Source organism: Perna viridis, chromosome 7, assembly GCF_037379345.1.
Source record: "Perna viridis isolate PV_CMFRI_1.1 ecotype Kerala chromosome 7, ASM3737934v1, whole genome shotgun sequence".
In the NCBI taxonomy this organism is placed as follows: domain Eukaryota; kingdom Metazoa; phylum Mollusca; class Bivalvia; order Mytilida; family Mytilidae; genus Perna; species Perna viridis.
The window spans coordinates 18,098,996-18,350,365 of NC_142451.1; the positions used below are offsets into that span (position 1 = coordinate 18,098,996).

The 251,370-nt window shown below is 33.6% G+C and overlaps 17 protein-coding genes and 2 pseudogenes across 30 annotated transcripts; 6 read left to right on the plus strand and 13 right to left on the minus strand.

The window, feature by feature from the left end:
• The first annotated feature begins 875 nt into the window (after window positions 1–875).
• On the plus strand, window positions 876–9,734 carry LOC148611623 (uncharacterized). Its single transcript, XM_088595260.1, has 8 exons — window positions 876–1,238; window positions 1,740–1,934; window positions 2,357–2,747; window positions 5,464–5,509; window positions 6,479–6,749; window positions 8,058–8,252; window positions 8,980–9,370; window positions 9,689–9,734. The coding sequence occupies exons 1-8, from the start codon at window positions 962–964 to the stop codon at window positions 9,690–9,692; spliced, it is 1,770 nt and encodes a 589-aa protein (XP_088451386.1). The 5' UTR covers window positions 876–961; the 3' UTR covers window positions 9,693–9,734.
• A 3,677-nt stretch (window positions 9,735–13,411) lies between these two features.
• On the plus strand, window positions 13,412–17,138 carry LOC148611624 (uncharacterized). The gene is made up of 4 exons (XM_088592352.1): window positions 13,412–13,572; window positions 14,132–14,326; window positions 14,943–15,369; window positions 17,039–17,138. Exons 1-4 carry the CDS (start codon window positions 13,470–13,472, stop codon window positions 17,040–17,042), a joined length of 729 nt encoding a protein of 242 aa, XP_088448478.1. The 5' UTR covers window positions 13,412–13,469; the 3' UTR covers window positions 17,043–17,138.
• Window positions 17,139–17,333: 195 nt separating this feature from the next.
• On the minus strand, window positions 17,334–25,697 carry LOC148611625 (uncharacterized). Of its 2 annotated transcripts, XM_088592351.1 has the most exons (9): window positions 25,642–25,697; window positions 24,691–24,827; window positions 24,263–24,337; window positions 23,121–23,271; window positions 20,913–21,683; window positions 19,109–19,858; window positions 18,635–18,868; window positions 18,089–18,218; window positions 17,334–17,689 (listed from the first exon to the last, which is right to left on the minus strand). In XM_088592351.1, the coding sequence occupies exons 1-9, from the start codon at window positions 25,673–25,675 to the stop codon at window positions 17,488–17,490; spliced, it is 2,484 nt and encodes an 827-aa protein (XP_088448477.1). In that variant the 5' UTR covers window positions 25,676–25,697; the 3' UTR covers window positions 17,334–17,487. The 2 variants fall into 2 exon arrangements, with proteins under 2 accessions (XP_088448477.1, XP_088448476.1); XM_088592350.1 differs by having other exon boundaries at window positions 18,635–19,858.
• A 7,116-nt stretch (window positions 25,698–32,813) lies between these two features.
• On the minus strand, window positions 32,814–47,903 carry LOC148611626 (uncharacterized). Its single transcript, XM_088592353.1, has 17 exons — window positions 47,740–47,903; window positions 45,567–45,835; window positions 44,342–44,520; window positions 43,788–44,025; window positions 43,433–43,547; window positions 43,165–43,261; window positions 42,630–42,725; window positions 41,060–41,110; window positions 40,557–40,641; window positions 39,475–39,534; window positions 38,582–38,758; window positions 38,167–38,311; window positions 37,701–37,809; window positions 36,163–36,235; window positions 35,851–36,006; window positions 34,637–34,770; window positions 32,814–34,179 (listed from the first exon to the last, which is right to left on the minus strand). The coding sequence occupies exons 1-17, from the start codon at window positions 47,798–47,800 to the stop codon at window positions 33,945–33,947; spliced, it is 2,280 nt and encodes a 759-aa protein (XP_088448479.1). The 5' UTR covers window positions 47,801–47,903; the 3' UTR covers window positions 32,814–33,944.
• A 104-nt stretch (window positions 47,904–48,007) lies between these two features.
• Window positions 48,008–51,442, plus strand: LOC148611627 (tyrosinase-like protein 1). The gene is made up of 3 exons (XM_088595304.1): window positions 48,008–48,638; window positions 49,799–49,914; window positions 50,602–51,442. The coding sequence occupies exons 1-3, from the start codon at window positions 48,336–48,338 to the stop codon at window positions 51,440–51,442; spliced, it is 1,260 nt and encodes a 419-aa protein (XP_088451430.1). The 5' UTR covers window positions 48,008–48,335.
• Window positions 51,443–52,456: 1,014 nt separating this feature from the next.
• LOC148611628 (sialate O-acetylesterase-like) lies at window positions 52,457–60,949 on the plus strand. The gene is made up of 9 exons (XM_088592361.1): window positions 52,457–52,597; window positions 54,278–54,594; window positions 55,045–55,183; window positions 56,371–56,530; window positions 56,865–56,959; window positions 57,358–57,488; window positions 58,205–58,359; window positions 60,201–60,399; window positions 60,677–60,949. The coding sequence occupies exons 1-9, from the start codon at window positions 52,522–52,524 to the stop codon at window positions 60,920–60,922; spliced, it is 1,518 nt and encodes a 505-aa protein (XP_088448487.1). The 5' UTR covers window positions 52,457–52,521; the 3' UTR covers window positions 60,923–60,949.
• A 51-nt stretch (window positions 60,950–61,000) lies between these two features.
• Window positions 61,001–80,848, minus strand: LOC148611629 (uncharacterized). 6 transcript variants are annotated; one of them, XM_088592356.1, is made up of 6 exons: window positions 80,766–80,831; window positions 78,818–78,959; window positions 78,266–78,349; window positions 76,077–76,155; window positions 74,409–74,465; window positions 61,001–68,442 (listed from the first exon to the last, which is right to left on the minus strand). In XM_088592356.1, the coding sequence occupies exon 6, from the start codon at window positions 68,429–68,431 to the stop codon at window positions 63,194–63,196; it is 5,238 nt and encodes a 1,745-aa protein (XP_088448482.1). In that variant the 5' UTR covers window positions 68,432–68,442; window positions 74,409–74,465; window positions 76,077–76,155; window positions 78,266–78,349; window positions 78,818–78,959; window positions 80,766–80,831; the 3' UTR covers window positions 61,001–63,193. The 6 variants fall into 6 exon arrangements, with proteins under 6 accessions (XP_088448482.1, XP_088448481.1, XP_088448480.1 ...); XM_088592355.1 differs by lacking the exon at window positions 78,818–78,959 and having other exon boundaries at window positions 78,283–78,349; window positions 80,766–80,848; XM_088592354.1 differs by lacking the exon at window positions 78,818–78,959 and having other exon boundaries at window positions 80,766–80,848.
• A 3,106-nt stretch (window positions 80,849–83,954) lies between these two features.
• On the minus strand, window positions 83,955–91,293 carry LOC148611630 (carbohydrate sulfotransferase 15-like). The gene is made up of 8 exons (XM_088595261.1): window positions 91,078–91,293; window positions 90,454–90,604; window positions 89,317–89,533; window positions 87,194–87,325; window positions 86,639–86,795; window positions 85,996–86,164; window positions 85,368–85,515; window positions 83,955–84,202 (listed from the first exon to the last, which is right to left on the minus strand). The coding sequence occupies exons 1-8, from the start codon at window positions 91,185–91,187 to the stop codon at window positions 83,955–83,957; spliced, it is 1,332 nt and encodes a 443-aa protein (XP_088451387.1). The 5' UTR covers window positions 91,188–91,293.
• Window positions 91,294–94,104: 2,811 nt separating this feature from the next.
• Window positions 94,105–115,271, minus strand: LOC148611631 (carbohydrate sulfotransferase 15-like). The gene is made up of 8 exons (XM_088595305.1): window positions 115,162–115,271; window positions 107,798–107,948; window positions 104,611–104,821; window positions 103,822–103,953; window positions 98,827–98,983; window positions 97,884–98,049; window positions 97,388–97,535; window positions 94,105–94,432 (listed from the first exon to the last, which is right to left on the minus strand). Exons 1-8 carry the CDS (start codon window positions 115,269–115,271, stop codon window positions 94,173–94,175), a joined length of 1,335 nt encoding a protein of 444 aa, XP_088451431.1. The 3' UTR covers window positions 94,105–94,172.
• Window positions 115,272–117,119: 1,848 nt separating this feature from the next.
• On the minus strand, window positions 117,120–128,179 carry LOC148611632 (flavin-containing monooxygenase 5-like). 3 transcript variants are annotated; one of them, XM_088592364.1, is made up of 7 exons: window positions 128,025–128,179; window positions 125,009–125,122; window positions 123,718–123,932; window positions 122,387–122,686; window positions 119,583–120,134; window positions 118,245–118,410; window positions 117,120–117,636 (listed from the first exon to the last, which is right to left on the minus strand). In XM_088592364.1, the coding sequence occupies exons 2-7, from the start codon at window positions 125,112–125,114 to the stop codon at window positions 117,371–117,373; spliced, it is 1,605 nt and encodes a 534-aa protein (XP_088448490.1). In that variant the 5' UTR covers window positions 125,115–125,122; window positions 128,025–128,179; the 3' UTR covers window positions 117,120–117,370. The 3 variants fall into 3 exon arrangements, with proteins under 3 accessions (XP_088448490.1, XP_088448491.1, XP_088448488.1); XM_088592365.1 differs by having other exon boundaries at window positions 128,035–128,178; XM_088592362.1 differs by lacking the exon at window positions 128,025–128,179 and adding an exon at window positions 127,834–127,991.
• Window positions 128,180–129,650: 1,471 nt separating this feature from the next.
• LOC148611633 (uncharacterized) lies at window positions 129,651–134,202 on the plus strand (annotated as a pseudogene). Its single transcript, XR_015924589.1, has 4 exons — window positions 129,651–129,689; window positions 132,789–132,914; window positions 133,389–133,442; window positions 134,064–134,202. The product of XR_015924589.1 is annotated as an uncharacterized LOC148611633 (transcript).
• An 885-nt stretch (window positions 134,203–135,087) lies between these two features.
• LOC148611634 (uncharacterized) lies at window positions 135,088–140,234 on the minus strand (annotated as a pseudogene). Its single transcript, XR_015924161.1, has 5 exons — window positions 139,952–140,234; window positions 138,760–138,811; window positions 137,549–137,674; window positions 136,300–136,949; window positions 135,088–135,855 (listed from the first exon to the last, which is right to left on the minus strand). The product of XR_015924161.1 is annotated as an uncharacterized LOC148611634 (transcript).
• Window positions 140,235–140,326: 92 nt separating this feature from the next.
• LOC148611635 (uncharacterized) lies at window positions 140,327–157,088 on the plus strand. Of its 4 annotated transcripts, none has more exons than XM_088592370.1 (2): window positions 140,327–140,347; window positions 155,955–157,088. In XM_088592370.1, the coding sequence occupies exon 2, from the start codon at window positions 155,959–155,961 to the stop codon at window positions 156,901–156,903; it is 945 nt and encodes a 314-aa protein (XP_088448496.1). In that variant the 5' UTR covers window positions 140,327–140,347; window positions 155,955–155,958; the 3' UTR covers window positions 156,904–157,088. The 4 variants fall into 4 exon arrangements, with proteins under 4 accessions (XP_088448496.1, XP_088448494.1, XP_088448493.1 ...); XM_088592368.1 differs by lacking the exon at window positions 140,327–140,347 and adding an exon at window positions 153,087–153,241; XM_088592367.1 differs by lacking the exon at window positions 140,327–140,347 and adding an exon at window positions 155,529–155,549.
• LOC148611636 (uncharacterized) lies at window positions 149,826–151,335 on the minus strand. Its single transcript, XM_088592371.1, has one exon. It carries the CDS (start codon window positions 151,305–151,307, stop codon window positions 150,264–150,266), a length of 1,044 nt encoding a protein of 347 aa, XP_088448497.1. The 5' UTR covers window positions 151,308–151,335; the 3' UTR covers window positions 149,826–150,263.
• Window positions 157,089–158,321: 1,233 nt separating the features above from the next.
• On the minus strand, window positions 158,322–170,442 carry LOC148611637 (dopamine beta-hydroxylase-like). The gene is made up of 14 exons (XM_088595262.1): window positions 170,357–170,442; window positions 169,233–169,467; window positions 168,325–168,471; window positions 167,488–167,652; window positions 166,602–166,685; window positions 166,168–166,347; window positions 165,757–165,859; window positions 165,441–165,607; window positions 163,400–163,582; window positions 163,156–163,215; window positions 162,747–162,874; window positions 160,221–160,302; window positions 159,714–160,037; window positions 158,322–158,452 (listed from the first exon to the last, which is right to left on the minus strand). The coding sequence occupies exons 1-14, from the start codon at window positions 170,440–170,442 to the stop codon at window positions 158,381–158,383; spliced, it is 2,016 nt and encodes a 671-aa protein (XP_088451388.1). The 3' UTR covers window positions 158,322–158,380.
• Window positions 170,443–172,258: 1,816 nt separating this feature from the next.
• Window positions 172,259–178,161, minus strand: LOC148611638 (uncharacterized). The gene is made up of 7 exons (XM_088592372.1): window positions 177,120–178,161; window positions 175,989–176,120; window positions 175,591–175,647; window positions 175,123–175,302; window positions 174,035–174,224; window positions 173,038–173,146; window positions 172,259–172,693 (listed from the first exon to the last, which is right to left on the minus strand). Exons 1-7 carry the CDS (start codon window positions 177,886–177,888, stop codon window positions 172,505–172,507), a joined length of 1,626 nt encoding a protein of 541 aa, XP_088448498.1. The 5' UTR covers window positions 177,889–178,161; the 3' UTR covers window positions 172,259–172,504.
• A 2,990-nt stretch (window positions 178,162–181,151) lies between these two features.
• Window positions 181,152–189,900, minus strand: LOC148611639 (uncharacterized). Its single transcript, XM_088592373.1, has 4 exons — window positions 189,498–189,900; window positions 183,834–183,999; window positions 182,890–183,096; window positions 181,152–182,204 (listed from the first exon to the last, which is right to left on the minus strand). The coding sequence occupies exons 1-4, from the start codon at window positions 189,537–189,539 to the stop codon at window positions 181,240–181,242; spliced, it is 1,380 nt and encodes a 459-aa protein (XP_088448499.1). The 5' UTR covers window positions 189,540–189,900; the 3' UTR covers window positions 181,152–181,239.
• Window positions 189,901–190,629: 729 nt separating this feature from the next.
• On the minus strand, window positions 190,630–217,379 carry LOC148611640 (guanylate cyclase soluble subunit beta-2-like). Its single transcript, XM_088595263.1, has 12 exons — window positions 217,314–217,379; window positions 215,261–215,334; window positions 212,617–212,717; window positions 208,681–208,864; window positions 207,996–208,072; window positions 203,766–204,212; window positions 202,975–203,149; window positions 202,070–202,215; window positions 197,318–197,466; window positions 196,573–196,719; window positions 194,907–195,061; window positions 190,630–190,973 (listed from the first exon to the last, which is right to left on the minus strand). The coding sequence occupies exons 1-12, from the start codon at window positions 217,377–217,379 to the stop codon at window positions 190,688–190,690; spliced, it is 2,007 nt and encodes a 668-aa protein (XP_088451389.1). The 3' UTR covers window positions 190,630–190,687.
• A 16,063-nt stretch (window positions 217,380–233,442) lies between these two features.
• LOC148611641 (flavin-containing monooxygenase 5-like) lies at window positions 233,443–240,049 on the minus strand. Its single transcript, XM_088595265.1, has 6 exons — window positions 239,944–240,049; window positions 238,185–238,393; window positions 237,157–237,456; window positions 236,132–236,686; window positions 234,840–235,005; window positions 233,443–233,696 (listed from the first exon to the last, which is right to left on the minus strand). The coding sequence occupies exons 1-6, from the start codon at window positions 240,047–240,049 to the stop codon at window positions 233,443–233,445; spliced, it is 1,590 nt and encodes a 529-aa protein (XP_088451391.1).
• Window positions 240,050–251,370: the final 11,321 nt, after the last annotated feature.

The following is a 251,370-nucleotide window of genomic DNA, read 5'->3' on the forward strand; positions in this document are numbered from 1 at the left end:
CTAACAAAATCAACACTTACCGATTATAACTTATTGACCAGAGCGAGGTTCGTTTTGTACGATTTTTAAAATGACTAACCGTTGTAACTCTCTGTAAGTGTACAAACCTTATCCTTTTAATAAAGCGATGTAAAGTTTTATTCATGTTTTATTAATTAAACGGTAGAAAACGGAGAAAATAAAGAAATAAATGCAAGTCAGTTGTTGCCTCTGAAATTAAAAAAAAAGTGGCTTATTCAATCCAGTATTCGTTTTGATGAGATCCGAGTTGCATATTTTGCTATTTCTGTGTGTGTGTTTTTTTTTATATATATGCATGTGTTGTTAAAGGGTATAAATTATGTATAACATTATGTTTTGTAAGGACACATCAAACGAAATGTGTCATGCAGAATGTGTTGTTAGTGTATATTTATATGATATCCTCCGACAGGAAATTTATCGGTAATCGGAAGAAATATTCCGTTTGAAAGTATGTTTGACTTTCGCTTTACATTGCTGATAGTTATCAGTATGGGATAAAGCTAGCCAGTTTATTGCCAGTTGATACATAAACACAATATCTACGGTGGACCTACAACACCAGCTGAATTCAGCATTAATTCAAAATAAGTGTACTTGTAAGTTGGTTTCACTATATTTCATGTTTTTTATATTACGTACATATATATATATAGCACACTAACAGTCCTTTCCAGAAGAGTAGCTCTCCTCTCAGCTCTTTCTTGTGAATATAACACAATAATTTTAATTTATGTATCAATTAACTTTCAATATGTATATTGATTTTGACATTGGTGATAAAGAAACGTTACACATATTAAACTCTTTTTAGTAGTACTAAAACACCTGTCTCTCGGGAAAGTTCAAATTAAAACAGTCTTATCTTAAATTTGACGTAACAGTTCATGCTGTCAATTCGTATTACAAGACACCGGAGAAATTGAGAGTAAATTTGGTGATGAGTATGAAGGTTCATAGTATAGTGCTAACTAACGTAATTTCTGCTGTCTTTGCATACTATGCAACGAATCCTGGGTACGTAGACTTAGAATCAGCAGTGTGTACTTCGTACGGAAGTGTCATTTTGGAGAGTGATGACTGTAAAACTTCTTTGGATTGTAAGACATGGCCTAAACCAAAGATATTGAACTGTATGCGGAGTACCGATAGAACACTTAAAGACTACCAGTGTGTTTATCAATATAAGTCCGATAGATGCAACACGACATATACTGGTAAATAGTACTTCCTAAAACGTTCGTATTCATGTTTGTTTGAAATGCTATAATTAAGTAGACTAGATTAAAAATGTTTTTTTTTTTTTTTTTAGGATTTTGCCTTTTGCAAATTTAATAAATTATGTATCTCATCGAAAATATAAGACGTAGAATTGAGTCCTTTTTTCACTGTGGTATCCTATTTATGTTGAATCTCGGTTTCTAACATCAATCTAGTCCCTCTCCGTATTCGTTTCTCTTCTACTCTCGGAATGATCGTAGAGAACGTAATATAACGACTGGATTATTCGGGTTAATACCAATGCATTACTTTAAAAGTGTAGTGTCTTTCTCCTTATTTTTTCACTCGTTCTGTTGAATCAAAAATATTTCCGTATATATTTTAATTGAGATTCATAATTTATTAACAGTCTACATTGTAACGTAAGTACAATAATAAAATGAAATAAAGACATGTTCTCTGGTTATTATGGTAGAAAAAAACGTGATTTATTTCAGAAAGGCAACAGAAGTGTTCTCAGACTGGTGCGAAAAACTTATCCGACTCAAAATTTTGTCATTTGTACTACGACTGCTCAGATCCAACAGAATCCAAGATATGTCTGTATCCACAGTTGTTTTCCGAAAGCACCAATTCCTGTGAGGACTATAAAAACGTGCAATGTGGGACAAGACTTGAACTAAAATCGTATTGTAAGCATGTCATATTGTGTGTAACATTTATGTCATTTCATAAATTCCTTTTGAATTACAATTTAACATCAAAATTGTAAAGAAGGAATCGACCACTGAGATTGTGATCATCAGCTAGATTTAGATAAATGCTCTTGTAATTACCGGTGCAACATTTATGTTCAGATCCACCGGATAGTCTTTCATAAAAATGAACCTACCCATGCTGTATCTTGAGACATATTCAATCCCTTATACAATAGTTGAAGGATTACATAAAACGATTCCGATGATTATTAAGACAGCCAGTAGAACTGTTGGAGAGATTCGGCTTACTTTTCACCCTCCAACAGAATCTACTAATGTCTAAATAACCATAGACTGTCACCTGGGAGCTTATAATATGTAATTGCATAGTGTGTCTATTGTTTTGCGCTAAATAGGTCAGTACAACCCATTGGATTGCCAACTATCCTGCATCCCTTGTGAAATAAGCCATCCAAACTGTGAAGGGTACCAAGACGGTGTCCATCCACACCCTGAGAAGACTGGGGCGGGGTCACCTTGGTATATGGTCTGTAGAGGTGAACGATTTGTCAGAGAAGGTGTATGTGGTATTCAACATCATGGGTTTCATCAAAGACTCTGTGAGGTTATGGAATGTGATGAGACTATCAACAAGAGATACCCAGTCACTCTGTGTAGTGAGTTCATCTGGTGTTACTATGGTTTACAATACAAACAGGCATGTGCCCCTGGTACGGTGTTTGATTATAAAACGCAGAGCTGCAATCACGCCATCGATACATGCCAGCCATGCGGTACAAAATCATGGTTCGTCTTCATATCATAATTTCAAAGCAATATTGTTTAAAAAAATAAATCTAGTTAAAATTCAGTAAATATTTATTCAGAAATGACGTACCAAAGATATAATTTCTCAAGATTTATACATTATTCAACAAGCAACAAAAAGGTAAAGTAAAACCATGTACATGCAAAACAGGTAGAAAATGTGTATTTCCTTTTCGATATACATTTTCATCTTATCTATGAAGATTTTTCGAAACATATATGAGAACATTAAATCTCTTCCTATCATGGGAAAACTTTATATTTACTTTCTGACACCTGTAATTGCATGTTCTCGGTATTTAATATGTTTAAATCTTATTTTGCAGTTGAATGAACCATTTGAAGAACAACATGAAATGTGTCTAATAAATAAAGTTAAAATTGATTTAATAAAAGATGATGTAAATTGTTTGGCGATTTGGTGAATATTTACTGGATAAAACAGATTTGTAGATGGAAGCTATTAAAACTGAATGCCTCGAAATCATTCATAGAAATAGTCAGAATTACCCCAAGAATATTCGTCTTAGTAGTTGGGATTTGATAAGCATTAAAATAAATCTAGACTAAAATTGACAATTACTCGCACAAAAAGTCAATTAATATTTGTTTTTTTCATGTATGAAATATTGACTTCAGAATTGAATTTCATGTACTGATATTCAAGCTGCTGGTTAACAATGCAATGTATTGATTTCGGCGGTCTGCTACATATCCTATGTTAAATTTATATAAATTCTAGTTATTGCGAAATTCGTTAATGATTATGGTTCTAAATATGAAACATACAAATAAATTGCTAAAAAAGCATTTAACGGAAGTGACACAAAATGTGGAAAATATAAACATCAGATATAGTACTTTATTTATATGTACTTATATTTCAGAAGAACATTATTTGCCATTTTGTTATTCGGATGAAATCAAACAAAACCAAAAAAAACAAAAAACAAACAAACAAACAAACAAACAAACAAACAAAAACAAATAAACAAACAAAATACAAAAATAACATCACAACAACTCGATCTTTCTATATAATTTATAATAATGCCGCTGATGAGAAGGTTTCCCTTTGGAAAACATACTTACATTTGCAACATTTGTATTATATTGGAATATTTGTGTTTTGAAAGGAAACTCTGGGTCGATGCAGATGTTTTGTACTAGAAGTCCCCCAGGGTATCCTCTAATACACTTAGTTTTGTCTGACTAAATAACCCGCAAATATCTGAACATCTACATTATGGAAGCACAATTCCTGGCACGTAGTAGAACTTCTCGGTGCAAGATTTTGGCTTCCAGTTTTGATGTTTTTGGTTATGAGTTCCTCTTGAAGGTACCTTTTTACCCAATATTCCTATATATTTGGTGCTTTGCTGTTGATGTTAATTCTTGAAACACGTACATGCAATATTTTAAATTAAAATGGCATTTTAGTATTTGCAAGACCAAGGAACAAGTAATAGTTGCCCAAATGGTTCATATAGACTTTTTTTTATCAAATGGTCATCAAAACAAGTTAAATGAATTTGTCAGAAACAGAATATTTCCCAATAAGATATGAATATCGGCAATAAAACTTTTAAAGAAGCGTATGAAGGGTATTTTCTTTTAACATAAGTACAAAAGCCAGTCTCTCTGAATTTGCACAAAGCTGTTTACATGTAGTAATATTATTTAACTCAACAAAATTAAACAAAGAAAGCAAGGCAAGACCACTTACTTACAAAGAAATGTTATATTTCATTACACCTCTCATTCATGTTACGATATATCCATCTATCCCCTTGCCTTATTGATCATGATAATTCGAGTAAGAAGAAAAAAAATCACGTTTTCCTCTTGTACTCACAAAAACTTTTCTTGAAAAATGTGCTTAAAAAAATTGCAAAAATTCATTTTCTGTAATCCAAATGTTTCTAAGCTATTATTTTATTTTGTTAGCAAAAGTGCAATGCATTAAGTTTTTCAGGAAACATTTATAATAAAATAAAAAAAAATAACAAGCGAAAATAGAATATGAAAGACAATTAAGAAGTTATTTTTTTAGTGCAAATTCACACATGAATAGGTAATGCCTTACTTAAAAACTTCCAAATATTTATTTATCAAAGCATAAAAAGAGGGTGGAGAAAATTTTACAGCAAGGTTCAGCTTGTTCTCCGCTGTATAATGACACTAGTCCTTATACAGAAATTTCATAATGTGAACTGTTTTGGAGAGCGACAAATGTAAGAGTAATCAAAGGAACCAAGATTATAGCGGAAATCAAAAGAATGTTATCGAGAGACGAAGACCAGACCTGGGAAAAAACAATACACAACAAAGAATATTAAGTAACTAAAATAATACATACAAATAACAAAAGTAAATGAGAAACTCGGACTCCACTTAAAACTGGGAGCATGAATCCGGTAGAATGAGCGTTCTCTGCTTTTCTAGAAACGCCTGCCGAGTTGTTCATAAAAAGTCAAGTCCGGGGTAGACGAAAGAGGAAAGGAAAACTATGACATGTTGAACAAATCAGTTTTCATGATGCAGATTGATACACCGTAACGATCCACGGGTTCATGATGAGGACCATAAAACTTCTGTAAAAATATGTAGACTATCAAGAAGGATTGTATGCACGCACACTGTATTGTATTTGAGGTTTAACGAAACCCTTTATTATTAATCGTTTGTTTGATAGCACTCGACTGAATGATGTTACCAGACATAACATGGTCCAGATAACAGTAAGAATAAAAGATTAGAAATGTTGTTTATCATCACTAATTTGCCGAACATTTACATGGTTTTGATATTTATTTATTTTTCATTTCAAAAGACAAGTATAATTAAAATTAATTGTGTTCCTCTGGCAATTTTTTTCAACACTTATTCGGTTAAACAGCTGATAAGGAAACCAGCCATAGAAATATAAATGAAAATAAAAGCATATAAGTAAATGATGACAGTGGTTAATTTTTTTTAATTGAACCTAAAAAAATAAAGCAAAAACAAGAATGACAAAAACAAACATAAAAAAAATGTCTCGTTTTTCAGCAGCGAAGATCGATTTTTATTCAGTTATTGCGTGACAAATATCGTCATAAACCCTCTATACATGTATATTGATTGAGATTTCAATGCATTCCAAGAACTCCACACAAAAACAATATCTTGGAAAATAGAAAATTTGTGTCGATTTGAATTAACTGTTCATTGAGTGCAAGCGTAAGTAATATTTTCAATTTGTCGCACAAATTTTAGTTGGTGCCACATGAATAAATATGAATAAATGCATTAGTCTTTTAAACCGTAGTGGTGAAGTGTTTTTAACTTTTTAAGATTAACGAAAATGTTTGGGAAATTTGCTGTGACAATTATGTCATTTTATTTCATGTAGCAATTAATGATTTTACAAAATTGCAACGTGTTCCGATCACAAAGTCAATCACCAGTTGAGATTTTGGTATTTAGCAATGACAGTTTTTACTTGACAATTAATGACATATCAATTCACGCAGTGGCATCCACTTCAATAGCAATAGTTTCTTTAAAAATATCAAACAATGTCGATTTTGGAAGTCAGTTAAAACAGAAATGATACTAACAGAATCTTGTGATTGTATAAACCAAATTTATTATATTCTTATTGTCGAGGAGCTTAATTTGAGAGCATTCTTTCTTAACATTTTTAGTTTCTATCCTTAAATTAACAGGCAATGTTTCGAGTTGCAGTGTTTCTCGATTTGACGGCTATTGCAATAGCATATTTCGCCACAAACCCTGGATATGCAGACCTTAATTCCAAAATTTGTTTACCTTACGGAAAAAGTGCCGTTTTGGAGAGTGACGACTGCAAAACTGCCATAGATTGTGGAAGTTGGTCGAAACCAAAATTATTAAACTGTGTGCGTGGTGTCAATAGAATTCTCGAAGGTTCCTCGTGTGTATATAAGAAAGCAAGTAGATGCGAAAACAAGCTAAAAGGTAAACAGTAAAGTCATCAAATGAAATTTAATAAGGTATTGCATGTAGAATTTATGATATTTGCTTCACTCGTAATTTACACGGATATTCACAGAAGCATATACAGAAATATTCGACTATAATTATACACATATACATTAATTAAAAATTTATGAGATTAGATATCATTTAATCTAGTCTGGAATCTAGTCTAGGCTTTTAAAATAAGGAATAGTTGGTTATTTAAGCGGGTGTAAAATTTTGCCGTTTTTATAGGTAAAAAGGAAAACAAAACATATGACGTTTTTTTTGTCTTAGCGGATTGCAAAATTGTAATCACTGGTAATACCGTAACGGTTTTATTGGACAAGACACAGTGAAATGTATCGGCATTCGTATGGTTACTTTAACGGTTTTTGTCAGAGCGCTAAAACACTCTAATATTAGCTCCCCTCAAAATTATTCCGTTGTACGATAGGGTGTTGTCTTATATGGACTAAAAGTATTATCACGATAAAATATGTAGCAAAATAAGCTAGAAGAAAAACGTAATAAAATATTTATGGCATAACCGAACATGATCAAAACAAAGATCAAACCAGTAGAGTTGAGAAACGATCAGTGGTCCTTTTCACAAAAAAAATCGTAAGTGTAAAATTAGTCGTAAGTTATGACTTCATAGTAAATCAAAGTATTGGGACGTCATAACTTATGATTAGTTTTACTCCTACGACTTTTTATGAAAAGGACCACTGATTTAAATTCAATATTTGCAAGATTTGCAAGTTGTAACTGATAAAAATATGTACATGTAATTAACATTTAATTAGTGTTTATTAGGGCATTCACGCAAAAAACCGGCAGTGGGTATCACATTATAATTTAAAAAATATTAATAATAATCTATTTCATATCGCAAATGCGTCCTTTATCAAAGTTGAATGTTGTTTTTATTTTTTATATGCAACGGTTAAAGAGAAATAAATTACACAGAAAGCAATGAAATTCATTGAGAAGTGATCCATCTCTTTTATGTTGTGCAACATGTTGCTGCTTTCTAAGGAAACTGTAAATTTTTTTCTGAGTCATCCATTGTCAGTTTAAAAAAAATCTTTGTACAATTGGACATTTTATATATGATATAAGATTTGCCATGTGTTATCCATATCATAGAAACTGCCTGGTTTCTACATGTACAATCTCTTAAGAGAAGAAACACATACAAGCAGTGTACTATATACATTTATAAAACGTCTTTATGTTTTTTTCTTGATCTTATACGGAAGCACTATTTCAAAACAGGTTATTTTACCATTGGTCAAATTTCAGAAAGGAAAAAGATATGTACTCGGACAGGAGCTAAATATGTACCAGACTCGAAGTTCTGTCATTTATACTACGAATGTAAAGATCCAACTGATGCCAAAATATGTCCTTATCCTAAACTGTTTTCTAAGAGAACCAATTCTTGTCAAGATTTTAAACGCGTTCGATGTGGAAGGAGAATTAAACTAAAGTCTTACTGTAAGAAATATTATCAATAGTATTTATCATATTGAATGTACATTTCTCATTAAAAATTGAGCTTTAGACCCAAGGTCCAGATTTTGATGGTGTCCGAATGATTCATTCAATTAGATATTTTTTTGTTTTTTGATTAATTTTCTGTTAGTTGGCACCAAAATTTATTAAGAAATCAATACTTGTATTTTAACATTCTTTTCCTTTACATTTATTGTACCGTAGTTTCTAATGAGTTAGACTGTGAAACCAAATATATTAATTAAGCCTTACAATATATTGACAAAGAAAATAAACTCTAAAAACATTGAAATAAAAGGCAACTCAGAGATATCAAAATCCGAGTAAATGGCAAAATGTGAAAACAGGAAGCAGAGATGATCTGCATAAATTGATTGATTGATTGATTGATTGTTGGGGTTTAAAGTTTAATATTCCAGCTATATTCAGACGATTAAACCTTCCATAACGTAAGAGACTAAATGAAACCCTTGTATGATTACATGACTGCAAATACTAGTAACCCTTTGTCATTTAAGTAAAAAAAAACTTCATTGCTTGGTAAAATGATATTACAGGATTTGTTATGCTTATGTAAACTAACATAGATTTGTGTACAACATTTCAGAATCTACATTTCAACTTTTCTTGAATCATTTGTCTTATGATTTATTCAATTTTTAAAATGTTCAATGCATGCTGCTTTATTTTCTTCAAATTAATTTTCTAGGTCAATATGACCCTAAACCCTGTGCACCCTACTGTTTACCTTGCGAACTTAACCATCCAAACTGTGAGGGATTCTCCGATGGTGTTCATCCACATTCCAAGAAGACAGGTGCAGGGTCGCCTTGGTATATGGTATGTCGTAGGGAAAGATTTATCAAAGAAGGTTTGTGTCCTCATGCTAGATATGGTTTTGATGCAAGAAATTGTGAAATTGCAGAATGTGACAAGACAATTAACAAGTATTATCCATCCTTTCTCTGTAATGGATACATTTGGTGTTATTATGGTTCTCAATATAAGCAGAGATGTCCAGCTGGAACAGTGTTTGATGTCAAACGACGGTATTGTAACCATCCATATATGACGTGTCAACCCTGCGGAAAACTTGCTTGGTTTGTATTGATCTTTTCTTGTCACATGACAGTATATTATTTCAATTAACGCCAGTACAATGTATATGTCAAGCAAATCCATGAAAAATTGTCAAGAGAACGGTCTAATACGGTATCTTACCAAAACTAAGAGAAAAAAAACTACAACTATCTGTTTTCAGAAGCACAATATATGCATTTAACTTTCAAATGAATGGCCATAAGTTTGAACAAGTGAAGTCAAATAGGCTATTTATCATACATTGATATTTTTTAAGTGTTGAATAAGACAATGTTAATGATCAAGTATGTTTTAATTCTTTAAATGTTTTCTTTCAGTTGACGACCAGCTTGAAGATCATTTTAATAAAGTCTTTAAATTGTTTATTGTTTATTGATATTATCACACGCCATTGACAAGTATAAAACTAAACGTGTTAAATTGACTTATGAGTTATTTTATGTTTTAGGTAATAACTTCCAAATGTCGATGTTTCTCCAAGTATGTTTTTTTTTCATTTTCTATGAAAAATAAAAACATACAAGGCAAATATGCATCTCAAGATTGTTATGTGACTTGAATTTGGCAGTTGAAATGAGTTTAATTTAAACATTGTTCCAAAATAGGTTACTCATTGATACATGTATACAGCATATCGAAATTTGGTATATTAATATGAAAGATATTTTTTTGTAATTATAAGATGTGCGTATATGCCAAGAACAAATTAAAGCAGATGTAAATTTTAGACAAAAAGAGTATCGATAAAACAATAAGTATACTTTTTGAATGATATTAATTAATTGATTTTATATACTTAATCATTTCAATTTTATTATTTATTTTTTCCCTTTACCACCACAACCGTCTTTATATTTGTTTTCTAAGTCATCAAGATGAGAAAAAACACGTTTGGAACTTTCTATTATGAGTATAATAATAAGGATCGAGTCACGTGATATCCTGGTGAACGACTTTCTACTCCATCAGTGGCGCTTGCCATTATGTAGTTGGTACCACTTGAACCAGCGGTCCTTTTCACAAAAAATAAAACGTAAGTGTAAAATTAGTTGTAAGTTATGATGTCATAATAGAGTTAAGTATTGTGACGTCACAACTTAAGACTAATTTTCCTCTTACGAATTTTTGTGAAAAGGGCTGCAGATTCGTGTGCTATAAATAGTTCCTACCAAGAATTTGTGTTAGATGACAAACTAGAAGAACAAAACCCAAAAGATGCCAAACCTGGCCAAACTCGATATGACACTATACCTTTTGATACAAATAAAGTAAATGCACTGATAAAATTTCACGAAAACTTTATTAAAAATGCTCATGTCTTGTTAAAAAAATCGTAAATTTGTATAGAAGAGCTTATACAGAGAGGTACGTAGTAGATGTGGATCAATGGGGTTATTTGTTCTGCAGAGATAATTGGTGCCAATCAAGTATATTCAGGTGTTTTTTAATTGTTTGGAAATGCTCAAGAGGATTCAATTTCGAATTAAAACTACATTGATAAACCCAAACTGTAAAATCTGTATGACTTAAAATCTGCGTGTAAAAATGATAATATTACTACGTGGGTTTACGATTTTTACACGCAGATTTTAAGTCATATTGATTTTAAAGTTTGGGTTCTTCAATGTAGTTTTAAATGTGAAACTGAATCCTCTTGACCATTCAACGGGTCATAGTTTTCCTTTTCTCGTTTGTCTACCCCGGACTTGACTTTTTATGAGCAACTCGGCGGGTGTTTCTAGAAAAGCAGAGGACGCTTATCCTATCGGTGCACCTTGTCCCTGCTCCCAGTTTTTAGTGGAGTCCGAGTTGCTCATTTACATTTGTTACTTTCTTATGTATGATTTTAGTTACTTTATGTTCTTTGATGTGTATGTCTGTTTTCCATGTCTGGTCTTTGTCCCTGGATTACATTCTTTTGATTACCGCTATAACCTTGGTTCCCTTGATTACTCTTTGATCACCGCTATTACCTTGGTTCCCTTGATTACTCTTTGATCACCGCTATAACCTTGGTTCCCTTGATTACTCTTTGATTACCGCTATAACCTTGGTTCCCTTGATTACTCTTTGATTACCGCTATAACTTGGTTCCATTGATTACTCTTTGATTACCGCTATAATCTTGGTTCCCTTGATTACTCTTTGATCACCGCTATTACCTTGGTTCCCTTGATTACTCTTTGATTACCGCTATAACCTTGGTTCCCTTGATTACTCTTTGAGTACCGCTATAACCTTGGTTCCTTTGATTACTTGATTACTCTTTCAAAACAAAGGTTCATTAAGTTTAAGATGTATTTGCATACAAAAATATGGAAACTGAAGCGGGATTATGTTTTCATTCTTTTTTTTTGAGTCGTCGGGTAATAGAATGATGACTGATCAACCGTTTCATCCAAACTAACCACATTGCCACCCCGAAAAAGCATTTAGATCAAAACTTCCTTATTTTAAAATCCATGAGAGTTTATGGCTTCGGAGTCAATACAGAAAACACAAGAAATCTGGGTTTTTTGGATCAATTTAAAAGTGTAAGACATCGGTGTTTGTAACTATTTGAAACTATTATTAATTTCAAGACACGTTGTTAATGTAACTGGTCAATTTACATTCTATTTTGTATTTTAATTCGCGATTGAACCAACAAGCTTTGACACTTCAAATCATAATCTTAATAGCTGTTAATCACTGACATTACTAAACAATCATTCTATCAAAGTTTGATTGGGATTCATTCAGAAGTTTATAAAGAGCTGCAGATACAAAATGTATACACCTATCTTATATCTTACTCGTTTGCAACGTTTGTGTTACGCTAATGAAAATCCAAAAATCATTCAAATCAGAACTCAAATTACCGATCGCACAATAAGAATTTATTATTAAAAAAGAAAAGGTACACAAGGGCACATCCTATCTATTATGACCTGGTAACATTCCATCGAGCGGTCAATGATGAGATGTACAATACATGTATATTGCCGACAAATATCAAATTAGGAACAGTCAGGTCACGAGTGTTCAACAAGCTAATCTGACTGTTTCGAAGCGAGTACAAATACATATATTAAGATTTTCAGCAATGTTCATGTATTGTTTTTATCCTGCATCCACAATTTCTAAATAAAACATGCAAAATTTTCCTAAATAGGTTATTTTTTAAGCAATCTTTTGAGCGCGGCGGTCGACGTGGGCACTTTTGAACTTGTTTTAATTAAAATGTAACGAGTAGACGATTTTATGCAGTGAAGGAATAAAACTTTGCGTTATTCAACACCCTTTATTTTTAAAGTAGAAAGCTTAGTTCCAGGATAAAATCAACGGAACATCCTGGTCAATATGATATATCATTTATGACATTTAAAGCTTTAAGGTGAGAGATGTGGTTGGCTGATGTTTATAGAATTTAACTTTAAAAACTTTTTTTCATCCAAACTTTAAATATTTCTATGGGGATAAAAAGTAAAATACAATATATTTCAGATCACTGATGAATTAATAAAGTATTCCACTGTTACCAGTAACCAGATTACTAGGTACTCGTTTCATTCTTTAAGTCTTTGTATGACCTTGTAATACGTATTTTGCTGGGTATTGTATTTGGACATATTCAGGGAAAATGAATTAAAATTTTATAAATATTTGCAATCACAAATTGCAATTTGAATGAGATATATTCGTATTCTTTAATGTTATTTAGATTAAAGCGTGATAACAGTTCTCACTACGTTTACAGTATAACCCTTGCGACAAACATAGTCTACATTGCCATCAAATCCACGATTTAATCGGTTCGGTTTGACCATGTTCAAAATGCATTTAAACTAATATGAAAGAACTTTGAAATATGTCTGGTTTAAAAAAATGTTTGGTGTATTTAATGTTCGGTTTAAGTAGGTTACACTGTTACTATTTTTATTTTGTTGAAAACAAGATGCATTGAAAATATACCGTTACATATGTTCATAACAATTTTATCAAATGGACATTTAATCAGAATTGTTCGTGACAGAACTTCCGTTTTATGTATCAAGTTTTAATATTTCTTGTATTTAGAATACTCAAAGCTTTTCGACGTGTATACTCCATACAGCAATGATTCTTAAGTTAAAAATAGTTCATCTTTTTGTGTTGATTTATGTGGCATCTTACTGTTTCTGTCGTCGATTATCTTCGCAGCAAAGCCATCAGCTAAAAGGTTAGTTAAATAGAGAATTAGTCGTCAAGCTAAGAAAACTTTTTTGCTATGATTTATAATCGGTTTTTATCAAGTTTAATCACTGGATTGTTCTTAAAGAAAAAAGAAGCTATTTAAATTCACTATGAACAAATGCATGTTCATTGTTAAATTTGTTCGTACTGTTCGGTGCTACAACATGTCATTGAGAAATAGCAAGAGTAATGAAATACTGATGCGAGCCTTCCTATTTCGGATATTAAGTGGTATATCAAGTTATCCCAAAGTCAATGATAGGTTTACAAAGTTAATTATAATTTTTATTTATTTGTTTTCAACTCTTATATATATATATATAAAGAGAGAGAGAGAGAGAGAGAGAGAGAGAGAGAGAGAGAGAGAGAGAGAGATACTATGACAATGTATCTATGTAATGATGCTCGAGAATAAAATGAACCCATGTAATGCTTCCAAGGTAAAAATTTGATATGATGTCATAGTACCAAACACCTGTCCAACGAAATTTCGTTTTATAGTATACTCTAATTTTCGTAATTTTGTTAAACCGTTTTTTTTTCAGCGAGAACATACCTATGCAAAAGACTCAGAATATCCAAACTTCCGGACAATAAATTCTGTCATAGATACTACAGCTGTAGGAATCCGTGGTTAACAAGGGAGTGTAAATATCCAAAGCTATATTCAAAATTAACAAGGTCATGTGAACACTACTCGAAAGTTAACTGCATATCCAGATTCGAACCCAAATCTCCATGTAGGTATATGATTTAAACTTTATTTAATTTATAAGTTGTTCGAATAATTTTTGAACGTACTTTCACATGTACAACTGAATTAAAAATTGCAGTTTATAATTTCGCCGATGCAAAAATAAATGAACATGATAAAACAAATGAACGCTTTTTGTATATATTCTCTTTCTTATGACATTTGTCGTTTACACAGAATTTGGGAAAGATCAGGAAATTTTGCGATTTTTAACTGAAATCACTTTTAACTTTAAAAAAAAATAATTCATATTTTGGTATATCACTTGGAGACAAGCACATTATAAATTAAACTATTTTGACTGGTTTTGACAGGAGGGAAAATCCGTATTGTAAAACACTTTTAATCAGTTTGAGCAAGCAATCAAGACGTCTTATCTTCCGATTACACATGTTATTATTGATATCTTAAAACTTAACTTTTTAAGTTCGCTTACTATTGGTACAATATGTGAATATTTTAACTAACATGACGTCCTGTTTCTTCAGTTCGTATAATCTTATTTTGATTTTCCCGATTCAGAATATTTTTGTAAAACAAGACGTTACCAAAAGTATACTTGTTGATCATGTTTTTTATTTATTTTTTTTTATTCTATGTAGGCCAGTATCGGGGCTATAACTGTCGATCTAGTCATTGCATACCTTGTTCAGTACGATATCCCAGCTGCCAAGACCTGAGAAATGGAATAAATCCTCACATCATTAAGAAAAATTCTCCCTACTTCATGGAATGTCGAAATGGAAGACTTGTAAGAGAGGGGCGATGTAGTTTGTTTAAGAGACATAAATTACGTTTTCCCTTATCAAAAGAAGAGAGATATTGCCTCGATCCATTCGGAAATCGATGTACAATTGGCGGAAAACGACGAAACGGTATCTATCCTACATCGGGTTGCACACTATTCATGAGATGTTTCAGAGGAAGAAAGTTTACCTTCAGATGTCCAAGAGGAACTGTTTATGACACGGCTTTTAAACGTTGTAGGCATGTCCGCTCCGTATGCAAACCATGTGGAACTAAGAAATGGTAAGACGGATATACGTATGTAGAAGTAACATGCTACAGCCAGTAAAACTGTTTACATCTGGAGATAAGAATAATCAATATGTGAACGATAGCCACGTTTGAAAGGTAAAAAAGAAACTAAATACGAATAAAAAATGAATAAAACTGCCCAACCCTGTGGAATGAATGGCAAAATCCGCATTATTTAGTCACCATAATCCTGTTTTTTACTACTTTTCGTTTTACCAATTTTCATCTTGAAGTTGATACATATATCATAATGTTCAAGATCAATTTTGAAGGGCACCTTGTCTCCTTGGTAGGGATTGGCAGTTTTAGCTTGAATACTCTTTGTCCCTGACGAAAGCCGTAAGGCCGAAAGTTTGGGCTCACATTTATCTATTTGTTTGTACGTTTTATTCATATTTTATTTGTATTTAGTTTCTTTTTTTACCTTTTAAACGGGGCTATCGTTCACATATTGACGTTAAATTTGAGCCACTTCACAACGTAGATTATTTTTGCATCTGGAAATAGTTGGTCTTTTATCGATTGAATGATCCTTAAATGATGAACTGTCTAACCCAGTTAATTGGAAAAGAGATTTGACTTTCTCCCAGACATAGAAGCAAAATCGGTCGTCCGAATCTTCCTGTTAATTTTTTGAGTTAAATCGGTAGTCCTAATCTTGTTAGTTTTCAAGTTAAATTTCTTAGGCAGGTCATGGGGAAGTTGCAAATTAAATGAAGACCTGCTCTCCCCCCTGAAGTCAGCCATATTGTATTTGTAGGAAACTATTTATAATGTAATAGATGAATGTTAAAGGGTGAATAATACTAATAATTACAAATGTACATTCATGATACAAAAATATCACACGAGAAAGAATAATCAGATATATTTAGGTGTCTTTTGAAGTTTTCAAGAACGTCGTCAAAGAGTAATCAAGGGAACCAAGGTTATAGCGGTAATCAAAAGAATGTTATCTAGGGACAAAGACCAGACATGGAAAACAGACATACACAACAAAGAACATAAAGTAACTAAAATCATACATACAAAGTAACAAAAGCAAATGAGCAACTCGGACTCCACTAAAAACTGGGAGTATGGACCAGGTGCACCGGCAGGGAAAGCGTCATCTGCTTTTCTAGAAACACCCGCCAAGTTACTCATAAAATGTCAAGTCCGGGTTAGGAGAGAAAAACTATAGAACCATTTATTAAATCAAAACGATTTTAAAATAATCATTTCCATCTGGTCATTACAAGTTTTTGTTTTTGTTTGTATTCAATCAATCTGTAAGTATATTGTTATCAGTGCACAATGAATGTTCCAAAAGCATATATGAGTTAATTGCTTTATCGTTCAGAGCTAAATCAAGAAGTAAGCAGGCACTCAGATTCTGGCCAGCCAAAAATAAACATTGTATGTTCTAATAGTCAAATTAGCTAGGGTCATTTGAGGGTCTTTTTTTTCATCTCCATAACAAATTGAGCATGGTGGTAATGCACGTACAAATGTACACAACAACAATAAAAAGCAAACTTAGCTTGAATATGATAGAGTATGATTTTAACATCACAAAGACATCCGACTTCAAAAACACATATTAAACGAAGGGTCGAGACAGGACAAAGAAAATAAATGAGTAGATATCTTTATTAATTTTAATTGTTATTTATTTCAGCTGAAAGAAAAAAATGTTTCAAGTACCAAGACACATGCTGCTAAAAATCATTGATTAAAACAACATAAAAAATTGCATCTTATTAAACACAAAATTTTCAGTATTGCTTATATAGATTTTACTAGCTATGTTTAGTTGTTGTCAAATATGCATTCATAGACACATTAACATCACATTATTCAACAGATATTTCCCATTTAAGTACCTTCTGAATTATTTCTTTTTCGGTATTCAACATTTGGAATATACGGTATGAATTTTTTTTTCACTAATTCAAAATTTTCAAGTCAAATTATAATACTATGTACAAATAACCTAATATGTTAGAACATCAGTTGCTTGAGATTATCAACACAATATAATATAAAACCACTTTTTCTTGATACATGTATAGATTGTCGGTAAATAATATATAAAAAAGACATCATTGGAATATAGTTTATTAAAATTTATCGCCTCCGCGAAGCGGTATAAAATGAGGTAAATTCAGGCACAGCTTGTTTGTTACATTCCTTAGTAATACAACAGAAACTGCAGGTCATAGGTTGGTTTTGTAGACCTGTTGGATTGTCATCCATATTGAGCAAACAGTCGGGATTAGGTGCAGTAGCTAACCACCATTTGTTCTTACATACGCTTTCCGTTACACATCTGAAAAAATATATAGTTTAGAGTGTTATTTCGACGTTGCAGTAAAGAATGAGATTCAGAGATACTCAAAAACATGATTTTGAAAAATACTACTATCAGTTTATAAAAAAAATTCAAACTATATGTTTAAAAAAATCCACTACATAATTATTATCCTATCATTTCATCTATTTTTGACTATTCCGAAGTCTTATTAATCAAAGTCATGAACGTTTCAATGAAAACAAAAACAGAGGTAGAAATTTTCAATTACAAAAGCATCTATATAGTACGGTAGTATCTCTCAGAGAATGAAAGTCAAGAGAAAAACCTGGTGTAACGATATGATATATAAGTATAAAGATAGTTTTATTTCTTTGTGTCGATAACTAATTGATCAATAAATGTGCTAAATCTTACCCTTTTGTAAATTGACGCCTTCCGTCTTTATCTTGTACAATAGTTGTCATACAATATTCCGATCCCGAGGCACAGTTGGTTAATTCTTGTTTTTGGCATGATTGGTCTTTACAGGTATAACAGTTGAAGGCTATAATTGAAATTGACATGTTTAGAGTAGATTATAATTTTGGTTTGTAACTATGTTTTTTACCATGTATGCATATGCCGTAAAAGAAGAGACACCACTAAGAAAAAATGTGGTTTCTGTTGTTTCCCTTTGAACGAATTCCACCTACTGGGGAGGTTTAAAATGAATAATCAGACGTGTGCGACTCAATAAGTACAAGTTGTCAAAGTATCAACATACTAACTGTTATCTTTATTAGAAATATAAATAATAATACAAAAGCTCATATGTAGACTGTACTTTCCTTTTTTTCATATTTCATGAACATGTTTAGGTTACAAAGTGAAAAATGGAGCATCAAATCAATTTTGTACGATATTTAAAAGCTAGGTGCTAATTTAAGTTATCATTTACTGCAAGTGTATAAAAATACAGACTTGGCTTTGGTTGTGTAGTTGGTACAGTTGGCTGAGCTGTCGTCGGCTTTGCCGTGGTAGGTTGAACTGTACTCGGTTTTGCAGTTGTTGGTTGTACTGTTGTCGGATGTGCGGTTGTAGGTTGTACTGTTGTCGGTTTTGCGGTTGTTGGTTGTACTGTTGTCAGTTTAGCTGAAGTTGGTTGCATTGTAGTTGCCTTTGCAGTTGTGAGGTTAGGAGATGTAGCTGGGGCGCCTGAAATTTGAATAACAGAAGTTGGCTTATCAATGGTTGGTTGCAAGGTTGTCGGTTTGTCTGTGGTTGGTTGTAAAGAAGTTGGTTTTTCAGTGGTTCGTTGTAACGTTGTTGGTTTATCAGTGGTTGGTTGTAAAGAAGTTGGCTTACCAGTGGTTGGTTGTAAAGTTGTCGGTTTGTCTGTGGTTGGTTGTAAAGAAGTTGATTTGTCAGTTGTTGGTTGTAAAGACGTTGGCTTACCAGTGGTAGGTTGTAAAGTTGTTGGTTTGCCAGTGGTTGGTTGCAAGGTTGTTGGTTTATCGGAGGTTGGTTGTAAAGAAGTTGGTTTTTCTGTTGTTGGTTTTGCAGTTGATGATGCTGAATTCTTCATAACTGGGCTTGCATTCATTGTCGTTGACTGTTGTACAGAGGGTGAAAGTTTTGCTGTAGTTGGATTATCTGAAGATGGTGGAGTTTTAACAGTTGTTGGAAACTCTGTACTTGGTGGAGTTTTCACGGTCGTAGGTTGTTCGGTAGTGGGTGGAGTCTTTACAGTTGTGGGTTTTTCGGTAGAGGGTGGAGTATTTACAGTCGTTGGTTGTTCGGTAGAGGGTGGAGTCTTTACAGTTGTTGGTTGTTCGGTAGTGGGTGGAGTCTTTACAGTTGTGGGTTTTTCGGTAGAGGGTGGAGTATTTACAGTTGTTGGTTGTTCGGTTGTGGGAGGATTCTTCACTGTTGTCGGTTTATCTTTTGTAGTTGATATTGAAGACGAAGATGTTTTAATTGTTGATTGTATTTTTGTTGTAACTTGATTATTGATTGTCGTAGATTCTGTCGTTGATGGTGGAGTTTTTATTGTAGTTGGCTTTTCTGTCGTTGGAGGATATTTGATTGTAGTCGATTTCTCTGTCGTTGGTCGTTCTGTAGTTTGACTGGTTATTACTGGCGAATTAGTCGGTAGAGGAGTTGGAGGATTGACCTTTGCCCTTACAGTGCTAGGCGGCACTGCAACTGATAAAAGAGATATCTTTAAATTGAATTCCTTTTGAGAAATTTTGTTTACTTCGAATATGGAAATTGATTTTTTTCTTTCCATTTTTCCCCAAAGTAATAATTTCAGAAATCATGTAATTTACTCATTTATTAGTTGCAACTACTCTCGGTCTGCTCGAATGCTTTTCTTACATGCGAAAAGAATAATTAGCTATAACATGTATAATAAGTGACACTATATTAAAATAAAGCGTGCACAAATTCATAAGTTGCACTGTCAGTCAATTTCATTTGGATCTATCCATATGTTTGATTTGAATTCTAGAAACATCATGTTGTTGTCTGGTGTAGAAATTATTTAATGCAATTAGCCATTGACAACCACTGATAACCCAAAGGTTAAAACACTGTTTACGAATATTTCTTGACTCATATAAAGACCTTGTTATAATTAACATACAAACATCTATTTCAAATATGAAAGTCAGAATTTAAAGGCATGAAGTAAACATAACAAATGACATGGGAAAAATTCAATTTCAATTGTTTGAAGTCTATTTTATGGGTCGTTACGGTGTATCAATCTACACCATGAAAACTGATTTGTTCAACGTGTCATAGTTTTCTTTTCCTCTTTCGTCTACCCTGGACTTTTTTTATTAGCAACACTGCGGGCTTTTCTAGAAAAGCAGAGGACTTTTACCCTACCAGTAGATCTGGTTAATGCTCACTGTTTTTTGTGGAGTCCGAGTTATTATATTTCTACACATTGTTTGTCTTACATAGTTGTGAAAATATATCAATGTTTTTTGAAAATGACATATAATATTAATGTAAAACAGTACATGGCCTTGTCTTGTCGGCACCAAAAATGGTACACTGTCGAGATTTTGTTTACTAGCAAAGATTTGCTAGATATACATGGACAGATTGGTATTGCATCGAGAGTTTCGATAAAAAAAGAGCAGAATTATTTTATATCAATTCAGACATTAGATGTAGCTGTCTGCTTTTTACTTTGAATGGTTGCCTTTTCTTTGAGGATACAGATACTAAACTTACGGTTACTTACTAGTGTTCTTGTTTCCAGACGGTGCCGGAGTTTTCTGTCCACCCCCGCCACTACACAATGGACAATCGATGCCTATATTCCCTCCGTCTATATGAACATGAACGTCGACGTTGATTGATGGGCCATGGTTTTTACAACACGGCCGACCGTTGTGCGAATGACATGGTTTATTGTTTCCGCTATGTTCTATACTTGATGAGTCCCCATGCCAAGAATTTCCACCGCTGCTGGTTCCACCACCAGGTCTGTTAAGGGGAGCCTTGGTTGTAGCAGGAGAGTTAGAGGCGGGGGGTTTTGTCTGAGGGGCTTGGGTTGCAGGAGGTTGTGTCTGGGGTGCTTGAGTGGCTGGCGGGTTTGTTTGAGGGGCCTGTGTAGCAGGTGGTCTGGTGACAGGTGCTTGTGTGGCGGGTGGGTTTGTCTGTGGTTTTTGTGGTCTACTGGGTTTTCCGGGTTTTGATGGTCTGCTGTTCGATGGCCTTGTTGGTTTAGGTCTTGAATTAGGTTTAGTTGCCTTAGAATTCGGCTTTCCATGTGACGCCGGTTTAGTTGCCTTTGAGTTGGGTTTTCCATGTGACGCCGGTTTAGTTGCCTTTGAGTTGGGTTTTCCTTTTGAATTTGGTTTACCTTTAGATGAAGGCTTGGTTGCCTTTGAATTGGGTTTTCCTTTAGAATTAGGTTTTCCTTTAGAATTAGGTTTTCCTTTCGATGAAGGTTTAGTTGCTTTTGAACTTGGTTTTTTACAATTGTTGCCCCCATCCCTGCGATTACCATCTGCAATAGTGTAAATACATTCATAAAAGGAACACAAATAATTGGTTAAAACTGCAGGTGTAAAGAGTAGGTATGATGTAGAATAGTGACAATGTGAACAAACGCACTCGTATACTTTATCTAAATTTCCAATATTAAAAATAAAAATGAAACAAACAATGTTCCCCTTTCGTTCCCAAATAATTTCGCAGAAATGTTTATAACAAGATATTGAGAAGCATGTAAGCAATAAAAAATGTGAAAAAATCAAAGATGTTGTATCCACATACTCGACTGATATACCGATCTAATCTACGATACTCTGTAAACTGCGGACATGTATACTGTTATATATATATATATATATAGAAAGGTCTGAAAAATTCCCAACGATGTTAGAACTGTCAAATTTGGGAAATATATATTTATATAAACGTCTCAGACTCTATTCGCAAATTGATAGTGGGAAGATATGTAAACGTATAGAAAGGTCTGGAAAATTTCCCAACGATGTTAGAACTGTCAAATTTGCGAAGCAAATTTTTGGTCGTTCCCTCCGCGGGACTCGAACTTGTACCGCTGTGACATCTATGGCAACACCGCCTGCACCAAGTTCAGCGCCCTAGACCACTCGGCCAGCTCGACTATATAAAAATATAGCTTTCGCTGGCCGGGTCATTCCTCCTCGTAGGATTAATCTAGGGCTGTAACTTAGTACACGATGTATGGTAGTACGGGACAGTTCATCTAGGTGTTATTATGTAGGATAGAGGATCAAATTAATGATGCATATCACAACAAATCAATATTATACAACGTCGCAGAATGTGAGGACTCTATTCGCTACACTGCAAAAATTCCCAACGATGTTAGAACTGTCAAAGAAGAGTGGTCTAGGGCGCTGGACTTTGTGCAGGCGGTGTTGCCATAGATGTCAAAGCGGTACGAGTTCGAGTCCCACGGAAGGAACAACCAAACATTTGCTTCGCAAATTTGACATTTCTAACATCGTTGGGAATTTTTCAGACCTTTCTATACGTTTACATATCTTCCCTGTATCAATTTGCGAATAGAGTCGTCTTGATGAACTTTTTTTAAAAAATTGGATACTATTATCATGTTATAAAAGGGAGATTCGATTTTAATGAAAGAACAAAAAGTGCTCTTTTCCGTAAAGGTATGAATATTAATTATTTTTTCGGACGGAACCGGTATTACTATTTATAGCTGCAGATTAAATTTCGTCGGCCTCGATCGGATAAGTAAGGTTCATTAAAAAAGAGTAAAAGTTATATTTGTTATCCGTATCTTTTCTTTGATTCGAAATATTTTCTGTTGTACTTTTCAGTATATCTACCTCACTTCTTCAGAACAAAATCATTTGAAGAGCAAATTAAGATTTTCTAATGACATATAATTATCTACAAAATCTTGGACATATAAAAAAAATCAAATTACCACAATCATCTTTATCATCATCATTTGCCTCTGTCCTCTCCTTCAAATTACACATGTTGTCTTTGCAACAGAACGTACACGAACCTTCCCACTCCCCTGTCTCGTCCCAATAGCATTCATCAGCATTATTTTCTTCTTTGTTCATGCAAATCTTATTGATAAAGGCAAAACTTTGGTAACGAAAATACATTTAGTAATCGTTAGAATATTATCTTTTATATGGCCAGTACTTAAAAGGAGTTTTGAAAGATATATCAAATTATAACATATAAAATCACATTACACATGGTGTGTTTAATCTTGATTTCTATTCGCTGAACCAGTTACGTGAATATCAGAATATAGTATGTATATTTGCTAACAGAGACGTTCTGTTTCTAATTTAACGTATTCCAACTATGTGTGTTTATATTTTACGTATCTTCAAGTTATTTTACTATAAAGTTTTATTATATTAAACATATGTAACATAACAATTAAGAACTGCCTACTCTGAAAATATATTATATATAGATATAAGTCCTTTCTAGATTGGTAATTATTAAAGACCAAGTATCCAAACATGTAAAACAGAACAAATATAAGGTGTTGTCCTACAAATTTATTAGGTGAGTAACATCGTAAATATATAATGAAAAAAATACAAACAGCTTAGTGCGGATAAAATGTCATGCGCATGTCTTAAAATTATAACATTTTTTAAATATAAAAAACGGCATAATAGTATTGGTTGTAGCATAAGTGTATCAATGAGCAAAGTTCTTTTTTGTAATTAGATACGCATCGACCATATGACAAAAAATGTCATAGTACTGTTTTAAATATTGCAAATAAAAATTTGCAAATAGTGTTGTTTAGTAATCATTGCATTGCCGCTGCCGAAACAGGGCATGGTTTCTCTTCCGGAACACCTGATAACACTCATTTCCTTTTTTTAATTTTTATTTGTTCATTTTGCTGTGCTTTAGTTTTTCATGTTACGTTTTGTTTACCTTATCTTCAGTTTTTACTTTGTATGTAGGTAACAACTCTTTTTACGACCACGTATTGGTATTTTGACACGTCCCATTTTTCACGATTTGGTATATTTTTCTAATACTTATTAAAAAAAATAAACAAATACGTTCTAGAATATTATTTACATGCATGTGACTACATCCTGTCGTTACAAGTAAGGTTCCATCTTCTTCGTAATGGTATTGTGTCATGCAGTGCTCCTGTAGAAACAAAAAAACTTTGAAACTCGAAACAATATCAGGTATCGAATATCAAAACCTTAATGAAATACTTGTATGAATAAATATTTTCTGGAATACTTTCTTTTGATTTCCGCTAGATTCTTGGTTGTCTTGATAACTCTCTCAAATACCCATGCATTGTATTGTCATAATATTTGTTACAACAGTTTTTTTTCAACTTGGAATCGTTATAACAGTACACTTTGTTTACCGATAATCTACAAATATTGTGCTATTAATCTAAAGCAATCTGTTACAAAGTAAATCTATCATGATTTTTTTTTATAATTGCGATTTTTGCACAGTGCCTTTATTTATTTTAAATGACATACGTGACTCTTCTGGCAAACAGTTGTTTGATTACATGTTTCATGTTCAGGAAGGTCTATACAGGAATAACAGCTGAACGGACTAGATTTCGTAGCATGTCTCTTGGTTGGAATTGCTGTGGTTATCTCGAAAGCTAGAACTATAACAATACAATGACATTACTTGTGTTAATGATGTTTAAAATTTCAGAATTGTATAAATCGACAACCATCTCATTGACAATCATACCACATCACCTATTTTTATAACTTAATTATAATCAGACATTCATAGAAATGTCGAATCATCGGTATTGAAAATGTCTGTACATACAGTATTTCTTGAAGGATATATGAAGGATAATTACGAAATGAATCAAGGACATTCTATTTTAATATTGTTTTACCACTGGTTGGCATTGTTTTACCTCGAGCGATAACAAAGGGTTAAATAACGAAATAAATGTCCTGTCCGTGGTAAAACAATGATAAAATGGAGTTTACATGATTCATTTTGATTCTAATAGGACTAGTCTGTTCATATCTTTTAATAGACGGAGCCTATGTGTTGCACAAAATGTTGGTCATGTGTTTATCACTTTTTTTACCATGGCTGTGGTCTAAAGAGTTTTGAAGCACGTCATATTAGAATAACAAAATTACCGGACTGATAAAATCAAACCAGTAATCAAAAGGAAGTCCGTATCAGAAATTGCAATATCAGGACAAAACTCAGAAAGTTGGAAATCACCGCTATATTATGAAATATATCAAAAGTAAAATAGATATGTAGAATATGACTTGTGGTATTTCGAAAGTATTTGGTAAAATTATATATATTTCTTATAAAATATCAAAAATGAGAAAAATCATGTAGTTCTAATTTTCATTACAAAAAAATCCAAAAGTAAAAGATTAATTGGTTATATTTCTTTTACATCAAATTCAAAAAACACTACAGATTAGTTTTTTTACCTGCAACGAAAACTTTGAGAAGTAAGCCGTCCATGCTTGTGATCAGTTAAAGCATCTTCTGTTCACTAAATATTCGTAGGTGGGTGTTGTCAAGAGAAAATCCTTTTATTTACTTAAGATTTAGATGGTCAATCTTTACCGACTACCAAAGTATGAAAAACTGTATTTCAAATATTAAGTATGAGTGACGAACATTTTCTGTAGGCAGTACGGTACTATGTTTCCCAGGAAATATTTAGTTCACCCTATAGAAACAGCACCGTATGAGTGACGAACATTTTCTGTAGGCAGTACGGTACTGTTTCCCAGGAAATATTTAGTTAACCCTATAGAAACAGCATCGTATGAGTGACGAACATTTTCTGTAGGCAGTACGGTACTATGTATTTTTTTAAATAACGATGGAGCTATAAACTTGCTTTTTTAAGTTAGATCTTCATTTTCCTAACTAAGAACGTGATCAAAATCATGACCAATACCGTTTAATTTTCTTTTCTTTTTTGAAGCAGATATTGAATGTGTAGGTTCAAATCCCCCCTTTATCTACTAATGACACACAAATTTAAAATTACATATACTGATTTAAAAAAAAATGCCTGGAATAAAAAAAAACATTCTGAATATAAGCATATCTTTTCCATCACCAGGTCAGGAAATATTTAGTTAACCCTATAGAAATAGTACCCAAAAGATCTAGAACGCACATGCTTAGCTGATTATGTCATGTTCTTTTTTTTAAAAATCAAAAATATAAATTTAAAACGAAAACATAAAAAAGACGTGACTTTTTTTATGTAGGTCGTTTCGTTAGTACCCTTATACATTAATTATTGTACGGTGAAAACAACAAAAACAAATACAAAACCAACAAAAACAAAAAAAAACAGACACATAGACATGCCTAATTTATCTAACTAGACTGTCAAAGCGTATAAAACACGACTTATTTCTAAAAGCAATGCCGTCATGCTTTTTTTTTAAATTATTTTAATTTATTATGTTTCTTTTCTTTTTCTTGATCCTTAAACTTTTTTTAAAGGTTTACCCCTTTAAAACTTTGATATGTGTCCTCAATAGTCTTTAAATATAAACATTTTTTATTTTCATTCACAATACAGTAAATAATAGTTAATATACACCCGTAATTTTCTAATGTCCGAGTTGCTAATTCACTGTTGTTACTTTGTGTGTACTATTTTGGTTATTTTGTGCTCTTTGTTGTGTGTCTGTTTTCAATGTATTATCTTTTTGGATTTCTTTCTTTAGATTTCGACAATAATCTTGGTTCATTTACTTACTCTATTCATATGTTTATACAGAATAATTGTACTTATTAAACGGTTTGATTTGTAGGAGGTTCCTGTAACGCTTGCGAAAAGTGCAGTCAATGCTCGGGTAACAACTTTAAAATGTTACCAAGCAGGTGATAAAAATTACTATTGTAACGCCATAGCAAGGAAGCTATTGACTGTTTTGATACACAAAACCGGTATTGAAATATGTCAGTAATAGTTAAGCAATTAAGGTCGGAGTCTATATTTAAACTATCATTATAGAAGAGCACACTATTTACATTTTCGTAGACTTATTTCATTAAGTTCGCAATACATGAGGTCGTACCCTACACATATTCGTCAAAACATAACCACGCATGTCAAATAACAAGCGAAGTATTTGATTCATAAGATTTTCATTTCATTCGTAAACATAATACTTCACAATTGTAAACGATTCGCTTAAATGATAGTTATTTAAATATTTGCATAATTAGAATAAGAATTCAAAAATGGCGACTCTGCCTATTGACGAAGTAATGCAAAGGAAGTGAACGTACCCAAACAAATATAGATTATATTCCTCAGTGATACTTGTAATTTATCACGCTATCATGCATATTATCTTGATCTAATCCTTTTACGCATAGATTCATAAACAGGGTTATTAGCGCAAGAAATGAAGACGAGCTTGAAGAATTATTTGGATGAAAGAGTTATCATAACTTTAACATCGAATCGTTTATACAGGATTTGCGACGATCAGCATCGTTATGATCTTTTCTACAAATAACAACTATCAACCTTTAAGGCATAGCTATATCTTCATTATGGAGAACTGGTCAATAGTTATTTAGAATTTCGGGTTCCATATTTATCTGAATAATTTTTTGTTGGCCAAAGAAATTTGTGGGAAAAGATCTATGCGACAGTAAGTTTGGAATTCTGTTGAGAAACGATTAACCTGTGAAAAAAACTCACCGTAGAATATATATGTTTCAAACTTCCCTCCAAGGCAACGGAGTCATTTCTATTCAGCAAATTTCATGTAAAATATAGTGAGAACATATAAAAAACTTTAAATTAAAATTGAAGATGATGCTTAAACAAAATGAATAAATGATAAATTTAAAAATTGAAGACATGAAATGCCATATTGATAAAACATAAGATATATGACAAAAAACCGCAATGTAAGGCGGAACTAGTATCTAGGTATATAGTTAGACGGCAGTGGATATCTCATAACAAATATATATGACAAACGAGACGTTTTTGATTTCAAAATTTTCGATTTCTCCTTCTTGTGCAGTAATATACAGCCCCCTCCCCGCATTTGGCGTTTATATTTCTCAGTTGTTAAGGTATGTCATAGCTAACAGAGGCTACTCTGACTTTTAAGACGCTATCGATGCATTAAAGACAGGCATTTGGACCAAGTTTTCCTTTAGAAAATACGTTTCATACGCTGCCTAAAATTTTATATCCGATATCCATATCTTGTTGAAAAACATTCTTCCTGACAAATGAATTAAGGATGATGGATTTTCAAAGTGTCTAAAGGTTGACACCTTTCCAATTCAAGGCTTATTTTGAACCTTGTGGTTCTGATTTACATAAATTTTATTGTACATTGTATTTAGTTCTTTTTCATTTTCACTAATTTATCTTTCATATCTTCTGTACTGTTTTGAGAACTGAATTTACGGATTTTGGCTGGATATTCGTGTTGAAATATACCGGAAAAAAATAAGCTTAATGAAAGAGTGGGGTGTTAACCGTGCTATAAAACCTGGTTTTACCCAACTTTCATTATGAAATGCCTGTACCAAGTCAAAACCATTGCGGTGTTTACCAGAAGTTTTTACACTGATATTGCCGTTTGTTGTACGGGCTTTCCTTTTGCCTACTGCCTAGATTTTATCAGTTTGGTAATTTTCTTATTACCATTCATTATTATGATAATGATTAAGAAGGGGATGTTTGTGTGTTTTTATTCAACTTCTAGTAAACCTGTGATGAATCATATATAAGAGAAAAAACAGAGACGTCTAATTACAAAATGTCCGTGCGGAATACGGTTGGTCATTTTGTATATGATTGGTATTTTTGTATTTCAAACGTTCTGCACACATTTGTTTAAATGAATTTATTACACGAACAGATATCCAAGCACTGATCACCTCTGATTAGCGGTTGTTTGCTCATCTCATCCCCTATTTTGATGAAACTTTGCGCAATTTACAACTCAGTGCCAAAAAAAGTTCTAGAGTTTTTAATTCAATCAAATAAATACAAGTGAATGTTTTAAACTTATTAACCCGTTTTCACATCAGAAATTTGCAGCTCCTATACAAAATTCCCATTTCCCACTCTGATTAAGAATTTGCATATACATGATAAATTACTTTTGCACCGGCACTGTAATGTAATTTTCGTGACGTCATAGGTGATAAATCGACAGTTTATAATAATTATATAATATCCCAAATGCATAATTGAAAAATAGCTAACATCAAATTTAGTCATTCCCAGTGCATATTGCAAATATAAAATGTTTGTTTTAGATATAAAATTTTTAAAAGCATAGAAACGAAAAAAGAACAGAATTGGTGAAACAGGCAAATGCATCGTACAACCTTTATAAAACTGTTAATACATTCAGAGATCACCAACGGGTGATCAATAAGTGTACGCACATCTTAAAGTAATTTCTGCTGAAAAGCCCCCACAACAAAAGTAACAAAAAATGTGTAAATTATTGCATGTGAAGAAGTAGAAAACAACATTTTTTTTAAATGTCACGGAGGCTCTTAGTTTGCTTTTGATATGTCCGGAAACAGGAGCAACCTAATTTGTGGTATAAATTTTCGTAATTTCTTTTCACTAATCTGTCGATAAAACTATATCGGGTTTTCTACACCTCTAATGATTTTGTTATTCTGAAGAGAAAAACAAAATATTTTTTTTCTGTTTTAATGATACAATGATTCCTAGATACACGTTAAGAGTTACTATGAGCTAAATATATCCAAAGACCTACTGATCACATAATTATAGTAGAAACGTAATAATGTTTGAATGTACCGATCATAAATGTCTTTAAACAAAGAAAAGCCTTTTTGAATAAACAAAAGATTAGAGGGGTTAAGTTATGGAAATTGTCACAGTCCCACGCAATAATCTTATTTTAGTTTTCTAAGATGTTTTCAAGTCGTATCTTCCGCCTTAAAGTAAAAAGTTTACAATATTGCTGGTTTTTAGATTTTTTAAATAGTTTTGAGACCTATCGTAATCTACGCCTTTGAATATATCCATTGATTTTAGAAAATAACCTTTTCATTCTAAATTGAAGTCCATAGGCTATAAATCTGAAAGACGAATTTTGCACGAAAACGAGTTTCACCTTCTGACATCAATCTCACAAAAAGTCGAAAATGTTAAACTGATCGAAGGTATTACGTCACAATGTTATTGTTCGTTATGGCGTCATACACTACTTTCGACAACTGGTACACTATGACCTTTAGTCGTTAAGTAGTTTGGTTTGAAACACATATAGGTCAAACCGTTAGATGTTTACGGTAAAAAGATAGATATAATACATGTTTGTAATATTGCAGAAGGTTCAAAAGGTTTATATAAACTAAGATAACATTTAAGAGTCTTGGATACTGCTATAGCTGTTGACAATGTGCTTATACTTACCTTAAAGATGTAAACATCTAACAGAACAGTCTTATAACAGTAATGTCAGAAGGATAACACCATGTAAAGTCAACTAAAACATGTGTGTTTCTCTGTCAACAAAGCCTACAGTATTAGTTCAAGGCTATATATCTTACATAACTCTGAATCACGGACTGTGTCGATTCTGCTTGGTTTGAAACATTCCCCGACTGGAACTTTGATTGGTTGCAATTGATTTATTTTCATCAATTCATATCTCATAATCAGTGTCTAATTTGACCACAACACTTGTTACTCCCGTAGTGGTATTAATTCAATGTGGATCCTGAAAAATTCGAAAGATCTTTTGGAGACAATCAGTTCAAGACTATTATAAGAATATAATAGCATTAAAACCTATGATTTTTCAACACTGTATACTTCTATTCCCCATACTCAGTTAAAATTCCGACTTAAAAACATTATACATCGTTGTTGTTCCAAAAAAAGATGGTACACCTAGATACAAATATATAGTTCTTGGTAGAGATTCATCTTACTTTGTAAGAAATAATTCCATATCATCTTCCAAATATACAGAAGAAGATGTTTACAAAATGCTGGAATTTTTAATCGACAACATATTTGTTCAGTGTGGTGGACGCGTTTTTCAACAAACGCTCGGCATTCCAATGGGAACAAATTGTGCTCCTTTACTTGCTGACCTATTCCTTCACTCTGATGAGGCTGACTTTATAACTGACCTGATCCGAAAGAAAGAATATCGTTTAGCTAGATCCTTTAATCTCAGTTTTCGATATATAGATGACGTTTTAACTTTAAATAATCCTAATTTCGGGAATTTGATACATCGCATCTACCACAAAGAACTTGAGAAAAAGGATAGTACAGACGCTGTGAGGTCAGTTGTATATTTTGACCTACACTTAGAAATCGATGGGAAAAGAAAACTATTGACCAAACTTTACGACAAACGTGATGACTTTTCATTCAGAATTGTCAACTTTCCTTTCATCTGTGGCAACATCCCTTCAGCACCTGCGTTTGGAGTGTTCACATCACAACTCATACGTTATGCCAGAGCTTGTCGAGACTACGCAGACTTTTTTGTATCGCGCTAGAATTCTAACAAATAGGCTTCCGGAACAGGGTTTCGTTGCTACAAGATTGAAGTCATCACTACAGAAGTTTTATGGTCGTCATCATGAACTCGTGGATCGTTATGGTGTATCCATCTGCTCCATGAAAACTGATTTGTTCTCCGTGTCATAGTTTTCCTTTTCTCGTTTGTCTACCCCGGACTTGCCTATTTATGAGCAACTCAGTGAGTGTTTCTAGAAAAGCAGAGGACGCTTACCCTATCCGTGCACTTGGTCCATGATCCCAGTTTTTAGTGGCGTCCAAGTTGCTCATTTTCTTTTGTTACTTTGTATGTATGATTTTAGTCACTCTATGTTTTTTGTTGTTTATGTCTGTTTTGCATGTCTGGTCTTTGTCCCTAGATTACATTCTTTTGATTACCGTTATAATCTTGGTTCCCTTGATTACTTTAGACAAAGTTCTTGAAAACTTCAAAAGACACCTAAATATATCTGATTATATAAAAAGAATAAACTGTTTCTTCACTATTTTCTGTAAGTTTTACTAAAATATCACCAGAAACAACTAGAAAAATAACAGTGTCAAACACAACACGATAAATGACTATCGACTTCACGCTTTCGTAAATTGTATTTGGATGTGTCCCAAAAGACCAACACAATCGTTCGTGCATTCAGAAACAATATATAACAGTTTTCATTTTTATTGTATTTTTGAGTGAATTGTCTCGGATTTGCTATAGAACGTTGACCCTCTAATGTTGTCTTGTCGCTTATTTTCGATGTATGAAGACCAGTTTTCTTGATTGACATTAAAAGCAAAACCGCTGAGTTATCTGAATGTAACTAATCAGGGATGTCTGGTAAAACTCCCAATGCTATCCTACAAGTTCATACTTTGTATTAATAAAACATCTATTTTAACCAAATTTGCTACATTAACATATTTTTTTATTAAAACATTACACAGGTGCTCCATGTACATAGCTTGAATAACTTTTTATACTTAGTTAAATTTATGTGTATATGCAAGTATGTTTCTTAGAAACATGCATAAATTTGTCAAGAACACGATCGAATTTCATAAAAAAAAAAAAAAAAAAAAACATTCAAAAAAACATTTAATAGATTACATGAAGATACAGTAGACGAAGCAAAATACAGCACACATTACTCAGCAGAGTAGTTTTCATCGACTGGATGATAACAATTCAGCTCTCAGTAATGGTAAGTCTCATAGCAGTTCTCTCCTCCTTTTTTTCATTTATTTGTCCTTAAATGTGGACTGTCCTTGATTTTTGAGACATGTTGCATTCTTATTTTACTTTGTCTGTTCGTAAATCAACCAATTTTGTGAGACAATTTCAAGAAATTCCAAAGGAAACAGTTGAATATAAAAGTGAGTTGTGTTTGAAATCATATGAAGGTTAAATAAATATTTTTATCCATATTTGAAATAATAGCAGGCTTTAAAGGATTTAAAACCGTTGGAAGCGTGAATACTTTTATAATTAATCCGTTTAATATACATATCCAGTGTTTATCAACAGCTAGATTATAATTATGAAAGAACGATTTTATATCAATTTTATAGTAACCAACATATGGCGAATGTTTTTGACATTGCTCAAATTGTTAAACTTCTTGTGTGTTGCTTAGATATAGGCCAAGGCAAAAATTAAGTTCGTTTAAGGTTACATTGGATGAAAATATAGGGTAGATGGGTATGTAAACTTTTTATTTATTTAAGTATTTTATGTAGACACTTATTGGAAGATTCTTCACTTTAATAATGCTCAACTGTAAATGATAGTTCTGCAGCATTTCGTAACAAAATACCAATACAATGTCCTACGTTAGACAGATAAATGTAGTAGGTAGGGTAATCTTGCACAGACATACTTTTTTTGGCATTACTATCAATTTTGACGGTGTAATATTGAGTATGTAACTTTAAAGAATTTGTCCCGGAAGCTGATTGTGTAAGACCGTGTGTAAACGTACTGTTACAACGGAGTATGTGATCATCGCAGAAGAAATAAAATTGTTATTATGAAATGTAGCAGTTTTCCATACGAGAAACTGTATTTATCCATAAGAAAGAAATGAAATTCTTGCAACAGGATGATAAATTTACGCAAAGTATTGGCAAATAAAATTAAAAAAGAAAATAAAAGCAATCGTTATATGCACACCGGTTTCGTATGACATAAGCCTAGAGCATCAATTAAGCCAGTCGTTAAATAATTGGTGCGTTTGTTATTCTCAATTGCATGATGCCCGTCTTGTCAAAATTCAAAGTTTCAGATTTTAGAGTTCCATCCAATATGTACGAAAACGTTACAACTTCTGAGGCGACTCCAGATATTTGTAATAACATATCGTCCTCGGTATAAATGATGTTGGTAACTCTTTGAGGAGACATTGGCACAAACTTGTCGTGTTCCCCGTATATAGCAACAGTATGACTACCTCTGTTAAAAAATTAACATTTTGTTTAAATTAAGAATATAAAAAAACGGAAATTGAAGAATTCAAATAATTAGCTTTTTGTAGCATGTTTTGTAGTTTTTTTGTTTTTGTTTTTGTTTTGTTCTGTTTTTGTTTTCTGTTTTGTTTTGTTTGTTTTGTTTTGTTTTTTGTTTTTGTTTTTTTTTTGTTTTTTTGTTTTCCTTCTGTAAATTACATGACTAACATCATTTATTCACCATTAATTTTTAATACTTGATGCTATAAAAGATTATTACATTTATAAAAGATAAAATGCTTTATTGAATGACAATTAAACAGACATTTATTAGATCGCCATATAGACTTAGCTTTGAAGATTTCGTGAGTAATTATTAGTTTCTCGAATTCATTCATGTCATTACAGTCTTTATGTAATTTATCTATGTCTTACAACAACTACGACAAAATGCTTAAACTTACACTTTGATAATTGGCGAGAAGTAATACAGACAAAACTTATCGTTGGAACAACCTGATAATTTGAGTGAAGATTTTCCATTAAAGTTCATTCTATTTTCCGGTTTGTTATACGGAAAAACCATAGCGTCACCAAACTGAAATATATTATCTACTTTTAGTAATATTACTTTATACAGACACTGTGAAGTCATCCTCATGTCTTAACCTACACTTAGAAAACTATTGACCAAACTACGACAAACGTGATGACTTTTCATTCAGAATTGTCAACTTTCCTTTCATATGTGGTAATAACCCTTCAGCACCTGCGTATGGGGTGTTCATATCACAACTCATATGTTATGCCAGAGCTTGCCAAAACTACGCAGACTTTTTATATCGCGCTAGAATTCTAACAAATAGGCTTCTGGGACAGGGTTCGTTGCTACAAGATTGAAGTCATCACTACAGAAGTTTTGTGGTCGTCATCATGAACTCGTGGATCGTTATGGTGTATCCATCTGCTCCACGAAAACTGATTTGTTCAACGTGTCATAGTTTTCCTTTTCTCGTTTGTCTACCCCGGACTTGCCTTTTTATGAGCAACTCGGTGAGTGTTTCTAGAAAAGCAGAGGACGCTTACCCTATCGGCGCACCTGGTCCATGCTATCAGTTTTTAGTGGAGTACGAGGTGCTCATTTGCTTCTGTTACTTTGTATGTATGATTTTAGTTACTTCATTTTCTTTGTTGTGTATGTCTGTTTTCCATGTCTGATCAATGTCCCAGATTACATTTTTTGTATTACCGCTATAACCTTGGTTCCCTTGATTATTCTCTCTTATACAATATACGATACACTAGTACTAGAATTACATAGGTAAGAGCATGTTGTCAAATCCTGCTGGAAAGGCTTATCAATGATACGTTGTAAATCCATACCTTTTAAGTATAGGGCTGATAAATGAAACTAAGAGTAAGCAAAAGCAAGACGTTCAAAATAAATACACTACAAAATTGTTGGAGGACAACACCAAGACAAAAAAAATCCTTTAAAAAGATAAATCCAGATTATCGAATGTTTGTGCCATAGCAGTGTAAACTGGAACCAATGAACGTGAAAGCGGTCATTAATGTTACATAAACACAAAGTTACAAATTCAGATACAAAACATCCCATATTCTCGAACCAATGTCTTTTTTAATGCTTTGAAATTCCTAGCTACAAGTTACTTACTTGGTAAGGGAATCCAGTTTCATAATGTTTTACATCATAAGGTTGTGACATATTAGCAGCCAACAATATACCAAATACAGCAATTTTGTCGCCGTATATTTCTGATATACTGGTCCAGACCTGTCCTGTAGGACCATCCGAAGAATCAAATGCTGTCTAAAATTGAATACACTTATTTTTTTTAAATATATATTTTCATAAAGATAACGAAATACTAGTAATCAATTTATCTTAACTATATAAAAATACAATTTTTCGGAAAATGACGAAAAGTGGACGTAGTTTTGTAATTTGCAAGTAGTAGTTATATACCTTAATCATTTGTTTGTCTATAGCTGTAGCCGGTTTAGATGGTTTTAAAATCAAACCATCTTTGTTACAGCATCTACAAAATAACAATAGTTAGCTAAAAATACAGAACTATTCCTTAAGAGCGTTTGGTTTCGTTGTTTTCGAGTTTGAACAGACAAGATATTGTATAAATTAAGTTCAACTTGTTTTACAATGTTCGTAGAGGTCATTTTATTCGTTGAAACTGGAGTAATTCATGCTTTAATTATTAGATAATCACTTTTATATGAAAATTCCAAAATTAAAAAAGGGACATATTTAAATAAGATATTATGCTCAGTTTCCATGATTCTTATGCTGAATATTTTGTGTTTATTATCTCAATTAATACACTATAATAACATGACTATTGAAGCCTTAGTGTTTTAAGTATTTTGAAATTTATATTACTGCAAACTTGATTGATATTATAAAAAATATCTGATATATTTCAAGGTCACACAAGCCTGACTATCTATGGCAACACCGCCTGCACTAAATCCAGCGCCCTAGACCACTCGGCCAGCTAGTCTATATAAAATATAGCTTTCGCTGGCCGGGTCATTCCTCCTCGTAGGATTAATCTAGGGCTGTAACTTAGTACACGATGTATAGGTGTACGGGACAGTTCATCTAGGTGTTATTATGTAGGATAGAGGATCAAATTAATGATGCATGTCACAACAAATCAATAATATACAATGTCTCAAAATGTGACGACTCTATTGGCTACACTGCTCCATCGAATCAAATTGATACAGGGAAGATAACGTAAACTTATAGAAGGGTCTGAAAAATTCCCAACGATGATAGATGATTGGTTGTTCCCTCCGCGGGACTCGAACTCGAACTCAAAGCGGGAAGTATATAGTTTTATTGTTGTCCATTCCACGTTCTAATTCAAAAACCGCCTAAAAGAATTTGATGAAACTTCTACAATTTTGATCACATAATGCCATTGCGCATCTCCTATTTTGTTTATTTTTACCTGTAAATTGTTTAAATCAGAACACTAATCATTAATTAAAGTGACAGATGAAGAATCTGGATATCAGAATAAAATTTGAGCTGCAAGCTGTACTTTATGAACTAAGATAAAACCTGTTCGTACTAATATGCACAAATTCGTTTAATAGGAAAGTCATTTGGTACACGCATATCAATAATATTACCAAAGCCTATTATTGATTTTGCAGCATAAATTGATCCGTGATAAATGGTTGGATATAAATTGTGCTATACATTCATTTATACATTCATATTTAATGCATAAAATGATAAGTATCTATGAAGTGAAAACACATGATTCCAATTACAAGAAATATGCATTTCACAGACAAAAACAACCAGTAAGGTACAAATACAAAAATAAAATTTTGAGTACTTTGAAAAATGCAGAACAAAACAAAAAAAAACAACTTCAAAACACGGACAATTAAAATCATAAGTTCTTTGGATTAACGAGTAGCTTTAAAAATAAAAATATATGACGAATATATGAAAGAAAATCAATGTTATACCTCATTAAAAGATCCTTGTTGGTTGCACCGATCATATCACCAGGACCAACAGGGCCCGTACTTAACGTAGCAACAACAACTTGAAGTGCAGGCCATAACTCCTGAACTTCTATAATAGTAGAATAAATCGTGTTGTAACATGTACATTTGTATAAAGTTATTCATGATTTGTTATAAAATCTTTATTTCAGTCAAAAGTATAATATTAGTATTAAATATCAAAAGCTTTAGTTGCTTTTTTATTTGGATGTCTATGAATAGTCCCTATATTTAGATGCTTCGTATTTTTTGTCGATATTCAGTTTCTTTTAAAACTTTATCGATAGAGTGCATCTCAAGTTCTTACTAAATGATTTTAAATCTTACAACAAATTACCCAAACTGATAACTCTATCGAAAAAAATGTTCATTTTTATCTCTTTACCGAATGTTCAAAAATATCAATGTACATGAATAAACCATTTACTAGAATATTTAGGATTTCCATTCTGTATGGTTGTTGTCCAAAATGTATCTTTGGATGGGGCCAGTCCTAAAGCATAGGCGAACATAGATGACACCCCAATCTTCCATTGATCGTCAATTATATGATAATCTTCACTGGCTCTTGCCTAAAATTGAACTAGTGTGACATTAAGGAACATCTTGTAAGACAATGAAAAATGCTCTTTACGCTAGAAAGGTAATTTTTTAAAGACTGAAGGAGTAGCTTTGTACCCACTGCAAAAAAAATTATTCTACTGATTCCTTGAATTTAATGTATACCATAGAATAATCTCATTTTCAAAGACCATTAGATAAATTAAAGAACTTTAATACAATGACACTTGGATTTTTCCTAGTATAAGGACATATGTCAACACAAGAAAAAGTACATATACCTGGGTTACTGACGGTATTTTTGTGCTCATTAAACCATGTCTTGGCAACGACATACAATATTGGATCGTGACATTGTACATTTCAGCTGCTACACCCATCTCCATGAGCCAACGTTCGCCCAAAGTCAAATCTTCTGTCATGTGGTTAGATAATAATGTTTCATAGTTCAACCAATCCTGTATAAAATAACAAATAATTATTAGCTATTATCTTTTCAACATACACTTTTAGCACTGTAAAAAACTTTCACAACGGGTTATGTATCCTCAAAATGTAATTCAACAATTTACTCTAAAAATTATATACGGTTACAAAAAGTGTGCTTGTAACTCTAATATCAGCCATCAGAACATTATTATTTAATGCGGTATACTCATTGTAATGAATGCTTCTCAAAGAACAGAGGATGCTTATTCACGCAGACACAACTTTTTCAGGTTGGTTTCGTGTAATTTGATATTATTTTCAAATTAGTGAACACGTTAAAACAATTGAAGTATGCCTTGTAAATTTCACGTGAAGACATAATAATAATGTGAACTAAATTACACATTACATTTATATCTTATTTCAGCTGATGCTTAATCCACGTGCTACGTGAACAATATAGGCTTGTGAATATGACTTTAATCGTCAATACTCTTAGCTTCACCAATATTGAAATAAATCATGCTTTTTGTAGTTTTTCATTGAATATTGATAGAATTAATTTATTGTCACAAGAATTTTATAGATTTACAATGCTCTTGGTTCGTGAAAATTAAGCAAGTTTCAGGACAACGTAAATGGATAGAAGAAAGTAAGTATTTTTGTAAGATAATGATTTAACGCAATATGAATGGATGGCTTGTATATTATACCAAATTGTTTACATTGATGATGAGTACCTCACCTGTTCATACATACGTAAACCCCACTGGGTCGCATTTAGCATCAGATCTATCCAGAAATACTACAATGTACATCATACAATTCAGGAAAAGAGTAATAGTAAAAACAAGTTCCAAACCATCTTTTGTCCGGTTTATACATGTTCGTAGGTATTTAATGTATATGCCTTATTTTAAACACTACAAATAAGAATCCAGTGGGATCAAGAATTATTCTAGAAAAAAAAGAATTAAGGTTGGCCCAGCTTAAACTCATGTTTAAGTTAAAATTACGAACAAACGAGGATCAAATTTCTGCTTAGACAAATAGAGATATCCTTATTTGTACTAGGAAGATCCTAATCATATTTAAATCCTGATAATAGAATAATCAGAACTGGACCCTAACTTATGTTGAATTTAGTATGGTTCCCGGTAGTTCTGAAAAACAGTCTTTGAAAATGAACAACTATATTATGTATCATTTCAGGTCCGGTCGAAGACAGACTGGATTTGGAAATGTCCCTTTGGCATTATTAAAGGCCTGTTGGCTGCCTTTTAATAATTTGTTTCACTGTTTGGTAGGATTGTTGTCTCTTAGACACATTCCTCGTTTCCACTTTCTTCTCTATTATGTAAATAATCATATTCAAATATGTACTGTAACATACGCCTATTTTTTTCCTCGTTATTCTTAAATATCAAAATAATCTGTTTATCCATGTCTGTCTATTATGATTACGATTTCTTCGGCAAAGTATACATAGTCCAGTTTCACATTCGCAAGTTTTCTAGAAAAGCAGAGGACGTTTACCCTACCGGTGCACTTGGTCCATGCTCCCAGTTTTTAGTGGAGTCCGAGTTGCTCATTTGCTTTTGTTACTCTGTATGTATGATTTTAGTTACTTTATGTCCTTTGTTGTGTATGTCTGTTTCCCATGTCTGGTCTTTGTCCCTGGAATGCATTCTTTTGATTACCGCTATAATCTTGGTTCCCTTGATTACTCCTTCAAATGGAATGAAGACAACAATTTTGCTACATTGGGTTTGATATCAAAATACAACGATGTAACTCAATTTTAAAGTTGACTCTGAAAATACAAACTTTATCATCCGGCACAGCTACCAGTGGGTCCATGATAAAATTATATTTCCCATTATTTTGTTTTGCGTATATATTATCCAGCGACCTGTAATGTCAAGCACAAATATAACACATCTTTCGGTACAAATGACAACAATTAGTTTTCTTAGGAAAAATTTCAATATACAATTGTATGACAAAACACCGTGTTTTAGATACGTAATGGCGTTTAACTAGGAAAGTTTGTAGTTCGATAAGATAACTGTGTTGACTTAGATGAATTTCTAAGAAAATGTAAGAAATGCTTCAAAGGATCCCCATTCACAACAAAATATTCATGCTCAACTATCAAGTTCTGGATATAAATTGGTGGTAGAAAAAAAAATCTTAGTAAATCTTCTGTGTTTTTTGTAGAATTAATTTGGGTTCTGTGATTTATAAGTCATGTACCGATCATAAGCTCTTGCAGTGACCTTGGTCAAATTGCCGCTGTCATGTGCGTTAATTTTATAGTTTAATCTTACCAGTATCTATTATGAGCAGACATCGGCCATCCAGTATACTGTTGTACACTCCTTGGCAACATAAGAGAAAACCCCAGTAAAATAAAGGGTTATGTTAAGGAGGCAGACCTAGGGTAAGGGACATAACTCATGTAGTCAGTGATATGTTTGTATCAAATTCAAATTCACGAAAGCCTATCCAGCTTTTATTTGACACAGAATGAAATCAACCTAAGTTACTTTGATGCTTACATGACATTGATGTAAAATGCTGAATACAAACGTTCCAATGATTTTTAAGAGTTGTGTCCCTTACCCTAGGTCTACCTCCTTAAGAATACCATCTTATAAACTCTAGAGTAAAGTCAAACGGATTAGTCAAAACGAAAACTGGCATAACAAATGACATTATCAAGACAAGACTTTACTTACTTTGTAAGAAATAATTCTAAATCATCTTCTAAATATACACAGGAAGATGTTTACAAAATGCTGGAATTTTTAATCGACAACATATTTGTTCAGTGTGGTGGACGTGTTATTCAACAAACGGTCGGCATTCCAATGGGAACAAATTGTGCTCCTTTACTTGCTGGCCTACTTCTTCACTCTTATGAGGCTGACTTTATAGCTGACCTGATCAGAAAGAAAGAATATCGTTTGGCTAGATCCTTCAATCTCAGTTTCCGCTTTATAGATGACGTATTATCTTTAAACAATCCTAATTTCGGGGATTTGATACATCGCATCTACCTCAAATAACTTGAGATAAAGGATACTACAGGCACTGTGAAGTCAGCCTCATATCTAGACCTACACTTAGAAGTCGATGGTAAAGGAAAACTATTGACCAAACTTTACGACAAACGTGATGACCTTTCATTCAGAATTGTCAACTTTCCTTTTATATGTGGTAACATCCCTTCGGCTCCTGCGTATGGAGTGTTCATATCACAACTCATACGTTATGCCTGAGTTTGCCGAAACTACGCAGACTTTTTTTTATCGCGCTAGAACTCTAACAAATAGGCTTCTGGAACAGGATTATGTTGCTACAAGATTGAAGTCATCACTACAGAAATTATATGGTCGTCATCATGAACTTGTGGATCGTTATGGTGTATCCATCAGCACCATGAAAACTGATTTATTCAACGGGTCATAGTTTTCCTTTCCTCGTTTGTCTACCCCGGACTTGACTTTTTATGACAACTCGGCGGGTGTTTCTAGAAAAACCGAGGACGCTTATCCTACCGGTGCACCTAGTCCATGCTCCCAGTTTTTAGTGGAGTCCGAGTTGCTCATTTGCTTTTTTTACTTTGTATGTATGATTTTAGTTACTTTATGTTCTTTGTTGTGTATGTCTGTTTTCCATGTCTGGTCTTTCTCCCTGGATTACATTCTTTTGATTACCGCTATAACCTTGGTTCCCTTGATTACTCTTATACATAATTAATGTACCCGTTTTGTCTTTTTTTAGCCATATATATTAAGAAACCGAGTAAGGATGAAGTTCTTGTCCGTAAATATTATCAAGAAAACTATTCTTTTAAATCCGACTAAATCAATCTGTATTTTATTAAAAACTTACTGAATTCCATGAGGAAAAGCATCAGGTCGGGCGTCCCACTGTTTGACCCCACCTCCACTCCCCTTGTAGTACCACCAGGAATCCAACTGTAAGTACCTACAGGTAGACAAAAGGTAATGATGAAAGATATTGTTTCGCCAAACAGGGAGCAAGACACCTCAAATGCTAAAATAATAGATTCTTGAGTAAATTTGCACTATATATTATCGTTGAGTGTGTTGTCTTTTTTTCAGTCAGGCAATATGATAATATGGCAGCCATTTCAAAATTGTGTAACCTGTATACGAGCTAAAGCTGCATATTCCTCTTTAGTTTTGTGCCAATATTTAATTTTCTGTGAATTTCTCAGGCAAAGTTCACTTATGGGAACAATTCCCTCTACCAGGGACGATAATTGTGATTTACCGTCTATGTACTGGATTCCTAAACTCCACAAGAATCCATACGAACAACGTTTCATAACTGGATCTGCAAAATGTGATGAAACATAATATTTTTAGTCTATTTGTTTAGTATAAATTAACTTAAAACATACTTATAAGGTATTCCCTGATCTTTCGCTTTATCAAAAATGTCTTTTATTGTATCTGCATATGTCTTGTTAGCCTCTGGATTGTAGTAGTAATAAGCACCTATAACGGACAGAAACAAATTTTAATGTTAATAGTCATCAGCTATATTTTCTAAAAAACGTGTACACACACTTAAGTCAAGGTTTTTTTCCAAAAATGATAAGCATAACTTTATTCATGTACAATTTGGAAAACAGGAAATAATCTCATTAAAGACCGAATAAAACTTACCATTATCTGTCCAATATCCCAAGTATTTTAACGTAAAGTCATTCTGTCTAAAACGTGCTTTCTTTGGAGCAGCTCCAGAAACTTTTCTTAAAGCTCTTCCATAGTCCTCAAAGGCCTGTTTTAAAAAAATACATACCATTAAGAATTTGAGCTCCATCCTAATATTGAAAAAGTATTATCCAAATGCTTTAAGTGACTTTTTTTCATATGAATTGAGTAATGAAAACTAAAAGTCGTTTTACCTTTATGTAGTAAACTGCTGTTGTATAGGATAATAATGAACCATTTTGTACCCCTAGTATGGATTCGTATAAATACTACATTTAACACTAAATCTACAAACGGAATTATTAACCTTATTTATTGAACTAGCAGCCACAAGTATGAAACGTTGTCTGTAATTCGCTGGTATTGTTTTAGCTCCACCCATGACACCAAAGTTAACTCGACCACCAGGGTGACCTTCGTGCCAAAATGAGGCTGTCATCATGTTATCTAACGGTGCTATTACTATAGCATCTCCTCTCTGGTCGAAGATCGCTATTGGCCCACCAGCCAAACCATCCGACAGCTCTTGTGTCTGATTGTTCCACCTGAAAATCGACGTGTTTAAAGAACCTCAATTTTTACGGCAGTTAAAATATTCATATTTAAGACCTCGATTCCATGAGTAACCAAGAAACTCTTCTTTTTTTAAACGGAATAATTAATCGTGCATCTGTTACAGTTTTATGATAGATGACATATAGTTGCATTTTTAGTTACTACCCCATTGAATGATCGTACAATGTAAAAAATCCAGACAAGGAAAGTGCTAATAATGGTACAATATCAAAGTTCTTATTAATATCAAGTAACAATTAAGACTTTCTACTAATTAAACGTTTCATAGAAATGCAAAACGCCTACCTTCCGGAATGACTTTCTAAATTTCCTAGCATACTACCACCAAAGTTAAGGTATCCCAGATCTGCTATAACACCTTTCTTAAGTTTGAAAGATGGAAACGTGCCTGTCGTCTCCTGATAACAGTTCGCATTAGAATCACAAGATTGTGGCCTGGGATCATTTACACCAGTCACAAATTTCTGTTGAATGATAAAAACATAAATACTTTTCCCCACCAGTTGAGCTTTTAATCAAATAATATTGTATTTCATTCAGTACATTGTTATTTACCCTTAGTTTTATTACGGTTTCATTCTTTTCTATGTATTTTGTTTTTCCCTGACAGGTTTTGTCCATGTGTTTGACACTGAATCACTGCTCCATTTTTACAATACATACACCAAGGACAATACGTATTTTTTACTATCTTAATCATCCTCTTACAGTTAAGAATCTTGTCTTTTTCAAAGCAGTCATTTCGAATTTTTAATATTTGTTCTATTCATTTTCTATACGAGAGAACGAGAAATATTTGACAAAAAGAAAAAAAGTACAAATTACCGATAATTTCGAATACCTTGTCATGTAAGAGAGATAGAATAAATATCTACAGATTAGCGATGAATCTTGTTATCATCTTGGCACTGATCTGGCAGGGTCTCAATCTTACTTAAGCCTTTGCACTTGACAAGCCATATCTATTATTTATAGCTATGTAAATATACTTTAATAAACAAATCATCCAATTGCACCGATGGTCTATAATTTATTGTATTTTATCCTCCATTTCCAACAAAATTCAATCTCTTTTCAAATATGGTTGCCTAGCTACCCTACCTCACTTTAATGGCATGCACTTGGTCAACCTGTTTTTGTTTTCGTTAATATAATATAGTATATTTATTTTTTTTCTAAGTTCGCGTTGCCTTTGTCATACGTCATACTAGTAGTTCCCTTTGTATAGTGCTTTCCTTTAGTTTCTGTGGCTAAGATTTTTGCTTTAATATAGTGGTGAAGAAAGTAATTTCACAATGTAATGCAAGTAGTCTATATCAGATGATAAAAATGAGTATTTAAATCGTAATTCAACTTATTACAGTGACTTTCCTACAACCATGACACTTTTTGTCAATACTTTGCATTGTTCAGCAGATCGGTAACAATTAAAAGAGAGTCATGGTTGTAGGAAAGTCACTGTAATTCTTCGATAAATAAACACATTACCTGCACATAAAAACACAATTACCTGTTCAAATACCACGAAATTGCTATCGTCATATGTGTTGATCGAGCAATCGATGATTGTCTTTCCGGCATAATAGCGATACCGAACCCTTTGATATGCCCCGAATTCATCAACGCCGTTTTCACTGTAACTAGCGTTGATGTAGAGTGATTTGTCGCTTGCGTTATATTGCTTTCCTTCTATACGGAAGTATGTGGGCGCACTCTCCAGCCATCTGAAGAAGTTGATGTTTATATTATAGTCACCGCTTGTAGTAAGATTAAGGCCCACTGTAATACAAACAAAAAAGTTTTTTTTTAAAGAAGTAGAAATTGCCAATATTCTTCATACAACCATGTGCTTTAATTTCATGATACTTTATTTTTAAAAAAAATCCTTTTCAAATACACAAGATTTTGTAGTTTAACCATATTTTATTTGCTCAGAAACAAAATGGATTGGACAAAAGTAAATAACACTTATTTAGTCCTTTCCTAAATACAATATACATATATAGAATACATATAGGATAAGTCAGCATGCTACAATAATATATGAACTATACATTACTGTAATGAGTGTAACTAAAAGTCAACTGGAGAGAAAAATAGTTTGGGTAGTGATGGTGACGATCTATAGTACAACAAAAACACACAAAAAAATATTAGCTTGATTCACAAATCATACGACAAGAAATTGTTTTGACCCTTTATATACTGAAAAACCTGCTGAAAAATACAATGTTTTCTTCATATGTTAATTCAGGGCTTCCAGATAGTAAAATGTTTGCATTAAGTGAATAAGTATCACAGAGCCAGCTTAAATTATTAAACAAAGTTTGTCTTTGGACTATATATAAAGGACAATGAAAGAGGCAGTGGTCAACATCTTCCATGTTAGTACTGCATCTACATAGCGGATCAGTGATAATATTTATTCCGTGCAGGTCATAATTCAGAAAAGATGCAGAATATCTTAGTTGGGTTATCAGTATATTTAGCTTTCTAGGCCCGTATGAAAAGTATTTTGGTACAATGGATCGGTCATTATTCCTAGTTAAAACCGACTTAAATTTGGATACTGAATCAATCTTTCTTATTGTAATGTCGCGTTTTTTCCATTCCTTAACAGTAGCTGGAAGGAAGGATTCCCTTCTAACAGACAATCTACAATACGGCAATAAAATGTCATCCCGTTTCGCAATGAATAATTGGAAATATATTGTACTGGAGGTGGAACAAAATAACACAAATATTCAGGGGCATGTTTTTGTTCTATATTATTGATCATTTGGAATTTTCTACGTTTTCGACGTTCTCCTAGTGTCTTCCATTTTACTACTTTATATATATGTTTCCAATTTTTGGTAAACACCGGTAACCTAGTTACAATTCTTGCCGCCTCCGTTTGGATTCGCTCTAATTTTCCAGAGAGTGAAACATTACAGTTGTCCCATACTTCAGGGGCATATTCTAATAATGGTCGAATATAAGATAAATATAGTTTTTTTTCTTCTAAAATGTTGCGATTCAGTTGAAATTTTCATTTTCGTAATACAAAAAAGATGCTTTTTTTGCGCTAGCTATTATATTTTCAATATGCATGGACCATTTTCCATCACTAGTAAATGTAATGCCTAAGTGTTTATGATGATTTTTGATTGGAATTTCAACTTCATTTAAGGAAAAATTAAACATCTGTATTCATATATACTGAAACTAACGGCGATTTCTATTTAATTGATCCCAAGCAAAATTCTTATCACACTGATTACAATGAAAGAGAATTTTTTTTAAAAGAAAACATGAACTCGAAGTACTTGAAATCTAAAAATGTGAATTTTATCTGCTAAAATATAATGATTTTTCACTTCAATCGAAATAGTTTGCAACGAGAGAAAATGAGATAAAGTGTATGTTGCAATAAACTCACTTCCGCAATTAGTACTATGACTGGTAATTAAATGTTATCTTACTGAGAAAGGACGAAATCAAGCAATAGCATCGTTACATGGATGTGACAATTAAATACATTGTATAACCGTTTGCCAAAAGGTTTGAAACAAATAATATAAGAATGATGTATGAGTACATTGACCGCCATTATGATATCCTTATACGTGAAGATACACTATTATTTTTAATGTTGTTAATATAAGTACTGAATAATGTAATTGCTAATTGCCAGTACTTACATAAAACGGCCGATGAAGCCCGAACCAGAACAAAAATTCCAACAATATTTGCAATCAACATTTTAAGAAGTGTTGTCCTATAGAATTTCTTGCCTTATAAAAACAATGAACAAATGGGAAAATCCAGATGAAAGAAGTTCTTATCAATTTTGAGAAGATAAAAATGTTTCACAATACCATACAATATAGTATTTGAGAACTACTTAATGTTCAAACACGGTCTTATCTTTAATGACGTCAGCGGAATTTTAGATTACGATATTACGATATCCTCGTAATTTGGAAATATTTGTAATAATGTAATGATGTTTTGTATGTAAGCTTTGTTTTGTCATTATTTCTATCAAAGACACCTTATTACATGTAAAAAATCAAAAAGGAATCTTAAATTCTAAATGTGATCTCAAAAGTATTCCTAAACTAAATTTGACACAAAGTTGTTCTTACCCAATGTATATTTCTTTTTTTTTCAGACGATATTAATTCTGTTCACTGTGTGTATAATTTTAGTCAATACTGAAGATGACACTCTGATATTTTCTGACAAATCATCACTTCAGCTACCTAACTCTTTTGAAGAATGTGTCGATTATACCATGAACCGTAACTCATTACCTTCCAGAACACAGCAAGTTCAACGACACTGTTTAGATATGTTTGTCAACGTTAACCATACGACCAAATGGCGTGATCATTTCACCGAAGACGAACAGAACTTTATTAGTTCCATATTCAGAAAATTAATAAGTGAAACTCACAATTTGAAAAGAAGACGTAGAAGGAGAGATATTACAGCTGATAAACTGTTTGCTCCGAGAGAAAGAAGAGAAATTAGAGATCCTCCGTACAGCCATTTTAAAAAATTTGCAATTGCTGTCCGAAGGTTAAAGAGGCAGAAGGTTTGTTTTACTGTACAAAAGAGTTTAGTCGTTTATGTGTAGGCAGGGGCATTTGTTACATATCCTTTAAATTATATAATTCACTGTGATTTGTTCTGTGAATTGGGAAAGGCAAAAACAATTTGCTTGTCCAGACTCCTCAGTGGCCGACCCAGAGTTTCAAGGAAGGGGGTCCCAAAAATTTTGAAATATTTATCTTCAAATCCTGCATTCAGAGGGTATCTTGAACAATTTTTCAACAATTTTTAAAAATTGCAATTTTCTAAGAAGGTCCTCCCGCCCCTCCCACCCCTGGATCCGCCACTGCTCCTCCGACAAAGTATAAAATGTAACTAAAGAACATTTCTTCACTGCCATTTCCCCCCATATATCCAGTGAACATTTTTTCACATTGAAATTATGATGCTTAACAAAATTAGTACTAACTGTTCATTATTTTACTATCATAAGACTTAACTTAAAAAACTATGAAAATTCTGTAAGTATGAATGAAATCTACCACTGTAGATAAGCTTCAGACATACTGCGAATTCCTTTTTTGGTAATCCACGGCTATGAAATAGATTGGGTAATTATGGATGAGTTTGCACTTCAATTGTAGTAATACAAAACTTCTATTGAATGTAATATGTATGCAGAAAGGAATGGTATAATAAATCTGTGCATCTTACAAAAGCTGTTACAGCTTATGGGGGGGTTAATTGTATGAACAGTTTTCCTGCACATTGAAATGCATCGATTTTTCGAAATAAGATAAAAAAAAAAAACATGAAGTTGCACACGGTATCGTGCTAGGAATACCCCACTCGTACAGGAAGTTGATATCGGCCAGCATAAAAAAAACGCCTTCAAAGTATGTCTCATCTATATAAAGCAACACACCCAATTTGAAATCAATCCATTCATTGGAAGCTCAGATGATTGCGACGTAATTCGGACGGGCGGACGGACGGACAAGGTGATTCCAATATACTACCCACTCGTTGAGTTAGGGTATAATTTACTGACTGTCTTAGAGATCAAACACGGAACAGTATGTGCAGCTTAGTTTGTTCTTTATCTCAAGTTTCTCGCTGGGAAAGACAAATTTCGCTTTCCGAAAAGAGTATATAGATGTTTACTGGGTATTATATTTCATCATCAGCTAATTCAACCAACAGGTGAATTTCTGGGGTCGAAGCCGATACGATACCATAGCACATTTACACGTACTGGCAGCAAAAAGTGCTCACCAAGGTCCGGCGTTCATATGTTGGCACAGACTATTCCTGATCATGTAAGTACATTTTTTTCAAAGGATACTCCTAATAACAATATATGCAATTGCAATGCTGGTAATGTACACTGAATCAAGCTATATGATGACTGACGCTCATCTTAAATCAATGGAGCGGAATAGTTGCGCTTATAAGATATGTGACAGACGATCTGACAGACACTGGGACGGGCAGACAAGAAGGAGGATGCCTATGTAGCCGAACATGTTTTGGGATATGAGAATTAACATACAAATGAAATTTAACACAGTTAAAAGCACATTAGATTGAAGATTTACATCCAAGATGTGTGTATAAAATGCATATGATCAAAAGTGTACCACTTTACCAAGTTAGTTTATTCAACAAACTAAAAAAAATGAGTAATTCGCCAGCATCACCAACGTGAAGCAATCCTTATTAACGTCTACGTTGTCAGAAATGTTAAAGAGTTCAATTTAAAATTTCAATATGACAAGATTCTCAATATCTCAAATGTTGACCTCAAAAAGGCAAAAATGTAGATGTGCGTCCTCAAGAACGCAATCTTCATAATTGAACTATTCTTATTAACATATCTCCTTACGTGTGTATTCTTGTAAATGTTTTATTAAGTTTTAAGGCTTTCTTTGTAACTGCCACTCTCTAGTTATACATTTTCTTGATTTCTAAAATACTTCAAGTGCATGACTCCGTCAATTTTTCAGTGCTGAAACAGCCCTAGACACTCCTATTCCTTACTGGAATTCTATGTATGATTACTATATGAGGGACCCAACAGAATCATGCATCTGGACACACAAGTACTTTGGCAATCAATATGGTTACACAAGAACAGGACCATTTAGATATTTCAATACACCCATTGGTCATTTGTTTAGAAATGTTGGTAGCGGTGGTACCTTGTTCCACATGGATGACCTAAGAAACGTATTAGCACAATCTAGGTACAAAGATATTACCGAACCCACAGCAAAGAAAGGGTCGTCCTTAGAGGGAGCTCATGCTGGAACTCACATATGGTGTGATGGAATAATGAACAATATTGAATACAGTGCATTTGACCCCATATTCTTCTGTCACCATGCGTTCACTGACTACATATATCAAGTGTTTAGGAATAAACAGCAAAAGAGAGGCAAAGATCCCTCAACGGATTACATCGAAGTCAACGGTAAATTGTCTGACCAAGCTCTCAACAAACCAGCGGCATACCTTAAAGGTTACTACCTTCACAATGGAATGTCTGAGGCGATCGCTAGGTTGGTTACATATATCCCGGGTCCTAAATGCCCAGATTGTGGACACAGTCGTGATCTAAGATGTAAGCGTGTAAGCCGAACAAATCGGATGTGTGTCAGTAGGGACAGGAGGAGGAGGGAATACTCGGGACATAAGTCGGAGGCAAGGCATGCAGCTGAAAAACATCATATGATGAAAAATGAACGAAATTGTGACCCGTTTGCTATTTATGAAACGGACCGTCGTGTTAGAAACGACTCAGTAACTGAGAACGTCAAGACTTTGTCTTATGCTTCCTTACATTAAGGACGTGTATTGACCTTTGATAATTAAATTACATTTAAATCATTGAATTTCGTTGGTTTCACAAAAAAAAAAGATATTGAACAACTTTGTGAAATTTTCGAAGCAAAGTTATTTTCTTCACACCTAATCAGACGCTGATTATTTACTTCAATTAGTGCGCACGCATACACATATTTGTTTTGAAGACGCAGATTATTTACTTCAATTAGTGCGCACGCATACACATATTTGTTTTGAAGACATGTGATTTCCCACCAACTTATCACGAATGTAATTTCATGTAAATCGCAAACACACACACACACACACAAACAAACACACACACACATGTATATACATACTCGCACAACAAAATATGGGAATTTCATAAATCATCTTTTAAAACACAACGAAATGTTTATAGGTTGATTATCATGATCATTTGTTAATTTATTCACCCTAATGTAATTCTTTACGGGACTTTTTAAGTTGAAACTGCTTCCTTTATGTTCATCTTGTAGTAAGACTACCGTAACATTTTAGCATCAATGGTCAATGTTAAGGGCAATAAGATACAAAAAAAAGGAACGTTTTATTCAAATGATAATACGACATTTAAAAAACTGATCATGTTGAATTTGTGAAAAAGAAAGGTAATAAGTGTTTATGAGAAAACATCTTCATCATATCTAGTCAGACATCCGACTTAAGAAACCACAAAAGGGCAATTTTCAGCCCTCCACATGGACTACAGCTCGTTTTAGCACCAGTGAAAAAAGGAAGATTACAAATTATAATTAACCAATCAGCGTTATTCAATAAATTGTGGGAGAAACAAAATAATACATACATGTAACAAACAGCATAAGTCAATACAAAAGGACTTTACGAGTACAAATATAAACAACTTTACGACTAAAAATATAAACAAACTATGCATTGATTCGTATATTAAAAGGGAATTCCATTTTGTCTTTTCCTTTTGACTATTACCTAGAGTTTATAAGATAGGTAATTTTGTTTAATACCTTCATGGAAGAACTTAGGGGTCAACAACAAGCGACACATAGTCTTATCTTAAATAGTGAACATTTAAGAAAATGGACTGTACGAAGTCGGTCGTCTATCCTCTCTTCATCTTCGTCGTCCTGATAGAAATATGCAATAGCAAAACAGGTAAGTGATGATAGAAGAATAAAAGTATTTATTACTATGAAAGATAATATCATCAAAACCCCCAAAATGTTATTTAGATGGAAAAGCAAAATAGGGGTGCACAAAACAATCATCTGATAAAGAATATGTAATACTGTCATCAAATTGCATGTAGCTGTTGGAAAGGAGTTGCGGATTAACAAGCTTATTGGTGTATTAAATTACAGGTCAACCTAGGAAGACTATGTAAGAAATCTCCAGACTTTTTATGAGAACGATAACGAGTAAAAGTCCGAATAAAATGACTTTCCCGGATTTTTTTTCAAAATCAAAGCCTGAAAGTTTTTGACTTGAACTGTCGTTTCCTGATTAATCTACATACAAATCAATAGTCACCTTTTCCCCAATTTTTAACTCTATAAAACAGTATAGTCCATTTGAGTCTGGATAACTCCTTTTCTATTTTTATATAGTGTGTACGAACTCTGGTAAATACTTAAGAATTTTATCTCAACAAACAAAAATATTCTTATTGGTTTTAATCTACATTCTATACAATCTTATAGTTTTGTCTTAAGTAGCAGTCTTTCTAAAATTCAGGCAGAAGGTGATTCATGCATGTCAAAAACCCACCAAATTCAGTTTTATTTCTTGTCCACAAACAGTAACTTATTACGTAACCAGTCTTAGTTTTTCATTTGGTTGTTGCGCTTTTGAGATAAAAAAAATATATAGATTGTGCATGAAATTTGCACTTTGCAAGAGTTGTCGTTCTTGATTTGGCTTCATTTGGTTGCTTTTAGTGGGAGATAAATGTATGATTTTCTAAAAAGTGCAAATCTGAATGCAGAAAAGGTTTTTGTTATGTGAATGTATAGCATATGTAGACTAAAAAAGCATCGTTTGTTTGGTGGGTTTTTCTTGACCATGAATCACTTCACCATTGGTAGTGTCTGAATTTTATGTGGACTGGTACTTAAGTATTTGAAGAGCTATATGAATATTCAGATACATAACTAAGTCCTGTGAAATAAAACCATTCTGATATTCATAGATGCTAACTGACATTCACATCATAAAACATTGCTTTCTAACCCTGTGTTGATAACATTAGATATTCAAGTTACTTTTAGTGACATAGTTTTGTTGTATATCAACTGTTCCAACTTTCAAACTGACAAAAATTAAATTACAACATTTATAATTAAAATTGCATTAAGCCAAATTACTTTATAGTCTGTTGAGATAAAATCTGAAAATATATTTCTTCGGAGTTCGTATATGCACTACAGCAAAGCAAGTGCAGTTAAATTATTTCGAAAAATAATTTATAAGATTTTTTTTTTTTGAAGATTCAGACTCAAACGGATTTTACAACTATTTCTGTTTTAGAAATGCTATTTAGCCTTGATGTCGCTTCACAAATAATCATTTTTCTTTTTCAAATCTCTTCTGAAGATGGCATACTGAAGAAAAATAAAAACGGATAAAATACAGCTTCGTTCAGCGAATTGATTTACAGCGACTCATACTAATTGTACAATGAATATGTCTTTCCTAACTTCAATTCAAACTCCGCTTTTTCATAACTGTTAAAAAGAAAAGCTTTGAATAATCAAATTATTTTTCTTTAGACAGCATGAATATATTTTATTTTTAGTAAAATAATCTAAATTAGTAATTTTAACTTCATACTTACAGTTAGAGCAAGTTCGTTTTCCTTTTCCTCTTACTTTGGAAATCACATGGTCCTACAAAGAGGACCAAAGGGAGCTTCAATATGGGGACACTCTACGTTAAACGGGGACAAAGTCGAACTTTATGTAGATGGTGCTCATTCTGGAAGTGCCATGGTATCGAATGGTTTGTGGCAAGGTAAGGTGGTTGATCCAGGAACAGAAAATCCAGTCGTCATCACAGCGTCTTCTACTATTGGCAACGTCACGCTACATGACGTTTTATTCGGTGATGTGTGGTTGTGTTCTGGACAAAGTAATATGGAATACAATGTTAATGGGGTTAGTATCATGTCTGTGATTTCCAATATCGAATTTGAAAAGGTGAAGGCTTAGTCGTAAAATTATCAACTCTGTGTTAAAAGCTTTCAAATAGTGAATTTAAAATTTGGCACAGAACCAAAATTACCTTCTAACATTAAAGGTAACAACCATATCTTGGCTTTTTATTTTTTTCTTATGGCCCGTCCTGGCTTTTTATATCTTGAAAATTTCACTCCTGCCTTTTTATTTAAAATCTGATCTGATCTGAACCTAGCCCCACCCCCACCCTCAACACCCCCCCAAAAAAAAATCAATCAATCAAATGGTAGCTCCCTTATATAATACGACCTAGGATTTATGGTTACATGTAAAATTCAACAAAGGAAGTAATTTGGTTTACTGGTGCAATCGAAATATGAGCAATGAAATCTATACAAAAGCTATACATGAACTCTTGACCTTTTATAGCTAACAAACCATTCAGCAGAAGTGGCTGATGCAGCAAACTACCAAAATATCCGGGTCTTCCACGTTGGACGTCATACCACACTGATTGAAGATGACACATTAAACAGTATCGCTAGACCATGGTCGCGACCAAATCAGGGTTAGTAGATTGATTTTCTTATATAGGGATAGAGCGTCAGCGACGTCTTAGATCAATCGGTATATCCTCGGCCAATTCCGGCTGTGCTCGGAATCAACGATCCCAAGATTTGCCGAGAAGTTGCGATTGGTCTTAGATATGAAAATCTGGCTCAAATCTTTCTGTCTGAAGAAAAGTATTCCGGAAAAGACAAACTTAATTAGGAAGTGTTTCATTTTTTAACGCAGGACAAAAACGTGTGGTATAGGAATTTCCCGTTGGTCGAGAAATCACTGAAGTAGTGGTGTATCAAAAAAGTCAAATTTCATGTCACTGAATGTAAATAGCTTTATCCCTCATATGCAAAGCCTAAAATCACATTAAAAATGAACGGAAATGTAAAAACTGAGAATTAAGCGCCTGAAGTGAGAAATTGTGTTTATACATCAATGTCTAAAATTATTATGCCTAAAATGTTTTAACTGCGTTTATATGCTCATTCAGAAGCAAAAATTCTATAAAATTGTACTCTGTCATGTGAAAGATAGTTTGAACTATCATTTTTTTTTTAAATCAACAAGAACGAGTGAAGTAGATTACTTCAATCCTGAAAATTCCTTTTTACGATTATAATAATTTCGATAACTGTAACTTGCAACACACAAAAAACTAAGCACCCGAATCGAGCAGACATGTTGTAAACATCATTTTGTTCCTGTAAATGAGGTCTTCATTTCTCTACTGTTAGCCTTGTTAGCTCAAGATAAAAAATCACTTTAAAAATGTCGTGACCGCCACATGATATAGTGTGTCCATTCCCCACCATCAAGGCAGATTTGTTCAATGTACGTCAAACATTGAATAACAAACATGAATTTTTAACATAGCGATGCACTTGTCCCTTATTGTTTTAACTTCATTTTTTGGTTGCTAATTTACTTTAATTTTCCTAATGTTTTCTTTAATTTCTGTACGTTTGTTGTTGTTTTTGCTTACGACATTTCTTTGTTTGATTGCTTCAACCATGATTCATTTATTCTGGATTTTAATCTCATTTATGTGAAATGCCCCACTCAATGTCATCCTGATGAGTTTTGGAAATGATTTATTGACTATAAAAGCACATTAGTGGTAACCACAACCTTGTACATGTATCCCATTTTCCAGCTGATTAACTTCTTGTTTTTGTTTTGTTTTTTTCTTCCAAGGTTCCCTCCCAGGGTTTTCAGCTGTGTGTTGGTTGTTCGGTAAATACCTTACTCAAAACATCAAGCGGCCAATAGGATTGGTAGAATCAAACTGGGGAGGAACCCGCATAGAGGCGTGGTCTTCAAAAGATGCCCTGAAAACATGTTCAAATCACAAACGGTATTTATTGACTTGTTACATGTAAAAGCTACTTGTAGACGTTTAAATATACAGTTTTTTACAACTGAATATTAGGAATAACTTATGAACAAGTATCTTTTCAAATAGTGTTTTGTCTTTTCATACCTACTATAAAAATACTACAAGGAAAGATAGTATGAGTTTGAAGCGGTATATTTCGGTATTTTTCGTTTGTTTAAAGGGACTGTTTTACCGAGCCAAGAATTCATACACAACAAAGAACAAAAAGTTAGCCAATCCAAATCGACGTTAACATAATCATTTCTTGTATTATACTCATGTGTTAATGCTTTAGTTAATTTATATACCTTAGCCAGGCGCCAAATCCAAATACTGAGTCTGTGTTATGGAACGGGATGATACATCCAATTCTCAAGACCACTATATACGGAGCAATCTGGTATCAGGGTATATAAATTATACAAACCCAACTAGAATGAATTCTTAAGTTTCAAATTTTATATACTAGACTAACCCTAATCACTGACATCTTTTCAGTCCTCGATTGCTTTATATTATAGTTATTAATAGTATGTCTAACGCTAGTGATAGTTAAATTTGTACAGTTCTCGTCTTTGATTTGTTTACCATAAACTCTGGTATGTCGTTTTATATCAAATATAGAATAGCCCAACCCATAAAAAAGTTTTTTTCTCAGCAAATACGACGGCAATCCCTTAAAACCTCAATAAATTCACTGTCTATGAATTTCAGCAATATTTCGAAAGCAATATTTGAAAGTAATCATCAGGTAAAGGGGAGTGTCATTTTGATTTAATCATCAAAACATAATCTTTTGCTTAAAGGAGAAAGTAATACAGATAACCCGGATGCATACACATGTCAGTTTCCTGCTATGATAGACGATTGGCGACAGAAATTCTACGATAATTCCCTCCAAACAACAGATCTTACTTTCCCCTTTGGATTTGTACAGGTAAGACTAGTGTGTTGTATACATGTCCCTTCTGGGACAGGGTTATGTTGCAACAAGATTGAAGTCATCTCTACAGAAGTGTTATGGTCGTCAACATGAACTCTAGGAACGTTACGGTGTATCCATCTGCACCACGAGAACCGTTAAAATGTTCACCGTGTCATAGTTTCCCTTTCTGTTTTCTCTTTCGTCTACCCTGGACTTGACTTCTTATCAGCGGATGTTTGTAGAAAAGCATAGAGCGCTTACACTACCGCAGCATCTGGTCCATGCTCCCAGTTTTAAGTGGAGTCGGAGTTGCTCATTTGATTTTGTTACTTCGTATGTATGATTTTAGTTACTTTATGTTCTTTGTTGTGTATGTCTGTTTTCCATGTCTGGTCTTTGTCCCCGGATTACATCCTTTTGATTACCACTATAACCTTGGTTCCCTTGATTACTCTGATTTCCGCTAGAATCTTCGTTCCCTTGATTACTCTTTCTTAAAAGAAATCGAATCCAGGAAGCAAAAATAAAAAAGGGAAGTTAAAAATTCCATAATGCTAAATAATCTCCTTTTTATGTGCTACGAGTCGCGTACTTAAAAGCTAGTAAATGATGATGTAAGTGATGCAGGAGTAAATTAGAAAAAAATATCTTTGCATTTATGGATCACATTGTTAGTGTATACATTTGTTGCATTTAATGCTAATAATTTGTACATATATCAATTATAGCTAGCACCATGGAGACCGTCTCCGAGTGCTTCCGGGTTTCCAGGTCTTCGTTGGGCTCAAACGAATGATAAAGGAACAGTTCCGAATGCAAGACAATCTAAAGTTTTCATGGCAGTCTCTATTGATTTGCCAGACTTTTCGTCACCCTTCGGAAGGTAAATTCACGTCATTTTACTGGTAGAATTGTACTTTGATGGATTTCATTATTTAGTATAACATCAGCTATATGTAAGAGCTTATAATCATATAAACAACCATAGGTACTTGCTCCCTGTAAAAATATGCACCGCAATTGGTATGAAAAGAATTATACAAATAACAATGCCCAAGTTTGACTTCGAATTTTCAAATCAATTAAAATGTGGAAAGCTTGATAACTAAAACAATATTATGAACATGTAAAGAGAACAAACTGAAATAACTGCGATCTTAATCACCAACTTAATTTGTTAGCACAACTAAACAAATCAATGATATGATGTCTTACATAAACCTTGAAGAAGTTCATTTGCAGAGAAATACTAATGTGTTTACGTCTTCGACATAACGATATGGGTCTACTTTCTAATGAGGTGACTGTATTAACAAAAAATAGCGGTCAATTTAGCCACACACTACCATAAGAAGAGTCTGATATTACAATGTTTTACTTTTGGTGTTATTGTGGTCGCTTTTACACTCATTTGTCGGTTACCAAGTGGAAACGTAATAAGGTATACGGGGCTACCTTAACTCATTATAACACCAATGTTAATGGTCTGTCATTAACAGTCTGTATTAATCAAAGAAACCTACTTGGGAAGAAACAAGGGAAGACTTGGTTCAAACAAAAAATATAGGAAAAAGTAATCAAGGAGAAAATTCTGAGAAGAACTACAAAACGTAATTTTTAAAACACATTTCCGTCTACTGAACATTATTTTGTCATGGAAAATGATACGAATAAATGTTTCTCCTTACTTTAAGCTAACAAGTGATCCATATTGCGCTAAACCAACCAAAAATCATGGATAGAAACAGAAAGGGGCTCGACGAGTCGTAACTGGACAATTAACGAAAGAGACCCGGATATGATAAGTGAAATAAAATAGGATCACTCTTAAAACTGTATGACCAAACTATACGACAAACGCGATGACTTTCATTCCGTACTGTAAACTTTCCCTCCATCTGTGGCAACATCCCTTCAGCACCTGCGTATTGTGTTTTTTATAAAACTACTCATACGTTATGCCAAACTTTTTACAATTATCTTCTGGAACAGGGTTATGTTGCTACAAGATTGAAGTCATCACTTCATCACTACAGAAGTTTTATGGCCGTAATCATGAACTCGTGGATCGTTACGGTGTATCCAACTGCACCATGAAAACTGATATGTTCTTCAACGTGTCATAGTTTTCCTTTCCTCTTTCGCCTACCCTAGACTCGACTTTTTATGAGCAACTCGGCGGGTGTTTCTAGAAAAGCAGTGGACGCTTACCCTACCGGTGCACCTGGTCCATGCTCCCAGTTTTTAGTGGAGTCCGAGTTGCTCATTGACTTTTGTTACTTTGTATTATTTTGGTTATTTTATGTTCTTTCTTGTGTGTCTGTTCTCCATGTCTGGTCTTTCTTTTGATTTCCACTAGAACCTCGGTTCTCTTGATTACTCTTTCTTAATATTTTTTACTCAAGAAAGGCTATATATTAGGCAGTAAGAGAATCCAATTCCCTGTGAAACAACTGTACAAATAATCATCGCAGGGACTTATTCACGGATTTCAATAGGATGGACATTACTCTCTCAAATCGGATCCCGAATTCCTGGAAATCTGTATAGTACATACATGTACTTTGTTTTAACTACCAAAAAAGTTTCATGAAATGTTGTTCAGTAGTTTTAGAGAGGATAAGCTTACATAACTGTGACAGACAGACGGGCAAGAAAAAAACAAAATGTCACCTCGCCTAACTGGGGAGACATTATTTACTAATGCAGTACATTTTATTTTAGCATTCATCCTCGACTTAAGCACGATATTTCAGCTAGACTAACACTATCAGCTTTAGCAGTAGCCTATAACCAGAGAGGAGTAGACTACCAAGGCCCATTTCCAACGAAGTTTACTCCACATCACGGTGCACATACCATAGAAATAGAATATGACCATGGTGCGTCGCCGCTAGACATCAGAACCAATAATAACTTCGAGGTAACTCATATTTGTTTTAAAACCGACGTAGAAATTCTATCATTTTTTTTTAATTCCACAAGCCATTCTTAGCCAAGTGTTATCAATAAGTAATGAAAAGTTGTGTTAAGCACATGAATTAAACGTCCAATTGGGTTGCTGAAAAGTCAGTACGCCACTGGCCAATGTACTAAATCGGAAATTTATCAACCACTTTACTGACCTTACGACCGGACAACTGTATACCATTATCGCATACCTATTTATGTGTTCCTAAGTGTATGGCTTATTTTGACAGATCTGTTGTACGTCCCATAATCATGTTTGTTCCTACAAAGACAGCGGGTGGATAGCTGCACCAATCAAAACACATGATACTACTACAGTTTCGATAGATACATCCGGATGTAAATTAGGTCAACACAGTGTTGGTGGAGTGAGGTACGCCTGGAAGGAAAGTCCTTGCCCTTTAAAACAGTGCGCGGTATATGGCGCCAACAATAACTTGCCAGGACCACCTTTCATACACTCAGCAGTTCTGTGATGTGTTTGGAATAAATTGTTCACTTTAGTAGCCGTCGTTTTCACTTCAGTTTTGGTAATTAATACTAACCACTAGGTATCAGAAACAAACCATTTATTGAATATATGTCAATTGTTTTTACATTCCACAACAATACATAGTACATAACAAACACATTTAATCAGTTGTTTGAACCACTATGTCAAAGTTATCATTGAAAATAGATGACGTTTTTGTAATTCAGTGGCAGATTCAAGGGGTTGGCACCCCTCCTTTATGTCGGAAAATTTGTCATTTTCATGTTTAAAATGACAGAATATGCTAAATAGTCCTACCACCCCCTTTTTCGGAGGAAACCCGGCTGTTACCCCTACTTTTCAAAGTGTCTGGACCCGACCCTGGTATTCGAACTGTTCCTCCCAAAATACTTAACAAATGTTAAAATTTTGTTGGTAAATTTACTTCGTGAGTTAATAGAACCAACTTTAAAAAAGTCGAAAAAAATTCGGGGATTTTTTATAACAACGAAATTTGGTAAATTTTCAAAGAAAATCTTTCTAAATTCATGCTTCCTATGAACAAATTCCAGTTATAAAATTAGAAGAAATGATTAATTTTATACATTACTGTGAAAATATGTACCAACTTTCGTGGTTTTCGTGTTAAGGGCAATTTAATCACCACTTACATCCAGTTCATGATAAGTATTGAAGAATTATCTAAACCATGAATTAAAGAACTCCTCAGCTAGTTTTTTCCTAAACCACAAAAATTGCTACCTATACGAATAAGAGTACGTCTTTCCTGAGTTTTAATATGTGAAGTCACCTTAAACCAGGATTCGAACGGTAAACAACAGAATTTAATCCAAAGATAACGACTATGTATATATCAAACGAAGGACGCATGCAAAATTGTATTACAATTCTGAAAATTACCATCTTAATACAGAGAAAAGCTGAGCTTGAACAAATGATTATTTTTATGAGAAACGAAAAACATATGTTCAAAAATTTTATTCATCATTTTCTTTTTTTTAATTAAGAATATGATGGTTATAATATGCAATAAGAAACTAGAGGCTCAAGAGAGCCTGAATCGCTCACCTGGTTAATTATTTGCTTATTTGAAAAACTTGAGGAATGAGACAGGCTAAGTTAAAATCAACTAAATTGTCAAATGCAAGAAATGCTTTTCATAGCATTTTCATGACCTGAACCAGAATTTTGCTTAAGGCAACAATTTTTGATTTTTTTTTAAACAACCTGTCTTATGACCCCTAAGTTCCATTTTTAGTATAGGCAGCCACATCTATTCACGGATTAAAAATCACAACAGTCGTTTTGAATACAATACATTAAAGAACTATTATGCTTATTTTCATTCAATGATCTTAAATGGTGTTAGATTTTCCAAGTGGTACAGTTAAAAAAAAAAAAAAAAAACTGTTGCAACTCCTTCATTAGTCAATGAATAGTTTTGAAAATTTTAGCATAGGTACGTCTCATGATGCTGAAGAATATCACTCCATGCCACAAATTTGATACAGGCAATGGTTTTTGAATTATTTGCAAAAAACTGCCATCTGACCCCTATGTTCTATTTTTAGTAACGGCGGCCATGTTTTTTCATGGATCAAAAATCCCAAGGGTCCTTTTGTGCAGAACACTCTAAAGAAACATTGGAACATTCAGCCAAGTTTAAAACCTGTCAGTCCAGTAGTTTCAGAGAAGACTTTTTAAATTTTCTCCACGACGACGACGGATGCCAAGTGATGGCATAAGCTCACTTGGCCTTCGGCCAGGTCAGCTAAAAAGTGCGTTCGAACTGGAAATAGCAAAACAAAACAGCAAAATACTTCATTTTTAAAATAAATTAAAATATCATTCAATTACGAAAAAATCCGTTATCCTGGGACATTAACATCCATACTTAAATAACTACAATTAAAAATTCACTTTTAGAGTTTTACAACGAACTAAAACATGTTAAAACTAAGTGTGACGATGTACGCACCCGCTTCGAAATAATGAAATTTAAGACATACCATGGATTTGGGTTTTGGTTTTTCTTACTAAAATTAAAGTACTTCAAACCATTAGGTTTGGTAACAACAATTTTAAAAATAAATGTGGATGTGGACGAATATTCCCATACCACATTGTACAATAACAAGAGATCTTATTTAATTCCATATCGATTCATTCAACTTAATGAACGTTTTCAATTACTAACTAAAAATTTTTTCTACTTGAAATAACTGAATAAAATTTTCTATCAAAACTTTTATAATTATATAGCAAATAACAAATAGACATTTTCATCATCATTGTCCATGTTTGCAACAGTTAAATTCACGGATTTCACATCATCGGGAAGATTTACCACTGCATTGAAAACTCCTGCGCTTTGGTCTGGAAGATTGATCATCGCCTGATAAGGTGTTACTAACTTTTTTGGAACATCAATCACTCTGTGTACTGGAGTATTATATTTTTTCTCATCAAATCGAGCATTTCCAGATTTGTCTTTTGTGTCATGGTGGGCTTGGTTGTTAGTATCTGACCCGTTTTCGTTAGATGTCCTCCTTTTCTTTTTCTTTCCCGTTTCCCTGGAACCTTCGTCAGGACTTGATGTCGACATTTTAAATGTTTTATCAACATTGTTACTGATTATGTTATCAATATCAATGTTTTCAGGAATTTCTTCAATTACTTGAATAACTTGTCCAAGGTCTGCAAATGGATCGCCTTCCACGAAGGTCGCTTCATCTTTACCCTCAAAGATGTTCGCTTCAACCACAACCTCTTTCTCAACAAGAGAAGCATTGATATCGTCTATCAATTTAGACTCGGCTAATTTCTCTACTTCCTCCTGGCTTGGGGTAATAGACACATCTAAAACACTGTTTTTAATTCTGTGTTCAGCTGTGTATAGTTTTTTCGTGTTTTCTTTACTATTACTAGTATTCGGTTCAGCGACTACATTTGATTCTATTCTTACATTTCCTGAAGTCGTTCCGGAGCCTTTTCCAACACGACTAGTGTTTGGCTTATTCGACGAATCCTTCTGTGTTTCTTCGCTTCCTGTAAGGTTTCTATTGATACTTCCAAAGTGGTGCAGTAAAAGAGCATCAGATTCAGTTACGCCCTGACTGGAATTTCCATCTTTATACACTTCAGCATCTTTTTGGATTTCACTATCACTCTCATTTAAATCTTTTCCGTCAGACCTCTTCGGGGATGGTATGCTAAGAACCACATTTTGCTTTGTAACTTTTGTACTCTTGCTACCCATTGCTGGTACGTCTTTCCTTAGTAGAAGTGGTTTATTTGGTGACTGATAAGCCATGAACCGCTTCACAGGAGATAGGTATTTGCGGGCAGTAGCAATTCTACTTTCTTCTTCCTCCGAATCTAAACCGCTAGATGATTTGGTTCCATGATCAAGTTTCAGCCGCTTAGTCACGCTATTCTTTTCTTCCTCATGGTTAATTGAAATAGTCACTACTTTAGGGCTGGACGGTGTAGCCATTTTGGGAGTAGATGGAGCCGACCTGCATTTGTCCTTGGCGGGCGACTTTTCGACATTGTCTTCTGCCTCACTAACAGACGCTACGGATATTACTTTTCGTGGTGACGAGGTACTGCTTTTCGAAATCCTTGGTGACCTCGAAATTTCAGTAAAACATGTATTATCTGTCAGCCTACGATGATATTTCTTTCGATGAATAGTTGCACTCCCTTTGCTCGAGCACACAACTTCACACAGGTTACACTTGAATTGTAGTGGTCCATGCACTCTCATTAAATGTTCTTTCAAAGCAAATTCGGATGGTTTTATAACACCACACTCTTCACATATTAGGACAGTTCCTTCATTAGTATCTAAACTGTCATTGGAATCACTTCGTTCAATTTTAATGTTTAAATTTTGAACAGGTTGGGAAGTTAGAGTAGTGGATGTTAAGAAATTCTGACTTGAGCATGGCTCTTCTAATAACGCCTTCATTGGAGACTCTTCAAGCTGCTGCTGAATGAAAGCAATTGCTTCATCGGTCTTCAGAGATTTTGCCTTATCTTCGTCCATGGACTTGGATTGGATGCTTTTATTAGATCCCGCGCCTTTTTTCTTTTTTCGACCATGTGCCATATGTTTATGACTCCTACAACGTGTTTTCTGAATTCCGCATATTTCACAAGTATGTTTCGCTGTTTTGTGTTCTAGAAGGCTCTTAGCATTTGTAAATCGTTTTAAACATAAATTGCATTCCAATTTATGAAAAACTTGTGATAAAGAAACATCTTTCTTGTGGCAGATCTTCATATGGGCTACATACGTATGCTTACTTGACAATAGTTTAAAACAAAGCCTGCACCTTATCTTTTCTCCATGGTGTAATTCGATATGTCTTTTTAAATCGCTCTTGAAAACAAATCTCTTATTACATTGTTTGCAAGTGTCTCTTTTCTCTTCTAAATGTTCCATTCGTACGTGCTTTAAAATGTGTTTTTCTTTTAATCCAGTGTATATTTTACCACATTTAATGCATACATATTTGTTATCCAACTTCATTATAAATTCGCTTGGGTTGTTACTTATAAAAGACTTCATACCAAGGAATTGCTTCCTTTTGCTATCTTCCTCAGTTGTTTCATGTGAAAATAGATAATCGTGATCATTAGCTTCAAGTGGTTTATACATGTGCTCGCTGCTCATGTGTTCTCGTAAATCTACCCGATTGGAAAAAATTTTGTTGCATACACTACATTTTGCATCTTTGTTGTGTTCTCTTTGTGAATGACTCAACAACCAAAATGAAGTTTTAAATATTTTCCCACACTCATGACAAACTGAGGCACCAGTAAAGGTCTTATCACGACTGTGCTCGCACATGAAACTTCCAAATTTAAAATGCATCTTACAAACAGGACATTCAACGTGTTTTCGTTGAGGGTTGGTAACAATGCGTTTGGCTACTCGGATTTTACGTCTCAAACCAGCAAACTTATCATACTGTAGTCCACGCTTCTTACGCCTTCCGAGGATTTTGCTCTTAGAATGTAATCTCTGTGGTTGAGAATACTTGAGATGTGTCTGAGGGCCGTTTGGATCCTTAGGACATTGGTGCTGAAAGTAAGATTGACTGGTAATGAAGTCTTCTTTACAGTTCCTACAAACAAATAAGCCTTTTCCTTTATGAAATCGCCTGTGTAAATGTTTCAATTGAGATGACATGAATCTCTTTGGACAATAATTGCAGATGTAAAACATATTTTCATAATTTTTTTCGTGGAAATCCGCATGTTCATTCTGGGCAAAGAACTTCTGATGGAGGGTCTTGAAAGTTGAACCTTCACCGCATATAAGACATATAAAAGGAAAAAGGCCAGGATGATCTGTCAAGTGAAGAAAAAACTCGGTGTAATCATTCCATCTTTTTCCACATATTGTGCATAGAAACATTGCAACATCACTGGCATCAGTTGCTATATAATTTTCTTCGTCAATCCCTAATACCGCTAAAAGATCGTTGATACCAAACAACTTTCCTATATATGTTTTCGATAGATCCTTGATATTAACATCTTTCGTTATGGCAGATGGTTTACCTTTGAATGGGGAAGCTTGATTTTTATCTTGATTTTTGACCACTTTTCGTGTTATGTTTTCCATAAATTCTGTGTCATCCATTTTCACATACTTAACATCCATCTTTTCATTCAGCATCTGAATGCCTTCATAACCATCCGTTTGAAAAATACTCTGAAACTTTTTGAAAACACAGTCCTTGTAATGTGTCTGAAATTGCTCCTCATTCAGCTGGTCGGTATAACAAATATCACATACGTAACTGAGTTGGGAGTATCCTAAATGCTCTAAAACATCATGGAGAAGTACTAGTCTCTTTTTCCCAAACCTCTCATTGCATTCATTACAGGCATAAATGAATGTCTTTTCATTCTGTTTACATGTATTGATATGTTCCAGCTTGATGCGGTCAATGTCATCATCTAGAGCAGTTAGACCCAACCCACACTTGAAGCAGATGTAGGATTTACATTTATGGTGCGATTGAATGTGCAGCTGTAAATGTCTATAATATCCAAAGTCTGCAAAACAACATGAACACTGTAAGTAGTTGTAGCTTTTGCTACTGACAATACCAGAACCTTTCGCTCCAACAGTTAAGAGAGTAGTACTTGAGTTCAACTTCCTGTCGATTTTAGGACTATCTTTATTCTCATTGGTTTCATTTATTTGTTGCTGAGGTGATGGGGATGTAATAGTGCTGGTCACCCTTCTACTGTCTTGAATTAAATCCTTCAACCCAATTTCATTTGTAAAAATTGAAACATGAGATCTCATGCCTTCAATATTCATCTGCAAGGAATCTTTTCCTAACTCATAACTATTTTCTACTTTGACAGTTGATTTAGTACTACCTTTGTCATTATTCAACCTTAAGCTTTCCTCCTTCATAACTGTTTGGTTCTCAGCCAGACTCATTCCTCTACCTGACTTGTTTTTAACTAAGTTTTTGTCTATAGCTGGTTGACTTTCAGGTAAGTTCTGTCCTTCAGCTAATTGATTCTTAGTCACAATCTTCTCTACTGCTATAAGCACTTGTTGACTTTTAGGTACATGTAATTTCTTCATGCTAAATTCTTTTTCATCAAAACACTTCATCTCTTTCCCAACATTCCCTTTTTCAGTTAATCTGTCTTTCTCTGCACTGTTCTTTTTCGCAAAGGGTTCTTCTATGGTCATCAATTTTTCTTGTGAAAGCTTCTTCATATTTTCTTGGTTTCCATTGTTCTTGTCTGCAATGACATTCTTATTTTTTCTTGGTGTACTTTTCAATTTTCTTTTTCCACCCCCTTTCTTCGTTGGACTTGTGGTAAAGTTAATTCCTTCTAATGCATCACTGGAATCTCTATCTGAAGCTTTTCTATCGGTATCAGAAGATTTTTCTTGCAATTCCTGATCATTACCAATGATGTCTTTAACCTCTTGTGCAGATATTAGGTCTGATTCTTTCTTTCCAATACTTCTTAGTTTTCCACTCTTTTCAGCATTACAGGCATTAAGTTGGTCATCTCTACTGTTTTTTCTTCCTAACATATGTTCAAACCTTCCTGATTTCCCTGCAAAATTCAGTAGCTTAGATGTTGGAGTAATCTTTCTTCTACTTCGACCTGAGGTTTCTAATATGTCTTGCACAGGAGTAGTAGGAGTTTTCGTCACATCTTCAATAGATTGTTCTGATACTGATGCATTTTCTCCAACACCTTGAAGGGTTTGAATATCAGTCTCATTTCTACTACTTCTTCCTCTATTTCGTTTATTTTCATTTTTGGCAATATTGACTGGTGTCAGTTTTGATGTGTTACTACAGTCACTTGATCCACTATTATCTTCCTCAGATTTTGACTTTTTGAAACTTCTTGCCCCGTCATCTAAGTCATTCTGTGGTCCTCTCTTCCTGTTGGCTATATTGGAATATTTGTTTTTCTTTTTGCCTTTCATTGTTGATACTTCTAGAAAAAGAAAATAAATCCTGTGCATTCCTTATATTTATCACAATTCCAAAATACAAATAAAAAGCTTCAAAAAGCACAGCTTGAAACTACCACAAAGGTCAAACTCTGAACAGCAGGGGGAAGTATGGATATACGATTTAAGCTTGATATAGCTCTGAAATTTTATTGTAATTATATAATTGATTATGAAAGTATGTGGAATACCAGACAAACTTATCGAGATGGTCAAGATAATGTACAAAGGCAATAGGTGTACAGCTATTGATGGCATAGGTGTGTATGAATGATTCAACATTAAATCAGGTGTAAAGCAAGGGTGCAACATATCCGGCTTTCTGTTCCTTTTCATCATTGACTGGATTATGAGACAAACCACTACAGATAACAACCCTGGAGTAAATTGGAAAATGACAACAAAACTTGACGATCTAGATTTTGCAGATGATAATGCCCTTCTCTCAAGCACAAAATACTAGAAGCAGAGAAAATTGGACAATTTAAACAAATACACAACATCAACAGGACTGAGAATAAATGCTGCAAAAACAAAAGCAATACACCTTAATATAAAGAATAACCAACCCATAACAATAATGAGAAGGGATATACAAAATGTTGACAGCTTTATCTACCTTGGTGCAACAGTTATTAATACAAGAGGTACAAATGAAGATTTACAGACTAGGACATTCTTGAACAACAATTTTTAAGCTAAACGAAATATGAAGTAATAGCAAAATCGACTGAAGGACAAAGACAAAGCTCCTCAAATCCAACATTATATATGTACTTTTATATGGATGCAAGACATGGATAATGACAAAGGGGGTTGAGAAACTACTTTACACATTCCAAAATAAGTGTTTAAGAAAAATATTAAAGATTTTACTGGCCTGAAAAGATCTCAAACAAAAACTTCAGAGAAATAGTCGAACCTATTAGCCATCAAATTAAAATCTGCAGATGGAAATGGATAGGCCAAGTTTAAAGGATGAATACCAATATGCACCCACAGACTGCCTTAACATGAATACTGGAAGAAAAATGTAAGAGGAAGACCAAAAGAGACCTAGCAGCAAACAGTGGAAAGAGAGAGGAACAGCATGGGATTAATGACATTGGACACAGGCAATACAATGAGCCCAGGACAGAGATCTGTGGAGAGGACTTGTCAGCAGCCCTTATCTCCTCAAGGGGAAAATGAATTAAGTCAAGTAATTCAAGCAATTTTTTGACACAGAAACACAATTTGATCAAAATCAGGGTGGCCTAATTTTGGCCCATTGTTCCTAAATAAGCACAACCCCCAAAATCAATCACAGTCTTTTGGGGGTATAGCAACTTTGGTACAATTTCAAAGAGATCCATTCACTTTCACTCAAGTTATTACCTGTACATCAGAAAAATACATGTCTCTGGCTCCTTTTTGGCCTCTCATTCCTTATCAGTTCTAGTCACAACAATTTAAATCCATACCAGCGTTACTTTTGTGGTTTGGCACCTTATACTACAATTTCAAAGAGATCCATATATTGGTTCTTATAATTAAGTTGTTGTCTTGTTATTAGGCTGTGAATTATAAACTGTTTGGGGAAAAAAAAAATCAATCCCAACCTTTCTTAGGTGGTATGGCACCCTATGATACAATTTTAAAGAAATTTATTCAAATCCATGTACAATGTATGCATAATATAGTCAAGTTATTGTCCAGAGATCATGAAAAAGGTTGTTTCTGGCCTCTTTTTGCCCCTTATTTATTAACAGTTTGAGTCACAACCCCAAAAATCAATCCCAATTTTTATATTGTGGTATGACACCTTGTGGTACAATTTCAAAAAGAGTCATTTACTGGTACTGACATCATGAAAATGCTTGTTTCTGGCCCCTCTTTGGTCCCTAATTTCTAAACAGTTGAAGTCACAACCCCAAGCTTCCTTTGTGGTATAACACCTTGTACTATACTTTCATTAAGAACTATGAACTTATACTCAAGTTATTGTTAAGTGTCTTTGAATGAAGACGACAGCACTGATGTCATAATACGACTTCAATTTTTTTGTGGTTGTATAAAATCTACACTCTGAAGAGCCTGAATAGCTCACTTGGATTTTTTTTTAAACCTGCAGCATATTACTTGATCACAAGCAGAACAATCAAAATAAGACCAATTTCATCCATTAATAGTTTCTTTCTACATGTATCAGTTTTTGGTTTTCAAGATAAAGGCTAATAAACAGCCACACCATGAGTGCATGATACACCTGTCCACATTTGGAGGTGAATTAAATAACTACCATAACTCGATCATGAAAAACAAATGAAATTCTATCATTAATCAAAATGTTTACAGACCTGGGGATTAATATAACTTACACCTCTGTAACATTTAAGCAATTTAAATAAGATGTTTTCATGATATGATGTGACATGCAGATAAAACACCCTTATTTAGTGTGTTTAATTCAATAACTCAGGAACAAAAAAAATCAAATTTTCACCAAAAAGGAACAGTATACAGATTTGGAGGGCAATATAATGTACTACTGTTTAGTTTAAATTTTGAAACAATTCAGATAAGGCATTTTTAAGATACAGCATGATACATTTAAAAAAAACAGTCTCAATTTTTAAGAGAAGTTCAATAAATTTAGAATGAACTAGCGGCTAAAAGAGCCTGGATTGCTCACCTGGCTTAAAGAGCCACTTTCTATTTTGTGTAAAAGCAGTCATGCTTTTTTTCCTTAAATAAAAAACCTACAACTCATACTAACGGAAGAATCAATCAACTTTCACTTAATTATGTGCAGTAGTTTAAGAGGAGAAGATCTTTTAAAGTAATATCATAAAAAACGTCCATACCAGGCAACAACTCCAACATGGCTCAACAGATTTACATGAAAATTTGACCACAAATAGATCTCATCATATTAAAAAACTTTCACACCATCAGAATTTGGCTAAACCTTATGATTTTGGAAATATATGCAGAAAAACTGCTCTCTGACCCCTATGTTCTATTTTTAGTAATGGTGGCCCATCTTTTTGACAGATTAAAAATCGCCACATCAGTTCTAGGCAGAATAACCTAATTAACATTCATACCAAGTTTGGTTCTAATTGGTCCAGTAGTGTCAGATGAGAAGAGTTACATGTATAAAAAGAGGCTCCCAGGAGCCTGAATTGCACACCTGGTTGAAATTTGTCTTTCAAGGGCAGTGAATTTAAGAAGAATTTCTATCATAGTTTTCAAGATATTAGCTGAAAACTAAAAAAAAACTGTCAATTTTTCCCTTTTCAAGGCCAATAACTCTTACAAGGAATCATCCGATAACTTTTATCCCTGAAGACTTTTATAGTTCTAATATGGATCATTTCAGCTACTGAAAGAAATTGGCTAAACCTAACAGTTTTGGAGATATACGCAGAAAAACTACTGTCTGACCCCTATGTTCTATTTTTAGTAACAGCAGCCATGTTTTTCGACAGATCATAAATCTATGCAGGATACTCTAAGGAACATTCATACCAAGTTTGGTTCTAATTGGTCGAGTAGTGTCAGAGGAAAAGATTTTTGAAAGAAATAACATAAAAAATAGCAAAAAATGTTGAGGAAGGGCAATAACTCCAACATGGCTTAATGGATTAAAATAAAAAATTGACCTAAAATAAGTCTCATCATGCTGAACACTATTACCCAGTCAGATTGAGCTAAACCTAACAGTTTTGGAGATATATGCGAAAAACTAGTGTATGACCCCTATGTTCTATTTTAATTAATGGCAGTCATGTTTTTCTACAGATTAAAAATCCCCACACTAGTTCTATGCAGGATACCCCAAGAAACATTCATACCAAGATTGGTTCAAATTGGTCAAGTAGTGTCAGAGGAGAAGAGTTTTGAAAAATTGTTAATGACGATGACAACAACGGATGCCAAGTGATGGCAATAGCTCACATGGCATTCAGCCAGGTGAGCTAAAAACTGTTAACGATGACAACATGGACAAATGATGGCAAGAGCTCACACAGCCCTTTGGGCGAGGTGAGGTAAAAATCAGTTACTCGTTGGTTTTTCTAACAAGAGGCTCCCACAAGCCTGAATAGCTAACCTAGTTAAATTTTTGCCTTTTAAGGGCAATAACTCTAACAAGGAGTTGTCAGACAATTTTGACTCCATTTGATTCATTGGACACATTTATAAGCCTTATAATAAGGATCATTTCAGCAATTGAAAGCTATTGGTTAAACCTAACAGATTTAGGGATGTATGCAAAAATCTGCTGTCGGACCCCATTGTTCTATTTTTAGAAACAGCAGCCATGTTTTTTCAGCGATCAAAAATCGGCCATTTCATTAAGGATACACTATAAAACAAAAATGCCAACTTTCATTGAATTTTGCAGAATAGTTTCTGAGGAGCAGATTTTTTTAAAGTAATAACATCAAAAACAGCAAAAAACGTCCAAAAAGGGCAATAAATCCAACAAATTCCACCAAAATTTGACAACAGATAGATATCTTCATGCTGAATAATTTTACCCAGTCAGATTTTGGTTAAACCTAACAGTTTTGGAGGTATATGCAAAAATCTGCTGTCTGACCCCTATATTCTGTTTTTAGTAATAGCGGCCATGCTTTATTACAGATCAAAAATTTTGTTAAGGATACCCTTTAAAACAAAAATACCAACTTTCATTAAATTCTGTAAAGTAGTTTCTGAGGAGAAGATTTTTAAAAAATAATAACATTAAAAACACTAAAAAACATCCAAAAAGGGCAATAACTCCAATATGGGTCAACAGATTTTCGCCAAATTTTGACCACAGATAGATCTCATCATGCTGAACACTTTTAACACCACGTCAGAATTCGGCTAAACCTAATGGTTTAGAAGATATATGCAAAAAACTACTGTCTGACCCCTATGTTCTATTTTTAGAAAGGTGGCCATGTTTTTCGACAGATCAAAAATTCCCACATCAGTTCTATGCATGACAAAGTAAGTTTGGTTCCAATTGGTCAAGTAGTGTCAGAGGAGAAGAGTTTTGAAAAAAATTACATTAAAAATAGCAAAAAACATTGAAAAAGGGCAATAACTCCAACATGGGTTAATAGATTAAAATGAAAATTTGACCGCAGATAGATCTCATCATGCTGAACACTTCACTGCCAGAATTATTTGGTTTGTGTCAGAATTTAGCTAAACCTAACGGTTTTGGAGATATATGCGAAAAAATACTGTCTGACACCCTACGTTCTATTTTTAATAACAGCAGCCGTGTTTTTTGACGGATCAAAAATTCCCAATAAAGTTCTATGCAGGATACCCCAAGGAACATTCATACCAAGTTTGGTTCAAATTGGTCAAGTAGTTTCAGAGAAGAAGAGTTTTGAAAAATTGCTAACGATGATGAAGACAGACGACGACGGACGCCAAGTGAAGGCAATAGCTCACCTGGCCTTTGGCTAGGTGAGCTAAAAATCAAATCTGACCTCTATTTTGTCACATGAAACAACATATCAAAATTTGAAAACAATTTGACATACTAGTAAAACTTTTCAAGTTATAACACTTAGTCCTTATTTTTGCAACAAAAATGGCCACAAACATAAACAATATTGTAAAAATAGAACTTATCTTTTTCACATGAAATATCATTCCTAAACTTGAAAAGAATCTGTCAAATACTTCGAGTTATTGCAGAAAAATTTTGCAGCCACCTGATGTAAATCCCCAAACTAATAACATACTTCTTCAGAAATCTAGTTAAAAATCATGTAAGAAATTAAAAGACTGGATTTTAACCCATCTTTGATAAATCACCATAGACCTAATTTTCTCCATTAGGTATGCAGACAATTAACTATTACAATTTAGCACTGGAGGTTTTTGATCCTTGTGAAAATATAAAAATGTAGTAGCATGAACAGAATTTCAAAGATTATTACTTGAAATAACATACCTCATCAAGAAAAAGAAGGCGTCTTCGAAAAACAACCTCTAATTCATTTGAATCTTCCTGTAATAAAAATACAAATGATACTTCAATAATAAAATACAGGCACGTAGCTGAGGCCAAATTGAAGTGTAGGCAAAATTACGGCAGGGGGTCTGGGCCGCTTAATGGTCCAACATGATATGAAAAATCTTACCTGTTTCCCTTGATTCTGTTGGTGCAAATAGTAAAATTAAATTACATTATCAAAATGATGAGTTTTTTCATACCATGTATCACCTACTGCCTAATTCTTACAAGGACAGACACTTAAGCAGTGTTGTGACAAAAATCCAATCCTCTTTGGTAAACAAGGGTTCAAATAAGTATTTGGCTGAGGTACATGAACCTCAATTTCTGACCAAAGACCTTTGAAATCACTGTTACCTTGGACCTGGACTTTCAGTCCTTTTAATTGAAATTTTATTGTGAACTTCGGATCTTCCTATATTGGACTATAGATATGAAACAAATAAGAAAATTCAGAACTTTTCACTCCTGAAAGTAAATTTGAACCCCTGGGCAAATGGCTGACGAGCAAGATTCAATTGGATTGCAGTGGGAATCTGCATAGTTCCCAACCAATCCAAGATGAAAAAAGGGTGATGATAGATTATTCAATATTTTTTCAACAAGAGGGAGTTTCTCATGCTGATCCTGTGGAGCAACTTTGCCGTGAGACGAGATGAGCACGAGAAACTCATGCGAGTTGAAAAAATATTTAAAAACCTGTTTATCGCTGTTTTGCTGAATTGTTTGCTTTCTTTTATTTTCAGTTTTCTTGACCTTAGTATGTAAGTTTTATAAGCGCTGCAAAATTTCCTTTCTGGACTATTTTTAAGCGACATGCTACGTGACGTCATGTAAGTTGTGCAGCTGTGATACACACTTTGTTTTAAAATCGGTTAACTATGACAATCACGTTTAAAATTTAATAAATAATTTTGGGATTTATTAATTCTAATCGGGTAAGTAACTGTATTTAATCATTTTCCATTGTAGACTAGCAAATATTGCCACAAATTAGCCATTATTTCATACACAGTAAACAACCAGATGGTTATTTGGGTCGTGAAAAATTCCTACACTGTTGCTTGTATGTCACACGAGGACATACAAACTAGTGATAATTTTCATTCTCACTCGATTGGCATGAGATTGAAAATTATCATATAGAAAGATCAAAGGGATTTTAAACAAAATAGCGATAAATATCTCTTTTCCAATAAAAAAAGAGGGTCATAACACATGACAACCCTTGTCAAATAATATTTCATAAGATATAACAACAAAAACAGAAGTTAGGGCTATCAAATTGCTACATCAAATTTATAGAAATAAACTGGAATATCAAACATTGTCAAACAAAGCGTAAATTAGGTTTATGTACGGTGACAACTATCAAAACCCAGGACCACCAGATACAAGGCAGATTTGTTCGACAAGTATGTACCTGGTTAACTGTGTAAATGACCATGAAAACGCAGGGACTAATATATTTTTTCTTCATTTCATCTTCATTTTCTTCATCAGGCAATATACAATTTTTGCCCATTCCATCTACATGTACATGTATATGCATCATGCATTATCAGTGTTAGATGATAGGATGATACCACTCATACAGGTACTTACATGCAATTTTGTAAAATGTTTTTTCAGAAGTTTGAAAGAAAAATCCTAACTTTTACAAGCTTTTATTTCCAATCAGCACCTGAAATGAAAAAAAGAAGACTTTTTATGAAACAGTTTACACCTTGTGGGTTATCAAATGAGTCAAAACTAAAGATCTAGAACTTCAAAACTGAAGATCTAGTGCTTCAAAACAGTTATTTTCTAATTCCTTTTTGTACTGTATTAACTTAAGATGGATAAGTCAAAATCAATCCTGTGACCAATGATCATCAATACAAATTTGAGTATGAATCCCCCTCTCCCTTTTTCCTAATTTCATGCGAACTTTAGACAACAATGAGCTAATAGTACCCTGGAAAACCTTCTTTCAGGAACTCCCTTTCCAAGATCTCAGGATCTACCCCTGTCAGGATGGCTAGCAAATAGTTATTTACTGTTAATCAGAATCATGAAATCAAGACTGATGCTTCAAAATGTTCTAAAACAAGTTTTCTCGATTTTAATGTAACTGTCAAATATACAGTAACTCTAAAAATTGCATTTCAAAAATTGTAAAAGGTGTCTACACTTCTAATAAAAGTTTAAAAATATTAACCATAATATATATATATATATATATATATATATATGTGCGTGTGTGGTGTGTATGCATCAAGTTTTTGGTAAACACATCTCTTAACACCATCACATACACACTCTGAAACCATTTACAAAAAAGAACATCATATAATAAAAAAAAGTTTCCAATTACCCTTAATGCAAAAAATTTTCACCTAATACTATAAACTTTATTGTAAGAGTGCTAATGTGAAAGGAATTGCTTGGGTAAATATAATAATAAAAAGAAACCATGTGCTTTTGGTGTAATTTTAGCTGAACATGCATTGGCGGATCCAGAGGAGGTGCAGGGTGTTGGCACCCCCTTGTTAATTGTAAAACTTGTCATTTTCAAATTCATGTGTAAAATTGACAAAAAAAGACAAATGTCCTAGCATGCCCCCTTTTTTTTAAGAACCCTGGCTGGCACCCCTCCTATTCAGAGTGTCTGGATCTGTCCCTGAAATGTATTTAATCCAATATTGGGCTTTAGTTACTTAAAATAAGTCATCAGGACATGGCCAAAAACACATGGTTTTCATTTTTTATTATATTCAAATGGCTATCCTGAAAATTGTAATTGTTATCCAATGAAATTCAACATGTCAGAAGCCTTTTTTCATATTTCTGACTTTGACCTCGTTTTTTTTTAAATTTTGAGCAAAGAGCAGTAACTCTCTAACCCAACAGATTGGTTTACTGTCCAATGGAAGCAATGGACAGCAGTAGACTTCACATTCAAATATTCACTAATAAGAGCTATGGTAAGTACTTGGATACTTTAAAATACCCCTGTAATTTATTTTAAACCATTTAGCTACTACTGAAGTGAAAATAGTTTAAGTTTCAAAGAAAAGCGTTACTGTTATTCGTTTCCCCAATGAGACCCCTAACCAGGTTGTTGTGTATTGGTCTGTTACATCACTTTGAAAAGCTTGTTAAACAACAAGTTGCAGAGATACCATATTAATAACCAGATCAATCCATAAAAATAAATATTAAAAAAAAAAATAATAAGTTTTCAGGCCAAAATGAAAATTATGCTGGTTTCCTCTTACCCTACCTATAATGTACATGTACCTATAAAAATTGGTCCAACCCATATGCAGTGAAAACAATATACCATAGGACTGACAGACATGTCAGCTAAAAAAGGCCTTCAATCCTGTAAAATATATTGGTTTTTTTTTAGTTGCCCAAATAAAAGAAAACTTCAAAATATGAGATTTGGTCCAGTAATCTCTAAACCAATTTCGCATACACTACAAATGATTTTATTGCAATCCTCTGACAAGATTTCTTTTTGTAATTTTCAAAGCAACATTTTTCACTTCTTTGATCATGATTTTTACAGAATCATATGAACTTTGGGGAAAACAATTTTCCCTACCTACCTACCTACCTACCTACCTACCCAAAGCCTGGAGCTAGGGTCAGGTAAGGGGAAACAAGCATAATTTTAAGTATGGCCTCCTGTTAACTTTGATTTAATTGAAATTTATTAAAGTTCAGTTGGCAAAAAAGGAACGCTTTCATTAACCAAATAAAAAATATGATATATTTATACAATTACATCTACATTATATACCAACTTAATTTTTTTCTGTACCTAGTCTTCATATCAATTGGTGCATCCAATCTCATACACTATTTTGTCTTCTGTTGAAATAAGAACCCTGGAAATACATAAAGCAAAGTTAACAACTCAAAGCATTCTTCTTTTTATTGGATAATTTACAGTGCACTTTACATCAACAAAATTATCTATTGCATGTATTTATCTTACAGAGTACATGTACATAAATAATATCAGCAAAGGCAGAAATGATGTAGATCATTATTTACATGTCGTTTTGAAACTACAGTGTAGATTACTTTTGTTTGTATTTCCATTAAGGCCTATACAATAATAACTGAGTGTGTTACTGGACAAATCTTTTTTGACACTACTGGTCAGTCAATTACAACACAGCAGGTATATTTTTGTGAGATTTTTGTGTTCAAGTTCCTAGAAAATGTGCTAGGGTAGTCAGAAAAATATAGAGCAAATAGGGTGACCTTAAACAGACATTTTTTCTTCGCCTCAGACTAATAAGATAAGAAGGTGAAAAAAAAATAAGTCTGTTCACGATTACCTGACCAACCTTATTTTTGCATTCTTCAATTCATTTGGTTGACCCAAAAAAAGAAGCCAGTCAGCAGCACTAGTTATTAATAATGCATGGTGTCAACAACTGCATGAAATAACACTTAGGGATTTATGATTTGGTTGAAGTAAAAGTGAACCTGTGCCAAAAAAAAAATGAAACGAAATGAAAATGCCAACCTACATGTACAATGTACATGTACCTACCCTATTTTTTTTTAGAATGTAACCTTAAACAGATACATTTTTTTTTCTTTTTTTTTTTTTTGCCTAAACAGGTACTGCATTTATGAATGTAGTAATAACAATCTAAATGCTGATTTTTAATAAACGATTCATCACTTTTCATTAATGTGTTTCTAATATTATTACAAATACCTGATTTTTTGTGCAACTTCACATTTTAACATACGAATTTCCTAATATAATTGATTTAGAATCTAATTTCAATAATTATTTCCAATAATCTATAAATAATTATTATTTATAATTCCCAACACTATTAACTAGTCATGAACTGATTGTCTGATAAACGGCTAGTGGACCCAGCTTAGTTTATTCTCTGTAGACAAAACAAGAGCGTACCATTATATGGTGATATTAATGTGACATGTGAAGAGACAGTCAAACTCCTAGGTGTTGATATAGATTTTATGTTAAATTTTGATAGTCATATTAAAACTATTTGTACAAAAGCTGTACAACAGCTTAATATTTTAAAAAGAGTTGGTAGAAATCTTTGTAAACTAAGCAGACTTACTATTTTTCATACATTTATATTGTCAAATTTTAATTTTTGCCCTCTTTCTTGGCACTTTTGTTCAATGGCCAATAAAAAGAAAATACAAAAAAGCACATTACAGTATGTGTGTTATGATTATAACTCTTGTTATGAGGATCATTTAATAAAGGCAAAAATGGCTTCACTACATATAAGACGTGTTAGAGCCATGACACAAGAAACTTTTAAAATTTTACATGATCAAGCACCACCTGTATTATTCGATTTAATCTGTAAACAAAATCATACTTATAATTTCTGATACAGTAATTTATTACAGATCCCTCATGTAAAAACAACAAGGTATGGGAAACAATCATTTAGGTACGCTGCTCCAGTCCTCTGGAACTCTCTTTCTGATGAATTCAGACAGTGCTCAAATTTTAATCAATTTAAATCTATGATTCGAGCTGGGAAGGAAAAAACTGCTCCCGTGTTGCCTGTAAAACATGTTTTGTGTTACCATGACTAAAGCAGTGCACCTAAACCCTATTGTTCTCTGTGTGGTTCTGTTTATTTTTATAGATGTTTTGCTTGTTTATCTTGCTTAAATTTACACTACTAGTTTTATTAAACAGCTTATAGCTTGCTTTGCATTTAGTTTTCTTATTAGTGCTTGTAAATGTCTTAACTTGTATTCGTCATATTTTAATTATGTCTCGTTTTATGTATTGTCTTACATGTATGCATGCACTCAGTGTTTTATTATTCACTTTATGTCGGTTATAAAAGCTCTTTAAGAGCTTATGTCGTTTTGGTACATAACCTGCCGACTTTAAATAAAGCTTATTTGATTTCAGTACAAACAGGATTTATGGATTACCTCCCTTCCCTCCACCTGCCGCCATGTTCTTTCCCCTCCATATACGTGCCCCAACAAAACCTGTCCGTCATATAGCGTAAAACTCATAACATTCTAGGCACATATAACACAACCATATGGAAAAGCTATACAAAAAGTTTTCATTGTAAGAAAGAGGAATATAGCCTCAACTGTGTTTTGAATAAGGCCTCGTGAGTAGTAAATGTGTCAAACATTTAGCAATTTGACGCTTTAACAATGAATTTAACAGATTGTAGACATATATCAAGATATTTCTGCATCCTCTCTACATTTATTCCATACATAGTTTCATGGATTCATTGACGCATGTGTTTTCCTTACGATTAACTGCAGATTTTCTCGGAGTCGTCATCGAGCTGGGGAAAATGTTTGCCGGGGAATGATTACCTCACATCCGGTGAATTAAAAGATGTGACCTAAAACCAGAAGCAGATGAAAGGGAATTTCAACTTAAGGAGATACATGTAGCTGTCTGTTCAACTTTTGAGCAAATTGTTTTTATGGAAACACAATTTAATAAAATGTTAAAAAAAGAAAATGAAATCCAAGTTTTTATTTCATTCGAAGGGACACGACAAATTGATTCATGTACAACAGGGCTGGATCCAGGATTTCAGATTAGGGCGCGTTAATAGAGGCTAAATGCCGACGAAGCGAATTTAAGAAAGAAAAAATTGGGATAAATCAAGATTTCGTGCAAATCGTTTTCCGGTTATAGGAGGTGAGTACGTCCAACAAGCCCGTCTTTTGATGCGCGCCTGTTTTAAAACATTTGACAGGACACATGCAGGGGATTAATTACTCCCACTATCAAATACTAGTACGCAGCCAGAATAATAAATACATCGGCTTATTCAAGGGGTCCCTGGGGCGGGTCCCCTTATGAATTTAAAAAAATGTATTTTTGTATGTATATGCATGCATAAAAAGGTTTTTAACACATATTTTTGTGCCCCCCACCTTTTTGAGGTGATTCTCTGGATCCAAATACAAATGAAATAACAACTGTAAGACAGTTTGCCATCACAAGAATGATCGAATTTACATTTGACAATGCTGTGGGCGCTTCTCCAGGATCTTCAGATTATTAAATAAAAGACTATCGATCGAGCAAAATGAGGTTTAAGAGATTTAATTTGAGGGTAGAATTATGAAACTGAGATTTGATGAAAGGAATTGTATTGTTCTCCCTAATTCTAGAGGGGGTGCGCTGGTTCCATTTCTATAAATCCAAGCGTGATCAAATAGTGAAATCAATGGAACCAGGATTCTCGAACGAGGAACATTTTCCAAAGATAACGAATAGACCGGGAAAATAGACACACACAATCAAGGACATGAAATAATCAAAGGAACACGCACAAGAAACAAAAGTAAATGAGTCCACTGTAAACTAGTAGCACGGAGAGTAGTACGCTGCATGTACCTTTTAAAGAGAACAAAACATGGATGATCCATCTGTTTTTTTTTTTTTATTATTATTATTTTATTTTTTTATTATTATTTTTTCTTTGGTTTGTTTGTATTTCTGGTTTTTTTTTTACCGTCGTTAAACCAGAAGTGTTGCATCACGCGTAACAATATTGACGAGTATAATACACTGCAATAACTAGCTATCTGGCTATTATTAAGGTTGTATATATATAGTGACCAGGATCTTCCGTCTGTCTTTCCATGTATTTTATCCTCAACTGCTACTTACTTTTGATATTTCCATTTTGCATTTCTCTTTTTGCTTTTAATCTGAATTAACCTGGCGTTTCTTTTAGTTTAACTATTATAGATAAACTTTGCGGTCGTCAACAGCTAGGTACCCATGCATTATTTGACTGACATTCATATGATACACTTGTGTATCTGCTTTAAAACTTAAAATTAGTTTCGGGTCTTTATCAAAACTTATATTTGCACATTGGTGCCTTGGGGTGCACGGATACCTTTGTGTGAGATATCCTCACAGTTGTTTTTATTTGCTGTTATTTCATGTTTCAAATGGAAACTTCTACCTAGAAGAGTGGTTTCGTGTTCGGTACGGAGCTTTGAATCCCTAGATGTCAGTACTCCAGCTTCCTATAATAATAATTATCCTGTGGATTGAGAACTTAATTATACAGCGAAGAAAACTTTCACCAACAAACCAAACGAACAGACATCCTAGGCCCAGTTGTTCAAAACTTTATCCAATAGATAAATATTCTTGTATATGGCTTATCCAGTGGATAAGTTTTGTCCGGCGGATAAATCACTTGAACCGCCATATCCCATTTGAGATGTATAATTACATTACCCTTATTAGCTTGTAAAACAAATTCAATCCTTATGAAACTTTGCTGTGGATATTTTCAGTTAATGTCATTTAATTTGCACAAAATTTGATCAGTTACTGGGTTGATTGATTGATTGTTGGAGTTTAACGTCCGAGCAGCAATATGTCAGCTATATTCAGACGATGAACATGAAATGGATGATAAAATGAACATGAAATGATGATGAAATGAAAAAAAAGGATGGGACACAAGGATAATAAGGTCGACAAATTTTGATTGCCATTAGAAAATGGGGGGAATGGGTAGGGTCGGGCAATTAAGCCTCCTGTGGCGGAGCGCAAAGGTTCCTACTCCTATCGAATACCACAGCAGGGTTCTTTAACGTGCGAGGAACGTGACATCTTTCCCAACACGGTGCACCACTATGGTTTGCGCTCAGGTTTTCCGTATTATAGCCTGACAGCCCCAGCATGCAACATGCCAGGGGTACCCCATTCCACCACACGGGGCACACATCCCAGTTGCTCTGTGGGCAGAGCGCCTAGCCTCCGGCTAGGTTTCTGAGCTTTATTTAGTTGCCTTTTACGACAAGCTTAGCACTGCTGCAGGTCTATTCTTTTACCACCCGGACCTTCATGGGGCGCTCAGTTACTGAGGTTCGAAGCGTCCATACCACTGCCTAAAGTAACTGTCTCCTCCATGAACAGGCTTAAGGACGTTCATACATTGGTGCATGATTGTCATTTGATCTAGGGAAGGCAATTTTTAAATCTATCAATCGCTGTATTACATTTTTCTTTTCGGGAATTTGACTGGGTATTTTTTTAATTCATACGTATTGATACTGAGCAATAAGATATTTCGTAATATCGGTTTTTTTTGTTTTGTTTTTTTGTTTTTTGTTTGTTTGTTAATTTGTTTTTTGTTTTTTTGGGGTTTTTTTTGGTTTTTTTTTGGGGGGGGGTGGGGTTATTGCAAAGGGGTTGCAGAATAAATAACTTTTTAGGTAAGCTTGAGTTGCAAAAAACCTTTTGATATTTCTCAAATTGGTTGCAAAATCTACCCGAAAACTTCCACGCATAAAAAAGTAATGAAAAAAAACAAGGTCCAAGATAAAGAAAATATATTTTTTTATATATTTTATTCCATGAATGTAAACACACACACGACAAAGGTGACACCAATATGATAAAAACAATATCATGAAAATTATATTCAGTGCATATGGTATCCTCAAATAAAATCAAGATTTTGCCAATAATCTTTTCTTTTCCATTTTTCTAACGTATTCTTCGTACGGAACTTTTGGCCACACGAAAGTCGAATCATTGAGTAGTTGTGGCAACTGTTTTGTATAGGGATCATAAAACTTATATAGCAACTCTCGAGTTTCATTCAGCATAGGATCATACTGTTTCTTTCCTTGAGTTTTATTTTTCACTATTTTAGACAAAAGGCCATACTCCTTCATTTCCTGTTGTGTCAACATTTCTGCAAAGATAAATTTTCAGTGTGTATACATTTAGAGAAAAGAACAGATCCATGTCGTGTCGTTACTTTAAAACATTACTACAAAATGTAACCATGGTAACAATGCAACAAAATGTTAACGATTCCTCACTTATTCCGTTCACGTTCAACCTGCAATACTTGACATATATTATCGATCTGTTTACGAGCATATTTCCCTCGTTCTTTTTTGTATACGATTTATAAGTGTTTGTTTAAACCCTATATCGTCTACCCTATATCGCATACCCTATATCACACCTCTAGTCCTATATTGCATACCATATACTAGTATTACACCCCTACACCTATATTGCATACCCTATATCACACCTCCTTTACAGACCATACTTGAAGTATGGTTGAAATATATGATTATAATGAACATGACATGTCAAAATTTGTATCGCATGCTGTATCAACCTTGACCTACATGTATATCATACCGCGGGCCGGTGGCCCTTGGGATGATATAGGAGTCTCGGGGTTGATACAGCATGCGATACAGATTTTGACATGTAATATTCAGTATAAATCTCAATCACGATTTATTGATATCCTCCATTTCTTTTTCTAACAGTCCCATTTTCGAAAACGTTTTCTACAATGGTCTACAGGGGTGTATCCAGAGATTTTTAAAAAGGAGGGGTTCCAGGATATTTGTTTTGCTCCATTAAGCCCAAATTTTCCGACAAAAGTTGGGGTTCCGATCCCCGTAACCACCACTGGTCTATATATCATTACCATGTCTAATACCACATGCGAGGAGACGACTGGGGGTCAAATCCATTCACTACGGATATACCAAAACATCTTATACTTTATTGTCTGTCTAATAAACCAATTTTTCATGTTTATAATGCTGATGCCCCAAGGCCATGAGGGCCTCGAATGGCTTGATAAACTTGTATTCCCTTGTAGTATCCAGTACCAATACTCCGCACTTTAATGTACCATAGGCTGTATACAAGGTATTGTGGCTATTTGAGAGCGACCGTGCGAGTTTTTAAATTTATGTTTGCTAAATGTAGAGGGTTGGTGGGTGCTTTCAGGTATGTTTTTTTCTCCGTCTGGGATTGATACATTATATGTTTAAGTGTTATTTTTTAAACAATAGTAAAGTTTATATATATACATGCGTACTTACTGACACCCAGAAATTTTAAAACTCGGTTTAAAACATCCTCCTTTCTAGTGACGTAATCTTCCATTTTTATGAAATGGAATTGTTCCCGAGGAAAAACATCAAGCCATTCTTTTATAAAAAGGTAGTACATGCTGTTCATAAAACGTGCCTGAAATTCAAACGACGGTTTAAACACAGCGAAAACAACTGTCCATACCACTAACGTCCATGAAGTAAACGCAGCAGATACAACTTATTGGATAAAATTATTTGGAACTTTATCGATGTTCAAATGTGACGCCAATGCCCGGAAAAAAAATGCTGACGCGTGTGTACGGAAAATGTAGCTTACATATTTGAGAAACCTCATGAAATTCTCATAAACAGTTCTATACAGTTCTCCTATCTTCTGTACTAACTCGCATTGTATAACCTGGCGTTTCTTAATGGAAAGGTCATTGTGATTCCTTAACATCCAAGTCTCGAGGATTCTGTTATGAGTAGCGTGTAAGTCTTGTGAAAAAATGCAGAGCTTATAAAACAGCGAAGTGATGTATAGTCAAATCAGGAAGGACACGGAAATTGAAAGGTTTGTTCTGTTTTTACACAATACAACATACTTGATTTTATTGCTTAAATTAAATCTTACATTTGCAAGTGAAAGTTTATGCACGAAATCAGGATCCAAGGCGCATAGTCTGTCCCCTTTCTTTGATTTACATTCGTTGAATTCCTTTATACCATTAAGCATGGTGGAGTGAAATGTATGTTCGTCAAACGTTGACTGGACGTTGAAGAAATGGTAGCTTGAGTACATCCTAGCATGAAAGTAAAAAAAATAAAAATATACATGTGTCCATTTTCGAAACAATATCATTAGATTTATTAAACATATGCTAATTCTTTGAAAACCTATGTATCTATTTAAAGACGATTTAAATTTTTGTTACTTAAAACATGTTGGAAGTCCATGACACGTTGTTGGCATGTGCTTTAATACCAGTATTATAAACTTAAAAAATATATATGGAACTGTGGTCCAAGCTTTGTTGGTACTAACCTTATAATATATACACTGAGTTTTCTTTCTGAAATTCATACATGTATGCCTACATATTGTTCTTTTTTTTTTCCTGTTTTTGAAGGTTGTTGTCTCTTAGTCATTTTCCCCTTTCTACTTTTCTCTGTATGGTTCTATTCTTGTTTTTTTTTCATATTTTGAGATAAATCCGAACCATTGTTTTATTCAAACTCAAAGCGCAACCATCATTTTCTACTAATAGTAAACGCACCTTTCTATTGGGTCTCTTAATATAACAATAAACTTCATATTGGGTAAAAGGTGTCGTATAAGATGTGGCATTAGAACTCTAGGTTCTGTTAGGTGTGCATTCTGTGGAATTCTCTTCCATAAATAAAGCATCCATATATAGGTAGGCGACCCTTCACCTGTAAAAAAAATAAATAAAAGTACGCATATTTGAATAAATTCCATATTAACTCTTGGATTAATCGCCACTGAGTAAACACAGTTAGCTAAACGAATGTACTGTCAATAGAAAGAAACTTCGTTCATAATATTTTTTTTCTGGCTTTCCGTGTATTTACTGTCTGATAAAACACTCATATAGATATACTTCTTAAAATTGCTGAAAGTTTGAATAGTTAAAAACCAGCGTATGAATTCTTACTTCTTTTTAGAGTGGCGCAGATGTTCCAGAGTAGAATAATTCGCTGTATTCAATGGTCGCATGATAACCATGTTAATATTAACATGGCCAATTCTTAGTGGAATTGATACCGTGATTAAAAGCAAGCAAACAACTTTGACATAATAATACTGGTACCAGTAATTTTTTTATGAATTCCCTCCTGATCTGTGCTTTCTTCGATAACTTTTGCAGGATGAGAAAAATGTTGAACGTACTGATTGAAACTTTCCCATCTCAAATCAACATATGGAGATACCCATGAACTACCTTAAAAGTGAAAAAAAATATTTATGTATGTATTTATAATTTTCCAACCTTTATATCAGCTGTGTGTTTCTTTTGACACCTTTGTATTTGAAAAAGCATTCAAACACCAGCATGTAAACGACCCCTCTGATAACTTCAATTTAAACTGGGAAACCGGTTTCAAAATAAGATATAACACTGTAATAAGAACTAAATGCAGTACCCTTAAAATGACATATTTTACAAAATGAAAGTATAATTGATAACAGCACTTAATTTGGAATCATCAAAATATTTTTTCTTCCTTGAAACGATACAGTATACAACGTGTCATTTTGAATCAAAACTTACTGGACCTGGAATCTTTAATTTAAAAATAGGATATGCGGTATGACTGCCAATGAGATCGTCATCCACCAAATGTCAAGCAACGAACAATTAAACTTCTACAGGTCGCCAAACGGTCTTCAATGATGGGCAAAACCCATACCATAAAGCAACCTGTAAAAGGCCCCCAAAAATGATGCGATACTATTCATAAAAGACGAAAATTGACCTAATCTAAAGAAATAAACGAAAATTGACCTAATCTAAAGAAAAAAACAAACAAACAACGAACAACAATGAACATAAAAAACAACGACAACCTCTGGACTACCGGTTCCTGGCTTGGGACGGGCGCATAAGGTATGTGGCGGGGCTAAAAATGTTTGTGAATGCTTAACCCACCCTATAACCTGGAACCACGGTGAGAAAGTACAACAATAAAACGAACTATAAAAATCTATCAAATTCGGATTTAACTCTTGAGATAGTTGGAGAATACAGACAACTTAACAAAAAGGACGAAAGACAACAAGCTGTAACTTTCTCGAAATAATACTCGCTGTTTTTGTGAGCCAGTTCAAATTCCAAAAGCTACTGATAAGCATATCTACTTTTCTTAGACAAAAATATCAATAAAAAACACGTCCAACAGGAGTTAGTGAAAAATTATAAATTCTAAGAAAAACAAGGTCTTCGTGCAAATGCCAACTAAAAAGTATTGACAGGAAGTAGGACGAAATGTAATAAAGTTAATTAATATTCAATTGATTAACAACAGAGTCAATATTAGTGCCAATAAAAAAATAATTAAATGATTTAAAATGATACGGTGAAAATAACCCTTACCGATATTAAGTTTACTAGTATTCAAATGTCTTCTTTCCAGACTAAACGTATTCTGTTATACTTATATTTAAGAAAGAATTTAGTAAAATTCTTAAATTATATACGGTAACGGAAACCTTGACTTAAAAATTTACCGGTAATACAGAGATTTAGTTCATTAAAGTCTTAAATATCGCTACATAACACGGACATATAGAACTAGTTGAGAAATATATACACGTATGAAGGAGCCTAAGGAAGTCCCCGTCAATACAGGGAAAATTATCAATTGGAAACGAGGAATCGTTCTTATTTTTTAAAGCTAATAACTTAGTGTAAGTGTACATTTCAGCAGTGTATTTGAAAAAGTCAGGGTTATTCAGCGCAAAAAATATTAATGTAGCGATAAGTATTATAAAGTTTTTCTATTAAATCAGATTTGGAAGGATCTTTATGAAGTTTGGTCATAAATTTAGATTCATAAGAAAACAGGAAAAGATCTGCTATTAAAAGAGCAAAATTTGTATGGATACAATTTTATTTGGTGACGCGAGCAAATTTTATAATATTATTTGTAGAGTTTTGCACAAGGCGCACTCTAGACGCTTCCTGAGGACGTTACTATTTCAGGGAAATTAAATTGAATGTTTACTTTCATTACTATCATTGTGCAAATTTTGCTTTTTTTTTTCATTGTGCCATTATGCTGATTGCATTCTTTTGTTTTTTTTTTCGTCTGCCTTTTCTCCTCTCACCTATATAACTATCAAATTAAATGGGTTCGTAATGTAAATGTTTTGACTATTTGCTTTGCTTTTTGCTTGTTTCAACTTATTGAAGACAAAGTATTAAATTCATACCAGTTAGTCGAAGATTCCACCAACTCAGGGACTTGGTGGATCCTTCATCTCCGTTAATCTGGATTAAATCTGGATGAAGTACCAGTCGGGTGAACAGATCTGTGGTGCCACATTTGGACACACCTATTTGCAGGAAGTATGGCAGACACGATAACTTGTTAGAATTGTCTTGATACCAACATGGGTTCTTATAATGTGGCAGATACCGTGGTGGTTTCTAAATGAGTAATCAAGGGAACAAATGTTACAGTGGTAATCAAAAGGATGTAATCCAGGGACAAAGACCAGACATATAAAACAGACATACACAACAAAGAACATAAAGTAACTAAAATCATACATACAAAGTAACAAAAGCAAATTAGCAAACGGAGATAGAAGTTATAATTAACGCATAGACATTATAAAAAAAAAACACTCATGTGTACACACATAAAACTTTTAAACAACTTAAAAAATGTCATTTCGTTTTAATAAAATCTAGGTACAAAGTAAGTAGTTCAGATTACTAGTATTTCATTTCATTTTGTTGTGGCAAGTCTGATAAAGCTAGCCACATGACACGAGGAAGTTCTCTGTAGGAAAAAACGCACCTACACCACCGGTGCCACCAAACACGCGTCCAGCTATAAATTGTTTAAAAGTTAATTATAACTTCTATCTCCGTTTCTAATATAGTTTTAACAAAAGTTTGCCGCGATTTTACATTTTTTTAAGAGTGAATAAACTACTATCATTCAACTTAAAGCTCCTTGATGTAGTTTGATTGCTTTGAACCCTAATTCTTCTCATGACCATCATCACCGATTTGTAAAAGATAACTGATTGAAATCTATTTGCAGGCCAATTACAAGTCAATGGTCTTGGCCAAAATTTGAATATTCAAACATAGCACATAACAAGCAGTGTAATCAAAATATATTGGAATGAAGAAAGAAATTTACTCTGGTAGCTATTGTAGTTCAAGTTAAACGTTATGGAAAGGGTTCATAACTGGATACAGTTTAATAGTTAAGATTCCGACGTATTTTAAGTCGCTTTATTAAAAGTTTGACTGCACTCGTGTGTATGTAAAGAAGATTGTACAAGATGCTATTGAAGTCCATTACTATATATATCGACGCATTTATTACCTACCATGCAAAGTATATCTTCAGTTCTTGTTTTTGTTTTTTTCTTCGAGCACATGTACGTTAGTCCGGAGTCGTTATAAATTTGGCGTCGAACAGAGAAAGATTCTTTTTCCTCCTTTTCATCGTTTTCTTGTATCCAAGAAATCTTTGGAAATCTAATTAGAAAAGTATTATTACTTCTGTTTGTTTTTTGTATGTTTAGCAGCCTTCTTGGTGGTCTTTAGAAAAGAAACTGTCGCTGCATCATACGGGTGCGCTTCTTCCATATTTACACGCATTCAATAGTTTACATGCCTTTGTACACTCATTTTCTTTTCCTCGACATTATCTTTGAGATTTTACAGTTTAGTTTATTATGATTTATATTCAGAAATTATAGAACCTTTGTTTCATTGGATTAAAATACATATTTAATGGGAAACCATGAAATAACGTTTTTGTCCCATTTGCTTCAATCAATAGATCTAACTTCAAGTATTTGTGGCCCAATTTATCTGTATGATTTACATATAATAACAAAATCAGAAATATAAATTCTGCAATTTCTAACAGATGTTGTTTTTCTTTGCTTTTATGTATCGAATCCGCATTACTTTTTTTTATAAACAGCTATGTTCTGGTAACTTACCTTATAGTAGCTATAGGAACTGTTTTAACTTCGACTGGTAACTCCCAGAAAACAAGAACAATGATTGCTATGAATACGACGATGCCAATAATCGTAATTTTCTTTTGCATTTCTTTGTTTCTGTAACAAATCCTACATTTTCCTTATAAGCTCTTATAACTCCATAAATTCTGGAACTTTTACGATCGCTTTCACCAGTGGTAAAAAGTGTTTAAATCTTCAGTAATGATATTTATTTTACGGATCTGAATTTTCTTACTCCGCCGTGCCTCGGGGATTTATAATTCGCTTCTATTCTTTGTATTCTTAGATTTATATTTGATTGATTTGGACGCAAATTCGACTTTTAAAATACTCAATTAATTCTTAAATTCGAATTAAACTACAAAATAAGTATGTAAGATAAATAGTTACATGTACGTGATTCGCGAAGCGTGTGAATGGTAAATTCTTATGGACCGCTGGTAATTCAATGGTATGAAAATTCACGGATTATTTATGTAACAAGTGTAACCTAATACAATGTAATTAACGGATCTCAAGTTGTCTGTTTTTACCTTTTTCTTTTTTTCAACATTCGAATACAAAATGGGAAATTATTATAGGGAACTCTCAAAGGTGTTTTTCTGTACCACGGACCGATGTGATGTAATTGAAATTTATCATGTTGCACCTATATTAATAGGCAGGACAATTTATTCGTCGCCCGGACACAGTGACCATAAAGCATTCCGTTTAGTTGATTTTGTAGCGGAGTCTGGAATCAGTGCTGTGGTTTCCCGCCAAAATGTTGCTTTTGCACCAAACTTTAATGCCTCCTTTAGGCAGCGAGGATGCCTCATGATAAAAGTTGTAAACACGTTAAAATATTACATAAACACACAGTTATGAGTTTGTAGTTTTAACCGTGATGAAAAAAAAAACACTTATGTTAACGACACTCTTTAAAGACGATAAATCATAGTTTTTATACCAAGTGATATTATCAATGGCGAATCCAATGGAAGGGTGCAGGGGGTTGACTCCTCTCCGTTTTCTTGAAAAATTTGTAATTTTCATGTGTAAAATTGACCAAAAACAATTGCAAATATCCCCCCTCCCCCCGTTTTCAGAGGAACCCAAGCTGGCATTCCTCATTTTCAAAGTGTCTGGATCCGTCCCTCTATCATTACGCAAATAAAATGTAACTTTGTGGCACAAACGAAAGGCTGCAATTTCCCCTAAATTGCATATTTTCCGAGGAGTTTTTCTATGCTTGATTTCGGAACCTGTTTGTGTTTGAACGCTATCTATTAAATTTCTACATATTTGCTTTCGCTAAGGTAGAGATCTACGAATGTCCATTGGCATCTTTAAAGTTTCACTGATTTTAACTAATATAACCTATACGCCCATTCGGAATTAACATCTGTAAAAAAAGGCCCTGCTGGATCAGGGGCGGACCCAGATAATTTGAAAAGCAGGGGTGCCAGCCGGGGTTCCTCAGAAAAGGGGTGCTAGGTAACTATCTATCATTTTTTGTCAATTTTAACCATGAAAATGACAAATTTTCCAATATAAATGAGGGGTGCCAAGCCACTGCACCCCCTTGAATCCGCAACTGCCTTCGTATCGTTCTGTTACCGTGGATTTTGTTTACCTTCTTTGAGGGACCTTCCAGATCTTGTTTAAAGATGTGCTTACAATTGTTGAAGGCAATTTGATGATCTCATGTGTTTACTATATTAGGTTAAGGTTACACGCCATTATTCTTTCTTGTTTCTTAAATGAGAATCGTAAGTTTATGCCTGTGGCAATATTGAAGACACGTGATTACATATAATCATGTTACTTTCCATTATGAATTCCCAAGGAGTCATTTGATCGTGCAGTCATGATCATGTTTGCATAGTATCAAATACGTGGGATGTGTAAAAATGTGTTGTTTACTAATACAAATGCCAGTCTGTGAGTTTTGTCTCAATTCTATGATAAAAGTTCAAGACAGTCCCTTAACTCTGTAAGTGAAATTTGAGAATGTGAATCAATGGGACCGTTTTCAACAGTAAGTTTCTCGCATTACAATATTTGTGGTGATGCTGCCTTGGTTTGCTGTTATTATGTACTCCCATAGGTATCTTTCATGGCACTATTAAAATGGAAGGCCCCCACCCGAAGTTTATTTGCAACCTTTTGTTTGTCTTAAGAATAAAACCCCAGTAAAGAACAGACAACGTTCTGACCATACTGTAGGTATATATACGATTTATGTTGAATGAAAAAAAATGTACTTCTTTTCCACCAAGTCTTTACAATGTCTGACCAAGGCCCGATTTGCATGTCGTTAGATGACAGCCATAAGTAGTGAAAAGTCGGACTGATCAAAACAGATATATCGTCCGGTTCTTAAAGTTTGACGGACAAATTATTGTCCATTACAGTGATTCTTAATCATCTTTAAAGGCCCCATAATATTATACGGATTATTCAGGGTTCGATATAGACAGGTTTTAAGATTATCCAGGGTTTGGTTTAGACTGGTTTTCAGGTTCTTCATGCTTCGATTTAGACAGGTTTAACTGTATAAGCAACGCACATTAATGAATACCACAAGACCATGTTTTAACCAAGAAGAATAGTTCATCCTTGAAGTTCTCTGATGAAATAAAACTATATTAAACCCTGAAGTTTGATTATCTACCTTGGTAAATATAAGACGAAACTTATCTCCCTTCTAGAGCGTCTACAGTATATATGATATCTAACCTTCCTACACAATTTTCCCTAAATCCATTGGAACTATTTAAGAGGATTTTCAACATAAAACTCTTAAGTTTCAATATATTCTTTGCAGGCATGGACCATTATTACATTCCTTAATGTAAATCTACATATATGATATATCCTTCCTTTTAAATACCGTCAATGTTCATTGAGCAGTTTCAGATGAGTAATGATTACAAGATATGACATATGACAGACGAATGGGCACAGAACATCAAGGGGATTCCAATGTATCTGAGAATTGATAAAATTGTGGAGGCATAATTACAGACTGTTTCAAAGATAAAGTATCACAAACAATATTCAAATAGAAAATCTTAAATTTATAACATTCATGTTTTGGGTTGAGCAGCCAAACGTTTTTGTTCCATTTTCTGAACATATTCCTCATAGGAAACTTTTGGCCATACAAAAGCGGGATCTTCAAGAAGCTGTGGCAACAGTTTTGTATACGGGTCATAAAGTTTATACAACATTTCCCGTGTCTCATTCAACATAGGAACATATTGTTTGTTTCCTTCGCCTCTTGTTCTGTTTTTGATTGTCTTGTACAGAAGGCCATATTCTTCCATCTGACTTTCGGTCAACGAACCTGAAATACAACAATTGAAGCTTGATTAATACTTTATGGTAAGTCACAGATATCAATAAATATCACGTCTTTGAACGTTTTAAATGGTTTATGTCACACTTATGAAACAACTGGTTTTAATTAGTGATTTGTGGAATATTATTATATTTTAAACACTGGACATGCTACATGTAATTCACAAATAGCGGATTATTCTACTTTTCATACTTCATGAACAATTACTTTTAGTAATCTATAGCGAAGTTCGAAATAAATTGCTAGAAAATATGATTCAAATGTGTCCATAAGACAAAGATGCATTGACCCACCATCAATAAATCAGTGAACATCAAGTTGCTTTATGACCGACATATAAGGACCAGACGTATAAATAAAACTTAATACGATGAAGTTGCATACCAAATCGCAATTAATTGCTTACATGTGTATGTTTTAGCTAATGCCTCACTCGCAACAGAATCTACTGACTGTCTAAATATCCATAGACGATCACCTTGGAGCTTATAACTTATAGTAGCCGCGGAACCAGAAATCTCAAATCGCATACATTCGTATCAACTTTGAAATAATTATTGACTTACAAATCATAGCAGACAACAAACTACAAAAATATAACTCACTAAAATTTGATAGTTATTGAAATTTCGATTAAACCACAGAGCATGTACATGCATACAGCTGCAGCAATAGTCAAAAATCTGAGAGGATCCATCGTTCATCAACAGCTCATCAATTAAACTTTCATTTTCAAGTACCTATATACCTTCCATTACTGAATCAATTTGTCGTCGAAGAAATTCTCTTTTTTTGTTTAAGCCTATATGTGTACCCCACCGGTTCAAAAATGCAAGATGTTTGTGATTCAGTTGTTCGAACGTCCAAGTCTTCTTTGAAGAAACTAATTATATATTGGGTATCACCGTGTCTCCAAATGTCTCAACTTGGTGCCACGAAAGTTACAGCCATACTTACGGTTTTTGAGTTAAATGCAAAACATGTATTCCTACTCCACAGAAAAATTGCTTAAATTGACCTATCTTTCAATGTAAAAATCCCAAATAAAAAGAGAATTCATGCTTCAGTACAAAAATTGCTTATTTGGTATTTTCTGTTTAGTATCACATGTATCACAATAAATACTTTCGGATTTTTTAATGACTTGTAACGATTTTCATAGTCTGAATTTGTCAGATACATGTATTACAAAAATGTGATTTTCGATTTTCCCATAAAAAGTCGCATAATTCGACTCTACAGAATACTGTTCAACAATTTGAAAGCTTATTTACCAGTCATTTAAATGAACTGCATCATACAAAAGCTTGTTTGAACAAGGTATTTTGAAAAAAAAATCTGAAATTCTGAAAGATTATATAATATTGCTACCCCAAAAGGATGATCTTAGCGTCTGAATTGCTGATATGTTGGACACATCATTATCTTAATTATGAATACCTAAAACATGAGTTTTATAGTATCGGAAATGCTGTGAATGAACATTTTGATTGAAACTGAGACCAGTTTTTTGGGGTAGGGGTAATTCGTGCGACTGTAATTGCAAAATCGAAAATCACATTGTTGCAATTTTTGATAAATTCTATGAAAATCGTCATCAAAACATCCCAGAAGTAATAATTGTGATATTATCAAACAGAAAATGCAAAATGAGGTATTTTGTACTAGAAGCATGAATATTCTAGGGGTTTTGACATGGGAAAATATGTCAATTTTAGCAATTTTTCAATGGAGTAAGGGGTACATGTTTTTCAGTTTACTGGAAAAAAACCCTAGTGTTACCGAAATTTTCTTGGATCCATTTGAAAGAGCTGCGCTTTAAGCACATGATACATCCGTTGCCCTTTTAACTTGTCCATGTTTTTAATGAATTTATATGATCAACTAGAAATACTGTAAGCCCTATCAAATACCCCCACCCCCCACCCTCCCAAAAAAGTAAATAAAAATGCACAAAAAATTGGCACTATACAGGCTACCTCAAGTTTAATTAAGTTTGTTGTCTTGATTTTTCACTCATACATTTCTATCTTGTCCAAAACACACTTTTCTGACAAGGTTACCAAGTACATTTTATATTTATTACGGCATATACATTTATACCAATCAGAAGGGAGCTTACTTCAATAGATATGAACAATTCACCAAAGTTTCATAGAAGTTAGTGAAAGTGTTTTTGACTTATTGTGCGAAACCTTGAAATACCCCTTTTTAAGTATAAAAATTCATAACACGGAAATAATAAATTTATAAAAATTGAAAGGAACTTACGTCAATGGAAACGAATAATTCACCAAAGGTTAATAAAAGTTGGTGAAAATGTTCTTGAGTAATTGTCCGAAAACTTGAAAACTTGAAAATCCCCATTTTTTTAGTATAAAAATTCATTGCACGGAAACGATAAATATGAAATTTATAAAAATCGATAGGGAGCTTATGTCAGTAGATGTAGACAATTCACCAACGTTTCATATAAGTAGATGAAAGTGTTTTTGAGTTATTGTCCGAAAACATGAAAATCTCCCTTTTTTAAGTATAAAAATTCATAACACGGAAACGAAAAATCTAAAATTTATTAAAAAAAAATCGAAAGGGAGCTTAGGTCAATAGATATGAACAATTCACCAAAGTTTCATAGAAGTTGGTAAAAGCGTTTTTGAGTTGTTGTCCGAGGTGTTGACGACGGACAACGGCATACCACAACACTTCTCGTTTTAGAAGAGGTTACAAAAATTGAATTTTCGCCTCAGCGAGAATACAGAAATGCTTCTGAATAAGTTTATTTTTTTTGGAGGCGACAAACTAATTCGTAAAAGGGGGTATAAGGGGACCTAAAAATCATATTTTGTTATGATGAATTGAGAGTCAACGGGGTTATCTCAGCCCGCGTACTATAAAGTTCGGCATCTTAAGGAAGCTTAATAGAAATAAAACACTTACTGACACCAAGAAATTTAAAAACACGGTTTAAAACCTCCTCTTTATTTGTGACATATTCTTCCATTTTAATGAATAGAAACTGTTCTCTTGGAAACACGGCCAGCCATTCTTTTATAAACAGGTAGTACATGCTGTTCAATAAACGGAACTACAATAGAAAACCAGACATATCAAAGCCGTTGTTTGAGCAGAAATAATTTGAGGAATAATCAGTTTGCATGACTGAATTTAACATTGTTTTGTTCTCTTGTTTATTTTTGTCAGTCCTATATTCTAAGTAGCCCACTAGAATTGAACTCGACGCATCTTTTTTTTTAATTAACAGCTTACATTGTAATATCAGCTTTACTTCATACAGGTAACCTAGATTTCAAGCTTTTAAATTAGGCCGATTCTTTGCCATTTTCATGGATGAAATTAAAACGATGGATGTATATTCTTACTTTTTAGAAAACGATATATATCAACTACTTTGTCGCAAGTAAGGATATCTTACATGAGAGGACATTGTAGCCCGTAAATCTGGATCCAAACTACATAGCCTTTCCCCCTTTTTGGCCTTGCATTCCATGTATTTTTTAATCCCTTGAATGACGGTCGTGTGAAAAGCATATCGGTCATATTCTTCTTCTCTGTTTAGATAGAGATAACTGGAGTACATTCTGGAAGGAAACAGAAGTAAAAAAAATTCAGACTATTACCGGACTTTACTCACTAGCAATATGAAGAGTGCCGCTGGGGGAGCAGGATATGATTATTCTTCCGGATCACCTGATGTCACTCCCGGATTTATTTGTGGGAGTTTATGTTGCTTGCGCTTCAGCGTTTTTCATGTGACGTCTTGTTTCCGTTATCGTTTGTTTTTATGTGTAATTTTTTTTATTCGGTTCCCTACATTGTGTATGTACGTACATTTACGTATTTGAATTGTCCCACGGCTGACGCTTCGATACATTTTTTTTTAGTTCAGTTTAAATGCTCTTCCTTTCCTTATTGGCTTTATTTGATTACAATTGTCGCAATATAATCGTTGCATTTATCCCAGTTTTCGATGGGTTGATTAATGCTTAAATGTTTTGTTGTTCATGCAGTTTTAAATATCGATGTCCATAGGATTTATCGGACTATTCGAAACCTATGACTTTATTAAATATGGAACATCAAATTTAATTTTTGTCCATCAAATATCTTACGACATGTTTCTCCCCATTTCATCTTGTTGAAAGAAATTCTTGTATGACAAATAGCATTAATCCGTTGTGTATTTTCCGAGAATTGATTGCGATTCATTTGATTTTTGTTTCCCATGTATAATATAATTCTTTTTCAACTAGTTCATAAAGCTTATACAAGACATTGTACTACATTGGTTATAAATGTAATACCTAAGCAAAAACAAGTCCTAACGATTTTTTTTAAAGAAGTAAGGAAGTTCGAACCTTTCCACTGGATCCCTCAGCGTAACGATAAGCTTCACATTTGGTAAAATGTGTCTGATTAAATGTGGTACCAGTACGTTAGGCTCTGTAAGATATGTATTTTGAGGAATTTTCTGCCATAAATACAGCATCCAAGCGTAAGTTGGGGAACCTTCGCCTGTAAAAAGATGTATTAAACCTAAACAGCAGGTGGGAGCAAAAACAAATCCCCGCTTACAGCCAGAAATTGTCATTGTCAGAGAGTACAGATGGTTTACACTTGCTATAATGTTAATATTCTAAAATCATTTTAATCTCACCAAAGCTGTTTCAGTATTATTTTTTTTATCCATCACGGCACCAATACACCTTTTGTTGCATTTTATCTAGAATTTTCAAATTGCCGATTCTATTACTATAGCGCGTCAATTTCTTCATATAGCAAACTTGATTGTTATGATGCTTTATGTCAAAGAGGCCTCGATCGTGTCAATGTTATATTAAAATTCGAATTTAAAAATAAAAATTCAAATGCTATTATGACTATCATAATAAGTACAAATTTTATATGATATCAACATGATAGTAATTGGAGGTTGATCATTGGCTACCACTGGGAAGCCGATAGTAGTACACTGTTGCTACTTTTATCCGTGGGTACCAATTTTCGTTGTTAAGGGAAAAATATCAGTTCGTCGATTTTTTTAATTCGTGGATTTTAATCTCTATCAAACAAACAAATGGGATATTTTCTTTTCGTTGGGAACCAAATTTTGTGGTTTACTAAACCTACGATAACCACGAAATTCGTACCACACGAACATTAATTCCCTTTCAGTCTTCCCAGGAAGAATTTTTCATTGGATACCACATTTGGTCAGGTAATTTTTCATTGGATAACGTTCCATCGGACTGAAGAAGGTAACGTAATAGGAGAGAACAAGGTGTTTGCTTTTCGGGATCGTCCGATACTTCGGAATTCCTTCCGAGTTTTTGATTTAGAGAGTCTTAACGTTTCATCATCCTGACAACTTTTCCCTCGGAAAATAAGTCTTGATCTCTTTATGTTTACAGTCGTTACATTATCAATAATAACTGTAAAATAACTTTTTTATTACAATTTAATAAATGATACTTGGTACGACTGTAAACTAACACCATAGATATATCCAGAATAAACTGTCAAATGTGCAGTTATAATGCCAAGCGTAAGAAAATAAAGCTCCTATACTAAATTTTAGGTCCAGACTTCATACATGTCCTTGAAATAAGACCCCAAAATGATATGACCCATTAGAGCAAATACAGATGTCATTTACGACATGATTGTTCACTACCGAAACAAGATATGCCATGAATAAGCTTTAAGGTCAAGGTCAAAAACTGAATTTCATATCAAAGAGTAATCAAGGTAACCAAGGTTATAGCGATAATCAAAAGAATGTAATCCTGGGACAAAGACCAGACACGGAAAACAGACATGCACAACAAAGAACATAAAGTAACTAAAATCATACATACAAAGTAACAAAAGCAAATGAGCTACTTGGACTCCATTAAAAACTGGAAGCATGGACCAGGTGCATCGGTAGGGTAAGCGTCCTCTGTTTTTCTAGTAACACCCGCCAAGTTGCTCATAAAAAGTCAAGTCCGGGGTAGACAAACGAGGAAAGGAAAACTATTAAAATTTAAATAAATCAGTTTTCATGTGCAGATGGATACACCATAACGATCCACGAGTACATGATGACGACCATAAAACTTCTGTAGTGATGACTTCAATCTTGTAGCAACATAACCTTGTTCCAGAAGCCTATTTGTTAGAGTTCTAGCGCGATACAAAAAGACTGCGTAGTTTTGGCAAGCTCTGGCATAACGTATGAGTTGTGATATGAACACTCCATACGCAGGTGTTGAAGGGATGTTGCCACAGATAAAAGAAAGTTGACAATTCTGAATGAAAAGTCATCACGTTTGTCGTAAAGTTTGGTCAATAGTTTTCCTTTACCATCGATGTCTAAGTGTTGGTCAAGATATGACAGACTTCACAGTATCCTGTATCTCAGGTTCTTTGGGGTAGATGCGATGTATCAAATCCCCGAAATTAGGATTGTTTAATGATGATACGTCATCTATATAGCGGAAACTGAGATTAAAGGATCTAGCCAAACGATATTCAGGTCAGGCATTGCACATTAAAGGTCACCACAACATTAAAGCTTCAAATCGACGTTACCTTCTAATAATAATATAGCTCAAACAGCTAATTTTACATCAATATAATATAAATAATCGTATACATATAGCAAACATTACGAAAATAATATTCAACATCCAGAAAAACAAAATGTCAAATCTTTAATGGAAATTTCATTGATATGCTTCAGACATAAAAGTGTGAAGCTACAAAGACGTCAAGCTTTTTTTAAAAAAAGCTTAACTGGTACTTTCGCAGTGATTGATTGCTGGATAGAGGCACTGCAGTGAATGCTATAATACGTTTGACATGTTCATCATTTCGTGCGATGCATTTCAGTGGTCAAAGTTTTGGGCGTTCAAAATTGTGTAAGCAGTCCGGTTTCGGAGGCCAGGACTGCGGACACATATATATTTAGTAGACGTTTCTGATTCTGGTCTGGATCCTGATCGGCAATAACGAAAACATCAGCGGAACGCGTAGGTGATCACATGATAATGATCACTAGAATGAAAGTAAATTAAATACTCATACACTGACGCATCAATCATAAGTTAACATTCTAGCCATCAACCACTAATGAGAGCCAATTAGAGAATACATATTTTTACCTTCTTCACTCAAAAACATCTTGGGTAAAAGAAATGCGAAAAATGTGTAATACTGATCACCCCTAAAACATGAAATAAATGTCCAACACAAATATTTTTCATTGAATGCTGAACAAAAGTAATTAGGTACTTATGAGAGGTTTGAATGTTTCTGATCTTTACAATTTAATTTAAAACCATTACTTTACCACATTGTAATAACAAATCAAAACAAGACAAAACGACACTACAGTGTCTCATATTCAATTCACTCTCCCTAATATAATAAGATTACAAAAATACTTTCACATAAATATTCCACCAAAAAAAATATTGTTAATAATAATCTCTAAACAATACTTTAAAATAAGTTGGTATAATCAAAGTAAATGTTGAGAAGGGGTGGGAAGCTATCCTAAGATATGTTCTAAGTCACGTCCTAAGACCAACTTTAGGATGGAGTAAAGATGATCTTATGACAATGTTAAGTTGTGTCTCGAAGCTATCTCAGACATGTCTCAAGTTATGACGTCATAAAGACATCCTGAGGATATTTGTGAAATGTTTAAATTATTATTTATTATTTATATTATGTTTTTATTTAAAAATATTAAATACTGGTAAATGGTAATCGTGAAATTTATCGGTTATCGCCCATTTTAGCGCCAAAAATTCTCTCTTATGTGCATATATGATAAGGCAAAAAACATTTGATTATCGGGAGGGGGGCTATGGATTTTTTTTCCAAAAAAGTTTTGTTTACCATTTTTAGTGAACAAAAAAATGATTGCTTCCTAAGTATATGCATATGAGTGAATTTAAAAACCGAATGAAGTTATTAATATCCAATTGTTACATGTATATATTAGAAATAGAAACAGTAGGAAAATTATTTTTGAATGAAGTGTGAATGAATCGTGAAACATTCAGGTCAAGGTTTAAAATCATGCACATTCCTTAAAAATATGTTTGAAACCGACGCGTTCCGATCATTCTGTAGTAATTTTTTCGATAAGATGATCCCAAGACACCTATTTAGTCGTCCTAAATTTAGGATGAAAATTGCGACTCGTCCTAAATTATGATGGCTTCGAGAACACGACTTAGGACAGAGACGAATCCTAAGATAATCTTAAGACACGTCTTATCCCCAAGATAGCTTCGAGAAACCCACCCCAGGTTTTTTTCTTCAAGTACAAATACGTACATTATATATGCAGTCATCTTCTTAATTTATACATTAAAATATATTTATTTTCTCAAAATTTGTTTCTTTACTTTTATAAGAAATATTATTCCTTTATTTTCATTATTTGTCTCATTAATTTCATTTAGAAACCATACAGACAATTGACAATGTGATCATGAATAAATGACTTGTATTATATAAATTTTCAAGTATCTATATACTCTATTATATTATTGTATTTCAATTAAGATATTATACATGTATTGCCTTATATGTGTTTGTTTAAACGTTATATAGTTTATCCTTTATCGCATACCCTACATCACATCCCTAGACCTGTATCGCATACCATAGATCACACCCCTAGACCTGTATCGCATACCCTACATCACATCCCTAGACCTGTATCGCATACCATAGATCACACCCCTAAACTTGTATCGCGTACCATAGATCACACCCCTAGACCTGTATCGCATACTATAGATCACACCCCCTAGACCTGTATCGCATACCATAGATCACATCCCTAAACTTGTATCGCGTACCATAGATTACACCCCTAAACTTGTATCGCATACCCTACATCACATCCCTAGACCTGTATCGCATACCCTACATCACAACCCTAGACCTGTATCGCATACCATAGATCACACCCCTAGACCTGTATCGCATACCATAGATCACATCCCTAGACCTGTATTGCATACCATAGATCACACCCCTAGACATGTATCGCATACCATAGATCACATCCCTAAACTTGTATCGCATACCATAGATCACACCCCTAAAAATATATCGCATGCCCTATATCACAACCTAACTCGTAACAAACTTGAAAAAGATGACTTATAATACAATGAATATGACATGTCAGAAATCTGAATCCGAAAGGGGCTTAATATAGTTTGTTTACCTGTACACGAAAAAAACGCATATTATCATCTAGATGTATGATATTTTTCTCTAATTTATTTACTTTGATTGGTGAAATTGTTTTCATGATAATAAGTACTAATTTCTGTTATATGCACCTGTTATTTTTCTATGATATCCATTTGCATCCTCTGCCTTTTCGATGGCCTTTGCTGGTTCTGAAAAGTATTGTACATATTGTGTCAAGTTCTCTCGTTTTCCACCAGTCCACGGCGCCTTCCATGCACCACCTGCAATTAAATTCGGGGGTTAGGATGAATTTATCATTGTACAGGTACATTTGTACATACCAGCGGGTTCACATAATTATTTAGAACTCAGATTGTCCTGGGACGCCAGTTGAAACATGATAAGGGGCAAGGAATGATTTGAAGTCCTGACAATATTAGTTTTTGAACGAGAGGTTCGCCAACACGTATGTCCTCTGATGAACTGTCGTGACTTAGCATGGAACTGACACACGGGACATAAGATGTCCATATAATTAGTAGATCCTAAACATTCCGTGGATATTTCAATTTTTACTGGGCGGTTATGGTATTTGAACATAACTTCAAAGCCTTGAAACACAATGGTTTAAATCCTGTTGGAGGTTTTAGCATGTACACTAGTATATGTATCACTATAAGACACAGGAAAGATATATAAACATATAGAAAGGTCTGAAAAATTCCCAACGATGTTAGAACTGTCTAGACTCTAGACCACTCGACCAGCTAGGCTAGAACTAGGGCGCTGGACTTAGTGCAGGCGGTGTTGCCATAGATGACACAGCGGTACGAGTTCGAGTCCCGCGGAGGGAACGACCAAAAATTTGCTTCGCAAATTTGACAGTTCTAACATCGTTGGGAATTTTTCAGACCTTTCTACATATATATACTACTCACCTATAACCCGAAGATTCCACCAGGGCATAGATTTCCTACCGCCTCCATTAATTGGTACTATATCAGGATGTAGTACCAGTCGGGTGAACAGATCAGTGGTGGCACATTTAGACACGCCTATTTGGAGGAAGTACGGAAGACATGATAATTGGTCCGATTGTGTAGGGTACCAGCAAGGATTCTTATACTGTGGCAAGTAGTTTGGTGGTTTCTGTTAATAGAAACGTGTGTGGATATTTATTAAAGACTATGGCATTATCAGGATTTCAAGGATGGCTGCATTGCAAGGAAACAATAAAACCCCGTGTTGCTACGTTTTTCGGTATATGACCTATTACATGCAACCTTTTTAAAGCTACTTCAAATACCTCTCGAAGTTTAGGAGCGGTCATTTCGAATTTTATTTAAAAATGAACACCATGACAACTGATGTCACAAAAAATGGGTGTTATTCTAATGATCACTTATGAACACAAGTTAATGGGGTTTAATTCATACGTTCAAGTGTAGCTGCAGATGAGACCCTAATTTTTACATGACAACGTGGTCCCGTCAACAGTGTAAATTTATCAATGTCACAATAACCAACTGAGTACAATCAAGTGCAACAATGATAGTTAAGTATCAAACGACGACCAAATCTTGGCAAGAAGTCCTTTGATGCAATTTCCACTACATTGTTTTCAGAAAGGCTGAGTATTTCCAAGTGGCGTAAACCAGTATTGTTTGGGTTCAATTAAAGGCAGTGTTATCTTAAAAGTTATATATTTTATGTAGACGTACCATTTCGTATTTTTTTTTTCATGTCAAACCTGTGATGCTTACTTTACGTACGACATGGGCGTGTAACGATATTAAGGCCATTTAGTATGTGTAGAACTACAAGATTTCAATGCTTATATATATTAACTATTTAAATTTTGACGCAGAAAGCTGGACTATTTTGTCAAATTGACCTGAACATTCGCAGGGAGAAAAGCTCAGTTGACATTTGCCAATTTATTTCTCTCGATCTGACCCTTTTAATGAAGATGTCGGGAGCTTCTAATGACGGACCTACAATGTACACTTTTTGTGTAGTAAGCATAGATTACAGGGGAGGGTGCGTGGGGTTTGCACCCCTCCTTTTTATTGGAAAATTTCACGTGTGATTAATTTGATCCCAGGAATTTAACTTCTGTACATAAAATGCAAGCACTGTGTACATATATGTTAATTACTACATGTACATGTACATAAATAATATAAAATGGTAAAGACACATGTACATACATGTAGCAAACAAAGAAGTATTTAAAATAGAAATAAACAGAAATAAACTATTATTATTTTAAGCATGGACATAAACAATGTCTCTATTTCAACGGTAAGGATGAAAGGAGGCCATGTGGCATATTCATCACATTCAGTATACTATATCAACATTTTTTAATGTAGGACAAACACTGTGAATAATGACAGAAATATTGTTTGCAAATTTTCAATCGGCCAGTATTGATCACTGTGGGAATATTGACCAGGTGGTGTAAAAACCTGGTACTGTTATAACCACCCAACCTTTATTTTTGCCTGATTTGCACGAAATTATATAAACATGTAACAATATTTCCCAACAATATGAGGTTTCTCCATATCATATGGTTAAAATACATGTATATTTTCATGAATTGAAATTGTAACATTTTGCATATATCAGACACTGTTATGATTTTTTCCTTGATTTCTTTTCAGTGGTTATCACTTAGAGGTTTCACTGGATGAAGTTAGAAGAAAGCAAAAGTAAAACAGACCATTTTAGTGCTGGGACACTATTTGAACATGAAACAAAGTTCATGATTCTCAAGTGCTGGTACATGTATGTGTAGCATGAAGCAGTTGTAAATGTACATGTCAACATCTCTTAATAAAAAAACTATGAAAAAACATGAAACATGATTTCTTAGCACTTATATATTTGCAAAGCATAAGAGTTACTTGAATTGTAATCTTATACATATTTGTGAAACAATCATGCAGAAAAAAAGTGAAAGAAATGCACATACATTATTGAAGGCAGACAGGTATAAAACACTCAGCAAATAGTGATTCATCATAAAAAAAGTGGTACTCATGGGGTATGGGTTCACTAGTAACTTTTTTTGTTTTGGAGAGAAAAAAAATGGATTTATACCCAAAGTGCATGTGTGATTAGGAGATCATATTCCCTGTATTCACCACATACCATTGACTTTCCAACTTAATTGGAATCTTAAATAGCTCAAATCTATGAGCTACATAGTTGTTTTAGTTTAATGATCTTTAAACTGCTTAGTAACTTTTACAACATGAGTTTTTATCCTTGTTTGAACTGAAAATTCCTAGAGAAAGGTAATTATTTATTGTACATACCATAGCCTAATCTAGACAACAATGACAAGGACACATTTTAGATGTAATTTATTTTAAAAATTCTACATCAAAGTGAGCACAAGCAAGGAAAAGTTTTTTGCTCATTTCTCCCCTGAGATTAGGCCTTTGTTCAACTTCCTCCAGTCTGCAGAATTAATTTCTACTTCATACATCTCCAAACCGAAATTTCAAGGTGTGGATCCATTCTTACTTTGAAAATTGATCGAATATTGATAGTCAGTGATTCTCAGTGGAATTCATATTTTGTAAGAATGCTGATTTAAGTATTAGAAAATTTGAGGACATCAACGTACGTGTTACAGCCAGGAATACCAAAAGCAATAATACAAAAGAAGATCCAAAAATATATATTGATAAACGGACTGTATAAATATACATTGCGTTTAAACAGTGTTATTCTTTAAAAGTTTTGATCGGTTCATTTAGCTTACAATTTGGTTACATGAATATTTTTGATTACTCTGAGGTCTTCCTTGACTCAGTGCCTCAGCACTTTGATTTTACTCAGGCCTTAAAAGGATTTGTTATTTATTTTATTTATTATTAATGTTCATATTTTTCATCCGATTTTCAGAGATATTTTAACAAAGTAATGATTAATTACAGGTTATTACCTGTAATTAAAATCCGCCCAGTTGAAGTATAGGTTGTCCGCCCAAATGAAGGAATTGGAATTTCTCAATCCGCCTAAATGGAATGCACCCTCCACACATTTTGCCTGATTCTTAGACGGAGAAGCACTTAATACTTCAATTTGAGTATTTTAAGTGAAACTCACCTCGCATAGTATGTCTTGATTTTTGAATATCTTCTTTTCATTTGGACAGACATACGTCAATCCCGATTTGTTGTATGTCTGGGTCGAAAGGTAGACAATGTTCTTTTCTTCTTTTTCAGCCTTTTCTTCTATCCAAGAAATTTTTGGAAATCTATATTTGTTTTAAAGATACTGAATTTTAATTCAATTACATAATTTACACAAAAATATGTCACACTTCATCAAAGATACCAAACAGATTACGAATGTGTATGAACATATATTAAATTGTCATGACAACACAGATGCGAAATCAGTATTTTTTTTAATTGAATGTACATTGTTAAACTAATGTCAATCCCCTGAAAAGACCAGTTCACAGCATAATATGTTTTGGTGGATCGAGTTGGCAAGATCTGCGGTACAGCAAAGACACAGCATACGGACTCCGGCGCAGTAATATCAGGAAAGAACCACATCTAAGGAACAGTCGAGCGACGAGTCAAGTCAGAGAACAGCATGGCCGAACTGGAAGGTAATGTAAGCTTTTGTAACAACTTACATACTCCTCCTATTTATAATGGTTCGGAAGACCCCTCAAACTGGATAAAATACTTTAGAAGTTGGTCAGAAATAAATAAAATCAAAGCAGAGAAAGCTTATCTTTACATTCCATTTTATTTAAAAGGGTCTGCTAAGGTTTGGTTTGAAGGGCTTAAGGATGAAATTCAAAATAACTCTGAGGAATTAGTAAAAGCTTTTGAAGAAAGATTTGCTTTAAACAATGAACTTGAGTTAGAACTTAAACAAAATGAAATTGAGTCAGCATTAGAGTACTTGGATAGATATAGAATTATGGCTAAAGAGCATTCAATTCCTGAAAAAAATAGAATTACTGTATACTAAAAAGGGTTTGCTTCCAATATAGTGTTCATTTTCGAGACCCTAAAACTTTGAAAGAGCTGAGAGAAGCAGTAATAATAGCTGAGAAATGTGTTAAAGCAAGCGAAGCAGATGTGGTAATGAAAAATAAAGAAGATACCACCATGCTTAATCTTAATGCTGCGGTAGATCGCTTAACAGAAGCAACAGAATAAAATCTCAATTGTAGAAGAAAAAGGCAATTATGTATTCAATACAGAATGGACACCTGTCAAATATCAAAACAAATTTTGCAAGTTTTGTGGCAGTTCTTTCTGTAATGACAAAAGTATATGTAACGCTAGGAATAAGATGTGTTTTACATGTCAAAAACCTAATAACTTCGCGCGAGTTTGCAAATCAAATGTTATAATGACAAGAATTACGCACAAAAGAGTAAATAAAAAGAAGCTAAAAAGTAAAAACAAGCTTAAACCGCAAATTAATCTTATGACTCAAATGGAAGGAAATATAGTTAAGGTAAATATTCAGGGATTTGTCGTGAAATTGATACAGAAGCTTCCGTGTCATGTGTTTCAGGACATCTGTTTGATAAACTTGACAAGTCTGAAATAAACTTTAAAATGTCCAAATTGAATGATATTTACGGTGTAGGTGGAGAACGAATAAAAGTAAGGGATCAAGTAAAACTCCCTGTTGAATTCCCAAACGAAACTAAAATTATATTCAGTCATTTCTGGTAGTAGACAATATTCTGCATTATTTGATTGTTCTTGCATGATGGTATTATAGTTCAAATAGCTCTAAAAAGCACTAGCCAAAAAGAGGCTACTGTTGAAAAATACACGGAAGTAAAAGCCAAAAATTTTGCATTGATTTCAGTTAAAATTCCTAAACGCTTCAATGGCAAGCAGATACTTTAGGAACCGACTCACGATTTGGTTGACCAAGGTTTACTTGGTGCTTCGTGTCTCGTCAATTCTAAAAATCATAAAGCTCTTTTGCAACTGATAAATCCTAAGGACGAGACAGTAACTTTGAAGAAAAATGTTGTTGTTGTCACAATGGCAGAAATTGATAAGAATGAAATACATGATTGGTCAAATGACATGAAGGAATCTAAAATTCGCGTAAACAATGTTGAAATATCGCGTAAAATTGCTAAAGCTGAGTTGAAAATAGACCTTTCTAAGTCAGATATAAATGATCAACAAAAACAGAAATTAATAACATTAGTAAACAAAAATAGGAAAGTCTTTGCTACTGACATGTCTGAAATAGGTTTAACAGATGTGAAATAGAAACTGATGATAGTCCTCCTGTAAGTTTGCCTCTTCGCAGAGCTGCCCCGCATATTAGACAAGAAATTGATAGACAGGTTGAAGAGATGATAAAATACAACTACATTTAGAACTCAAACTCTATTTGGCATAGTCCGGTTTGTCTAACTAAGAAAGCGGATGGTTTTGGGCGTTTCTGTTGTGATTACAGGAAACTAAATGTTCAAACTAAACATCTAAGTTTTCCTATTCCAAATTTGAATGTATGTTTGACACAATTGGAGAAATGAAGCCTCAGATTTTGACTTCAATTGATTTATCTCAATCGTTTTGGCAAGTTCCGCTACACACCAAATTCTAAACACAAAACTGCTTTCATTACTCATTCTGGTGTATATGAATGGAATCGCTTACCTTATGGTCTACGCAACAGTAGTATAGCCTTTTTCGCAAGTCATGGCTCAAGTTTTAAGAGGCTTAAACTGGAAGCATTTTTTGGCGTCTTGATTTTTAGCAAAAACTTTGAAGAGCATATGTCTCATTTAGAAGAGGTGTTCGCTAGGCTACGAAAAGCTAATCTTACTTTAAAACCAGAAAAATGCCAGTTCGCTGTAAAGGAAGTTAAGTATTAAGGTCATAAAATTTCTATGAACGGTGTTAAAATGTATGACTCCAAAATTAAAGTCATTAAAAACTATCCAGTTCCCAGAAATCAGAAAGAAGTCAGAATGTATTTGGCTTGTGTAATTTCTACCGTAGGTACGTTAAAGACTACGCAAAAATTGCTGTTCCTCTCAACAATTTACTTCAAAAAGACAATCAGTAAATCTGGACACAAGAATGTCAAAAGTCATTTGAAACTTTGAGAGATGCTTTAACATCAGCCCCAATTCTAGCTCTCCCTGATATGTCAAAACCTTTCACTTTAACATGTGATGCATCTGGATCAGCAATTGGTTATATACTTGGTCAAATAGACGAAAATAACCATGAAAAGGTGATATCCTATAATGGACTTGCAATACGCGGAAATGAGTTAAACTGGACAATAACAGAAAAAGAGTGCTTAGCTGTAGTGGAATGAATCATAAAAAATAAAGTTTATCTTTCTCATTCCAAATTCAATGTACTAACTGATCATCAAGCTTTAGTTTGGCTGCATAAGTCTAAAAACACAAATTCTAGACTTGGTAGATGGACTCTGGAGTTACAAAATTTTGATTTCGAAGTTGTTTAGAAAGAGGGCAAAAAAAATTCGAATGCTGATGCGATGCGGTTTCCAGGATTCCATACAGTACAGAAAACTCTGAAGAAAAACAAGATGCTCTAATTGCATATCATGACCATGCTGGTCACGCGGGAGTAAAACGCACTTATGCTACAATGCACCTAAAATACTATTGGCCGCGAATGTATCAGAATGTCTTTGACTATGTGACATCATGTGATAAATGTCAAAGGGCAAAGCAGCCTACACAGCCTCGCCAAGCACCATTACAACCGCTTCCGAACGTTGATATCTTCGATAGATGGCACATGGATATTTTGTCAGGCTTTCCAAAAACAAAAGAAGGCTACCAGCACATTCTTTTGGTCGTAGATAGTTTCTCTCTTTGGCCGGAAGCATTCTACATGTTTAAAAACGCAAGAAGCAACAGAAATAGCAGATATTTTATATAGCGAAGTTTTCACGCGATGTGGTGCTCCAAAGTCAATACTCACAGATAGGGTCAAAACTTTGTCAGTAAGTTACTTCAAGCACTTTGCAAACTTTTTGATGTAAAGCGATACACAACAAGTTCATATCACCCACAGACTAATTCGACTTGCGAGAGAATGAATCGCACTATAGCTCAAACGCTACGCACGAAAGTTGAAAAGGATCAGTCAAATTGGCATAAATTAATTCCTAGTGTAATGATGGCTTTGCGAATGTCCACTAACACGGAATCGACGGGCTACAACCCTTTCCAAATGCCTTATGCGAAAGAAATAAACGTAGACTTCGACGTTTCAGTAAAACCGGTAGATGGCATGGGAAAGACAGTAAAAGCGCATATGGCAAGAAACGCATGAATGGTAAAAATTACTATAAAGTAAAATGGTTAGGATACAAGAAAAGCACATGGGAACCTGAAGAAAACATAGGTGAAGGTCTGTTATTAGAGTTTTACACTAACTATACAAAAGCTGGTACTAAGAAGAAAAAGTCAGTCAGCTTGTTTAAGAGAAATTACCGAAGTTAACAAGTCTGTAAGAAACATGCAGAACCAAAATGGGATTAAGCTTCCTAAAGTGACTAAAACTGTCAACAAATTATGTAATGCGAGGTATCTCCTATTTAGGTCAGAGAGGCTGAGTTAGTATGTTCTTAATCATAAGAATTTCAGAGTACTTATACTGTGAAATTAGTGCTCAACTGTTGAGACGTCGACATTTACCGTGATTCAGTTGTGCGTATAATTCTTCTCTTATTCTAAATCATTAAAACCTAGGTTAGTCAGTATACTTTAGACAATGAGCTTCAGCACTGTTTGGCATGTTCTTTAAAATACAGATTATAGTAGATACCAGTTCAAGTAAAACCTCAGATATGTAAAACAAATTGAAATTAGGGTAATCGATTGCTAAATACTTACATTCAATTCTAACCTTATTGCCCATTTGATGAAATAGCCAAATAATTAGTTGGAATATCTTATGGATTAGCTAGGCACGAAAAAAGCATGCATGTCAACCGTCATTAACATTTGTAGCATATAAGCACAAGATATAGCAGAAAACAGAATGTGATAGAAAATATGTAATGGCATTTTACATATTTTTATAAGATAAAGAAACATTCGCCCCTTAGACTATGTTGCTTGTGTATATGCTGATATAACAAATAAACTTAAGAAAATAAAAATGATGATTGAAATACATAAAATATTAGAAAGAAAAAAATGTATGTGTGACCTGTAAGCTTGTAAAACTATCTATGTTAGTTAACCTATACTTAGTTTCTAACATTCGACAACCAGATATAGTGCGTGGCCTGTGATAATACTATACTCCAATTTTCCGAAATTGAAACTTTCTTTAAAAAATACACGGAAAGGTCTATATGGTAATAACTCAATTGTAAGCCTTTGAATTTTTTTAGTATTATCACTTTTTATGCTGTATATAAAAATGTGTTTGTAAATTTGTTTTTAACTGTTTCATATGCTGATGATGATTTGCCTATGATGTCAAAGAAAGCAATTAGCAGAAAAGCAAACCGGAACCGGAAGACACTGCACCGGAGATGGAAACAATGTGAATAAGCAGCAATAGATAGAGAATCAAGCGGCAGCGGAAGCGAGCACAGATTATCAACTAAACTTTATTAAAACAAAACTTTTGATAAATCATAGAGCTTCGTCATGACATTTTGTAACTTTTGTATTGTTGTTGTATTATTTTATGATGTTATTATTATTTTAATTTTTGGGACAAACATTTTGAAGCAATGGGGTAATATAACGCTGTAGAAGTGGGCAAAATTGCGAGTTTGCATTTTCAGTGGAAGTTTTGTCTTTATTTTTGATATTCACATTTTCATTATTGAAATAACTTCATAAAACTTTATTTAAAATTGTGATTTTAGAGAAATGATTTTTATGGATTTAAAGGTGTAAATAAGTTAATTGTGTTAATTTATATATGGCATATTTGAGTCGAGTAGTATTCTTTGGCAGGTAAAAGTTCTTTGTCTGATTAGTCGCCAAAGTGAATTAAAGGATTACTTATCCCGCACCCGAGCTTGGGTATTTCTTTGACGGAAATTTTTCATACAGAAACATTGTAATTTTGAGCTAATTGAATTAAAAATGTCAAGCCTGATGAGGTTCCTTTCTAAGTCATGCACACTTTACTTTCCTCACTTGACTATGTGGAAATAAAATGTGTATAGGTTAAACCTCGTCTATTTTAAGGTTTGTAAAATTGTGACTGATTTCGATTATAAAAGATTTCTGTTTAAAGTATTTTTCCTTCAAGTTTTGAGATGAAGCTTCCTTATCTTATATTTGTAGTTGGAAATTATCATATTGAATTTAGGTCTTTGCACTATGTTTAATAAACAACACGAAAGCGTTGCTTCAAAGTTCTGTCTACTTGTATGTTTTATTTGTTTGTAATAATGTTAAAGGGAAAAGCTACATTGATGTTTTATTTTGTATTTATATATTTTGGAAATTACTTAAATTGACTTGACTATGTGGAAATAAAATGTGTATAGGTTGAACCTCGTCTAAGTTAAGGTCCCGCTAAGATGTGTGTCCGCCGAGTCCCGTAGAAATCGCAGGATTAAAATCAAGCGAGTTTCCCCACAAAAATGAAATAACACGGAAAAGAATCAAACACGGATAAATCGGTTACATCCCCTGAAAAGACCAGTTCACAGCATAATATAGTCTCTTGATTTTTTTAAAATTGTTTGGCAAATATTTCACGCATTACCGGGACGAGAAATTAGGAAGAATCTACAACGATATCTTGTTGATTATGGAACAAGAGGTAACAAACATCAGTTTGAAACAGAAAATAAAATGAAGATGGGATAGGAAACAAAGGAAAGTTAAATTTTGACTGCCGTCGGAAATGGGGCGAAATATTTGCTAACCCCGATAGCCTACTTGAAAGAAATCTACAGATGGCTTACTAATGTGCACGAAACGTGGCGCTATCCATACATGTTAGCCCATTATGGTCCGCGGTCAGATTTTTACCTGAAACAGCGAGGGCTATCCATCAAGATAGAAAGCTCTGTGAGTTAAGCACCAAACAAGCCAGATTGCTATATATAAGTACTCTAATTCGCCGTCTACAAAAACAAACTAAGCTCTTACCATTCTTATATTGTTTTGACAACAAAAATTAGTAAGTAACCACTTTTCTTTTATATACTATTATAGGGACATATTTTATACGAAGCATGATAATTCGGCTCAGAATTAAGACAAATATACTACATTTGTGGGCAGAATTAACAAACATTAATTAGGATACAATTATATCTTTAACAACTGGAACATTTTTTTTTCAAATATCCCACGTGATCCATCCTCCCAAAAGTCCTCACGTGGAATCAAGATCTTAATGAAGCCGTCGTCTAGGCAATTGAAAAAGCAATTCATAATACAAATGTACTTTTCATTTGACACTACAACTTTCAATAAGGGTGACATGGATACTGACCTGATAGTCGCTACAGGAACTGTGCTGACATCTACATGTAAACTCCAGAAAACAAGAAAGATGATCACGATGCTTAAAACAATACCAATAATTGTATTTTTCTTATGCATGTTAGCACAGTTAGTAATCTCGTACTCAAGCTTCTAAGGTTTTGTGAACATTATAAATAAACAAAAGAAATTAAACAAACAATAAATAAATCTGAAATAAAAACATAAAACTTTAAGATTGAATGTTCTTACCTAAGAATAAGAGACACTAATTTTATTTTCATTAAGTATTTAACAACTCAATGAGTGAATAATCGTAACATTTGTAGTACTTTAATATGACGTTACTAATCCACATAGCACTTTAGTTATTTCCTATACTAATAAACTCTCGTTTTTAACACGTTTTTTTCCGCGGGTCTCGCCTCTTGTAAGACAACAGTCGCGCTTTTCTGTAAATGTTAAAGAGTATGCGGTGAAAGAGAAAAATGAATATACCTTTTTGTGCAAACTGGGTTAGTCGATGAGCATGTTCAATATACACTTCCGCGAGGAAATTCTTAAGTTCTAGCCAAGTCGCGATAGAGCTAGATTGCTTTTAATATTTCCTACATAAGAGAAGTATATATGTAATGGGGAATTCATAGGGTTAAGTTGAATGATTTCCTCTTTTATAAATGAGATTTTATGTACCTCAAAGTAAGAGACATACTGCTTCTGCCGCGTCCATTATTTTAAGCTTTTCGAATAGTTGAGAGTATCTAGGATTATTTAGTGATGATACATGATCTATACAGCAAAAGCTTGTATACACTTAGGTTTCGATAAGGTCTACCTCATATTGGAGTAGATGATGAGCGAGTAGAGGTGCACAATAGTTGCACATGCCCATCGGGATGCCTGATGGCTGTTGAAACACTTGTCTCGTCTACCCAACTGTACAAGCGCGTCGTTAACTAAAAGGTTCAACATAGAAATTATTTCATCATCAGAGTTATTTTCGCAAAGTAAGAATTACATATATATTTATATATGTTGGCCTAAGAGAAGGTGCGTATTATACTGTCCTTCGGAAAAAAAGGCATTGTTTCATATTAAATTTTCTTTTTCGCGACGCGTGTGGGAGTGCAAAAACCAAATGTTTTACTTCCTATATCAGGAAATATTCTGTTTTTGATAAATGGCTTATAGATGAACAACACATTTAGTTTCTGTAGTCTATATACTTGTATTTTATTATCTTCATCGTGAACTTCACGCGTTTATTCATTTTTGAAGGCATGCCACCACTTTTGCTGTGTTGGCAGGCGTTGTTTTCTTCGTTTTCTAGTATTTTACTTGTATTAATGCTCTTTTTACCTCTTAAATATAGCTATTTTCTCTCATTTATAATTCACATCTTCTGTGTTGTTGCCTACTTTGACCAGTGGTAGTTTGTAATAATTTAATTTCAGATGTAACACGCTCTCTGATTGGATAAAAAATTGTCTTTTGTAATGTGACTGTGACGTCATCAATCTTCTTTTGCTGGTTTACTCCTTAAATTTTGATACTAAAATTAAATTATAAGGAATGACTGTTGTATTTTTTTTTCGGTCTATTTGAAATGACCTTAATGCCGGTGGTGTACAACTGAAAATTACCTGTATATATAGTGTGCACCACGTGACTGAGGTTATTTCCTCATAGACCAAAAAATATAACAGTCATTCCCTAAATAAACCGTAAATATTAAACATAATGGAAGGGGGAGTTTAGCGCACTATAAAATCTGATTTACCCCCTCCATTCCATCGGAAATACCTGAATCATATCAGGGCCATTTCCATAGATTCCAATTTTCTGGTTTTGACATTGATATCGTAATTGTTAAACGGACTTTCCTTTTGACTATTGCCAAGAGTTAATCAGTTTGGTATTTTTATTATAACCTTCATCTAAGAATTGACCAAATAAAGCCATCCACAGTCAAATATAAACTAGGGTTTATTTGTTATATAGTGACATCAATGATCAATTTATTTTCAGGACTACCTAAAACATTAGACTAGTAATAAAGACTTGAGATCATCTACAACAGTGAATCAAATTAATTATAAACAGCTTTTATAGTTACTTTTACATAAATATACATTTCAAACATGAAAGTCTGCTGAAATGTAAGTTTAAGCAAATGGCAATACGTTGTTCTTTTGCACATAATCATAATATACCTAAATCTAAAATATACTAAAAATAAAATGTACGATACAACAAAACACAACAACAAACACAGCATAAAATAGAAAAAACTTGAATTGTGACTTGGTTTCTTTGAATCCAAGTGGTCTGGTTTTAAGAGGAGCTAATGTCCTATCCCATTGTGACATTATAGCCTTTCTAGCACCTTTCCATTTCCCTGGTCCACTTAGTCTGTATTGGTAAGGTGTGCATGGTCCGAAGTAACAAGTAAAGGCCAACTTGGGATCAGACCAAATTATTGACTCTGAAATGAAAGTAATCTTATTTGTGAAAATTCAATTTAATCACACATCTACTAATGATGTGTGTGTGTGTTTTTTTTTAAAGAACTTGGTCCCATATTGGCATACTTATACCAACCAAGTAGTAAAATCTGTCTTAGAGACCAATACACAAGTATTCGGGCATAATTATCATACATAATACATCACTTATCTTCGTTCTAAAAAATATTCTTTTTTTTTTGGTTTGGAATATAAAAATAACAAATTTCCAGTGACTTTATTCATTCACCTGCACCAACTTTTTCGTTAAAAGTTTCTGTGCAATAATTATTACCCATCACAGCCATTTGATATATTGAGAGAAGCTTTGTAAAGGCAGGACAGATCTTGCGCATTTTGTTCATAGTTTGACCATAAAATTGATTTATATTCGGTGGGGAGCAGGGTATCATTTAAAGTGCTTTGATCATATGTTTTTCTAGTTTCGTTGTGTTCTATCACATGATATACCTGGTTCTTTCTTTCTTTGTTTACTTTCTTTGATAAGCCTTTAAAAAGACTTCCGAATTCTAATGTGAATTAGATGTTTCAAAGTTGCAAAAAAACAAAAAAAAACAGATAGACTTACTAAAATCAGGGAGACTACAGTTAAGCTCAGCAAGTTGATCCATATAATTAATGAAGTCCACTTGTATTGTATGCCTCTGTGACTGAGTGTATCTACGTTTCATCATCTCTTCTTTTAACTTTATATCAGCCATCATTTCTGACGCATCTGGAAGTTTAACTTTACCCTGTTTAAAAAAATCATTTTCATTCATGGAAAACCATTATTCAAAACCAAAGGGAAAGCTGTCTATAGTCATAGCTCCATAAAAACTAGATTAAGTTCCTTACCAAATACAAATAATATATCTCTTGAATAGTATCATTATGAATAAGATGATTTGTGTTTCATGAAAAGAAAATTAAAGTTACAGCTCTACAGACTTTTAATGTGCACAAACAATAGTTAGGGTTAAAAAAACACTGCTCAATCCTTAAAAAGTTTAAGAAAAGATCAATTTCCTTTTTAGCTCACCTGGCAAAAGGCCATGTGAGCTATTGCCATCACTTGGCGTCCGCCGTCGTCGTCGTCCGTCGTTAACAACTTTTTCAAAACTCTTCTCCTCTGACACTACCTGATCAATTGGAACCAAACTTGATGTGAATGTTTCTTGGGGTATTGTGCATAGAACAGATGTAGGGATATTTGATCCGTCGGAAAACATTGCCGCCGTTACTAAAAATAGAGCATAGGGGTCAGACAGTAGTTTTTCGCACATATCTCCAAAACTGTTAGGTTTAGCCAAATTCTGACAGCAAAAATATTGTTTAACATGATGAGCTCTATCTGTGTTCAAAATTTCATTTTAATCTGTTAAGCCATGTTGGAGTTATTGCCCTTTTTCGACGTTTTTTTGCTATTTTTAATGTTATTTCTTTCAGAAATCTTCTCCTCTGACACTACTTGACTAATAGGAATCAAACATCGTATGAATGTTTCTAGGGTTATCGTGCATAGAACTGATATGGGGATTTTTGATTCGTCGAAAAACATGGCCACCGTTACTAAAATAGAACGAAGGGGTCAGACAGTTTTTCACATATATTTCCAAAACCGTTAGGTTTAGCAAAATTAATTCTATAGCTGAAGTGACCCTTATTATAAGGCCTTCAAAAGTCTTCAGGGATCAAAGTTGTCAGGTGACTCGTTGAAAGATGAATTTTTACAGTTTTCAACCAATATCTTGAAAACTATAATAGATAGAAACTTTAATCGCTGAAATGATCATTATGATAGTCCTATCAAAGTCTTCTTGAGTCAAAATGTTGGACAACTCCTTGTAGAATTTATTGCCCTTGAAAGACAATCTTTAACCAGCTGAGCGATTCAGGCTCATGGGAGCCTCTTGTTATAGTTTACCTGAAATACACGAGTTGACAATCGACATTGTAGCTCAGATATTGGCATTATAGCACCTAATGGTTGTACACATCCTATTACGCTCAATGTATGTTTCTCAAGTTTTGGCGGGAAAACGTACTTAAAAAGCTGAACTCGGTTTTCCTGCACATCTACAACAGATTTGTCGATGAATGGGAATCCAAATTTATACCCCGTTGCCAAAACAACTATATCAATGTCGTCTTCCTGTGTACCATCATCGAAGAGGACGCCAGTCTCTGTAAATCCTGCTATGTCCGATTTAACTTTTAATGTACCGGAAGCAATTCTGTTTGGCATCTCATCATTAACCATTGGATGTTGTGCAAAGACTGGATGTTTTGGTTTTAAACCGTATGTCGCATGATCAAACCTTTTGTTTAATTGATATTCTATAAAACCAGAAGCTAGTTTAGGAAAAAATTTTAGAAGTTCCAACATAAACCGTCGTGAATTTATCATGTCTACCGGCATACCACTATCAGCTATCCTGTTCAACACCCAACTGCCTCGCCTAGTGCTGATAAAAACCTGAAAGAAAAACGCACGTAATGCAAGAGTAATCATGGGAACCAAGGTTATAGCGATAATCAAAAGAATGTAATCCAAGGACAAAGACCAGACATGGAAAACAGAATTACACAACAAAGAACATACAGTAACTAAAATCATACATACAAAGTAACAAAAGCAAATGAGCAACTCGGACTCCACTAAAAACTGGGAGCATGGACCAGGTGCACCGGTAGGGTAAGCGTCCTCTGTTTTTCTAGAAACACTGCCGAGTTGCTCATAAAAAGTCAAGTCCGGGGTAGACAAACGAGGAAAGGAAAACTATGACCCGTTGAATAAATCAGTTTTCATGGTGCAGATGGATACATTATAACGATCCACGAGTTCATGATGACGACCATAGAACTTCTGTAGTGATGACTTCAATCTTGTAGCAACAACCCTGTTCCAGAAGCCTATTTGTTAGAGTTCTAGTGCGATACAAAAAGTCTGCGTAGTTTCGGCAAGCTCTGGCATAACGTATGAGTTGTGATATGAACACTCCATACGCAGGTGTTGAAGGGATGTTGCCACAGATGAAAGGAAGGTTGACAATTCAGAATGAAAAGTCATAACGTTTGTCGTAAAGTTTGGTCAATACTTTTCCTTTACCACCGATTTCTAAGTGTAGGTCAAGATAAGAGGCTGACTTCACAGTGTCTGTAGTATCCTTTATTTCAAGTTCTTTTGGGTAGATGCGATGTATCAAATCCCCGAAATTAGGATTGTTTAAAGATAATAAATCATCTATATAGCCGAAACTGAGATTGAAGGATCTAGCCAAACGATCAGATCAGCTATAAAGTCAGCCTCATAAGAGTGAAGGAATAGGTCAGCAAGTAAAGGAGCACAATTTGTTCCCATTGGAATGCCGACCGTTTGTTGAAAAACACGTCCACCACACTGGACAAATATGTTGTCGATTAAAAATTCCAGCATTTTGTAAACATCTTCCTCTGTATATTTGGAAGATGATTTTGAATTATTTCTTATCAAGTATGAGGAATCTCTACCAAGAACTATATATTTGTATCTAGGTTTACCATCTTTTTTGGAAAAACAACGATGTACAATGTTTTTAAGTTGGCATTTTAATTGAGTATGGGGAATAGAAGTATACAGTGTTGAAAAATCATAGGTTTTAATGCTATTATATTCAGATAATAGTCTTGAACTAATTGTTTCCAAAAGATCTTTAGAATTTTCCAGGATCCACATTGAATTAATACCACTACGGGAGTAACAAGTGTTGTGGTAGGACTGCAGACCCTCTTTGACAGTTGTGAGTATAGAAGTTTGGTGGTACATTTTGCAGATCCAGCTATGAAACGTTGTTTGTATGGATTCTTGTGGAGTTTAGGAATCCAGCACATAGACGGTAAATCACAATCATCGTCCTTGGTAGAGAGACCAAAAGAAGATAGCACAGATTTATGGTTTTCCACAATCTCTTCGTTGGAGAGTGTGGTAGCAGTATAGGCCTTATCACTGCTATTATTTTCTACATCTACCTCTGATAATAAACATTGGATGTAAAACGTTTTGCAGACAAAAACAATGTTGTTTTGGGCTTTGTCTGCTGGTACGACAACATATTTGTCATGTATAGTAGACAATGTTTTTGCTACATCAGGGTCTTTAAAAACTGATATAGCCTTAGCACTCATTGACCTACTTAAAACTTTCATTCGTTTCAAAATTAGACCTCACGGTCTGTAAAAATTGCAATGACTGCCATGAACCATTAAGAAGTATTCACACATATCTTTTTTATTTATATTCTGTGAGACCGACGATGCATCGATATTTTGTCAGGGCATTTTGTCCTTCACTTCTATAGAAATACAGTTTGAGAAGCACATTTAGCAATATGTTTACATTAGATGTGAAGGGAATAAGTTAAATAAATAAGATATAAGAATATTTGTGTTAGTAATGTCACAGAAAAACACGAGGACACTGCCAGAATGAAGCAATTGATAAAGCAATGACAATAACTAATGCTGTGCTGAAGTACATAAATGTATGAGTTAAAATAAGATTATAGAAACTTTTACTTTCTTGATGAAGATGTTTGTTTTGCTCTCAGACTGTCACTTAAGTTTTAAGCCTAAATAATTGATGAAAATATTTATGATATTTGAGCCATCTGAGTTTGAACGAGTGAACTTTGACTGCATGTGCATTTGAATCTTCTTCCTTGATCCTCCCCGCAATATCACAATACCAACCTGAGAAGCGACCCTGCTAAGTTCTACAGCCATGTCCCCTCCTGAGTTACCAATCCCTATAATGACTACTCTCTTGTTCTCATATCCAGCCGGATGTCTATAGTCATGGCTATGCAAGACTTTTCCTTTAAAGTTAGACAACCCTGGGAACTCTGGTATGTGTTTCTCGGCATGGTGACCAGTACAGACCATCACAGCATCAAACTCCATCTCCTCGGTACTCCCAGTGTTATTGTCTTTTACTTCTAAAATCCATTTCCCATTCTGCTTGAAGTCGGGGTGTTTTGCTACATATGCAATCTAAAGGAATAAATATCATACAAATTCTGGACTACCATAAGAGTGCACTCACTAGGTAACATCCGGACAGCTATTTGACCTAATGTTGGCCAATACCAAATGATATAAATATCTAATTTATTTGCTTGTGTTAGATTTGTGGCAATAGAGGACAGAGGTTGAACAATCTTTGAACTAAAAAATAATTATGTTCATAAAAATTAAAGCCAGGTAACTAATATTTTTATATAGAATGGTTTTCTGAAATTGCCACATACATGTACACATATAGAAAACCAAACATACTTAGGGATGACCTAGTTGGGAAATTGTAATCAGCTGATAAAAATTAACAAAAAGCTATTACAAATAAATTAAATTTTGTATTAAATAATCTCAACATGCAAGAAGAGATTTCGACATCAAACGGTTAAAGCCCAAACGGGCATTTCGGTAGTATTTTTCTTCCATGTTTTCATTATCAAATCATTCTTTCATCGCCTTTGCCAATACATGCCATAGTATTGTTGTATCCTTAGATTAATCTATAAGGATTACAATAGCAGTGGCAGATCAAGAGTTTTAGGTAAGAGGCCCTCCCCCCCAAAAAAAATTCTTGACAGGATCACCGGTCAAGGACACGAAGTGAGTGTTTTTCATGATTTAACACACACAATATTTCAACAATTTTTTTCTAAAGGGGGTGGGGGGGGGGGGGTCCCTGGATCCGCCACTGAATTGGAACAATATCAATAAATACTGGTACATGTCTGATGTAACCAGGGTCATATAGCACCGTTTCAAAAAGCACTTATGACTTATATACACGTACATCTTTAACAAACCAATGGGTCTTACATGCGCGTAAGTCTAACGTAAGCTTTGTGAAAAGATGCCCTATGATTTCATCATGAGTTTTTTTTTAAATGACAAAATTTTCTTGTCGCCCTCTACCCCAAAAATATCTTATAAATACCAACACAAAAAAGGCTTTTTGCACCCAAAGTTAGTGTGAATTGAAAATATAACTCCCGAAAAATAGTCAATGTCACCTCTGTTTTAAATTTGATGTACTTTCTCAAACCAAACTTATCAGCATACAGGTTGAAGTATTTCTGTACATAAGTGTTGTGCATAAACACTGGGTAATCATCTGGTATTGGGAAATCACTGTAACACATCATCTCTTTACTGGTATTGATGATGGTAGATTTCATTACACAGGCCTGTCCTTCTGTAACTTTGTCTGTATACCTCCATAATCCACCTACAATCAATAAAACAGATGATGATAAGTACAGTGCTAGATAATACAACATTTATAATATGCTTTATCTGTGTTAAGGCAGTGAGCTACAAGGAAAAGGGAAATAAATAGTAATTTTACAATATGAGATTTTTAAGTTTTTTTTTACAATGAATAACTGTATACATGATATTTCCCTAATCAACACGTCTACATCCAGAACATACATGCTTGCTTGAAAAGATTTGATACCTAACCCTTGACAAAGTATCATAACAGCCAAATCAGTCAGAGAACAAACATCATCACAAGCTATAAAAACAATCAGTCAGAGAACAAACATCATCACAAGCTATAAAAAACTCTCAGTCAGAGAACAAACATCATCACAAGCTATAAAAAACAATCAGTCAGAGAACAAACATCATCACAAGCTATAAAAAACAATCAGTCAGAGAACAAACATCATCACAAGCTATAAAAAACTATCAGTCAGAGAACAAACATCATCACAAGCTATAAAAAACTATCAACAACATCTACAATAGGTTAAAACTAGATTTTAGAGTGTCAAGAAGTATGAGAAATAAGTTCATGTCCGTCCTGAAGATTTGTAATACTAGATACATTTAAGTTGAAAAGAAACAAAAAATAAGGAAGTAAAATCAGTAAAATAGTTATCAAAGAACAAATCTTGGTAATCTTTAATTATTTTTTCATCACTTACATGTACTGTACATAAAATTTCTTTTATATATTGTACAAGTCCTTTTAATGCAAATAGAAACATCTATATCTGATTTAAGCATTTTTATTTAATTGGACCCAGGATTTCAGATGGGGCATTTATAGGATTAAATGCAGTGTGGATGATGCAAGAAAATTCTTTGAGTTATAATAATCAAGATTTAATTCGGGCCGTACACCGTCCTTGGAAATGTGCCTGAGATCTTCTCATTATTTATATAAATCAAGTAATGAGAGATAATTATACACATGCTTAACTGCTTTGTTTCTCAGGAAATTCAATATATTATCTTAGAAATGGTGTATAATATCTGCATATTTACAGCAGCAGTGTACAGGAGTATAATTACCAATATCATCAGTTCTCTCAAAACAGACAGGATCAAGGCCCTCATCTAAACAACTTTTAACAGCGACAAGACCACTAGCTCCACTGCCTATTATTGCAATTTTCATCTTTTTTTCTGAAAATGAAATTCAATACATACAACATCATGAAAAAAAAATTCTCAAATTCAGTCAAAAACATTGTAACAACTTATTATACAAATGTATAATCAGACCTATTTAAACAGTACCCCCTTTTGGACTTAAAAATTGGTTTAGTTTCGACTGAAGATTGGCTTAATTGGTCAAAACAAAAACAAAATATCTCCAGCGCTGACCCCAAAGGAGGAAAAACGGGAAGGGGTGTCCGCAAGAATAAATTAGCTTACTCTTGCACTGATTTTTTTTCATGCGAAGAATAAAAGGTGTTATGTGTTTGATGAAAAAATCTTGCAAGAGCAATGTCCACATCGCATTACCCACTTGTATCATTTTATTAAAACCCGACAGGAACGATATATTGCCATCCCCAAGGTGACATGGCATGTCAGGTAATCGTATCTGTGGCTGATATAGCACATAACTATATTTATGACACCAAAAACAATAAAAAATGTACAATTCACATCTTTCAAAACATATTTTTGCGCAAAAAATATGTTTGTTTACTTTATCATGTACAAATAAAATCATATCACTTTTTTAATTTCTATTAAATAGTGCCAAAAATTAAAAATGTAATGCATCTAACTGTCTTGACATTTGATGCTAATTGTAAAGACCTTTACATTCAAATGGGGGATGCTTCTATTCAGAATATTATTCATGACCTGCGTACAAAATATTTATTACATGTAATACAATATATTATACTAAACTTCATTTTGTATGAAGGATTTGGATAGAAAAGTTCATGGTTGTACACAGTGTAGTCCTGTTCCCCATATATCTGGATTTTTTAAGGCAAATCGAATATACTAGTATAATATTTATAAAGAGTCACTTTCTGTCTTAGAAAAAATAAATAACTATACAAGTATCTCCCTATACACATACTGAATGCATTTATAAAGTTTCAGTGAAATGTGACAAGCACTTTTTTAAATATTTCATTTTTAAATATAGGTTTACCAAGTTGTGCAAGCAAAAAAGTGACAATATTCTACCATACTTAAATGCATTAAATATTTGCAAAGAACTTTTTCTGACTTTTCAAATTAAAAAAAATCAATCATGACTTGTTTATTAACAATATTAATAAAGAGATAGCCTTTAAAAGTAATCATTTTCTGAAAAATTGTTTTTTTTTTAAATTTATTTCTGACATGCTTCCCCCTTTTTCTTTATCACATGTCAAAAACCCTAAATCTTTAAATTTTCACAAAGGTGATATCATTGGCCTTAAATTTGTAAATACAGTGTTTTCACATTAAAACATGACCAGTAAAGGGCACCTAAAGCAAAAACAGTACTAAAAAATGGATTTTCCATGTTGCCATAGGGAAATGCTTATATGTCCTTAACTGCAGTAATGAAAGTGAGTTTTTCCTCATTTCTAACCAAATTTTCGCTCAAATCTATACAAAACTTGATTTCAAGTGCTGATTACCACCATATTTAGGTAAATATAGCCCTCAAAGTTTAATAGTTGATATTTTTACTAAATTTTCTACACTTTTTACAAGATAGGACATAAAAATCTGCCAAAAAGACCAATTGCCCATAATTTGGACCTATAACTTAAAAAAATACATATTTTGAAGGATTTTTGTAGTGTATTCCTCACATGGCAAAGTTTACAAGATCTTCAAGTAGTTTAAAGCTACTCCAAGAAACTTTTCATTTTGCCATAGCTTCAGCTTAAGGCTAGAAACCAGTAATTCCACTTCCCATAGGCTTCTATGCTAATTTCACAATATTAAATGGCTTCTCTGGACTTTACCTTAACTTTAACCTGCAGAGGACTATATATCAGCATGATTCTACATATGTCAGCTCACAATCCTCAGAATGGCATGTGGGGTTAGCAGACTTGCAGTGCAGTACTGGTCACCAGAAGTGAAAGGTCTATAAATAGCATGGGAAATCCCAGTGTTTTCACAAGATATATATTTAGAAATCATTATGGAAATTAGGCTTCACACAAAATACGCCTATACAATGTACAGAAATGTTTTTCCTTTCAGAAACTGTTTAAATTTTTAAAATAAAATGAAAACTTTTTTCACAGCACTATGAGGAACAGGGATAATTTCTGGGTAGGACTATTTTTTGCATACGTTCCAAATGCTCATTGGTTGAATTGGTGGTCTGTAACCGAAATTTAGCACTTGTATTATCCGATTCAAATAGATGAACAAGATAATAATATATCACTTTGAGATGATAGTTATTCATTATAAAGTGATTAGTGAGAATCAAAGGAGATGATTGTGCTTTAATTGATTCCGTACAGTTGGTCTGAATCGTATCTTCAGCCAGATCTTGACCGTATCCATATGACGGACTCGGAAAAAACATGATAATATAGATGGGTACCCCTTAATTAAGATTAAATTCATTTGATATTATTGCATTTTGCAGTTTGTTATATATGGTAGGCATATGTGTTGAATACTTAGTGGTGCTGCTTACAGAAATAAAAAAAAAACTAGAAAATGATTCTAAACACATGTAAAAGTAAACATATTCTTTTTGTTCAGAAATTTCTTAGAAAGCAATGAATGATACACATTTTATTAGTTTTTGTGTCATACATATTACATATAGTGCTCTATTATCTATATCAACAACACATACAGTGTTTGGTTTATTTAAAAATAAAGTAAATAATAAAATTGCTTCTTACCTGACATTCGGCGTCACCTCTGGGGCGGCGATATACCGTATTCGCCGTTTTTTTTTAAGAATGATACAAGTCGTTAATACGGTGTGATGTCCATGCCTTCCTTGTTATCGCTTATATACAGGTACATGTATGGTAATCATGTGTCAATAATAAATATTTGACAAGAATAAGATTATTAATTAAAACTTTACCTCTATATACCTGATAATCTGGAATGTGTATATTACATGAAAAAATGATTAATAATACCAGTCATAAATCAAGATTCGTACATGTTGCAACACAAATAGTTGAAATACATTAAATAAACAGCTGATAAGAACGGAAAGTTCAAAAATTAGACCGACATTTATATAACCAAAACCAATTACGGAATGGATTGATCGATTCCGTAAATAATTTTTGACAACATTCAACTCGGGTCCATTTTATTCATTGGTGGAGAATTGCGCTGAATTTGTTGACATTATTATTATTTAAGAGGGTGTTAAATAAATATTTATGGGTGGGGATTCTTAATTATTTCCAGGACTTCCAGTCTCCAAAATTTGATTTCAGAACCTCTCTGGAGCTAGTCCCGGCTCCTCAGATATGCATAATGGTGTCTGCTCGATTGACTTCCGTAAAATACTGAGACATGGGTTTTCATTGTAAGTATTAATTATATTCACCATAATTTCTTGATAATATTTAATTACATGGGAATTAAAAAAAACTATAATTTAAAAGCAGTTTTGGCATGACATGGGTTGTGTCTGTATAGTCAGAATTTCCTCTGACCCTGCAACCCCCCTCTTTTTTATTTGGATTGATATAACCGTTACAAGCGGTTGAAGGGCGATACTCCGCCGTACCGCTAAATCTCCAACTTTTTGTATGGCACATCGTTCTGATCCCCACCCGACATATCAATCCAAATAAAAAAGGGGAGGGTTGCAGGGTCGGAGGAAATTCGGACTATTGTGTCTGTAATGTATGACTTATGAAATGTTCTCAGCCCCACATGGGAAGAATTGGGATTGATTTTACATACGATGGGGATATTACTTTTTGTAGGTTTGAACTAGTCTGGGGCTGGCATATCAGTTGACTGCTAGTAGTCATTAGTTTGTACATTTGTGTAATTTATATTCAGTTCCTTTATTTCGGTTGTAACATGGGACTCCGGCCTTTGTGAATTGATTGTAGGTGTGTTTAATTGTGTAATATTTTGTCCAAAGTGGCCAGATTTTAAAGGGGAGGGTTGTGATCATGCCAAAATACTTTAACCCAGCGCATTTCGGGAATTAAGGGCCTCTGTATGTCTTGTTTCGTTCTCACTTGTTTTTATGTTACTTGAGTATATAGGGCACCTCTTTCGGCGTATCTGTGTATAATGATGTTTTGGGATCAGCTGCAGCCTGTCCTTGGTTGAGATGGTTTCCTTGTCGTTTATTGAAGACCAATGGTGAACATTGGGCTGACATTTTCATCCCAGTGGGGCTGTTGTCTCTTTGACATATACATCATACCTATTCTCATTATTTACTCTATTGTCTGTGCATGGGACTTCTTAAATAACCGCTGCTCGACGAACAAGTTAATGAATAGTCGATTCATTGTAATTTGGGCATGAGTCTTGTGCTGTTTAGTATCTCACTGCACGTACATTGATTGTAGTGAAAATGCAATCTCTTGTGCAAATGCTTTAAACCTCCGTTACACTCAGTATGCAGTTTAGTACAGTACAACGTAAATAGCTTCGCGTATTTGTTATAAGTAATGCCTTTTTCATGTCCTGTAAAGCAAAACCAATAACCTTAGTTTAGTTATAAGTAATGAACCGGGAAGCTGTTATACCATCACACAAGTGCAAGGTATACTTTGACTGGTTTGTAAATCTGGATCATTCAGACCTATTTTTCTACCTTTTTAAGTCGCTAATATTGTTATGTGATGAGGCCAGATTATTAATTTCCAACATAATCAAAGAAAGATTACTTTTTTTTTAAAATCTGTCGGCCCCTGTAAGAATCTAATAGTCGTCCCCTGATGCACCGGTCACATTGCAGATAAAAACAAGCCAACTTTTCCTTTGATGGAGAATTTTAAAGGAGAGATTATCCTCAGCAACGAGTATACAGGCAGAAACCTACCAAAGTTAAATTATCTGCCATTCCATTGGGATTTTCGTCCGTTGCTGGTTCTGATACGGAAAACGATCGAATGTGAACGACATTCACGTATTGATAACATATGACTTGTGAACATTGCTTTCTACATATATGGTGAAACTTACAATTTTACTTGAAGACACAGCACATGTACATTATTGAGTATACATGTGAATGTAATAAAAAAGGGTCAGTGGTGGTAATGTAGAACTGTAGTTCTGGTTTATAGCTTCATTTTTGTTCAATCGTCGTATGACAATCGTATCTTAAAATCTAATTTCAAGATTAGAGTAGAATGTGATAACAACCAATGAAGGATCCTCACAAGATAACAAGCTACGAATTAGAAATAAGTTTTATGCAAATTTTATGGTAAGACGCTGTCTGTTATGTCTCGAGCATATGCATCATCCCAAGTCATGTTTGATGGAGGGAAGTTTGACACAAAACCCTGACTTGGGAGGACGAGCATATTACTCCCAGAGCTAGTTCATTAGACCTAATTCATTACAAGGTTTTGTTAGGCACCATTTTAAGTGAGGAGGCGGGTGTGATCGTAGTATCTTTTTTGGAACTCGGTATATGTAGAAACATGTATACTTGTACACATATGTATTCATGACATACACACATACATGTATATAATTATAGTAACTGTTAACTCTTTTAACTAAAATTATACAATACATGTCAATCAATCAATCAACGGAAGGAACACATTTATCAAATATGTGAAGAAGTCAACAACTATAAAACGAAAACTGTTTAAAAACCGAAATAAATTCAATACTAATCATGCTGTTACTTCATGATTCCCGCTATGACCCTGGCTGAGTTACTATTAACCATATGACAAATTCAGAGTTATATCAAGGCTAAAAACCACTAATTCCACTTCCCATAGGCTTCTATGCTAATTTCACAATATTCAATGGCTTCTCTGGACTTTACCTTAACTTTAACCTGCAGATGACTATATATCAGCAAGATTCTACATATGTCAGCTCACAATCCTCAGAATGGCATGTGGGGTTAGCAGACTTGCAGTGCAGTACTGGTCACCGGAAGTGAAGGGTCTATAAATAGCATGGGAAATCCCAGTGTTTTCACAAGATAGGGGTATATTTAAAAATCATTATGGAGATTAGGCTTCACATCACAAGAAGCAAAATGCACCTATAAAATGTACAGAAATGTTTTTCCTTTCAGAAACTGTTTCAATTTTTTAAATAAGATGAGAACTTTTTTCACAGCACTATGAGGAACAGGGGTAATTTTTGCGTAGGACTATTTTTGCGTACGTTCCGAATGCTCATTGGTTGAATTGGTGGTCTGTAACCTCAAGCTTGAATGTTACGTTAATACTTGCCCAAATTGTTAAGGGTTCTACCCCACGGTCGTAACAAACTGCAACCCGGGAAGCTTCACATCTCTTGTCAAATTAGAATTGGTTACTATTAGGTTGCATTATACTTGCAGATGCAATAGGTGTGATTTGTTACACAGAGTTGATCCTGCTTAACCAAGTTAACTTCAACAAAAAAGGATGAAACTTAATGGAATTTTTGTTTGTGGATATTATAGTATTTATACATGTATATTGAAAGAGTCAATACTTTTGATGAGAAAGAGGTGTGAGATGCTTGCTTTCAGCTATACGGAAAGATTCAGGTCTACACCAGAATAGGTTGATCTTGATAAAATTCCATAACAGGGTAAAGGAGGGTTTGTATTGATTTTGGATTTTGGAGGAATGTCGCGTAGTCCTCTGAATAACCAATGTCGCCATCGGGATGTTTTCACGGTGACACATCTTGTACAATATATGAACGTATGTAGTTTAATTGCCTTTTCTATTGAAAATAAATTCCGGCTTAGTTTTTTTTTAGTTTTGTAAATCATAGAATTAGAGACAGTGTGATTGTAACACAAACAAGAAATACGGGACCGAAAGCGTGAGAAAGGAGTCAAGAAAAAAACGTAAAACTGAAATCAAAAGACAAAACGCATGGAATAACTAAAACAAATCAAAGATTAAAGTCGCAGGAGGATATTTCTGTCGTTCAACGGTGGCCAGAGATCCCCTGCAAATAGTGCCAGATTCCGTACTAATTTACACGTACATTTGGAAGTTCTTTATATCTGCTTTCACTTTATTACAGACAACGTGGTTGCATAGAAAAAGGTAAGCTTTATAGGCGATCAGCTATACACACATACACACACACAAACACACACACATACACGCAGACAAATACTTAAATAAATGATTTATAATACTTTATTGCTTAATATAATATTTTAGATTCAAATCTCGATGCGAAAATTATGGCAAACCTAAGTGGAAAAATACGCAGAATTACCAATATTATGTTAAGTAACTAATGTAATATTAGAAAATAACTGATTTTAACACCTATAGGAACATACATATAGATATAACATCGGGTTACCCATGGTCCCCTGTAGGAGCATACATATAGATATAACATCGGGTTACCCATGATCCCCTGTAGGAACATACATATAGATATAACATCGGGTTACCCTTGGTACCCTATAGGAACATACTTATAGATGTAACATTAATAACCCATGGTCCCCTGTAGGTACATACGTACAGATACAACATCGGGTTACCCATGGTCCCCCATAGGAACTAACATATAGATATAACATTGGTTACCAATGGTCCCTATCGGAACATATTAGTAGGTATGCAATGGTTTAAACATAGTCCCCTATATTAATATACTTGTATACCATTGGGTTGTCTCAGAGTGTCAGTTATATATTATACAGTTTTTTATAGAGTCTGTATGGGATAGCTGAAAAGGTGATAGTTCAGAGTTTTTAGGAAGTGTAAACCGTTCAATATACGTTTCAGACATCCTCACTCTAAAATCTGGAGAAGAACTTAATGATCAGGTATTGTATTTTCGGTAACCACAAAAAATGAAAAAAAATGTGTTGTGTCATAATTTATCACCTTTTTTAATTCACTGTTTCGTTACTCATAGTGAAACTATGCTATACATGCAATATATTTTCAATATGATAGAATAAAACATCTATTACAGTTACCAAAATTTATTTTAGAAGTGTGTATCAATATTATTCCTGATACATTTAACTATAAAAAGGAAGGTCTTGAGTTCATGTAAATGATATACAAAGATGTCATGAGAATATACTTTATGTAAATGGAAAGTTATTCTAACCAAGATCCTTAAATAAAAACATATTCTCATGTCATGTTGTCAAGACACGGTTTTGTTAGTTATTGGTTGTATTCGTCTGAATAACAGTTTTTTTTAAGAATGCGTTTGTTTGGGAGCGGATAGGGTCAATATTCTTTTCTTTAATTTGTGTTTCATTATCAATTGTATTTATCGTTTCCAGATAATTAATACATATGCATGGATGTTAACGCGAAAGCACAACCAAGTTAAGCAGGTAGGTCTAAACATGCTTATTTACAAATATGAATGATGGGAATGTACCCTGCGTACGCTATAAAAAACGAGCTGCGTACAGAAAAGGGGTACACCCACAATTACATTTTTCATCACCGGAATAATCTTATTGAATCACATTACATTGTTTATGTTAAGTTTACAAAGTTACAGTTCTCACTTGTAGTGTATTCAGATTCAGATTTGCCAACATGTCAAGGATATGCCATTCTGAATGTCTACCTTAAATGAGGGTTGCAATGGTCTGTTTTTTTATAATTTAATCTTCTGCTATTATTTTTTACATTAGTTTAGGAATGATGTCTATATTCTGTTAAGAAATGCTTTATGCAATATTTCAGATGGTATTTTGCCTAAACAGTTACATACTTACCGACACTGTTAAGGGCAAGACGTCGGTAAAGTGGTCTAAGAAGGTAAATTTTAACATTGGAATATACTCGATATACAATGTTATTTTGTATGTCGGTAATTTTTGTGTGGATACCAATAAGTTTTTTCCAAATCAAGTCTTTATCTAAAACACAATATCTCTCAATAAATGATATCATAATGAATTTTACGTGCTTCCTTTTAACTATCTGTTTGATTTTATTTGAAGATGTTCGCTATCGGATGGAGAACATGATGGATCTTTCTGAGTTTCTTCTTGACAAAGAGAAAATAAAGCAAAAGGTTTTGGATGAATTGGAAGGAACGCCCGCCCAGAAAACAGGAGATATTGAAAAAGCAAAGTAATGACATTTTTATTCTGTGCAGATAAAACTAAAGTACCTTGTTCATTTAAGTCAGTCTAAATAAATATATATGGCAAGTTACTGAATGAAAAAGAACAACATTTGTATTGTGCTTTATAAAGAACAAATATCCAGTAAGTTAACTTTAAACTTTAAAAAAAATATGTAAGCTTACCCGTATTTGATGTATATTTCGGCGGGTGTTTCTAGAAAAGTAGAGCACGCTTACCCTATCGGTGCAACTGGTCCATGCTCCCAGTTTTTAGTGGAGTATGAGTTGCTCATTTGCTTTTGTTACTTTGTATATATGAATTTATTTACTTTATGTTCTTTGTTGTGTATGTCTGTTTTACATGTCTGGTCTTTGTCTCTGGATTACATTCTTTTGATTACCGCTTTAACTTTGGTTCCATTAATTACTCTTTCAATACCTGTCGAATTGTACTCTGAAGGTGTCTGTTAAAGGAAATTTGAAATAATTGTTATTTTATATTTATTGTGTGTCAGTTAATTGAGGGATCATTGCAAAGAAATTCCATCCATAAAAAAATATTTTTTTAAAATTACATGTGACCTAATTTTCTAAAGTTTCATGTGAAGAGACATCAATGCGAGTTTTGGTAAAGCTATGTTTTCAATCATCAGGGAAATAATTGTATTAGTGATAAAAGAAATAAACAAAAGTGACCTTAATGCTGCCATGCATGGAAACGTCTTTGAGGCTTTTTGGAAAACACTAGAGACAATTCTTCCGGGTGAGTATTATGAAGTTTTTAAAAGATTCTTACAAGTTACATTTTGAAAATTCATGTACAAACATTTTTTGTTTGAATCACGTTTATAAGTAAAATGCACCACATCTTACTGTCCAAGAAGCATAGTCATGAATTCAGGTAACTAGCAGATGTATTTTATTAATCAAACATAGGAAATCAGCTATTACAAAGTATACGGGTGCAGAATCTTTTAAATATAAACATATATACACTTCTGTGTATAGGTTTACTCAAAGGTCTTTCTACCTGTCCCTCTATTTCTTCCTGTTTTTTTTAAACTTCCATCTTCAATTTAGTTGAATAAGATTTGTTTTACCTTTTCTCTATGATAGCAGAAGAATGTTCTTCTTTCTTTTGTGCTTTTGCTTTCCTGTTTGGAAAAAAAAGTATATTGCCTTCGTATATTGCATTTTTTAATAATGTAAGAAGTGCAGCAGATTGCATATACTTTGTTGAGGGACTGAAGAACATCTTTTTTTCTCTGTTCAGAGACATCCAAGAAACTGGAACTACTAATAAAAAGGTTGATTGGATCATGTTTCTTTCTGATTTTTTTCTTCAGTTTTCAGTCCTGTTGTTGGTAATTGGTCGATGTTATGATTGTCCTCAACAAGGTTGTTATGTGATGGTGGTACAACTCTTTTAGCAAAACACATTTAATCCCATGACTGTAGGCAAAACATGAACATGAATATGTCTCTAAATTGAAAATTGACACAGAGCTAGATAAAGTTAAAATCTCTACTTGCTTGTTGGACTTGTCATGGAAATACTGCTCTAATTCAAAAAAATTGATTTGCATGGTAATTACTCTCAATTCCGACATCAATATTCCTTGAGGCAGCAATTAACAGTGCAATGTGTACATGTTTGCACATTCCTGAAATAAATGAAGCATGTAAATCATATTAATTTCTTTTTTGCAAGTCAGTAATATAAATGTAGTTTTGCATGTCATCAGCATAAAAATCAATTGAGAAGTGAAAGCTATGTAATACTCATTATATTCATTATATGTTCAATTAATGAAGGACATTCTTTCCCGTTTAAGTAATCTTGCATACGAATGTTAAAAGCAACTTGACGATAGCATTATATAGATTTTTGTATACATCTTTTTTGACAAATTTAATGAAACAACAAAATAAAATATTGTCATTTTTGACTTCAGTAATTGGATGAGAAATACAATTAATGGATATGATGAAAGAAATGTTCTTGTATAAAAAAAATAAGAACAGTCTTTGACCGAAAGACAAAATTTTAGCCTATCAATTTTAACCATTCTTAAATTCAGAATTTAGTTAAATTCATAAGTCCTTACCTCCTTGACTTGCATCAGGGCAATTACAGGAGACATTTACAATATCAACTTCATAAAATAACCACTTGTAGTCTGTGATGGTATTTTACATTCTGTTGAAGACACCCATTGTGCTGCTTTGTCCATCTCAGCCATAAGCATGTTTTCAGCAAGTTGTCTTCCTTTCTGCTCCTTCAGTGCTTTCACATTTTTAAGCCTGCCACTTTTAGCAAGTTCATCCATATAAATGATAAAATAAAAAAAAATGGTTTAGCGATAGCCTATCCTTTGCCTTTCAGTCAAGTGGAATATATTTTCAAGGTGACCTAATACGACCCAAGATGTATCTAGTGACCCAATAGAATTTTACAATGATTACATGTATCATTTGCTGAAATACGGACTTAAAACAACTACTTGTTGTAAGATACAAAATTTATCATTTCAGGTCAATGAAAAGGCAACGACAAGATATGAGCATATTGGCAACGTCTCATTATTTTCATAAATCATAAAATGGTTCCGAGTTTATTTGATTTAACCTTGACATTAATTAATATATGGTTTACTCATAGGAAGTTATAACATTTCCATGAAGAAGCAGCAGCAAGTCTTCAACACGGTGATTGCTATAACCTCCAAGGAAGTGATACTTTAAACCAAGGAAAAATCTGCAAGGAATTATGAATATATTTGAAATGTATATTTTAGACTTTTAAATCTGCAGAAGGGTTGGGATGGTACGAAAAGTGTATATGATCAGTTTGTTAACAAATCAGTCCTCTATTTCTCTAAACAAGAATGTGATGCAAGACATATCTAGCATAACAAAGTCATCTGCTTCAATTACATATAGGGAAGCAAAGTTTATTTTTTTTCAAACATTTTAGCAAGTTGAATGAGTGTGTAATCAAACATTGGATATTATATTATTTTGAATATACTCTGAGTTGAAAATATGTCCGTTATTATTCAATGGAGGAAATAACATTGCATACTTTAGACTTTATTTTAATTTATGTTTCAAATGACAGCGGAGATAACGAACAATAAAAATATACAATGCAAGTAAACAAACAACACAAATGGATCTATACACACAAATTTGTATGAGATTATACTATAGTACATCTTTGAGAAACAATTGAATTTTTGAATGAAAAAATTGTAATTGTTGAACGAAAGATTCCAAAGTAAGGCCTTCCCAGATGATTAAAAAATAAATGATTATTGGACAGCATTTCTAGCAAAAACAATAAATTACCTTTACCATGCGTTAATGTTGTGTCAGTTAACAAGGCACCTTGAACAATGGAACTAAGTAGTTTCCACAATTCTGCCTTTTCCTCTGATGATAACGAATACAAATCACTTAAATCTAAAGTATCAGAAAGCCCTGAAATGAACAAAATAGCATGAAATTACCCGAAAAAAGTAGTAAAAGAACAAAAATATATAAATTCACTCTTGTCCCTTTAAAGAGTAATCAAGGGGACCAAGTTTCTAGCAGAAATCAAAAGATTGTAATTCAGGGACAAACCCAGACATGGAAAACAGACAAACAAAACAAAGAACATATAATAACTAAAATAATACATATAAAGTAACAGAAGTACACGAGCAACTCGGACTCCACTAAAAACTTGGACATGGACCAGGTGCACTGGTAGGGTAAGCGTCCCCTGTTTTACTAGAAACACCAGCCGAGTTGCTCATAAAAGTCGTCCAGGGTAGACAAAAGAGAAAGGAAAACTATGATACGTTGAACAAATCAGTGTTCATGGTGCAGATGGATACACTGTAACGGTCTACGAGTTAAAGATGACGACCATAAAACTTTTGCAATGATGAATTCACTCTTGTAGCAAGATAACTCTGTTCCGGAAGCCTAATTGTAAGAGGTCTAGCGCGATTCAAAAAGTCTGCGTAGTTACAGCAAGCTCTGGCATAACGTATGAGTAGTGACAACTCCATAAGCAGGTGCTGAGGGGATATTGCCACTGATGAGAGAAAAGTCGATAATTCTGAATGAAAAGTCATCACATTTGTCATAAAGGTTGGTCAATAATTTTCCTTTACCATCGATCTCTAAGTGTAGGTCGAGATATGAGGCTGACTTTACAATGTTTGTAGTATCCTTTATCTCAAGCTCTAGGGGTAGGTGCGAAGTATCAAATCCCAGAAACTAGGATTGTTTAACGATAATGTGTCATCAATATAGCGGAAACTGAGATTAAAGGATCTCGCAAAACGATATTCTTTCTTTCGGATCAGATCCGCTATTAAATCAGCCTCATAAGAGTGAAGGAATACGTCAGCAAGTAGAGGAGCACAATTTGTTCCCATTGGAATTTTATCAACATTAAATGTGAAAGAAGTTGTTAAATGTCTTTTGTTGCCAAAGATAATGCAACAAAAGAATGTTAATAAGCTAAATTCAGTTGTTTCAAAGTGAATTAGATAAAGCTTAATAACACATACCATGTAAGTCATCTTTGTTACATGTAACCTTCTTTAGTCAACCAAGGGATTTCTGAAAAGTTAAATTTTACAATAAAAAAGTATAAAACTAATCAATTTAACAAAGAAAAGGATACTTCAGTGACCCAAATGGTATTATTTTGGAAAGAACTATTTTTCCAACTGGAACCATGGGTGACCCTAGAATACAGAAGTACGCGACTTGATATATATTCATATTTCTTCGTGGTACAAAGGGTTACCAACTCTTAAAAGTCATTTTTCTAAATGGGACAATAGTTAATGTTCCTTTATTTCTATTCATCATAAATCATACCTCGTCATATCTTTGAAATATCTCTATACTTTTTTTACAGAGATCCATGGGTAATCAATGATATATCTGTGTGAACATTCCAATAGGGTAACATGGGCAACCAATGTATTTCTATATGAATGTTCGTATAGGGGACCATGGGTAATTAATGTTATATCTGTATGTATGTTACTATAGGGGAGCATGGGTAACCAATGTTATATCTATATGTAGGATCCTAATATAAGGGACCATGGATAACCCGATGTAATATTTATATGTATATTCCTATAGGGGACCATGGGTGATCCGATGTTATATGTATATGTATGTTTCTATAGGGGACCATGGGTAATCCTATGTTGTATCTATATGTATGTTCCTATAGGGGACCATGGGTAACCAATATTATATCGGTATGCATTTTTCTATAGAGGAACATATTTATTCTCAGTATATAAGTTGAGTATTATGTAAATGACCTTTTATAGGAAATCATTTCCTAATATGATTTTATGCACGTATATCTATACCGGGACTAAATATACTTATTATCATCAGTCCCAGGCCCATAATGACCATATAACTGAAAGATCAGATGTACAGTTAAGAGAAAAATGGAAAAATAAACTTGCACATGCATGTTATAAGTCAATTAAGATCTTACTTTGAAGCGGCATTCAACAGGATAATCTTCCGGAACCAACCAAAAAATAATATCATAATCATTCAGCAATATATTCAAAGTTGTTATATGCAGAGATTTTGGTTGTCTGTTATAATAACTATAACTGTTTTTTTTATAATCTGCATACATGTATTTTGATACCATTGCTATTATTTTATAGTGTATACGCTGTTATGTTGATCTTTTTCCCTACTTTCATTTTCACTCACCCGGAAGTGGTTGAACTATATTTGGCGTACGGTATTAAAAGAGGTTGTGATAAGGCCGGGGACCTCTGGTCACCGTTGAACGACAGAAATATCCTCCTGCACTAAAGTCTCCAAAGTCGTTAATTGTCAAATATATCAGTCACTGATTTCGGCTTCATTTTAACATCCGAAATGGCACGAATGCGATATCCTCTAAAATCAGGTAACTTCCACTAAAACTTTGGTTCCCTTGTAATGATTGCGTACTCGTTCGTAACAGTGATGACCCGAATGTTCTCAATCACCAGGAACAAAATTAAACAACGGGCAATGGCTATATATAGATATCGGGGTCCTGATAATATGACCTATATAAAGTCAATCGTAACGAACGCCTGTGCTTGAAACGGAAACTGGGTACGTGTAAAATTACATAAATTCAATGCTAACCGATCATTTTATCCTTAAATGTAAACTATCGGTTCTCAGACAAACAAAAAACACGCCTTAACGTCTTTAAAGAGGTACGTTGTAGCGATTTTTGGGTCGCTTATAATATTGACCAAGGAACCAGGTTAGAAACACAGAAAAAGCAACTGGCAATAAATATTCATAAATATCGGGCCGTGCTAATTAATGTATAATGACCTATACATATACTTGTAACGAGCTTCTGTGCCTGAATCGGAAACTTGGTAGTGTTCAATGCTAACCGATCATTTCATGCAAACTATCCGTTCTCGTACATGTAAGAAACACCCGTAGAACACACGTGTATGATACTAAATCTCGTATGAAGCTAGAACTCTGACGCTATGACGGTAAACACTGCGAAGACCTGCTGCATTACGTGGCGTATGACCATATATTTATGCAATTCATGCGAATATTAAGTACCAAAATTACGAGTGCATGAAGTCGCTAACAATATATGCGACTTAACAACAATAACAAACGACATGGATGCAAAACCTTATCATAAACTTACAGACTAAATGTTATTTAACTGACACTTCAACAGATTCCGACAGAACCACGATAATTTAAAAACAGATTTTTACGTAAATTGCATATTTTGACGGAGAGGAAAAAATCAGCGAAAGGAAACGTTTTAAATAAAAGCCATGCTTAACACTACCACGGACACCTCAGAAGCAAGAATTACATGTAATCATATTTTTCGCGAATTAAACTCCTAGTAAATAGTAAATAATATTTGAGTAAATATTGATATATATGTACATTTGTAGTAAATCACGTTCAGTCTTAGCCGATATACAAGTACGCGTAACCTTTCAAATTAACTTAATTGTTGACAAGATTATTTGCATGATTATACAGGTACACTTTGATAAATGTATGTCATGTGTACATCGGCAAGCCTTCGATGTTCCTACTCACTTATTTTTTTTAAGCTAGAAATTTGGCATGTTGGTAGATACACATTTGACGGAATTGTGTATTTTTTTCCTGATTTTTTTGTGATCAAACACAAAGCGTGATTCGTGTTTTATTAAACGTACCCCCACTCAAAATCATTTAAATTAAATATCGAGGCTTTGTCTTACTATTATTTGTTACAGTTTTTGTTGATAATTTAATTAGCAACGTAATAAACAACGATTCGCTTTAAAAATTTGCGCCTCAACTATTTCTAGAGTTCTCGTCGCGGTAGATTTCTGCCTGTATAGACACACGAATGCATATGAAGGAAAACGAGTGGTTTGTCGTCGGGATTAGGAATTCCAGAGGGGATGTCGAGGTTGAAATGAGCAGAGTTGCCTCAAAGGTTTCATATTCCCGTTGACTTTGATATGATTAAAAGTAATATGCGTACGTGTTTGTTCAGAATATTGTATCTGTCATCACTTATCATCATATTCAATCTAATTAAAATTAGACCACTTAATTGCGTTAAATCCTTACCAAATCCCAGAGCCATATTAGTAACTATATGTATTCTCTCACTGTACGAACTGAGACCAAACTTCCATGTGTTGGCTCAATATCCAACCATTAACGATGATTTACCAAAGCGTTTATCTATTGGTACTATTAAGGTCAACCAAACATCAAAAGGTTTACAGAAACTGGTGTTGAGTTTGATGACGGTTCAAAAGAAGAGAAATAGACTCTGTAATAAAGATAGTTGGTACTCCACAAAAGCTAAATTTAAAAATGGCAAATTATGCATATACTATACTATGGAAGTTCCTAGAAATGAACGTTTTTGTAACAAATGTCAGGTAAATGCTGTAAGAGATGAAACTCATTTTTTGATAGTGTGTTAAATATTTTGTAATGATAGAAATGTTCTTTTTGAGTTGTTGGAAACGAAGTTTCAAATTTCAAATTTTTAGATAATGAACAAAAAAATATTTATCTGCTTACTTCTGAAAACCAAAAAATACTTAGTGCAGTTGGAAAATGTATTTACAACAAAGTATAATATAACTGTATTATGTAATTGTACTTTTTCTAACGAATCAATGCTATTTTCCTCTATGTATGTATACTATACTCAAGAAGCCCCTTGTGGGCCCTTAATATGCAATAAATTATGTTCTATTTGCTACCGGATATAGATTTGAATTCCCCTTTCTAGATGAGTTTGTACTCAAAGTAATCGACAACAAGGTGGAACTCTACGAATACGTTTTCCCTCCAAATTTAGAGAGCTACATGCCCAATATCATGGGTTGTATCCAGCCCCTATGAGCCATCAGTCCAATCAGTGAGCAATACGAAGTCGACTGATCACATATGTATTCAAGGCAGCATATACAAATTTTATATGCATAGAGTTTCTTTGACCTTATTCAATATGAGTGGTACTGGAAAAAAAGATATTTTCTTTAAACTAGTAATCTTGAATTTTGAATTCGTATACTGATATCCATAAAAAAGGAGGGTTGGGATCTAGAAATTCGTGAATGGACGGGTTCCCAGGTTTCATTTGTAGCTGGACCCACACCTTCCTTTTCTGGATCGGAACCCCTAACTTATATACATGTCTGGATCTGTTCTTGTTTAGGGATAGCTGGACCCACCCCTTCCATTCCAAGATCGGAAGCTTGCCGTTTATACATTTCTGGATCTGTTCTTGTTTGGGGATAGCTGGACCCACCCCTTCCATTTCTTCACTGGAACCCCTACCTTTCATACACATCTGGATCTGTTCCTGTTGAGGGTGGTCTAATCCTGTAACCTGACCTAAACTAAATTACTATTGAAAAGTACAGACCATGGAATTAAGATTTCGTATATACAAGGTGTTATGATAGATAATGGCATAAGAATTTGAAGTAAAGTTTTAGCGTTGAATGGTTGGTAGTTAGGGGCGCCGAATGGAACTCTTGTGGATTTGTACTCAAAATTCAACTTTGTACAGACAAACATGAGTTTTGTTCAACAAAAATGAGTTCAGATTAACAAAATTTATAACATACTCAAATTTAAATTGCGTCAAAGTTATTTTTGTCATGACAAAATTCATTTTTGTATCACAGACTATTTTTGTTACCGAATTTGAATACTGAGTAACGAAAGTCAATTTTGTATGCAAATGAGTTTAGTTTGGATCTGTGAACTAATTTGCATACAAAACTGAGAAATATTATGACAAATTTAAACTTTGTCACAAAATTAAATTTTTTGTTTACAAAATTGAATTCTGTGATAACAAAATCACTTTTGCATCCAATTTAACAAAAAATTCAGTTTTTTGTCATAAAAATCAATTTTGTATACAGATTAGTTTACAGAAACCTTATCATATGCACATCAATTTCCTCATCACGATTTTGTAAGAAGGTCTCTCATTGGATAACCGCGGGTCTTTTTCATTTTAATTTTTGTATTTATTTTGTTTACCAAGAATAAAGTTTTTTTTGTTTTTTTTTTGTAGAGATTATCCTTGGGTTTTGGCGTTTTGGCGTTTTGGATTTTTTGTTTATTTTTTTACCGTTTGAATCCTAGTTTCGTGGAACGAGAAAAGTAACAGCTCAACATAACATTTTAAGTTATAAGTTATGAGCACCCAAGTGAGCGATATTGTTAATTAGACCCAGCCTTCTGTTGTCTGTATAAACAATCATAGACCGTTACGAGAGCTTATAACATATTTGCACGATGTTGCTTGTCTATATTATGGGGTAATTAATCTTTGTATGTATCGAACCATCATATTTCTTCGAAGTTTTTTTTAAATCATTTTGTGGTTACTAGGCAAAATATATTGTTGTCTTAGCGTCCTGGTCAAATGTACATAGTGGCATAATTGAACTATCTTTGTCATGACATTCAGGTCAAATTGTTTGAAAGTGCTATATTAGTCTCAACGTTATTCTCATTGGTGGATGGATTTTCCTTTTACGGTTATTTACATAATTATTCTTCATTAAAATAATTTCATCAATGGCGGATAGATTTGCTATCATCATCATTTGCATATTGCTGCTTCGATTATTTGGAAGAATGGTTCTTTCCAATCACGAGTGGTCAACACATCGCAAAATCGTACGAAGAAAGTTCCCCGCTATCGTTCGGTATCACATATGTTTTCTTTTTACTTTAAGGGCATGCATTGCTGTTAACATCGAATCGATATCAAGTTTATATACTTTCCAAATGCGACTTCCCGACTAAGGCCAAGCTATACGGAAACTGATAAAGAACATCGCGATTTTCTTATATGTTATAACAAATTAGTAAATTATTTAAACTAATAAGGAAATTGTTTTAACAAATTAGTAAATTAGTATCTTGTTTCAACAATTTAAGTAGCACTCAAGCTAAGAATCATGCAAAATGTGATACATGGTTGGAAAGCCTGCATATTTTTATCAATTTAGATCGAACATCAGAAAATCTGATAGCATCTGCAATTATCTGACACTACCGCAGTAAAATAGTCCCATTGGCATACCCCATTGAGGTTCAAATGCAGATAGTTAGGTTCATTATATATATAGGTATTTCTAACAATTATATCAAATTTAATTCTATTTTATTTACACCAATAAACAACCCAATAAACAACTTTTACTGCAAACTAACCATGCTGATTAATTGGGATTGTACATTTGTATTAACAACGGTCTAATTAAACAGTTAACCTCTTATCTCTTATCAATACCTATTTATTTCTTTGCAATCAGTCGTTCACTGTCGATATATTCAAGTTGTCTGTTTTATTAATAATCACACGCATAATATAGGTAGAAATGAAAACCCGGTGAGGCTATACATAGTCGGAATGCTGAAACTGACTTCTGATATTTCATGCAGGTCCTGGCGGGTTCAAATATTTAGAAAAAGGGGGAAGTAGACCGGATAAAAAAAACTTATATAAAGAAAGGGGTTCTATGCTATCATTTGCCACTTATTTTATTTTTGCCAAATGTTTCACAAAAGAGAAGCATAACCCCCGAAACCATCTCGATGAATCACTCACTGTATCGTATATTTTTATTACAGTTACAGTGTCGTGACATCTGAAGCCCGGGCATGACAAATAAAAAATAAAATTTAGCTTAGACGATGGCATAGGAATTTCGATAATGCATTTTTCGGGAAAGGTGTCAGTCTGTGGTATGGGGTATTGCTTTTTGTAATAATCATTCTATTGGGCTGTTTTGAACATGTGAAAAAATAATAGAGCTGTAGGTGACTACAGCTTCGACTTGAAAATATTTAGAAACTTGGAAAGGCCAACTTGAAGTTTGTAGTTCATTTATGCAGTATTTCGCAGAGTTAGTTCAATTATGCAGTATTTCGCAGAGTTTAGTGTTCATTCATCTAGGTGTTCCATGTAAACCGACATCGAGCCTGAATATTACACAAACTGGCACACTGCTACGATGCATTATAAAATGGTGTGTGCTTTGTGTAATGCCCTTCCTAATCAGAATGCAATATGGCGATTATTTGAGGCGTAAAAATTCAAACGATCGATATAAATTGATCTAGTACATGAGTACTTTGATTATCTTTTGATATTTTGTTTGGAATGCTTAGGTAAACAGAAAATAATATATGAATTTACATAGAAACCTTGTTCATGATATAAATTATATGAAATGTACTGTAGAATTCAAAATAAAGGGAGACAAATCTGTAAATAACACTAACACACAGTAGAAACCATTGGATTTTCAATGCGAGTCATCTCCTAAGCGCAGATAGATTTGATTGAATTATTATACATTTCATCATATAGACCAATTTGAAGCAACTTTATGACAAAAATAAAAATGTGTAACCTTTTTTTATGGTGTATAATATTTTACAGAATCAACATAATTCTAAGCTGGAGTACTACTAAATACATTGTTATAACAATTCATTGATTTGTTATATTAACAATTTACCTATTTGATAAACAATTTACTAGTTTGTTTAGAATATTTTACTGACCTAAGTAGGGAGGAAAGGAAAAAATTCCTCCCATTTTATTGTCAAAAACATCCAAATATTATCAAATTTATCACATTATTCAATACTGCTGATGTCGCTATTTTAGAAAATTTAGAAAATCGTCCCTCCTGGTTAGATGACAACAATATTTTTACACAAATATGTACCATTCTTGTTACACATGCACTGTAAAATTGTATAATTTTATATTATGTTTGTAATTTCACGATAACATATGTTTATGAGAATAAAGTATTCATATTCATGTTTTAACAATTTACTAACTTGTTATAACAATTTTCTACGAATACTTTATTTCTCATACATAAAGTACAGAGAAAATTCACATATTTTACATAAACATTTACAATGCATGTGTATACAGAGTATAAATAATCTAACCAGGAGGTACGACCTTGGACATAATTATTTTTACAAATTTTGCCAAGTTTGTTAATACAATAACATCTTTAGAATTAAACAACTGGTTATATTTTAATACATTAACCCTTGTATGAAAGTGATTTGAAAGAAATTTTCTTCTTTCTTCATTGAAGAAGTTGCACTCAAAAATGTAATGAAATTCATCTCCAATGTCATGACTTTCACATAAAGTACACAAACGTTCATTTCTAGGTGTATTTCTCCACCTACCCGTTTCGACAGGCAAACGATGTGACCCACATCTAAATCTACATAATAAATGCATAAAATAAGGAGGTAAAATTGAAAAATAATTTTCAAAACATAATTCAGTCTTGAATATCTTATAACAATAACACTTTGATGAATTTGAAATTTCTGAAAACCAATCTTGTTTAAATTGATCTTTCAATCTCAATTCAACACTTTTTGCAATCCATTCTGGATTGAATTGATTTGGTGATGTCCAAACATTTGACATACCACAACTATCAAAAATATTTTTCATAAAAACTATCCATTTACTATTAAATCCATAGTTGGCAAAATTGATATACAGTAACTTATGCAGAATTGAAGAGAATTTGTTATCTTCTCTACCCTCTAATCGGCACCAAAACTTAACCATACGTATCTTAACTGCCAATGAGAGTGGAAATCTTCCCAATTCCCCATATATAATAATATTTGGTGTAGAAAGCTTCAATCTGGGTATAGTCTTGCAAAAGCGCAGATGCACTTGCTCTAATAAGTCAATATTCTCAAAACCCCAAATTTCTGACCCATAAAGTAATATAGGTAATATAGCTCTGTCAAACATCTCTAGTTGACATTCAATAGATATATTATTTCTACGACAATTCTGTATTAAGCTGTACATAGCTTTAATAGCTTGTTCTTTTAAAAACTTTCTAGTGGTAAGAAAAGAACCACTTCTAGCAAAGAAAACGCCCAAGTATTTATAGCTTGTAACTTTTTCTAATTCTTCGCCATTTAAATAAAACTTTTCGTCATCTCTTTGTCTACCTATTCCAAAGATAAGAATTTTCGTTTTACCAACATTTATCTTCAATTTCCATATCTCACAATAGTCTGAGAAGTTATTTAACATCAATTGTAAATCTGCTCCAGACTCAGATAACAAAATAGAATCATCAGCATATAACAATAACAATATCTTGACATACATCATCAACTCATTTTCAATATCTCTTTCGATAGATTCTAGACCTTTCACGTTACAGGATTCTAGATATGATTGTAAATCATTTAAGTATAAAGAGAACAAGACAGGTGATAGATTTTCACCTTGTCTAACTCCTATTTCGCACTTGAAAATATCTGAACATTCATTATTATGTCTAATATATGATTTCACATTTTCATACATATTCTGAATAATACACAAAAATTTTCCGCTTATACTATTACCAATCAATTTATAAAATAAAGAGTTTCTGTGAATAGAATCAAAGGCTTTTTCAAAATCGATAAAAGCACAATGAAGTTTCTTTCTTCTCATCGATATAAGTTCGAAAAGAGCATATAAAGAAAAAATATGATCAGTTGTGGCGTAGCCACTTCTGAATCCAGCCTGATTTTCATGTAATAAAGATAAATCTTCAATAAATTTGTTCATTCTAGTATTTAGTATAGAAGTAAAAATTTTACTAAGACATGACAATAAAGTAACTGGTCTATAATTCTTTGGATCCAACTTATCCCCTTTGTTCTTATAGATAGGTATTACTATACCCGTCAACCATGCCTCAGGCACGTGACCTGTATCAAAGATCAAATTAAATAACAATACAAGTATATCACTCAAAACATTAAAAGACGCAGCAATATATTCATTTATAACACCGTCATCACCAGATGACTTATTATTTTTAGCAGACTGCACTGCTTTACATATTTCGTCTTTGGTAATTATATCATTTAAAATCATATTATTTTCTATATCAATATCATTATCGATAATATAATCATGTTGACTATCAGTTTTATTTCTATTAAGTTCCTTAAAAATTCAAATAAATTATCAAGTGGAATATTAGTACTCTCTCTTCCACTTCTACGGCGGAAAATTTTCCAGAAATCCTTCGGTTTATTCAGTCTCAGATGCTTCATCTTTGCTTGCATCTCCCTATTGAATCTGGCAATATTCTCATCCATAACTTTTTTATAGTGAGTTTCCGCCATTTTCAATCAGGTTCTGAACAAACATGAACCATACTTTTTATAAAGTCGCTTCGCTCTGCGAAAATCTTTCCGAGATTTCCTGCAATCTGTATTAAACCATAACTCACGCGATTCACGAAATCGAGAATTTTTTCTGAAATCGGATACACCGAAAGTATGCTCCGCAGCATCTATTATAATACTCGTAACTTCTTGTGTAAAATGATCAACCGATTCTTTATCAACTAACTCGTCATTATCAACCGCGTTAAGCATATAAGTATATAAAGACTGAATCCTAATAGGATCTAGATTTCCTTCAAATTCTTGCCTTTTATCTGGGTCCCATCTCCTTATCCTTGATTTTGGAGCCACATTATTCTCTCGAGTCTCTTCGGAGAACTTGTTTGACTTCAACGACAAGGCCAAAGGAGAGTGAACATCAGACAATAGGGAACTAAATTCCATAACAAGGCACAAAAATTTTCCCGTGCTACAAATATAATCAACAACACTGCTATTCTTACAAGTAAGATTTCCAACTGAATCCTTTCCAACTCTTCCATTATATATAAATACATTATTATTTCTGCAAAATTCAATATATTTTCTGCCATATGAATTTACAACAATATCTGGGTTATTTCTTTTCATATTTAAACCCATTTCTTTAAGGACAATAGCTTCATTAAATTCATTTATATCTAAAATGTTTTCAGTAAAGAAATCATCTATAACTGCTTGTTCAATAAAATCACATAAATTACCCGTCCTAGCGTTCATATCGCCCAAAAGACAAACAAATTCATAAGTTCTGTTAATATTTTGAAACTCTAGTTCAACTTGTGAAAAAGCATCAACTACCCTCGGGTGGTATATAAATTATACCAAAAATAACATTATGATCAGTTTGTAAAACTTTCTTATCTAAACTTAACCACAATACATACGGACTATCTGTATTAATAACTTTTACAAAGTCCTTTAAATACTTTCTATAACCTAAAGCTATTCCTCCAGATTTATTCTTATATCTCTTTCTATTTTTACATTCAAATACAAAATCGTCATTACTAATGTCATCGAAATCGTCAAGTTTAGTTTCAGTAAAACAAACTAAATCGAAATCATTCAACAGTGATCTAAATTCAGGATAATTTAATTTTGTTTTTATCCCGCATACATTTAAACACAGTAACTGTAAATTCTCTTTATTGTTTAAAAAGGAATGTCTCTCACTATCAAGGTCGTCGTCTTCGCTTGACTGGCACAGTTCATGATCATTGTCCGTTAATCCTCCACGGTTTACCTAACTATATCGAATTGGTTCAAAGTCCGGGTCGTCGTACTTCTGAGATTTCGGTCGCGCACCTTGTTGTTCGTATCTCGCTCTCATCGCTCTGTCGTCTATTTCCATATCCGGGTCCGTCCGCCTATGCAGGATAAATTGTCTTCCATCAATAATAAGTTTATCGCGTCGGAAAAACGCCTTCTTCTCTTGTTCCTTGGCCTCTTTGTAGTAAGGCCAGAGTTCCTTCCAGCGATCATTGATCTCCTTCGGGAATTGCTCATTAATGCTAAACGCAGTACCTTTCAGATTTGTAGCACTTTTTCTAACTGTTTCACGGTCATTAAATGTTTTAAACCTGCATACAATTGGTCTCGGTTTCTTATCTTTCCTTCCAAACCTATGAGCCCTCACAAATTCTATTGGTGCTTCGAATTTCAGCTTCTCCGTCATAAACGTTTTTATGATAGTCCCGGTTTCATCGCTCTGTTCGTCTTCGTTTGATTCGGGTATGCCTGCGAAAACTAGATTCTCCCGCATTGAACGGGTCTGTAAATCAATGTGCCGTTCTCGCAGCTCTACCAGTTCTCTAGAAAGCCTGTTAACGTGCATGTTAACTTCACTGTGACTTGTTTTAATTTCATGTATCTCACTTTTTATGTCAGCACTTTGCTTTAGACTGGTCTCATATTTATCATTTAGAAAACTGATACTTTGTTCCATATCTGCCACTCGTTTCGTCACATCATCCACATTCGTCACCAACGTGTTCATAGTAGATTGAAATTTGTTCAGTTTATCAGACACTGAATCCAAAATAGATAATTTGTTGAATAACTGTTCTACTTTATTGGTGAGATTATCAATTTTAATACTCTCATTCGGATGACTTAGGACTGGGCTGAAGACGGGTTGTGGTGTAACTGTTGGGCCTTGTGGTGTGTACGGGACATTATAGTAGCCATGCACCGGAGAACTTTGGTTTAGGTTTGGGTTTGGTAAGCCTTGGTATTGTTGAAATACTGGCGTGTTAAAGTTCGGAGGTATCGAGCTTACTGCATTCATGATTAAGAAGGGTTCTCTATTTATGTCGATAGCCTTGTTTGTGTTTACATTGGCGTCGTGATTACAGTTCTGTTTACCTGGTTTTTCACCTGTATGTCCACTTGTGTTTTGTGTATTCGATTTTTTACGTTTCTTTCCATTTTTGTCGTTGATATTCGAATTCATATATTCCCGGAAGTCTTCAATCACATAATTCACACCGATTTCAAAATAAATTCTGTTTCCAAATGTCTAACTATGTATATTTTTGTTCCTCAGAATTCAGGTCGACCATTCTACTCTACACATGCGCACGTTCTAATTTGTTATATCAATTTATTAACTTATTATAACAATTTCTTAACTTGTTATAACAATTTATTAACTTGTTATAACAATTTTCTAATTTGTTATATCAATTTATTAACTTATTATAACAATTTACTGATTTATAATAACAACTTATTAATTTGTTATAACAAATTAATTGAAATGAAATTGCACAATGTCCCTAATCAGCTTCCATAAAGCTATTACTAAACAAGTACTAGAAAGGTTTTTTTTTAGAAAAGATAGCTGACACACATTTAGTTAATGACAGTAGTTAAACTACTTAAATTAGATATAGATTTTATTTGAACAAAATGACCCCAATGGAGCCTCGATATTTTACGGTTGCCATCACTTTTGTCCAATATCTCTTCTACGATTAAGAATCATGGATGTCAAAGCGAACTCAATACTGCCTGGGACGGAAAAAATAAAGAAGTAAATATCCGGACAAAAAGATCTGTAACATTGACTACAGCGGTTCCATGCACCAGATGCTTGATACTACAGAAAGTTTGCAAACCAAAAAAACATGTCCACGTGGTTTAAATTGGTATAAGATCAAAATAGTATTTTACATGTAATAGTAACTTTTAACTGTTTGGATTTTTGTTTCCATAAAATTCTATCCCAATTTTCTCTCGTTCTCCTTAATTCTATCAACTCTCCCTAGCTAACCTTAACTTGAAATCCTGGACCCGTCCCTGCAACTGACTTAATATATTTTGTGCTTTCCAGGTTGATTGATTGATTGTTGGGGTTTAACGTCCGAGCAGCAATATTTCAGCTATACTCAGACAATGAACATGAAATGGATGATAAAATGAACATGACATGATGATAAAATGAAAAAATGGAATGGGACACAAGGATAATACAGTCGACAAATTTTGATTGCCACTAGAAAAAAGGGAGGGATGGTAAGGTCGGGCAATTTAGCCTCCTGTGGCGGAGCGCAAAGGTTCCTATTCCTATCGAATACCACAGCGGGGTTCTTTAAAGTGTGAGGAACGTGACATCTTTCCCAACACGGTGCACCACTATGCTTTGCGGCCAGGTTTTCCGTATTATAGCCTGACAACCCCAGCCATTACCACATGCCAGAGGTACCCTATTCCACCACCTGGGGCACACATCCCATTGCTCTGTGGGCAGAGCGCCTAGCCCCCGGCTAGGTTTCAGAGCACTATTTAGTCGCCTTTTACGACAAGCTTAGCGCTGCCGCAGGCAATTCTTTTAACACATGGACCTGCACGGGGTGTGTTTTTCAGGAAAGAAACTTGGAAATGATGTAAATCTAATGTTTTTTTGTTATTTATCACATACCACAGGGGCTTACTCCCAGTTATCAAATATGCAGCCCCACTATAACTGACATAGCTTGTAAAATTGACATTAATCACAAAGATCGAAAATAACATTTGTTTATTCACAAACAGTTTAATCGTAAATCATAACAGATTCTGAAACGATTCACTGCTCCTATCTCCTGGTTCCCCATCACTATAAGGCTTATAAAAGTTTCAGTCGACAGATTCGGTATCCTTGCCAACTATGTAATTCTCTGTCATTTAGGTGCAAGAAACGATGGAATAAACCTTGGGTGGAAATTTTGGCTTGTAAAGGTTAGTTAAAACTACATAAAATAGTATGGTTGATTCTGTGTAGTATCGACACAGATTTGATTTGTTTTACTTAAATTATGCCGTGGAAAAATAGATCAGTCATTTAAATTGCCAAGAGAAAAATGATGTCAGAACTGTATAGTTTTTATTTGGAACTCTTTATTCTTAATTTTGCGTTTTTGGTAATGCGTCGTTCATTGTTCATTTAATAATTGTAAAGATTCGTAACACACAAAATACCAACTTATTCAAGTTACTGAAACGTTTTTTTATTCAAACTGACAAAGAAGCAATTAAAACAGATAATACGTCTTGAAAAGCTACCTCATTCATTTGTATACCTCGCCACACGAAGTAGCGAGGTATGCGTGATTATGCGGAACCCAAAATGTAGTTAATTTAAGTGTAAGGCCGTTTTTTTATCACTTTCCCACCCCCTTTTTTCACCATTATGTCGTGTGGTAATGTTCCAATAATGCCTTTTTCTTTGTCCTGGCAAAAATGTGACTTGAAATGCTACTCATTATTCTCAGTGTTATTCGGTATGGTAAGTTTGATCGAATTTCGTCGTTGATCATATGTGATATTAGCCGTATTCGTTTCTATACAGTTAATGCAAAATACTTGACTAGTGTAGGAGGCGAATCGCTACATCAATTTCGCATAACAGTTATATATAAATAATATCATAGAATCTTGATTATGACACCTGCGAGGCTCCAAATAATAGTGCAGACGTTTAGCCTAAATTAGAATACGTATTTAATGAATACGAACAATGACCTTAGGTAAGAACAAGCGTGCTATATGCAATGGTTTTATGTGATATTAATGCGGGTACTTAGTCGTTTCATCGATGTTTTAATAGACGTTGATTAAATAATGCAGGGCAAGGTTGTTGAAGCTGATTCAGTGCCGAAGGGATTAGTTTAGGGATAATAAAGTTAATTGTTTCACGAGCAATGGGCAAGGTCAATACCGTACACTTCAATTCTATGTTGGTGTATCGAATCAGTCTATCTTACTAAACACATTATCTAAAACAATGTACAATGAAACACGATGTACTTTTTTACTATCAGTAACAACACTTTTCGAAATTTAGCTAAGCTGTGAAACCGACTCAAATAAATGTCCATTTTTATCGTCAGTTCTATGCAAAAGGAACCCTCGCAAACTGATAAATATGGATTAAAAGTTTTTTTCTTTCGAAAAGCCTGGTTTTATAGGTTTCGCGCAGTTGAGAATTTTTAAACTAGCTTGAAATAAAACAGGTACTGGGTTTTATTTTTTTACCTATTTTAACATTTACCTGAATATGTAGAACATCAAAATACCTTAAAATAGTTTTTTGTTTATTAAGCTTATAAATTCCAAATATCCAGAAATGGCATCCTCCACGAGAGTGCAGATGGTAACTGGATATCTTGCATTCCCAGGGTAAATCACAAGGTCTCGGGGGAATCTAGGCCTGGCCCACTAGAGGCGTGGTGTTCATTGCCCAATGGTGTATTGTAATGCCCTGATGCCTGCAAACCTGAACCCCAACTATGGGGTAAATAGTTCCACTGCTTTATGGATAACCATGAAAAGTCTTAAGGTGTGGGAGCTCACCTAGGCAGACATTCCATATAATAGTATCAATGGCGGTTCCAGATTTGACCCCATTTCGCTGAAAATTCTATTAAGCTTGTGAAAAATTTTGGCGAAAATAGTATACATACGGGACATATTTCCCATCATTTATTTCCTTAACATTGACAGTTTTATATTTACCAATCTGAGGCGGATCCAGACATTTTAAAAAGGAGGGGTGCCAGCACCGATTCCTCAGAAATAGGGTGGGGGCATTGTATTCCATTTTTTTATCAAGTTTACACATGAAAATGATAAATATTCCAATAAAAAGGGGTGTCAGCCCCTTTTAACCCCCTTACGGGATCCGCCACTTACTGGAAGACGAATATCACTAAAATTTTCTTTCTTTGTAAATCGTGAGTCATTCCATTTTAACCCTCATCTACGTACGTATCATCTTATGATCAGCTGCCAAAATGATACAGGTGAAATAGATAATGTACCTACTTTACCTACCTTGATAAAACGATAACAGTTTATGTTTATATCATATGCATAGTTTACAGCTGAACATATACTTAAAATGTCCTAAATAACGTGAACTATATCTGATCTTGATATAAAGATTATTTTATCAGCCATGGGAAATTCGAAAAAAACCGGGTCGTTCTCCTTTGTTTTCACTTCTTTGTGAATGTACTTATACACTTATGAAAGCGATTTTGAAAAGGTAAAATTCAGTCTTACAGAGAACATATACATGAATTCATTCAACATCTATTGTCGAACTGATGGGTAAAATTCATACAATAGAAACAGACTCTTTCTGCAATGAGCTGCACAGTAGGTGTTGGTGTTCAGTGTGTGTGTTTGTGGTGTGTTCATGGTGCTCGTTTCAGTGAGTACATTTTAGTTCCTTTGTGCTGTGCATCACTTGTATATTGACTAGTAGCTATCCACGGATTTCCCTGTTATCACATCCATACTCGTAATTTGTCTTGGTTCATATCAATTTAAATTCGTTGTAAATACTAATGAACGTTTCACTTATGTGAAAATAGGGAATTTGAGGCTTCAAATAAACGTTGGTCTAAATCTTTTAGTTATTTACTTATATGATATACTTTTTTTTCAGAAACATGGGTTGGAATCAGTTTGCAGTTCTTGGCCTCATGCCCGGGGCATCTGGGGATGACATCAAGAAGGCCTTTCGATCATTAGCTCGTCAATATCACCCAGACAAAAACAATCATCCAGGGGCCGAAGAAAAATTCAAAAAAATCTGTGCTGCTTATGAATTCCTAAAAGAAGACGACAATCGCTTACGTCATGAGAAAGACCTCCGTCATAATTTTGATTTTAACCGTAAAAATAGAAAGGAACATTTCAGAAAACATGATTATCATTACACAGATGGTAGCAATAACACAGAAAACAAAGAAAACAGTCGAGAATCATCATTTAATTGGGACGGATTTTCCAGAATGCCTAAGTCGTCTGAACGATACAGAAACCCTCATCAGGAGAAAAGAAGCCAGCGATCAAAAGCATACGCATGGGACGAACAGGAAATCCCGAGCTTTCATCGACGAAAACACGGACGAGAAAATGACAAAGAAAAGACCCGATCATTCTATGACAATGTACCTGATGATTCAAACACACCGAGGAATGAAAGAAGAGAGAACAGGCATGGACGATCTGATAAGGAACGGTTTATTCCTAATTTCATTTTCGATGACTTCTCTGCATTTTTCAGTGAACCTTTCAAATCGATGGAAGAAGATTTTGGATGTTTCTTCTGTAAAAGAGATCCCTTTGATGAGATGCATCATAGCTTTGGTGTAAGTGACTCCCTTTTCGATTCGGTTTTTGATGAATTGCTTCATGACTTTCCTTTGTTCGATATGCGACCTAAACCAACTACAAATGACTTTCATTTTTGTTCAAATTCATTTGGACAAGGGGAAAATAAAGCGTCATCAGGTCACAGAACACACTTTGATTCAGCTCGAAAAAGACGACCTGCAGGCAGAAGTTCATCGTTTCGTTTTAGAAGAGATCCATTCCGTGACACCTTATAGACAATTACACATCAATCCAAACTGTTATCTCTAAGGCAGGTTTTGGAGACTTGACAGGAAAAACATGAAACGCTTACGGGTTAAACTGTCAAATTTTATTACTATTTTACTTTTCTGAGCTAACTCATAGTTCGTCTTAAGCTGTATTGATTTTTAAGGAGAAATAAAACCGCTTAAAAACTTGATCTGTTATTTGTTCAATCAAAGTTGACAGAAACAAGAAAATAAGGAAATATGCATGGTAGTGTCATCCTTTTAAATAAGGGAATCTGCATGGTAGTGTCACCCTTTTAAAAAAGGCAATAAATATGGTAGTGTCATCCTTTTAAATACGGGAATAAATATGGTAGTGTCATCCTTTTAAATACGGGAATAAATATGGTAGTGTCATCCTTTTTAGTTGAATATGTTAGTATTTTGCTATAGTGTTTTGTGCTTCATTGCCAACGAAATGAAAACGTTGAGTAAGTTCTGTTTCTACTACTGTGACTTATGTACTAAGGTATATCTAAGTACATGTATGGGTAATTATTCATTTGTTTTAGTAATTTGACTTTTCTGAAAGGGGGTTTGTTTCTACTGTGGTGAATGCAAATTCACTATTAGATCGTTGATATTTTTGTGACATGTTACACTATATGTTTTGTTATGTTTTGTTTTCTACAAGATGTGGAATGCGTACATGTAGTTTGGTACATCTCCTGGTGTTCACTAATAAACGTTTACGCCAGAATCCAGATATAATATTAATATCAGATAACCAGAAACGAAATGTCACTCATGAATTTTGGGAAGCCTAGGTCAAATCCTAATACCAATAATTCATACCATCAAGGAACGAAGATGATAGATAAGCCACGTGTAATAGCGTCATAAAACAAGCAATGTACCAGAGACGAGTGATGGATAACCACAATAAAAACTCCAGATGCTAAAACATGGCCATGCTAAAATATCTGTACAAGATTGGAACAGATAGAGAAATATTTAAGAGCTTTATGTCCCTATAGAAGACAGCAGGTATATCGGTAAGATAGGTTCAATAAGACCAGGAAATTTACGCATGGTCTGTTCACCAAGGTTTTGATGGAATCGTTTTGTTTTGTTAGGGTTTTTTTTTTTTGTGGGGGTGGGGTTTCTGTTTTGTGTGTTTTTTTTTTTTTTTGTATCTTCTTTGAATTTAATGAATTTGTCTACATAAATAAATTCTTCCATTGCATCCTTCAACTTTCTATTAGAATACCATTTCAATCTGCTTGGTTATGATTTTTTTACAGAAAATGAAACAAAACCGTCCATCGAACGATAACCATTCATTATGTAGTATAAAAAATTACTATAGATATCATCAACATACAACAAAATTGTATTAGCGACCTTTATTATAGTGAATCATAATCTTTTCTGTATTATAATGCATCGCAATACAGTCTCTCTGTTTGTTGTGCACATCCGATACATAATTTAAAGACTGCCATCATAAACAATCGTCATTCAATTTGCTAATTGGCAATGATATTCTTGGTATTTTGTTGCTATTCCACTCTCCCTACATTATGAGATGCATAAAGAGAAAAAAAATATTGTGGGTGTAAAGTACAGACGCTTTGATACACAATGTTAAATTAAGTAGACAGCAATGAGATGAAAGAAAACAATGTAATAATGCTATCACTATAAGTAAACGAACTGATACAGATAAATATTTATCGTTGTTAGAACGTCGTACTAAAATGCATTTGATGAACTATTTACGTGAATGCATGCATATACTAAACATATGCTAAACAACCTTTCAATGTTCAGTTTTTGCACTATGGCCGCTCACGAAATTATGCAGTAAAATTGATAAGAAACGTGTCCAAAACTGTAACAAGAATTAACGATTATATATTGTCCAAAAAAAGTTCGGTTAATTTCAAAGAACAATGAACGGCTCTTTTCAGATTTTCTAGGTCTGCAACTGGTAGTCCCAAACTGTGATAGAAAATGAAAAACCCTATAACCTAGCGTTTTAAACAAATTGAGAAAAAACTGATTAAATATTGGGAAACGAAAACAAAAATGTTCCTGTCTATTTCTTCCACCTGAAGGCTTCAGGGACATTCAGTTTTACTGTTGTATGCACTGCGTAAATAATAATTTAAAATTTCTTATGAATCTGCATGTACAATGTATATGTATGAATTTTGTCTTGATTTCGCGTCCTAGTCACTAGTCATTTGAATCCTGTACTTTTGTACGTATCGACTTTACACCGTTCATAGAAAAGGTGGTTTGACCTGTGTGTGATTGGTCCTAAGTAACTGATAGATCGATCGTGGGGTTAGCGGCAGCATCTTGGTCGGTGTCAAGATGGATACATTAACTTATCTTGCCTCTTAGAATTAAAAAGTCCTATCGGCTATATGTTTACAGTCTCTTAAGAACAACTTAACATTCCAACAAAACAATACTATAACAGGGTTTTAAGTCTTGTTGTAGTTTCACTTTCCTTCTGGAATTCCCGATGTGGAACGTATTATAATCCGAAGACCGATCAGCATTTTATTGTTTACTTCCGGGAAATCGAAACGCTGCATCATAATGCAAAATTCTATTTTATGCTCTTCTTCACATATTTTTCCTACGCTGTCATGTGACGAGACTTATACACCCTACAAGACGCTGACCATTAAACGCAATAACAAATCTAATGTCTAAGTCACTGAGAAAAAAAAACCAATGTTGTTGTTTTCAACTCTAATAGTCAATCTGCTCAAGCTTCAATATGAGTTTTATCTAGATATATTGAGAGTGGGTTGGCTTACCGGAAATCTGGTACCATCCGACTGGTTACATTGCATAGCTAATGGCGCTATATCATAGAACCGTTTCAGCAAGTGTGTTGTTTTCTCTGTCCATTGAATAGATTGGTAATTCTCGGTTGTACCCTTCTCTGGGGATGTATCTTCGTGAAGGTACCCATAAACAAAAGAATAATCATTCGTTTTAGAAACAAATTGAAGTATGATGGTGCATTTGTAGGTTTTGTTGTTATTCATGTAGAATTTTCTGTTTCGTTCTGTTTGTATGTTTTGTTTTGTTTTGTATTGATTTTTTACTCGTGTTTGTTTGGAACCGTTCGCTTTTAACTATGTTTTTTTAATGATGCTTTCTTTTATCTTTCCCTTCTAAATATACATACATTGTAACACACGTTCCTTTCTTATAAAACAACGTCATTTTATCATGGTATGTTCATTTAACTGTTTTAAATACAAGGGAAGTTCCGAATACGAGCTTCACTGACTTGTCAAAAACTAACAGAAACATACAGCATGATCTGTAATTGATTGTCTCATTAGATTGTTTGATTTATAAGTACAATAGCTTTGAGGAAATGGAGAAAACTGACGCCTGAAATAAATTTAAAAAAACATTCTAATCTCTTTGTACAACGTAAATTGAAGACGATTCTGGTTGAATCATTCAACACGCCATAAACAAATTTACAGAACCTTAACTTCGCACAATTTTGGATATTAAACGTGATTCGAAGCTTGATCGAGTTCTTACATGTAAATTATTTGATCGTGTGTTGCCGCCAAGTCAATGGTATTAGTTAGGAAGATATTTCCATCGTATACGTTATATCAGTCGATTCGACTCCTAAGGGCGGGGTATAAACAATACATTTCTCCACAAACTGTTACATGTGATATCAATGTGCAAAAAAAAAATCCAATCATTCTTGATTTTTGGGGTTTGTTATAATTATCTAAGGGATGTAGTCTTTGGTCGATAAAACCCACACGTAAAACGCCTGACCATTCTACTATATATGTTATTTAGAACTACCCCTTTACAACGGGGCACCTACTACCAAGGTCAGAGTAGTGGCGCGTCTACAAATAATAAAACCGGACTATGTACATGTAAACATTTTCAAAACACTTTGCCCATAGAAAAATGATTTTGGAATGATAAATCATCACTCAAAAGACAGTTCAATGAATTTTAAAATAAAGCCAGCGGAGACATACATTAAAATCATCATTTTACAACTCATTACTGAGATTGAATCAATCCTTTAAAACATATTCCTATACAATCGCTGAAATGGCCGGCATCACTACTATAAAGGTAGCCGATGTCCCCAATCAGGAACTGCATCTTAGCTCCCGGCAACAGATCTGCAAAGGGAGGGTAAATTGCTCTCAGCATTCGCCTGAGATAAAACTACAAACTTCAGGCGTATATCATCATGCACTGGACAATCGAAAAAGACGTGTTTAAGGTCCTCGCTCACAATGACGTTAAATTCATTCTGTATAAATACATTTTCAATGGAAATGTAAAACTTTAGTTTAGAGACTCGGAAGTCGTTATCGTCTACATGTTCCTACACAACTTTACCTATAAAAATCCAAACTACACTTCCCATGTACTTCTAGGAATAATTTTATTTTTAGTGTTTGTTCCATACAAAGAATTTATTTTATAGGCTTGACTTAAATCATCCGAAAAGAAACCATTCAGATTGACATCACATACGGTGTCTAAAATACAGATATGGTATCTCCAAAAATCTTCATTCGAGTTAGTTATTTCATTATAGACTTGCCTACATAGTCGACTTTCTGGAAGTTGAATGTTAAGCTTTGTGTGAAAAATAGGATTAGCAGTTTTACATTGCTAACTATCAAGTAAATCTTTACTGGCCTGCGACAGTGGCATCCAGACTAAGTAAGCGAGGGTCTGAAGACAGAGTTTAATAAAGCATCTTTAAAGTTTAAACGATTAAGGTCACCATGCTATTCTAAAACCAGACCGTAGGTTTATCTGCCTGTCAGCCTTTTCTTTCCAATAGGAATTGAAGTGGAAATTAGATTTTAGATATCGATTTATAAAGTACAAAAATGTACTCTTGATACTTATATTCATTAAATTCTTCGATTGAATCACTTCCTATTTTCCAATCTGAGACCTTATTCAACCTCTTTCCTGCCACCATAACTTTTGATTATTTGGGATTAAACTTTCTTGCGGGGTTTGGAACAGAGCCTGAAGATTAAAACAACATCAATGGCAAACAGCAGACAGTTAATTAATTTTGGAGATAGTTCTACACCTATATTTTTGTCATTTAACATATTCACAAGGTCGTTCATAAGAATACAGAAAAGCGTGCGTGGTAGAATATACCCATGCTTAACCCCATAATCTTGATAAAAAATTGCCAAACAAACCTTTATTTTTTTTACATATCTATAAATATCTTCAATCAATCGCCATGATTTTGCTTGAATACCACTTTCCCACCCAGTGTTTCGCAAGGAGTCCATCTGTATCGAAGGCTTTCTACAGATCAAATTCGAAAAGGCAATGTACACAGGTTTATAAGAGGACAAAAGTAAACAAATACCATGTAAGCTGAATATCTCATCTCCCTAAACGCCTATCTTTAATTACTGTACTGAAAATACATTCACTCACTTTTTCTAAAATAAAGAACTTGAGATAAAGGATACTACAGACACTTGAAGTCAGCCTCATATCTTGACCTACACTTAAAGATCGATGATAAAGGAAAACTATTGACAAAACTTAACGACAAACGTGATGACGTTTCATTCAGAATTGTCAACTTTTCTTTCATCTGTGGCAACATCCCTGTTTTCAGTGAAGTCTGAGTTGCTTTGTATGTATTACTTCAGCTACTTTATGGACTTTGTCCCTGGATTACATTCTTTTGATTATTTTAATTTAAAACTTTGGTTCCCTTGATTACTCTTTCATGAATGTAAAGAACCGCTGGAGCGATGTTGTATCTACTGAACTCTATCAAAATTAATACTCACTTGTTCATGAAAGTAAAGAACCTCTGAAGTGATGTTGTATCTGCAGAACTTTTACAGACTTCTAAACTCACAGCTGGATAATAATGGACGTAGTTAACACACATTTCTTCTTTAATAGAAAACCCACCCTGAAGGTCAAATAAAAAATATAGAAAAGAAGACAAATGTAAAAAAAAAATAAGAATTGACACGGATAAAAAATTCATTCCTGAAAATAAATTTCAAAGTGTTTTTTCTAGGTAGCAAAAGTGTTTGCGTTTACTGACTCAAAATACTGACACAACCAGACAAGAACAAACTGGAGAGAAAAACACTTAACATGGATGTTGAGCAAATTGAATTTTACTACATAGCTCAAACAAACGTGGACAAGTTTACGACGATATATACAATAAATTAATATACGTACCAATGTGATAGTGTCCCTGTCTTCTGTATTGTCTTCACATGTTGTGATCAAACCGTCGCCCTGTTATTACAATTAATCTTGTTCAATAATACTTGTAAAAGTTTGGCAAATTTGCATAAGTTATACTATTGCATACAGTAACTATCAATCAGAGGTTATTTTGACTCATTTGTTAACAAGGCCATTTAGGTTGTTTTTGTATTGATACTTAATATACATGCACAAATAAGAACATGATACTTACCGGCAAGATATGTATTGGTCGAGGCAGAAGGCGAATTTCCTGAAAGTGGGGACTATAATGGTTATCTCTGTTCACTTCCGGTAGTTCTATTCCATCTCTAATGTGTTTTGTAAACACCCGCCTTCCTGTCATATGCGTGTGAAGTTGTGAAGCGTATATCTTTATTCCAGATTCTGGTAATCCCTATAAATCAAAGCCAAATAAAGGCAACAAAAGATCAAGTCAGTGTCTTTGGGAAATCTATCAGTTGTAAATTTTCCAATCCCAAGAGTCGTATTCACGTCTGGGCGTGGGAGTAGCACGCCTTCCGAAACAATTTTATTAATCAAAATGTGATTTTGTTTTTGCAAATAGTAACTTTAAAAAAAAAAACTGCGCGCTCCTTCCGTCTCTCATTAATTCTCACTTTCCTCTTAAATTTGAAATCTCTTTTGAAGGAAGAAAATAAAAATGATCTAGCAATCCAACCACATTGATTTGTCTCCTTAATTTTAAAGTTAAACTAAAATATTCATGAGCTGAAAGTCGCCCCGCCAGTCAAATGAAGCCAAAGAAATTATACTTCAAGCTTAAATAAATATAATTTATAATATGAATTTTCCATATCACATGCAATAGTAATTCCGAGACATCTATCCCAAACCTAAGGTTGCATTGACCAAATTTTAACACTAAAAAATATCATTGATCAGTCAATAGAATAGAAAACACCAGTTTATGTCAATTCCATCGACTTCAAAAAGGCTTTTAACAGTATCCATAGAGACACGCTATGAGAAATCTTGAGATCCTAAGGACTGCAAGGCAAGATAGTGTTCATCATTAACTGCTTTTACACACAGTTTGAATGTTCTGTCCTACTAAACAACAAAGAGAGAGATGGTTTGCAGTACAATCTGGAGTAAGACAAGATTGTATCATTTCGCCTATCTTATTTCTGGTTGCTTTAGACTGGGTTCATAGAAAGACCACTAGTGATGAGAAAAAAGGAAAAAAACATGGTCCATGTTTTCAACTTTACAGGACCTAGCTTTTGCATATGACATTGCACTTCTATCATCTCGGCATGATCATCGAAAAGATCAACAGACCTAGCCATTTTGCAAGCCATGTTAGACTCCAACTCAACACAAAGAAGACAAAAGAATTGAGATTTAACACACAGACTCAAAGTAATCTATAAGTATAGAAATCGGCTACAAACATCTGGAGATCTGAACAGTACAGCAGAAAAACTCAAATTAAACTGAACAGCAACGTGAAATCTGTTGGAAGAGAAAGTTGGTGAGTTACTAAGACAAACATGAGAGCACTGTCAAGTTTTCATCACAGCTGCCTCTGCCGGATCTGCAGAATATCTTGGCACAATAAAATATCAAATAGCAACATATTGAAAATGACAGAGTCCACCTGTATAATACATGTACAACAAATCAAACCAAGGCCCTTCCGATGGCTGGGACACGTGTTGAGAATGGAAATCTCAAGAATTACCAAAAACAGCACAAAACTGCAATGGACACCACAGGGCAAGAGACCTAAAGCAACCTGGTAAAAGACAGTAGAACACAACACAAACTCAAGGAACTGCAGATGACATGAATGAGGCAGAGACAGAGGCAAAGACATGAACTGATTGACGAGAATTTATGTTGACCTTAATATGCTCCGACCGTGGCGAAGAGGATAGGTAGTTGTAGGTAAGTATCCCAACCCTAGATATTGCTCGAGAGGTCGGGTAGCTACTGAATATGGTATAGAAAACTCAATATTATATTCCGTTTATGTTTATGTTTCTGTTTATGACTACCTAAGTCAATGTCAATCACGTGACATCAATCATTTTGGGGTATATATATATACAATGGAGGTTTTTTCTTATTGTGGTCTAAATCATATGAAAACATACCACAAGGTGATTTTCAGCCCATCGAACATAATTACATACGACCGTTTAGCGTATTTATAACACATTTGCAGATAACCCGTATTTTATCAAATATACGGTATCATGTTAAATATAAAATGTTCTTTTACATACCACGCGTGTACATTCCGGAGTACAATAACCAGTGAGCGGGAACAAAGTCTGATGTGGAGGTATAGCCATCTTGTTTGTGTATTCTAATCCTAGTTCCATTATTCCTGAATCATACTTCCTTAGTTTGTTTGTAATGTATAGACGGATTCCCGAAGAGTCTTTCATCCCTATGAACAGACATTGCAGTTTATACAGAGGAGCAAACAGCAGAGTAACATGAGTGCTCAAATACAGAAATTAAAATTGATTAAACACATATATTGTACCTTTTACTTGAAATTACCACGATGAAATAATAAATAACTGAAAATTTTACCTTGGACAATGTTTGGGTTGTTGTAATGGACCTCAAGCAGTACATATCTTGACCATTTTGGTCCACCAATGGGTGTTCCTGTTTCGGCAGGTAATGTTACAGCCTACAATGCATTGGAAGAAATATTTTAACATGTGTATGTTAATATTCACAATATTAAAGGTTGTCACAATACAGTTCAATATTATATTAATGAATGTGGGTAGTTTTGCTGTTTAAACTTAATCTACAGTATAAGAATAAAACCTAATTTAAGGGGCTGATGCGAAGGATTAACATTACCGATCAGGGTGGTTTTTTAACAACTCGCATTTTCTTTGTCTATAAATTATCTTATTTTTTCTGTTTTTGTTTACTTGATAAAAGTAAAATAAAATATAGACTAAAATAGTTAATGCTACATGAACTTACAGATGCACCCATGGCCCAAGCTCCTATGACTTTGCGACACACCGACAGACCAGGAGGTTTACCCTCTGCTAACCCTGGACCATTGTAGTTTGGGACTGTTCTATCTGCCTCTACCTCACAATGGAAGACCTCCATATGGTGAACTAGGTGTTCATTTCCCTTCTGTATTATTCCTTTATACTACCAAAAAGATAATATTCTTATAATTTATAAAGCCATGCATTTTTGAAAATATAATTCTATTTAAAATAATCAAAGTATATTAAGTCTATATAGAATCTATGCAGTCATACCATATATTATGATTGCGATGTATGTCAGAGAGAATCCATTTAAGTCTTAATGGGAGGCTTAAAATATTTCTTGATTTGTTCCCCGCCCTAAATATTAAATCAAATAATTGAACCTGATTGCAGTTACGGTGTATGATTTACCTTTATAATGTGATGCTTCGTCTTCAGATCCGGAAGTCTTGTGACATACCACCAGTAGGTTGTATCTTTTGCAGGTACAGTAATCTATAATATGGCATTGTTATTTTGAAAGTAATAACATTGAATTTCACAGTTACAATTACTCAGTATAGTAAATGTTACTCATTTGAGTACGTAGATGCTTAAATCTCTTGCCTTTGGACGATATTGCATAAAATGAATGGTCAAATAAAGTTCGGGCTATGCTACTATATTAAAATAACCAAAAAATACAGGACTATAAATCACATTGTTAAATTAACCCAGTGTATATACAGTACATTCGATAAAAGAGAGGTAAATATATTTGTTATAACTACAAAATACATGTATTATGTTCCATTCACATTTAAAAGTGTTTTACAAAGTTAAAAAAACTGTAAGAAAAGTCCATTCTGTGATAACCCCGTTTCCCTCCACATAAACCGTATCAGAGCCCATACGTCATTCAAATGGCAAATGCGAAACGGAGGTGTACAATGACATCACGTGAGAAAGAATTCTATGTAGCGGTTTTCAAAGGGCCGCCAATGACTAATTAGTCCATGTTTTGTACCAGCAAACACCAAAAATCAAATAGATGGAAAAACGAAATAGAATGTGCACAATAACATCCTTTTATAAAGAATTTGTAAATGTTTTATCAAATTCCATTCAGCGATTTTACATCTATAGTTGTGGATGAGAACTGGGGATGGACGAACGGGCGGACCGCGTTATCACTTAGTCTATATACCTCCCTCTTTGCAGGGAGTATAAAAATACAATTTGTATTCTAATTGGAAAAATATGTTCATGAAACGTTTTCGCGATATTTCAAAATTGAATGTGACCCTGCGATACTGACCCGTGGATTAGTGACGTCTATCACTTGAAAATCATCAGGTAAATTCTGTTCTGGGAGACTTGGTTTTAAGATCTGCACTCTTTGCAGTCCTTTCTTGTATGATCGGAGGTTGGTGCCGATTGGGAACTTCTTTCCATTGAAGAAAATGACATGGGTTGTTCCATTCTATCAATGAAATATAAAGGATAAAGCTTTCTCGTAAGGAGCACGAAATTTCTTAATTTTGTTCATTGTTCATTTTTGTTTCTGTTTTTGCTTCCTTGTTTGTTCGTTTGTTTGTTTGTTTGTTTGTATTGACTCAAACATTCACATTTAAATAGGTTTACCGGTAATGACATGAGTAAGTTGATTGATATGTTTAGGAAAAAGTATTGAGTTCGCTTCCCATATGGTGTCTGCGACCCTTGTTCCAAATTTTTTCAAGCTTTTTCATTGGTCAAAATAGATTTGTCTATTTACAATCAACAGATTACATACTTTAAAACAGCATTTTCTTGCATATAAATCGTAAGACAGCAGCTTTGTATAACACATGCTCGATGCCATGTTCTGTGTTTCTTCCATTTATGTTTACCAAAAGGGCTTATTCACAATATCAAATATACAGTCCGACTTGTATATAAACTCGAGAACATTCGTCTGGTTGTATTTTCGACAGTAGAAACAAACCCCTGCGGTCACATTTGCGATTTGGATTGATCTAAATGGAATTTATTTTACACTCTGACGAATTTCATATATAAGATTCTAGTGATAGTCTGATACTTTCAATCAAACTTTTCTAAATAGAGAGCTTCTTTATTCTATAAATAATTCTAACCGTGATTTCTAACTTACATCAAGCTTATAGTCGTAACTGTCACAAGTATCAAACTTTCTAAAAAAATCTAAAATAAATCTTTGGTTTCTCCTTTTCCCTAAGACCATGTGGTAGTCCTGTTGCTGGTCAATTAAAATTTTTCCATCCTTGTCAGTGTGTGCGTCCTAAAATCAAGGTAAACCGATAAGTACTTATACATGTAAGATTAATGTTACCCTCATCAAATACAATGAAATGTAAGTGTTTGTAAGATTCAGGCAAAATGGGAATAATCAGCAACATGCATATCAAAACCCCGTCGATAGGACGATAAAATATCACTCAAGGATACTTTCTCTATTTGAAAAGACCATTATTGATCTCTGCATCATTGGATTTGCTAAAAAATAAATTGTCAATAGAATCTTAGAAAAAATGAGGTTTTGACAGAGTTATCTGCCCTTGAAATGTTCATTTTTAGCGCATTTCAATAAACTTGTAACTCAGTTGTCCAGCATGATAAGGAAAATCTTGTCTGTTTTCCTGGAGTATGATGGTGCAAGTAGTCAAATTACACTATCAAAATGATAGGGTTTTTCATACAATGTTTCACCTACTGCCTGATTCTTACTGGGACTGACACTTCAATGTTTATTTTTAACTATTTTGATTAAAGCCCACTTTCATTGATTGATTTAAGCAAATGAGATCAAAGAAAACATATTTACGCCACCCTTGACATAAACCTTTATATGCAGTTTTGATAAAGAGATTGAAGTCAAAAGCGCTGGAAAATGAAAATTTGTCAACATATTTCTTCTGTAATTAGATATCAAAATAATCTCACCTTTCAGTGTGATACTTGTGTATATTTTTTATCGGAATTTTCCGTTCAGTAAATGCCTCATTAAACATTAATAGTACATTGCATATGATATTGTTTTACCTTAAACCATCTCTGTCCAAATGGATCTTCCCAGTAAAATAATAAATCCGCGTGTCTATAGTCTCCATAATCAGAAAATCCAAACAAAATCCATTCGTTGTCGGGCAACTTGCCTTTTATACGAAAGTGAACGAAATTTTCGGGATAATTCACATTCCATTCTAAATAAAGCGAGTTGTTGGCTTTCAATATTGTTTGATAACGAAATTTAGCACCGCCACATGGTCTTATTTTGCTGCAAAAAATGTACATTAACACGTACAACACAATGTGTAAAACTTTCCTTGGCATTTCAATATTATTTCACTATAATTTGACTTTTTAAGCTTAAATATAGTCTCTTTTATTGTTAACAATTTCGTTAAAAAAAAATTATAATTTACACCAATCAGCTGATGTCGTGTTGGTTTTAGTGAGCGATCCTCTGACCTTTCTTAAAAGACCTTTATTGTATTAATCTTTGAATAGGGAAGTTCCTTTCAATATAATCACTCACGAACTTAATTCGAAATTTTATTTGTAGAACAGAATTAATTTGTGGTGGGCTGCTCATTGCCTCCTCCAAGACAAATCTTTCCATGCGAGACAGGTGCTTCCAAATTGATTCCGGAAATAAATAACTTGTCAAGTAAATCTGAATAGTCTCTTCAAGTATTCAGAAAGAGCATCGTTAACATTAAGATTTTACTAAATTTTGTCTTTTGTTATAAAAAAATCGAATTACGAGATAAATCCGTCAAAGCAAGTTCAATATGTGTGGTAAGGCGGCCATGTTGAAGTGCTTTATATAATACATATCTTAGTCAGCTCATCAAAAGAACTGATTGGCAAGGGACAACTTGTCAGATTTTTATGCCTTTCTTAAACTTCGTGTGCTTCTAAAAGATACAAATCCACACATTATGCCTTAATAACTCCCCCCAAATTTTGTTTAAACATTGAATAGAAAACACAATGGAAAATAAAAGAGATAGTCTACCAAGAAATTTATTTTACCAGAGCCTGTTTGAAATTACTTCTTATATCTATCGAATTGCATTTTTAAATATTGTTCGGTGTGTAAACGGACGACCGGACAGGCAACGCTGTGCCAGGTAGCAAAGCGTAAGACTTAGATACCTTGCCATGTAGCTGTAGGGTACTCTTCAAGCTTTGGAAGAGCGTCAACAAACAGTGCATAAGACCTGGTTCCAAACTGCACTATTGTCATTTTGATTTATGTTCTTTGCATTCGTTTAAGATAAAATTAATTCAAAATTCATTAAAAATTTATATCTATTGAATAATTATACTTCATTTTAGAAATGCTGTTTTTTGTTTAATTTCATTACTTTGATGGTACAAAAGGATCGACTTTGAAGTTGACTCCTCGCTAATTCATACAATACATAATGACATTAAAGTACTCCTGACCTTGGTGTTATTTAAACAGAATCACGGTTCATTTCAGTATTCTATCATATGATGAATATGACGTAGATGACATTGCGGTCCCATAATTCTAATTTTTTTTACTTACAGCAACTAGATCGTGCGAGAGCTCTGACAATGTTATGCGTGTTCGCAAGTCTTTACAGTACTTGTTAGCGTACATTATGGAGTTATGTTTTTTATAAAACAAAATAGCCCGGTAAGTTTCCCGAGGACATACAAGAAGGTTCTACACATTATTATACACCACACCCTTCCCACTTGCAGGGGGTGTATAAGTGATAGTTATAGCTGTGCTGGAATTTATGCCAATCGGACGATCATCTTTTAATCTGACTTGGTGTATGTTTTGTACCGCGATGGCATGTATATTTTTGTTTTGAAGAGTTTAGTGAACGAATACTACATGTTGTCTTTTGTTGCATTTCTTAATTTCTTTAAGCTATTCAAATATGACACACTATAAAAAATCACCGTGATGCTAAAAAATCCATTATCACTTTATAATTCAATTAAATTTGTTATTGGCCGCTTGATTTGTTATTTCTCAATAAAGGGACAAGAAGAAAATTTTTAGCTGTGCAATATTTCCTTATCTCCCCCACGGGATGAGACAATTAAAACTCGCTTGCGCTTTTCTGTGGCACAAGTTTGCGAACGATCAAATAGTACCAATATGTGTTTGAAAATTCATTTGAACGAGAATAACTTTTAACTGATTATTTCATGCCGTTAGTTTAGTTTAAACATGTTTGGCGGAGCCTCATTAAAGAACGAATAAATCTTACCCTCGGGAGTCTAAGATTTTCCTATCTTGCAATCGCACAGGTGTGATTCTTAATTTCAATTTTATGCCATGCAAATACATTTTTTCCACACGCTAACTAGGTACAGTGGCGTCATTAACGTCCGAATAATTCGAAACTAAATAAGGCTTTGATTTAATATTAACTGGAATAGGTAAGAAGTGAAATCGTAAGGACCGTTTTTAATTTCTGACCAGCAAGTTATACTTGCATAACCAACTTTTGGGAGTTTGCGCTTGTTCATACATGTAAATCGCTTCGCTTTGTGCATCTTTGTATTAAGTTAATTTAAAATGTTTCTTTTTAGTTTTATGTAGTTAGTAGATATAGACGAACAACAGTTACTGACGTATATCCTGCTGTCGTACTACGATGAAGCTTGTATATCCTACTGTCGTACTACTATGAAGCTGGTATATCCTACTGTCGTACTACGATGAAACTTGTATATCCCGCTGTCGTACTACGATGAAGCTGGTATATCCCGTTGTCGTACTACGATGAAGCTGATATATTCTACTGTCATTACTTTGAATGTCCTTTTTTCCGTTGTTTATTTAAATGTAAATCAACCGCACATTGACTGTCTTCAATAATTTGATTCTGAAGATGAATTGACAATCTTGTCGTATTTATTGGAACTATTTCATTTATTATTCTGGATTGGTTTGTAGGAGACAAGTCCAATATTTCACTCAGTAGAAAGAGACAACATGAGTTTGGTGACTACTTTTAATACTGGTGTATATAAAACTTTATGTTTTAAACAAACGAGTCTCATAGCATTTCATATTACATAAAACATAGAAAGAATTTGGGTAAAATCTAACAGAATTAAAGCATGAAAGACAAATTGAATTTCAACAAGCAACATAATTTCTTTTTGCAATATCTTGATTATTAGGCATTTATATAGATTTAGAGTTGTCATTTTTTTTTATTTTACACTGGAACACATTAAAGGAAAAGCCGTAAACCACTGAAGAAATTGTCAATCTTCAAATCACATCTTATTGATCGATTTTACACTTTTGATTACATTATTCCTTTTTTGGCTCTGAAGTCACAATGTAAGCTATCACCTTCATCGAAAAACCACCCTCCCATTTTCTGACATTCTACCCAGAATTCACTAGTCCTGATCATGTCCTTCTTCAGATCTACAGCATCACCTGCATAATGGGGCGAGTTACAGTCATGACATCCACCAGCGAAGTCATTGACCTGTAATATATTTAATGTCATGACTTTAAATTGTATAGGATAATGTATGACAAAGAAAAGCTCAGTTTCTTTTTTTGTTTTTGTTTTTGTTTTTTTTTTATGTTTTTTTGTTTGGTTTTCTTTTGTTTGTTTTTGTTTTCAGGTTTCCTAAATGTTTTCTGTAGCAATTGTAACAACACATGCACCGACAAAGAATATCAGATTTAGCATTTCTACAGAAAGAATTTCAGTTATAACTATAAGCAGGATCCATGGCAAATGGCAAATGGTTTTGAACTTTATCCAGATTTATGAATGCTGTTGTTCCAAATAATATACATGTTAGTTTATTGGAGAATACAAACCGTAATAGGTCCATTTGCTGCTAATTTCTCAATGTAGAGCATTACTGTCAAGCTTGGACATCCAAATCCACCTGGGGCTGGCATCGTTGGACATTTGTCACATTTATAACTAGTGTAATATATATATTATACAGTATATTATTCATATACAGAAAACAATTTTTTATGGACATTTATAAATCTAAAATAAAATAAAATATTTACTTGTGTTTGTATATTCGTATACTTTCGCATGCCGTCACAAAATATTTTATTTTTTGGGCCTCCACTTTATATGTGTACACATGTATATATATATATATATATATAGAAGGTCTGAAAAATTCCCAACGATGTTAGTCAAGAACTGCCAAATTTGCGACGCAAATTTTTGGTCGTTCCCTGTGCGGGACTCGAACTAGTACCGCTGTGACATCTAAGGCAACACCGCTTGCACAAAGTCCAGCGCCCTAGACCACTCGGCCATATAAAAATATAGCTTTCGCTGGCCAGGTCATTCCCCCTCGTAGGATTAATCTAGGGCTGTAACTTAGTACACGATGTATGGTAGTACGGGGCAGTTCATTTAGATGTTATTATGTAGGATAGAGGATCAAATTAATGATGCATGTCACAACAAATCAATATTATACAACGTCTCAGAATGTGACGACTCTATTCGCTACACTGCTCCATCGGATCAAATTGATACAGGGAAGATATGTAAACGTATAGAAAGGTCTGAAAAATTCCCAACAATGTTAGAACTGTCAAATTTTTGGTCGTTCCCTCCGCGGGACTCGAACTTGTACCGCCGTGACATCTATGGCAACACCACCTGCACCAAGTCGAGACATATATATATGTGAGTAATATATGTATCAAAACACACCAAGCCTCCCGACCTTGGTCTCTCAGAGAACGGCAAAAATGTGCTGCTTTTGTCTTTGGCGTTTTTAATATACCTCCATATTTTCCGTTATTGCGTTACCTGTTACATACAAATTAGCATCATTACCTTGATCTCCGTGGAAGTTTGGTAAAGTAGTTGGTTGGAGCAGCGCACCATGTTTTCATTGACTCCATAGCAGTTGCTTTATCTGTATGATTGTCGGTATGTTGGACGGCCAATGTAATTCTTGGATCGGCCACAAACTGACAAGCCATTGCATAGGACGCTGGGTTGAAACAGTTGGCCATTGCCTTCGCTAAATAGATTAAATCAGGGTTGAAACCAGTTGATTTAAAAACATTCCACTACAGCCAATAAACTGGGATCCCAATGACCCAAGAATTATCTGCATTTCTGTAAAATCTGCGCGATCAAAATTCGTTAAACAGGTATATAAAGTAGCGCACAGTAGTGGGAAGAAAATACACTTATGAATGTTTGACTTTTTATGAGTAATTCGGTGGGTGTTTCTAGAAAAGCTGGAGACGCTTATCCTACCGGTACACCTGATCCATGCTCCCAGGTTTTAGTGGAACCCGAGTTGCTCATTTACTTTTGTTGCTTTGTACGTATTATTTTCGTTATTGTATGTTCTTTGTTGTGTGTCTCTGTTTTCCATGTCTGGTCTTTGTCCCTAGATTACATTCTTTTGATTTTCGCTATAATCTGAGTGAACAAAATGTAAATGAGGTCACACGAACAATCATATAAGGAAATCTGTAAGTGCAAAATTGAAATTGAATAATGTTAACGAATAAAAAATAGAGAAATATAAATTTCCTAGATACAGCAGCTGAGTAAAACACTTCATTTTACAGATCCCTTCAGTTACCATAGTAAATATTGCTGGTACATCATGCACAACGAAATGTGACAAAAACCAGAGTCTATGCTCGCTTCCAGTTGGCAATACAAGTTATACGGAGATCACGGAAGGCCATATTTCATCAGTTAGGACGAAACATTCATTTACTTGGTAAATGAAGTAGATTAATAAATATTTTCATGATAACCATTTTTACTCCCTAAGGTTTTGTTGAATGAGTTACTAAATGATATTGAATTGACCTTCGGTCATCTTTGGTTTTAACCTCTTAGTACATCTACAAATCATTATTTTCGTATTAAACTTTTAATTAGACGTACAAACTAACCTGCTGCCTTGGCTGTGCTGGCAGCTGCTTCAACAGCTGCTTTAGCAGCATCTTTGATTGTCCCACCGCTGCCACCATTCTCTGATACCCAGCCATGTGAATTGGCTCCTGGATTACCGTTACTACCTGCCCAGCCTTTCAGGTTTCCATTGCCTGTGCTTTGCCAACCCATGTTCTTAGCTATGAAGGAACAGTATAGTAGTCATTTTCAATCGTTTGCAAAATGTGTCTTTTTGGTTTTTAAGACAGAGCTAGATATGTTTTGTTGATTTAACAGAGATCTCTTTTATGAAGCATGTTGTCACACAAGCACAAAGTCAGTAATGTTTATTATAATTGTACATTGTAATTCAAGATTATTTGTTTTGTGTGTTGGTCCCTTAAAGCACTCGCACATGATTGTATCTGTAATTTGATGTTTTTCAGCCAAAAAAGTACCTCTTTGAGACTTAACAAATAAAGACATACATTCTCCAGACGTGTCACAACAGCCACCATCGCCATTATTCATTGCTGTGTCTTTACCTAGAAATAGTAGATACGATATGTTGTATGAATATACTAACACGTAAGAAGAAAACACTTGATACATTTCTCAACAAGTACACAATATTGATAGGATCCTTTTATCTGCAGCATACTATGATAAACTTTTTCTCTTCACGATAATAACAGACATTGGAATTGACAGAGTTTTTCTTAAATAGTAGTTCGTAATTTCATTCACCCTTTACGTTTAGGCAAAATATGCCCCCTACTATTACATGATATGTATTCATCCTTCTGCCTGATTCTGTAAATCTAAACAACTTTGATGGATAGGACCAAATGGACGTTTAAAAAATAGTTACAGGAAATAAACCTACCGAAACCTTCAATCTGATCCGGAGAAAACCCAGCATATTCATATTTCCCTGAAGTAGCCTGCTGGCCTTTGTCGGGTTGATATGATCCTGTATTATGGTCAAATCCTCCCTGGTTATTTATCATTGTTCCTCCTTGTACATAGAGGTAAAAAAGTAATTAATATTCTACCAGAAAAGCAACAACACACTAAGCTTGTATTAGATGTTCTCCATTGCAAATGTTATTCTTATTTACATACACTGTGCGCTTTCATAAAACACCGAGCAGATATAGAAAATTACATAAATTTATCGACACTTTAATTTGATCTCCGTTTTTTTAGTATACACTAGATCTATTAAAACTGGTGAAATACAAAGACAAAGAACAATTAGAAATAGTAACAGAGAACTCCCAAAAATTCTTACCCAAACTCTTCAACAAATAGGAGAGCATTGGCATTGTTCTTTTGGGTTGTTTTTCTTGAGAAACACTCAACGAGTTGCCTGTGTCTTTTTTTTTGCAATATGAATACGACAGAGGATAACTATGACGAATGCTGAATTTAATGCCTGGTACTGTACAAAAAGTCCGTGTAACCACACCAGAATAACGTATAAGTTGAGCGACAAAAGCATCAACAGGAACGTTGCATATTGAATTAAGTATTAGTCTTTATAAAAATCAGTCAGGAGGTGATTCATGCATGTCAAAAAACCTCCAAATTTTCTTTTATTCTTAACTCAGTAATGGTAACAGCCCATAAAACCAGTCTTAGTTTTTCATTTGGTCCTTGCACTTTTGAGATAAAAATTGTATAGATTGTACATGAAATTGGCACTTTGCATGAGTTATCGTTCTTGATATGGTTTCATTTGGTCAATTTTAGTGGGAGTTAAATGTATGGTTTTCTCAAAAGTGCAGGTCTGAATGTAGAAATGATTATCGTTATGTGAAAATATAGCATATGTAGAATAAAAAGTCATCATTTGTTCAGTGGGTTTTTCTACACCATAAATCACCCCTACATTAGTCAGTGTCTGAATTTTATATGGACTGGTACTTAACTATACAATGAACGTATAATTAAAATGCTCAATAGCACTTAAACTTCGCTTCAAACTTTCTTTAAAATGACTATAACATCTCACCTCCAAAGCTGTTAAATGACCCACCATTGGATCCGCTGCTTGAACCTGATACTATTCCTCCTAATGCTGATCCACTACCTGATACACCGGAATTTAATGCACTAAATGCAGATATCCCAGATCCAGACCCCGAAGATGGGAAAAATTGGCCCGCTTGTCCACTTCCACCTGAGCCAAAGGATACTGTACTACTGCTTCCATGCTCGTTTCCCGATCCGAATGAACCAAAAGCGGACCCAACAGAGCCTCCTGACGAGCTACCACCAAATCCAAAACCCGACCCTAAGGATACACTACTTCCCGATCCGAATCCTGCACTAAAACCCGATCCCAATGAACTACCAGTGTTGCTAGATCCAAAAGATCCACCACTGCTGAATCCTTTCGCAGAATTAGAGCCAGTGCCTCCAGACCCAGATAATAACGAATTACTACCACTCCCTCCAAAACTTGATCCAAAAGTACCACTACCCACACTACCAGACCCGAACCCGGATCCTGAGCTGCTACCTCCAAACCCACCACTACCGGTGCCTGTATTTCCAGATCCAAAGTTGGAAGCTACCGCTCCCGAAGCGCCACTACCAAATGAATTACCAGAACCAAAACTATTTCCGCTTCCAAACCCACTGCCAGACCCGAGTCCTCCTGAACCACTGTTCGTAGATCCACCTGAACCGAAAGATCCACTTGTAAAAGAGCCTGTATTAAATCCAGAGCCCATAGAACTTGATCCTCCTGTTAACCCTCCTGCTGCTAGTTCTGCCATAGAACCCTTTTCGAAACCTCCAGCTCCTGTTGAGCTTCCAGAGCCTCCAGTCAATGAGGATACTGCAGAACCAGCAGCAGATGAACCAGAACTTGAACTCGATCCTCCCAAACTACCAAAGCTTCCACCTAACACGGATGTTTGATCAGTATAGTGTCCATTCCATGACGAATCTCCCCCACCTCCTTTACCAAAACCGGATCCAGTTCCAAAACCATTAGTCCCGCTCCCAGCACCATTTGAAAGTGAGGTTCCTGCCGAGGTATCTGTTAATATTGCAGTACCTACATTTTAAAGACATAACAATACTAATACTATTTCACTTTTATGGGTGTGGCTTTGTAAATTTGTATAATTTTCTTAACTGTTTTTAATATTGTGGTTCAACAATATCCATTCCATCAAATGACGGTGATTTGGGATCAAAACCAAGCATGTTGATCAAAAATGACATTTATCAACGTTTCATTTTTAGCGATTTTAAATTGAGCAGTATCTGTTGCAGGAACCTGATATTTTTTTGGCAATTTCTTGATGCAGGTTTTTTTTTTAACGTAGAACGAATAAATTTGCTTCAAGCACATTCCAGTCAAAAACAAACCTGCATAGCGAAATTTTTTATTACCAGGACAATGAACTTAGCGGGCGGGGAACTTTAATTCAGGATCAAATTACTAAAATGTTGTAGATGGGAAAAATCAAGGTGGCTTGATAAAGAACATGCCAGTGTTTGACTGTTACAGTTGTATAGTTACTCACTTTACTTTTCAAAAGCAGTTGTGGCTCAAGGTACAGTCTTGTGTGTAACGACGGCCGAGCTGAGTACTTAGTCCTTGGTGATGCTTTGTGTCCGCGTATACATGTATTAAGAAGAAGAATATGGTGTTATTACGCTATATAATATCAAAACCAAGAAAATCTTTTAGAAACGATCTTTTTTACTTACTCAGCCTCGAAACCAAACATATCACAATCAAAAATGTTACTTCTGCCATCATAACTGGCTAGACTTCCTCTTAGAATTCGGTCTTATCAATAAACTGTCTTGATGGTTACATCAAATTTCTGGATGATAAAGATTTTTCGTAATATATAGATAAAGTGTTAAAATTGGAAAAATATTTCGTAACAGTCAGTAAAACAAGAAATGCTGTAAATAAACTTACATAGATAATACTTCTAGCTTTAAAGGGATTTTTCAGATTTAAACATGTTTATCTTTAAGTTGGAATATCTCCATTAGCAAGCATTAGACAATAATTACATGTAATATTCACGACACCTACATATGTAAATGACGGCTGTTAACACTCCATAAACTTCCACCAAAATTAACTCAGTTGTTTTTGGAGGGGGGCTGCACTTACAGGATACGTGGAAAGACAAACGGATGGACATACAAGTAGACAGTCCAATACTTATTGGAGTACGTATATATACATGTAGTTATGATTATACATACATTCATAGTACAAAAACATGGCATACGCTGCCTAAAAAGTTTTTCACCTTATATCAAACTCTTGTTGACAAAATTATTGTAGATGATGGATGTTCTGAACTTCTAATTGGTATTTAAATACTTCTCCACCAAAGAATCAGGCAAAATGTATATAAGGTGTGGCACATGAAAGAAAAAACGCAGAGATTTTATTGCATTAATCAATTAATTATACCTGATAACCACCAGAAATAACCATTAAAGTGTTTGTAAAATTGGCCTTTTTAAGATAGTGATAGGTCAAATTTAGTTGAAGTGCACTACAGAAAAATGACGGGAACATTTCCCCGCACTCTTTCCCTTTATACGTAGTCAAAAAAATATCTACGTCACAAATGCTTCAGGAAAAACTTAAAGATAGCCTTTTGGTTGTTTTCTAGATGTACTGAATATATTTTAGGCGAAAAATGACTAAATTGGAGAAAATGATGTGCCACCCATTGCCTGATTCTTACACAAAATAGTACTTAATTAACTTCAAATGCATACGTGTCTTCTGTGCAAAGTTCAAGATAAATATATGAATTAAACTTTCTCCTTTGCCTGCGTTGGTAGTTGGTGTTTGCTTATTGGCCCTAGCGAAGGGTGAAATTTTGGCCCAAACTTGTTATTACATTTATTATATTTAGTTCCTGGTTCCTATGGTGTAAAAAGTTTAACCAACCATTTTCATCGGAATGTCGGGACCCATTGTGGTGGTTCCCAAATTCCCGGTATTAAAATACATTGATATTCATATTAAATACACGGAGTTTCCTTTTTGATAATTCCATTTGACTATTGACTAGAGTTAATCAGTTCGGTAGTTTTGTTGCCTCCCTTCATTTGCTGTAATTGTATGACGTCTGAATATCAAAACTGTGTATCATTGGCTTTCTTAAATTTCAATCCCAATCCATTTCATGTTAACTTTTCCTGTGTTTATGATGATGACTTGTAATCTGAACTTTGTCATGGAACTTTCGATGTATCATTATCATTTTTTTCAATGTGGCTACACTGAACTTGTACATGTACCATGGATTATGTCTGTAATAATTAAAAGCCTGATGTTTGAAATTTTATTTTGATGTTTTTTTTTATAGAAATTCTGTTTACTTAAGGCTAGTATTTTACCGTATTGCATTAGCATCAGTTTTTTTGTGTATTTTTTTTTTTTTTTTTTGGTTTGGTTTTTATACAACGAAACGAAGTGCTCAATTCATTTCTGTTATTAAGGGACCAATACAAGCATATTATAAAACTTTGTATAAACTGCTTCTATGTAACTAATTTCAACAGGCTTTCATTTGAACAAGTTTTTTAGAAAAATTCTTGGGATTCTTCGATATGCTGATTTATTTTTAGTTTTGATTTTTGGCCCCGTTTTAAAGGAGTCCAAACCAAACCATGTCTGATTTCCCTAACAAAACAAATCATCGATATTCTTTTTTTTTTGTTTTGTTTTAGACCAGTTTTAAGACTTATCACATTGATGCTTAAAGCCCTAATATTTAACCTTGATTTACTCCAACAGAAGCTGATATCTTGTTTTTTACATGCTGAACATATTTGTGATCTTTTTTACCACGATAGGTATAAGTCTTCGATCTTTTGGACCAATGCTGTGTATTTTTTTTCAAAACCAAAATTCAAAACATGTAACGTGCTTATAGTTCGCACTCTTGCTTCGGAATTGGAATTTATGGTCGTACCAGGCTGTGCCCATTGGGACATTTTAATCTTTACTTCATGTATGAGTCTTAATAAGGAAAACAAGATATAATGCAGAGACATTTAATCCTATTCCAGTAAAATAAAAAATTCATGTGAAAAATACTGTCGATTTTAGTGTCGACCGTATGTAGTTCCTATTCATGCTTACACATTCCACTGCCACGGCGTATATTCAGAACTAATCCTATACCGATAGCAACAGCTGCAACTGACAGGTTTAGTACATATCCGTAACGAGTACAGTGGATTCCTTTGCAAGACATCATATCAGTTCCAGACTCAATATCATACAATGCCCCAAAAGCAAGATGGCCGCTGATGACAAGCACAGCCCTAAGTAACATTACGAGTCCCCAATTTCTCATCAAATCCTCAATATGAAATAGTTCACTCATGGCAGCTGGCCCGACAGTATATACTATTCCTGTTCCAACGGCTCCAAGTACCACGGCGGTAAAAATGGTTTCTATCTCACCAGAGATGGCGTTCAGGAGAGACGCAATCGCCATAAATACCCCACCAGTCATAAGAAAGGATACGCGGGATAGGAGACGCTTTGCTTTATCAGATAACAAACTAAATGTCAGTGCTCCAGTTATAACTATAAGCGGATACAATACACTAATGACGACATTGAATGAGCTCTTGTCTACAACTTTTGTTACTACTGTCATATTGTTACTAAGCACCATGGAAACGGAAAATAACGCAGCACACAACAAAGCTAGTAAGTGGTAATCTACTGTACACACAAGTTGAGCCAACGATACTTGATTTAAAGTATTATCTTCTTCTAGTGGTTCGTATTGTTCTGAAGATTGATTTGTGGTTTGCGTCATTTCCTGTTCTGTATAAAAAGAGCTTTTTAGAAACACCATACAATAGATGTAAACAAAGACCGCATATGACGCAGAAACAAGCATTATGTTTTCAAACCGGGTCTTCAGCGAAAATGCTTCGTAAAATATGAGAGTGAACGTAAGCATTCCAAGATCAATGAAAACAAACATTGCTGCAATAACTATTCCTCGTTTACTCTCGTCGAAGTGTGTAGCATTGTATCTTAAAGACATTATGTAAGCCACAGATCCACCAAGACCTATCATATACATAAAAAATAAAAGTAAGATAGAAAATAATTGTTGAAATCATAGAACAAAATTCATGATTAAATTTATCTTATATGCAAAAATTGTGTTTACAATATTTCGAACATTATATTTGGATTACTGGTAGGTGGTGCTGCCTGAGTGTTTGATTGTATTCTTAAGTTATTTTTAATGTTGTAGTGTTGTCTGTGTTTTCTCAAAATTTTGATTTCATCACTTCTTTTGTTCAGGGACGTCTGTATGAAGCAAGCAATTCGCACCACGAATAGTCATATAGTTCTGATACATAACTTCTAATATAAAAATTCTGGGAAACTGGGAAATGGTCATTCTTGAACTCTAAAGCGAGGGTCATTGTTTTCTAACAGATTAATCAGTAACTGTTCTTTGACAATCAGTAAAGAAACGCTTATTTTCTATATCTTATTTTCAATCATTGACCTTTATAGTCATTAACTTTGAAGAACAACTATAGAAGTTCTTTTTTCACTCTAAAAATTACTTCAGAGTGCGGATACACAAACTGATGGGACATACAGAAATAAATGATGTAAGATAACGTATGACTAAATGTTACAGTTTACTTATCGAATATTTAAAAGTTTCTTTAAATTTGTTCTATTCCGGTTGTTTACCATTTTGATTGCACTGTCCGGAGCATATACTAGGACCTACCCATAATAACATAATATAGAGCCATCAGCCAACTATGGTTTGTGTAAAACGATACCATCTTTGAAGAGCTCCATATAAGAAGCGACCCAGCAACACTAAGCACCATACCAATGACGAGAATCCAACGTGATTTCATCTGTTTCCCCAAGAGATTGGGCAAAAAACCAAGTCCAATCCCGGTATTCAACATGGCCGCTAAAATCTCCACTGTGAAAAGTAAAAGTCAACATGATTTTTTGTCTTCAGCAAAAGAACTTTGAGCTAAATAAATCGGTATTGCCTTAGATTTTGATGAACATTCGAAAAGCATTGACCCGTACAACACGTCCATCAAAGAACATGCCTGTTTCATATTCCCCATCAAAGAGACATACATTGTAGTTATATTTGCTTAAATGAAAGATAAACCTATTGAAATTAAGATAATTTATTTAATAATCTCATGTAATAAAATAAAAAAAATATAAATGAAAATGGCAGAGAAAACTGAAGAAGATGAATAAATGACAAGTCCGGTAATCAAAGGTGGGAACTATAAAATGCCCCTTTCCATGTACATAGAAGACAAAAACACAAAACGTATATCAAGATATAACGAAAAGATGATAATCAAAAATAAAATGATGTGGGTGGGTAAATGAAAATATTTCACGCGGTGGTTTACGTTGTACGGTCCAAGATAGCGGCAGAATGAAAATCGATCAGGTTTCAGTTGTTTCATAAGTAAACTAGTTTTCTTTTTGTAATTATTGATATTGATCAAACAAGTAGTCAGTCCTTTCAAGGACTTAGAAATATAAGCAGACAACTACCAACTTACACCGTACACACTAAGGACTTTCACGTTATATTTGTGGCTAAGTCAGTTATCAGCATTTATTGCGATAATTTTAAAATTATTTCATGAGCCATCAATTAATAATTGTCATTCCATGGCTACTTACCTTCCTTTTGATTGTAGTTAAACTTAATTTTGATGTCGTTGATATATGTGTAGAATATAAAGTTTGTACCCAATAAGGCATGGGCTAAACCACCACCCAGAAGGGATAACCACCGACCACACGATCTTTGGTTCTGCACCGGTAGAAGCATCTGTTTGTCATCTTGCTAAAAATTCAAAGGAATAAGGTCAATACACGATAAAAGATTCAGCAGTAAATGAAAGAACGACAAATTTAACATACGTTTTCACAGCCCTTGCTATCCTACGTAAGTTCGGGCCACTGAAGTATCGAACCTCAGATAACCTCGTTAGTATGTTTTCTAGCCACCAAGTGGTCACTGCACTACATACATATCACGAGCTTGATGGATGAAGCAACTATAAATTAAAAGTTTTGTTATGACTTGGTCAGAGGTCATATTCACGAAATACTCTCTCGATGCGAACTTGATATGCAGACTGAGCCATTCATGCATTGCGCTTATCTTTAGCACCGGATATGAGAATTGTATCATTACTTGAGTAGGTCGCAGATAGTTCTCACAGCCTCTAGCACTAATGGTGAGCACAGTGCCACCATATGTTGGATGTGTATCATACCAACAACCTCAAATCGATCACTATTCCGCTAAGCACAAAACACTTAATGTAACATGTTTGTTTGTATCAAAACACGATTTAAAATATATAAAGATCTATCAAACGAACTAAAGAGTTGCAAAAATTTCGAAATATTTGAGTTAAAAAAATGTTTTTTTTAACAATTTTTTTAGTACAATATTAATTTTATTTCTTTGATTTTACATAGCGTATGCCTATTTCTTATAATACATTTTTTATACATGCTGTATTAGATATAACTTTTAGACACCAATTATGAACCCTCACGGGTCAAAATAATTACAATTATTAATTCACAATGATTTTTAAAAAAATGTAAAATTACCAAGAAATATGCTACAAATGAAGTCCAGGAAAGCATTCCTGCTCAAGGGTTGTTCCCCTTTGTATACTTTGTGTGATAGGTCCCAATGAAAATGAAAATTAATTCGTATTTTGGGTAACCCTATTATCATTACTTGTTAGATTTCAATATCTGTATACTGAAAAGGAGACAATGGAATCTGGCTATGTAATATTATAATAATGTAACACCGTAACAGAAGTTTATATTATACTTTTACATATCAAGCTTAATTGTAGGACAGGTGTTGTAACATTAATATAGTCACATATGTACAAACAAAGGGTCAAATGGAAGTTAACAAGTTGGCATGCCTATACAAGTGCAATAACAATAAATGATGAGTTTATCAATTTTGTAGTGTTTTGTGGTTAAAATTAAGTCTAAAATCATATATATAATGGAATGACGTTGAAATATGAAGAGAATGACATGATTTGTTTTTTGTTTCCATCTATTGCAAAGTGTTCCTGTTACTTTAACTATTATTGTTGTGACATCTCTGCATCGTATTCTAAATAAGTCAAGATTGGAACATCTTTTGACAGGAAACAAAACAAACACGATCCATTTTCTGCTACTTCAGTGGACCCGTGCAGGTCCGGGTGTAAAAAGAATAGGCCTGCAACAGCGCTAAGCTTGTCGTAAAAGGCGACTAAATAGTGCTCAGGACCTTAGCCCGGCACTAGGGCGCTCTGCCCACAGAGCAACTGGGTTGTGTACCCTAGGTGGTGGAATGGGGTACCCCTGTCGTGATACATGCTGGGGTTGTCAGGCTATAATACGGAAAACCTGACCGCAAACCATAGTGGTACACCGTGTTGGGAAAGATGCCACGTTCCTAGCACGTTAAAGAACTCTATTGTGGTACTCTCCCGGAGTAGGAACCATAGGGCTCCGCCACAGGAGGCTAAATTGCCCGACCCTACCCACCTCTCCCTACTTCCAGTGGCAATCAAAATTTGTCGACCCAATTGTCCTTGTGTCCCATCCTTTTTTCATTTCATCATCGTTTCATGTTCATTTTATCATCCTTTTCATGTTCATCGTCTGAATATAGCTGAAATATTGCTGCTCGGACGTTAAACCCCAACAATCAATCAATCAATCAGCTACTTCAGTGAAGAGCTCAGATACCTGTCATTTTTGGACCTCTTTATGTGAAATTATATTGTCAGACTGCTAGGGTGTTGATGTAACATCCAATAGTATCCTGTCTGAAATACTTTCAACAGGAATAATATCAAATTTAATCCGGGGATATTTTATGATCGTTAATTGTTTTCCATGCCAGTTAAATTATTTCCATATTCACAATCTTATCATCATTAATTGTTTTCCATGCCAGTTAAATTATTTCCATATTCACAATCTTATCATCATAAAACATAGATGTGTCAGAAAGGGTTTCCATCAGGGTTATAATACTATGTCAAATGTGGGGCTTAGTTTTTGTTCGGTAAAAAAGCTGTTCTCAAAGGTGGTTATGATTCAGATAGTTTTTGATGTGACATGTTATCCAGGATATTTTTTAGCCATTTTTTAAATGAGTAATCAAGATATTATTTTATGGGATGTTTAACAAGTTAGTTTTTATCCAGGATATTATTCTATAATTAAATGTTATCCTAAAAAAGTTGTTGCTACATGAACATGTATATTTAAAAAAGTAAATAATTACCAAAATATCATGACACAATGAAGTTTTTATCATGGATAATTTTCAATAACAAAACATTGCACTAAACATATTGTGAAACCATTTTATCCGTGTTTGCTTCTAAGTACTGTCTGAATTTCAACCAAATTGACAGGATATTTATCTTCATATTTTGTGACAAAAATACATGAGAAAATCCAACCACATGTATTAATAGCACTCATAAAGACTGCTATATTTAATTTTTTAACGCATTTATTTTTGCGTGTTACTTCCGTGAAGTACTGAGACATGGGTTTTTATTAGGAGTATGAGTTGTTAACTATATGTGAACTATATATAATATGGATAATATTAAACATTATTAAATGGTATACTGATTAAAATTAGGAATACATCTAACTGTTTTATAACAACTTAAATTAATATTATAAATTAAGCAGTGAAAACAATTTTATGGGTGTGGAAAATTTTTCATCGTCAAATAATGTCCTCTGGAAAAATAATGTGGAACAATATCCACAGGATAAGATTTCTTCCGGACAGTATGATGTTTTACATTGGCAAACATGTTAAGATTTTATCATTTTTTTGCCGATTTAAATTTATATTAACTTGTCCAAATAATAATAGCAAGTAAATGAAATAAAATGTCGTTTATCTTGTGTAGATTCCAAGTCATGATACAATATTTGTATGGCACCTACTGTTTTATAACAGAAGGCGTGGCAAATTCCCAGCACCATATTTTCATTTTAAACTCAGGAATATCAAAATTTCTTTGCTATATTCAGACTAAAAGATGTTTCTAGTAATTCCTTTAAAAATTTAACGCAAGTCGCTGCCAAACCACTATAAATGTCTTAAATTTTAACCTTTGATCGTAGCCTTAATGGCATTCCCGATGCATATAATATGCACAAAATAAATAAAACTACTTTTGTGGAATCCCGAAAAGGGTCACCCTCTGCACTGTACTCCATCATGAACGTCCTGTCGGTGGAAGAATGTAAGAAAGTTATCAGAAGTTTAATAATTAGGACTTTGAGTTACTATGGAAGGCGCGTTCGATTAAAATTTCACCGCTTTGGAAAAAGTGGGAAAAAACTGGACAATGGAATAATTGGCCTGCGCTAATCCTACATTTAATTAGACCACCTTATTTTATTTAGGCAAAACTAAACAATTTTTCTGTGACTGCGTTTTGGATAAAACGAGCACACAAGTGCACCTAACATACTGGTCCAGTGTCCACTTTAGTTAAATGGTCGTTAGCATTTGAAGTCACCATTTTCTAGCTTCCACACCGAGAAAACTTCCTGACACAACAATAATGTACGTGTTTTTACACTAGACCTATAGTGTATAGTGAAATGATTGATTTTATACCAATTTTAAACTCTATTTTGCCCACAGCAATTAACATTGAATATCAAAATAATGTAAAATCCATACAATCATCATTCTATAGAAACGCGTGATATTATCAAATTGATAAGTCGTTCGCTTAACACATTACTGTATGTGCACCCTATCACACATTGCTATTATTATCTTTTTTTCTTTTTCTTTTTTTTTCTGGACTAAAACCAAATGTGTAAACACTGTAGCAAATTACATACATCATACTTAATATTTTCTTATCCACAGTGATTGGTACTTTTAAATCCTACACAAAACAACACTTTTTTTTTATAAAATCTGGTATAAAACAGTAATATATTGTTTTTAGTCACAGTTATTAGCTAATCTTTGTTTGTGAAGGTTTACGAATGTTTTTACTAGCATGCATGTAAGCATAGATGAATAAACTTTTTTTTTGTAGATGCTCACTAACTTAATATTACGATAAAACAACGTACCGTGGATACAGAAAGCATGAACATGGAATTAAGTGGAAACTGAACCAACGCTGTTGATTTGAATACCTAGCATAGAAACGTACGTTTGACATGGTCAACAATGTATACGTCATGTACTATCCTCAACTGAAGTAAATTCGGGGGTAGGGGGCGGTGGGGAGCGATACCCAGTTTGGTCATAATATATATATGTAATGGTCTGAAATGTTGTTTTATATGAGTATTGTATGTATTGTGTCATAAAATATCATTTGACTTGTATGAATGTGTATTATGTTTTACTACTTGACCAACTGATAGACAAGCGTTCGGGAACCGGTGATTGTATTGCAATCTAGTCGTAATCTTCTATATTCTTTTTCATGCTTGCTTAGTACGCACTTCTTTTCTCGTCATTTATTGGTTGGTAATTGTCGCGGGTTAATTCTTTTTTCATTTGAACTCTCTTACCTGAGTATCTGAACGGACATGTTGGTTTTTATGTTCATCCGAATCTAGCAATCTATATTCTTATCAACTCAACTTATATACGCATCTGATTTCAACTTAGCTATTGCTAAGGTACAATACAGTAGTACTGGGGACTATTACTATTCCTGTGACATTTACAAATGTGCCTCTTGCACGATATGTGAGGGCATTAACATGTATTGGCAATAAAGCATAGAACCCTAGAAATTAGAGTTTACTTCTATCAACCCCCTAGAAACAGAGGTTGTGACATATATTTCCAAAAATTATCATACGACTGAAAAACTTGTCGTCCTGTAAAATAGATGCACAAGTCAAAATGTTTCGAGTATTTACATCACATGGAAGATGGAAGTTTTAGATGGTACCAGGATTATAGATCGCAGACAACATGAAGAAATAGTTTTGGAATCTTAAAATCATTAGTCATAGGTTGTATTAAATATTAATACAAAGCATTTTTTGGCGTGCTTGTACATGTAAACAAAGTTTTCATGTGATTATGTAATAATATGAGGTCACGTTTTAAATATGACTTAAATTATTCATCCATTTAGCTGTTATACAAGTCTTATGAATTAGTTGTTTTCCAATAATTCCGATATCTTTTCAGAAACTAAAATTTTTGTCCATAAATCTACGACGATCTGTTCTTGTCAGCAATTACAGAATATAAAATAATAATACAAAATGACAATTCCTTACCGTGACAGGAGACAGTGGATCTCCTTTCCGGCTTCCCTCCATCGTTTTGATAAACAATGGATCTTCACATCTGCTCCAAGTTAGTATTCTGCAATCTATTGATTTTTGGCCACTTTAAACTACATTGTCACTATCGATCATATATGACCACATTACGGATATACATGTATAAGTTTCTATTCTCTTGACTTGACACAGTTCGCTAAATTTAACGACTTCTTAAGTAATAAATTTAAAGTGATTTTAACATTTACATGTATAATGTAACAATAATATCACCATCTAACTTTCAATTTGTCGACACTATACGATATTATCACCTGATGCAGAATGAAACAAACGCGTTTTGAATGAGATTATTACAGCGGTATGTACACCATATGTTCCAGCGATTTACTTGTTTATTTGATAAATGTATATGTTTGTATTATTTAATCCCTAGTTTGGAGTTGTATTTAGACAAAAAAAATGTTTGTGAAACTGGAGCTAACTCGTGTTAGTAAACTTGTAATAATGTGTTTTATCTTTAACACAATATAAAATTCATATATATAGTTCATAACATGCAATACCATTTGTACACATCGGAAGCAATGGTCTGTACGAAATGTAACATAACAAGATCCCATCGTACATGGCCGTTATTGCAATAATTGACCATATTCGTAATTTTACACTGGACCGCACTGAGCAGCAAATTCCATACCCAAAGTTTTCATTTCTCCTACTTGGTAATATTTATTTGTTGTTAACATGGGTACATTTCAAGTTCTCATCGAAAAAAAAACTTTTGTTCTGTCTTCTAAAATTACAATTAAGTAGTTGTCTCATGTTACCTGCGTGTTCTATCTGATATTACATGTAAAAATATACATGATTTAAGCAAAGATACCATACAGTAGTATTGTAAAATTTATAATGTTTTGAATTAAATAAAAAACAAACTTTTTTTATATTTCTTTTCATAGATGGACTTGTCATAAAAAAATGTTGCTGTCTTTTCAGTGTTATAGATGTAAAAAACAAGTTTAGTTCTAGCTATCACAATCTATAATGGGAAACGGTGGGTGCTTTTTTGCACCAGACTCTGTCCCAAAATTAGAAAAAAATGCCAATACTATATCATTTTTTTTTTATTATTTCGAAAACCATAAAGGAGAAAAAAATTAAAATGCAACAATTTTAAACATTCACAACAGTACACATGTCTCACTGATGTTATGTGTATTCCCTCCTTTCCTTAACCCGTTTTTCATTTTTGTAGATTTAACAGATCCGTTTTGAATTGGTGCCTTTTTCATTTCTAATCCTCCGGGTGACATCTTGGAAACAACCGGAAGTCCAAGGAATCCATCTTCCGGTTCACTTATTGTATCATCAGATAGTCCAATCAGGAAGTATGTATTTAAAAGTCCTTTACCCTTTACGTTGATCAGGCCACGATCCCTAAACACACAACCACCATTCACCAGGAGGCTAATTTAAAAAAATAAAACACATGCATGTGTAAAATTATGGTTTAAGTTTTTAATCTGAAATGTTTCTTCTTTATGTGTTATAGCAAATGATTTTTTGTGACAACAAGGTTCATCTCCAATAAAACCATTCTAACACACACATATTATTAAAAATGTATAAAATCGGACAATGATTTTCAATGACAAACGAAGCATCATGCTAAAAACATCTCACTTAAGGTGGTAGACCTAGGGTAAGAGACTTAACTCTTGAAATCAGTGATATATTTGTATCATATTCAATTTCACCAAAGCTTATCAAGCGTTCATTTGATATAGAATGAAATCAATCCATGTTACTTTGATGCTTACATGAGATTGATTTAAATACTTTACACAAACGTTTCAAAGATTTGTAAGAGTTATGTCCCGTACCATAGGCCTACCCCTTAACTCGGCACAAACAATATATAGTATTTATTAACTGTGTTAACGTCAGAGCAAAAAATAATAAAACACGAAAACTGCATTTTATCATTATTTGACCACGGGCTGCCATTTATGTCGCAATGTCGAATGATTAAATGGAGTTTCCGTGATTTATTTTGATTCCAAAAGGACTAGTTTCTTTACATTATTCAATAGACACAATCTATAATGTTTATCACTTATTTACCACGGTTGAAGTCTAAAGAGCTTTGGAACAAGTCATACTAGAACAAGAATTTCACCGTTAGTATATTAAAAGACCAAAAGAACAACACATGAAAATCTAAAAAAGAAATACTCGGTATTTCTATAAAGACAGGACATGGTATATGCCACGGACAAAGTCTCATGATTCAATGACTTCACCGACACTATAAAGACATGCATCAAAACACCATCTTATACCTTATAAAAAGTCCTTTTTTGTATATTTTCTTAGTTTGTTTGTATTTTGGTTAAGAAAATGTATGTAAACACTTGCAATTGTAAAATTAGAAACAGGAACTATGCCAGAGAACTATTCTACTTCTGGTAGAACTAAAAAATACTTGCAAACACGAAATAATTGTCGGAATTCGGAAACAATTTAAAATTTCTTTGAGAAAATTGAGGAAACGCACTTCATCAATACCGGTTCAATTACCATTCAAACTGTTTGTTGTACTGGAGTACTGAACGAAAACAACACAGTCATTAACTTATAAAGAGAGCCTACGTTTCTATTTGATGTGATCATAAAAATTGTTATTATTAACAAACCTGGAACCAGACACATTACACCCACTGGCATTAAAAATGAAAGAGGCCACTCAAACACGATTTTTTTATGAACAAGCAACGAAAACTACCATTAAAAGATCTAAATGATCCGGTCCAATGTATTCATGTTGAAAATTATAAAGCATTATTTAAAGTGCATGTGCATTTTAACCATTTGTAGTCCGTAGTGGCGTCTAGTTCATAAAACTGTTGACATGCACGCAAAGCGTGCATATTTATGATTTAAGTAGCTGAGATAAAATACATTTGTATCACGGCGGTGTAACATGACTATGTCTTGATGCTGAAAAAGGGAGGCGTACATCCCCTCGACTGCATATTTTAGTTTTTTTTAACAAGACTATAACAAAACAGTTGAAAAAAATAGCACTTTCCATAACCTTTCCCCCGAATGACTCTGTTTGTCCGTCTGAACACAAATATTTTTTAAAACTTTTGTTTACGCCTAACTGATCTCTTCTCTTGCTATTTAAATCTTAACCTTTCATGAGCACAACATGACTTGGAAGAACAATATCACAGATTTTTTTAACGCAGTTGGACATAAGCGAATCAAAACTTTTACTTAAATCACCCAACAATCTATATTGCTGCTCGGACGTTAAACCCCAACAATCAATCAATCAACCCAACAATCTGTCTTATATGCTCATGCGCACAATTTGGCTATATGTCAATTGTAAAAATTTTACATAAAATGAAAAAAAACTACAAAAAATGCAAAAACAAATATCCTTGCGTCCCCTTCCAAATTCCTGCCTGCATCCGCCACATGGCGTATGGAAAAGTTCACCAGTTAAATATTCTAAATATTCCTGTTTTTCAGGACCTATAAGGTCTAAAGAATCTCAATTTTTAGCTTGTACTGTCGCAGGACGGCCTTACTGCGTTGTAGTAGATAGTGAGATTTATTATATAAATAGCAGTGTTTTATCGAATGTTCTACTTGCTGGCCTAATCTACCCCAAGGAACTTGAGATAAAGGATACTAAAGACACTGTGAAGTCAGCCTCATATCTTGACCTACACTTAGAAATCGATGGTAAAGGAAAACTATTGACCAAACTTTACGACAAACGTGATGACTTTTCATTTAAAATTGTCAACTTTTCTTTCATCTGTGGCAACATCCCTTCAGCACCTGCATATGGAGTGTTCATATCACAACTCATACGTTATGCCAGAGCTTGCCGAGACTACGCAGACTTTTTGTATTGCGCTAGAATTTTAACAAATAGGCTTCTGAAGCAGGGTCATGCTGCTACAAGATTGAAATCATCACTACAAAAGTTTTATAGTCGTCATCATGAACTCGTGGATCGTTACGGTGTATCCATCTGCGCCATGAAAAACTGATTTGTTCAACGTGTTTCCTCTTTCGTCCAGCCCGGATTTGACTTTTCATGAGCAACTCGGTGTTTGTAGAAAAGCAGAGGACGCTTACCCTACCGATGCATCTGGTCCATGCTCCCAGTTTTTAGTGGAGTTCGAGTTGCTCATTTGCTTTTGTCACTTTGTATGTATGATTTTAGTTACTTTATATTCTTTGTTGTGTATGTCTGTTTTCCATGTCTGGTCTTTGTCCCTGGATTACATTCTTTTGATTACCGCTTTAATCTTGGTTCCCTTGATTACTCTTTCCCAGTGTAATAAATTTCGACAACTCACACTGGGAAATAAATTCGCTAATTTCACTCTCGGACTTTCTCCCGCCAAAACGTCAAAACATAGATATCATTCCTCCAATCACAGAATTTTAAATTCGTGTTGAAAATATCGATAAATTATGAAGAAAATCTATATAATAAATAGGATCATGAATAACCAAAATATGATCACTCGTGCCAAAAACGGTTGAGGATTTAACTTGTGCGCGGAACAAGTTCCGCACACTCGTTAAATCTAGGCGTTCTTCTGCACTCGCGATAATATTTTGGTTATTAACTCTTTCCAATTAATTATACTGTAATTAAACAACCAGATGATTGACTTTTTTTCAGGCAAATCGGTTTGTCGTTCGCTTGTCACCTTTAGGGTTCGATCCTCTCGGTGGGGGTGTGTAATTTTGTGTGTTAAATCATGCTTTCCTGTTACAGTACTACGTTTGTCTGAGAAAAACACGTGCTTATGCTAAAGTATTGGTTTATCGCTTTTCTTTTCAAAGTCAAATACATTTTACAGAATTACTGAACATACTGATAACTGGAGACCACCCATCATTGCATGTATTTATCAATTCTTGTAATATTTGTCATCAGGATATATCAGTTGCTTTAACATTAAATGTTGTTATCTTTTTATATTGTGAAATATTGACAATGTTATTATATCATAAAACATAAAGACAAACACCGAAAATTTTATCAAAAAGACTATTTCGTTTTTATTTTCCTGTACTTTATTTATATTTCTAAGTAGTGTGATTGTTTTGAATAGCATCCACATTTGTTTTAACAGCAATTTGCCACTGTGCCTGGACCATGCCAACATTTTGTTTTGCGTGTAAATTGTCGGTAAATAAAAGGATGTTTGCATTAGAAGAATAAAACCTGAACTAAAGCCCGGAAAGTCGTTATTGATATTTTTAAAAAGTTGCACCCGCCTATCTGTGGCGAGTGTATGACAAATTAACGAAGTAAACTACGAATATGACCATTTCAACCAATGGTTATAACTATCTTACCTATACGACTGTGGACTAACATGGACACGCCCTGGTATACCATGGCTCTCCATACGAGAAGATGTATTGACAGTGTCCCCGAATAAACAATAACGAGGCATCTTTACACCAACAACACCGGCGACTACAGGGCCACTATGGAATCCTACTCGAATCTAAGATAAAAAGCTCTATAGTCCAATAAAAAGGAAAACATACGGTTACACGGCTATATGACCTGGATGCTACTGTCTGGTAAGAGAACACTATTCCTTCGTTCTATGAATGTCGACTTCGGCGGGTGTTTCTAGAAAAGCAGAGGACGCTTACCCTACCGGTGCGTCTGGTCCATGCTCCCAGTTTTTAGTGGAGTCCGAGTTGCTCATTTACTTTTGTTACTTTGTATGTATTATTTTAGTAACTTTATGTTCTTTGTTGTGTTTGTCAATTTTCAATGTCTGGTCTTTGTCACTGGAATACATTCTTTTGATATCCACTAGAATCTTGGTTCCCTTCATTACTCTTTCAACGTTAAACAGGAACTAAGCCGCCTATCTCGACGAAATTAGTATTTCCATAATAAGGGCGGTTTTTAATCTCGATATGGATTGTTCTGTCGTATAAAACTGTATGACATGATATGAGCTACAAATTAGATGTGGCTAGAGAAGTCGAGTACACACCATCCATGATCCAAATATAATGACACCCGATTATATCTCCGTTCGTTTTTTTAGTTGATGTTTGATATTCATTTTTTCTCTTTGTTTTTGTTTATAAACTTAGTACTTATAAAAACGAAATACAGAAGTTGAACAATTTTTGTTAATTGTTGTGTGCTTTCTCGTTTGCTTGCAAAGGACTGAATTTGCGTGTTTAAACAGACGCGTCACTCATTTACTGAGGATGTTTACAAGTGTATCTTATTTAATGATATATTCCATGTGTTTGAAAGACGAATTTCAATGTGCAAATTAAAGGCATGAAAGACTGTTATGCACAATGCGTTTAAAAGAAAAGGTAAACATCATGTGTGTCGAAGTAATTTTTCAGCGCGGATTTCTCAGAACAACCACCTTTTTAGAGAACAGGTGTCTTGTCAAGAGCAAATTTCTTTAATCATCAAAACGATTTTCAATATAAGATAATTTTCACTTTTTCTTATCGAAAAACTTTCAATTCAGTTGCCTGTGACCATGTGTATGAGATAACGTCTCGTTTGTGTACGACTTATGTGGCTATAATGTCATCAACATGTTGATTTATACAAAAATAATAGTTATTAGAAATGAATGTTATATAATTTCCTCATCGCCTGAATATAGCTGAAATATTGCTGCTCGGGCGTTAACCCTAACAATCAATCAATCAAATATATCATTTCTTTGTATTTGTAATAATTTCAATTCCCGTGGTGTACACTTATTGATTATTTTTAATTTTTGACCAGGTAATGCAAAATAACCAACTTAGGGACAGTTAACGTTTTACAAACCGGAAACCTATCAATACCAGGTGAAATCAACGATCAATAATTCAATTATTAGAAAAAATAATCTGTTGATGCTATTTCTTCCATAGACAAAAACTCCATATTACAGACATTCGTTATATAAGTATCGTCACTGTTTCCAGTATCCTCAACTTCAGATACATATAGTATGTAAAACGTTATGACCTTTCTTACCTGCAGGGATTGGCCAGTCGCTGGAGATTTTACCCGTCCAGTTTCATTGATTATGTCCATAGCAAATTCAGCAATTCCTTGTGCGTGTATTTCCTTGATATCTGGACATCCATTGACTACCATGTAAGCATCACCTATTGTTTCTACCTTTAAAATTGAAATTATGTAGAAAGTGAAAATTTATAAGATATATTTATCATTAAACATTTTAAAACTTTATATATGATATAAAATAACGGTTTCTTTAAAATATTATCATTGAATAAATAAAGGAAAACAAACCGAATTCAATTTGCATTAAAATACAGTTCATACTGTTTGCATCATTCTATCATTATTATCATGACATTGAAGATTTTGTATAATAATCAGAAAAAAATTCATATAGTAATACACCTAAACGTCAAAGAGCATTATCAAATTCTAGATATTTACTGGTAAATGAAGGTAAAAAAAAAATAAATAAAGAACTCATTATCACAAATCGGGAGATAATATATTAATACAAACTGGTAAAATCGGGAAGGGAGATAATATATTAATAAAAACTGGCAAAATCACGAATAAAAATTAAAAAGAAAATAAATTAGCCACTGTTTTCCTGACAGGCATTTCAAAGTAAAACTGTGGGTAAAACAGGGTTATATGGCTTGTTTAATCTTCCGCTTCATAATTCAGATATTCATCCTTGACAACCACATAATGCGTGTATTTGAATTAGCCATTCGCTTTTTATACAACTTGCCTTATAGACGTCATGCTCGTTGGTTTTTTTATCGAACCGTTCGTATAAATCATTAAGCATACTGACGACATCCATTGGCGAACAACTAGATGCAATGTTGGTAAAAGTAACAATGTCGCTGAATAGAATCGTAACATTCTCAAACTTCTCTGGAAGAAAAAACATATATCTTAATGTTTCTTATTTTATTAAAGAACTCCCCTTTTTTATAATAGATAGATTAAAAAAAACGTCAATACATTACACTAGAAGACTGAAACAGTTTCATAGTACTATACAAAGTTCCCCTACAGACATTCAACAGAAGCACACACATTAACCACATATATTAGTATTTTCCTGCGTTTCGCAGTATAGCGGGAAAATATTGTATTGTCGGTATGCATATGCATAATATTTGGTAGTCACGTGGGTTTTTATGTCCAATCAGGGGACTGATTTTTATTCGTGATTGTTAGGTGTATTCTATTCGTTCCTCACTTTCTAGCCGTCGTTGAAGTTAGCAAGATGGACGCCAATATTCAGAGAGCAATTCAACAAGAAGTACAAAATGCCATGGATTCCTCACAGGACCAACTGCTCAACAGTATGTCTAATCTTTTAGATACGCGTTTGGATGGATTTCAGCGCCGCATTCACGAGAACCAAAAGACACTGTCTGATACACAGAATGCAAAAATTGACGAAAATATGGCCGAATCATACAAGTTTAAAAAAAACGCGGTAATGAAGAGCAGTATAAGCACAACCAGAAAGTTTTCGTTAAAATGAGGGAAGCTCACGCAGAGATTACAGCAGAGGATATGACGACGGAAAATGTTACTAATGCCAAAAGAAAGATATCAGAAGGTATGGGTTTGATTAAAAATAGACAAAACTGATTAAATTAGCCGATTCGTCAGAATCTGGTTGGCGTGTAGTAGATGAATATATTTCTAACCCATTGGCAGATGACTCGTAAGACGAGAAAAGAATACACAAGGCGCAAACACGCACCGACAACAAGATTAAGAAAGAAAAACGAATAAACGATCAGATGCACGTAGGAGTACTCCGTATTCTAGAACAGCATAACCTCAGGCAGGAAATTCTATTCCAGTTATCAGCGATGGGCCAAAATCTGATGTTCGTCCTGGCAGATGTTTTTATTGTAATGTTTATGGACACTGGGTGAGATACTACCCAAAAACTTTGGCTGATCAAAAACTCAAGATGAAACTTTGTCGGGTGCGCTCGACTCTAATAATTGTATCTACATTCCAAAGGAACCACGTGATGTCGAATCTATGAGCAATACACATAACACCAAGAACAGTAATTTAAATGTAAACAACAAAGGTGTAGGTCATTTAAAAGAATGTGTGAATGAATGGAAAAAGATCCCTGCTACTGATTTTGTTATAGATATTATCGAGAATGGGTACAAAATACCTTTTAGTACTATACCACGTAAAATAGAATAAAGGAATAACAAATCGGCAAGAGATAATCCTGACTTTGTTCAGGAAGAGATAGAGAAATTGTTGAGTAAGGGTTGCATAAGTCGCGTTAATAAAAACCAGATGTTATAAATCCCCTTACAGTGGCAAATGATAACAGTACAAAACTTAGATTAGTGCTGGATGCCAGGCACATAAATCCACACATAGTAAAATACAAACACAAGTATGAAGATGCAAAAACCGCTCGACAGCTGTTTGAAAAGTGAGATTTTGTTTTTTTCATATGATCTAAAGAGTGCATATCACCATATCAGTATTTTCCCAACGGACCCGACATATATAGGTTTCAAATGGGGGATGTGTATTATGAATACAATGTATTGCCATTTGGCATGTCGTCTAGTGGTTACATTTTCACTAAAGTTCTCAGAGAGGTAATAAAATATTGGAGGAGTCAAGGGTTTAAAATCGTCATGTATTTAGACGACGGGCTCGGAGGTGGTCAGGATATGGAAAGTGCCATGTTAACAAGTAAAACTATTTCTTCAGACTTGAAAAAAAATTGGATTTCTATTAGCACCCGAAAAATGTAACTTGAATCCATGCCAAAATTTAGAATGGTTAGGTTTTATTTGGGATACGAACGAAGGCTTTTTAAGAATAACTGAAAAACGCATTCAGAAATTAAAAATTTTGTCAATTTTTGTTGGTCAATTCAACCCACGTAAAAACATTTTCAAAGTTAAATTCATTGCTACATTCAAGTACTAGTTAGTGCAAACGCATTCTGTGAATGCATGTTCTGGGAACGAAAAACTGATAGCTTGAACGAGATAGGATCTCGATTTAGTCAGTTGACATATAACAAACCACAAGATTATCATATTTTTAGCGACGCATCGAGGTTCGGTTTTGGTGGTTATTTAACCACTGGTTCAGAGGACGAACCATTAGAGATGTACGGCACTTGGTCTTCAAAAGAAAAAGCTGAAAGTTCGACATGGAGAGAACTCGAATCTATAAACAGAATTATTTTAAATTTTATTAATATTCTCAAATGTAAATCTATCAGAGTTTATACAGATAACAAAAATGTCGCACAAATACTCAATATAGGTAGCAGAAAGACTAATCTGCACAAAATAGTCATTCTGTTCACGAATTATGTGACGATAACTATATTAAGTTGCGCTCGGTATGGATACCGAGAGACGAAAATGTACATGCAGATTCTTTGAGCAGAACAATTGATTGCAATGACTGGGAGGTACAAGATGAAATATTTTATTTCCTAGATAATAAGTACGGCCCACATGATGTTGACAGGTTTGCACACGACTACAATACTAAATGCAAAATATTCAATTTAGAATTCTGATGCTCTGGTACTTCAGATATCAATTCATTTACAAAGCAATGGGCAGGGCATAATAATTGGCTAGTTCCGCCACCTACACTGATTCCAAAGGTTGTAAATAAAATGAGACAAGAACAATGTAACGGTACACTTATTATTCCAGAATGGACATCCGCGCCATTTTGGCCTCTGATCATAGATCAAGAAAACAGATTTAAAAATTTCATCATCGATCACAAGTTTTTCCAAGGAGAAAACATTACAAAACGGGGTAGAGGAAACTGCGGCGTTTTCGATCATCAATTTTTAAAATTTAGATTGTTAGCACTCAGAATAGAATTTTAATTTGTTTTACTTATAGTTGTTTATTCTTTTTAACAGGCATAAATTTAACTCGTACAGTGGAGGAAGCATGTCTAGACAGTGGAGTCAGGATTGACAGCTACATGTATAAACTGTATCCAAAAATGTACGAACTTTTGGTCAGCTGCAAAAGTGATAACACAGTGAACTCTCATTTTAATGCTGTTAAAAGATGGGAACGTTTTATTATTTCACAATGTATTGTTGCATTACCCGCTCAGCCCATTCACGTAGCACTTTATCCGACACATTTATTGAACAATGGCTCGACTTTTCACCCTGTATCCAATGCAATTTATGGTATAAAATGGGCGCATGAGATAAACGGACTTACAGATCCTACTACTAACACTTTTGTTACATCCATACTCGAATCTTAAAAAAGGGTTGCACCTAAAAAGACAGATAAAAAGGAACCCGTGTCTACTCAGACGCTTGTAAACATTTGTGAAACTTTCAAACATTCTGCAGATTTACTTGTTGTTAGGGACTTTTGTATGATGCTTTTAAGTTTTGCCGGATTTCTCAGGTATGACGAAGTTAGTTCGTTATATTTTTCTGATGTTAATGTACACGAGTCGCATCTAGTTTTACACATTCAAAAAAGTAAAACCGATCAGTATAGGCAAAGTTCAGAAGTTTTAATTTCAAAAGATACTACCGTTGCTTGTCCGTACAATACATTTTTACGATATACAAATTTGGCAGGTTTTGATTGTCAATCCGATAGTAATTATTATTTGTTTAGACCAGTCTATAGATCAGGCAAAACATGCAAACTTATTAGTAAAAATAAGAAACTAAGTTATACGGCGGCTAGAGAGTCGATTTGAGAAGAGTAAAATTAGTTTGCCCTAGGTGTAATGTGGGTCTTCATTCCTTTAGGTCAGGTGGCGCTACGACAGCGGCTAATGCGGATGTTAGTGATCGATGTTTGAAGAAACATGGCAGATAGAAATCTGACTCTAGTAAGGACGGTCACATAGTAGATTCTACTGAGAATCGCCTCAAGATTTCCAAGGTTTTGGGACTGTAGACGGTGACCTTTCTTTGTTTTTTCGTACGACGGGCTGTCGGCAAATTGAAAATTTGTCTTTGTTTTTATTTATACATATATGCGAGTTATCCATCACTTGCGTTCTGTCTATATGCAAAATAGCATCATTTGTATGTCTGTCAACAAGTTATTTCAAGCCATCAATAGCATTCTGTCTATGCAAAAGTCATTTTGTATGTCCGTCGTCAGGATGTGTTAAAGTATAGATAATACATGTCTGTACATCTGGTTTAAATTGTAAATCTTGCCATATTAACTGCATGAACGTCTAAAACACGTGTAGTGAAAGAGTTACAAAAAGTACGTTTTCGCAGATAAAGACAGTATAAAACACCAATAATCATTTGTGTATTTATTTGTTATATTTAAATATTTAAGTGAGCATGAGATTATAGCGATGATTAAAAATGCATGGTTGAATCAGTCAGACACTAATGTCCACACATTTTTGAAAATGACCAGCGACTCGTTTCCAAAACGCATTAAGGCGTCGAACACGATGTTTTAAATGTAAAATAAGATTTTTTACTGACCTGCAGCAATAGAAAAACCGTTTTTCAGATCGTTTGCAACTTTTGGTGGGAGCATCTGGTATAGCAATTGGTCTGTTTTGTGTTTTTCTTCTTCTAGCAGCCTCGATGTTTTCTTCAGTTCTGCAGTGGTCTCATCTAATTTCTTCCTTCGAAAAGAGATTCAAAAACAATATATAGTAATAAGTGATGTGATTTCCCGTTCTCTGTGGAAAAAATGCATCAATACCAAATATAAATATTGGCAAAAAATACCAAAATGTCAGCAGTGGGATAATTCAAATAAGTCAAAATCCAAAAAAGGTAGCTTAAATGTGAACGACTGAATCAAAGACGGTCTACATATACAATTTAGCGAACCTAATAAAAAAAAAACCTTATACACAAAAACTGGAGATAAGAAAACAAAACGTCACAAAGAAAAGTTACAGCACTAGCACTATATATAGACTCCCACAATGAAACCCTATACCAAAGAAAATACACTAATAAACGATAAAAACAAAACATTAAACGAAACATAGATATGAACTCAAACATGGTCATATAATATAATATTTAAAGTATCAAGAACTTCATTTTTTTTAAACAAAAATAACTCGAAATAAAATTGTCAAATAATTCTGAATCTATTTATACTACACCTGAGTTTAACATGATTGATTCGTATAGACGTTTTTTGAACAATCAAAATCTCCCTTTGACATCAACAAAATGATGACTGTCTCAGATTGTGGTGGATTAAAATAAAGGCAAGCGCATATAATTAAAAGTAAAACAACTGCTTGATTGCACAGAAGGACGCACATATAAAATCGTAAATACTGATGTCACAATATATCGTTTATTATGACGTTATACTTTACCTTTTATACACTTTAAAAGAAAATTTGAACAAAAGAACTCACGCGATATCTATTTCAGCAATCCTTTGTTGGTTTAATAAAATTAGGTCTCTAGTGACGTCATACTTTGGAATATCAGACAAAAACATGTTCAGCGTTGTCAATTCATGAAGGCTGGTCAAACGTGGTGAACATATGTATATCATATGTCTAATTTCCGGCAACCACATCATCTCGCCTGAAATATTTAATTATTTATAATCAATAAATCGACAATGTATTTGAACACTAGTAAATTTTGTCTACAAAACGTTACTAAAAACGTCGTATATAGGTAGATGCGTTAACCCTGAAATTAACAAAGAAAGAACTTAGGTCGAGAGACTTATTTGTCAGTACACGTTGTAGATTATCTTCAGATAATGTAGATAAAGTAAAACATAGCTGCTTCTGTTTTAATGAATAATGATATTATGAACAAAATCATTTCAAATTACAAATTTGCAGGAAAGTGCTTTTTACCCTTTGACCTTAAGGACGCTTTTCCATGTTCCATGGAATTGCAAGTCACCTGATCGCAATAATGTTTCCCAATTGGCCAAGTATTGATAACTCTAGTGGCGTTCAAAAAAAAAAACTATATCGAAAAGTTGAAAATGCGTGCATGTGTTATTTTTTTTAAAAACTGTAGAAGTAAAAACAGTAAAATTTTACTGCGTCGCCTTTCTTGCCGTAAGCCAGTTGTGCACATTATATTCTCATCAAAGTTTCAGTCTGGTATAAAAGAAATAATATTTGTTTTGCTTATCTATAAAAATAAAAAAAAATTTGCTTACATTAATATCAAAACTTGCCTCTTAAAACTAGCTGTTTAGAATTCCTAGTATTCTTTGCAGATAGATAAAAAATACTGTTCGAGTACAGCAAAATGTTCTTCAATTCGAATTTCATCGGTGGGTGCATGATTGAAAACAATGATGTTATCAATGTTGTTCCTGGATTTATAGTAGTTTTCAACAACTTTAGTATCATAGATCCAAATTGCATAACTCGAAGGTTTTCATCAAAGACCAGGTGGTATGGCATTGCTTTACAAACATGAGGTCCACTCAAAACAAAGTCTGACGAATGGGGAGTATTAATTTCAACTTCTCTGTGTTGCTTTTCAATATTCTCCAATTTTACTATAAATGTTACATGTTCTCTTTCACTTCCGGTGTCTGTTTGCACTGTTTTTATACTTTCAACTTCTATTGAAGCTGTTTGTTGATAAATGTCTCGACAGACTGCTTTGGCTAAACCTAAAGTATAAGTTCTGACATAATAATTTATGATGCTTTTTTTAAATCCTGTAAGTTGAATTTCTTACCCATCGCTACTGAAGGCATTTTTAATTTAAGAAATGCAAATACCAGATCGATTTCTAATTTTGAAGTATACTAGACGTATTTCTCTACAGATATTACTATACAAACTGAAACCTTGGACGTTTTGCATGGTACAATAAAATTCATTCTTAAAGCTCTGACATACCATGGCAAAAAGAATGAGTTATGATTACGCAGGTGTTGAAAAACTGTTTCCAAAGAAAAATTGAAGATTTACTCTGACCGTTATTAAAACAATCAATAACAATTTTGAAAGTTAATATTTTGTATTTCATTAGTATTTAATTAATTTAAACTATTAAATGCTAAATACGGTTCAACATTTTTTTCTGTAGGTAACATTCTGAAGAACATGTTGTTTAACATTTAAGAATAGAAAATCACATATAAATAATATCGCATGAACCACTACAGATGCCAAAATAATCAGTAAACACGATTTAATAGAGTTATATGGGATTCTATGATATTATACGAAATTTTACTTCAAAAAGATTAACTATCAACAAGATGATCACAAGAAAAATATTTCTGACAATATGTCATCTTTAAAAACCAATAAACTAATTTTGAATCATTGAAAAATTCTTGTATGAAGGTTTTTTCTCTAAAATAATCATTACAATTAGGATTTCTACGTATTTAATTCTGACTATAATTCCATAAATGAACAAAGTTATGTTATATATCTGATATTAAAAAATCTTTTATTTAAAAAGAAAAAAAAACATTGTAAAAAGAAATGAGACATTAAAACAATTCTTAAAACTGAATTAGAATTTTCAATATCATGCAAAAATGCTTTTCCGTTATATGAAATATGCAGTATATTTTTAAATAAATTCAATAGGATCATAAACCATCCTAATTAAAATCAAGATATAACAATTTAAAGTATCTTATTAAGTATGCGATTTATTTTTGGCTATCTCCTATTATATTCTAATATTTTATGATATTCTGTTTTCTTTCTATTTCAGTTTCACACAGAATATGAATGTGAACGCCAACAAACTGCTACAAGATTCGATTCATCACTACAAAAGTTTTATGCTTTCATTGTGAACTCGTGGATCGTTATGATTTATCAGTACTCACCATGCGTATTATAGTGTTCCTTTCCTTATCTTTTTATTTATTCAACGGTTCATAGTTTTCCTTTATTCCTTTGTCTACCCCGTACTTGTGTCGGCGGGTGTTTCTAGAAAAGCAGAGGACGCTTACCCTACCGGTGCACCTGGTCCATGCTCCCAGTTTTTAGTGGAGTCCGAGCTGCTCATTTACTTTTGTTAATTTGTATGTATGATTTTAGTTACTTTATGTTCTTTGTTGTGTATGTCTGTTTTCCATGTCTGGTCTTTGTCCCTGGATTACATTCTTTTGATTACCACTATAACATTGGTTCCCTTGATTACTCTCTCTTTCTGCGACCCCACACAAGATTTTTAAGGAACTCGCGATCTGCGAATGTTTCTAGAAATGTAGAGAACTCGTACCCGACCGGCGCTCGTAGCCCATGCTCCTAGTTTTTAGTGGTTTGCTCATTTGCGCTTTTGTTTCTTTGTATGAGTTATTTAGGTTGTTTCATGTTCTTTTTTATGTCAATTTTCTATTTCTTTGTCGCCATCCCTAGATTATGTTCTAATTGGTTACTGTTCAAATCCTGATTCTTTTGATTTCTATTTCGCTTATACATAAAACATTGACAATATTATGAGTCCGAAATAACTAATAAGTATTGTAATAGTATCTGAACATTTAGTTTAACATCAAACAGATAATAGTAAGTGTATTTCAACTACTTCATTTGTTTTGCTAGAGAATCTGAATTTTTGTCATAGTAATGTAGAGCACATGATTTGATGATACTCCTGATTGTGAGTCCTACAAAGCAGCATATTATGAACTTGTGACGTTTTCGATGTAGATAAAATAAAAAGGAAATTTCCCTGAACACTTGGTGTCGTTCAGTATTTAAAACATGATAAACAACACACAAAAAATATCTTCTGATATACACGAAGTACCCTGTTAAGTGAAGTACATGTACAAGCATAACAAATGATGTAATTGCAGAGACATCATTGACCAAAATACTTCCGGGTTATACTCGACCTCGGATAACTCGAACATTTTTGTCTGATTCCTTCGACTTCGACTTAACCATGTTCGACTGTAATTAACATAAACCCAATTGTGCATATGTTCTTCGTTCTGTGTATTGCAATTTTTATTAGGGGGATTTGGTAGACAAAATTAAATAGAATACTATTCGTTCGAACATTGATTGTGAAAAATGTACTTAAACAAATGTTACTCTTCGATTTATTTCATACTATTTTAAAGTAAAACATCAAGAAAAAAATCTAATTACATGTAATTCAAAAAGAAATGTGTTCGGTTCGTTCCTTCTTCTTGATCTACTTTTTTCCAAGATGTAAATTTCTTTTTAGTTAACTTTTATTGCTAGTTGTATTCCATGTTGAAATACCGTGCTTAATAGTGTAATAAAAGTTCTTAAGATGTCAACTCACTGGCATTTCCAAACTACTTTTTGTCTTATTGTACAAGATGCCGAAGACAGGAAACGGAGACAATTGACACAGTGTAGACAGAATGAAATATGATTTAAACAAAGTCAGAACAAGAAAACTGACGCATTTGCAATATGTATACTCCCACAAAAACCGAGAGAAATAAAATTATTAAATACAAGTTGAATTAACACAAGATACACTTAAGTAAAGAAATTAAGTCGAAATAATATAGAATATGGGCAAGTCAATACAGCACCCATCATCAATTGAAAGGTGGCTGATCAAATGATTAAACAAACAAAAACAATGAAGTGCAAGTTATACATGTACTTACTATTTATTTTCTATCTCATTGATGAAACAAAGTGTGTTAAACCTTTTGGACCGGTCTTTGAATAAGGACAAAAGATCAATAATTTCTTTAGAGGTTACATTCAGTTCTTGATTAGACATATTATAAAAAATGAAGATACAAGATGTGGAAAGAATAACTTTGACTTCCACATCAATGTATTTTTCCATTAACAGCTCAAGCAGTATGGACAAAAACATAATGTATTCCAATAAGGAAACTTCTACTCTATCAACAGGCGAGATCTTTTTTTTTCAGAAAAAATGTTTGATATCTGAAGTGAGCAATGAATGTCTCTATTAATCTTTTATGATCTAATATCGATCACGCTTCTGTTGTCCTTAGTTTTACGGAATTCTACACAGAATATCAATGAAGAAGTCACTTTTTTTTGGAATGGTTATCAGACACAAATCAAATGACGACATATTGAATCGTGACATTCATTTCAAGTGGACAAAATCCACCAACAGTGACCGGAAACACAGCATAAAACCTATTAAGAAGCTTAAGAGTTATTTTCCGCTAGTATTAAAGCAAGCAAAAGATTGGCCCCTTGTAATACCTTATTTCCCGTGTATGAGACGCTTCCCACATAAAGGAGAAACTAGTAATTACCTTCCACCTGACTTTTATCATATTACGAGCTCTCTTTATCTAAACCGTGGTTTTCTGAAACAGATCGATATCTTTAAATGAAAAAGTGGGTAGAAAAAAAACGTTGTTCAAGGAAGTTTAGTTCTTGTTCTTTTTATTTGTTAAGCTTTGTATTTGTCTAAATGTCTTCTTTGTCATATCAGTACCTACCTTGAACAAGGGGGTGAAGGTTTGTTCTTTCTGTCAGGTAATGAAGATATACAGAGTGATCATCTCTATTCTCACACCTAACGAAACATGAAATAATTAATTCAGAATATTACGCCTATGATGCATGCCATCATTTTTTTAATTGGAATGTTTAGGTTTACACTAATCTTCTTTTATTAATGAGGATGTAATAATCAACCAATTCAACTTCAAACTCCAGTGCAAAACCCATGTTTGAACATGTAGACACATTAACTTTCTAGACCATCTTAACTCAAAACTCTGCAGAAATTAGGAAATTCATTGAAGGATTGTAAAAACCTTTACTCAATGTATGTGCTTAGAAATATGCAGACACCAAATGTAAGGCGAAACTCAAGGCATTTAGGAATAAAGTCATAGATACTAACACATGTAACGGAAAACTCAGTTACAATTTCCTGTGTTGGGGGTATATTAGCTAATTTAAAGCGAATGAGCTAGCTGAGTGATAGGTAGTGAATCAGGAAACGGTTATAGGTCCGCGGAAGGATTTAACCCGTAGTATTTATGGATGAGATAGAAGATACCAACCCAATGAAAGGAAAATCATGGTATGTGTGCGGAAGGTACTGTGACTAGGATAATATATCAAGTTGCAAAATTCAATTAAGGGTATGTCCAGGGCGTGAAGAAGTCTACGAACCTGAATGAAGGGAATCGTAATTTTGTGTATGTACGAGCGAGGTAAGAATGAAGAGTGTCCAGATTTCGAATGAATGATTTAAAATCATGTCCAAGAATACGTAACAGTTGGTCATAGCCATGTCGGAAACAATACTGGACGAAATAGTCTCCAAAATCTTCCAATACATTTTCCCATGAAGTGCCTGTAAAATAAATTGAATTTTTAAATTGAGTAATTAATTGTTAATATTTATATTGTAACAATACAAGGCTAGATATGTATTGAAGTACATATGAAAGTTGGATGCGGGCAAATTATGACATTCCTAAACTCAATTGCTAAACTTTTTTTATTTATGAAATGCTGTAACAAATATTAATACAACAGCGTTACAATGGTGAGCGTCAATACATAGAATGTATTCATTAGGAATTTGCCAGTTCGTGTGTATTTCAGTTTTGTATATGTTTCTTGGGGTTGTTGTTTGACAACGTTTTGTTTTATTTTATTAATACATTTTTTTTTTCAATTTTGACCAGTACTGTTGCATTGATTTTGAAAAGCGTTACGTCGGTATCACTCATACTAATTAAATGTCTACACACAAATAGAATGTAGAGTGTAAAGTTATTGCAACAGTTTACAACATTAAAAGGACGATGCTCACAGTGCGTTAAGGGAAAAGCAGTTTCCATCTTTGTTCATCGACAAACATTGTGTTACAGCTTATAATAGATTTAATTGAACCAATCACTGTATTTTTAATAACAGCATTTCAGCATGTTTATATCTAAATAACATTGCCTAGTGTTCATAGATTGTAACAAGTTCCCTATTTTATGAAGTTACATTATGTTATGTAAATTGACGGAGATTATGATCGTTACATTCTCTGTTTGATGGATGGCTTGTAAAATGATAAAAGAATCAATTAATTGTATTCAACAGAGTTTTTGCTCAATGGATTCCTGTATGAACTAGAAATACTGTAAGCAAACTCAAGAAGAGAATACCCCTCTTCAAATGGACTCAAATGAAACCTTTATTTTGGATCAATGTCCCTTTGGAGTAACCCAACTGTAATTATATTATTTCATCCACATCTACATATATCCAACCGTCTGGAAAAAAAAACACATCAAAATTTCTTGAGCGGTTTAGGACGAGTTGTGCTTACGAGGTTTGCTTCTTCATCCATATTAACATATTATGCCAAACCTACTTATAAAATAACATAAAAATCACTTGTAGGAGCTGTTACGATTCAAAGATTTTACATGAAAATTCCTTAATTAGGATAATCTCCCTTTGGATTTCACCGACGGCAATTATGTTTCCTCGTACATATCTTTATATGATGTCCAACCTTCATATAAAATTTCATCAAATTCCCTAGAGTGGTTTAGGAGAATTTGCGCTTACGAGGTTTAAACATGTATGACTCTTAATTTGGACTATCCACCTTTGTGGTCTGACGACAGTATTAATATTACTTCATACACATTAACATATGATACCCAAGTTTCCTATAAAATTTCATCAAAATCCTTACAGGGGTTTAGGAGAATCTGCGCTTACGATGTTTTATCATGTAAAATCCTTAATTTATTTGGATTATGTACCTTTGGAGTCCACTGACAGTAATTCTGTTCCTTCATGCTTATCTTAATATCACACTCAACCTTCCTATAAAATTATATCAAAATCCGTACAGTGGTTTAGATGGAGTTGCGCTTGTAAAACCTAACATTTGGATTATCTCCAATAGTCCCCTGACAGTATTTTTATTCATACATGCACATCTACATATGATACTCAACCTTCCTACAAAATTTAATCAAAATCCCTTGAGCAGTTTATGATCATAATTTAGTTGATATGTTGATAAATTTGAACATATCTTCTGAGTCAATCACATTTGATACAAGAAAAATCCCTTTTCCTCGGAAAAGAACCGTACTGATTGTAGGAGGTTACGTGCTATGAAACCTAGTTTAACTCACCATTAATATCGGAAAATTCTGTACCAATTCAAGACCATTGCGATGGTTTCCAACTTTTCGATTTTTACCTTGATATTGCCATTTGTAATACGGACATTCCGTTTGACCATTGCATATATTTTATCAGTTCGACTTTGCTATTACCCTTCATTATTGATAAATAGTGTAATAAGAATGATTTTCTTCTTTTGTGCACGACGGTTTTACATGTAGGGTTATTCTTGGCGGGAATTAGTTGTAGGTGGCAAATATAGTTGTAACATAATTCTAGCATAAACCAAAAGCGTATATAAATATGGAATGCGTTTTTTTCTTATTTTATTGAAAAGAAAGTATTTTTTTAATGACTTTTAATTCAGCATTGTCAACTTTCCTTTCGTCTGTGGCAATATCCCTTCAGCAGCTGCGTATGGAGTGTTCATATCACAACTCATTTGTTAGGCCAGAGCTTGCCGAGACTACGCAGACTTTTTGTATCGCGCTAGAATTTTAAAAAATAGGCTTCTGGAACAGGATTATGCTGCTACAATATTGAAGTCATCACAACACAAATTCTATGGTCGTAATCATGAACTCGTGGATCGTTACGGTGTATCCATCTGCACCATGAAAACTGATTTGTCCAACGTGTTATAGTTTTCCTTTCCTCCTTCGTCTACCCCGGACTTGACTTTTTATGAGCAACTCGGCGGGTGTTTCTAGAAAAGCAGAGAACGTTTACCCTACGGGGGCACCTGGTCATTGCCCCCAGTTTTGAGTGGAGTCCGAGTTGCTCATTTGCTTTGGTTACTTTGTATGTATGATTTTAGTTGCTTTTTGTTCTTTGTTGTGTATGTCTGTTTTCCATGTCTGGGCTTTGTCCCTGGATTACATTCTTTTGATTATCGCTATAACCTTGGTTCCCTTGATTACTCTTAATATACGTTTTTTTTTACTTTTACATATTAAAGCTGAATAATTCCCCTATTTAGACTCATTTGATATACTATTTTATAAGAGAGTTTAAAGCAGTGTGTACTAAAAAGCAGGCAATTGGAGTTGCATTTTGCATTTTACTGCTAGAACCTCGGTTCCCTTGATTACTCTTTGAAAGAAAAGGCTTGTGTTTAAAATTACAATTTTGTATCAATTGCTGTCAGTATAAAATAAATTAAAGATATTGTGGGCGAAATAACACTGTATTCTTTGAAAATTTGCGTTTTATTATTCTTATTCTTATTCTTATTCTTGAGAATACAATAAATTGCGGTCTTCCTTTTAAATAAAAAAATGGAAACTAATAACTCCGTAACATTATATGTTTTTTTATTTTAATTGAAATCCTAGATGTGTCTCCCATTAAACCAAACACTATCATGACAAGTTTAATGAACGGAAGTGTCTTGAATGTCTTTGAACTAATTCAAAACTGTAGGAACAATACTGTCTACTGTCCACTTTCTGAATAACGCCAGTTGATGTTTTTTCCCTCATATATCGTTATCACATTTCTAGATTAGTTTGATAAGAAGTTTAATGACATAGGACTTTGACATTTTACGATATGGCAATGTATCAATCAGCTATATTTGTATCATAGATGGAAAAGGTCAATGATTTACTGAAATTTGCAATGCAAGCATGTTTAATTTATTCATGCTTTTTATCAAATGCATCAAAGACGTTGTTTGACACTATGGCATCATCAAAACCTATTTTCAAGAACAGCTTTAAAAATTGTACTATTTATAAATATCTGCACTTTGTAAATATCTTGCCAACACGTCTCTTTGTCTACTCAAGTTCTTTGGAGAGAGTAGAGTTACAGTCGCCCGAAAATGTTTTATGTTTTATTAACATTCAGTTTAACTTCTTAAAATTAAAAAAGGAACCGACCTCCGTTCTTCAATTTAAATGATAACAGTTCTTTTTGAAAATCCTTATCCATGTTGATATGTGTTTCGTACATTACCTGAAACTTGACAAACAGCTCTGAGTAAAGCATACGTTTTATCATCTGGATATGACTGGAATACTAAGAAATCTGTTTCATCATCCAACCCAGATACTTTCCTGCCATGAGAAACAATTAGTATAACCCTATTTGAGATCACCCATGTGAATTGTTCAGCGCTTTTCATAATGTCTAGTATTCACGCTTTTTAATCCAAGAACTTTTTTTTAAATTCTTGTAACTTTTAAAAGTTTAACCATTGACTCACTCCGTTTAAATAAATATCCGATGATAAATTAAAATGTTCTTTTCTTTTTATATTACGCCCAAACAGAGCTAATAGAAGATATTTATGTTTTAAGGCTGCCTGAAACTGTCTATTTAACGCGCTATAAAACTTGGTCGAACCCAGCACCGGTTATGCCTATACCATGTCAATACTATTACGACTTTATCCAACCTTCTATGTTTTTTTTTTTTTTAATTTTTATTTTATTATATTTTTGGGGGGTGGGGGATATTTGTTTATATATCTTTGTATTTATGTTATTTTCAAAAGTTGTTTATTATTTTCAGATATAATTCACGGACGCATCAAAATAGAGATAACCGCGTTGTTTTTGAAGATTTGTCGTCCTCCATCTAGATTTGACGTCTCCAAATACAGTACAGTTATCTCCTAAATATCGTTCAATCCATTGTTAACACAGATATTACACCCGCGAAAATCTATAGAGACGTTTCTGAAAAAAAAATGGGATTTTCTTTTCTTTTTTTTTTCGCTGAGGTCGCAAAATTAATGTCACGTATTAAGGAAAATGTTTAAAATTGCCTATTTGTTGATACAAAATGAATGTAATCAGATGAACTATCACAAGGCATACGAGGATGCTAATGGCAATCTAAATCTAAAATTACTTTGAGACAGAACTCTAAAAAAGTAAATTGCTTAAACCTTAATTTGGTATTGAAAACCGAAACCAATGTTAATATTATTATTTATAGATCGTACATCCGCTGTCACGAATGTAGACAAGCTTTTATTACAGTTGCTCATCATCTGGTTTGCGATAAAGAATGTGTTAATTGTACAACAGCCGAGTTATATTAGGCTACAGAAGGTTACAGTAACTCACTTGTATACATTTTATGCCTCTAATCAAAGCATTGTAAATAGTGACATAGTTTTGTTTTTGTTTTTGTATTAATTCTGAAGATAGTGTCCAAATAAGTTTAACCTAAATTAATGACATGTTCCTCATATTTTTCGAGAAAATTTATTCAAACTGACATGCTGGTCAGTGGAGGACAATATAGCTACCTATACACAATGTGTAAATGAGTGGGTCTATAAAGTTAATCTCCGGTGTTTGTTTATTTCGTCGTCTGCAGAATCGATAAAAACAACACAGCAAAATGCAATTCAGTTTTTCGTTTAATTTTACATTAAATGAATTTAACTTTCTCATATCTAGAGGATGCTATGCCTTACTTTTTCAAGATACAAAAACAGAAGTTTTGAATAAAATACGCTTCATCAAATATCATTTTCTGTATAAATTAGACACTGATTTTTTGTCTATGTGTAATGTATAAAAAGTGCGTAACAAATTAAGAGATACTGGTCATGACCAAAAAGATCAAACGATCCCTAGCTGGTCAATATCGATTACTTAAACAAAAGCCGATAACGAATAACCCCTTCGTCGTCACATGTGATTATGTTGTGGTACACAGGATAATTGCAACTTATATTTTTCATATTTTCTGAAAAGCACATGAAAAAATACGTTTGTCATATGTATGTCATATGTCATACATACAAAACATAAACAACATATGTCAATCACTAACGGATTGATTCAGTAAAATATCAAATTATCTGTTTATCATGTGTCATTAAAATATCAAATTATCTGTTTATCATATGATTTCCTTAAAAATTGATGTGTGAAAAGTGTATAGTTTTCGTTTAATTTGGAAATCTTACGTTTAATGTGTTTCAATAAGCACAAAATAAATCATGTATTTCTATACTTGCTCTAAACATATGTTCCCGTTTGAATAAGGGTTTATGAAAACATATGTTGCAATTTTTCCTGTGTGTACCATCTCATCTTATGCTAATACCATATGACAGGTTTAAAAAGCATGTCCAGCGACTTTTGTTCTATTCAGATTTCTCTATTATTAAAAACAGAATAATTAAGTAGCACTCCAGCTAAGAATCATGCAAAATTTGATTCATGGGTAAAAAGCCTACATATTTTTATTTTTGATATTTTGTTTGAATTGCCATAGTAAACAGAAATTAACATTCAGTTTTTCATATAACCCGTGCTCTTAGGAGATAAAAATTGTATAGAATGCACTGTAGATTTCAAAATTAAGGGAGTTAACTTTGTAAATGACGCTCAAATACAACGGAATCTACTAGATTTAATGTTGATTATCTCCTAAGAGCAGGCAAATTTGAATGAATAATTACACATTTCATAGTATAGACCCATAAAATAGCTTGATTAGAAAAATAAAAATATGTAGCCTTTTTTGGGGGGGGGTGTATCACATTTTTAAGGTTTTGCATGATTCTTACAAAGACAGCTACTTCAAATGTTAAAACGTATGTTCTGCAAAAAAATGTATTGAAATATAAACTTACAAAATCTCTTTCCACGTCTTTCTGCCGTGTTTGTCTAGGACCATGTCTTTTATAGGTAGATGTATCTGGCCATACTAAAACAAATAAATATTTTTCTGCTCAAATGACAGTTTGTTTTCTTTTTCGGATTATTTAACTCTTTTTATTGGACACTAAATTATTTACTTCAAAGTACGTTCGTAGCATTCATTAAGAACCAGACCAAAATGAAAAAGTCAAAGAAATTTTTTTCAGAAACTAATGTTTGTGAAAAGAAATAATCATGTTTTATGATTAGCGAATATCTAGTTAAATAATTGTCAAATGTTATAATAAAGAACAAGAATAAATATGAATATGGATGGTACAAATAATTAACTAATGAACTGTTATTTGCGTTATATTTTACATTATTAATTATATAAGGACAGGATAACAAGTAATATTATGTCAGGACCAGTCCAGTTTTGCTTTTGCCTTTTTTTTTTATGTTTGTTCGTTTTGGTTTTTTGTTTTGTTTTTGTTTTAGGGTTTTTGTTTGTTTGTTTGTTTGTTTTTTTTTTTTTTTTTTGGGGGGGGGGTTGTTCCTGTTTTTTTTTTTTTTTTTTAATTATTATCCTCTTTTTTGCTCAAGCCAAACGCTCACCATACTTCGAATTCGCCCAAGGTGAAAAATTTGAAAAAGTGCATTTCAACTCGGTTGATTTATATTCGAAAGAGGCTTGCTCGAGGCTGATTGAACATTTGGCATTGCAAAAATGATTAACAAGTCAAGAAACGCAGACTACAGTTTTCACCTTGTAGGTATATTTATATTGAAATGAATACATTCCAGAACTGTTCAAGTAAATTATTCATACTTTAATTGCAAAGTTAAAATTTGTCTAGATTTGTTTGTCTTGGATTTCCAATTATTTTAAATCAATCTGCCGATGGGAAAAACTATCAACTTCAGGGTACCTATGTGCTGTCCTGTATAAGGTCGAATGAAATTCATAAGAACACCAATTAACCCGGTTTCTATAGTTTAATTATTACGGAAGTTATAAAAAGAAACATGATGTTCACACACTTTGTCAAGCAATCTGAAACGAGGATAAAAACATAAAATGGCATATTTAGACTCTACTCGCACAACAGAAGTTTAGATCGAGGGGGGAAAGTCCGGTAGGCAAAGATAGTAGTTCTATACTTGAAATTAATACTCGCTTAGTTGCTCATTTTAGCTCTCATGACATGTAGTATATAAAAACTAAATTGGCCCCATAGTGCAAGTGTCGAGATAACGACTACATGTTGCAGTTATAGCTATTCTCGTTATCCAGATTGTCCAAATTGGTAAATGAAATATGTTACTGAACTGAGATTGTATTTTTGTAACAAATGGAACACAAATGATTTCAAAATCGATATTCATGCAGTTAGTAAACTCAAGAATAACTCAAATTAAAACAATATCCAAATCTTAAAGTTGAAAGAACAAGAGGCAGCAGAAAAATGCAAATGATTTATACAACAGCATAAAATACATGTAAAAAGGCTAATCAACCAGTACGTCATCTTAACTTAGAGCATTGACCCGGTTGGGAAAGTATTAATTCCTTTTAATCAATTTAGATCAAACATCAGAATTAGTATAGCAGTCACCAAACCTATAGATATGAAAAGCCTGTTAGCATCTGCAACAATCTCTTACGCCGCCATAGGAAAATAGTTCCATTGACAGTTCAAATGCAAACACTTTTATTTTCGATATTCAAGTTGTCTACACATTATAAGTTATTTGACGTTAAGCTTGGAAGGAACCCCTTGCAAGATTACAAATAGTCATCAATCCCAGAGAGTGGAAAGTGAAAAAGACAACTAATAGTTCGTAATTGCGCAGTATTTCGGAGAGTTCTGTGTTCATTCACGGTGTTCCGTGTAAACCGGCAACGAACCAGAATATTACGCACAATGGCGCACTGCTTCGATACCACACGACTATTTGTGAGATATTTTTAAGATAAATTTATTGTCATTCGTATCCAAAATGTGTGAATTTAAATCAAAGAGTTTCATGTTAACAATTTACAATAACAAACTTGTGTTTAGATACGATTGAAGTCGATCCCTGTTCTTTCCTTTCATCTATCCCCATTTTAGCAATTTGACGATCATTTTTGGCTTAAATATTTAAACAGTCTATATAAATTGATTCAGTACATAGTACTTAAATTACAAACAGCTGTCGAGTAACTCAAGTCATGGCCGATAGTCTAAAGATACAAACTATAAAATGTTTATGATGTATTTGTCGTGATGGTTGATATACACAAATCATTAAGGTCTTTGGGTCCATAATTGCGGTCAAAAATGTTAAAATGACTTCTTTAAATTCGTCAAGAATTAAGACAACCCTTTCAAGAAATCACGGAACAACTATGATGTTTAACTTCAACAAATTGCCGTGTAGAAATCGAGTGGAGCAAAAACCCTGAAAATTTGGTTTTATTTCATTACTTTTATATACAAGAGTAATCAAAAACCAAGATTCTAGCGGAAACTTAGTAATGAGTTTTCCTTTTTTTTGTAAACTAAGAGTGTAGATGAATCAATAATAAAAACTGAAGCCAAATGAATATCCATGAAATGATTTGATTCCTTTAAGACAGTTACATTTTTTTCATTTTTTTGTAAGGTAATTTGATAAGTCTGCCTTATGAGTAATACGGGCAAAAAGTTGAAATTAATAAATTCAAATAATGCTATACTTTGACACATGCCAGTCGTAATATTATCAAATTCTGTAGCAGACATTTATCAAAAAGCGCTTGAGTTTAATGTGCCTATATCAAAATAGGAATAAAATCTGTAATGGAAGAGGAGTTCATTGGTCCACTCATAAACTAAATTAAGCTCGGAAATCTTCATGTAAAGTTTCTGAGGGAGTTACTAGGTTAATACACCGATAGACTCGATAGATTTTTTTATTCCTTATAATTCATTATTTTTAATAAAACATTATTTTACCCTGAATCGATTTATTTTATTTGAATAAAGGGGTTATTTCACCACGACATAAATCGATATGTAAAAACCGTTCGACAAACAAATCTCCCAATCAAAACCGATGTGAGAGTACTCAAGGGAACCTAGATTCGAAAAAAATCAAAAGAATATATTCAAAAGATATAGCCAAGACAGGGAAAGTTCGAGGCTGTCTTCTTAGTTTCTTTAGAGTCCTTTATCTCAATGCCTTACTTGGGGTAGTTGCTAAGTATGAACTCCCCAAAACTACGATTCGGTAAAAACAAAAGTATATCAAAAGATCAGCTAAACCTAAACGTTGATCCATATTTTTTTTATCAGACCAGATATTGACTAAGCTGCAGAGAAGTTAATTTATAGGTCAGCGGGTAGCGGAGCACAATTTGTTCTCCTTGGAATGCCGACCGTGTTTAACAATTGGTCAAATATTTCTCGATAAAAAAAATTCCATTATTTCGACGGTATCTTCAATGATATATCTAGAAGATGAATTGATACGTTTTATATAAAGTATGGAGAATTTCTACCAATTTATCTTGTTACCTTTTTATTTTTCAAATGTGGCTGACTTTTATTTTTTACTAACTAGTTGCTAGATAAATGATTCGTATTTTAAATATAAGTTCAATAAAAAGTTAAATATATATGTGAAATATGAATTTCTATTCTAATATTACAAATATGTAGCAGATCGAATCGAGTTTGGTTAGATGTGTTTCTTATTTCAGTATAAAATATTTCAAAAAACATTATTATGTTTTAAATTTTCTTATTATTTTGATAATATTTGAATTGCACAAAAAAAAGTAAAAAAAAGTCAACTATCATAGGAAAAAAATCTCTTGTGCATTTTTGTCACAGCATAGTGGTTAATTCTAGACCCTTAGAATCTTAGAACCCACCCCTTTTGGGCTTGTTCCCATTTTGTCTTAATTCAAAATGATATGAGATGACTAATCATCAACAGTAAGCGTTTGAAAACGACTTGATTTAAAAATGCACATACAATGCTTATAAGCATACTAAATGGTGTGCAATATGTAATTATTTATTAAAGATGGTCGATGCTCTATTTAAAATTTTGGCGGGAAAGGGATTTCTCTTGATTTTCTTTAGGTTTTCTCTTACGAGATTTTATCTATTAAAACACTGATTAAATAACAGGATTTCATAAAAAAAAACTTATGAAAAGAAAAGTAGGGGTCACTGGGCAAAAAATTTAATGATATAAGATAGATAAAACCAGAGGAGTCCAAAAAATCAGACAAAAATCGCTAAACATGAGCAGCTGGTATCCTTACAGCAAAAAAGGGCAAAATTGTATTGAAAATCAAAATTAAAGCTTAATAGCACCATTTCAGAAACTGTTATATTTTCATAAACCCCATCAGTCACTGCAGTACCCAGAAGATTTGATTGTGACTCTAAATGGTCAATGGATATTTAAGTACTTCTCCGTCTAAGAATCAGGCAAAATGTATATAAGGTGTGGTACATGAAGAAAAAATATACAGATATTTAATTGCATTATTAAGTATTTATACCTCACAACCTCATGAAAATTTTCCTGAACTTTTTCCTTATATAAGCAGTCAAAAATATATACGTCACCAATGCTTCAGGATAAATTTAAATAGCTTTTCAGTTGTTTTCTAGATGTATTTGAATAGGTTTGAGGCAAAGAAGACCATATTGAGAAAAATGATGTGCCACTCATTGCCTGTTTCTTATACAGAACAGTACTATGAAGCTATAAGTAAAACCAAGTTAACTTTTAGTTATGATGATTTTATGCGTAGTTCATTTTGATATCAATGAATAATGCTTTTAATATATTAATATAAATTGGGAAATAAATAATGAATATGAAAATTACAAACTCATGTTTACTGATAATCCGTGTAATGTAATCCTATGAAACTCATTAAGTCCATTGAAATGAAAGACAGAAAAGAAATTAACACATTTTGATAAAAGCATTTTCTATTTGCATTTTATTTCTATTTTTACTTTTTAAATCATAACTAGAAATTCTCATTTCGTGTGAGTACTTTTCAACCTTTTTTTATCTTTAATCAACAACTGAGGCGGAGTTAAAACACATCCCTTCATGCATGTAAAATTTGAAAAAATAATATAAAACAAGTTATTTACCAGTTACTAGTTATAAAATAAGTTTGGTATCATGACAAATAACCCTCTAAGTTCAATATGATTCAAAATCCTTCGCAGTTAACAGCACTAACTCACTGTGGTGCGCTGTTAAAGAACCGTCACGAAGATGTCCATATTTACTATTTAATACACTTTTGACGTGTATGAATGAGTGCATTTTAAAAACCAACGCGCGGTTCCTTTTACTCTAAAAGAAATCTACAAAAAAAAAAAACACAGTTACACAATTTTGTTAATTATTGACAAAAATACGGTGACATTAACACATAATTGATTCTCACGTTTGCAGCTCATAATTTATATTGGCGTCTAAATGAATGAAGTCACTACAATCAATTTTCACGGCTTGTAAGGTTTGCCAAATAATCTATTATTGTTAGATAAAATGTCAGAATATACTAGTCAAGTATTGTGTTGTTCACACGTTAGATGATACAGTAAGCAACTACAAAATTTTCTTAATCAGGAACAAATTGTAGAAAGGTGGAAAACAAGAAAAGTTTAAACCCATATTCATAATTTCAGGCAGAAGCTACAATTTTACGGTGATATCTTACAGCTTAAGATACCGACTTGAATATATAATGCAATATTAATAGAGAGTAAAAAAGTATTAAAATTGAAAGGTTTTTTTTTTTTTTTTTTTTTTTGGGGGGGGGGGTGGGGGGGGTATGAAATTTATCTTTTGTTTCTTTGTACGTATTAACTTGGTTATTTTATGTTCTTTGTCGTGCGTGTATGTTTTCCATGTCTGGTCCTTATCCCTGGATTACATTCTTTTTGTTTCCACTACATTAGAATCTTGGTTTCCTTGACTACTCTTATATTTTGTTTAAATATACCTAGGGTAAATGCCTTAACCTAAACATAACTACAATAAAATGTGTATCATACGGTATAAAATACAGCATTGGTGGTAAAAGGTATAAAATACAGCATTGGTGGTAAAAGGTATAAAATGCAGCATTGGTGGTACTTATTGGATACTTGTTTATCTTATTAAAATTTTGTTCTGCATTTGCTTTTTTTTTCTCTTTTTTATTTTTTTTATTTTTTTTTTTTTTGGTTTGTTTTTCTCATTTTTGCTTATTTGTGTGTGTGTGTGTGTGTGTGTGTGTGTGTGATGTTATAAATTTAAGTATGTTGTGAATTACCAATCAATTATCTGCTTTCCAATTGGAACACTTTGCTTCCACACTTTTGGGGAAGCCTTTATTGCAGACCTAATTCAATTTGCCGATCTATCTTACTTATTTTAAGCTACCTAGATGGTACTTCGTCATTCAACAGTCCTCGATATGATAACTTGGGACCAAAAAAAAAAAAACACTCAAGACTCCTGTTTTGACTTGGTACAGACATCAACTAAGTAAAAATTTGCAATTAACGCGATCATATTTAATTCATCTGCAGAGACGATCTAAATCAATTTCAACAGGGTTTTTAATTTACAGATTTTGTTTGGCTTTGAACTAAGCCTCAAATAGAAGGAAGTCTGGTTTCCACGTTGTGTTAGTTGTTTCTGCGTCAACTTATATTCCTCTCGGATGCTTCGATGTTGATTTTTTCGTTCGCTTTAAATAATAATATTTCACTTTACTTTTACTGTCAAAACAGTTTGAATTGACGCAGAAAGCTGGTCTTTGTCATCTCAGTTATAATCGCATATACACTCACTTATTTCAAAATGAAACACTGTACTTAAAACAAATAGTGTAATGGTCGGGTTGACTTAATATTTAATTTCAATTTGTTTAATTTGGTTTCCCTTGGTTTAATATCCTTCATAATAACAAAATCCACATCTTTTCATGGCATCACGTGATGTAAATTCAACATTGCCATGAAATAATGAAGATGGTCACGTAAATTGTGTAACTACAGACAGGATCATGATTACATGCCGGCATTATTTTCAAATGAGGTTTGACGAATCTAAGTCATCAACGGATGCTATTTTTTGCAACAAAGTAATGCTTAATGTATAACTTTCTTCCTTATACACTATAGGCCTGTAGAACCTATGTTAAACACTTATAGTGATAGCAACGATCACATAGCGGGTTTTAGTCCTCTTATTCTTTCTATCATACGACATTCATTGAGCAGTCGTATTGATAATAACAATGAAACAAAAGATATTATCAAGAAGGAGTTGTAAATTTGTTTATTCTTTGTTCAGGTACTTTCCCTGTATTTGCTGTCAACTGGTATGTTTGGTATCTGGTATAATCATCGCGTTTTCTGATAAAATTGTAAACTTAAGGTATTACTATACGGTTAGGTCAATCTGAAAATGCGGTCTCATTTTGTTCAAATAAAGCTGTTTCGAGGCAGTCCGCACAGAAATTTCAAGTGTTTTGTCATAAAAAGTACATTAAAAATTATTTTTCTTATCCTTGGTGTGTGAAGGTTCAAGTAATTAATAAGCAATTTGTGATTATTGTTATAAAATCCAGTAGCGAAGGTAACTCATTGAAAAAAAATATTACTGAGTTTTAGTACAAACCAAGGGTGCCTTTCCAAAATTAACAGCCAAATACTATTTTTTATAAAATGTCAGGCACTTAGACACTGGCACTGGATGAAATCATCCATGGAGTATGTAGATTTCAAAGACTGAAGTCTTAGAAGTCGCTAATCGTCAAATATTCACTGTCACTGATTTTGGCATACTTTCAACATCCGAAATGGTACAAATGCGATATGCTCTAAAAATCGGGTGATTTCCACTAAAATCTTGGTTCCCTTGATATTACCGGTATTGCGAACTCTTTCGTAACCGTTATGACCCGAATGGCTATATGTAGATATCGGTGTCCTGATAATATATATCGGTATGACCTTTATATTATCTATTGTAACGAACGAAACTGGGTAATATTACATTAATTCAATGCTAAGCCATCGTTATCTTTTGATGTAAACTTCCTGTTCTAATACAGGCTAAAAAAAACACGCATAGATAAGTGTATTATATGTTTGGTTTTTTTTTTTTTTTAAAGGAACGTTGTAGCGATCTTTGGGTCGCTTATGACATTGGCCAGTGAACCAGATTATGAACCTAATTAAGCAGCTGGCAACGAATATTCATAAATATCGGGGCGTGCTTAAGTATATGACCTATATAGTCTTGTAATGAGCCTCAGTGCCTAAATGGGAAACTGGGTAATGTTCAAAGCTAACCGATCATTTCATGTAAAGTTCCCGTCCTCGTACAAGCACGAAACACACGTAGAATACACGTGTATAAAACTTAAGAGGTACATTTTTATCTCGCATGAAGCTAGAACTATACGCTATGGTGGTGAACACAGCGAGGATCTGCAGCATTTAGTGGCGTATAACAACATATTTATTCAAATCATTCGAACATTAAGTACAAAAAAATCGAGTGCAAGAAGTCGCTAACAATATTAAGGACTAAAAAAGGGTAAAAACAGTAACACTCTTTTCGATTTATTTGCTCGCAATTTTAGTTCCGAAAGTTCGTGCGAAATAAGGTATTTTGAAAATCATCAACTGATGCTGAGGAGAGAACCTAACACTGCAGGGGACTGAAACGTTCTGAATACCATTCTTCATTTAAATTACACCGTTTTACAATTATATATATTACATCTGCTTAACTACATTTAAAGCTGCATTAGCTGTCATTTTCGTAAATTTTTGTTTCTTTTGAAATATACCTTAACTTTGAATTATTTCTACTAAATAGTACATTTCTTGTACAATTTCATTTGATATCCACGAATAAAATGCATTAAATACATGAAATAGGTGTCTATATATTAACTGTCTTGCAAGACAAAAAAATCGACCCAGATAAGTTCGTATGCATGTGACTTCTGGTGACCTTAATCCGCGCATGTGCTGTAAGGGTCGCTTCTTTCATAACAAATCTGAATGCAAAGCGAAAGTGGTTATTCAACGGCAAGGAAGACCGACGGACTCAAGCCGTGAAAGAAAAAAGTTCGAATATAGTGCAAGGATCCTTTTGAAATTTACATATTGTGATATAATGCGGCTCAAATATGGTCATTATTTATTTGAAAACTAATCAAGAAATAGATGAAATGAAAAGAAAACAAGGCACGTGCTTACTTGTGTATCCGTTTTCGTTATTTTTTTGCCAAGATTAAAGTATTTTTAACCCAGGTTAATGTCCTGTCGGCAATCTTCGGAAGTAATGGCGAAAAATAATTAGATCAGAGTTATCAATCTTCTCTGATTAAAAAAAACACGTTGTTTTCACAATATTCTGTAGGTATTATCAACATTAATTGCTTCAATTGCATTACTACAAACTTATTTCATTGAATCAGCAAAATTCAGTAGAATCAAAACTGAACAAATTTGGCAGCTAATACAGCTTTAAACAATTCCCTCTTTTAAAATTCCGGCGCCACAGGACATAATTTAGCCATTAAGCAAGAATAATCTCCCTTGGGGGTAGGTATTTTTAACATAGGGTCAATAGGAAAATTTCATTTAATTGTGTTTTCTTAAAAACATGTTCTAAATCGGAGGAGAAAAAATATGACATGCAGGATACGTATCAAATTCCGCTAAAAATCAACCTCTGATGTAAAAATTTGGTCAGGAATTAATTTAGAAAAAAATATTTTAAAAAATATTTGGGGATACCTACCCAAATGGTGGACAAAAGAAGATAACTCTGTAATTTGCAAATCCAGAATATATCAGCCAAATTTCAACTTTTAATTATAAGTTTTACAAAATTAACCGGGTCAACTTGGTGTGCTAGCGCCTAAATATAACTGTATAGTGCACCCTAATTCTGATATGCCGTGTGACAACGCTTTAAGAACTCATCCCTTGAAAAAACGATTAAATGAAAACAAGTGCAGATTTGATGACGTCATAAATATTGACATGCTTCGAAGACGTCACGAAGGGAAGAATGGAGTGAGTGATCTCAAAGAAGAATGCCAAAAGGCCGGCAAATGTAGTATACCTACATGGTGCTGGTGCGCCTGGTGAAGGGGAAAATGTTTATATGTTACCTTGCTTATGAGATGGGATTTCTCTTTGCTCATGTCACAAACTCGGCAAAAACCAATCGTAATTCCTCAGTATTTCCAGTTACACAAAAGAAAACCTCGGATGCACAAGCTGATGAATCTGTCGGGAATTTGACCGATCCAATTCTAAACTTATAGTATTACTGGTTGAAATTTTTACCATTACTTTTTTTCCTAGCTCCTCGCTTTGCGTCTTAATTCTTGACAAAGTTATTGTTCTTTATTTCTACCTGGTGGATAGAACTACTCTGAGTCGTGTATGATTACAATTCCGGCAAATGTTTCAAGAAGAAATAATCCTTTTTGCATCCGAGGTTATTTTGGTGTAGCGGAAATGGCCGTGTAGTTACAATTGGGCAAAAACTTTGCCAACAAATCTGATCAATATGGTACAGATATCAAAGATGGTTTACCTAGTGCTGAAGAAAAAAATCTGCCTATAAAGTGGCCTTACTTATGACTAGAAAATTCGGGAATTCGTGTTGGTCACATGACCAGAACATATCTAATAATATGGTAATACTACGCCTTATGAAATTACTTAATTGACTGATCTCAAAGAATTCAGTAACACAAGTGGTTGGTAGTGTGTAACGATAATCACTGGAGTGAATAGATGTAAAGTAGTTCATTAGAGTGACTGAACGTTTTGTTGTTCACAGAAAGTGTGTTATTTTAATGAAATTTACTTTAAATCAATTTGTCATTATTTACTGGACTTGACGAGCAAAATTTATTTCACTGAAAGTGAGGGAGTGTGTCTTCGCTTTATAGAAATGAGTACATATTGGGCAACTTATTTGAGGTGAGCCCAGTGTATTTTACCGACAGTGCAGATGATGTTTTTTTTTTTTTTAAATTATGCTTGAACGATATTTTTATGAACATTAAAAGGTAACTTAGATAATTGGAAGGCATTGCGCGTACATGACACGGTTAAGAACAAACTTGATACAAATGTACATAGTACTCCATATAACACTGTGATGGCAGTGAATTACGCTATGATAGATATAGATTGAATAGTGATTTTCGCATATATGTTAAACTGTCATAGTTTCTTAAGAAATAACATGGCAGGTTCAATTTGGACAAGCAGTTATGAAGCAAATAAAATTATTATAGACGAACACGACAACGATGAGTAATATATCTAACTTACCATCAATGTCCTTTTTTATATTAACGAAATGTTGAAACGTTTGATAATAAACTTTCACATGTCCTGCAATAATATCAGTTTACTAGTAATATGCTAATTTCTTAATACCAATAAATACATCAAATTCTACCTCAAGCTTGTTCTTACCATGTTTCTCCAGTAGTATTATCCTAATAATAACGCATTCAGAGTCTACCTGAAATAACAGATTTCATCGCCTTTATAGTAATAATCAGGTCATTGATTAATGAAGCCATTCAGGTTATAATCACAGGAAAATTTCCTGCGCTATAGCGGTCTTTGAAAAAGCCAATTTTAACATCAGATTTGTTTGGATTTGGGGCTTATTGATAACTGAGAGTATCTTGGTCGTTCCACTTGAACTGGAGTCAGGAGTTCAAAATAATTTATGCCATGTTCACTATCCAAATGATTTGTGAACCAATGATTTACTTTCCTCCTTTTTATAATGTATAATAATTTATATGATCCTTTGATTTAGGTAAAAGAATAGGCGATTCCTTTTATTTATCATTCGACTCCAGAAGTACTGATAACAATGAAGTAGATTGATATAATTCATCTTGACTGTTTTTGATAATCTATAAATCATCGATACAATGAGCCCTTTAGTACGCGTAATACCTGTGTATAATGAATTCTTCACTGTCAAACTTTGAAAATTGCTTTTTTGGATTATGTATTGGCGCATTGATAGTGATATTATCAGGTATAAGTGGATTTATATATTTGTGAGGTAAAAAGCATCACGTAGGGGCGATGGAATATTACTTACCAAATGATAAATTGAGGTAGCACGGAATGAAATTGGCCGCTTTTGTCGTAGAGACGGTCCGTTTTCTCAATTTCTAAATAGCCCAAATATAGGACAGATATAGGACAGGCATAGAAATTATGTGGTGTCTTATTTCTCATTTTTCTTTTGGATATATATGGGAAATTCCTCTAATTGGGGATATTTCAGTGGCAACTTACAAAGCAGAGATCAAAGGATTTTCCCAAGGTTAGACTTTCTTCCCTTTAAGCAAAGTCTACTAAAAGGCATGCTAAATGATTTTGAATTAATATGTTTTAGAATTGTGTTGCAACTTGTGCGCCTTTGGTTGCATAACTATTTTTTTGTTTGAAACACTAATCACTGCATTGGACATTTATTTGTCGATTAGAAAGTCAAGTAAATTAGTTTGAAAATATATTCTGCTGAGTTCTTTAATAGTGACTTGGTTTCTTTACTCACAAAATAGTAGAGTTTCTGACAACTACATGCCATGCCTTGCCCCGTGCAGGTCCGGGTGTTAAAAGAATAGGCCTGCAGCAGCGCTAAGCTTGTCGTATAAGGCGACTAAATAGGGCTCAGAAACCTAGCCGGGGGCTAGGCGCTCTGCCCACAGAGCAACTGAGATGTGTGCCCCGGGTGGTGGAATGGGGTACCCCTGGCGTGTTGCATGCTGGGGTTGTCAGGCTATAATACGGAAAACCTGACCGCAAACCATAGTGGTGCACCGTGTTGGGAAAGATGCCACGTTCCTCGCACGTTAAAGAACCCTGCTGTGGTATTCGATAGGAGTAGGAACCTTTGCGCTCCGCCACAGAGGCTAAATTGCCCGACCTTACCCATCCCCCTTTTTCCAGTGGCAATCAAAATTTGTCGATCCTATTATCCTTGTGACCCATCCTTTTTTTTTCATTTCATGTTCATTTTATCATCCATTTCATGTTCATTGTCTGAATATAGCTGAAATATTGCTGCTCGGACGTTAAACCCCAACAAACAAACAAACAAACAAGACAACTACATGCCTATGTCTCTGCCCCATCTCTGTTAGAATTACATTCTACGATGTGCAATATATAAATCTAGAACGAAGACATTAACACATGATATACATTGTATATGTTAAGCGTTTACGACAGGACAACAAACGTCATATAAAAATTGATAACAATGAAAGGTCATAATGCTGTTGTATTTAGATAACACTTGAGTTGAGTTATCTGCAGATCATTAGAGTTTATCTTTCTAAATGCATATATCATTTACATCACCATATTTTAGTAACGAGTTTTATGGTTATTTTGAATGCATACTTTGACAGCCAAAATTGAGATGGTAATGTCATTTGCAGATCATGGTTAAGAACTCTTCACTTTGATGTAAAAAAACTTGTTAAATTAAGGTGTCCAGTAACTTAAAGGTGGATTGAAATCATCGTCTTTTGTGGAGAAATCATACGAATTTTTATCTCAATTTGGTTTTGTTCCTCTACATATTTGTAACTTTTTGTAAGAATGTTTCCTTTTTTTATTGTACAAGCCATTTTTATTATTTGTAAGTGACATCAGGACAAAATATACTTTTAAAAAAAATTATGTTCTGACCCAAAACTTATGCAAATCATAAAATTTATCAATCAGTCGTAAAATACATGCCATATTATTTCCACCAACAGAAACATAAAACGGTTTGAATTTAAAACGATTTCAGAGCAAAATTAGAATTTAAACCTTTAGTGTGTTATTGGAAGAAGATGATAAATGATTTCAATTGCGAGTTCAAATCAGAAATGCAAGCTGTGTGTGTTACAACCAACCATGCACGCTTCTGGTACAACTCTCTTCAGACATCACAAACGTCTTTTTTACTTCTGCTTGAAAGAAATGACCATATAAGAAATAATGTATGACTACATTTGCCTTAAAATGACTGTGGTCTCCCAGATAGAACATCTGATACGCATAGTCAAGGATGAAATGAGTAATTCAAAAACAATTTTCCAGAAAATAGTTGATCTTTCTGGTTGACTTGAAGCGAGGTGGTGAGTTGATACCTATACCGGATTTTTTCATGTAATTAGTATTAACAAATATTTTAAATTTTGTTTTTTGTTTTTGTTTTTGTTTTTGTTTTTTGTTTTGTTTTTGTTTTGTTTTGGGTTTTTTTCTGTGTCTGTTATTCTATATTTTTTGTTTTTGTTTTTGTTTTCTTTTTATATTTTAACATGTTTACAATCCAATTTTAATCTCGATCAAGTTGTACGTTTTTGCTTGTTTTTTTTTTAAGTGCCACTCCAGCTAAGAATCATGCAAAATGTGACACATGGTTGGAAAGCCTATGTATTTTTATATTTGATATTTTGTATAAAATGCTTTAGTAAACAAAAATTAACATTTGGTTTTTCATATAATCTGTGCTCATAGGAGATAAAAATTGTAAAGAATGCACTGTATAATTCAAAATTAAAGGAGATAACTCTGTAAATGACACTCAAATACAATAGAATCTATTGGATTTTCAATTTTGATTATCCCCTAAGAGCAGGCAGACTTGAATGAATAATTACACATTTCATAGTATAGACCCATAAAACAACTTGATTACAAAAATAAAAATATGTAGCCTTAGTGTAAACATATTTTATATAGAAATTCAAACAATAGTATAATAATATAAAGTCGTGAATGTAGTATTTGTCCTAACCTTGTATCGGTATAATAGTAAGCTGGTATTTTATCATTTTGACTACGAATTAGGCGCTTAAAGATTGCAGTAGAATCTACTGACTTGACATTTACATCTAATTCGTTCCACAGTTTTACTTTTGAAGATAAAAAATAGTCTGCGTAAATATATAGGTCGAGTAAAAATGTTAGCGATATTATTCGCTTGTCTAGTACTATGATTGTGGCGATTTGCAATTGTATCAGGGACAAGATCTGATAGGTAATTGGGTGTTTTGTTATTTAACATTTTATGGAAAAGAACAAGTTCATGAGTTTTACGTGGCCTTTTTGGGGGTGTATCACTTTTTTTCAGATTTTGCATGATTCTTACAAAGACAGATACTTAATAACTCAATTTCTGAAATGCATGTGTGTTATCTCGTTTCCTTTGTTACTGTATTGTATTATGCTGTCAAGTAAATTAGTTTAAATTGAGTTTGTACATTGAATTATGTATGTGAATTGTGTCTGGTTCCAGTTTTCACGGTTTATGTCATGTCTTTGTTTTATGTCTCTGGACTGTCCTTCTATTCTGATAGAGTAATCAAGGATGTCAAGATTTTAGCTTCAGTATATTTTCGCGATATTCACGATTAAAAGATTGGAATACTACGTTTCAACTTACATGAAGGTCAGTGAAAGAGTAATCAAGGGAACCAAGGTTATAGCGGTAATCAAAAGAATGTAATCCAGGGACTAAGACCAGACATGGAAAACAGACATACACAACAAAGAACATAAAGTAACTAAATTCATACATACAAAGTAACAAAAGTAAATGAGCAACTCGAACTCCACTAAAAACTGGGAGCATGAACCAGATGCACCGGTTGGGTAAGCTTCCTCTGCTTTTCTAGAAACACCCGCCGAGTTGCTCATAAAAAGTCAAGTCCGGGGTAGACAAACGAGGAAAGGAAAACTATGACCCGTTGAATAAATCAGTTTTCATGGTGCTGATGGATACACCATAACGATCCACGAGTTCATGATGACGACCATAAAACTTCTGTAGTGATGACTTCAATCTTGTAGCAACATAACCCTGTTCCAGAAGCCTATTTGTTAGAGTTCTAGCGCGATACAAAAAGTCTGCGTAGTTCGGCAAGCTCTGGCATAACGTATGAGTTGTGATATGAACACTCCATACGCAGGGGCCGAAGGAATGTTGCCACAGATGAAAGGAAAGTTGACAATTCTGAATTAAAAGTCATCTCGTTTGTCCTAAAGTTTGGTCAATAGTTTTCCTTTACCATCGATTTCTAAGTGTAGGTCAAGATATGAGGCTGACTTCACAGTGTCTGTAGTATCCTTTATCTCAAGTTCTTTTGGGTAGATGCAATGTATCAAATCCCCGAAATTAGGATTGTTTAAAGATAATACGTCATCAATATAGCGGAAACTGAGATTGAAGGATTTAGCCAAACGATATTCTTTCTTTCTGATCAGATCAGCTATAACTCGTCTTTTGAAGTACGTATTATGGTATACAAAGCTGCTCGTCCATTCATTCGGCCATACGTGTAGGGATGAATAAAAAAAACTCTTTGGAATACTTTGATATTTCACATTGTTTCCAATGTTTTCCAATTTTCGTTTCAGACTCATGGACAAAATAAATAGTAACTCAGTCTTGGCCTATATAGTCTCACGGAACTCCGCCGTTTGAAGCAAATTTGTTTTGTATTTTCTAATTGCTTTTCTCTTTGATTTCTCAAAATTTTACCAAATCCCACCCATTTACTTCTTGACAACTTGCCGCACTGAAACACCAAAAAAGGGAAGGGAATGGACGTATCATTTGCTCTAGAGCAACTGTTAATTAAACAGTGTTTCATTCGGGTGAATTAAAAAAAAATAGACGTACTATAAATGTTAACAAGCAGATAGCACGCCTAACAAAAAAATAATGCTGATCAATATTTTTGAAAATTACTAAGATGGTTATATTCGGCTGATTGGCGACAAGTTACCAGTGAAATGATAACATGTGTAATAATCGATGGATCTGATTTTTTTCTGGTATTGCGTGATCATAGTAAATGGTTTTTATCCAACCAGTCCCAAGTGTCCTTTTAAAGTAGTTTAAAAATATTTATAAAATCGTGATGTTCATGTGGTATAAGTCCATGCAATGAATCAACATTTTTTGTTTTATAAGATAAAAAAGTGACTTTTTAAAACAAACATATAGAAGAACATTTATCTATAGTATTAGGCAATCTAGCCTGAAATCATTTACTATTTTTAAATTTCAACTTTATTGTCTCCAAAGTGTTCTTGTCAAGCCAGTAATGTGCAAAATATCAGTAACAAAATCTGCATTTTAATTACTATAAAAAACTGAAAGAGTAATCAAGGGAACCACGAATCTAGCGGAAATTCAAAAGAATGTAATCCAGGGACAAAGACCAGACATGGAAAACAGACACACACAACAAAGAACATAAAGTAACTAAAATAAATATACAAAGTAACAAAAGTAAATGAGCAACTCGGACTCCACTAAAAATCTGGGAGCATAGAGCAGGTGCACCGGTAGGGTAAGCTTCTTCTGCTTTTCTAGAAACATCCGTCATAAAAAGTCATCTATATAGCGGAAATTGAGATTAAAGGTTCTAGCTAAGCGATGTTCTTTCTTTCGGATTAGATCAGCTATAAAGTCAAACTCATAAGACTGAAGAAATAGGTCAGCAAGCAGAGGAGCACAATTTGTTCCCAAAGATTGAAAACATTCAAGACACACAAAACTTCCAAGTGGAGCCTTAAACTTTAAACTATGTGCATTGGGCGTCCATCCGGCACCACTCGAAAAATAATAAGCCTTCAAGCTTATTACTACTTCCAATGTAGACTTTTTATACAAAAAAAGAAATGCTTTGTATCTCATCGAACAAGATGAATGCCGTATAGTCATAGTAATCACTGTGTTAATTTTTTTCTACACGAGAGGGCCCATGATTGGTGAATAAACCTATTTTATCTTATCTTACAAAAGCCCTCTTAGAACTAGAGCAAAAAAAAACATGACAAAAGAATAGAACGTGGATCATAATAATAAAATAACATGTTAACAATTTAAGTTAATCATTGCTGATTTGAATATAAAATAAAACAATTAAATGACAAAACTTGATACAGACAATTATGTAAATTCTGACTATACACATGCAATACAGTTTTTATTAATCACAAAGTTTTATCTAATCATTTTAACAGTGTCACTGATCATTAACCTCTTGAACTTTTGGCAACAAGGTTTTTGAATAATGTCACATTAAAAAATGATACAATAAAACTGCTATCAAAATAGCAATGAAGATAGACACCATAGAAAAACTATTCGACTCATCTTCTGCCACAACTCTCCCCGTCTTAAAAGCAGCTTTTGTTCTTTTCCACTGGGTCATCAAAGCCTCACGGGCACCATCCCATTTTCCTGGTCCAGCTAAACGATACTGGTACGGGATACAGGGGCCAAAATAACACGTATATGCTAACTTTGGGTCTTTCCATAACATACTTTCTGTACAAAGAAAGCAAATATAAACATATGGAACATACATTTGTAGTAACACATAACTATATGGTTTGAAAACAGAACAAATACAAATGTATTTAAGGAGGTAGACCTAGGGTAAGGGAAATAACTCTTGAAATCAGTGATATGTTCGTATCATGCTCAATTTCACCAAAGCCTTTTAAGCTTTCCTTTTAAACAGAATGAAATCGGTCCGAGTTACTTTGATGCTTACATGAGATTGATGTCAAATGCTGAATACAAATGTTTCAATAATTTGTAAGAGTTGTGTCCCTTACCATAGATCTACTTCCTTAATTGTTATACTTCACGTATTTAACCACTTTAGTTACAAGAATGAACATGTTTATTTATTTGTTTATTTAGTTTACAAAATCAAAATTTACAACAGCTTTACAAATATATCAAAATTGAGTCCTATAAATTATTAATGAGACCTGATAAAAATTCGCCCTTAAGACCAGCCGAGGACGGAATTGGGATGAACTGTAATAAGAATTCATCGCTATATCTTAACTAACAGGGCAACAGTGTACTAACCATTCAACGCCAAATCTTTACTTCAAGTTTCATATCCTTTACCTTTGATTACCATTATCATTTTGTATATACGAGATCTTGAGTCCATGGTGTGTAGTTTTCAATTGTAATTCAGTTAGAACATTCTAAACAGAAACAGATCCAGAAATGTAAGTAGAGTACGGATTCCAATCCGGAAAAAAAGGGGTGGGTCCAGCTACCATTTGTCCCAATTTTGCACAACATGAACAAAATGAACATAACTTTCCGACAAGAGAGAGGTCCATCCCAGGGATCCATGGGATTTGTTATTTCTAAACATATAAATATTGACTGTTAAAGCAAAGTTTCACAAATAAAAATAAATCAGAAATTGAATTACTTTTTCAATCACTTTCTTGGTTGAATTTATAGGTTATTTTATTAATTCAATAAAATTCAGGCATCGACCTACATTCTCTGTAACCATATGATGATTTAAGCTATAAACATCAGCTAGTAATAAAATTATATACAACCTTATACAATTTGATGAGGCTACTTAAAACTTAAAATGCACACCCTAATGAGGCCAGTACTAGCAATTTATAAAATACTCAACCAACTTACTAAAATCTGGTAGGGTACCATTCAGTGAGGCCAACTGGTCCATATAGTTGATAAAATCCACTTGTATTGTATGCCTCATACTGGTTTTGTACCGTTTTCTCATTTCTTCGGCTTTCTCATGTATGTCCTTCCACATTTCCTCCCTTTGTGGTAACGTAACATCACCCTGTTAACAGTATGGTATATGTTTTTAAGGGTAAAAAAACTTCAGAAAGCAGCTATTATATTTTGTTTATTATGTAAATGCCTCGTATGTTATGAATCACGAAAATCAATATGAAATTGGAAAATTTTATTAAATTTCTGCAAAAATTTAGCAAAAAAAATGAGCAATTGATACCTGGGAACTCGTCCCTTTATTCATTTCTGGATCACTACCCTCCGTTTTTCACAAAAAAAAGTCTGAAGTATAATTAGTCGTAAGTTATGACGTCATAATAAATCAAAGGAGTGTGCTCGAGAAATATAAAATTTATCGCGTTAAAATTCTAGTGTTACTGGTCATATGTGTTATAAATATTTGCAATTTTAAACGCCTTAAAATTCAAACTTTTCCTGATTGAAATGAATGGATAATTAACGCGTTAAAACATATCTAACGCATTAAAAGTATGCTTTAACTCGTTAAGGAAATGCTTAACAGGTGAGGACAGTCTCACGCCACCAGACAGACTGCAGCTAGCATAGTATAAGTAGGTAAACTATATTCTTTTTGAACGAAGCAACCATTCGATTTTCTGGAATATGTAGACCTGTATTGCTGTTCTATATCGAAGTTTCGTTTTACTATGCAACCACCTCGCAAACGTGAAATTTTAACGCGATAAATTCTGTTTTAACTAGTTTTAACGTGATAAATTTGGTTTTAACATGTTAAAACAAATGAGTTATCTTTTTTTTAATCAAGCTTTTAAAGTGAAATTAACACGTAAAAACGAAACTTTTATAACACCTTTACCCACTTTACATTGCAATTATCGACTAAAATTTTACGCCTTAAAACGAAGTGAAGTCGAAATTAGACATTCATATATGATATCGCGTTAAACCAAACTTTAACGCATTAAGTGTGAGCGTACAGGGACTAACGCTTAAAATTTAACGCGTTAGTTAATCGCGTTTTTTTTCTTTTTAACATAAACGGCCTTTCAAAAACGTCACATCCGTTAATGTGTAACCTAGGCATAAAGAAACACTAACTCTGATCACAAGTTTACGGTACATATCTTTTTGCAGTATATTGAATAAGGTCAAAGAAACTCTATGTTTACGAAATTTGTAATTATTGCTACCTTGAATACACGTGTGGCCAGTCGACTTTGCAGCTCACTGATTGGATTGATCGCTCCTAGGGGCTGGATACAACCTATGATACCGAGCGTGTATTTCTCTAAATTTGGTGGGAAAACGTATTTGTAGAGTTCCACCTTATTGTCGATTACTTTGAGAACAAACTCATCTAGAAAGGGGAAGCCAATTACATATCCGGTAGCAAATATTACTGAGTCGATGTTGTCTTCTTTTGACCCGTCATCAAACTCAACACCATTTTCTGTAAACCTTTTAATGTTAGGTTTGACTTGGAGGGTACCACTAGATAGTCGGTTTGGTAAATCATCATTAATGGTTGGATGTTGAGCCGTCACAGGGAAGTCTGGTTTCAGTCCATACAGTGAGTGATCAAATCTTTTGTTCAGATTCTTTTTCGACAGATGGGCAAATAGTTTCTCCCCAACCATTTTTCTAAATCTCATTTTACTTCGTGTATTGAAAAGCAAGTCGATCGGCAAGCCATTTTCAGATATTCTGTTGAATACCCAGCTGCCTGATCTTGTGCTTAAGAAAGTCTTTAAAAAATAGAATAGAAAATACACGTTGATATATTGTTACATGTTTTCTATCGTTTTAAAATTGTTACTGTTTTGTCATTTTGAAATACTGTGGACTTTGATATGCACCCCTTCGCTGTCGTTCGCTATTGCAACATTATATTTTCTTAATAATATTGTTTTTATCTCCGTTTTGTCATAGCTTAAACTTTTGCCTCTTGCATTACGATTTACGGAGTTTACTAACCAAGCTCAATTTTTTTTACTTAAAAGTTTACTTCCAAATACATTGCATAATTGATGTCCCAATAATTAAATAAAAGTTAGATTAATAGTACATGTAAAGTATCACCTGAAATCTTACATACAGTAAAGAAATGGAACAATCAATTGGTCGAATGTTAATTAGACTGAATATGGTGATAAGTGAGTAAGGGCAGATATGCAATACTTAAATCTATCTATCATAGTTAATGGAAGTATCAAACCTTAGAGGCAACTCTGCTCATTTCAACCGCGACATCACCTCCGGAATTCCCAATCCCAACGACAACCACTCGTTTTCCTTCATATCCATTTGTATGTCTATAATCGTGACTGTGCATTATCCCCCCTTTAAATTTTTTCATCCCAGGAAAAATTGGCATGTTTTTATCTGCATGGTGACCGGTGCATATCATAACTGCATCAAACTTTATCTCCTGCTTTTCGTTGGTTTTCTTGTCTTTTACAGTCACATCCCATTGACCGCTAGTTTGAAAACCCTGCGCTGGCTTGATTTTTGATATCTAAAAAGTGTACACTGAATTACTTTTTTCAAAGTGTATTACTTTTGAGCAGTTTGTGCAAAGAAAATTAAAAAAAAGACATTCAAATGAAAAAGAGTTGTAGAATGAATTTTATACGACCCAAAACATGCAATTTCTTAAGGAGCTTTTTCTTTGTCTTCTAGTATTTTTCTTGTCTTATATTGTGGTTAAATATAACTTATTGTTTTTAAATGTATTTTGAAAACTTGGCATTCTGGATTGTGGTGCTCTTTGATTAGACTTGAAACCTTTGTGATAAACGTTAATTATTCAAATTGTTCTGTTGCAATTCAGATAACTACAGGTTTTAGCAAATTTTCAACAATCTCATGTATGTGATCCTCAAACTATATGAAATTCGGACACTGTCAAAGGCAGAGGTTGTTCAAGGTGCAGAAAAGTCACTCGATCATGCAAAAGATGCTTTTCGATCTACACATGCCAAATCAAGAACGATAACTCTTGAAAAGTGCCAATTTCATGTACAATCTTTATAATTGTTATCTCAATAGTGTAACAACCGAATGAAAAAAAAAAACGCTAGACTACAGTAGCTATATGGTCTATAACAGTTTTTTTAATAAGAAATTGAAGTGAATTTGGTCGGTTTTCGACATGCGTGAATCACCTTCTGTCTGATTTATAAAAAAAAACTGCTACGCATATGTAATATATCGTTATCTGTTTTATTAGAAGTACTAATATACCTCATTTCCGAAACGAATATACTTCTTTAAGTTGAAGTGATCAGCATACAACGTGAAATATTTCTGAACATATGTGTTATGCATGTAAACCGGAAAATCATCGGGGAAATCGCTATACCACATGGGTTCTTTACTCGTATTGATAATAGTGGATCTCATCACACAGGACTGGCCTTCATGGACCTCGTCGGAGTAATTCCAGAGTCCTCCTAAATTGACAGTTGGATATTTTAGCTGTAGCAACCAAAACTCATAGAAGCGGTGACTTTTATAATTACTTGCATTACACGTAGATCAATTATTTATCTGAAAACTATTTTATTTTATTTTGTTTTGTTTTATTTTTTCGGGGATGGGTGGAGCAGGTTGTTGAGGAATCAGCTTCTCTCTTAAAGAATATGACATTGATTTTGGAAGAAATCTGTTTCCCAAAAGTCTATCATATAGATCTGTTATATACATATCATTTACTGTGAAATTACTCTAATTCGTGGATATCAATTTTAATGGATTATGGAAATGTACGTAAGTTCATGGATTCTTGAATTCGTGGCTTTGAGGTCTTAAGTATACACATCTACAGGAATCTCTTTTTCGTTGGAAACAAAATTTCGTGATATGGCTCATACACGAATACCACGAATATTTGGCATCCCACGAACAAAAGTAATTCACAGTATTTTAAATCATCTTTATGAGTCTTTTTAAAGTTAGTATTAATACAGTAATGGCATAGGCTATTTATGTTGTTGTAATCTTGGTAACAACCTTTTGGTTTCGAAAGTTAAAGGATTTTGCCTGGACGTTATTATTTGATATTTTATTTTTTTATGTGACATGCAATTCGTTTGTCGTTATGTTATAATCAGCTGTATAATCATGCAACCAATGTTTAAGTTACCTGCTGCTGGGTCATTATTTCTCTGTCTTAGTCAATACCACTGTCCTGTGGGCAGTTCAAATATCACGATATTGACCAGTTTATCAACAATTATTATATAATTATTATGTTTTTTTTTTCATTATCTTCCGTCTTTCTATCAATGAACTTTTACGGAGAAATTCACAACTCATGAAAGTTGGCAACATATCCGGTACTATCTGAAGTTGTACCTAAAGTTTTCCAAACATCGAAAAAGACGGCCTTTTTGAAATGGCTGCCAAATAAGGAGGAAAAGGTCAAAATATAGGACATTGCTATATCTTAAAAAAAAATAGGTGTCTTGAAATTTGGTACAGTGGTACAGTTTGATACTACAAACAAGATTATGCAAAAAAAACCGGTAACGATATGATGCCATGGTAACCGATTTTTCCGCCAATTTTCAAAATCCTCTGTTTTTGATGAAATTCGGTTTTAAGAGTGAATGCTGAGTTTGACATTTCAAGAAGACTGGAAAAGTGCCGTTACCATGGCAACCAATTTTCCCGCCAAAATTTATAAATGCTCCGATTTGGATGAAATTTAGTTTCTTGGGTGAAAATGACATGCTAAATTTAAATTTTAGGATTTCAAGATCATGTGAAAGTCGCTGTTGCCATATGACTTATGTTGACTTATTTTTCGCCAAAACTTCAAAGTGCTCCGATTTAGGTATAATTTAGTTTTCAGGGTGAAAATAATGTGCAGCATCTAATTTGTTAGGTTTCATTTAGGCAATAATGTGTACGGGAGGTGACTTGCCCCACGTTTCGCAAAACGTAAACTTTAATTGTTTTTACTGTATAGTATGATCTTCCAACTGTAATAGCATTTTACCTATTCCGTCTGTTCTTTCAAAACAAACTGGTTCTAGTCCTTCATCAAGACAACATTTGATAGCGGTCAGGCCACTAGCTCCTGCGCCTATTACTGCGACCCTCATGGTTGTCTTTCTAGAATGAAACGCAATCTAGACATATTAAATTTCCATTCGGTCACTGCATGTAGGATCAAACAGCATTCGACGCTTCTTTCTGTTCAAATGCTCATGTTTTCCCCTGAAAAAAATGCTATCAAAATCTTGAGAGCTGGAATAGGATTGGCTGATCAGAAACGTACTTTGAAATGAGAATACAGTGAAGCATGCAACGACTGAATGGAATAATTAAAACGGGACCCAGAAATAATTTATTGGAGCAACAACCGAGCTTATTTGTGTTTTAACTAAATCGATGCTACTATACCGATATCAGTGATTTACTAGTATCTAATCACTTAACACATCTTTCGAAGTTGGTTGCTGTGTATTTTTAAGTAACAAATTCTAAATATATTTATCTTGCTGTATACTTATAATTATGGTGTCTTCCTCGAATGCCAACATTTTATATGTTACCTATTCCTTGAATGCCAACAAAAATATTTCAATAGATGTTTATATTATAACAATAGGTGTTTTTATAACAATTAAAATGTTTAATAAGTATATAACTGTTGAGATTTATTAGTGAAGTTGATAAATGGAACATTATACCCTTTTTATATGGAAAACAGCAGAAATTTAAAAATATGTTAGAATATGATAAACTTGAATTATTAAAATTTGTAAAAAATATAATAAAATTGTAACATTTTTTTTTACTTTTATTTTAAGAAATGTATAAATTATATACAAAAATATGAATGAAATTCTGAAATTTAACATCAATAAACATTACTTCAAACTCTGAACCTCATATTAATGATTCATTTCATTCTTTATCATTCTAGTGCTATAACTAATTCACCTATTTAATTAAAATATGACTATATTTATTTTCTACTTTTTCATGTGATATCAAATTATGGTAAAAAGAGTATAGAACTTAAACCACTTACAGCAAAACTGATCTTCTACATTTTGTAGCAATTACAAATATTTTATTAAATAAAAACTTCATAGTTAATATACTTGGTAACTATTCTAGTTCTAGTATTCCTACATAAAGTAGAATGGTAAATTGAAATATCTTCAAGTTTTTGGACTACAAAAATAATTCAAAAAATTATTGCGCTATACATGTACATCTATGATTTTTTGAAGAAAAATTAAGTAGAAACAGCAAAATAATAATAATAATAATATTTTAACAACTGGAATAACTCTCTGAAATATCAACCGAAATAAGTCACCTGTAATTAACCTATCTGTTTTATTAGTATGAATGTTTTGATAAGCATGCAATTTTGTTGTTATAACCACTGATACCTATTCCTTGAACGCCAACAAAATTTTACAGGTAAATTGTCGGTAGATCAAAGGATGTTGGCATTCGAGGAATAAACCATAATTATGATATAATTGTTGCCACATTGTGATTATTTAAAAAACTATGGTAACAACTTCAACGACATAGAAGATATGGGACGCCGGAAGTGTCAATTATCCAAAAGCAGACAGACCCAAGGGGAGCTCCTTTTTATTTTAGAATAATTTAGTTGAAACAAAGTACTGTGAATTACTTGACCACCGCTCTTAAGGCAAGTCACCGGCCCCCCGTTTCAGATTTTCTTGATCCGCTACTGAAAATCAAAGTAGGTATAGACTATACAAATAGTGTGGTCATTTGTTCGAATCGTCAGGTTTCCAATCAGGAGTCCGGAGCAGTCAATTTAGAGACATATTTATTGTTTATATCAATTATACATATTCCAATTTTCAGTAGCATATAACATAAATACAAAACAGATATCACTTTAAAAAGTTCATACCTTACAGAGATAAAATTGAATCACCTATCTACGTGAAAAGTTGACCTTTTATACACAACGGCATTTAATTGTATTACAAGGTCGACAAGGGATACACATGTTATCTCAATACTTTTCATATTGCGGGTGTATTTTTAACAAATATATGACCCACGACATTGTTGAGTGAAAGATATGGGATAAAAGGAAGATATTGAGGATCGTGAACAACAAGGTTGTTACTTTAAATTTTCGACAATTTCAGCAAATCAGCAATTTTTAAAAAGTATGTCAAAATGAATACCATATGTGCAAAGATTCTTGAGTAATGTGTCTTTTACCGTATTTTCATTAATAATTTTTCACAAGGGCAAAATTAGCATGTTCATAGACGCATCATTAAATAACACTATAACAATAAAGTAGAAAATGATAGCACTTTCCGTATATCCGCTACATCCTTCATTTCGTTCATTATAAAGCTAGAACATCGTTGCTTCTAGGAGATAATTCGTCTGTCTTTGTGGATATAAACCACTAAAATCCCCAAAAATCTTTCGTAACACAGTGTTAGCCAATCATTTGCACGATATGAGTGATGCTGACAATCAACTGACTGTTCGTATGCTTCGTTTAATTTTCGTACTCATATATACTCAATACTGATAGACCCGGTTTGCACTCGTATGTGTAATACATGACGGACTGGATGTTTCTTAACGTCCTTGGCTATCGTTTATGGTCTCTCATCGGCGGTGTAAAGCATCAAAGCGTTTACATAGTCCCCGGGCATGTGTATTTTCAATTTTCTTCCTTCGTTTTTCTGAAAGGCAATGGGCAGAATTTTACGTTATTTTTTTTTCTTCAAAATTTAAAATAAAAACTTATGAGTAGGGGGTCTGAAGGAGGGTCAGTAGGGTGACCGGAAACATTATTTAGGCCTAAACGGATGATCTATTTATTACTCCAGTATTTATTGCTAGAGATTGTCTGGCAAACGTTTTCTGACTTGGCTTGGGGTATGAATGAACGAACTTCCAACCTCTTACACTACTTGTCTATATATACAAATAAAGATTCTAAAAACAAATTAATGTTGTGAAGTGCTGAATGTACATACACGTTATGTTGGTTTTGAAACCAAATGATAGTGGCAGTGCCTCATGATATATTTTATACAGCTGCAAAACAAGTAAGCAGTTATTGTCCAAGGAAACGTTTTTCAGGTTACAAATGTATGTGACTATTTAGAATTAGATAAAATTGTTTGATACAAGATTTAGTTGAAATATTGATTTTGAAGTGTTAATTGTGAACCAGTACCGATGGATTAAGCCTTGAAGTCCTTTATATACCGGTATTGTATTTTTGTTTCATAAGAATTTCGAATGTTTCTTGTTGAGTATATGACTGTAAGTGGGAAATTTTGCAATTATGCACTGTTATTCTCCTTTGCTAGAGAACTGTTTAACTAGGACTATTGTATGAAGAAAAACATTATAGATATAAATTCTTAGCAAATCATACACTACTAATTTGGTCCCAAGGGTTGAAAAATGGTGCTAACAGCGACGTCATCGTCGGCGGCGTCCGTGTCGTCGTCGCCCACTTGATTTTCGTGCGATGACTTTATGGTTATGGTTGATCAATTGTCATGAAATTTTAATATGATTTTACTAATTACTAATTAATGATTGCTCCTATTTATTTTTTTTTTAGTTTATGGCCCCTACCATTTTAAAATTATTAACATGACAGAGCAAGTTCAACACATCCATGCAAGTACACCTTCAAGGAAGAATATGTATATGACACGTCTTATGGTTGTTGCAAGTCATTGTGGAATTTGTTCCCCATTCATTGATATTAGTATATATTTAGTAACACATGTTAATATATATTCATAAACAAGTTCGTAATTCAATTATTGATTTCAGTAAATGGAGGAGTTTTCTGGACAATGCAGACACTTTCACTCTACCGGTGCACCTGGGCCATGCTCCCAGTTTTTAGTAGAGTCCGAGTTTCTCATTTACTTTTATTACTTGGTATGTATTATTTTAGTTAAATTATGTTCATTGTTGTGTTTGTCCGTTTTCCATGTCTGGTCTTTGAACTTGGATTACATTCCTTTGATTTTCGCTAGAATCTTGGTACCATTGGTTACTCTTGTTCAAGACAAAAGTATGTATGTTCAAATTTGCTCTTTCGGCAATACCAGTCTGCGTCCATACTTGCCCCTCGGGCAATACCAGTCTGTGTCCATACTTGTAGCACTATAACGATTTTTTCTCACTTTTTTAGCAGAGGTACATATAGTAAGTCGCCTTGGCGCCGGCAAAATAGGTTAATCGCTATGGCAAGATAGTAACTGGCTGTGGCAAGATGTTAATTCGCCGTGTTGATATAGTAATTCACCGTGGCGAGATAATTTTTTTCTCTACATGTCCCTCATACGCTTCCGTATGAATCACAACTTCAATATTAAATATAGATATTATTATTATTATTATTATTATTATTATTATTATTGATATAAGGTATGTATTAACTTTTCGTGCGATAACTTAAGTTGTGGTTTTGTTATGATTTTACTTGTTCCTATTTAATTTGGAGTTTGTGGTCCTAACCGTTTTAGAAGAAGGGGCCAAAAAGTGTAAAAAAAAGGTGTTATATCAATGTTTGTTTTTCTTCCGATTTTGAGTATTGTTATTGTCTTTCTTATTTAATTTTGGTAAGTAATTACCAGCGTTATGACAGTTTGACCGTTAAAGGTCATAAGGGGTCAAAGGGACCACGCCTTTGTAATGGATTCCATATGAAAATTCCTGCCTGCGTTGATCAATCAAAGTTCAGATATCTCCTATGGTTTTCGCGTTATAAGGGGTTAAAGGGGCTACATCCCAAAAAATCTGACTTTTTTATTTTTAGTCTGATTTTGAAAATTTTGTTTTGAATTTCATATTTTTTGCGATATAGTTTCCAAACCAGCTGTTGTGTCCATAATGAATTTTTAATGAGGGCAACACATTCGTCCAGTAGAGACTTATTTACTTGACTTGACAAATATGAATCAAATCGAAACAAAACCTGGGTGAATTGCAAGTACTTGGGTCAGTATTATACCTCTCACAAAATATCATGTAGAGACACAACTTGTACAGGTGGCAATGCACCAAAGTTGTTTCACTCGAATTCAAAATCAATTTCTTACATGTTTTTATCAAAAGTGTATTTACGTCCTTGGACAAAAATAAATTTATGATGTAAAACAAATTTCTGGTATATGAAATTATTTTCATTACATGCTAACAATTTTACAAAGGGGTTTTTAACGTCCTTGACTACTCTTACAAGTCACGCACAGACGGGAAAACTAAAAAGGTAGATAGACTGTTACGGTAAAACTTACTGAGGAACAAATATGATTAATAATCACCGTTTTTTAAATAGTATGCGACTTTATTTTATGTTCTTTTAGTTGGCTATTCATACCATGAATATATGTTATTTGCAATCACTCATTTATTACAATGGTGACTTTGGCCATCAGGTTTCTGTTAAGACTCACGATTGTTGAAAAATGAAGTACTGGTAATTTATTAATGTTCCATTTACTTGTGGAACAATTTTAAGTGATCTATTGTGTTTGTAGAATAAAACATTATCTTATCTATCTGTATGCTAATAACTACAGCATTTTGATGGTAATTAAAACAAACGACGGTCAACAATAGAATTGCTTCAATATTTTATATAGATATTGGACCATTTTTCGTGCTTTTATTGTCTTTTGAGTGCAGAAAAAGAAACAAAAAAATTTAATGTGCTAGAAATGTAATTGATAAGTCTATTATTTTTTTACAGATTGTTTCTTCCGCCAAGGTGATTATAATTTTGCTCTTCAAGACTATCACCAAGCTCTGGATCTCGATGCTAATGACAATAATGTCAAAACTAGAGTCTCTGTCATTTATAATGAATATGCAACTGTGGCATACCAAGACAAAAATTACCCTGTAAGTTTAATTACTTTAACAAAATTGATATGACTCCAGTTACACATCAAAATGTTTACAGGTTTGTATATATATTAGAGTCACTAGATAAGTATCAGAATATACCAAATATACTATAGATCAAGGTAGGACATCTTGGTACATCTCAGGGCCAATATACTATACTATTCCATTTTTTTTATTTCGATTTGATTCTGATAATGCATTCATTTTTTTTGTAGGAAGCAGAATCTAATTTACACTTGCCATACAGTATAACCCTAAAATGGGTAATTATTATGTTGTCAGGTCCAGAACTAGATATTTGATGGAGGTAAATTGTCTCTCTTTGCTTTACAATTTTTAATTAATGGTATACAATGTGTCTGTCCATATTAGTATGAAAATTCACTCTGAGAGATTTTAATGTTTTTTGGGGTTTTTTTTGTGAAATTTATGTATTCTTGAAAAACTGCCGTATCTTGCTGTTTATTACATGATGTACTCAGGTTTATGTTCATATATTCTACATGAAGAAAAGTAGAAGTGTTTACATTATTATACTACAATATCATTTAATTTCTCCCAAATACGTTTTTTTTTTTAATTATAGTGTTCTCTGTCTTCAGAATGTACAAGGTGCTAGACAAGATTTAATCATGGGACTGTTACTAGACCCAACCAATGATGAGGTCCTATCAATCTTGTCCAGATTGTTCCCATGGAAATCGGTTGGAGATGTGATCAACACCAGGGCAGCTGATCGATCCAAACTTGCTCTCAAGGCAATTCTGTATCTACACTAGTACCAAAAGCAGAAACTATTATCAGGTATTTATCTGTACCAGTCCATGCTCACTCTCAGGCCGATCCTGTATCCTTTTAAACTGGTACCCGAGATAGTAACTATGATAAATAAGTATTAGCACTGGTACCTAAAATGGACACTATTGTCAGGTCATTCTCATTAGGTGACTATGTGGTTTCATGGGAATGGGTCCTCATCTACCATTCAAGTGCATAGACATTTAACATTAAAACAGCATTGGGTTTGACATTAAAAGGAAAAAATCTTTTCATGTAAAAATACTGATAAAAAAGACAAATATGTAGTTCTACATTGATAAAAATGTTTTAAAAAAACATAAAACAGAAGATTTTGCATTGTAATGCAATGCTTCCAGATCCCGGAAGTAAACAATAAAATGAAGGTCAGTCTTTGTATTTCAATACAATCTACATCAGAAATTCCGGAAAGAAAATGACACTATAAGGAGACTTACAAACCCTACTATCCGTAGTATGTCAGTTGTTTAGAAATGGGGAATATATTGCCCATATCACCTTTTTTCTTTTACACAGTACTATCTAGAATTCTGTTGATATGACAATTTTTTGTATTTCAGCTCTGGCATTGGTGAATTAAATGAACACACCAAAGATCCAGGTTTGATAACTGGCTATGCCAAGTCAGAATGGAGTCAAGACGATATTGAAATCTCTAATGTGGAGGAGAGAATGTACCAATCAGAAAGATGTGTCCGAGACTTGAAAGCATGCATGGAGAAAAAGGAATTCAATATAAAGTTGGCAGTTGAGAAGAAGAAGGTATACATGAAAGATTTTACATTATTTTAGTTATCCTTAAAGGTGAACATCATTATGGGGAAATGATTCTAAATATGTCTGATACCCTGAGGTCAGATGCATACTATGTTTTTCTATAAAACATTCAAAAATAAATACAGAATGATGAAGTTACTTTTTGTTTTAATACTGACAATATTCAAATCAAAAGAAACTATTGTTATGTTTATAGGTAATTGAGGTTATTGCAGTTTTAATCATTTTAATGTACATTTAGTTTTTGCACAAAATCTAGTACTGCGACTTCATCATTTTCATTTAAAACTATGAAGATCTTATGATGTCACAATTACTCTCAATGTCTTAACAGATATTTTCGAATATCTTGCCATGTTAGAGAGTTAGAGAAATATCTGTCAACAAGTACAGATTACTGCTAAACATGTTTTCTTAAACTACATATAAAGCTAACATTTGCTTTAATGAGAGTAAAGAAATTGATGTGAGGTTAGTTTATGCAATGTCACATGTAATGAAATAAATTTTCATCCATATCTTTTAGTGACTGTTTGCCATTTGTCTTTTTTAAAGTTCGTGAAGATGTGAAGACTGTTTTTGTAGACAGAAAATCCTTGATATGCACAGGAGGTAGGGTAGGGCATTACCACCTCCAACAACTAAACCCTCATTTGGTGGTCGTGCATTTAGGAGAAAAACTAAGCTTTCAGAGGAAAGTGCAAGTAAAGGTGGAACAAACTGGAGACAATATACACAAGGCATACCTGTGGTTGATTGAAAGTTCATAACCTAGGGATGTTGAAGGTCTAGGTTTATTGTGAAATGTATCATCTGGTGATTCCAAACAGCATGGCTTGGAACCTTCTCACTGTGTTCTTCAGAGTGTGTGTGTCAAATTCACAGTGCTAACAAAATGTACAGATTGGCATGAACAAGGCAGAAACCTCTACATTCAGTGCTAAATTATTCAATGCCAGGACTAACATTCTTTATAGTGAAAGAGAATGTTGGCATTCAGGTTTCGTTAATGGAAGCCTTTTAACAAAGTCAGAGTGTGAACAATAATTATTGTGTTTTTCTTATTTGGTATTACATGTAAGTGGTTATCCAAACTTTGATTTATCTATGGCAAGCCAAAGTGTACAAAAATCAATATTTTGTAATATTAGAAAATACATGGTTAATATTAGAAATTAAACATTTATTTTCTAATATTACAAATTCCTGATAAAGTAATATAAAAAATATCACACATTTTGTAATACATGTATTACAAATTGAATTTCTAATATTAAAAGAATCACTTTACAATATTGCAAAATCAGTCACATTTTTTTTAAATCACAAAATGATCTTTTTTTTATCTTGATGATGAATTAAAAATGGTAATTGAATACAAGAAGTCCACTTTCTAATATTTGAACATTAATTTCTAATATAAAAATAAATGAATTTCTAATATTGAAAAATCATTTTTTTAATATTAGAAAACACTCAATTTTGTCACTTTGGCCTGCCATATTTATCTTTCTTGTGGCAAGTCTCACTGACGGGATTACTGCAAATAAAAAATGATGACATTTCTAAGAAAAAAAATAATTTTTTATATTAAGGTTCTTATTTGAAGAAATATGAAAATTTTGATCTTACAAAAATAACCACTTTGAGGGTACGTTGAATATTCAAATATGTTTTAGTGTCACTGCCACATTTTCTAAATTTTATACTCTTCGTACATTTTACTCATTGTAATTGTGCTAAAATATAGGTCCTTTCCTAGTATTAGAGCATTTGTTTTTTTTGTTTGTTTTTTTTTTGTATCAGACTTATTTGAGAAAAGGAAACAAATTTATGTTTGCTCAAAGTCAGTAGTTATATACTTTTGTTTCTTACATTGCTTTGATATCTATCTACAAGTAAATATTATACTTCTAAGATTTTTATTTGTTTACTTTCTTAGATATAACTGGCGGTCCATTTAAAATTAAATGGACTGATAGGAAATTATATGGACCACCATGATTTTAAAGTAAGATTGTGACGTCATTAAGTAAACTTGTGTATGTTTTTTCTCTTTTCTTCTGTAAAAGTTTTATATAGTAAATAGATCATGTTACTTAATGTCAAATTACAATATAATGGAACATTTGGTCGCCTGAAAAAAGAATCAATGGACCTCAGCCAAATATCTGTCCATATACTTATTTTGGGAGCAACCAACCCCAGTCCATACATTGCCATATGATATGACTCTCAGCATCATGAACTATTTCCTAATTAATTGTTGAAGGGTTAAAAAATGGACTTTCATTAAGAATTGTTGATTTATAAGCATTTCATAATATTATCATCCTTGGTGAATCTTTTGTATAACTGCGTTGATTAAGATAATGCATTTAACATTGATATCATCCATTGTTATGTCACCAGGGCAATAAGTCATACAAGATGATGTTGTAGAACTCAAAGGCTCTTCAGACTACCGAAAGAAGATTGCAGTTATTTTTGTTTCCATTTCTTATAATTTGAAATTGTTGTGTTCTAAAAATTTAAAATTGTTCTTTTTTTTTTAATAAGGAATGATATCAATGCATTATCTTAATCCACGCAGTTGTACAAGAGTAATCAAGGGAACCAACGTTATAGCGGTAATCAAAAGAATGTAATCTAGGGACAAAGACCAGACATGGAAAACAGACATTCACAACAAAGAACATAAAGTAACTAAAATCATACATACAAGGTGACAAAAGCAAATGAGCAACTCGGACTCCACTAAAAACTGGGAGCATGGACCAGGTGCACCGGTAGGGTAAGCGTTCTCTGCTTTTCTAGAAACACCCGCCGAGTTGCTCATAAAAAGTCAAGTCCGGGGTAGACAAACGAGGGAAAGAAAACTATGACCCGTTGAACAAACCAGCCTTCATGGTGCTGACGGATACACCACAACGATCCACGAGTTCATGATGACCATAAAACTACTGTAGTGATGACTTCAATCTTGTAGCAACATAACCCTGTTCCAGAAGCCTACCCGCCAGAGCTCCAGCGCGATACAAAAAGTCTGCGCAACCCCGGCAAGCTCTGGCACAACGTATGAGCTGCGATATGAACACTCCATACGCAGGAGCCGAAGGGATGCCGCCACAGACGAAAGGAAGGTTGACAATTCTGAATGAAAAGTCATCACGTTTGTCGTAAAGTTTGGTCAATAGTTTTCCTTTACCAGCGATTTCCAAGTGTAGGTCAAGATTGTCTGTAGCACCCTTCATCTAAAGACTCCTTGGGCAGATGCGACGCATCAAATCCCCGAAATAAGGATTATCTAAAGACAATACGTCATTTATATAGCGGAAACTGAGATCGAAGGATCTAGCCAAACAATATTCTTTCTTTCTGATCAGATCAGCTATAAAGTCAGCCTCATAAGAGTGAAGAAATAGGTCAGCAAGTAAAGGAGCACAAAATGTTCCCATTGGAATGTCGACCGTTTGTTGAAAAACACGTCCACCACACTGAACAAATATGTTGTCGATTAAAAATTCCAGCATTTTGTAAACATCTTCCTCTGTATATTTGGAATTATTTCTTACAAAGTATGAGGAATCTCTACCAAAAACTATATATTTGTATCTAGGTGTACCATCTGTTTTGGAAAAAACAACGATGTATAATGTTTTATGTCGGGATTTTAACTGAGTATGGGGAATAGAAGTATACAGTGTTGAAAAATCATAGGTTTCAATGCTATTATATTCAGACAATAGACTTGAACTGATTATCTCCAAAAGATCTTTCGAATTTTTCAGGATCCACATTGAATTAATACCACTACGGGAGTAACAAGTGTTGTGGTAGGACTGCAGACCCTCTTTGACAGTTGTGAGTATAGAAGTTAAAAGTTCTGAAAGAGGTTTGGTGGTACATTTTG

Coding starts and splice junctions, on each gene's coding strand:
- LOC148611637 (XM_088595262.1), bottom strand. CDS start 170,442: ATGACAATAGTGCAGTTTGGAACCAGGTCTTATGCACTGTTTGTTGAC. Junction 166,348..166,601: donor CGAAGCATCACATTATAAAG/GTAAATCATACA, acceptor TCTTTTTGGTAG/TATAAAGGAATAATACAGAA. Junction 160,303..162,746: donor TTCTTTACTTTCATGAACAA/GTGAGTATTAAT, acceptor AATTTATTTCAG/GCGTCAGTTTTCTCCATTTC.
- LOC148611628 (XM_088592361.1), top strand. CDS start 52,522: ATGGACTGTACGAAGTCGGTCGTCTATCCTCTCTTCATCTTCGTCGTC. Junction 52,598..54,277: donor AATATGCAATAGCAAAACAG/GTAAGTGATGAT, acceptor TCATACTTACAG/TTAGAGCAAGTTCGTTTTCC. Junction 55,184..56,370: donor ATGGTCGCGACCAAATCAGG/GTTAGTAGATTG, acceptor TTTTCTTCCAAG/GTTCCCTCCCAGGGTTTTCA.
- LOC148611625 (XM_088592350.1), bottom strand. CDS start 25,675: ATGGACGGCTTACTTCTCAAAGTTTTCGTTGCAG. Junction 24,828..25,641: donor TCTCAAAGTTTTCGTTGCAG/GTAAAAAAACTA, acceptor GTATTGTTATAG/TTCTAGCTTTCGAGATAACC. Junction 21,684..23,120: donor TGATGATAAAGATGATTGTG/GTAATTTGATTT, acceptor ACACTATTGCAG/ATGGTAATCGCAGGGATGGG.
- LOC148611638 (XM_088592372.1), bottom strand. CDS start 177,888: ATGGCAGAACTAGCAGCAGGAGGGTTAACAGGAGGATCAAGTTCTATG. Junction 174,225..175,122: donor CAGCACAGCCAAGGCAGCAG/GTTAGTTTGTAC, acceptor TAATCTATTTAG/CGAAGGCAATGGCCAACTGT. Junction 172,694..173,037: donor CAGCAAATGGACCTATTACG/GTTTGTATTCTC, acceptor AATATATTACAG/GTCAATGACTTCGCTGGTGG.
- LOC148611639 (XM_088592373.1), bottom strand. CDS start 189,539: ATGGAGGGAAGCCGGAAAGGAGATCCACTGTCTCCTGTCACG. Junction 183,097..183,833: donor TAACTACAATCAAAAGGAAG/GTAAGTAGCCAT, acceptor TACTTTTCACAG/TGGAGATTTTAGCGGCCATG. Junction 182,205..182,889: donor TCTATATTATGTTATTATGG/GTAGGTCCTAGT, acceptor TGTATATGATAG/GTCTTGGTGGATCTGTGGCT.
- LOC148611641 (XM_088595265.1), bottom strand. CDS start 240,049: ATGAGGGTCGCAGTAATAGGCGCAGGAGCTAGTGGCCTGACCGCTATC. Junction 235,006..236,131: donor TGGCCACACGTGTATTCAAG/GTAGCAATAATT, acceptor TACTGTTAACAG/GGTGATGTTACGTTACCACA. Junction 233,697..234,839: donor TGGTACCCTACCAGATTTTA/GTAAGTTGGTTG, acceptor TTCTTTGTACAG/AAAGTATGTTATGGAAAGAC.
- LOC148611636 (XM_088592371.1), bottom strand. CDS start 151,307: ATGAATGCAGTAAGCTCGATACCTCCGAACTTTAACACGCCAGTATTT.
- LOC148611630 (XM_088595261.1), bottom strand. CDS start 91,187: ATGCAAAAGAAAATTACGATTATTGGCATCGTCGTATTCATAGCAATC. Junction 90,605..91,077: donor GTTCCTATAGCTACTATAAG/GTAAGTTACCAG, acceptor TTTTCTAATTAG/ATTTCCAAAGATTTCTTGGA. Junction 86,796..87,193: donor AATTCATAAAAAAATTACTG/GTACCAGTATTA, acceptor TTTTTTTTACAG/GTGAAGGGTCGCCTACCTAT.
- LOC148611640 (XM_088595263.1), bottom strand. CDS start 217,379: ATGGGGATAGATGAAAGGAAAGAACAGGGATCGACTTCAATCGTATCT. Junction 212,718..215,260: donor AAGACGTGGAAAGAGATTTT/GTAAGTTTATAT, acceptor TTCTCATGGCAG/GAAAGTATCTGGGTTGGATG. Junction 204,213..207,995: donor CCTTCACCCCCTTGTTCAAG/GTAGGTACTGAT, acceptor CTTATACTTTAG/GTTTAGCCAAAGCAGTCTGT.
- LOC148611623 (XM_088595260.1), top strand. CDS start 962: ATGAGTATGAAGGTTCATAGTATAGTGCTAACTAACGTAATTTCTGCT. Junction 1,935..2,356: donor ACTTGAACTAAAATCGTATT/GTAAGCATGTCA, acceptor TGCGCTAAATAG/GTCAGTACAACCCATTGGAT. Junction 2,748..5,463: donor CCATGCGGTACAAAATCATG/GTTCGTCTTCAT, acceptor TTTGTTTGATAG/CACTCGACTGAATGATGTTA.
- LOC148611626 (XM_088592353.1), bottom strand. CDS start 47,800: ATGTTGATTGCAAATATTGTTGGAATTTTTGTTCTGGTTCGGGCTTCA. Junction 37,810..38,166: donor TGGAAATCCTAAATATTCTA/GTAAATGGTTTA, acceptor CTACTATTATAG/AAGTTCAGGAGTTATGGCCT. Junction 34,180..34,636: donor TTCTCGCCAATTATCAAAGT/GTAAGTTTAAGC, acceptor ATTTTTTAACAG/AGGTAGTCATACTGTTGCTA.
- LOC148611631 (XM_088595305.1), bottom strand. CDS start 115,271: ATGCATAAGAAAAATACAATTATTGGTATTGTTTTAAGCATCGTGATC. Junction 107,949..115,161: donor GTTCCTGTAGCGACTATCAG/GTCAGTATCCAT, acceptor AAACAAATATAG/ATTTCCAAAAATTTCTTGGA. Junction 94,433..97,387: donor TTTTAAATTTCTTGGTGTCA/GTAAGTGTTTTA, acceptor GTTGTATTTCAG/GTTCGTTGACCGAAAGTCAG.
- LOC148611627 (XM_088595304.1), top strand. CDS start 48,336: ATGAACCGTAACTCATTACCTTCCAGAACACAGCAAGTTCAACGACAC. Junction 48,639..49,798: donor GAAGGTTAAAGAGGCAGAAG/GTTTGTTTTACT, acceptor TTCAACCAACAG/GTGAATTTCTGGGGTCGAAG. Junction 49,915..50,601: donor CACAGACTATTCCTGATCAT/GTAAGTACATTT, acceptor TCAATTTTTCAG/TGCTGAAACAGCCCTAGACA.
- LOC148611624 (XM_088592352.1), top strand. CDS start 13,470: ATGATTCTTAAGTTAAAAATAGTTCATCTTTTTGTGTTGATTTATGTG. Junction 13,573..14,131: donor GCAAAGCCATCAGCTAAAAG/GTTAGTTAAATA, acceptor TTTTTTTTTCAG/CGAGAACATACCTATGCAAA. Junction 14,327..14,942: donor ATTCGAACCCAAATCTCCAT/GTAGGTATATGA, acceptor TATTCTATGTAG/GCCAGTATCGGGGCTATAAC.
- LOC148611632 (XM_088592362.1), bottom strand. Junction 123,933..125,008: donor TGAGAGAACTGATGATATTG/GTAATTATACTC, acceptor TATTGATTGTAG/GTGGATTATGGAGGTATACA. Junction 122,687..123,717: donor ACATCAAATTTAAAACAGAG/GTGACATTGACT, acceptor TTATTCCTTTAG/ATTGCATATGTAGCAAAACA.
- LOC148611629 (XM_088592355.1), bottom strand. CDS start 68,431: ATGAAAGGCAAAAAGAAAAACAAATATTCCAATATAGCCAACAGGAAG.
- LOC148611635 (XM_088592366.1), top strand. CDS start 155,611: ATGGGTAAAATTCATACAATAGAAACAGACTCTTTCTGCAATGAGCTG. Junction 155,718..155,954: donor TGTTCATGGTGCTCGTTTCA/GTGAGTACATTT, acceptor CTTTTTTTTCAG/AAACATGGGTTGGAATCAGT.